This window comes from Mauremys reevesii, unplaced genomic scaffold (genome assembly GCF_016161935.1).
Source record: "Mauremys reevesii isolate NIE-2019 unplaced genomic scaffold, ASM1616193v1 Contig29, whole genome shotgun sequence".
Lineage (NCBI taxonomy): Eukaryota > Metazoa > Chordata > Testudines > Geoemydidae > Mauremys > Mauremys reevesii.
Genome location: NW_024100839.1, coordinates 204,507 through 484,813, shown reverse-complemented (window position 1 = coordinate 484,813; position 280,307 = coordinate 204,507). Strand labels below are relative to the sequence as shown.

The window sequence follows — 280,307 nt, the reverse complement described above, 5'->3', positions numbered from 1 at the left end:
AGCAGCAGCGTGGCCGTGGGGCTCGGCCGGTGGCTGGGGCCAGTCACCTGAGCATGAACCCAGCTGACCCCAGGAGATGGACCCGGGTCACCAGCCCAACCCACCACGCGGCTGCTGCCGCTGCCCCGTTAGTGTGCGAGCTCCCACAGACCACGCAGGGGAGAGCCCCCAGCTGCAGGGGAGACGCCCCTGAGTGCCTGGCAGGGCCCAGCTCCTGGCTGACCTGCACTGCTGGGGGTCAGGGGGCTGGGTGACAGGGGGCGTTGGCTCTGGGGTGGGACTGTCACTTCCCCCCCTGCCAAGCCAACAGGATCACAGCAAACGAAACCAGCTCGGCCGGCAGGGGAAGAGTTCAGTCCAGGGCCTGGTGCATTCTGGGAGCAGGGATGGTGCAGAGAAAGGGCAGATACGGGGCAGCTCTGAACACTCCGCGCAGAACTGCCTGTCCTGTCCCGCAGCCCCTGCTACAGGGGGCTTTTAGCCATAGTTTTAATCAGGCCAATAAATTGAACCACACCCCTGTTAAATCATTGCTCAGCCCGAGTCCTTCACCCACATTCCTTAGGGCATTGGGTGTTTCATTTCCTGCCTCCATTTCCCACAGAGACACAATTTCCTTTGCACAGATCCATGAACAGCAAAACCTCCCTGTGTCTCTGGTCTGAGCCAGGGCATTCGATTCCAGTGAACCCTTCTCTCCTGCAGTGGCGATGGTCAGACAGAGGGGACGTGGCACCTGCATCCCTGCCAGGGAGATATTGGCTCAGCTCTTTCTTTCTGCTGCTGTTGTTAGTCCATGAAACATCAAGGGTGGAATGCAAGGCTCAGTTCATGCACCAGCCCCCTGAAAAATTTCAGTGCCCCAGAGAAATCCTGCCACCTGATATTGGAACGATGTGCTGGAGATTTGACTAGGAAAGGGACTGTCTGAATTGTCAGAGTGGGGAATGAACAACAATCTACAGCAATGTCGTTCACACAAACACACTCTCATCCTGCTCCAGCCGGAAGGGAAATGGGCAGGAATTCTCGCTGTTCACCCAAGGACACACTTACACTGATGCACAGCCATGAATGTGCTGGGGAAGCTGGTCTGAGCAAACAATTTGAAGAGACAAGTCAGTGAGAACTGAATTATCGTGTAGTAAAACAATTATACATCAAGTAGTTGTGGCCGAGTGGTTAAGGCGATGGACTAGAAACCCATTGGGGTTGCCCCGTGCAGGTTCAAATCCTGCCAACTACGCAAGCACTGCACTGTTGTTATGATTACTCTAGTTTTAGTGCCTGAGCATTCACAGTGCAAACTGGAGCTAAATCTAGTTTCACTCTGTCTACACTTAAAATGCTGCTGTGGCACCTGCTATAGCACTCTGGAGTAGACAGTCAGTAGAGAGGTTTTCCCATCCCTGTAATAGCTACATGAACAGAACAATTCTTCCTTTTCTTTAGCACTATCTAAGCAGGGCTTAGGTCACTGTAACTATATGGGTGGACGGGGGGTTTCATACCCTGAGAGACGTCGCTCTGCCAGTGAAGTGCCCAGCGTACACCAGCCCTTAGATCCCTCTTGGTATTTCAATGCAGGCACTGACCTGTGAGAGGAAAACATCAGCTCACAAACACAGAGACTGAATTCCCCACATTTAATCTCGCTGCACTTTCCAGAAAGTCACAAAATTCAATTCATTCTTGCTAGGAGAGAGAAAAAATAAGTGACATTAAGTTTTTGGCTTGATTAAATAAAATTAAGTGTTTAATTAATATAGTAAAAATCTGTCCTGATTCCTCTAACTAGCACCACAGTGTGAAATAGGAACAGAGACAAAGCTTGTCAGTGACGACTAATTTCACAAATGATCTTCCCATTATTAATTTCCACGCTGCCCCTATTGGAGGTCTGGGCATCGCCAGTGTCACTGCTCTGCATTCACCTTCCCCTTAGAATTGTTATCGGACATTCGCCTTCCTCTGCAGCGTGGGGCTCGGGTCACTTGCTGGAGGATTCCCTGCACGTTGAAGTCCTTAAACCATGATTTGAGGACTTCAGTAACTCAGACATAGGTTAGGGGTTTGTTACAGGAGTGGGTGGGTGAGATTCTGTGGCCTGCGTTGCGCAGGAGGTCAGACTAGATGATCATAATGGTCCCTTCTGACCTTAAGTCTATGAATCAATTAATCTATACCCAAATTTGGAAAATTGTGCAGTTCAGAATGAGAATAGTGACCCCGTCTCCTTCCTGCACCTGCTCTACATTGCCCCACAGCAGCTTCTCCACCTGCAGAGTCACCCCAGCACTGCAGTGCAGCTGCCCAGGGTTCAGCAGGGGCCCCTGGCAAGGACCGTGGGTGCAGCTAACAGCCCGGTGTGCCTGGCCATGAGGCAGCTGTAAAAAAGCAACATCTCCCCAGAAGTACAGAGACTGAATTCCCCAACTTTAACATCATGACCCCCTGTAGAAAGCCACACGTGTCAGTTGTATTTTCACAGGGAGATGCAAAAATCAAGTGACGCCAATTTTTAAGCTGAGTAAATAAAGTTGAGGAGATAGTTATTAACCTCCCAAAAATATACTAAAGATCCCTCAACATAACACCTGAAGGTGAAATATGAACAGAGACAAACCTTGTCAGCAAAGGCTCATTTCCCAAACGATCCTCAAAATGTTACTAATTCCCACCCCTCCTCCACAGGAGCTCTGTGCAGTGTCACTGTTCTGCAGGCAGCTTCCCATTCAATGCTGTTGTGGGACATTCCCAGACCTGGAAATGTACCAACGACAGAATTTGAAGAGCAAACCTGGCTCCCCGCACCAGGCGGGATTTGAGTGTTTTGTCTTTGTCAATAGTACAGACGCCAGGGGCAGGACTCCAGGCTCTGCTTGAGGGATCCTGGCACAGGGGCTGGGGGCAGAGAAAGGATTGTAGGTTCTGACCTGTGCTCTGGAGAGGAGGTAATAATTGAAGGGGGCATTTTTGATTCTTCCCCTCCTCAGTGTCCCGGGGCTGGAATTCTACATTCCACAGGGCCAAATGACAGGGTGATGCCAGTTGGTTAATGGAAACCAGTGCTCCAGGTGAGATTTGAACTCACAACCTCAGCATATCTTCTCTCAGCACTGCCCTATAAGTACTGTGCACTAACCAATTGTACCATTGGAGCACCTGTTCGATAGTCTTTTCTGAAACCCCCCTAGGCTGATAAAGCCAAGGAGTGACCCCAAATCATTCTCGATGGAGCTGAGAGCAGGTAGCGACAAGTGTTGTACTCAGTGGGGTGGATTCTTCTTAAGGGTCCCAGGCCCCATTTCACCCTTTTGTTCTTCCCTGTGTAATAACAGAGCTGGTTAAGACTCAATGGAGAGTCTTGCTGCAGCCCAACAGATCTGAAGTCACTGATAACCAGCTCTAAGCATTAGTCCTGCTTTGGGAGAGTGTCTCTCATGCAAGAAACTGCCCAGTCTGCGCTAGCAGTGAGGCTCCCTCACTAACAGCTGAAATCAGGGAGAGCTGTGTGAAGTGCAGGGCCCCAGGGGGGCCTGAACAGGGGGGAACAACACCCCAGGACTTTTAAAAATGGGAGGGCTCTGCCTTGCCACTTTCTAATGACCGTAAGGGCGAGTGAGGGGGGGAGGGGACGGAGAGCAGTGAGCGGGAGGAGGGGTCTTGGGCGATGAGGCAGCGTAGGAGCCTCTTGTGGGAAATATCTCCTGCCCCACTGCCAAAAGGAGCCCCTTGAGTGGGAACGGTCAGAGGCCCCACTCGGGGGCTGGCCCTGCTTTCCTACCTGCTTTTCAACTGCTGCAAAAACATCCCGAGCAGAGAAGCAACAGGCCAAAATACTTTTAAGCAGCTGCCAAAGTAGCTCAGTTGGGAGAGTGTTAGACTGAAGATCTAAAGGTCCCTGGCTTAACCCCAGCCTCTGGCAGCTTGTTCTCTGGAAGCACAGCGGTGCCTGCACCCAAGGTGAGCAGGGCTGGCCTAGGGCAAAGCAATTCTGGGGGCCCTTTCCATTAAAAAAGTTGCAATACTGTATTCTCATGGGGCCCTGAGAGATGAGAGCTGTCTTTCCGAACGTGGTGACCCTCAGGAATGGTGCCAGAGGGCTGCTGGGCAGTGGCAGGCAGGGACTGGGGGATGGAAACTCCTCTGCCCAGCTGAGCAAGGGCACTACCAGGGAAGGGGCATCTGTGAAAGTGGCCGTGTGGAAGGTGGCAGGGATTTGGGGGCCCAGGAGGAGGCACTTGATGTTCAGTGCCTTGGAGCAGCTGGACTTGGCCATGGTGGGTGTTCAGGAAATGCACATTAACAACTCTAGGGTAGCTCAATAGGCAGAGGGTGATTGGAGGAAAGGCCTCCTGGACAGGGAAGAACGATGGGGCTGGAGTCTTGTTCTTCACATTCACGGTGCTAGTACAGAAGGTGGTGGAGCTTAGACCAGGGAGGGCATTGCTGGTGGGCTTTGTGCTCTGTGGCACTGGTTACTGCTATATTAGTGTGTATGGTACCCAGTTAAGGCATGAGAGGGAAGATCAAAGGCTCCCTTCCTCAGGACTGCATGATGTTTGTTGTTGGGGGGGATTTTAATTGTGTCAGCCGGCCTGAGCACCGCTGGTCCTGTTTTCCCAACCTTCAGAGGAAACATTTTTACAATGAGCACTACCTGGCGCAGGTCTGTAGTGAGGTCGGCTTAGAGGAGCTCACTCCAGCCACAGAGGGGGTTCACCTTTCTGCGGGGACAGGCCAGGACTCGCATTGACCGGATTTATGCTTAGCTTTTGTGTCTTTAGCATGTTGCTTCTCAGATTCATTCTTGGCCTGACTTGTTACACTTTGACACTTAACAGGCCAGAGTTTGTGCACCTTCCTATTATCCTCACTAGGATCTGATTTCCAAATTTTGAGGAATGACTTTTTGCCTCTAACAGCCTCCATTACTCTGACGTTTACCTAGAGTGGCTTTCTGCTGGTCCTCCTATTGTCGTTTCTGATTTAGGGCAAACGTTTCATCTGAGCCTCTAACTGCGGTGGTTTTAAACGCTCTGCATGCTGCTTGCAGGCACCTAACACTTGTGACAGCAGCTCCTTTTAATTCCCATCTAACCATCTGTACTTATGCCGATAGGTCGAATTTAGGTCTTTAACTTTGAGCGGTAGCTGAGAAGATGGTAAATCGGGCAGAAACCCGTTCGACAAACCTCTTCATTTCCTTGTTATTTCCTGACTTCTTCATTCATCCCCTTTTCCTTATTTCCTGGCTGAGGCGGCGGCCTGCCAGGGAGCTCCCCGGCACCTCTGGCTGCCTGGGCTGAAGGCAAGAGGCAGGCCTGGGCGTGGCGAGGGCCTCCTGTCCTGGCCTGAGGCTGCAGTGCTTCCTGGTCCCCTTTTCCCACCACCCCGGCAGGCGGCTGCTGCGGGAGAACACGAGGGAGGCTCTGGGGGCGCTAGGCAGCGCTGTGTGTGTGGCTGTCAGGGGAAAGAGCCGAGGCTCCGGACTCGACCTGCCATTGACTCGCGTGGCTCTGCGCGGCCGTCAGCCGGGGCGGGCCAGGCCGCGGACGTGACTCAGGCTTGGGCCGCATGGCCGCGCTTTCCTGACGAGGCATGAGGCAGGCCAAGAGCTTTGCACAGCGTACAGGGAAGTGGGAGGGAGGCGTCTTTGAGCCGGCGTGTCTCCTCCGCTTCTCCCTTGCCGCTTGGGCGGAGGCGGGAAGGGAGCGAAATGTTCCTGGCTGACGGTTTTGCGCTCGGCCTTGAGGATTAAACCTGAGGCTCTGGCATGGCTGCTGGGAGATGCGCTTTTGCAGCACGGCCCCCACACTCTTGTAGGCAGCAGGTGAATCCACTGTGTCCAGGAGGGAGCCTTCAACGTGGCAAAACGGGAACATCACGGCTCCCAGCAGACCTTGAGGAGCCCATGAGGAGCCTTCAGTGGCATCCCTGGGGGAGCATAACCCCCCCTCCTTTCCATTAACAGCTGCACTCACTGACCCATGATACCACAGAGACACCTACCAGCAGCTGGTTTGCCAGGGCCACTGCCCAGCACCCTGCAGCGCTTCCTGCCAGTGCCAGAGCTCACCAGGCACTAGCCTGGAGCCAGGGCCGCTAGGCGCTGCTGAAGAAAAGCCAGCAGAGTGACACAGTGGAAGCGTCCTGTGCCCAGCACACAGAGGTGGATCAATCAAAACCCTATTCTGCCAGCACCAGGCCTCCTGCTTCTTACACTGGGCCTGCAAGCGAGGGGTCGGCTGGCACAGCACCAAGAGTCTAACCTGTGAGGCAGGAGGCGGCTGACGCCTGCAGCCTGCTGGGGAGCTCCCAGAAGCTTTAAGTGACAGAGACTCCTCAATGCCCTTAGTAACAAGGGTTTGGGGGTCACAGAGGCCAGTAAGGGGGTCACTGTGTCGGCCTTATAACCCTGGGTGTCAGGTCACTGTGCAGCTTTGATCTAGAGCTCGGATCCCAACAACCGACCAGCAGCCCACAGCCTCCCCCTGGGTCTGCCCCACCTGGTTACTCCTTACAGGCCGACCTTACCCCCCTTCCAGCCCCGGATTCACCCCCTAATCATCCTACTGCCACTCAGAGCCACAGCCGTGGAGGTGCTGAAGGAGGGAGGGGTGACTCCAGGGTGGGGTTCTTCTCTAAAGGTGGCTGGCAGAAAGGTGGTGCTCAGCTCTGTCAGCCACCTGCCCAGGTGCCTCGCTGCCAGGGGGTGCAGACATTTCTCTAAGGCACATAAAGGGGCTATTTAGTGTTGAAGCAAATGCGAGGAATGTGCATTTATGAGAGGAAATTTCCATCTCTTCAACAGCTGTACATCAGGGCTCCAGTGGCCTAATGGATAAGGCATTGGCTTCTGAAGCCAGAGATTGTGGGTTCAAGTCCCATCTGGGGTGAAGATCTACTTCTTTCCTCTATATTGCAAGGAAAGGGCCTTATTTTCAACCAGGAAGCTGGGAGATGTTTCTTTGTTTGAGCAGAAAGTCCTGGATCTTGGGAACAATCACCAAGGATATTAGAAGGCTCAGTCTGGTGACCTAATGGATGCAACCACACACCCCCATCCCAGGGCAGCCCCATCTGAGAAGCAGGATCCATGGAGCAACATTCCCCTCCTGCCCTGACAGGTGGGCTGTGCAGATGATGGTGGAGGGCAGCAGGATGGGAGGTTGCAGTAGCGCTGCCTGGGCTGTATCTGCGCCAAGGATAAATGGAAGGGGTCATGCAGCCTGTGCCTGACACTCCACAGTGCTACATTCACTCCAGGAACAAGTCAAATCCTGCACCAAGGGTGGTGAATTCCCATGTGAGCACACAGTGCCCCTGTGCACCACACATGCTGCACACACATCAACTGCAGCAAAAGAGACACAAACTGCACACTGAGGAGACAGCTGGTTTGTTTCCAGGTTGCTTTTATTTCCAAAAGTACTGAGGTGTGATCTCTCTTCTTTTTCCGTGGGCAGAAACGCAATGGAGGAGAATCTCACATCCCTGAGCTGCCAGGTGACAGTGGCAGGAAGAAAACGCACTGCAATGAAATTTAAAAAACACTCATAAATAATTTAACAATGAGAAGTAATTAAATAAAAAAAAATCCAATGGGGACACATGCTGGTGGCTTGTTCCCACCCCAGAGAGCGAGGGGCAGGGAGTGTGTGAAAGGCAGGTGGTTAAGTCTGAGGGAGCATATTCATATTTCATACAAGTTAAACAAATTATAGCAGACAGCTACAAAATACTCCATTTGGTAACATCAATACAAAATATATAAATCTACAAGCAATACAGCCATACACAGGGTGTCCACTTAATACCAGAGTTCCCACGGCCAAATAGCTGGAAGTGCCTTCACAGTCACTGCTAAACGAAACAACATTGTGCAGAACCAAGAGCAGCCCTGCTGTGCTGTTAGGAAGCCTGCAGGAGACCCAGCAAATCAATCTATGATTCTGTGCTTCTGCTTAGTAGTTACCAAGTGTGATCAATGGAAGCGGGGGGGAGGGTTGCTCCCTTTTTTGGACACCCAGCCAGCCAGTAGCTATAAAATCCCTCGGAGGCCTGGTCTACACTATGACTTTAGGTTGAATTCAGCAGCGTTACCTCGATTTAACCCTGGACCCATCCACACGACAAAGCCCTTTTTTTCAAATTAAAGGGCTCTTTAAATCGATTTCTTTACTCCACCTCCGACGAGGGGATTAGCACTGAACTCAGCCTCGCCTGGTCGAATTTAGTGTAGTGGTGTACACAATTTGAAGGTATTAGCCTCCAGAGCTATCCCAGAGTGCTCCATTGTGACCACTCTGGACAGCACTCTCAACTCAGATGCACTGGCCAGATAGACAGGAAAAGGCCTGCAAACTTCTTAATTTCGTTTCCTGTTTGGCCAGCGTAGTCTGCTGATCAGCACAGGTGACCATGCAGAGCTCATCCCCATGATGTGCACATTGCCGGAGCACATTGCCCAGCCCATACTTTGTGAGAAGTCTATGACCATGTCTATGTCCTCATCACTCTTGTCACCGCACTGCTGTCGCCTCCTTGCCTGGTTTTGCTTTTGCAGCTTCTGGTTCTGCGCTGAGAAAAGGTGTGAAACAATTGTCTGCCATTGCTCTGATGGAGGAGGGGCGACTGACGGCATGGCTTACAGGGAATTAAAATCAACAAAAGGGGTGGCTTTGCATCAAGAAGAAACACAAACAACTGTCACACAGAATGGCCCCCTCAAGGATTGAACTCAAAACCGTGGGTTTAGCAGGCCGTTGATTTCACAAAACAAATCAGGTCAATTTCTTGTTTTGATCCATCTAGCTTTTACATCTTAGGCTGGTAGCAAACGGGGCAGTACAACTGCTAGCCATCGTCCTCTCCTGGTTGCTTGGCAGAAGATGGGAATGAGCTGGCTGAGTCACTCCCTTGTCTGCCCAGGCACCCCAACTGATCTCACTGAGATCAGCTAAAAGAGCACCTAGGAGTACAATGACAATGGCTACCAATCATAATGCACCTTCTGCTGCCAAAAGACAATGAGCTGCTGCTATGTAGCAATGCAGTCCCATGTCTGCCAGAACCCAGGAGACGTACGGTGTGACGGTGAGCTGAGCGGGCTCCATGCTTGCCGTGGTATGGCGTCTGCTCAGGTAACCCAGGAAAAAAGGTGCGAAATGATTGTCTGCTGTTGCTTTCACGGAGGGAGGGAGGGCGAGGAGGGTCTGATGACATGTACCCAGAATCACCCGCGACACTGTTTTTGCCCCATCAGGCATTGGGATCTCAACCCAGAATCCCAATGGACAGTGGAGATTGTGGGATAGCTACCCACAGCTACCCAAATTGCAATGCTCCAGAAGTCGACGCTCCCTTGGTACTGTGGATGCAGTCCAGTGACTTAATGCACTTAGAGCCCTTTGTGTTGGGACACACACAATCGACTGTATAAAAACAATTCCTAAAAAACCCATTTCTATAAATTTGACCTAATTTCATAGTGTAGATAGACCCCAAGACACTTGATCACAGCATGGATAGGCTAAGAGACTACTTACACTTTTGCCTGGTTTACACTGGGGGAAGGGTGGGGGAACAGGGTCAATGTAAAACACAAAACTTCAGCTACAAGAATAGTGTAGCTGAAGTTGATCTATCTTATTGTGACTTACCTCCTGTCCTCACAGCACAGGATTGACAGGTGCCCCCCCCCATCCACTCCACTCCACTCCACTCCCACCCTGATAAAGTTGCAGAATCAACAGGAGCACATTTGGTGATTGATTTATTACCTGCAGACAAAAGACAATAAATCAAAGTCCAACAGATGACTTACTACCCAACAATCCAGTGAACAGAAATAATATACCCTTGGATCTGGGCTCTAAAGAGCCGAAAAACAAGGCTGACACCCTTGGTTGTTACACAGCCTCTCTGCCCCCACTGCTTTCTACCTCGCCATGACGAGCTCCCAGACACGCACCAAACACCATTCACATGACTTTGAAAATTAGGTAACTAAGTGAGGATCACTTCCCTGAAATGACTCCAGTTGAGGATTTCAAAGCAAGAACCATTAACACAGAATGCTGTTCAGAGAGAAGTCTTTCAGCCTCCCTCCTCTCACTGGTTCCTCGCCTTCCTTCTGTTCAAAGACACCAGTTCCCTGTACACTCCTACTTTGCACAAACCCACCCACTGACCTGTGACTAGCAGTCTCTCACTGTTAACTCTTCCAGCAAAACGGACCAAAGAAAGTGTATGCGAGCGCTGTACCACAGCCCCGGTGCTCTTTTCGGTTCTTTCCCACAGAACTTTCGCTCCATACCAGTCCAGTTCCTTGCTGTTGCTTGTCTATCCACTGCATGCATGTGCTATACCGTACCCTGAGCTGATGCCCGGCTTTTGTGCTCAATACAGCGAAGGAGACAGGCCGGCTCAAAGACACCTCCCTCCCACTTCCCTGTACGCTGTGCAAAGCTCTTGGCCTGCCTCATGCCTCGTCAGGAAAGCACGGCCATGCGGCCCAAGCCTGAGTCACGTCCGCAGCCTGGCCCGCCCCGGCTGACGGCCGCGCAGAGCCACGCGAGTCAATGGCAGGTCGAGTCCGGAGCCTCGGCTCTTTCCCCTGACAGCCACACACACAGCGCTGCCTAGCGCCCCCAGAGCCTCCCTCGTGTTCTCCCGCAGCAGCCGCCTGCCGGGGTGGTGGGAAAAGGGGACCAGGAAGCACTGCAGCCTCATTCCAGGACAGGAGGCCCTCACCACGCCTAGGCCTGCCTCTTGCCTTCAGCCCAGGCAGCCAGAGGTGCCAGGGAGCTCCCTGGCAGGCCGCCGCTTTGCCTCAGCCACCTCTTGCCTCATGGCCCAGGCTCTTGGTGCTCTGCTGGTCACCGGCTCGCTTGAAGGCCCAGAGGGAAAAGAAACAAGCGCACGCGTAGCAGAGGATGGTTTCGATCCATTGACCTCTTGGTTATGGGCCCAGCACGCTCCCGCTGCTCCACTCTGCTACTTCTTCACACTCTCCCCCTGCCACCTAGCTGCCACTATCCGGATTAGTGCCTTACGCGCTCTCGCTCTGGCAGGCAGATGCACAGGCTGCTAGGCAGCTGCCCTGGTCACAGGATTTTACAGCTAGATTCTACAGGGTAAAAAGGATCTAATTGGGGTTTGGACCCCATTGGGAGCTGGGTAGCTGAGTGCTGGAGACGGGAGCACTTCTTAAACTGTTTTCAGTTACGCTTGTGGGGGATGAGGTTCAGCCTTGGATCCGTGTCTGCAGCAGGCAAGCACCTCTGGCTCAAGCGCCCCCTGCCGTATTAGCAGACTAAAACGCGGAGCGAACGCACACGCCTTGCAAAGGAACAGGAGCCGAGATCTCGAACAAAAGTCAGCATTTTATTAAGATGAGGTTCAAAGAAAAAAAAAGTGTACAGTACAGCGTTTCGGCATAGAAGTTTCTGGTGCTCAGGGAACAACGTACAGCTTACCCAAGGGATGCAAAATTCAGTTTAAGATCGGGTGGCATAAGGAATACATAATCTACAATAGCCCTGACTGGGGGGTAAAAGGTTAACGTACAGACACTGAGTTAGGAGGGTATGTTGTCCATATGAGGGCTACGTTCGGGTGTGGAATATAACGAGCGGTTATGACGATGAGGATGGATTGACCCGCGTTAGGTGAGTTTTAACGTTCGGTGCTTTGGAATCTTTGCCACAATCTAGTTGAAGCAGGGTCAGTATGAAGTCTGCCCTGCCATCTGTTGGTGATCTGTCGTCAAGGCCTTTTGGGGCTGATGTCATTTGCATGGTTACACCCACCCCAGATTGCATGATGGGAGTGCTTGTCCAAACGGTCATTTCAGCTGCTGCGGGTTCCCCAGTCTCTTTGTTATTGGGGCAGGAGTAATCCAGTGTATTTTCCTGTTGGTTTTGGATCAAGGACAGAGTAACTGTACCTGGCATTTGAGGCCTGAGAGCGTCACCCTCTCCTGAAAAGTACTCACCATTTAGGGGTATGGGTTCCTAAGGGCCGCTCGTGGAGGGAGGTAGAAATGGATGTTTGTTGGTGTCTTGCAGGTGCTGCTGATGTCCTTTCTGCTGTCCCTGGTGTGGAAAAACAGAGGCAGAGGCGGTTTTGAATCTCTTCAAATTGTTGTTAGTGCTGCAGTTGCTCACCCTAAGCTTATGCCGTTAGATCTCTTTCACGGTGTATTTTAGTCCTGAGGTAAAAGGTGTGTTGTTAGGGAGTGAGGTAGCAAACGTTAGTTGCAGAGGTGGTGCATGTGCCACAGAAGTCGTGTGCCCCCCTTGCCCCCGCTCCTGTCCAAGAGTCCAGTATTTCCATAAACCCACCCACTGACCTGTGACTAACAATCTCGCTCTGCTAACTCTTCCAGCAAAACAGGCCAAAGAAAGTGTATGTGGCGCGCAGTACCACAGCCCCGTTGCTCCTTTCGGTTCCTTCCCACAGAACTTTCGCTCCATACCAGTCCAGTTCCTTGCTGTTGCTTGTCTATCCACTGCATGCATGTGCTATACCGTACCCTGAGCTGATGCCCGGCTTTTGTGCTCAATACAGCCTTGCCCCTCCGTGTCTCTGTGGCGCAATGGGTCAGAGCGTTCGGCTGTTAACCGAAAGGATGGTGGTTCGAGCCCACCCAGGGACGACGCTAAGCCTGTGCTCCTTCCTTGCTTCCCCGAGGCCTCTGGGGGAGCCTCAAAGGTCCCATTTGCTGCCTCTTGGCCTCAGTGCTTTCAGCTGGTGGTCCAAAGAGCGGGCTGGATGCCATTCAGAAACCCATCTGCCAGCAGCCGTGCCGGAGGCTCAGGCTTAATCCTCAAGGCCAAGCACAAAAACTTTCAGCTGGGAACATTTCGCTCCCTTCCCGCCTCCGCCCACGCGGCAAGGGAGAAGCGGAGGAGACACGCCGGCTCAAAGACGCCTCCCTCCCACTTCCCTGTACGCTGTGCAAAGCTCTTGGCCTGCCTCATGCCTCGTCAGGAAAGCACGGCCATGCGGCCCAAGCCTGAGTCACGTCCGCAGCCTGGCCCGCCCCGGCTGACGGTCGCGCAGAGCCACGCGAGTCAATGGCAGGTCGAGTCCGGAGCCTCGGCTCTTTCCCCTGACAGCCACACACACAGCGCTGCCTAGCGCCCCCAGAGCCTCCCTCGTGTTCTCCCGCAGCAGCCGCCTGCCGGGGTGGTGGGAAAAGGGGACCAGGAAGCACTGCAGCCTCATTCCAGGACAGGAGGCCCTCACCACGCCTAGGCCTGCCTCTTGCCTTCAGCCCAGGCAGCCAGAGGTGCCAGGAGCTCCTGGCAGGCCGCCGCTTCGCCTCAGCCACCTCTTGCCTCATGGCCTAGGCTCTTGGTGCTCTGCTGGTCACCGGCTCGCTTGAAGGCCCAGAGGGAAAGAAACAAGCGCATGCGTAGCAGAGGATGGTTTCGATCCATCGACCTCTGGGTTATGGGCCCAGCACGCTCCGCTGCGCCACTCTGCTGCTTCTTCACACCTCCCCTGCCACCTAGCCGCCACTATCCGGATTAGTGCCTTACGCGCTCTCGTGCTGGCAGGCAGATGCGCAGGCTGCCAGGCAGCTGCCCTGGTCACAGGATTTTACAGCTTCTACAGGGTAAAGGGATCTATTTGGGGTTTGGACCCCATTGGGAGCTGGGTAGCTGAGTGCCGGAGATGGGAGCACTTCTTAAACAGTTTTCAGTTAAGCTTTCAAGCTTGTGGGGGACGAGGTTCAGCCTTGGATCCGTGTCTGCAGCAGGCAAGCGCCTCTGGTTCAATCGCCCCCCCGCTGTATTAGCAGACTAAAACCCGGAGCAAACGCACACGCCTTGCAAAGGAACAGGAGCCGGGATCTCGAACAAAAGTCAACTTTTTATTAAGATGACGTTCAAAGAAAAAAAAAGTGTACAGTACAGAGTTTCGGCATAGAAGTTTCTGGTGCTCAGGGAACAACGTACAGCTTACCCAAGGGATGCAAAATTCAGTTTAAGATCGGGTGGCATAAGGAATACATAATCTACAATAGTCCTGACTGGGGGGTTAACGTACAGATACTGAGTTAGGAGGGTATGTTGTCCATATGAGGGCTACGTTCGGGTGTGGAATATAACGAGCGGTTCTGACGATGAGGATGGATTTACCCGCGTTTGGTGAGTTTTAACGTTCGGTGTTTTGGAATCTTTGCCACAATCTAGTTGAAGCAGGGTCAGTATGAAGTCTGCCCTGCCATCTGTTGGTGATGTGTTGTCAAGGCCTTTTGGGGCTGATGTCATTTGCATGGTTACACCCACCCCGGATTGCATGATGGGAGTGCTTGTCCAAACGGTCATTTCAGCTGCTGCGATATCCCCAGTCTCTTTGTTATTGGGGCAGGAGTAATCCAGTGTATTTTCCTGTTGATTTTGGATCAAGGACAGAGTAACTGTACCTGGCATTTGAGGCCTGAGAGCGTCACCCTCTCCTGAAAAGTACTCACCATTTAGGGTATGGGTTCCTAAGGGCCGCTCGTGGAGGGAGGTAGAAATGGATGTTTGTTGGTGTCTTGCAGGTGCTGCTGATGTCCTTTCTGCTGTCCCTGGTGTGGAAAAACAGAGGCAGAGGCGGTTTTGAATCTCTTCAAATTGTTGTTAGTGCTGCAGTTGCTCACCCTAAGCTTATGCCGTTAGATCTCTTTCACGGTGTATTTTAGTCCTGAGGTAAAAGGTGTGTTGTTAGGGAGTGAGGTAGCAAACGTTAGTTGCAGAGGTGGTGCATGTGCCACAGAAGTCGTGTGCCCCCCTTGCCCCCGCTCCTGTCCAAGAGTCCAGTATTTCCATAAACCCACCCACTGACCTGTGACTAACAATCTCGCTCTGCTAACTCTTCCAGCAAAACAGGCCAAAGAAAGTGTATCAGCGCTGTACCACAGCCCCGTTGCTCCTTCGGTTCCTTCCCACAGAACTTTCGCTCCATACCAGTCCAGTTCCTTGCTGTTGCTTGTCTATCCACTGCATGCATGTGCTATACCGTACCCTGAGCTGATGCCCGGCTTTTGTGCTCAATACAGCCTTGCCCCTCCGTGTCTCTGTGGCGCAATGGGTCAGCGCGTTCGGCTGTTAACCGAAAGGATGGTGGTTCGAGCCCACCCAGGGACGACGCTAAGCCTGTGCTGCTTCCTTGCTTCCCCGAGGCCTGTGGGGGAGCCTCAAAGGTCCCATTTTGCTGCCTCTTGGCCTCAGTGCTTTCAGCTGGTGGTCCAAAGAGCGGGCTGGATGCCATTCAGAAACCCATCTGCCAGCAGCCGTGCCGGAGGCTCAGGCTTAATCCTCAAGGCCAAGCACAAAAACTTTCAGCTGGGAACATTTCGCTCCCTTCCCGCCTCCGCCCAAGCGGCAAGGGAGAAGCGGAGAGACACGCCCGGCTCAAAGACGCCTCCCTCCCACTTCCCTGTACGCTGTGCAAAGCTCTTGGCCTGCCTCATGCCTCGTCAGGAAAGCACGGCCATGCGGCCCAAGCCTGAGTCACGTCCGCAGCCTGGCCCGCCCCGGCTGACGGCCGCGCAGAGCCACGCGAGTCAATGGCAGGTCGAGTCCGGAGCCTCGGCTCTTTCCCCTGACAGCCACACACACAGCGCTGCCTAGCGCCCCCAGAGCCTCCCTCGTGTTCTCCCGCAGCAGCCGCCTGCCGGGGTGGTGGGAAAAGGGGACCAGGAAGCACTGCAGCCTCATTCCAGGACAGGAGGCCCTCACCACGCCTAGGCCTGCCTCTTGCCTTCAGCCCAGGCAGCCAGAGGTGCCAGGGAGCTCCCTGGCAGGCCGCCGCTTCGCCTCAGCCACCTCTTGCCTCATGGCCTAGGCTCTTGGTGCTCTGCTGGTCACCGGCTCGCTTGAAGGCCCAGAGGGAAAAGAAACAAGCGCACACGTAGCAGAGGATGGTTTCGATCCATCGACCTCTGGGTTATGGGCCCAGCACACTCCCGCTGCGCCACTCTGCTGCTTCTTCACACCCTCCCCCTGCCACCTAGCCGCCACTATCCGGATTAGTGCCTTACGCGCCCTCGTGCTGGCAGGCAGATGCGCAGGCTGCTAGGCAGCTGCCCTGGTCACAGGATTTTACAGCTTCTACAGGGTAAAAGGGATCTATTTGGGGTTTGGACCCCATTGGGAGCTGGGTAGCTGAGTGCCGGAGATGGGAGCACTTCTTAAACAGTTTTCAGTTAAGCTTTCAAGCTTGTGGGGGACGAGGTTCAGCCTTGGATCCGTGTCTGCAGCAGGCAAGCGCCTCTGGCTCAATCGCCCCCCCGCTGTATTAGCAGACTAAAACCCGGAACAAACGCACACGCCTTGCAAAGGAACAGGAGCCGGGATCTCGAACAAAAGTCAACTTTTTATTAAGATGACGTTCAAAGAAAAAAAAAGTGTACAGTACAGAGTTTCGGCATAGAAGTTTCTGGTGCTCAGGGAACAACGTACAGCTTACCCAAGGGATGCAAAATTCAGTTTAAGATCGGGTGGCATAAGGAATACATAATCTACAATAGTCCTGACTGGGGGGTAAAAGGTTAACGTACAGATACTGAGTTAGGAGGGTATGTTGTCCATATGAGGGCTACGTTCGGGTGTGGAATATAACGAGCGGTTCTGACGATGAGGATGGATTGACCCGCGTTTGGTGAGTTTTAACGTTCGGTGTTTTGGAATCTTTGCCACAATCTAGTTGAAGCAGGGTCAGTATGAAGTCTGCCCTGCCATCTGTTGGTGATGTGTTGTCAAGGCCTTTTGGGGCTGATGTCATTTGCATGGTTACACCCACCCCGGATTGCATGATGGGAGTGCTTGTCCAAACGGTCATTTCAGCTGCTGCGATATCCCCAGTCTCTTTGTTATTGGGGCAGGAGTAATCCAGTGTATTTTCCTGTTGATTTTGGATCAAGGACAGAGTAACTGTACCTGGCATTTGAGGCCTGAGAGCGTCACCCTCTCCTGAAAAGTACTCACCATTTAGGGGTATGGGTTCCTAAGGGCCGCTTGTGGAGGGAGGTAGAAATGGATGTTTGTTGGTGTCTTGCAGGTGCTGCTGATGTCCTTTCTGCTGTCCCTGGTGTGGAAAAACAGAGGCAGAGGCGGTTTTGAATCTCTTCAAATTGTTGTTAGTGCTGCAGTTGCTCACCCTAAGCTTATGCCGTTAGATCTCTTTCACGGTGTATTTTAGTCCTGAGGTAAAAGGTGTGTTGTTAGGAGTGAGGTAGCAAACGTTAGTTGCAGAGGTGGTGCATGTGCCACAGAAGTCGTGTGCCCCCTTGCCCCGCTCCTGTCCAAGAGTCCAGTATTTCCATAAACCCACCCACTGACCTGTGACTAACAATCTCGCTCTGCTAACTCTTCCAGCAAAACAGGCCAAAGAAAGTGTATGCGGCGCTGTACCACAGCCCCGTTGCTCCTTTCGGTTCCTTCCCACAGAACTTTCGCTCCATACCAGTCCAGTTCCTTGCTGTTGCTTGTCTATCCACTGCATGCATGTGCTATACCGTACCCTGAGCTGATGCCCGGCTTTGTGCTCAATACAGCCTTGCCCCTCCGTGTCTCTGTGGCGCAATGGGTCAGCGTTCGGCTGTTAACCGAAAGGATGGTGGTTCGAGCCCACCCAGGGACGACGCTAAGCCTGTGCTGCTTCCTTGCTTCCCCGAGGCCTGTGGGGGAGCCTCAAAGGTCCCATTTTGCTGCCTCTTGGCCTCAGTGCTTTCAGCTGGTGGTCCAAAGAGCGGGCTGGATGCCATTCAGAAACCCATCTGCCAGCAGCCGTGCCGGAGGCTCAGGCTTAATCCTCAAGGCCAAGCACAAAAACTTTCAGCTGGGAACATTTCGCTCCCTTCCCGCCTCCGCCCAAGCGGCAAGGGAGAAGCGGAGGAGACACGCCGGCTCAAAGACGCCTCCCTCCCACTTCCCTGTACGCTGTGCAAAGCTCTTGGCCTGCCTCATGCCTCGTCAGGAAAGCACGGCCATGCGCCCAAGCCTGAGTCACGTCCGCAGCCTGGCCCGCCCGGCTGACGGCCGCGCAGAGCCACGCGAGTCAATGGCAGGTCGAGTCCGAGCCTCGGCTCTTTCCCTGACAGCCACACACACAGCGCTGCCTAGCGCCCCAGAGCCTCCCTCGTGTTCTCCCGCAGCAGCCGCCTGCCGGGGTGGTGGGAAAAGGGGACCAGGAAGCACTGCAGCCTCATTCCAGGACAGGAGGCCCTCACCACGCCTAGGCCTGCCTCTTGCCTTCAGCCCAGGCAGCCAGAGGTGCCAGGGAGCTCCCTGGCAGGCCGCCGCTTCGCCTCAGCCACCTCTTGCCTCATGGCCTAGGCTCTTGGTGCTCTGCTGGTCACCGGCTCGCTTGAAGGCCCAGAGGGAAAAGAAACAAGCGCACGCGTAGCAGAGGATGGTTTCGATCCATCGACCTCTGGGTTATGGGCCCAGCACGCTCCCGCTGCGCCACTCTGCTGCTTCTTCACACCCTCCCCCTGCCACCTAGCCGCCACTATCCGGATTAGTGCCTTACGCGCTCTCGTGCTGGCAGGCAGATGCGCAGGCTGCTAGGCAGCTGCCCTGGTCACAGGATTTTACAGCTTCTACAGGGTAAAAGGGATCTATTTGGGGTTTGGACCCCATTGGGAGCTGGGTAGCTGAGTGCCGGAGATGGGAGCACTTCTTAAACAGTTTTCAGTTAAGCTTTCAAGCTTGTGGGGGACGAGGTTCAGCCTTGGATCCGTGTCTGCAGCAGGCAAGCGCCTCTGGCTCAATCGCCCCCCCGCTGTATTAGCAGACTAAAACCCGAGCAAACGCACACGCCTTGCAAAGGAACAGGAGCCGGATCTCGAACAAAAGTCAACTTTTTATTAAGATGACGTTCAAAGAAAAAAAAAGTGTACAGTACAGAGTTTCGGCATAGAAGTTTCTGGTGCTCAGGGAACAACGTACAGCTTACCCAAGGGATGCAAAATTCAGTTTAAGATCGGGTGGCATAAGGAATACATAATCTACAATAGTCCTGACTGGGGGGTAAAAGGTTAACGTACAGATACTGAGTTAGGAGGGTATGTTGTCCATATGAGGGCTACGTTCGGGTGTGGAATATAACGAGCGTTACGACGATGAGGATGGATTGACCCGCGTTTGGTGAGTTTTAACGTTCGGTGTTTTGGAATCTTTGCCACAATCTAGTTGAAGCAGGGTCAGTATGAAGTCTGCCCTGCCATCTGTTGGTGATGTGTTGTCAAGGCCTTTTGGGGCTGATGTCATTTGCATGGTTACACCCACCCCGGATTGCATGATGGGAGTGCTTGTCCAAACGGTCATTTCAGCTGCTGCGATATCCCCAGTCTCTTTGTTATTGGGGCAGGAGTAATCCAGTGTATTTTCCTGTTGATTTTGGATCAAGGACAGAGTAACTGTACCTGGCATTTGAGGCCTGAGAGCGTCACCCTCTCCTGAAAAGTACTCACCATTTAGGGGTATGGGTTCCTAAGGGCCGCTCGTGGAGGGAGGTAGAAATGGATGTTTGTTGGTGTCTTGCAGGTGCTGCTGATGTCCTTTCTGCTGTCCCTGGTGTGGAAAACAGAGGCAGAGGCGGTTTTGAATCTCTTCAAATTGTTGTTAGTGCTGCAGTTGCTCACCCTAAGCTTATGCCGTTAGATCTCTTTCACGGTGTATTTTAGTCCTGAGGTAAAAGGTGTGTTGTTAGGGAGTGAGGTAGCAAACGTTAGTTGCAGAGGTGGTGCATGTGCCACAGAAGTCGTGTGCCCCCCTTGCCCCCGCTCCTGTCCAAGAGTCCAGTATTTCCATAAACCCACCCACTGACCTGTGACTAACAATCTCGCTCTGCTAACTCTTCCAGCAAAACAGGCCAAAGAAAGTGTATGCGAGCGCTGTACCACAGCCCCGTTGCTCTTTCGGTTCCTTCCCACAGAACTTTCGCTCCATACCAGTCCAGTTCCTTGCTGTTGCTTGTCTATCCACTGCATGCATGTGCTATACCGTACCCTGAGCTGATGCCCGGCTTTTGTGCTCAATACAGCCTTGCCCCTCCGTGTCTCTGTGGCGCAATGGGTCAGCGCGTTCGGCTGTTAACCGAAAGGATGGTGGTTCGAGCCCACCCAGGGACGACGCTAAGCCTGTGCTGCTTCCTTGCTTCCCCGAGGCCTGTGGGGGAGCCTCAAAGGTCCCATTTTGCTGCCTCTTGGCCTCAGTGCTTTCAGCTGGTGGTCCAAAGAGCGGGCTGGATGCCATTCAGAAACCCATCTGCCAGCAGCCGTGCCGGAGGCTCAGGCTTAATCCTCAAGGCCAAGCACAAAACTTTCAGCTGGGAACATTTCGCCCCTTCCCGCCTCCGCCCAAGCGGCAAGGAGAAGCGGAGGAGACACGCCGCTCAAAGACGCCTCCTCCCACTTCCCTGTACGCTGTGCAAGCTCTTGGCCTGCCTCATGCCTCGTCAGGAAAGCACGGCCATGCGGCCCAAGCCTGAGTCACGTCCGCAGCCTGGCCCGCCCCAGCTGACGGCCGCGCAGAGCCACGCGAGTCAATGGCAGGTCGAGTCCGGAGCCTCGGCTCTTTCCCCTGACAGCCACACACACAGCGCTGCCTAGCGCCCCCAGAGCCTCCCTCGTGTTCTCCCGCAGCAGCCGCCTGCCGGGGTGGTGGGAAAAGGGGACCAGGAAGCACTGCAGCCTCATTCCAGGACAGGAGGCCCTCACCACGCCTAGGCCTGCCTCTTGCCTTCAGCCCAGGCAGCCAGAGGTGCCAGGGAGCTCCCTGGCAGGCCGCCGCTTCGCCTCAGCCACCTCTTGCCTCATGGCCTAGGCTCTTGGTGCTCTGCTGGTCACCGGCTCGCTTGAAGGCCCAGAGGGAAAAGAAACAAGCGCACGCGTAGCAGAGGATGGTTTCGATCCATCGACCTCTGGGTTATGGGCCCAGCACGCTCCCGCTGCGCCACTCTGCTGCTTCTTCACACCCTCCCCCTGCCACCTAGCCGCCACTATCCGGATTAGTGCCTTACGCGCTCTCGTGCTGGCAGGCAGATGCGCAGGCTGCTAGGCAGCTGCCCTGGTCACAGGATTTTACAGCTTCTACAGGGTAAAAGGGATCTATTTGGGGTTTGGACCCCATTGGGAGCTGGGTAGCTGAGTGCCGGAGATGGGAGCACTTCTTAAACAGTTTTCAGTTAAGCTTTCAAGCTTGTGGGGGACGAGGTTCAGCCTTGGATCCGTGTCTGCAGCAGGCAAGCGCCTCTGGCTCAATCGCCCCCCCGCTGTATTAGCAGACTAAAACCCGGAGCAAACGCACACGCCTTGCAAAGGAACAGGAGCCGGGATCTCGAACAAAAGTCAACTTTTTATTAAGATGACGTTCAAAGAAAAAAAGTGTACAGTACAGAGTTTCGCATAGAAGTTTCTGGTGCTCAGGGAACAACGTACAGCTTACCCAAGGGATGCAAAATTCAGTTTAAGATCGGGTGGCATAAGGAATACATAATCTACAATAGTCCTGACTGGGGGGTAAAAGGTTAACGTACAGATACTGAGTTAGGAGGGTATGTTGTCCATATGAGGGCTACGTTCGGGTGTGGAATATAACGAGCGGTTACGACGATGAGGATGGATTGACCCGCGTTTGGTGAGTTTTAACGTCGGTGTTTTGGAATCTTTGCCACAATCTAGTTGAAGCAGGGTCAGTATGAAGTCTGCCCTGCCATCTGTTGGTGATGTGTTGTCAAGGCCTTTTGGGGCTGATGTCATTTGCATGGTTACACCCACCCCGGATTGCATGATGGGAGTGCTTGTCCAAACGGTCATTTCAGCTGCTGCGATATCCCCAGTCTCTTTGTTATTGGGGCAGGAGTAATCCAGTGTATTTTCCTGTTGATTTTGGATCAAGGACAGAGTAACTGTACCTGGCATTTGAGGCCTGAGAGCGTCACCCTCTCCTGAAAAGTACTCACCATTTAGGGGTATGGGTTCCTAAGGGCCGCTCGTGGAGGGAGGTAGAAATGGATGTTTGTTGGTGTCTTGCAGGTGCTGCTGATGTCCTTTCTGCTGTCCCTGGTGTGGAAAAACAGAGGCAGAGGCGGTTTTGAATCTCTTCAAATTGTTGTTAGTGCTGCAGTTGCTCACCCTAAGCTTATGCCGTTAGATCTCTTTCACGGTGTATTTTAGTCCTGAGGTAAAAGGTGTGTTGTTAGGAGTGAGGTAGCAAACGTTAGTTGCAGAGGTGGTGCATGTGCCACAGAAGTCGTGTGCCCCCCTTGCCCCCGCTCCTGTCCAAGAGTCCAGTATTTCCATAAACCCACCCACTGACCTGTGACTAACAATCTCGCTCTGCTAACTCTTCCAGCAAAACAGGCCAAAGAAAGTGTATGCGAGCGCTGTACCACAGCCCCGTTGCTCCTTTCGGTTCCTTCCCACAGAACTTTCGCTCCATACCAGTCCAGTTCCTTGCTGTTGCTTGTCTATCCACTGCATGCATGTGCTATACCGTACCCTGAGCTGATGCCCGGCTTTTGTGCTCAATACAGCCTTGCCCCTCCGTGTCTCTGTGGCGCAATGGGTCAGCGCGTTCGGCTGTTAACCGAAAGGATGGTGGTTCGAGCCCACCCAGGGACGACGCTAAGCCTGTGCTGCTTCCTTGCTTCCCCGAGGCCTGTGGGGGAGCCTCAAAGGTCCCATTTTGCTGCCTCTTGGCCTCAGTGCTTTCAGCTGGTGGTCCAAAGAGCGGGCTGGATGCCATTCAGAAACCCATCTGCCAGCAGCCGTGCCGGAGGCTCAGGCTTAATCCTCAAGGCCAAGCACAAAAACTTTCAGCTGGGAACATTTCGCTCCCTTCCCGCCTCCGCCCAAGTGGCAAGGGAGAAGCGGAGGAGACACGCCGGCTCAAAGACGCCTCCCTCCCACTTCCCTGTACGCTGTGCAAAGCTCTTGGCCTGCCTCATGCCTCGTCAGGAAAGCACGGCCATGCGGCCCAAGCCTGAGTCACGTCCGCAGCCTGGCCCGCCCCAGCTGACGGCCGCGCAGAGCCACGCGAGTCAATGGCAGGTCGAGTCCGGAGCCTCGGCTCTTTCCCCTGACAGCCACACACACAGCGCTGCCTAGCGCCCCCAGAGCCTCCCTCGTGTTCTCCCGCAGCCGCCTGCCGGGGTGGTGGGAAAAGGGGACCAGGAAGCACTGCAGCTCATTCCAGGACAGGAGGCCCTCACCACGCCTAGGCCTGCCTCTTGCCTTCAGCCCAGGCAGCCAGAGGTGCCAGGGAGCTCCCTGGCAGGCCGCCGCTTCGCCTCAGCCACCTCTTGCCTCATGGCCTAGGCTCTTGGTGCTCTGCTGGTCACCGGCTCGCTTGAAGGCCCAGAGGGAAAAGAAACAAGCGCACGCGTAGCAGAGGATGGTTTCGATCCATCGACCTCTGGGTTATGGGCCCAGCACGCTCCCGCTGCGCCACTCTGCTGCTTCTTCACACCCTCCCCCTGCCACCTAGCCGCCACTATCCGGATTAGTGCCTTACGCGCTCTCGTGCTGGCAGGCAGATGCGCAGGCTGCTAGGCAGCTGCCCTGGTCACAGGATTTTACAGCTTCTACAGGGTAAAAGGGATCTATTTGGGGTTTGGACCCCATTGGGAGCTGGGTAGCTGAGTGCCGGAGATGGGAGCACTTCTTAAACAGTTTTCAGTTAAGCTTTCAAGCTTGTGGGGGACGAGGTTCAGCCTTGGATCCGTGTCTGCAGCAGGCAAGCGCCTCTGGCTCAATCGCCCCCCCGCTGTATTAGCAGACTAAAACCCGAGCAAACGCACACGCCTTGCAAAGGAACAGGAGCCGGATCTCGAACAAAAGTCAACTTTTTATTAAGATGACGTTCAAAGAAAAAAAGTGTACAGTACAGAGTTTCGCATAGAAGTTTCTGGTGCTCAGGGAACAACGTACAGCTTACCCAAGGGATGCAAAATTCAGTTTAAGATCGGGTGGCATAAGGAATACATAATCTACAATAGTCCTGACTGGGGGGTAAAAGGTTAACGTACAGATACTGAGTTAGGAGGGTATGTTGTCCATATGAGGGCTACGTTCGGGTGTGGAATATAACGAGCGGTTACGACGATGAGGATGGATTGACCCGCGTTTGGTGAGTTTTAACGTTCGGTGTTTTGGAATCTTTGCCACAATCTAGTTGAAGCAGGGTCAGTATGAAGTCTGCCCTGCCATCTGTTGGTGATGTGTTGTCAAGGCCTTTTGGGGCTGATGTCATTTGCATGGTTACACCCACCCCGGATTGCATGATGGGAGTGCTTGTCCAAACGGTCATTTCAGCTGCTGCGATATCCCCAGTCTCTTTGTTATTGGGGCAGGAGTAATCCAGTGTATTTTCCTGTTGATTTTGGATCAAGGACAGAGTAACTGTACCTGGCATTTGAGGCCTGAGAGCGTCACCCTCTCCTGAAAAGTACTCACCATTTAGGGGTATGGGTTCCTAAGGGCCGCTCGTGGAGGAAGGTAGAAATGGATGTTTGTTGGTGTCTTGCAGGTGCTGCTGATGTCCTTTCTGCTGTCCCTGGTGTGGAAAAACAGAGGCAGAGGCGGTTTTGAATCTCTTCAAATTGTTGTTAGTGCTGCAGTTGCTCACCCTAAGCTTATGCCGTTAGATCTCTTTCACGGTGTATTTTAGTCCTGAGGTAAAAGGTGTGTTGTTAGGGAGTGAGGTAGCAAACGTTAGTTGCAGAGGTGGTGCATGTGCCACAGAAGTCGTGTGCCCCCCTTGCCCCCGCTCCTGTCCAAGAGTCCAGTATTTCCATAAACCCACCCACTGACCTGTGACTAACAATCTCGCTCTGCTAACTCTTCCAGCAAAACAGGCCAAAGAAAGTGTATGCGAGCGCTGTACCACAGCCCCGTTGCTCTTTCGGTTCCTTCCCACAGAACTTTCGCTCCATACCAGTCCAGTTCCTTGCTGTTGCTTGTCTATCCACTGCATGCATGTGCTATACCGTACCCTGAGCTGATGCCCGGCTTTTGTGCTCAATACAGCCTTGCCCCTCCGTGTCTCTGTGGCGCAATGGGTCAGCGCTCGGCTGTTAACCGAAAGGATGGTGGTTCGAGCCCACCCAGGGACGACGCTAAGCCTGTGCTGCTTCCTTGCTTCCCCGAGGCCTGTGGGGGAGCCTCAAAGGTCCCATTTTGCTGCCTCTTGGCCTCAGTGCTTTCAGCTGGTGGTCCAAAGAGCGGGCTGGATGCCATTCAGAAACCCATCTGCCAGCAGCCGTGCCGGAGGCTCAGGCTTAATCCTCAAGGCCAAGCACAAAAACTTTCAGCTGGGAACATTTCGCTCCTTCCCGCCTCCGCCCAAGTGGCAAGGGAGAAGCGAGGAGACACGCCGGCTCAAAGACGCCTCCTCCCACTTCCCTGTACGCTGTGCAAAGCTCTTGGCCTGCCTCATGCCTCGTCAGGAAAGCACGCCATGCGCCCAAGCCTGAGTCACGTCCGCAGCCTGGCCCGCCCCAGCTGACGGCCGCGCAGAGCCACGCGAGTCAATGGCAGGTCGAGTCCGAGCCTCGGCTCTTTCCCTGACAGCCACACACACAGCGCTGCCTAGCGCCCCAGAGCCTCCTCGTGTTCTCCCGCAGCAGCCGCCTGCCGGGGTGGTGGGAAAAGGGGACCAGGAAGCACTGCAGCTCATTCCAGGACAGGAGGCCCTCACCACGCCTAGGCCTGCCTCTTGCCTTCAGCCCAGGCAGCCAGAGGTGCCAGGGAGCTCCCTGGCAGGCCACCGCTTCGCCTCAGCCACCTCTTGCCTCAAGGCCTAGGCTCTGGTGCTCTGCTGGTCACCGGCTCGCTTGAAGGCCCAGAGGGAAAAGAAACAAGCGCACGCGTAGCAGAGGATGGTTTCGATCCATCGACCTCTGGGTTATGGGCCCAGCACGCTCCCGCTGCGCCACTCTGCTGCTTCTTCACACCCTCCCCCTGCCACCTAGCCGCCACTATCCGGATTAGTGCCTTACGCGCCCTCGTGCTGGCAGGCAGATGCGCAGGCTGCTAGGCAGCTGCCCTGGTCACAGGATTTTACAGCTTCTACAGGGTAAAAGGGATCTATTTGGGGTTTGGACCCCATTGGGAGCTGGGTAGCTGAGTGCCGGAGATGGGAGCACTTCTTAAACAGTTTTCAGTTAAGCTTTCAAGCTTGTGGGGGACGAGGTTCAGCCTTGGATCCGTGTCTGCAGCAGGCAAGCGCCTCTGGCTCAATCGCCCCCCCGCTGTATTAGCAGACTAAAACCCGGAGCAAACGCACACGCCTTGCAAAGGAACAGGAGCCGGGATCTCGAACAAAAGTCAACTTTTTATTAAGATGACGTTCAAAGAAAAAAAAAGTGTACAGTACAGAGTTTCGGCATAGAAGTTTCTGGTGCTCAGGGAACAACGTACAGCTTACCCAAGGGATGCAAAATTCAGTTTAAGATCGGGTGGCATAAGGAATACATAATCTACAATAGTCCTGACTGGGGGGTAAAAGGTTAACGTACAGATACTGAGTTAGGAGGGTATGTTGTCCATATGAGGGCTACGTTCGGGTGTGGAATATAACGAGCGGTTACGACGATGAGGATGGATTGACCCGCTTGGTGAGTTTTAACGTTCGGTGTTTTGGAATCTTTGCCACAATCTAGTTGAAGCAGGGTCAGTATGAAGTCTGCCCTGCCATCTGTTGGTGATGTGTTGTCAAGGCCTTTTGGGGCTGATGTCATTTGCATGGTTACACCCACCCCGGATTGCATGATGGGAGTGCTTGTCCAAACGGTCATTTCAGCTGCTGCGATATCCCCAGTCTCTTTGTTATTGGGGCAGGAGTAATCCAGTGTATTTTCCTGTTGATTTTGGATCAAGGACAGAGTAACTGTACCTGGCATTTGAGGCCTGAGAGCGTCACCCTCTCCTGAAAAGTACTCACCATTTAGGGGTATGGGTTCCTAAGGGCCGCTCGTGGAGGGAGGTAGAAATGGATGTTTGTTGGTGTCTTGCAGGTGCTGCTGATGTCCTTTCTGCTGTCCCTGGTGTGGAAAAACAGAGGCAGAGGCGGTTTTGAATCTCTTCAAATTGTTGTTAGTGCTGCAGTTGCTCACCCTAAGCTTATGCCGTTAGATCTCTTTCACGGTGTATTTTAGTCCTGAGGTAAAAGGTGTGTTGTTAGGGAGTGAGGTAGCAAACGTTAGTTGCAGAGGTGGTGCATGTGCCACAGAAGTCGTGTGCCCCCCTTGCCCCCGCTCCTGTCCAAGAGTCCAGTATTTCCATAAACCCACCCACTGACCTGTGACTAACAATCTCGCTCTGCTAACTCTTCCAGCAAAACAGGCCAAAGAAAGTGTATGCGAGCGCTGTACCACAGCCCCGTTGCTCCTTTCGGTTCCTTCCCACAGAACTTTCGCTCCATACCAGTCCAGTTCCTTGCTGTTGCTTGTCTATCCACTGCATGCATGTGCTATACCGTACCCTGAGCTGATGCCCGGCTTTTGTGCTCAATACAGCCTTGCCCCTCTGTGGCGCAATGGGTCAGCGCGTTCGGCTGTTAACCGAAAGGATGGTGGTTCGAGCCCACCCAGGGACGACGCTAAGCCTGTGCTGCTTCCTTGCTTCCCCGAGGCCTGTGGGGGAGCCTCAAAGGTCCCATTTTGCTGCCTCTTGGCCTCAGTGCTTTCAGCTGGTGGTCCAAAGAGCGGGCTGGATGCCATTCAGAAACCCATCTGCCAGCAGCCGTGCCGGAGGCTCAGGCTTAATCCTCAAGGCCAAGCACAAAAACTTTCAGCTGGGAACATTTCGCCCCTTCCCGCCTCCGCCCAAGCGGCAAGGGAGAAGCGGAGGAGACACGCCGGCTCAAAGACGCCTCCTCCCACTTCCCTGTACGCTGTGCAAAGCTCTTGGCCTGCCTCATGCCTCGTCAGGAAAGCACGCCATGCGGCCCAAGCCTGAGTCACGTCCGCAGCCTGGCCCGCCCCGGCTGACGGCCGCGCAGAGCCACGCGAGTCAATGGCAGGTCGAGTCCGGAGCCTCGGCTCTTTCCCCTGACAGCCACACACACAGCGCTGCCTAGCGCCCCCAGAGCCTCCCTCGTGTTCTCCCGCAGCAGCCGCCTGCCGGGGTGGTGGGAAAAGGGGACCAGGAAGCACTGCAGCCTCATTCCAGGACAGGAGGCCCTCACCACGCCTAGGCCTGCCTCTTGCCTTCAGCCCAGGCAGCCAGAGGTGCCAGGGAGCTCCCTGGCAGGCCGCCGCTTCGCCTCAGCCACCTCTTGCCTCATGGCCTAGGCTCTTGGTGCTCTGCTGGTCACCGGCTCGCTTGAAGGCCCAGAGGGAAAAGAAACAAGCGCACGCGTAGCAGAGGATGGTTTCGATCCATCGACCTCTGGGTTATGGGCCCAGCACGCTCCCGCTGCGCCACTCTGCTGCTTCTTCACACCCTCCCCCTGCCACCTAGCCGCCACTATCCGGATTAGTGCCTTACGCGCCCTCGTGCTGGCAGGCAGATGCGCAGGCTGCTAGGCAGCTGCCCTGGTCACAGGATTTTACAGCTTCTACAGGGTAAAAGGGATCTATTTGGGGTTTGGACCCCATTGGGAGCTGGGTAGCTGAGTGCCGGAGATGGGAGCACTTCTTAAACAGTTTTCAGTTAAGCTTTCAAGCTTGTGGGGGACGAGGTTCAGCCTTGGATCCGTGTCTGCAGCAGGCAAGCGCCTCTGGCTCAATCGCCCCCCCGCTGTATTAGCAGACTAAAACCCGGAGCAAACGCACACGCCTTGCAAAGGAACAGGAGCCGGGATCTCGAACAAAAGTCAACTTTTTATTAAGATGACGTTCAAAGAAAAAAAAAGTGTACAGTACAGAGTTTCGGCATAGAAGTTTCTGGTGCTCAGGGAACAACGTACAGCTTACCCAAGGGATGCAAAATTCAGTTTAAGATCGGGTGGCATAAGGAATACATAATCTACAATAGTCCTGACTGGGGGGTAAAAGGTTAACGTACAGATACTGAGTTAGGAGGGTATGTTGTCCATATGAGGGCTACGTTCGGGTGTGGAATATAACGAGCGGTTACGACGATGAGGATGGATTGACCCGCGTTTGGTGAGTTTTAACGTTCGTGTTTTGGAATCTTTGCCACAATCTAGTTGAAGCAGGGTCAGTATGAAGTCTGCCCTGCCATCTGTTGGTGATGTGTTGTCAAGGCCTTTTGGGGCTGATGTCATTTGCATGGTTACACCCACCCCGGATTGCATGATGGGAGTGCTTGTCCAAACGGTCATTTCAGCTGCTGCGATATCCCCAGTCTCTTTGTTATTGGGGCAGGAGTAATCCAGTGTATTTTCCTGTTGATTTTGGATCAAGGACAGAGTAACTGTACCTGGCATTTGAGGCCTGAGAGCGTCACCCTCTCCTGAAAAGTACTCACCATTTAGGGGTATGGGTTCCTAAGGGCCGCTCGTGGAGGGAGGTAGAAATGGATGTTTGTTGGTGTCTTGCAGGTGCTGCTGATGTCCTTTCTGCTGTCCCTGGTGTGGAAAAACAGAGGCAGAGGCGGTTTTGAATCTCTTCAAATTGTTGTTAGTGCTGCAGTTGCTCACCCTAAGCTTATGCCGTTAGATCTCTTTCACGGTGTATTTTAGTCCTGAGGTAAAAGGTGTGTTGTTAGGAGTGAGGTAGCAAACGTTAGTTGCAGAGGTGGTGCATGTGCCACAGAAGTCGTGTGCCCCCCCCCTGCTCCCGTCCAAGAGTCCAGTATTTCCATAATCCCACCCACTGACCTGTGACTAACAATCTCGCTCTGCTAACTCTTCCAGCAAAACAGGCCAAAGAAAGTGTATGCGAGCGCTGTACCACAGCCCCGTTGCTCTATTCGGTTCCTTCCCACAGAACTTTCGCTCCATACCAGTCCAGTTCCTTGCTGTTGCTTGTCTATCCACTGCATGCATGTGCTATACCGTACCCTGAGCTGATGCCCGGCTTTTGTGCTCAATACAGCCTTGCCCTCCGTGTCTCTGTGGCGCAATGGGTCAGCGCGTTCGGCTGTTAACCGAAAGGATGGTGGTTCGAGCCCACCCAGGGACGACGCTAAGCCTGTGCTGCTTCCTTGCTTCCCGAGGCCTGTGGGGAGCCTCAAAGGTCCCATTTTGCTGCCTCTTGGCCTCAGTGCTTTCAGCTGGTGGTCCAAAGAGCGGGCTGGATGCCATTCAGAAACCCATCTGCCAGCAGCCGTGCCGGAGGCTCCGGCTAAATCCTCACGGCCAAGCACAAAACTTTCAGCTGGGAACATTTCGCTCCCTTCCCGCCTCCGCCCAAGCGGCAAGGGAGAAGCGGAGGAGACACGCCGGCTCAAAGACGCCTCCCTCCCACTTCCCTGTACGCTGTGCAAAGCTCTTGGCCTGCCTCATGCCTCGTCAGGAAAGCACGCCATGCGGCCCAAGCCTGAGTCACGTCCGCAGCCTGGCCCGCCCCAGCTGACGGCCGCGCAGAGCCACGCGAGTCAATGGCAGGTCGAGTCCGGAGCCTCGGCTCTTTCCCTGACAGCCACACACACAGCTGCCTAGCGCCCCAGAGCCTCCTCGTGTTCTCCCGCAGCCGCCTGCCGGGGTGGTGGGAAAAGGGGACCAGGAAGCACTGCAGCTCATTCCAGGACAGGAGGCCCTCACCACGCCTAGGCCTGCCTCTTGCCTTCAGCCCAGGCAGCCAGAGGTGCCAGGGAGCTCCCTGGCAGGCCGCCGCTCGCCTCAGCCACCTCTTGCCTCATGGCCTAGGCTCTTGGTGCTCTGCTGGTCACCGGCTCGCTTGAAGGCCCAGAGGGAAAAGAAACAAGCGCACGCGTAGCAGAGGATGGTTTCGATCCATCGACCTCTGGGTTATGGGCCCAGCACGCTCCCGCTGCGCCACTCTGCTGCTTCTTCACACCCTCCCCCTGCCACCTAGCCGCCACTATCCGGATTAGTGCCTTACGCGCTCTCGTGCTGGCAGGCAGATGCGCAGGCTGCTAGGCAGCTGCCCTGGTCACAGGATTTTACAGCTTCTACAGGGTAAAAGGGATCTATTTGGGGTTTGGACCCCATTGGGAGCTGGGTAGCTGAGTGCCGGAGATGGGAGCACTTCTTAAACAGTTTTCAGTTAAGCTTTCAAGCTTGTGGGGGACGAGGTTCAGCCTTGGATCCGTGTCTGCAGCAGGCAAGCGCCTCTGGCTCAATCGCCCCCCCGCTGTATTAGCAGACTAAAACCCGGAGCAAACGCACACGCCTTGCAAAGGAACAGGAGCCGGGATCTCGAACAAAAGTCAACTTTTTATTAAGATGACGTTCAAAGAAAAAAAGTGTACAGTACAGAGTTTCGCATAGAAGTTTCTGGTGCTCAGGGAACAACGTACAGCTTACCCAAGGGATGCAAAATTCAGTTTAAGATCGGGTGGCATAAGGAATACATAATCTACAATAGTCCTGACTGGGGGGTAAAAGGTTAACGTACAGATACTGAGTTAGGAGGGTATGTTGTCCATATGAGGGCTACGTTCGGGTGTGGAATATAACGAGCGGTTACGACGATGAGGATGGATTGACCCGCTTGGTGAGTTTTAACGTTCGGTGTTTTGGAATCTTTGCCACAATCTAGTTGAAGCAGGGTCAGTATGAAGTCTGCCCTGCCATCTGTTGGTGATGTGTTGTCAAGGCCTTTTGGGGCTGATGTCATTTGCATGGTTACACCCACCCGGAGTGCATGATGGGAGTGCTTGTCCAAACGGTCATTTCAGCTGCTGCGATATCCCCAGTCTCTTTGTTATTGGGGCAGGAGTAATCCAGTGTATTTTCCTGTTGATTTTGGATCAAGGACAGAGTAACTGTACCTGGCATTTGAGGCCTGAGAGCGTCACCCTCTCCTGAAAAGTACTCACCATTTAGGGGTATGGGTTCCTAAGGGCCGCTCGTGGAGGGAGGTAGAAATGGATGTTTGTTGGTGTCTTGCAGGTGCTGCTGATGTCCTTTCTGCTGTCCCTGGTGTGGAAAAACAGAGGCAGAGGCGGTTTTGAATCTCTTCAAATTGTTGTTAGTGCTGCAGTTGCTCACCCTAAGCTTATGCCGTTAGATCTCTTTCACGGTGTATTTTAGTCCTGAGGTAAAAGGTGTGTTGTTAGGGAGTGAGGTAGCAAACGTTAGTTGCAGAGGTGGTGCATGTGCCACAGAAGTCGTGTGCCCCCCTTGCCCCCGCTCCTGTCCAAGAGTCCAGTATTTCCATAAACCCACCCACTGACCTGTGACTAACAATCTCGCTCTGCTAACTCTTCCAGCAAAACAGGCCAAAGAAAGTGTATGCGAGCGCTGTACCACAGCCCCGTTGCTCCTTCGGTTCCTTCCCACAGAACTTTCGCTCCATACCAGTCCAGTTCCTTGCTGTTGCTTGTCTATCCACTGCATGCATGTGCTATACCGTACCCTGAGCTGATGCCCGGCTTTGTGCTCAATACAGCCTTGCCCCTCCGTGTCTCTGTGGCGCAATGGGTCAGCGCGTTCGGCTGTTAACCGAAAGGATGGTGGTTCGAGCCCACCCAGGACGACGCTAAGCCTGTGCTGCTTCCTTGCTTCCCCGAGGCCTGTGGGGGAGCCTCAAAGGTCCCATTTTGCTGCCTCTTGGCCTCAGTGCTTTCAGCTGGTGGTCCAAAGAGCGGGCTGGATGCCATTCAGAAACCCATCTGCCAGCAGCCGTGCCGGAGGCTCAGGCTTAATCCTCAAGGCCAAGCACAAAAACTTTCAGCTGGGAACATTTCGCTCCCTTCCCGCCTCCGCCCAAGTGGCAAGGGAGAAGCGGAGGAGACACGCCGGCTCAAAGACGCCTCCCTCCCACTTCCCTGTACGCTGTGCAAAGCTCTTGGCCTGCCTCATGCCTCGTCAGGAAAGCACGGCCATGCGGCCCAAGCCTGAGTCACGTCCGCAGCCTGGCCCGCCCCAGCTGACGGCCGCAGAGCCACGCGAGTCAATGGCAGGTCGAGTCCGGAGCCTCGGCTCTTTCCCTGACAGCCACACACACAGCGCTGCCTAGCGCCCCAGAGCCTCCTCGTGTTCTCCCGCAGCCGCCTGCCGGGGTGGTGGGAAAAGGGGACCAGGAAGCACTGCAGCTCATTCCAGGACAGGAGGCCCTCACCCCGCCTAGGCCTGCCTCTTGCCTTCAGCCCAGGCAGCCAGAGGTGCCAGGGAGCTCCCTGGCAGGCCGCCGCTTCGCCTCAGCCACCTCTTGCCTCATGGCCTAGGCTCTTGGTGCTCTGCTGGTCACCGGCTCGCTTGAAGGCCCAGAGGAAAAGAAACAAGCGCACGCGTAGCAGAGGATGGTTTCGATCCATCGACCTCTGGGTTATGGGCCCAGCACGCTCCCGCTGCGCCACTCTGCTGCTTCTTCACACCTCCCCTGCCACCTAGCCGCCACTATCCGGATTAGTGCCTTACGCGCCTCGTGCTGGCAGGCAGATGCGCAGCTGCCAGGCAGCTGCCCTGGTCACAGGATTTTACAGCTTCTACAGGGTAAAGGGATCTATTTGGGGTTTGGACCCCATTGGGAGCTGGGTAGCTGAGTGCCGGAGATGGGAGCACTTCTTAAACAGTTTTCAGTTAAGCTTTCAAGCTTGTGGGGGACGAGGTTCAGCCTTGGATCCGTGTCTGCAGCAGGCAAGCGCCTCTGGCTCAATCGCCCCGCTGTATTAGCAGACTAAAACCCGGAGCAAACGCACACGCCTTGCAAAGGAACAGGAGCCGGATCTCGAACAAAAGTCAACTTTTTATTAAGATGACGTTCAAAGAAAAAAAGTGTACAGTACAGAGTTTCGCATAGAAGTTTCTGGTGCTCAGGGAACAACGTACAGCTTACCCAAGGGATGCAAAATTCAGTTTAAGATCGGGTGGCATAAGGAATACATAATCTACAATAGTCCTGACTGGGGGGTAAAAGGTTAACGTACAGATACTGAGTTAGGAGGGTATGTTGTCCATATGAGGGCTACGTTCGGGTGTGGAATATAACGAGCGGTTACGACGATGAGGATGGATTGACCCGCGTTTGGTGAGTTTTAACGTTCGGTGTTTTGGAATCTTTGCCACAATCTAGTTGAAGCAGGGTCAGTATGAAGTCTGCCCTGCCATCTGTTGGTGATGTGTTGTCAAGGCCTTTTGGGGCTGATGTCATTTGCATGGTTACACCCACCCCGGATTGCATGATGGGAGTGCTTGTCCAAACGGTCATTTCAGCTGCTGCGATATCCCCAGTCTCTTTGTTATTGGGGCAGGAGTAATCCAGTGTATTTTCCTGTTGATTTTGGATCAAGGACAGAGTAACTGTACCTGGCATTTGAGGCCTGAGAGCGTCACCCTCTCCTGAAAAGTACTCACCATTTAGGGGTATGGGTTCCTAAGGGCCGCTCGTGGAGGGAGGTAGAAATGGATGTTTGTTGGTGTCTTGCAGGTGCTGCTGATGTCCTTTCTGCTGTCCCTGGTGTGGAAAAACAGAGGCAGAGGCGGTTTTGAATCTCTTCAAATTGTTGTTAGTGCTGCAGTTGCTCACCCTAAGCTTATGCCGTTAGATCTCTTTCACGGTGTATTTTAGTCCTGAGGTAAAAGGTGTGTTGATAGGAGTGAGGTAGCAAACGTTAGTTGCAGAGGTGGTGCATGTGCCACAGAAGTCGTGCCCCCCTTGCCCCCGCTCCTGTCCAAGAGTCCAGTATTTCCATAAACCCACCCACTGACCTGTGACTAACAATCTCGCTCTGCTAACTCTTCCAGCAAAACAGGCCAAAGAAAGTGTATGCGAGCGCTGTACCACAGCCCCGTTGCTCCTTTCGGTTCCTTCCCACAGAACTTTCGCTCCATACCAGTCCAGTTCCTTGCTGTTGCTTGTCTATCCACTGCATGCATGTGCTATACCGTACCCTGAGCTGATGCCCGGCTTTTGTGCTCAATACAGCCTTGCCCCTCCGTGTCTCTGTGGCGCAATGGGTCAGCGCGTTCGGCTGTTAACCGAAAGGATGGTGGTTCGAGCCCACCCAGGGACGACGCTAAGCCTGTGCTGCTTCCTTGCTTCCCTGAGGCCTGTGGGGGAGCCTCAAAGGTCCCATTTTGCTGCCTCTTGGCCTCAGTGCTTTCAGCTGGTGGTCCAAAGAGCGGGCTGGATGCCATTCAGAAACCCATCTGCCAGCAGCCGTGCCGGAGGCTCAGGCTTAATCCTCAAGGCCAAGCACAAAAACTTTCAGCTGGGAACATTTCGCTCCCTTCCCGCCTCCGCCCAAGCGGCAAGGGAGAAGCGGAGGAGACACGCCGGCTCAAAGACGCCTCCCTCCCACTTCCCTGTACGCTGTGCAAAGCTCTTGGCCTGCCTCATGCCTCGTCAGGAAAGCACGGCCATGCGGCCCAAGCCTGAGTCACGTCCGCAGCCTGGCCCGCCCCAGCTGACGGCCGCGCAGAGCCACGCGAGTCAATGGCAGGTCGAGTCGGGAGCCTCGGCTCTTTCCCTGACAGCCACACACACAGCGCTGCCTAGCGCCCCCAGAGCCTCCCTCGTGTTCTCCCGCAGCAGCCGCCTGCCGGGGTGGTGGGAAAAGGGGACCAGGAAGCACTGCAGCTCATTCCAGGACAGGAGGCCCTCACCACGCCTAGGCCTGCCTCTTGCCTTCAGCCCAGGCAGCCAGAGGTGCCAGGAGCTCCTGGCAGGCCGCCGCTTCGCCTCAGCCACCTCTTGCCTCATGGCCTAGGCTCTTGGTGCTCTGCTGGTCACCGGCTCGCTTGAAGGCCCAGAGGGAAAGAAACAAGCGCCGCGCGTAGCAGAGGATGGTTTCGATCCATCGACCTCTGGGTTATGGGCCCAGCACGCTCCCGCTGCGCCACTCTGCTGCTTCTTCACACCTCCCCTGCCACCTAGCCGCCACTATCCGGATTAGTGCCTTACGCGCTCGTGCTGGCAGGCAGATGCGCAGGCTGCTAGGCAGCTGCCCTGGTCACAGGATTTTACAGCTTCTACAGGGTAAAAGGGATCTATTTGGGGTTTGGACCCCATTGGGAGCTGGGTAGCTGAGTGCCGGAGATGGGAGCACTTCTTAAACAGTTTTCAGTTAAGCTTTCAAGCTTGTGGGGGACGAGGTTCAGCCTTGGATCCGTGTCTGCAGCAGGCAAGCGCCTCTGGCTCAATCGCCCCCCCGCTGTATTAGCAGACTAAAACCCGGAGCAAACGCACACGCCTTGCAAAGGAACAGGAGCCGGGATCTCGAACAAAAGTCAACTTTTTATTAAGATGACGTTCAAAGAAAAAAAAAGTGTACAGTACAGAGTTTCGGCATAGAAGTTTCTGGTGCTCAGGGAACAACGTACAGCTTACCCAAGGGATGCAAAATTCAGTTTAAGATCGGGTGGCATAAGGAATACATAATCTACAATAGTCCTGACTGGGGGGTTAACGTACAGATTCTGAGTTAGGAGGGTATGTTGTCCATATGTGGTCTTCGTTCGGTTGTTGTCTATAACGAGCTGTTACGACGATGTGGATGGATTGTCCAGCGTTTGGTGAGTTTTAACGTTCGGTGTTTTGGAATCTTTGCCACAATCTAGTTGAAGCAGGGTCAGTATGAAGTCTGCCCTGCCATCTGTTGGTGATGTGTTGTCAAGGCCTTTTGGGGCTGATGTCATTTGCATGGTTACACCCACCCCGGATTGCATGATGGGAGTGCTTGTCCAAACGGTCATTTCAGCTGCTGCGATATCCCCAGTCTCTTTGTTATTGGGGCAGGAGTAATCCAGTGTATTTTCCTGTTGATTTTGGATCAAGGACAGAGTAACTGTACCTGGCATTTGAGGCCTGAGAGCGTCACCCTCTCCTGAAAAGTACTCACCATTTAGGGGTATGGGTTCCTAAGGGCCGCTCGTGGAGGGAGGTAGAAATGGATGTTTGTTGGTGTCTTGCAGGTGCTGCTGATGTCCTTTCTGCTGTCCGTGGTGTGGAAAAACAGAGGCAGAGGCGGTTTTGAATCTCTTCAAATTGTTGTTAGTGCTGCAGTTGCTCACCCTAAGCTTATGCCGTTAGATCTCTTTCACGGTGTATTTTAGTCCTGAGGTAAAAGGTGTGTTGTTAGGGAGTGAGGTAGCAAACGTTAGTTGCAGAGGTGGTGCATGTGCCACAGAAGTCGTGTGCCCCCCTTGCCCCCGCTCCTGTCCAAGAGTCCAGTATTTCCATAAACCCACCCACTGACCTGTGACTAACAATCTCGCTCTGCTAACTCTTCCAGCAAAACAGGCCAAAGAAAGTGTATGCGAGCGCTGTACCACAGCCCCGTTGCTCCTTTCGGTTCCTTCCCACAGAACTTTCGCTCCATACCAGTCCAGTTCCTTGCTGTTGCTTGTCTATCCACTGCATGCATGTGCTATACCGTACCCTGAGCTGATGCCCGGCTTTTGTGCTCAATACAGCCTTGCCCCTCCGTGTCTCTGTGGCGCAATGGGTCAGCGCGTTCGGCTGTTAACCGAAAGGATGGTGGTTCGAGCCCACCCAGGGACGACGCTAAGCCTGTGCTGCTTCCTTGCTTCCCCGAGGCCTGTGGGGGAGCCTCAAAGGTCCCATTTTGCTGCCTCTTGGCCTCAGTGCTTTCAGCTGGTGGTCCAAAGAGCGGGCTGGATGCCATTCAGAAACCCATCTGCCAGCAGCCGTGCCGGAGGCTCAGGCTTAATCCTCAAGGCCAAGCACAAAAACTTTCAGCTGGGAACATTTCGCTCCCTTCCCGCCTCCGCCCAAGTGGCAAGGGAGAAGCGGAGGAGACACGCCGGCTCAAAGACGCCTCCCTCCCACTTCCCTGTACGCTGTGCAAAGCTCTTGGCCTGCCTCATGCCTCGTCAGGAAAGCACGGCCATGCGGCCCAAGCCTGAGTCACGTCCGCAGCCTGGCCCGCCCCGGCTGACGGCCGCGCAGAGCCACGCGAGTCAATGGCAGGTCGAGTCCGGAGCCTCGGCTCTTTCCCCTGACAGCCACACACACAGCGCTGCCTAGCGCCCCCAGAGCCTCCCTCGTGTTCTCCCGCAGCAGCCGCCTGCCGGGGTGGTGGGAAAAGGGGACCAGGAAGCACTGCAGCTCATTCCAGGACAGGAGGCCCTCACCACGCCTAGGCCTGCCTCTTGCCTTCAGCCCAGGCAGCCAGAGGTGCCAGGGAGCTCCCTGGCAGGCCGCCGCTTCGCCTCAGCCACCTCTTGCCTCATGGCCTAGGCTCTTGGTGCTCTGCTGGTCACCGGCTCGCTTGAAGGCCCAGAGGGAAAAGAAACAAGCGCACGCGTAGCAGAGGATGGTTTCGATCCATCGACCTCTGGGTTATGGGCCCAGCACGCCCCGCTGCGCCACTCTGCTGCTTCTTCACACCTCCCCTGCCACCTAGCCGCCACTATCCGGATTAGTGCCTTACGCGCTCTCGTGCTGGCAGGCAGATGCGCAGGCTGCTAGGCAGCTGCCCTGGTCACAGGATTTTACAGCTTCTACAGGGTAAAAGGGATCTATTTGGGGTTTGGACCCCATTGGGAGCTGGGTAGCTGAGTGCCGGAGATGGGAGCACTTCTTAAACAGTTTTCAGTTAAGCTTTCAAGCTTGTGGGGGACGAGGTTCAGCCTTGGATCCGTGTCTGCAGCAGGCAAGCGCCTCTGGCTCAATCGCCCCCCCGCTGTATTAGCAGACTAAAACCCGGAGCAAACGCACACGCCTTGCAAAGGAACAGGAGCCGGATCTCGAACAAAAGTCAACTTTTTATTAAGATGACGTTCAAAGAAAAAAAGTGTACAGTACAGAGTTTCGCATAGAAGTTTCTGGTGCTCAGGGAACAACGTACAGCTTACCCAAGGGATGCAAAATTCAGTTTAAGATCGGGTGGCATAAGGAATACATAATCTACAATAGTCCTGACTGGGGGGTAAAAGGTTAACGTACAGATACTGAGTTAGGAGGGTATGTTGTCCATATGAGGGCTACGTTCGGGTGTGGAATATAACGAGCGGTTACGACGATGAGGATGGATTGACCCGCGTTTGGTGAGTTTTAACGTTCGGTGTTTTGGAATCTTTGCCACAATCTAGTTGAAGCAGGGTCAGTATGAAGTCTGCCCTGCCATCTGTTGGTGATGTGTTGTCAAGGCCTTTTGGGGCTGATGTCATTTGCATGGTTACACCCACCCCGGATTGCATGATGGGAGTGCTTGTCCAAACGGTCATTTCAGCTGCTGCGATATCCCCAGTCTCTTTGTTATTGGGGCAGGAGTAATCCAGTGTATTTTCCTGTTGATTTTGGATCAAGGACAGAGTAACTGTACCTGGCATTTGAGGCCTGAGAGCGTCACCCTCTCCTGAAAAGTACTCACCATTTAGGGTATGGGTTCCTAAGGGCCGCTCGTGGAGGGAGGTAGAAATGGATGTTTGTTGGTGTCTTGCAGGTGCTGCTGATGTCCTTTCTGCTGTCCCTGGTGTGGAAAAACAGAGGCAGAGGCGGTTTTGAATCTCTTCAAATTGTTGTTAGTGCTGCAGTTGCTCACCCTAAGCTTATGCCGTTAGATCTCTTTCACGGTGTATTTTAGTCCTGAGGTAAAAGGTGTGTTGTTAGGGAGTGAGGTAGCAAACGTTAGTTGCAGAGGTGGTGCATGTGCCACAGAAGTCGTGTGCCCCCCTTGCCCCCGCTCCTGTCCAAGAGTCCAGTATTTCCATAAACCCACCCACTGACCTGTGACTAACAATCTCGCTCTGCTAACTCTTCCAGCAAAACAGGCCAAAGAAAGTGTATGCGAGCGCTGTACCACAGCCCCGTTGCTCCTTTCGGTTCCTTCCCACAGAACTTTCGCTCCATACCAGTCCAGTTCCTTGCTGTTGCTTGTCTATCCACTGCATGCATGTGCTATACCGTACCCTGAGCTGATGCCCGGCTTTTGTGCTCAATACAGCCTTGCCTCTCTGTGGCGCAATGGGTCAGCGCGTTCGGCTGTTAACCGAAAGGATGGTGGTTCGAGCCCACCCAGGGACGACGCTAAGCCTGTGCTGCTTCCTTGCTTCCCCGAGGCCTGTGGGGGAGCCTCAAAGGTCCCATTTTGCTGCCTCTTGGCCTCAGTGCTTTCAGCTGGTGGTCCAAAGAGCGGGCTGGATGCCATTCAGAAACCCATCTGCCAGCAGCCGTGCCGGAGGCTCAGGCTTAATCCTCAAGGCCAAGCACAAAAACTTTCAGCTGGGAACATTTCGCTCCCTTCCCGCCTCCGCCCAAGCGGCAAGGGAGAAGCGGAGGAGACACGCCGGCTCAAAGACGCCTCCCTCCCACTTCCCTGTACGCTGTGCAAAGCTCTTGGCCTGCCTCATGCCTCGTCAGGAAAGCACGGCCATGCGGCCCAAGCCTGAGTCACGTCCGCAGCCTGGCCGCCCCCAGCTGACGGCCGCGCAGAGCCACGCGAGTCAATGGCAGGTCGAGTCCGAGCCTCGGCTCTTTCCCCTGACAGCCACACACACAGCGCTGCCTAGCGCCCCCAGAGCCTCCCTCGTGTTCTCCCGCAGCAGCCGCCTGCCGGGGTGGTGGGAAAAGGGGACCAGGAAGCACTGCAGCTCATTCCAGGACAGGAGGCCCTCACCACGCCTAGGCCTGCCTCTTGCCTTCAGCCCAGGCAGCCAGAGGTGCCCGGGAGCTCCCTGGCAGGCCGCCGCTTCGCCTCAGCCACCTCTTGCCTCATGGCCTAGGCTCTTGGTGCTCTGCTGGTCACCGGCTCGCTTGAAGGCCCAGAGGGAAAAGAAACAAGCGCACGCGTAGCAGAGGATGGTTTCGATCCATCGACCTCTGGGTTATGGGCCCAGCACGCTCCCGCTGCGCCACTCTGCTGCTTCTTCACACCCTCCCCCTGCCACCTAGCCGCCACTATCCGGATTAGTGCCTTACGCGCTCTCGTGCTGGCAGGCAGATGCGCAGGCTGCTAGGCAGCTGCCCTGGTCACAGGATTTTACAGCTTCTACAGGGTAAAAGGGATCTATTTGGGGTTTGGACCCCATTGGGAGCTGGGTAGCTGAGTGCCGGAGATGGGAGCACTTCTTAAACAGTTTTCAGTTAAGCTTTCAAGCTTGTGGGGGACGAGGTTCAGCCTTGGATCCGTGTCTGCAGCAGGCAAGCGCCTCTGGCTCAATCGCCCCCCCGCTGTATTAGCAGACTAAAACCCGGAGCAAACGCACACGCCTTGCAAAGGAACAGGAGCCGGGATCTCGAACAAAAGTCAACTTTTTATTAAGATGACGTTCAAAGAAAAAAAAAGTGTACAGTACAGAGTTTCAGCATAGAAGTTTCTGGTGCTCAGGGAACAACGTACAGCTTACCCAAGGGATGCAAAATTCAGTTTAAGATCGGGTGGCATAAGGAATACATAATCTACAATAGTCCTGACTGGGGGGTTAACGTACAGATACTGAGTTAGGAGGGTATGTTGTCCATATGAGGGCTACGTTCGGGTGTGGAATATAACGAGCGGTTACGACGATGAGGATGGATTGACCCGCGTTTGGTGAGTTTTAACGTTCGGTGTTTTGGAATCTTTGCCACAATCTAGTTGAAGCAGGGTCAGTATGAAGTCTGCCCTGCCATCTGTTGGTGATGTGTTGTCAAGGCCTTTTGGGGCTGATGTCATTTGCATGGTTACACCCACCCCGGATTGCATGATGGGAGTGCTTGTCCAAACGGTCATTTCAGCTGCTGCGATATCCCCAGTCTCTTTGTTATTGGGGCAGGAGTAATCCAGTGTATTTTCCTGTTGATTTTGGATCAAGGACAGAGTAACTGTACCTGGCATTTGAGGCCTGAGAGCGTCACCCTCTCCTGAAAAGTACTCACCATTTAGGGGTATGGGTTCCTAAGGGCCGCTCGTGGAGGGAGGTAGAAATGGATGTTTGTTGGTGTCTTGCAGGTGCTGCTGATGTCCTTTCTGCTGTCCCTGGTGTGGAAAAACAGAGGCAGAGGCGGTTTTGAATCTCTTCAAATTGTTGTTAGTGCTGCAGTTGCTCACCCTAAGCTTATGCCGTTAGATCTCTTTCACGGTGTATTTTAGTCCTGAGGTAAAAGGTGTGTTGTTAGGAGTGAGGTAGCAAACGTTAGTTGCAGAGGTGGTGCATGTGCCACAGAAGTCGTGTGCCCCCCTTGCCCCCGCTCCTGTCCAAGAGTCCAGTATTTCCATAAACCCACCCACTGACCTGTGACTAACAATCTCGCTCTGCTAACTCTTCCAGCAAAACAGGCCAAAGAAAGTGTATGCGAGCGCTGTACCACAGCCCCGTTGCTCCTTTCGGTTCCTTCCCACAGAACTTTCGCTCCATACCAGTCCAGTTCCTTGCTGTTGCTTGTCTATCCACTGCATGCATGTGCTATACCGTACCCTGAGCTGATGCCCGGCTTTTGTGCTCAATACAGCCTTGCCCCTCTGTGGCGCAATGGGTCAGCGCGTTCGGCTGTTAACCGAAAGGATGGTGGTTCGAGCCCACCCAGGGATGACGCTAAGCCTGTGCTGCTTCCTTGCTTCCTGAGGCCTGTGGGGGAGCCTCAAAGGTCCCATTTTGCTGCCTCTTGGCCTCAGTGCTTTCAGCTGGTGGTCCAAAGAGCGGGCTGGATGCCATTCAGAAACCCATCTGCCAGCAGCCGTGCCGGAGGCTCAGGCTTAATCCTCAAGGCCAAGCACAAAACTTTGAGCTGGGAACATTTCGCTCCCTTCCCGCCTCCGCCCAAGTGGCAAGGGAGAAGCGGAGGAGACACGCCGGCTCAAAGACGCCTCCCTCCCACTTCCCTGTACGCTGTGCAAAGCTCTTGGCCTGCCTCATGCCTCGTCAGGAAAGCACGGCCATGCGGCCCAAGCCTGAGTCACGTCCGCAGCCTGGCCCGCCCCGGCTGACGGCCGCGCAGAGCCACGCGAGTCAATGGCAGGTCGAGTCCGGAGCCTCGGCTCTTTCCCTGACAGCCACACACACAGCGCTGCCTAGCGCCCCAGAGCCTCCCTCGTGTTCTCCCGCAGCAGCCGCCTGCCGGGGTGGTGGGAAAAGGGGACCAGGAAGCACTGCAGCTCATTCCAGGACAGGAGGCCCTCACCACGCCTAGGCCTGCCTCTTGCCTTCAGCCCAGGCAGCCAGAGAGCTCCCTGGCAGGCCGCCGCTTCGCCTCAGCCACCTCTTGCCTCATGGCCTAGGCTCTTGGTGCTCTGCTGGTCACCGGCTCGCTTGAAGGCCCAGAGGGAAAAGAAACAAGCGCACGCGTAGCAGAGGATGGTTTCGATCCATCGACCTCTGGGTTATGGGCCCAGCACGCCCCGCTGCGCCACTCTGCTGCTTCTTCACACCTCCCCTGCCACCTAGCCGCCACTATCCGGATTAGTGCCTTACGCGCTCTCGTGCTGGCAGGCAGATGCGCAGGCTGCTAGGCAGCTGCCCTGGTCACAGGATTTTACAGCTTCTACAGGGTAAAAGGGATCTATTTGGGGTTTGGACCCCATTGGGAGCTGGGTAGCTGAGTGCCGGAGATGGGAGCACTTCTTAAACAGTTTTCAGTTAAGCTTTCAAGCTTGTGGGGGACGAGGTTCAGCCTTGGATCCGTGTCTGCAGCAGGCAAGCGCCTCTGGCTCAATCGCCCCCCCGCTGTATTAGCAGACTAAAACCCGGAGCAAACGCACACGCCTTGCAAAGGAACAGGAGCCGGGATCTCGAACAAAAGTCAACTTTTTATTAAGATGACGTTCAAAGAAAAAAAAAGTGTACAGTACAGAGTTTCGGCATAGAAGTTTCTGGTGCTCAGGGAACAACGTACAGCTTACCCAAGGGATGCAAAATTCAGTTTAAGATCGGGTGGCATAAGGAATACATAATCTACAATAGTCCTGACTGGGGGGTAAAAGGTTAACGTACAGATACTGAGTTAGGAGGGTATGTTGTCCATATGAGGGCTACGTTCGGGTGTGGAATATAACGAGCGGTTACGACGATGAGGATGGATTGACCCGCGTTTGGTGAGTTTTAACGTTCGGTGTTTTGGAATCTTTGCCACAATCTAGTTGAAGCAGGGTCAGTATGAAGTCTGCCCTGCCATCTGTTGGTGATGTGTTGTCAAGGCCTTTTGGGGCTGATGTCATTTGCATGGTTACACCCACCCCGGATTGCATGATGGGAGTGCTTGTCCAAACGGTCATTTCAGCTGCTGCGATATCCCCAGTCTCTTTGTTATTGGGGCAGGAGTAATCCAGTGTATTTTCCTGTTGATTTTGGATCAAGGACAGAGTAACTGTACCTGGCATTTGAGGCCTGAGAGCGTCACCCTCTCCTGAAAAGTACTCACCATTTAGGGGTATGGGTTCCTAAGGGCCGCTCGTGGAGGGAGGTAGAAATGGATGTTTGTTGGTGTCTTGCAGGTGCTGCTGATGTCCTTTCTGCTGTCCCTGGTGTGGAAAAACAGAGGCAGAGGCGGTTTTGAATCTCTTCAAATTGTTGTTAGTGCTGCAGTTGCTCACCCTAAGCTTATGCCGTTAGATCTCTTTCACGGTGTATTTTAGTCCTGAGGTAAAAGGTGTGTTGTTAGGAGTGAGGTAGCAAACGTTAGTTGCAGAGGTGGTGCATGTGCCACAGAAGTCGTGTGCCCCCTTGCCCCTGCTCCTGTCCAAGAGTCCAGTATTTCCATAAACCCACCCACTGACCTGTGACTAACAATCTCGCTCTGCTAACTCTTCCAGCAAAACAGGCCAAAGAAAGTGTATGCGAGCGCTGTACCACAGCCCCGTTGCTCCTTTCGGTTCCTTCCCACAGAACTTTCGCTCCATACCAGTCCAGTTCCTTGCTGTTGCTTGTCTATCCACTGCATGCATGTGCTATACCGTACCCTGAGCTGATGCCCGGCTTTTGTGCTCAATACAGCCTTGCCCCTCCGTGTCTCTGTGGCGCAATGGGTCAGCGCGTTCGGCTGTTAACCGAAAGGATGGTGGTTCGAGCCCACCCAGGACGACGCTAAGCCTGTGCTGCTTCCTTGCTTCCCTGAGGCCTGTGGGGGAGCCTCAAAGGTCCCATTTTGCTGCCTCTTGGCCTCAGTGCTTTCAGCTGGTGGTCCAAAGAGCGGGCTGGATGCCATTCAGAAACCCATCTGCCAGCAGCCGTGCCGGAGGCTCAGGCTTAATCCTCAAGGCCAAGCACAAAAACTTTCAGCTGGGAACATTTCGCTCCCTTCCCGCCTCCGCCCAAGCGGCAAGGGAGAAGCGGAGGAGACACGCCGGCTCAAAGACGCCTCCCTCCCACTTCCCTGTACGCTGTGCAAAGCTCTTGGCCTGCCTCATGCCTCGTCAGGAAAGCACGGCCATGCGGCCCAAGCCTGAGTCACGTCCGCAGCCTGGCCCGCCCCGGCTGACGGCCGCGCAGAGCCACGCGAGTCAATGGCAGGTCGAGTCCGGAGCCTCGGCTCTTTCCCTGACAGCCACACACACAGCGCTGCCTAGCGCCCCAGAGCCTCCTCGTGTTCTCCCGCAGCAGCCGCCTGCCGGGTGGTGGGAAAAGGGGACCAGGAAGCACTGCAGCCTCATTCCAGGACAGGAGGCCCTCACCACGCCTAGGCCTGCCTCTTGCCTTCAGCCCAGGCAGCCAGAGGTGCCAGGAGCTCCTGGCAGGCCGCCGCTTCGCCTCAGCCACCTCTTGCCTCATGGCCTAGGCTCTTGGTGCTCTGCTGGTCACCGGCTCGCTTGAAGGCCCAGAGGGAAAAGAAACAAGCGCACGCGTAGCAGAGGATGGTTTCGATCCATCGACCTCTGGGTTATGAGCCCAGCACGCCCCGCTGCGCCACTCTGCTGCTTCTTCACACCTCCCCTGCCACCTAGCCGCCACTATCCGGATTAGTGCCTTACGCGCCTCGTGCTGGCAGGCAGATGCGCAGGCTGCCAGGCAGCTGCCCTGGTCACAGGATTTTACAGCTTCTACAGGGTAAAGGGATCTATTTGGGGTTTGGACCCCATTGGGAGCTGGGTAGCTGAGTGCCGGAGATGGGAGCACTTCTTAAACAGTTTTCAGTTAAGCTTTCAAGCTTGTGGGGGACGAGGTTCAGCCTTGGATCCGTGTCTGCAGCAGGCAAGCGCCTCTGGCTCAATCGCCCCCCCGCTGTATTAGCAGACTAAAACCCGGAGCAAACGCACACGCCTTGCAAAGGAACAGGAGCCGGGATCTCGAACAAAAGTCAACTTTTTATTAAGATGACGTTCAAAGAAAAAAAAAGTGTACAGTACAGAGTTTCGGCATAGAAGTTTCTGGTGCTCAGGGAACAACGTACAGCTTACCCAAGGGATGCAAAATTCAGTTTAAGATCGGGTGGCATAAGGAATACATAATCTACAATAGTCCTGACTGGGGGGTAAAAGGTTAACGTACAGATACTGAGTTAGGAGGGTATGTTGTCCATATGAGGGCTACGTTCGGGTGTGGAATATAACGAGCGGTTACGACGATGAGGATGGATTGACCCGCGTTTGGTGAGTTTTAACGTTCGGTGTTTTGGAATCTTTGCCACAATCTAGTTGAAGCAGGGTCAGTATGAAGTCTGCCCTGCCATCTGTTGGTGATGTGTTGTCAAGGCCTTTTGGGGCTGATGTCATTTGCATGGTTACACCCACCCCGGATTGCATGATGGGAGTGCTTGTCCAAACGGTCATTTCAGCTGCTGCGATATCCCCAGTCTCTTTGTTATTGGGGCAGGAGTAATCCAGTGTATTTTCCTGTTGATTTTGGATCAAGGACAGAGTAACTGTACCTGGCATTTGAGGCCTGAGAGCGTCACCCTCTCCTGAAAAGTACTCACCATTTAGGGGTATGGGTTCCTAAGGGCCGCTCGTGGAGGGAGGTAGAAATGGATGTTTGTTGGTGTCTTGCAGGTGCTGCTGATGTCCTTTCTGCTGTCCCTGGTGTGGAAAAACAGAGGCAGAGGCGGTTTTGAATCTCTTCAAATTGTTGTTAGTGCTGCAGTTGCTCACCCTAAGCTTATGCCGTTAGATCTCTTTCACGGTGTATTTTAGTCCTGAGGTAAAAGGTGTGTTGTTAGGGAGTGAGGTAGCAAACGTTAGTTGCAGAGGTGGTGCATGTGCCACAGAAGTCGTGTGCCCCCCTTGCCCCCGCTCCTGTCCAAGAGTCCAGTATTTCCATAAACCCACCCACTGACCTGTGACTAACAATCTCGCTCTGCTAACTCTTCCAGCAAAACAGGCCAAAGAAAGTGTATGCGAGCGCTGTACCACAGCCCCGTTGCTCCTTTCGGTTCCTTCCCACAGAACTTTCGCTCCATACCAGTCCAGTTCCTTGCTGTTGCTTGTCTATCCACTGCATGCATGTGCTATACCGTACCCTGAGCTGATGCCCGGCTTTTGTGCTCAATACAGCCTTGCCCCTCCGTGTCTCTGTGGCGCAATGGGTCAGCGCGTTCGGCTGTTAACCGAAAGGATGGTGGTTCGAGCCCACCCAGGGACGACGCTAAGCCTGTGCTGCTTCCTTGCTTCCCTGAGGCCTGTGGGGGAGCCTCAAAGGTCCCATTTTGCTGCCTCTTGGCCTCAGTGCTTTCAGCTGGTGGTCCAAAGAGCGGGCTGGATGCCATTCAGAAACCCATCTGCCAGCAGCCGTGCCGGAGGCTCAGGCTTAATCCTCAAGGCCAAGCACAAAAACTTTCAGCTGGGAACATTTCGCTCCCTTCCCGCCTCCGCCCAAGCGGCAAGGGAGAAGCGGAGGAGACACGCCGGCTCAAAGACGCCTCCCTCCCACTTCCCTGTACGCTGTGCAAAGCTCTTGGCCTGCCTCATGCCTCGTCAGGAAAGCACGGCCATGCGGCCCAAGCCTGAGTCACGTCCGCAGCCTGGCCCGCCCCGGCTGACGGCCGCGCAGAGCCACGCGAGTCAATGGCAGGTCGAGTCCGGAGCCTCGGCTCTTTCCCCTGACAGCCACACACACAGCGCTGCCTAGCGCCCCCAGAGCCTCCCTCGTGTTCTCCCGCAGCAGCCGCCTGCCGGGGTGGTGGGAAAAGGGGACCAGGAAGCACTGCAGCCTCATTCCAGGACAGGAGGCCCTCACCACGCCTAGGCCTGCCTCTTGCCTTCAGCCCAGGCAGCCAGAGGTGCCAGGGAGCTCCCTGGCAGGCCGCCGCTTCGCCTCAGCCACCTCTTGCCTCATGGCCTAGGCTCTTGGTGCTCTGCTGGTCACCGGCTCGCTTGAAGGCCCAGAGGGAAAAGAAACAAGCGCACGCGTAGCAGAGGATGGTTTCGATCCATCGACCTCTGGGTTATGGGCCCAGCACACTCCCGCTGCGCCACTCTGCTGCTTCTTCACACCCTCCCCCTGCCACCTAGCCGCCACTATCCGGATTAGTGCCTTACGCGCTCTCGTGCTGGCAGGCAGATGCGCAGGCTGCTAGGCAGCTGCCCTGGTCACAGGATTTTACAGCTTCTACAGGGTAAAAGGGATCTATTTGGGGTTTGGACCCCATTGGGAGCTGGGTAGCTGAGTGCCGGAGATGGGAGCACTTCTTAAACAGTTTTCAGTTAAGCTTTCAAGCTTGTGGGGGACGAGGTTCAGCCTTGGATCCGTGTCTGCAGCAGGCAAGCGCCTCTGGCTCAATCGCCCCCCCGCTGTATTAGCAGACTAAAACCCGGAGCAAACGCACACGCCTTGCAAAGGAACAGGAGCCGGGATCTCGAACAAAAGTCAACTTTTTATTAAGATGACGTTCAAAGAAAAAAAGTGTACAGTACAGAGTTTCGCATAGAAGTTTCTGGTGCTCAGGGAACAACGTACAGCTTACCCAAGGGATGCAAAATTCAGTTTAAGATCGGGTGGCATAAGGAATACATAATCTACAATAGTCCTGACTGGGGGGTAAAAGGTTAACGTACAGATACTGAGTTAGGAGGGTATGTTGTCCATATGAGGGCTACGTTCGGGTGTGGAATATAACGAGCGGTTACGACGATGAGGATGGATTGACCCGCGTTTGGTGAGTTTTAACGTTCGGTGTTTTGGAATCTTTGCCACAATCTAGTTGAAGCAGGGTCAGTATGAAGTCTGCCCTGCCATCTGTTGGTGATGTGTTGTCAAGGCCTTTTGGGGCTGATGTCATTTGCATGGTTACACCCACCCCGGATTGCATGATGGGAGTGCTTGTCCAAACGGTCATTTCAGCTGCTGCGATATCCCCAGTCTCTTTGTTATTGGGGCAGGAGTAATCCAGTGTATTTTCCTGTTGATTTTGGATCAAGGACAGAGTAACTGTACCTGGCATTTGAGGCCTGAGAGCGTCACCCTCTCCTGAAAAGTACTCACCATTTAGGGGTATGGGTTCCTAAGGGCCGCTCGTGGAGGGAGGTAGAAATGGATGTTTGTTGGTGTCTTGCAGGTGCTGCTGATGTCCTTTCTGCTGTCCCTGGTGTGGAAAAACAGAGGCAGAGGCGGTTTTGAATCTCTTCAAATTGTTGTTAGTGCTGCAGTTGCTCACCCTAAGCTTATGCCGTTAGATCTCTTTCACGGTGTATTTTAGTCCTGAGGTAAAAGGTGTGTTGTTAGGGAGTGAGGTAGCAAACGTTAGTTGCAGAGGTGGTGCATGTGCCACAGAAGTCGTGTGCCCCCCTTGCCCCCGCTCCTGTCCAAGAGTCCAGTATTTCCATAAACCCACCCACTGACCTGTGACTAACAATCTCGCTCTGCTAACTCTTCCAGCAAAACAGGCCAAAGAAAGTGTATGCGAGCGCTGTACCACAGCCCCGTTGCTCCTTTCGGTTCCTTCCCACAGAACTTTCGCTCCATACCAGTCCAGTTCCTTGCTGTTGCTTGTCTATCCACTGCATGCATGTGCTATACCGTACCCTGAGCTGATGCCCGGCTTTTGTGCTCAATACAGCCTTGCCCCTCCGTGTCTCTGTGGCGCAATGGGTCAGCGCGTTCGGCTGTTAACCGAAAGGATGGTGGTTCGAGCCCACCCAGGGACGACGCTAAGCCTGTGCTGCTTCCTTGCTTCCCCGAGGCCTGTGGGGGAGCCTCAAAGGTCCCATTTTGCTGCCTCTTGGCCTCAGTGCTTTCAGCTGGTGGTCCAAAGAGCGGGCTGGATGCCATTCAGAAACCCATCTGCCAGCAGCCGTGCCGGAGGCTCAGGCTTAATCCTCAAGGCCAAGCACAAAAACTTTCAGCTGGGAACATTTCGCTCCCTTCCCGCCTCCGCCCAAGCGGCAAGGGAGAAGCGGAGGAGACACGCCGGCTCAAAGACGCCTCCCTCCCACTTCCCTGTACGCTGTGCAAAGCTCTTGGCCTGCCTCATGCCTCGTCAGGAAAGCACGGCCATGCGGCCCAAGCCTGAGTCACGTCCGCAGCCTGGCCCACCCCGGCTGACGGCCGCGCACAGCCACGCGAGTCAATGGCAGGTCGAGTCCGAGCCTCGGCTCTTTCCTGACAGCCACACACACAGCGCTGCCTAGCGCCCCAGAGCCTCCTCGTGTTCTCCCGCAGCAGCCGCCTGCCGGGGTGGTGGGAAAAGGGGACCAGGAAGCACTGCAGCCTCATTCCAGGACAGGAGGCCCTCACCACGCCTAGGCCTGCCTCTTGCCTTCAGCCCAGGCAGCCAGAGAGCTCCCTGGCAGGCCGCCGCTTCGCCTCAGCCACCTCTTGCCTCATGGCCTAGGCTCTTGGTGCTCTGCTGGTCACCGGCTCGCTTGAAGGCCCAGAGGGAAAAGAAACAAGCGCACGCGTAGCAGAGGATGGTTTCGATCCATCGACCTCTGGGTTATGGGCCCAGCACACTCCCGCTGCGCCACTCTGCTGCTTCTTCACACCTCCCCTGCCACCTAGCCGCCACTATCCGGATTAGTGCCTTACGCGCTCTCGTGCTGGCAGGCAGATGCGCAGGCTGCTAGGCAGCTGCCCTGGTCACAGGATTTTACAGCTTCTACAGGGTAAAAGGGATCTATTTGGGGTTTGGACCCCATTGGGAGCTGGGTAGCTGAGTGCCGGAGATGGGAGCACTTCTTAAACAGTTTTCAGTTAAGCTTTCAAGCTTGTGGGGGACGAGGTTCAGCCTTGGATCCGTGTCTGCAGCAGGCAAGCGCCTCTGGCTCAATCGCCCCCCCGCTGTATTAGCAGACTAAAACCCGGAGCAAACGCACACGCCTTGCAAAGGAACAGGAGCCGGGATCTCGAACAAAAGTCAACTTTTTATTAAGATGACGTTCAAAGAAAAAAAAAGTGTACAGTACAGAGTTTCGGCATAGAAGTTTCTGGTGCTCAGGGAACAACGTACAGCTTACCCAAGGGATGCAAAATTCAGTTTAAGATCGGGTGGCATAAGGAATACATAATCTACAATAGTCCTGACTGGGGGGTTAACGTACAGATACTGAGTTAGGAGGGTATGTTGTCCATATGAGGGCTACGTTCGGGTGTGGAATATAACGAGCGTTACGACGATGAGGATGGATTGACCCGCGTTTGGTGAGTTTTAACGTTCGGTGTTTTGGAATCTTTGCCACAATCTAGTTGAAGCAGGGTCAGTATGAAGTCTGCCCTGCCATCTGTTGGTGATGTGTTGTCAAGGCCTTTTGGGGCTGATGTCATTTGCATGGTTACACCCACCCCGGATTGCATGATGGGAGTGCTTGTCCAAACGGTCATTTCAGCTGCTGCGATATCCCCAGTCTCTTTGTTATTGGGGCAGGAGTAATCCAGTGTATTTTCCTGTTGATTTTGGATCAAGGACAGAGTAACTGTACCTGGCATTTGAGGCCTGAGAGCGTCACCCTCTCCTGAAAAGTACTCACCATTTAGGGGTATGGGTTCCTAAGGGCCGCTCGTGGAGGGAGGTAGAAATGGATGTTTGTTGGTGTCTTGCAGGTGCTGCTGATGTCCTTTCTGCTGTCCCTGGTGTGGAAAACAGAGGCAGAGGCGGTTTTGAATCTCTTCAAATTGTTGTTAGTGCTGCAGTTGCTCACCCTAAGCTTATGCCGTTAGATCTCTTTCACGGTGTATTTTAGTCCTGAGGTAAAAGGTGTGTTGTTAGGGAGTGAGGTAGCAAACGTTAGTTGCAGAGGTGGTGCATGTGCCACAGAAGTCGTGTGCCCCCCTTGCCCCCGCTCCTGTCCAAGAGTCCAGTATTTCCATAAACCCACCCACTGACCTGTGACTAACAATCTCGCTCTGCTAACTCTTCCAGCAAAACAGGCCAAAGAAAGTGTATGCGAGCGCTGTACCACAGCCCCGTTGCTCCTTTCGGTTCCTTCCCACAGAACTTTCGCTCCATACCAGTCCAGTTCCTTGCTGTTGCTTGTCTATCCACTGCATGCATGTGCTATACCGTACCCTGAGCTGATGCCCGGCTTTTGTGCTCAATACAGCCTTGCCCCTCCGTGTCTCTGTGGCGCAATGGGTCAGCGCGTTCGGCTGTTAACCGAAAGGATGGTGGTTCGAGCCCACCCAGGGACGACGCTAAGCCTGTGCTGCTTCCTTGCTTCCCCGAGGCCTGTGGGGGAGCCTCAAAGGTCCCATTTTGCTGCCTCTTGGCCTCAGTGCTTTCAGCTGGTGGTCCAAAGAGCGGGCTGGATGCCATTCAGAAACCCATCTGCCAGCAGCCGTGCCGGAGGCTCAGGCTTAATCCTCAAGGCCAAGCACAAAACTTTCAGCTGGGAACATTTCGCTCCCTTCCCGCCTCCGCCCAAGCGGCAAGGGAGAAGCGGAGGAGACACGCCCGGCTCAAAGACGCCTCCTCCCACTTCCCTGTACGCTGTGCAAAGCTCTTGGCCTGCCTCATGCCTCGTCAGGAAAGCACGGCCATGCGGCCCAAGCCTGAGTCACGTCCGCAGCCTGGCCCGCCCGGCTGACGGCCGCGCAGAGCCACGCGAGTCAATGGCAGGTCGAGTCCGAGCCTCGGCTCTTTCCCCTGACAGCCACACACACAGCGCTGCCTAGCGCCCCAGAGCCTCCTCGTGTTCTCCCGCAGCAGCCGCCTGCCGGGTGGTGGGAAAAGGGGACCAGGAAGCACTGCAGCCTCATTCCAGGACCGGAGGCCCTCACCACGCCTAGGCCTGCCTCTTGCCTTCAGCCCAGGCAGCCAGAGGTGCCAGGAGCTCCTGGCAGGCCGCCGCTTCGCCTCAGCCACCTCTTGCCTCATGGCCTAGGCTCTTGGTGCTCTGCTGGTCACCGGCTCGCTTGAAGGCCCAGAGGGAAAAGAAACAAGTGCACGCGTAGCAGAGGATGGTTTCGATCCATCGACCTCTGGGTTATGGGCCCAGCACACTCCCGCTGCGCCACTCTGCTGCTTCTTCACACCTCCCCTGCCACCTAGCCGCCACTATCCGGATTAGTGCCTTACGCGCTCGTGCTGGCAGGCAGATGCGCAGGCTGCCAGGCAGCTGCCCTGGTCACAGGATTTTACAGCTTCTACAGGGTAAAGGGATCTATTTGGGGTTTGGACCCCATTGGGAGCTGGGTAGCTGAGTGCCGGAGATGGGAGCACTTCTTAAACAGTTTTCAGTTAAGCTTTCAAGCTTGTGGGGGACGAGGTTCAGCCTTGGATCCGTGTCTGCAGCAGGCAAGCGCCTCTGGCTCAATCGCCCCCCCCGCTGTATTAGCAGACTAAAACCCGGAGCAAACGCACACGCCTTGCAAAGGAACAGGAGCCGGGATCTCGAACAAAAGTCAACTTTTTATTAAGATGACGTTCAAAGAAAAAAAAAGTGTACAGTACAGAGTTTCGGCATAGAAGTTTCTGGTGCTCAGGGAACAACGTACAGCTTACCCAAGGGATGCAAAATTCAGTTTAAGATCGGGTGGCATAAGGAATACATAATCTACAATAGTCCTGACTGGGGGGTAAAAGGTTAACGTACAGATACTGAGTTAGGAGGGTATGTTGTCCATATGAGGGCTACGTTCGGGTGTGGAATATAAATAGCGTATACGACGATGAGGATGGATTGACCCGCGTTTGGTGAGTTTTAACGTTCGGTGTTTTGGAATCTTTGCCACAATCTAGTTGAAGCAGGGTCAGTATGAAGTCTGCCCTGCCATCTGTTGGTGATGTGTTGTCAAGGCCTTTTGGGGCTGATGTCATTTGCATGGTTACACCCACCCCGGATTGCATGATGGGAGTGCTTGTCCAAACGGTCATTTCAGCTGCTGCGATATCCCCAGTCTCTTTGTTATTGGGGCAGGAGTAATCCAGTGTATTTTCCTGTTGATTTTGGATCAAGGACAGAGTAACTGTACCTGGCATTTGAGGCCTGAGAGCGTCACCCTCTCCTGAAAAGTACTCACCATTTAGGGGTATGGGTTCCTAAGGGCCGCTCGTGGAGGGAGGTAGAAATGGATGTTTGTTGGTGTCTTGCAGGTGCTGCTGATGTCCTTTCTGCTGTCCCTGGTGTGGAAAAACAGAGGCAGAGGCGGTTTTGAATCTCTTCAAATTGTTGTTAGTGCTGCAGTTGCTCACCCTAAGCTTATGCCGTTAGATCTCTTTCACGGTGTATTTTAGTCCTGAGGTAAAAGGTGTGTTGTTAGGGAGTGAGGTAGCAAACGTTAGTTGCAGAGGTGGTGCATGTGCCACAGAAGTCGTGTGCCCCCCTTGCCCCCGCTCCTGTCCAAGAGTCCAGTATTTCCATAAACCCACCCACTGACCTGTGACTAACAATCTCGCTCTGCTAACTCTTCCAGCAAAACTTTTCTACCAGGTTCTTATGCAGCCGTATATTTCTACCAACTTTAGCTTTTAAGTACCATCAAAGACAACCTTTTGAAGTATAACTAAAATTCCTGCTTTTGTGTTGAAGATTTTCAGTGTATGCTATAACACGTTATTTAAAAAAGAATAATAATTAATTCTATTTTTAAACTAAAGAGAAGAAAACCATAAATATGTGTTTAGAGATTGCTAAAGAATCCCATGGTGCAAAACACAAATATTGATTTTCAATCTCTTTTAACTTGCTATTGTTTGGAACCCATGTGTCTTGTCTAAAGATTTTTCTGTTGGTTTGGGTGAGTTCTGAAATCAAGAACTGCTAAGTACCGTTCTACTGTTCTTGATTCATGTCACCAGGATTACTACACTTAATTACTCTTGCCCTAATAAGAAAGAGTTTGGAGATCCCACAGCAGCCAAAATCACCATTTGGACAAGCACCCCCATCATGCAATGCGGGGTGGGTGTGACCATGCACATCAGCAACTAAATGCCTTTGCATCACATCACCAACAGATGGCAGGGTAGAGTTCATTCTGACCCTGCTTACACCCTCCCCCCCAGCCAAGAATTGGTGGTCCTGATACATCACACTCCCTGTTATACCAACTCATTGGTATCAAATGCTGAAGTTATGGCTAGCAAAAGTAGCCACCCATCTCTGCCCTGTAGCATCCAGCTTAGCCCTTGTTAACACAGAAGTCAGTGGATTGTTCTCTGTCCATAGCTGAAACTGAGCACCGGACAAGTAGTCTGGAAATTTCTCAGTGATGGCCCATTTCAAGGCCAAGAACTGCAGCTGGTGGATGGGATAGTGAGTTTCGCTATCAGACAGTCCTCAGCTGGCAAAGGCCACAGATTTACATTTACCTTCCACTTCCTGGTAGGCGAGTGCTCCCAGACCCTCCAAACAGGCATCAGCATGCAGGATAAACCGTTCGTTTGGGTCAGCAAGGACTAGGACTGGCACATGAATCAGGCAAATAATGATTTCCCGTAAAGCCCTGTCACATCTCTCATCCCGCCATGTCCCCAATGGAGAGGAGAGGAGCCCCTCCCCTGTCCCAGGCCAGGCACACCAGATCTGTGCGGTGAGGTGTCCATGGCCCAGCCCAGGCGTGCTGGAGCTGCTGGGGAGAGAAGTTCCTTCCTCAGCCCGAGCCCACCAGAGTTGATGTTGCAGTGGGGGAGAGGTATCTCTCATCTGGTTTTTAGATGCTCTGATGAGAGGGAGCAGGAGAAAGATTTTTCTTCTCCTTGCATTTCAAACCCTTCACACACACACCCCCAACCACTTTCTGCTCTAGCCTGATCTCTCTCTCTCACGTCTCCCAGGCTGTCCTTAGCCATAGGCAGCTGCCTAGGGCACCACTAGGTCTGGGGGCACTGCTCTGCTGGGAGTCTGGACAGATGGGAAGCAGTGGAGCATGTAAGAGCAGACTGTTGGGTCCTAGAGAGAGCCGAATGCAGCACAGTCTGAGGGAGGGGATTGGCTGCTGGGGTCTCTGGGAAGGGGAGGGGGTAGGGGTTGGGGAAGGAGCTCACCTGTGAGTGTGACTCTTTCCCCCCGGCTGAGGTGAGGTGAGGCAGGCTCTGCAGCTCTGGAACCAGTGTCCTTTGTTGTCCCCCATAACATCCATTCTTCTCCTGCCCTGCCCCATGGAGCACCCCCTCCTTTCTCCCTCCTCCTCAGGAGGATCCCTCTCTCTCTCCTCCCTCCCCTCCGTCAGGGCTGGGTTGGGTGAGGTGCTGGGGGGTAGGTGTGGGGGAGGAGGCTGGCTGGCTGCCTGCTGAGGAATGACAGTGAAAGTAACTCACTTCCTGGGCAGTGAGCCAGGATTGGAATGTCACACGGGGCTGGGATGGGGTTAGCCAGATGTGTGAAAAATCAGGACAGGGGGTTGGGGTAGGGTGAGCAGATATCCCTATTTTATAGGGCCAGTCCCAATTTTGGGGTCTTTTTCTTATATAGGCTCCTTTTACCCCCACCCCCACCCCCTGTCCTGATTTTTCACACTTGCTGTCTGGTCACTCTAGGTGGGGGTAATTGGTGCCTATATAAGACAAAGCCCCAAATATCGGGACTGGCCCTATAAAATTAGGACATCTGGATCTGGTCACCCTAGCTGGGGAGCGCCTCCCACTGGGCTGGCAGCTGCCACTGATCCATTTCATCCGGGGGGGAGCTGCACAGGGCAGGATGAGCTGCTGTGGCTCCATGGGTGACCTGTCCCTGAGATCAGATGCTGGGCTAACTTCACCATGGTCCGTAAGGCTGGTGGTGGTGCCCATTGGCGTGTGATTGGACCTGAGGGTTTGCTGCTGCTGTTGCTATTCTGCACCCCAAGAGGTGGATTTTGGGGTCTACTACTGCAGCTGTTGGACCAGCAGTCTGGGGGTGAGCCAAGCATGAAAGCAGTGCTGTGTTGCCATTTAGATTGTCATTTAACAACTTTGTTTGCCAAAAATTCTTGCTAACAATCCTGAATCCAATTTCAATATTTTTTTTTTAAAAAAATCAATATCTTAGCCAAAAACAGAAAATTAAGTTGTTGACAATTATTAGTGACAGGTTTGGTTTGGGGCAGGGAGTGGGCCAGTTTTCATCAGAGAAACAAAAAATGTCGACTGACTTTCCTATAGCCTGTTACTCCTGATAAGAGCCCTCCAACAACTGTAATATGCTCATCTCCTTACTAGTGTATAGAGCAGGGGTCGGTAACCTACGGCACACGTCCCAAAGGTGGCAGGTGAGCTGATTTTTGATGGTACGCAGCGGCAGGTTGAGCGGCTCAGCCCATCACTGCTCTGGGGTTCTGGCTGCTGCCCTATTGCCAGCTGGGATACCGGCTGTCGGCCCCACTCAGCACCTGCTGCTGGCCTGGGGACCCCCCAAGGAACCCCAGGCTGGCAGCGGGCTGAGCAGGCCGGCTGAACCACTCAAGCTGCTGTCAGCCTGGGGTTCCATTCACTCAGCCGGCAGCGGGCTGAGCAGGGCTGGCAGCGGGCTGAGCAGGGCCAGTGGAGGGCTGAGTGGCTCGGTCTGCTGCCAGTCTGGGGTGCCGGCAGCACTCAGCCTGCTGCTACTCCAGGGTTCCGGCTGCCGGCCCCTTGCCAGTCAGGAGCCCAGCCGCCGGCCCCACTCTGCCTCCTGCCAGCCTGGGTGAGCAGAACCCCAGGCTGATAGCGGGCTGAGGGGGATTGGTGGCCGGGATCCTGGCTGGCAGGAGTTGGTGGTCAGAACCCCAGACCAGCAGTGGGCTGAGCAGGGCCTGGGATCCTTGTCTAGGGTTCCAGCCACCAGCCCCGCTCAGCCCGCACCCGGTCTGGGGTTCCATTTACTCAGCTGGCAGTGGGCTGAGCAGGACCTCAGATAATAACAATAGTTTATTTATATAATATACACATAGAGAGAGACCTTCTACAAACGTTAAAATGTATTACTGGCACGAGAAACCTTAAATTACAGTGAACTTGGCACACCACTTCTGAAAGGTTGCTGACCCCTGGTATAGACTGACCATATGTTGTACTAAGATTCTCCTGCTTTTTTTTTTATCCTGTGAGTCAGTATAGCTTTTGCCAGCCCAGAAGTTGGGCAGCCAATGTTTTACGTTTTCACAATGTTTTCTCCAACTTTCATAAAGTAAATACATAGTTAAAAAGGCCACGGACACTTCCTTGTGAAGAATCTGTACAGCAGCTCATGCTAGAGCTGTGAAAATGTCAGTTTTTGATGGAACTTTAGAGGCAGTGATTTATCATGTATTTTATCATATGAATGTGCTGCTATTGCTAATGTCTTTCCAAACAAAAATAAGGCACAATAGGACTTCTGTAACATTTCTGTGCGACCTTAATCTAGATGAGATGATTCTGTGCTGACTTCATTTTGGTCACTTTGTGCTTTACCTAGCAGTAAAACTAGGGTTATATTTTCCCACTGTTTGGAAACCCAGCTTATTAAACTGATTTTGCAGCCAAAAAAGCCAGAAAGATTGCTTTTAATTAAAAAAAATCTTTGTTTCAATACCTCTTCATATAAATGTCCAATACAATTTTGACAAATTAAAAAAATTATATTATTTGCATCATTCTGTCAAATCAGAATTTTTTCTATAGTGCTACTTCTTTAGTGCTAGTGCATCAGCATTACAGTGTGCTTCATTAAGTTAAACTGGTTTTAATACCGTGAATGTGGCAAGTTTTCCAATAGTGTAAGCTTATATTTCTGTTGCTAAGAGCAGATCAGGCACAGGGGCACCAGTTTAATAATCTCACCTAGGGCACCATAAATCCTAAGGACGGCCCTGCATGCCTTAATTCTCTTTTTCCTGGCCTTGTTCCAGAGCCCTCACAGCCCAATTCTCTACCCTAACGTTGAGCCCTCTACTGCACCCTGAACCTCTCATTCCAACCCCATCCCAAAGCCTGCACCACCTAGCCAGTGCTCTCATCCCCCTGCACTCCAACTCTCTGTCCCATGTAGCCTGATTTAGGGTATACTAATAATATTAATTTGGAAAATATGATGAAAATGTAATTTATTAGCTTACATTTAATTTAATTTAATTGAGTTATAAAGTTACAGTTGCATTACTGCTATTCAAAAGATACATATGGCATTATATGCAACAAAGGTTTGGTTAATATACTCACACCCTTCCTTGATAACCTGGTGGTAAGAGACACAGGACCAGCCTTGCAGTTCAGGTTTTCAATTCTTGAGTGAAAGATGCAGTGCTTAGAAAAAGCTAATGTTACTTAGGGTTTACTTGACTAAGTTAAACTTAAAATCAAATCCTAATAAACAAAGAATAAAAACTTAGGGAAACCAAGCTTAGCCGAGTTACTTTGAAACTTAAAGTTTAAGAACAAGTACAGCCTACTGATAGTAGATAGAGAGTGGAGGAAGTAAGTCAGAATGACAGAGCGATGTGCTCTAGCGAGGTGGGTTACCTCTTTTATAGGGCACAAGCGCCGGAAATCCTTCCTCCTATGCCCAAATTTCATTCCTTACCCACAAAACATTAGGGTACGCTTACTTCATAGGCTAGTATGTTTGTGCGTGTTGATGACATGTACATATGCACATAAGTTCCCTTGTGGTGTACCTGTTAATTCTGTGGGTACAACACTGAAAAACCCCTTATGCCATTCTCCATTGTCAATTGGTCTAGGTAAAGGTCTTAGACAGGTGTGGGTACTTCTCTCTTTAATTAACAAGATAAAGGTCAATTTTCCTTTCTGAGTAAAAGGTCACACTATAGAGATGCTCACTTTGCCTTAGCTTAACATACAGGATATGGCCTGTAGGTTCTCTTAAGTCATGTGCTCCAGCCCCCTAACCATTTTTATTGCCCTGTGCTGGACTCTCTCCAGTTTGTGCACATCCCTTCTCATGTGGGTCCCAACCCCAAAAGTACTCACATTTCACCCCAATGGCCCCAAAATGTACATAAGGTGCTGCCATGGTCAAGTCGCCCTTGAGCCTGCTGGCAGAGAACAAGGTGAAAATTAGCCAGGACGTTGCTCAGTCAATTCCCTCTGCTCCCAGCAGGTGGTATCGGAAAGCTCCAAGATCGCTCACTTCCCTTTCTCTCATCAGCTTCAGGCCCCAGGGTTACAAATGCACAAACCAGTTGGGATTCTCCCCTGGGCTCAGGGTGTGGGGCTGCTCTGAGGGGATGGACTTGCACATTTGGGATATTAGTGCAAAGATACAATTTCAATTTCTCATAGAGAAAACTGAGGGCATTGGGAAAAGTTTTCAACTAGCAATAATCACGCCTCGGATTAACCTCATTGGCTATGATACTGCCACTTCTTATTTAGTGAAAGGAAAACTGCAGTGACAGCCTGGTTACTGAGATGCAAAACACTTTCCTCCTGGGAGAAACAAGAAGTTAGAATTAGAAATTTACATAGTTTGTTCCAATGTTGGCACAGGTTTAATTTTGCTTCTGTGTAGGTTTGTTTCAGGCTGTGACTGTTTTGGTTTATTGGGTTGTTTTGTTTTTTTTAATTGGAATGGAGCTTTTAATTGACATTTTCTGGATTTGAATGGCTGACCTGCAACACCAGTTTTGACATAGTTCTGCATATTTTATACAGATTTGGCCAGTATTCAAGGATATGATTCCTTTATGGGAGGTTTTAGTGGTCAGGCTTATTTATTTTATGTTAGTTTCTCATCCTGCTGTAGCACACCTTTTTGATAAAATGTTGAAATTATTAATTTATGGTATTTGTTAGTTTTTATTTTTAAAAACAAAGTTTTTCTTAATGTTTGGGTTTTAAATTAAGCATTGTTTTTTGTTTCAATTTTTCATTTAGTTTTTTGTTGTTGATGGGATCTTTAAGAACTTTGGATTTAAATAATATTTTTATCTCAAGGTTCCAAAGACTCAGACAAGGTTTTCATCTCGAGGCCAAAAGACCAAAAACATCAAGACACTTGATCATGTCCTTGGATAGACCAAGAGACTACTCACACTTGATCTGAGCTCATAGTATTAAAATTTGGACAGATTTATATTATTAAAGTAAACCCTGTTTACTATTTTATTTTTAATAAAGGTTGTATTGCTCCCATAAAGGATGGAGCCTGCCCCCCAATTTTTTTTTGTCTAGCCCATCTCAGTCCCCCACCAAACGAGAAGAGTCTGATGCCACCTGCTGGTCACTGGGTGTCACTGCTGCTCCATGGGAAACACAATCTGTGCTTTACTGTGACCGGTCCCTGGTGTCACTGCTCCTAGACGGCAGACACACACTGTGCATTACGCCACCTGGCCACTGGGTGTCACTGCTGTATCAAGGGAAACACCTTCTGTGCATTACCCTGAATGACCACGAGGTGTCACTGCTGCGCCAACGGAGACACCTTCTGTGCATTACTCTGACTGCCCACTGGGTGTCACTGCTGCACCAAGGGAGACATAAGAACGGCCAGACTGGGTCAGACGCAAAGTCCATCTCGCCCAGTATCCTCCTGTCTCCTGCCAGCGGCCAGTGCCAGGGGCCCCAGGGGAATGAACAGAGCAGGGAATCATCCAGTGATCCATCCCCTGCCGCCCATTCCCAGCTTCTGGCAAACAGAGGCTACAGGCACCATCCCTGCCCAGCCTGGCTAATAGCCACTGATGGACCTGTCCTCTATTAATTTAGCCAGTTCTTTTTTTTTTTTGAACCCTGTTATAGTCTTGGCCTTCACAACATCCTCTGGCAAGGAGTTCCACAGGTTAACTATGCAACTGCCCTGAGTTTACCCTCCTCACATACCCCGGGTTGTATCTGGAAAAGAGGATGAGGCTGAGGAGAGCCATGATGTGTCTGTCACTGGCTGGTGCCTCAGTTTCCTCTAGGCAGCAGTGCTGCAGGCTCCTTTGGTCAGTTTCCATGCAGCTGTGTCAGGGGAAGGGGGAGTAGAGGCTCATGCTCCCCAGCCCCACGCCCCTCCCCCAGCAGCTGGGGAATCCAGGCCAAATGTAACCCTGGTAGCTGGGCCGGGATTAGCCTGGGCCAGGGTAGGGCTGGGGAGGAATTGTGGGGGAGACAGATGCACCCGCTGTGAGGGGAGATCCTCCCATTCCCTGCCAACCCCCCTCACTCCTTGCAGCACGGCGCCCCCTAGCACTTCTTTCTCTGTTGTGGGGGTGTCTGCTGCCTGCTTCTCCCTTAGCATCATCTCTCCCCTGAGGCACTGGTGTTGCCCGTCCTGTGCAAACAGGCAGGCCCTAGTGTGCCCCATGGTGCTGCCCTGCAATTGCGGGGGCAGCTGTTGGGTGGAATATGGGGGTGGACAAGGCTGGGATCCAGGGCTCCTGCTTTTTCTGGTTTTCTCCACCTCCTGCAGCTGCCTTGGTCCTTTCAGTGCATTTCCTATTCCAGATTCATTTGCTGACTTCTGCAACTCACCCCAGAGGTGGCTGCATCTCAGTGTTGGGTGAGGCACCCTTGGCTGCATCACCTCCTAACCGCGTCTCTCTCTCCCTGCAGGTGACCCTGCAGCACTCGGCAAACATCCGCAAGATCGTGGGGCACTTTGAGCATTGGGCAGGCAGGGGCTAGGGGCCCCCCCTGAGAATGGGACCCAGCCCCCCCCCCTTACTTTTTACAGGGATTAAAGAGGGGCAAAGGGGGGCAAATCAGAGGAGGGGGGTGGCCAGGGTCCGAGCAGGGGGTGGAAATTGACTGGTCGGGGGGTCAAGCAGCTGGAGGCAGAGTTAGGAGAGGGGCTGAAGGGCAAAGTCAGGGAGGGGGGAAGAAGCCGGGTTAAGCCCAGGGGGAGGCGCTGCCAGAGGGTTAAACCCCGGCACAGGCAGGGCAGAGGGGTAACAGTTACCCCGGGGGCTGAGACTCCAGTGTTTGCAAAAACAGGGTGCGGGGAGCAGAGGGGCTTTTCTATTTCCCCTCCCACAGGCAGCACCTCTCAGCATGGGCTTCCCAGGGCTGGGCTCTTAAAGGCACAGGCATCCCACTGCCTAGACACTGCAGCTCCTCTCTGATGTAACCTACTGAGGTGCTGCAGTAGGAGACTCAATTCAGTGAAACCGGCATTTCCTATATGCCCCCCAGCCAGGGGGCTGTGCACCCCTCCCCCGAATTTCCCCAACACCCCCCAGTGGTCAGGTAGTTACATGCAGCGCTGCCAATGTTGTCACTGGCTGCAAATCTGAATGGAAATTGAAACGTTAACACACAGTTTAAAAGCAGATCCAACATATGAAAAATACTTGTACCTGAGAAAGTAAAATAGGTTTGAGAAGTCTGGACAAAGCCGGGTTTCCTCACCCAGCTGTTGTGTTTGCTGACAATGTCGGTGCATTGGCTTCGGCAATGTTGGCCAACCTCAGAATTTCAAATGATGATTTGGAGGCAAGGTGTGGATGAGCTCTACCCTGAGAGCTAGTGATGAGCCAGGGTTGGGGGAGGCTTTGGGACCAGATTGTATTTACATGAACTCACCTACTCTGCCGAGGTGTCCAGCAGACAGAGCTGTGCTGCCTCTGCTCTAGGTGCCCAGAGGAGGAGGGAAGGTGTGTGGGGCTCCAGCCTGGGAATCTTCTTCCCTCCTGCCAAGCCCTGACTATCAATCCCAGCCCTGACCCTCCTTTCTTCAAGCGCCATGTGGGCCCCAGGAAAAGTGTGGCAGGAAGCTCCAGGGCCAAACTTGTGGGCACCAGGTGAAGCAACAAGAAGCCCAACCATCAGCATGGCAAGTTCTAGAGCCCCAACCCATTGTGGCCACCCCAGCCAGAGACCTGGCTCTAGGAGGTGTGAGTCACCCAGCAGGAGGGGGGAGACTGGCTCTTGCACAGCTGGAGATAGGGAAGTTGACCACTGGGAGCTCCAGGGCTTTACCACAAGGTCCCATTGAGATTTGAACTCAGATTGCAGGATTCAGAGTCCTGAGTGCTGCCCGTTACACCATGGGACCAGCTCATGCAGCCGTCTCTGCACACCAGCCTTCTCTAAGGAAAAGGATAAATGGACACAAATCAGATATTAGGAATGGCAATATACAAAAACCTGTAGGAGAACACTTCAACCTCCCTGGCCACACAATAGCAGATCTTAAGGTGGCCATCCTGCAGCAAAAAAACTTCAGGACCAGACTTCAAAGAGAAACTGCTGAGCTCCAGTTCATCTGCAAATTTGACACCATCAGCTCAGGATTAAACAAAGACTGTGAATGGCTTGCCAATTACAGAACCAGTTTCTCCTCCCTTGGTTTTCACACCTCAACTGCTAGAACAGGGCCTCATCCTCCCTGATTGAACTAACCTCGTTATCTCTAGCTTGCTTCTTGCTTGCATATATAAACCTGCCCCTGGAAATTTCCACCACTTGCATCCGAAGTGGGTATTCACCCACGAAAGCTCATGCTGCAAAACATCTGTTAGTCTATAAGGTGCCACAGGATTCTTTGTTGCTTTTACAGATCCAGACTAACACGGCTACCTCTCTGATACTCTGCACATCAGTGACCCACATGGCGCTGGCTTGTGTAAGGGGGCTCTTGGCCCTTTCCTACAACTTTGTGTGTGTGTGTGTGTGTGTGTGTGTGTGTGCGGGGGGGGGGGGAGTTGGGTGGCTAGTTCCCAGTCCCAATAGAAGGGGGAAGGGCCACTGGGAAATCAGGCCCCTGAGACTGACAGTCCCCAGGGGCAATGGGGAGAGGCCAAAGCTCCAAGTTAGCTGCACTGACAGGCCAGGCAGTGTAATGAGGGAGTCACCCGGCCAGGGGGTCCCATCCTCCGTGTGAGCTGGAACTGCCTGGGCCAGAGTGGGGCGGAGCTAAGGAGAGAGCAGGAGCCCGAGAAGAGCCGGGGAGCAGAGCTGCGCAGGTGTAGTGCCAGAAACTGCTCCCTGTAGGACTTTGCTACCTGCAGCAGTTACTGAGACCTGAGGTTGTTCTTATTTGCTGACTTGTCCTAATTGGCTAAAACTTGACAGTGGTTTCTCTAGCAAAGGCCAGTCCCTGGCCCCTTGGTCCAGACATCCTCATTCACATCAGGCTTCAAGTTGAGAATCATTTCCCCTTCCCGCTCTGTGGGAGGGGAGACTTTTAAACGCGCTCTCTGCACATGGCTAAGCAAAGGGAACAAACCCCCAATCCCCCCTGTGCTTTGGGGGCCAGGTTTGCTGTGGGAATTCTGTAGTTCAGATGACTTCACGCCTGGGCATTGGGATTCTTTACCAGTTTCTCTGGCATTGGGGCAGTTTTGTGCTCACAGCTGTGATGGCTGAGTGGTTAAGGTGTTGGAGTTGAAATCCAATAGGGTTCTCCTGCACAGGTTCAAATCCTGCTCACAGCGAGGCCTGTGTTTTAGCCAGTCCCTCACCGGGGCAATACCTCTGTACAACCCCCTGAGACACTCTCAATTCTCTCCCCACCCCAAGGAAATCCTGTTCTGCTCCTTTCATAGAGATCCCTGGGACACCCCCTCACCCTGTGTCCCTGAGGGGTCAGGCAAACTCTCAGCGCCTGAAGCCTCTGCCACTCACCTAGTGCCCCATAGATTAGCCATGTTGATGTGCTCTCCTTCACGTAAATCCAGTCAGTGCGACTCCTGGCCTGTCCCTGCAGAAAGGTGTATCCCCTCTACAGCTGGTGTGAGCTCGGGTCAGAGGAATAGGAGGCTACCGCCCACCCTCCACTGGTTCTGCTACAGAGAAACACGTCCTCTAAGCCGACCTCGCTACAGACCTGCCCCAGGTAGTGCTCATTGTAAAAACGTTACCTCTGAAGGTCGAGAAAACGGGACCAGCGGTTCTCAGGCCGGCTGACACAATTAAAATCCGCCCCAACACCAAACACCATGTGGTCCAGAGGAAGGGAGCCAGTTCCTACCATGGATCTTTCCTTTCACACCTTAACATCAAGTGTCTCCTCTTGGGTCTCTGAATCCCTGCCACATTCCACGTGCCAGATGCCCCTTCCCCAGTACTGTCGTCACTCAGCTTTGCAGAGGAGCTTTCCTCCCAAGTCCCTGCCCCCTCTGGCGCCATCTCCAAGGGCCGTCCTGCCTCACTCTGTTCCCGCCATTTTGGGCGACGAATAAGTCATGTGGGAAAGACAGCGCCCATCTCTCATTGTTATAGGTCAGGGGGGCCAACTAGGGGGAGAAGCCCATTGACATAAACAGATAGTTACGGGTTAATGTCTCTTTTACCTGTAAAGGGTTAAGAAGCTCAGGAAACCTGGCTGACACCTGACCAGAGGACCAATAGGGGGACAAGATACTTTCAAATCTTCGTGGAGGGAAGGCTTTGTTTTGTGTTCTTTGTTTTGGGGGTTGTTCGTTCTCAGGACTGAGAGGGACCAGACGTCCATCCAGGCTCTCCAAATCTTTCTGAATCAGTCTCTCATGTTTCAAAATTGTAAGTAATAGCCAGGCAAGGTGGATTAGTCTTATGTTTGTTTTCTCAGTTTGTGAATGTTTCTTTTGCTGGAAGGATTTTTACCTCTGTTTGCTGTAACTTTGAATCTAATGCTGGTGGGGAGGGGGGTCCCTCTGGTCTCTATGAATCTGAGTACCCTGTAAAGTATTTACCAACCTGATTTTACAGAGCTAATTTTTACCTTTTCTTTCTTTAATTAAAAGCTTTCTTTTTAAGAACCTGATTGATTTTTCCTTGTTTTAAGACCCAAGGGGATTGGGTCTGAACTAACCAGGGATTGGTGTGGGAAAAAAGGAGGGGGGATGGTTAATTCCTCTTTGTTTTAAGATCCAAGGAGTTTGGATCTGTGTGAAGCCTCTCAAGGCAACCCAGGGAGGGGAAAGTCTGGGGGGAAAGTTAAATTCTCCTTGTTTTAAGATCCAAGGAGTTTGGATCTGTGTTCCCCAGGGAAGGTTTTGGGGAAACAGAAAGTGTGCCAGACACTGATCTCTGGCTGGTGGCAGTGTTACCAGATCTAAGCTAGGAATTAAACTTAGAAGGGTCCATGCAGGTCCCCACATCTATACCCTAAAGTTCAGAGTGGGGGAGGAAACCTTGACACCCATGATCTCTGTTATCCTGCTGGGGAGCTCAAAATCAGGTACTTGCCTCAGATAAAGGTGATGCTGCCCTCCCAGAGGACAAACCACCCCTGCACAAAGAGGGATGAAAGGGCCTGCCAAAGCCCAGGATTGAACCAGGGACTTTTAGATCTTCAAGCTAACGCTCTCCCAACTGAGCTACTTTGGCAGCTATAAAATAGCATTTTGGCCTGTTGCTGCTCTGCCTGGGATGTTTTTGTAGCAGTTGCACACAAAAAGGACGTCATTGTGAGCGGCCCATGAAGACAAGACTCGCTTTTGCCTGCCTTGCTCAGCTTGACTTGCTGCCTCACCCTGTTCCTGCCCTAGTGCCTGGGTTGACCTGGTGGGGGAAGGGGACTGGGGGCCAGTGGCACGGGGAGGAAGTTGAGCTGGACCCTGAGCTAGACTAGACCCTGGCGGTGAGAGTCTGGCCACCACTTGCCGCCCCCCTCTGTTGTCCTGGCTTCCCCCACTGGGCGCCATTTCGGGAGGGACGTGGGGCTTCTGCCTCCCTTCCCCGATTTTCACACCGCAGAGGAGTGTGAACAGGAAAACGAACAGCTGCTCCACACCCCCACCAGAGGAACCCGACTCCCTTAGCTGCTCCCCTTGCTCCCCCCCAGCTGTGCTACTGAGTGGAAGCGTCCTGTGCCCATCACACAGAGGTTGATTAATCAAAACCCTCTTCTGCCAGCACCAGGCCTCCTGCTTCTTACACTGGGCCTGCAAGCGAGGGGGCGGCTGGCACAGCGCCAAGAGTCTAACCTGTGAGGCAGGAGGCGGCTGACGCCCGCAGCCTGCTGGGGAGCTCCCAGAAGTTATTAAGGGACAGAGACTCCTCAGTGCCCTTAGTAACAAGGGTTTGGGGCTCACCGAGGCCAGTAAGGGGGTCACTATGTCGGCCCTATAACCCTGGGTGTCAGGTCGCTGTGCAGCTTTGATCTAGAGCTCAGATCCCTACAACCGACCAGCAGCCCACAGCCTCCCCCTGGGTCAGCCCCACCTGGTCACTCCTTACAGGCCGACCTTACCACCCTTCCAGCCCCGGATTTGCCCCCTAATCATCCTACTGCCACTCAGAGCCACAGCCGTGGAGGTGCTGAAGGAGGGAGGGGTGACTCTAGGGTGGGGTTCTTCTCTCAAGATGGCTGGCAGAAAGGTGGTGCTCAGCTCTGTCAGCCACCTGCCCAGCTGCCTCGCTGCCAGGGGATGCAGACGTTTCTGTAAGGCCATTAAATGGGTATTTGGCTTCTGAATGAATGTGAGGAATGTGCAATCCTGAGAGGGAATTTCCATCCTTCTTTTTACTGCTCTTCAGGGCCCCAGTGGCCTAATGGATAAGGCATTGGCTTCCTAAGTCAGAGATTGTGGGTTTAAGTCCCATCTCGGGTAGAAAAACTCCTTCCTTCTTGTATACTGCAACAAAGCCCTGGTGTTATTTTCCCCAAGGAAGCTGGGAGACATTTGAACCCAAAGTACTGGATCTTGGGAGCAATCCCCCAGAAACAGCATCTTCCACTTGACAAATCCTTTCTAGACCCATCAGTAGCAAACATTTAATACTAGTGTTTGTCTGAGAATAGAAGGAAGGGGAGTGTTTACTCCGACACCTCAGTGAGTGAAACAGACAGAAAGAACAAGGCTGTCCTGAAAGAGAATGGATCTGTCTGGAGACAAAGCAGAACCTGAGAATGAGCAACAGTGTGAAAAGAAGAACTTCAAATGTGTGTTAAGTGTTAGATAGGTTGGTCTGACAAATTTCAAGAAAATACCAATGCTCGTAGACTGATGCGGACACTGGCTGCTACTGATCTTTTACTGAGAATTCATTGAGAAATATTTTCCTTAACTATGTTAGGGAATATTGGGTGGGCTATGAAGGCATCATTCCTCCTGCTTTCGCCCTTCGAGACAACACGGCTACATGGCATGCGGCCAGTGCTCACCTTCCAGTCAACTGCTAGAGAAGACAACACAGACAGGGATGGCAGCAGGGCAGCCTGGAGCTCCGCGGAGATGGTGGGACCAGATCTCATCAATGGGGAGGTGGCCACCCCAGCATGCACAAGGCTGAGCCAGTAAGTGCGGCGTGTGCTCCACGGTGCCCTTACTCCCTGCATGTGGTGGTGGAGGGCAGTTACTGAGTTCGGTTGGTTTGGGAAATTTAGGGCTTGGCTACACTTGCAGATGTAGAGCGCTGGGAGTTAAACCACAGCAGGGAAACCGCTGCCGTGTGTTCACACTGACAGCTGCAAGCGCACTGGAGTGGCCACATTAGCAGCTCTGCCAATACCACAGAGAGCAGTGCACTGTGGTAGCTATCCCAGTGTGCAAGTGGCTGCAATGTGCTTTTCAAATGGGGGGCCGGGGTGGAGTGTGACAGGAAGTGTGTTGTGTGTACGTGGGGGGAGCAACGGTGTGTTTGGGGGGCTGAGAGTGTGTCAGCATGCTGTCTTGTGTGTTCGGACAGCAGAAGACCCCCCCCCACACACACACACTCACAACAGCAGCATTCCACACTAATGGTTGCTTTGTCCCAGAGCAGATAAGCAGCCGGCTGTCAGAAACGGAGCTTTGAAAGGGGATATCCGCATGCCTGCAGCAGATTTCAAAACAATGACCAGAGTGGGCACTTGACTTCAGGGGATTGTGGGACATTTCCTGAGGCCAAACACAGTGCAGTGATGCAACACGTCATCCACACTGATGCCAGGGCATTTCAGCAGGGCTCAGCGAGCTTTATACTTCTCATGGAGGTGGATTACCAGGAGCGCTCCACCTACAGAGCCCAGGCGCTCCATGTGCCTTGCCAGTGTGGACACCTCAGGAGTTAGGGCACCCGGGGCTGCTTTAATGGGCTCTAACTTGCAAGTGTAGCCAAGCCCCTAGACTATGTCACTTGTGTGACTTACTTGTGCTATTGTAATAAATACAATAGACGTGCAATGGTCAGAAATCGCACCAGCAGAGAAGTATATTGCAGGGAAACCCTAAGGAAATTAAGAGTTTAAATTATCCTCCACATGTCCCGTGTCCCACTAAAATGAATCCAACCCACAGGTCACATGGGCAGACGTATCGGTGTCAGGATGCTACATTGTTAGCATAGTAAATGAAGCTGCAAAATAAATGATGTTTAAATGACCTCACTCTATTTTTTACAATCCGGTGTTAAGAGGTAATAGATACAGATGGACACCAGGCAGGGTCGTTTGGAGGACGAAGCCTTTATGCTTCCATCCCCCACCACTGTCAAGTTTTAGCCAATTAGGACAAGTCAGCAAATAAGAACAACCTCAGGTCTCAGTAACTGCTGCAGGTAGCAAAGTCCTACAGGGAGCAGTTTCTGGCACTACACCTGCGCAGCTCTGCTCCCCGGCTCTTCTTGGGCTCCTGCTCTCTCCTTAGCTCCGCCCCACTCTGGCCCAGGCAGTTCCAGCTCCCACGGAGGATGGGACCCCCTGGCCTGGTGACTCCCTCATTACACTGCCTGGCCTGTCAGTGCGGCTAACTTGGAGCTTTGGCCTCTCCCCATTGCCCAGGGGACTGTCAGTCTTTGGGTCCTGATTTCCCATTGGCCCTTCCCCCTTCTACTGGGACAGGGAACTAGCCAACCAAAACCCCCACTAAGCTTTAGTAAGGGGCCAACAGTCCCTTACACAAGCCAGCCCCATGAGGGTCACTGATGGCCAGAGACAGCAGCATGAGCTTGTCCCATGGTGTAATGGGCAGCACTCAGGACTCTGAGTCCTGCAATCTGAGTTCAAATCTCAGTGGGACCTTGTGGTAAAGCCCTGGAGCTCACACTGCTCCACTTCCCTGTCTCCAGCTCTGCAAGAGCAATTTTTTCCCCTCCTGCTGGATGGGTCAGGGCTCTAGAACTGACACCTGAGGGTTGGGATTCTCATGGCTTCACCTGGTGCCCACAAGTCTGGCACTTGCCACTGTGCTTGAAGGAAGCAGGGCTGGGCAGGTGGGAGCTCAGCACCTCTCCTCCTCTGGGCACCTAGAGCAGAGGCCGCTGGTGCTGACAGCTCCAAGGGAAGGCTTAAAAGCAGCAGAGGTCAGGGAAGAGGAGGGGAGGACCATGCCTATGTGTGGCCAGCAGACAGCCACAGGGCCAGCCTGCTCCCTGCTGTGCTGAAGGCCACCCACAGACCAGCATGCAGGGCGGCTGCTGATGCTCTGTGGCCAACATCAGAAGATGGTAGGAAAGCAGGGCCAGCTCCCCTGGTGGGGCCTCTTACCGTTCCCACTCATGGTGCTGACTTTGGCAGTGGAGCCGCCCATTTTCTTTGGCAAGTCAGGAAGGGCAAAGGCGAGACTGGAAGCACCTGGGACTCAGGTCCCAGCCTTTGTGACACCCACCCCCCAACTCCTTCCCGGGGCTCTAGCTGAAGCCGGAGCACTGGTCTGAGCGGCCAAGAAGAGGTTCCAGCCATGAAGAAAGCAGGACTTGCAGCACAAAGTGAGCACAACCACGAGGGGACTCAAATCCTGAATCATCCGATCCACAGGGAGATGCCTTATCCTTTAGGCCACATGATGAGGGGGTCTAAGCTCTTCTTTGGAAAAGCCGGACACTGTGTTTCTCAGGTCATCTGCTGAGGGGGCCGAGACGCTCTGGGCACAAGAAGTTAAGTTCCCAGCGACAAGTGAGACTTAATTGTATGGGGCCAGGTGCAGGGCTTTGGCAGGGAGGCTCGGGCATTGGGGATTGAGGTGCAGCGGATGGACCGGCTGTCTAGGCACAGAGATTTAGTCTCCCTGAGGAGGAGGGGGAATCCTGCTGACAGGCAGTGGCTGTGCAGAAAAAGAGGAGGGGTTCCTGGGACTTTTTTTGCCTCTCTTTTGCCTGCGTGCTCACTCTTCCCTGCACACTGGGATAATCACTCTTGTGGTGAACGGTGAAGATGTTTCCTAACAAGCCCAGGTAGCTCAGTTGGTAGAGCATCAGGCTCTTAATCTGAGGGTCCAGGGTTCGAGCCCCTGTCTGGGTGCTCAGCTTTTTAAGTTGCCTTGTGTGCCAGGAGCCAAATGCTGTTCACAGCCACACAGGGATTCCCAGCAGCTGTGGCCATTTCCTGGAAAGGTTCCTTTCCTTAGCAATCAGGAGAGAGGCTGCAGGTGCAGATAGCGCAGTCTCTGGCTGCCAGGAAGCGCTGTGGGGCCAGGTGCTGAGAAAGCCCAGAGGGGGAGCAGCAGAGATGGGGGGAAGAGAGACAGAGAAGCAATGAGAACAGAGCACAAGTGTAAAGGGGGCATCTGGTCTGGCTATTGTGGGGAACTTGCCTGGTTTATACACGACCGTGGTGGAATTGGCCTGTGGAAGGATCTGAGTCCCCACCCCCTAACCCAGAGGCTGCCTGACCTCGAGGACTGTTAGGATACAGAGATTCGGGCCTGTCTGCAGAGGCCTGTACTTTAAGAATTTAGGTGTATTTTTATCACTTAGCTAGTTATAAAGATATAAAAGAGAGAATAAAAAATCACTGTCTGTCTGTGTAATGGCCTTCTCTTACTGTGACAGTCTGAGGCCTGGTTCTTCGGCTAAGCAGCAAAGGCAGCCATAAGGTGGGAAGTGTATGGTCACATCCTCACATTCCCAACTAGTCACACTGAAATAAGGTGCTATTGGGCTGTTAGGAATACAATCCTGTCCTGATATTCCATCACCTCCAGAGAAAGGGAAACTTAGTTTGGTAGCATCCTGTCTGGCAAGAACTCACTTTTCAATAGACACAGCTGGAAAACCCTTATGTCTGTATAGATGTAGTTGTGAAATCCTCCCTTCTGTATTGTTTTGTATGTTTATTTGCATGGTCTCTGTCTGGGTCTGTGATTGTTTCTGTCTGCTGTATAATTAATTTTGTTGGGTGTGACCAGTGAAGGAGGTGGAATATAACCATGTTACAGTATATCAGGACTGGTTAGTCTAGAGAAGGAGTGAGGGTGCCAGGCGGCGCGGCAGTCGGGGCCACGTGGTGAGTGCCCCGCTGAAGCGCTGGCCGCCCCCCTTCTCTCTCCCTCCGCTCCCTCCCATTCCCCCCCCCACACTAGACCGGGCGCGCACTCTGCAGCACAGGGGGTCCACTGGCTCTGGCCGCCCTGTGGGTTTTTTTGTTTGTTTTTCCCCTGCTTTGCCGGCCGCGCCGTTGTTTTTCCCCCCACCCCCCTGCTTTGCTGCTCCAGCCCCACCGTTTTTGTGTTGTCCCCCGCCCCCCACTTTGCTGCTCCAGCTGTGCCGTGTCCCTCCCCCTCAGCTTTGCTGCTCCAGCCCCGCCGTTTTTGTGTTGTCCCCCGCCACTTTGCCACTCCAGACACGTTGTGTCCCCCCCGCTTTGCCGCTTCAGCCGCGCCGTATCCCCCCCCACACCCCCACGTTGCCGCTCCACCCCTGCCGTTTTTCCCCCCTGTTTTGTTGCTCCAGTGGCCCCACCCCATTTTTTTTTGCTTGGGGCGGCAAAAAAGCCAGAGCCGGCCCTGCCCACACCTGACTCCCTGCCATCTTTACAGGGGCCTGACAAGCTTTACTTGTGTTTGGATTCTGCAAAGCAGAGGAGCAGGTGAGGTTTTCCTTGCAAGTTGTGTGTGAGTGAATCTTTGGCCAGGTCTGCACTACAAAGTTGTTTCAGCAGAATTATATTGCTTAGGTGTGTGAAAAACACACAACGCTCCCTCAGTCAGCAGCTTGTGGCTGGTGCACACACTGCAATGCCACGTCTGGTGACAAAACTGCCCTGTTTTGGTGACAAAATAAAACGACTTCGATGAGAGGTCTAGAGCTTTTTGCAGCAAACTTAAAGTGTCAGAGTAGATGCTGCTGTTCATTATATCACCATAACTGGCTTCCTCCAGTATCCCACAATGCCTGCCATGAACTCACCTGCCCTGCACTCCTGCTACAGAGCGATGGGCCCCTCCCCTTTCATCGCTCTGAGAAGTTCTCACAGCTGAGCCTGCTGCTCTGCTCCGGCAGCCAGGAGCAAATCACTGCCGTGGATGCTGCTCTCTCCCGCCCTGCGAACACAGAGCAGGGTGGCGGGAACTTCCTTACCTTGGTGGGGGGCACCGGCATCCAAACTGTGACGCCCCAGGACACCCCTTCCCTCCAGGAGGCTCTTACCTTCTAAACAGGGATGTCTGTTTTCTAGTAAAATCACTGAAAGAGAAGGAGAAAACTCGAAAGAGGTTCCTCCTGGTGCTTATGTCCGTGAACCCAAATACTCTATCAGTCCTCAAAGAGAGACCTGGCCCCTCGCCCCTGTCCTGCCTGGCTGATGTCAGCATCTCTCTGTGAGGTCACCACCTCCCCACCACCTTTGACCAATAGTCTGAGGTCCTGCAAAAGGCCTTTGTGATGTCACTGCCACACCCCTCCCTTGCTGTGCTAATGTCCTGCCCCGGGCCAGGCACTTTGGAGGTTTGAGCTACTCCCTGTGGATCACCCCACTCAAGGAGCATTCGTTCTAGGCAGCAAGCCGGCTAGACAGGAAAACATCAGATGCTGCTCCCAATGCCACACTCAGTTTTTCAGAAATTAGTCGACTTTATGGCCAGAAGAGACCATTAGAGCATCTAATCTGACCCCCTGCATATCACAGGCCTCCTGTATGACACAATAGGTACTTTTGGGGGCAACACATTCCAGAAAGGCATCTAGTCTTCATTAAATGACATCAAGAGATGTGTTGGAAAATCATAGTGGTAATGAAGCCTTTTTGTATTAGGCCTGAGTAAACCAAAGTTATGCTATGCTTGTCCAAACTGTGTTGGAAAGCTTACAGAACTCATTAGACTGAAGGCCGTGTATCTACCTAAGTCAGCTATTTCGCTTATCAGTTTTGTTTGGCTCCCCAAGTATATGTTGGCTCCCCAAGTGTAGGCAGCTGCGTTCACATGTATACATCCAAAGTATCTAGTACAAAGGGTCAACGGATGTATCTTGTGTCCCCTTCAGAATGACAAATGTATCCTCAACAGATGTATCTTGTAGCCCCCACAAAATGATATATGTATCCTGCATATCCAATTATCCCCTAATAGATACATGTACAGGGTCTATAGGTCAACCAAATGACATAGACAAACGTAGGCTAAGTTGTTTGTTACCGGCTATAAAGGTAGGCCGCTTGGCCATGAAAGGTGTGTCTCTCTCGGGCATTAGCCGGGACAAGAACACCCGCTCAGCTGATCGATCAATAAAGCTAATGGTACTTGTCTTCCTGTCTCCATGCCTCCTTGGTGTAATTAGGTAAGCTCCAGGGGGAAACGAGCCCTTTTGGCTAACAGATGGAGAATCCACCACTTTCCTTGGTAGCTTGTTCCTGTGGTGAATCATCCTCGCTGTTGAATATTTGTGCCTTAGTTGTAAGCATGGGGCAGGGGTCACTTGCTTAAGGAGTGGGTGGATCAGCTTATGTGGCCTGCATCTTGCAGGAGGTCAGACTAGATGATCATAATGGTCCCTTCTGATCTTGAATTCTATGATTCTATGGGTACGTCTACACTACGGGACTATTCCGAATTTGCATAAACCGGTTTTGTAAAACAGATTTTATAAAATCGAGTGTGCGTGGCCACACTAAACACATTAAATCGGTGGTGTGCGTCCACGGTCCGAGGCTAGCGTTGATTTCTGGAGTGTTGCACTGTGGGTAGCTACTCCGTAGCTATCCCATAGTTCCCGCAGCCTCCCCCGCCCCTTGGCATTTCCGGGTTGAGATCCCAGTGCCTGATGGGGCAAAAATCATTTTCGCGGGTGGTTCTGGGTACAGCCTCACCCCTCCCTCCCTCCCTGACAGCGGCAGACAACCGTTTCGCGCCCTTTTCGCTTGGTGAACCGTGCAGACGCCATAGCACAGCAAGCATGGACCCTGCTCAGCTCCATACCGCAATCGTGGATGTTTTAAACACCTCGCGCACTCTCGTGCAGTATATGCTGAACCAGGACCTTTGAACCGAGGCGAGTAAGAGGCGGATACGGCAGCGCGGCGATGACAGTGATGAGGACGTGGACACAGAATTCTCTCAAACCGCGGGCCCCGGCGCTTTGGAGATCCTGATGGTAATGGGGCAGATTCTATCCATTGAACGCCGATTTTGGGCCCGGGAAACAAGCACTGACTGGTGGGACCGCATTGTGTTGCAGGTGTGGGACGATTCCCAGTGGCTGCGAAACTTTCGCATGCGTAAGGGCACTTTCATGGAACTTTGTGACTTGCTTGCCCCTGCCCTGAAACGCCATAATACCAAGATGAGAGCAGCCCTCACAGTAGAGAAGCGAGTGGCGATAGCCCTGTGGAAGCTTGCAACGCCAGACAGCTACCGGTCAGTCGGGAATCAATTTGGAGTTGGAAAATCTACTGTGGGGGCTGCTGTGATGCAAGTAGCCAAAGCAATCACTAAGCTGCTGCTACAAAAGGTTGTGACTCTGGGAAACGTGCAGGCCATAGTGGATGGCTTTGCTGCAATGGGATTCCCTAACTGTGGGGGGGCGATAGATGGAACCCATATCCCTATCTTGGCACCGCAGCACCAGGGCACCCAGTACGTAAACCGCAAGGGGTACTTTTCAATGGTGCTGCAAGCACTGGTGGATCACAAGGAACGTTTCACAAACATCCACGCGGGATGGCCAGGGAGGGTTCATGACGCTCGCGTATTCAGAAGCACTACTCTGTTTAAACGGCTGCAGCAAGGGACTTACTTCCCAGACCAGAAAATAACAGTTGGGGATGTTGAAATGCCTGTCGTTATCCTGGGGGACCCAGCCTACCCCTTGATGCCATGGCTCATGAAGCCATACACAGGCAGCCTGGACAGTGGTCAGGATCTGTTCAATTACAGGCTGAGCAAGTGCAGAATGGTGGTGGAATGTGCATTTGGCCGTTTAAAGGCTCGCTGGCGCACATTACTGACTCGCTCAGACCTCAGCCAAACCAATGTCCCCTATGTTATTGCTGCTTGCTGTATTCTCCACAATCTCTGTGAGAGTAAGGGGGAGACCTTTATGGCGGGGTGGGAGGCTGAGGCAAATCACCTGGCCGCTGATTACGCGCAGCCAGACACCAGGGAGATTAGAAGAGCACACCAGGAAGCGGTGCGCATCAGAGAAGCTTTGAAAACGAGCTTCATCAATGGCCAGGGTACAGTGTGACTGCTGTGTTTGTTGATGAACACCCAACCCACTTGAATGACTCAGTCCCTGTAAGCAACTCCCCCTCCCCCTTTGAGTAAAGCTTACTTATGCAAATAAAGTCACTCTCATTTAAAAGCATGAATTCTTTATTTTTCATAATAAAAAGAGGGAGAGAAGTAAGGGTGTGCTTTGGGAGGAGGAAAGGAGGGAATGGAGAAGGCCATTAAAAAAAAATTCAGAGTAACGGCATCCTTCTGGTTGGGCTGTCCACGGGGGTGGAGTGGGCGGGTGCACGGAGCCTCCCCCCACGCGTTCTTACACGTCTGGGTGAGGAGGCTAAGGAACATGGTGAGGGGGGAGGGTGGTTATACAGGGGCTGCAGCGGCACTCTGTGATCCTGCTGCCGTTCCTGAAGCTCCACAAGACGCCGGAGCATGTCAGTTTGATCACGCAGCAGCCCCAGAGTTGCATCCCGCCACCGCTGATCTTCCTGCCGCCACCGCTGATTTTCCTGCCGGTCTTCCTGCTGCCACCTCTCATCTCGGTTGTCCCTCCTGTCCTCACGTTCATCCCTCCTGTCCTCACGTTAACTGGCCTCTTTCCTGTAATTTGAAACCACGTCCTTCCACTCATTCAGATGAGCTCTTTCATTGCGTGTAACTTCCATAATATCCGAGAACATCTCATCTCGCGTCTTCTTTTTCCTCCGCCTTATCTGTGCTAGCCTTTGGGATGGAGGAGGGACGCTTGAAAAATTTGCAGCTGCATGAGGGAGATAAATATTTAGAAAGATACATTTTACAGAACAATGGTTATACTCTTTCACAGTGAAAAGCACTATTCACCTTACATAGCACATGTGATTTCCCTACAAGGTCGCATTTTTCATCTTAATAGTGACTGCTTGCATCTCTGGGGTTACAGATCTCACAGACACAGGTCCAGGCATCAGGATTCAGCTTGCATGCGGCCATGGTAAGCCACTGTCTCAGTGATTTACCCTCCCCCAACGCATGGCTAATACCACGCTAGCTCCTGCTAATCAACAACCTTCCCCTCCCCACCCACTGCTTGTCCGGTAGCTTGGGAAGATCGCCGCCGGTGACCAAACAGAAAAGATCATCGGCATTTCACCCTCTCCTCCCCGCTTCGCTACGTGCAGGAAAGTGTTTTTAAGCTGCTGCATTCCACGAACCCAGTAGAAAAATGGCCACTCCCCTTACTTAAATTCCTGATTTTTAACCAGGTTATCCTGAACAATATCACTTTGCTGAGGATAACAGAACAAGATAAAGAGCGGATGCTTCTTGAATGCCAGCAGTCCCCGGGACCATACGCTGCGATGCTTTGCCACGCAATGATACCTGATTACTTGCTACATGCATGGCATGGTAAAGTGTCCTACCATGGTGGGCGGAACAAGGATGCCTTGCCCAGAAACCTTCTGCAAAGGCTTCTGGAGTACCTACAGGAGCGCTTCATCGAGATGTCCCTGGAGGATTTCCTCTCAATCCCCGGACATGTTAACAAACTTTTCTAAGTAACTATACTGTCTGCGAATGCGTCCCAAGTCCTCAGGGCAAATCAATCATTAAAAAAGGCTTGCTTAAAAAACACTGTTTGCTATTTGCAAAGGTACACTCACCAGAGCTCCCTTCCAGGGCGTCATTCTCTGCAATAGTTGCTTGTGAGGGCTGGGAGCAGGGTAATTCCGTCAGGGTGATAAAAAGCTCCTGGCTGCTGGGGGTCACGGAGTGCTGTGTGCTCTCTGCGAGGTCTTCCTCTTCTTCTTCCTCTTCATCTTCCCCGTCTGCATAATCCTCAGACATGGCAGAGATTACAACCCCCACCTCGGAATCCACGGTCAGGGGTGGGGTACTTGTGGCGCAGCCCCCTAAAATTGCATGCAGCTCATCATAGAAGCGGCATGTTTTTCAACCTGCCCTGGACCTTCCATTTGCTTCTTTGGTTTTCTGGTAGGCTTGTCTGAGCTCCTTAACTTTCACTCTGCACTGCACGGAGTCCCTGCTGTGGCCTTTAGCCGTCATAGCCTTAGAAATTCTTTCAAATACTTTTTCATTTCGTCTTTTGGAACGCAGTTCTGTTAGCACTGAATCCTCTCCCCATATAGCGATCAGATCCAGTACCTCCCGAGCGGTCCATGCTGGGGCTCTTTTTCGATTCTCAGGAGACTGCATTGTTAACTGTGCTGATGAGCTGTGCGTGGTCACCTGTGATGATGAGCTCTCCACGCTGTCGAAGCAGGAAATGAATTTCAAACGTTCGCGGGGCTTTTCCTGTCTACCTGGCCAGTGCATCCGAGTTGAGAATGCTGTCCAGAGCAGTCAGTGGTGCACTGTGGGATAGCTCCCGGAGGCCAATACCGTCGATTGCAGCCACACTAACCCTATTCCGATATGTTAATACCGATATTAGCGCTACTCCTCTCGTCGGGCAGGAGTACAGAAACCGATTTAAAGAGCCATTAAAATCGATATAAGGTGCCTCCTAGTGTGGACGGTTGTGGCGTTAAATCGGTTTTATGCTCGTAAAACCGATTTAAACGCCTAGTGTAGACCAGGCCTATGATATGAATTTGTCTCTTTTCACCTTCCAGCCATTGGGTCTTGTTATGCCTTTCTCTGCGAGATTAAAGAGCCCTTTCATACCCCATCTTTTCTCTCCATTAAGGCCCTTCAACACTTCAGTGAAGTCACTTTTCATTCATGAAGGACCCCCCGCTGCCGAATTGCCGCCGAAGACCCAGAGTGGAAGAACCTCCGGAGGCCCAGACCCCACAAGAGTTTTCCAGAGCTCCCGGAGTTAGTGAAGGACCCCACTCAAGGAGCCCCAAAAAGTCTTGTGGGGGCCCCTGCAGGGACCAGGGCAAATTGCCCCACTTACTCCACCATCTGGGCGGCCCTGATGGGACCTGGAGCTACTGTTATTTCAGGACTCCTGTGAGACCCTCAGCTGGTTGGTTTTCACTGTGCTCTTGGGACTCTCTCTCCTCCTCCCTCTCTGCTGCTCTCCTCCCCTAGACATTGAACCCAGCCCTTGCTGCTGCCAACACCAAGTGGCAGAAGGGCCTATACGTCCCCTGCCTGAGGGGAGGCCAATGCATGTGGTCGGCCATAAGCAATATGATATTTTCTGTCTTATTCTCTAGCCCTTTCTTAATGATTCCCAAGATTCTCTTTGCTTTTTTGCCCGTCGTTGCACACTGAGTGGATGTTTTCAGAGAACTATCTGCAGTGACTCCAAAATCCGTCACTTGAGTGGCAACAACTATTTTTGGCCTCGTCATTTTATATGTATAGTTGGGATTATGTTTTCCAATGTGCATCACTTTGCATTTATCAACAAATCTGTCATTTTGTTGCCCTTTCACCCAGTTTTGTGAGATCTTTTTGTAACTCTTCGCAGGCTGCTTTGGACTTAACTTTCCTGAGTAGTTTTGGATCATCTGCAAATTTAGCCACCTCGCTGTTTACCCCTTTTTCCAGATCATTTATAAATATGTTGAATAGCACTTATCCCAGACGCCCTGGGGGGCACCACTATTGACCTCTCTCCATTTTGAAAACTGACCATTTATTCCTACCTTGTAATCAGTTATTTACCCATGAGAGGACCTTCCCTCTCATCCCATGAGAGTGTAATAGAGCAGAATAGGGCTTCCTTGGGAGGGGGAGTGAACTGAGAATATATCAGGGGGTCGTGCACATTTACTGTCCTGGTGAAAAAGTGTATCTGATACTCAGTCTTTGCTGCTCCTGCCGGCTGTGACTGCTGAGGACATTTTCCTTCTCTCCTCCAGGGTCTCCCTTCTGCCAGAGTCTCAAAAAGTCAAGCTGCCCTGCAGACTATGGCAGAGCACTTTGGTAATAGGCTGCAGGACTCACAACGTAAGAATGTAGCTGCTGTAGCACCTTGACTGTCCATGGGCCAAATCCTGCAGCCTTGGCAGCCCTGGATAACCTCCCACTGATGGTGATGGGAATTGAGCCTTTGTAACTAGCTGCTGGTACCTGAGGTCTCAGCTACGGATTAAACTGGTGGCAAACACAGCTTCAGCCAAAGAAGTGAAGGCTGTAAGTGAAAGAGCAAAGCCGGCCATCCGGGGAGCTGCTGCAGTCCCATCACCACAGCTGGAAGGGAGAAGAGGAAAAACTCCCTAAAGTGCTGGGAGCAGCCCCGAGAAAAGGAAGTTTGTCAGTGAGATCAGTAGCAATAACTATGAAATGAAGGAGTGTTTTCTCCTCTGTGCAGACATGGTTGAACTGTGTTACTGTACTGTGAGAATAAGCTTTAAAATATCCTGCTCTAATTTCAGGATGGGTCTGTAACCATAACTGGACTCTGTGGGAAGTGGCCTCTGGATAGTGATCTTTGGGCAGAGCTGGCTGAAGAGCCTTCCTACTCACCAGGAGATCCTGACTTGGCCTGACAGTTCTTCCTTGCTGAACCAGGCTTGTCTGTCAGGCTCCTTTCTTTTATTTTATTTCTTCTCATGAAAAGAAAAGACCTCACTGCACAATCCTTGTAAGTGCTTGTTCAAGACACAGAGACCCTTCCTTGCAGCTAAATCTTAGAAAGTGTTAAATAGTAAGTATGGAGCTGATGGAAAGGTTACCATGACTCAGAGTTGAGCTGAAGTTGCTGTGACTGAAACACAGAGCACTAATCAGTATCTGATCACAGCAGCTGCTGGGAGAAGCACATGTTAGAAGCCCTCTGTCAGCTCAGCTGTGGCTTTCTGTGCACTGAGCCAGCCTGCTCAAGGTCTGCAAGCCTTGATGGAAATGAGCAACATTTTTACTTTGGAATTTGAAGGTGTAGTCTTGGGCCATGAAGTGGAGTGGTTGCAAAGGGCCTGCTGGGGAAGGCACCATGGCTTAGCTGGCTAAAGCACCTGTCTAGTAAACAGGAGATCCTGGGTTTAACTCCCAGTGGTGCCTTGTTCTATAGCTTTTGTCTCCTCTGCTCACATTTTCCTGTGTCTTTCTAGGAAACAGAAGAGACCTCCCTTGACAATTCAAGTAATTGCTTGTGAAGGAAAAGGCTTCTTTCCAGCAGAGCGTTGGAGAGAATCAAATCCTCAGTCTGGTGTTGATGAAAAGGCTATTGGCATTGGCAAGGAGGTTGCTCCGGCTGCAATTTGCTGTGACAGGAGACCCCGTGTTGTGTGGCCATGCAATTCACTGGGGATATCTGTGCACAGAGCCCCTTCTAGAGGGTTCTCTGCAGGGCTTGCAGGAAATGGAGAATGACTGTCCTTTCACTTTTCATGTTATTGTTGATGAAAAATGGAGCAGTTCGGGGAGAAGTCCCAGAGCGTGGCACCATGGCAGAGGTTCCCAAGAGAGCTGCTGGATAAAGAGCAGATTCAGGATCCAGCATCCAGTGCTGCCTTGCTGAACGTGCCTCCTCTTGTCCCCTTTTGGTCAATCTTTTTTGTTAATGGAGAAGCCCGACTCTGGCTAGCCATACAAATGCTTGCAAAAGAAACGGGTCTTTTTGCTGACAGCTGTCAAAAGGAGGCTTTGGATAAACATGGAAACAAGGTCAAGGTCACTGAAACTCATCTTGCATGTGCAGCTGTTGAAGCTACAAGGCAGAGCACTAAGCACAGTATTACCACGGCTGGTCACAGCAAGGTCTCTGTGTGGTGGGATCTGTGCGGTACAATCCCAAACTATGGAACTGCTCTGTCGTCTTCTCTCTCCAGCCTGGGCTGTGTCTTACAATGCTGCACTAGTGACAAGCAGCAAAACCCCCTCCATGTGCTGTGATCACTCAGCCAACAACATGCAGCAATGCACCCAACTAAGTTGCATGAATGCTCTATAAGCCACTTCTCAATTATACATAGAGAGACACCAGCATATCTCCCCAGCCTTCAGCCTTGCACCTCAGAAATGTACCGTCTTACACTGCTCAAAACCTCTTGAAAAGTGCAAGCTCATTAATTAATTCACCACTTCCTCAAAAAGAAAGTGAACATGCACCAGCCTTTGTAATCTGAGCAGCTTTCCCAAGCACTTTGGACAATTTCACAAGTAAATATAAAACATTAAAATAAGTTTATTAACTACAGAAAGATAGATTGTAAGTGATTATAAGTGTTAGACAGAGAGATCAAAGTTGGTTACATAAATGAAAATAGAATCTCAGTGTGACATTCTAGACCTTTGGGGGAGCGGGCTGTAACCCCCATATTCCTCATTTTCATATAATCGTGATCTTACATATAAAGCATGACTTGTAAAGGTATCAGGGGAAAGGATATGATCTGCTGAAAGTCATTTCTCTATCCATCTGTGTATACCATTCATATATATGAAGTTATGAGAATTGTGCAGTATGGTTGTCACTATGCTGTAAGTTGGGGGAATCAGCCATCACCTGCATGAGGCCACATGAGGGGAATTACTCAGCCTTGCTTGGAGAGACGCAGTGATGCTCATCTGACTCTGAAGAGGGCCACAAAGCCAATGGGGAAGGAAGGACATGATAAAAGGAGAGACATTCGCCAAACTTTATCTCTCTCTTCCACCTTCACCTACAGCCATCACCACACCAAGCGACTGAGGAACTGATCAAAGGGGAGACCCTGGCTGAAAAGCAACCAGCCGGCCTGTGGTGAGAAGCATCTAAGTTTGTAAGGGCACTGAAAGGGTTAAGATCAGCTCAGAATGTGTTTTGCTTTTATTTCACATAAACAGCCAGGAGTCTGGTGGCACCGTGAGGACTAAGAGATTTATTTGGGTATAAGTGTCTGTGGGTCAAAAACCCACTTCTTCAGATGCATGGAGTGAAAATTGCAGATACAGGCATAAATATATATTGGAACATGACATGAAGGGACCTTACAAGGGGAGAACCAGTGTTGAAGGCCAATTCAGTCAGGGTGGATGTGGTCCACTGCCAATAACTGATGGGGAGGTGTCAATAACAAAAGAGGGAAAATTGCTTTTGTAGTGAGCCAGCCACTCCCAGTCCCTATTCAAGCTCAAATTAATGGTGTTAAGTTTGCAAATAAATTGTAACTCTGCAATTTCTCTTTGAAGTCTGTTTTTGAAGTTTTTTGAAAGGCTACTTTTAAATGTTAATGAATGTGAATGTGTGAATGTGTAAATGGATTATTGCTTGTGCAAGTCCCATACATAGGCGGCAGGTTTGTATAATTTTTGGAGGGGCCCAAAATGGTGGTGCCCCCCCGCTCCCATCCTGTAAGCCGATATAAAATGAAGCTACAACGCGTCAGTGCCACAAGATTACAAGGGTCAATTAAAAGTGGAAAGTCAGAAGCAGCACTTGCCTACTTCAATATACATTTTACCATCACTGTATAAAAATGGTTCCTAATTGTCGATGCAATCTGATTAATTTAAGAGCACATTACAATTAAATATTTCAATTCTCAGTCATTTTAAGACTTTGCCACACACTAGTTTGTCTGTACACCAGTTTCAGACAATCCTTTATAGCAATTTTACTCCAGGTCCTATGTGAAACCAATCAATCACTTCCTCCTCTCACCCGCAAAGTGGCTTCATCTGCTTTAAAAGTCACAGAGCAGCAGCCACAAGTCTGCAGGTCTTAGGGATATTGTCCTGGTCAACTCAGTCAAAATTAATTACAACCTAGATGGGATTATGGTGAGGGGGCACGCCATGGCCCCCTCCACTCCCCTGCCCCTCCTGAGGTGCTACAGCACCAGTAGCTTGCACTGCTGTTATGCTGTAGCCCTTAGGCGGCGGCAGCAGCAGCAGCAAGGGAGAGAGACGTGCTGCGCGCTCTTTACGTTCAGGCAGGGAAGCTCCGGGCAGGGCCGGCTCTAGGTTTTTTGCTGCCCCAAGCAAAAAAAAATTTGGCTGCCCCCCTTCCCAGCCCTGGGCTCCCCCCGTACCCTCCTGCGGCCCCCGTCCTGGGCTCTCCCCCCACCCCCACACACCCCCTGCCACCCCAGCGCTGGGCTCCCCCCACCCCGCTGCTGCCCCAGCCCTGGGCTCCCCCTCACCAGTGCCCCCCCACACACACATCCTGCCGCCCCAGCCCTGGGTCACTGGTAACTCGCTCCCAGGGCAGGTCATTCAGCCGGAATTTTGGATGTGCACAGAACACAGACAGGATTGGTTCCCATATGCTTACAGAGCTGCAGTAAAGTGGAACAATTTTCAGCTTGTGTGATTGGAGGATATCTGGATGCATATTATAAGACTGTCCTCCATAAATGAGGAAAAGTTGAGGAGCCTTTATTATTCTTTTGTTCCACTCTTTCTTTCTATGGGGAATTTGCCAATGCAATCTCACTGTCTTCCTTTTAAACAAACAAAAAGGCAATGGCTGTTGAAAATAGCAATTCCAGTCCTGATAAGCATTTCTTGCTCAATTTTATCCTGCTTTTTCTACAGCAAGTTACAGTGGATCAGTATATTTGATTTGGGAGAAATGAAGTAACAGCTGCCCAAACTGAGCTTGAGCACTCCTGAATTTTGAGGTGTTCAAATCTGGAAGGCAGGTGCTGGGGGTGGGAGAGGGCTGTGGGGTCCATGGGGGAGCATGGCAGTAACTGTCTGGAGCTGCATGGAGCCAGACACGCTGGTCTGAGTGGCACAGTAAGCGGTTTGGGGGTTGGAGAAGAGGTAGGGAGTTCCGGGGGGCAGTCAAGGGACAAGGAGCAGGGGGAGTTGGATGGGGCAGAGGTTCGAAGGGGCAGTCAGGGGACAGGCAGCAGTAGGATAGGCATGGGAGTCCAGGAGGTTTATCAGGGGACTGGTAGGGGGTGGGGTCCTGGGGGGAAGTGGGGTGGGGTCTCAGGAGGGGGCAGTTGGAGACAAGGAGAAGGGAGGCTTAGATAGGGGCTGGGGTCCCAAGGGGCAGTTAGGGTCAGGAGTCTCGGGAGGGTGTAATCGGGGGACAAGGACCAGTGGTGCTTAGATAGGGGTGGGGGCCCTGGGGGCAGTTGGGGCAGGAGTCTGGGAGGGGCAATCAGCGGCCAGGGGCTGGGATTCAAAGGGCTCTGGGCTGCTGGCAGCCGCGGGGAGCCCTGAGCCCTTTAAATCCCAGCCGCCGCCGCGGCTGGGATTCAAAGGGCTCTGGGCTCCCTGCCCCTGTGGGCAGCGCAGAGCCCTCTGATTCCTGGCTGCGGCTGAGATTTAAAGGGCGCTGGGCTCCCCGCGGCTGCAGGCAGCCCAGAGCCCTCTGACTCCCGGCCGCGGCTGAGATTTAAAAGGCTCTGGGCTCCCCGCGGCTGCAGGCAGCCCAGAGCCCTCTGACTCCCAGCCGCGGCTGAGATTTAAAAGGCTCTGGGCTCCCCGCGGCTGCAGGCAGCCCAGAGCCCTCTGACTCCCGGCCACAACTGAGATTTCAAGGGCTCTGGGCTCCCTGCGGCTGCAGGCAGCCCAGAGCCTCTGATTCCTGGCCGCGGCTGAGATTTAAAGGGCTCTGGGCTCCCCGTGGCTGCGGCCAACCCAGAGCCCTCTGATTCCCGGCTGCGGCTGGGATTTAAAGGGCTCTGGGCTCCCCGCGGCTGCAGGCAGGGGCAGCTCTAGGATTTGAGCCGGCACGTCGTGGGGGGCGCTTTCGCGGTCGCCGGTCCACGGCTCCGGTGGACCTCCCGCAGGCACGCGTGTGGAGCCGCGGTCTCAGCAGACCTTCCCCAGGCATGCCTGCGGGAGGTCCACTGGGGCCACCTGCCGCCCTCCCGCGGGACACCGCCCCAAGCACGCGCTTGGTGCACTGGGGTCTGGAGCCAGCCCTGGATGGCCACAATGGGTTGGGGCTCTAGAACTTGCTACCCTGATGGTTGGGATTCTTGCTGCTTCACCTGGTGCCCACAAGTTTGGCCCTGGTGCTTCCTGCCACACTTTTCCTGGGGCCCACATGGCGCTTGAAGAAAGTAGGGTCAGGGCTGGGATTGATAGTCAGGGCTTGGCAGGAGGGAGGAAGATTCCCAGGCTGGAGCCCCACACACCTTCCCTCCTCCGCCGGGCACCTAGAGCAGAGGCAGCCCAGCTCTGTCTGCTGGACACCTCGGCAGAGTAGGTGAGTTCATGTAAATACAGTCTGGTCCCAAAGCCTCCCCCAACCCTGGCTCATCACTAGCTCTCAGGGTAGAGCTCATCCACACCTTGCTTCCAAATCATCATTTGAAATTCTGATGTTGGCCAACATTGCCGAAGCCAATGCACCGACATTGTCAGCAAACACAACAGCTGGGTGAGGAAACCCGGCTTTGTCCAGACTTTTCAAACCTATTTTACTTTCTCAGGTACAAATATTTTTCATATGTTGGACCTGCTTTTAAAGTGTGTGTTAACGTTTCAATTTCCATTCAGATTTGCAACCAGTGACAACATTGGCAGTGCAGCATGTAACTAGCTGACCACTGGGGGGTGTTGGGGAAATTCGGGGGAGGGGTGCACAGCCCCCTGGCTGGGGGGCGTATAGGAAATGCCGGTTTCACTGAATTGAGTCTCCTACTGCAGCACCTCAGTAGGTTACATCAGAGAGGAGCTGCAGTGTCTAGGCAGTGGGATGCCTGTGCCTTTAAGAGCCCAGCCCTGGGATGCCCATGCTGAGAGGTGCTGCCTGTGGGAGGGGAAATAGAAAAGCCCCTCTGCTCCCCCCACCCTGTTTTTGCAAACACTGGAGTCTCAGCCCCCGGGGTAACTGTTACCCCTCTGCCCTGCCTGTGCCGGGGTTTAACCCTCTGGCAGCGCCTCCCCCTGGGCTTAACCCGGCTCCTTCCCCCCTCCCTGACTTTGCCCTTCAGCCCCTTTCCTAACTCTGCCTCCAGCTGCTTGACCCCCCCGACCAGTCAATTTCCACCCCCTGCTCAGACCCTGGCCACCCCCCTCCTCTGATTTACCCCCCTTTGCCCCTCTTTAATTCCTGTAAAAAGTAGGGGGGGCTGGATCCCATTCTCGGGGGGGGGGGCGCCTGGCCCCTGCCTGCCCAATGCTCAAAGCGCCCCCCACAATCTTGCGGATGTTTGCCGAGTGCTGCAGGGTCACCTGCAGGGAGAGAGAGACGCGGTTAGGGGGTGATGCAGCCAAGGGTGCCTCACCCAACACTGAGATGCAGCCACCTCTGGGGTGGGTTGCACAAGTCAGCAAATGAATTTGGAACAGGAAATGCACTGAAAGGACCAAGGCAGCTGCAGGAGGTGGAGAAAACCAGAAAAAGCAGGAGCCCTGGATCCCAGCCCTGTCCCTCACCCAGGGTTGTGAGTTCAATCCTTGAGGAGGCCACGTAGGGATCTGGGGCAAAAACTGGTCCTGCTAGTGAAGGCAGGGGGCTGGACTAGATGACCTTTCAAGGTCCCTTCCAGTTCTAGGAGATTGGTATATCTCCAATTATTACCTATTACCTTCCCTCACTCTACCCATTAACCCCCCTCCTCTCTCCTCTCCTCCCAGAGTTGGGGGGAGAACCCAGGAGTCCTGGTCCCCAGCCTTGCCCACCCCCATATTCCAGCCAACAGCTGCCCCCCCCCAATTGCAGGGCAGTGCCATGGGGCACACCAGGGCCTGCCTGTTTGCACAGGACGGGCGACACCAGTGCCCCAGGGTGGGGAGAGATGATGCTAAGAGAGAAGCTGGCAGCAGACACCCCCACAACAGAGAAAGAAGTGCTAGGGGGTGCCGTGCTGCAAGGAGTGAGGGGGGTTGGCAGGGAATGGGAGGATCTCCCCTCACAGCGGGTGCATCTGTCCCCCCCGCAATTCCTCCCCAGCCCTACCCCAGCCCAGGCTTATCCCGGCCCAGCTACAGGGTTACATTTGGCCTGGATTCCCCAGCTGCTGGGGGAGGGGCGTGGGGCTGGGGGGCATGAGCCTCTACTCCCCCTTCCCCCAACACAGCTGCATGGGCACTGACCAAAGGAGCCTGCAGCACTGCTGCCTAGAGGAAACTGAGGCACCAGCCAGTGACAGACACATCATGGCTCTCCTCAGCCTCATCCTCTTTTCCAGATACAACCCGGGGTGGGGGGGAGGGAACTCAGGGCAGTTGCATAGTTAACCTGTGGAACTCCTTGCCAGAGGATGTTGTGAAGGCCAAGACTATAACAGGGTTCAAAAAAAGAACTAGATAAATGAACAGAGGACGGGTCCATCAAGGGCTATTAGCCAGGCTGGGCAGGGATGGTGCCTGTAGCCTCTGTTTGCCAGAAGCTGGGAATGGGCGGCAGGGGATGGATCACTTGATGATTCCCTGCTCTGTTCATTCCCCTGGGGCCCCTGGCACTGGCCGCTGGCAGAAGACAGGAGGATACTGGGCGAGATGGACTTTGCGTCTGACCCAGTCTGGCCGTTCTTATGTCTCCCTTGGCGCAGCAGTGACACCCAGTGGGCAATCAGGGTAATGCACAGAAGGTGTTTCCCTTGATACAACAGTGACACCCAGTGGCCAGGTGGCGTAATGCACAGCGTGTGTCTGCCGTCTAGGAGCAGTGACACCCAGGGACCGGTAACGGTAATGCACAAATTGTGTTTCCCATGGAGCAGCAGTGACACCCAGTGACCAGCAGGTGGCATCAGACTCTTCTCGTTTGGTGGGGGACTGAGATGGGCTAGACAAAAAAAAATTGGGGGGCAGGCTCCATCCTTTATGGGAGCAATACAACCTTTATTAAAAATAAAATAGTAAACGGTTTACTTTAATAATATTAATCTGTCCAAATTTTAATACTATGAGCTCAGATCAAGTGTGAGTAGTCTCTTGGTCTATCCAAGGACATGATCAAGTGTCTTGATGTTTTTGGTCTTTTGGCCTCGAGATGAAAACCTTGTCTGAGTCTTTGGAACCTTGAGATAAAAATATTATTTAAATCCAAAGTTCTTAAAGATCCCATCAACAACAAAAAACTAAATGAAAAATTGAAACAAAAAACAATGCTTAATTTAAAACCCAAACATTAAGAAAAACTTTGTTTTTAAAAATAAAAACTAACAAATACCATAAATTAATAATTTCAACATTTTATCAAAAAGGTGTGCTACAGCAGGATGAGAAACTAACATAAAATAAATAAGCCTGACCACTAAAACCTCTCATAAAGGAATCACATCTTGAATACTGGCCAAATCTGTATAAAATATGCAGAACTATGTCAAAACTGGTGTTGCAGGCCAGCCATTCGAATCCAGCAAATGTCAATTAAAAGCTCCATTCCAATTAAAAAAAAACAAAACAACCCAATAAACCAAAACAGTCACAGCCTGAAACAAACCTACACAGAAGCAAAATTAAACCTGTGCCAACATTGGAACAAACTATGTACATTTCTAATTCTAACTTTTTGTTTCTCCCAGAAGGAAAGTGTTTTGCATCTCAGTAACCAGGCTGTCACTGCAGCTTTCCTTTCACTAAATAAGAAGTGGCAGTATCATAGCCAATGAGGTTAATCCGAGGCGTGATTATTGCTAGTTGAAAACTTTTCCCAATGCCCTCAGTTTTCTCTATGAGAAATTGAAATTGTATCTTTGCACTAATATCCCAAATGTGCAAGTCCATCCCCTCAGAGCAGCCCCACACCCTGAGCCCAGGGGAGAATCTCAACTGGTTTGTGCATTTGTAACTCTGGGGTCTGAAGCTGATGAGAGAAAGGGAAGTGAGGGATCTTGGAGCTTTCCGATACCACCTGCTGGGAGAAGAGGGAATTGACTGAGCAACATCCTGGTTAATTTTCACCTTGTTCTCTGCCAGCAGGCTCCACTGGAGAGCTCGGGAGTGACTTGACAATGGTAGCACCATATGTACATTTTGGAGCCATTGGGGTGAAATGTGAGTACTTTTGGGGTTGGGACCCACATGAGAAGGGATGTGCACAAACTGGAGAGAGTCCAGCAGAGGGCAATAAAAATGATTAGGGGGCTGGGGCACATGACTTATGAGGACCTACAGGCCATATCCTGTATGTTAAGCTAAGGCAAAGTGAGCATCTCTATAGTGTGACCTTTTACACTATAGAGATACTATAGAGAAAGGAAAATTGACCTTTATCTTGTTACTTAAATAGAGAAGTACCCACGCCTGTCTAAGACCTTTACCTAGACCAATCGACAATGGAGAATGGCATAGGGGGGGTTTTCAGTGTTGTACCCACAGAATTAACACGTACACCACAGGGGAACTTATGTGCATGTGTACATGTCATCAACACGCACAAACATACTAGCCTATGAAGTAAGCGTACCCTAATGTTTTGTGGATAAGGAATGAAATTTGGGCATAGGAGGAAGGATTTCCGGTGCTTGTGCCCTATAAAAGAGGTAACCCACCTCGCTAGAGCACGTCACTCTATCATTCTGACTTACTTCCTCCACTCTCTCTCTATCTACTATCAGTAGGCTGTACTTGTTCTTAAACTTTAAGTTTCAAAGTAACTCGGCTAAGCTCGGTTTCCCTAAGTTTTTATTCTTTGTTTATTAGGATTTGATTTTAAGTTTAACTTAGTCAAGTAAACCCTAAGTAACATTAGCTTTTTCTAAGCACTGCATCTTTCACTCAAGAATTGAGAAACCTGAACTGCAAGGCTGGTCCTGTGTCTCTTACCACCAGGTTATCAAGGAAGGGTGTGAGTATATTAACCAAACCTTTGTTACATATAATGCCATATGTATCTTTTGAATAGCAGTAATGCAACTGTAACTTTATAACTCAATTAAATTAAATAAAATGTAAGCTAATAAATTACATTTTCATCATATTTTCCAAATTAATATTATTAGTACACCCTAAATCAGGCTACATGGGACAGAGAGTTGGAGTGCAGGGGGATGAGAGCACTGGCTAGGGGGTGCAGGCTTTGGGGTGGGGTTGGAATAAGAGGTTCAGGGTGCAGTAGAGGGCTCAATGTTAGGGCAGAGAATTGGGCTGTGAGGGCTCTGGAACAAGGCCAGGAAAAAGAGAATTGAGGCATGCAGGGCCGTCCTTAGGATTTATGGTGCCCTAGGCGAGATTATGAAACTGGTGCCACTGTGCCTGATCTGCTCTTAGCGACACAAATATAAGCTTACAGTATTGGAAAACTTGCCACATTTAGGTTATTAAAACCAGTTTAACTTAATGAAGCACACTGTAATGCTGATTCACTAGCACTAAAGAAGTAGCACTATAGAAAAAATTCTGATTTGACAGAATGATGAAAATAATATAATTTTTTTAATTTGTCTAATATTTATTGGAAATTTATATGAAGAGGTATTGAAACAAAGATTTGTTTTTAATTAAAAGCAATCTTTCTGGCTTTTTTGGCTGTAAAATCAGTTTAATAAGCTGGGTTTCCAAACAGTGGGAAAATATAACCCTAGTTTTACTGCTAGGTAAAGCACAAAGTGACCAAAATGAAGTCAGCACAGCATCATCTCATCTAGATTAAGGTAACACAGAAATGCTACAGAAGTCCTATTGTGCCTTATTTTGTTTGGAAAGACATTAGCAATAGCAACACATTCACATGATAAAATACATGATAAATCACTGCCTCTAAAGTTCCATCAAAAACTGACATTTTCACAGCTCTAGCATGATCTGCTGTACAGATTCTTCACAAGGAAGTGTCCCTGGCCTTTTTAACTCATATTAACTATGTATTTACTTTATGAAAGTTGGAGAAAACATTGTGAAGACGTAAAACATTGGCTGCCCAACTTCTGGGCTGGCAAAAGCTATACTGACTCACAGGAGAAAAGAAAGCAGGAGAATCTTAGTACAACATATGGTCAGTCTATACCAGGGGTCGGCAACCTTTCAGAAGTGGTGTGCCAAGTTCACTGTAACTTAAGGTTTCTCGTGCCAGTAATACATTTTAACGTTTGTAGAAGGTCTCTCTCTATGTGTATATTATATAAATAAACTATTGTTATTATCTGAGGTCCTACTCAGGCCACTGCCACCTGAGTAAATGGAACCCCAGACTGGGTGCAGGCTGAGTGGGGCTGGTGGCTGGAACCCTAGACAAGGATCCCAGGCCCTGCTCAGCCCGCTGCTGGTCTGGGGTTCTGACCACCAACTCCTGCCAGCCAGGATCCCGGCTGCCAACCCCCCTCAGCCTGCTACCAGCCTGGGATTCTGCTCACCCAGGCTGGCAGGAGGCAGAGTGGGGCCGGCGGCCGGGCTCCTGACTGGCAAGGGGCCAGCAGCCGGAACCCCGGAGTAGCAGTAGGCTGAGTGCTGCCGGCACCCCAGACTGGCAGCAGACTGAGCCACTCAGCCCTCCACCGGCCGTGCTCAGCCCGCCACCAGCCCACTCAGCCCGCTGCCGGCTGAATGAATGGAACCCCAGGCTGACAGCAGGTTGAGTGGTTCAGCGGCCTGCTCAGCCCGCTGCCAGCCTGGGGTTCCTTGGGGGTCCCCAGGCCAGCAGCAGGTGCTGAGTGGGGCCGACGGCCGGTATCCCAGCTGGCAATAGGGCAGCAGCCGGAACCCCAGAGCAGTGATGGGCTGAGCCGCTCAGCCTGCCGCTGCGTACCATCAAAAATCAGCTCACCTGCCACCTTTGGTGTGTGTGCCGTAGGTTGCCGACCCCTGCTCTATACACTAGTAAGGAGATGAGCATATTACAGTTGTTGGAGGGCTCTTATCAGGAGTAACAGGCTATAGGAAACTCAGTCAACATTTTTTGTTTCTCTGATGAAAACTGGCCCACTCTCTGCCTCAAATTTTAAATATTTAAATTTTAAATATTGAAATTGGATTCAGGATTGTTAACAAGAATTTTTGGCAAACAAAGTTGTTAAATGACAATCTAAATGGCAACACAGCACTGCTTTCATGCTTGGCTCACCCCCCAGCCTGCTGGTCCAACAGCTGCAGTAGACCCCAAAATTCACCTCTTGGGGTGCAGAGTGGCAACAGCAGCAGCAAACCCTCAGGTCCAATCAGACACCAATGGGCACCACCACCAGCCTTATGGACCATGGTGAAATTAGCACAACATCTGATCTCAGGGACAGGTCACCCATGGAGCCACAGCAGCTCATCCTGCCCTGTGCAGCTCCCCCCGGATGAGATGGATCGCTGGCAGCTGCCAGCCTGGGGGAGAGGAGCTCCCCAGCTAGGGTGACCAGATCCAGATGTCCTGATTTTATAGGGCCAGTCCCGATATTTGGGGCTTTGTCTTATATAGGCACCAATTACCCCCACCTAGAGTGACCAGACAGCAAGTGTGAAAAATCAGGACAGGGGGTGGGGGTGGGGGGGGTAAAAGGAGCCTATATAAGAAAAAGACCCCAAAATTGGGCCTGGCCCTATAAAATAGGGGTATCTGCTCACCCTACCCCAAACCCCTGTCCTGATTTTTCACACATCTGGCTAACCCCAGCCCAGCCCTGTGTGACATTCCAATCCTGGCCGAGGAAGTGAGTTACTTTCACTTTCATTCCTCAGCAGGTAGGGAGGGGAGGGAGGAGAGAGAGAGGGATGCTCCTGGGGAGGAGGGAGAAAGGAGGGGGTGCTCCATGGGGCAGGGCGGAAGAAGAATGGATGTTATGGGGGACAAGGATACTGATTCCAGAGCTGCAGGGCCTGCCTCACCTCACCTCAGCCGGGGGGAAAGAGTCACACTCACAGGTGAGCTCCTTTCCCAACCCCTCCCCCCTTCCCTTCCCAGAGACCCCAGCAGCCAATCCCCTCCCTCAGACTGTGCTGCATTCAGCTGTCTCTAGGATCCAGCAGCCCTGCTCTTACATGCTCCACTGCTTCCCGTCTATCCAGACTCCCAGCAGAGCAGTGCCCCCAGACCTAGTGGTGCCCTAGGCAGCTGCCTATGGCTAAGGACAGCCCGGGAGACGTGAGAGAGAGATCAGGCTAGAGCAGAAAATGTTTGGGGGTGGGGTGAAGGGTTTGAAATGCAAGGAGAAGAAAAATCTTCCTCCTGCTCCCTCTCATCAGAGCATCTATAAACCAGGTGAGAGATACCTCTCCCCCACTGAAACATCAACTCTGGTGGGCTCAGGCTGAGGAAGGAACTTCTCTCCCCAGCAGCTCCAGCACGCCTGGGCTGGGCCACGGACATCTCCCCGCACAGATCTGGTGTGCCTGGCCTGGGACATGGGAGGGGCTCCTCTCCTCTCCTCTCCATTGGGGACATGGCGGGATGAGAGATGTGACAGGGCTTTACGAGAAATCATTATTTGCCTGATTCATGTGCCAGTCCTAGTCCTTGCTGACCCAACAGACTGTTTATTGTGCATGCTGATGCCAGTTTGGAGGATCTGGGAGCAGTCTCCTACCAGGAAGTGGAAGGTAAATGTAAATCTGTAGCCTTTGCCAGCTGAGGACTGTCTGATAGCGAAACTCGCTATCCCATCCACCAGCTGCAGTTCTTGGCCTTAAAATGGGCCATCACTCAGAAATTTCCAGACTACTTCTCAGGTGCTCAGTTTCAGGTATGGAGAGAGAACAATCCACTGACTTCTGTGTTAACAAGGGCTAAGCTGGATGCTACAGGGCAGAGATGGGTGGCTACTTTTGCTAGCAATAACATCAGCATTCAATACCAGTGAGCTGGTATACTAGGGAGTGTGATTTATCAGGATCACCAATTCTTGGCTGGGGAGAGGATGTAAGCAGGGTCAGAATGAACTCTACCCTGCCATCTGTTGGGGATGTGTTGTAAAGGCCTTTTGTTGCTGATGTGCATGGTTACACCCACCCCACAGTGCATGATGGGGGTGCTTGTCCAAATGGTGATTTTGGCTGCTGTGGGATCCCCAAACTCTTTCTTAATAGGGCAGGAGTAATAAAGTGTAGTAATCCTGCTCATATGAATCAAAAACAGTAGAACGGTACTTAGCAGTTCATAATTTCAGGACTCACCCGAACCTACATAAAAAACGTTAGACAAGGGACATGGTTTCCAAAGAATAGCAATTTAAGAGAGATTGAAAATAAATAAAATATATGTGTTTAATATCATGAGATTCTTCTGAACTCTCTAAATGCACATTTTATGGTTTTCTTCTCTCTTTAGTTGAAAAATAGAATGAATTATTATCCTATTGCAAATAATACGTTAAAGCATACACTTAAAATCTTAGACAGATAAGTAAAAAATTTAGTTATACTGAAGGAGGTGGATTCTGATGCTACTTAAAAGCTTAAGTTCATAGGAATATAGTTGGGAATGAGAAGCTGGCAGAAAAGTTTTGCTGGAAGAGTTAGCAGAGTGAGATTGTTAGTCACAGGTCAGAGGGTGGGTTTATGCAAATACTGGACTCTTGGACAGGAGCGGGGGCAAGGGCGGCACACGATTTCTGTGGCACATGCACCACCTCTGCAACTAGCGTTTGCTACCTCACTCCCTAACAATACACCGTGAAAGAGATCTAACAGCATAAGCTTAGGGCAAGCAACTGCAGCACGCACAACAATTTGAAGAGATTCAAAACTGCCTCTGCCTCTGTCTTTCCACACCAGGGACAGCAGAAAGGACATCAGCAGCACCTGGAAGAGACCCACAAACATCCATTTCTACCTCCCTCCACGCGCTGCTGTTAGGAACCCATACCCCTTAATCATGAGTATTTTCAGGCGAGGGTGATGCTCTCAGGCCTCAAATACCAGGTACAGTTCCTCTGTCCTTGATCCAAAATCAACAGGAAAATACACTGGATTACTCCTGCCCCAATAACAAAGAGACTGGGGATCCCGCAGCAGCTGAAATGACCATTTGGACAAGCACTCCCATCATGCAATCTGGGGTGGGTGTAACCATGCAAATGACATCATCAGATGGCAGGGTAGACTTCATACTGACCCTGCTTCAACTAGATTGTGGCAAAGATTCCCAAACACCGAAGGTTAAAACTCACCTAACGCGGGTCAATCCATCCTCATCGTCGTAACAGCTTGTTGTACTCCACACCCGAACGTAGCCCTCATATGGACAACATACCCTCCTAACTCAGTGTCTGTACGTTAACCTTTTACCCCCAGTCAGGGCTATTGTAGATTATGTATTCCTTACGCCACCCCATTTTAAACCGAACTTTGCACCCCTTGGGTAAGCTGTACGTTGTTCCCTGAGCACCAGAAACTTCTACGCCGAAACTCTGTACCGTACACTTTTTTTTTCTTTGAACCTCATCTTAATAAAATGTTGACTTTTGTTCGAGATCCCGGCTCCTCTTCCTTTGCAAGGCATGTGCGTTCGCTCCGCGTTTTAGTCTGCTAATACGGTGGGGGGGCGATTGAGCAAGAGGTGCTTGCCTGCTGCAGACACGGATACAAGGCTGAACCTCGTCCCCCACAAGCGTAACTGAAAACAGTTTAAGAAGTGCTCCCGTCTCCGGCACTCAGCTACACAGCTCCCAATGGGGTCCAAACCCCAAATAGATCCTTTTTACCCTGTAGAAGCTAGCTGTAAAATCCTGTGACCAGGGCAGCTGCCTAGCAGCCTGCGCATCTGCCTGCCAGAGCGAGGGTGCGTAAGGCACTAATCCGGATAGTGGCAGCTAGGTGGCAGGGGGAGAGTGTGAAGAAGCAGCAGAGTGGCGCAGCGGGAGTGTGCTGGGCCCATAACCCAGAGGTCGATGGATCAAAACCATCCTCTGCTACGCGTGCGCTTGTTTCTTTTCCCTCTGGGTCTTCAAGCAAGAGGGTGACCAGCAGAGCCCCAAGAGCCTAGGCCATGAGGCAAGAGGTGGCTGAGGCGAAGCGGCCTGCCAGGGAGCTCCCCGGCACCTCTGGCTGCCTGGGCTGAAGGCAAGAGGCAGGCCTGGGCGTGGCGAGGGCCTCCTGTCCCGGAATGAGGCTGCAGTGCTTCCTGGTTCCCTTTTCCCACCCACGCCGGCAGGCGGCTGCTGCGGGAGAACACGAGGGAGGCTCTGGGGGCGCTAGGCAGCGCTGTGTGTGTGGCTGTCAGGGGAAAGAGCCGAGGCTCCGGACTCGACCTGCCATTGACTCGCGTGGCTCTGCGCGGCCGTCAGCTGGGGCGGGCCAGGCTGCGGACGTGACTCAGGCTTGGGCCGCATGGCCGTGCTTTCCTGACGAGGCATGAGGCAGGCCAAGAGCTTTGCACAGCGTACAGGGAAGTGGGAGGGAGGTGTCTTTGAGCCGGCGTGTCTCCTCCGCTTCTCCCTTGCTGCTTGGGCGGAGGCGGGAAGGGAGCGAAATGTTCCCGGCTGAAAGTTTTTGTGCTCGGCCTTGAGGATTAAGCCTGAGCCTCCGGCACGGCTGCTGGCAGATGGGTTTCTGAATGGCATCCAGCCCGCTCTTTGGACCACCAGCTGAAAGCACTGAGGCCAAGAGGCAGCAAAATGGGACCTTTGAGGCTCCCCCACAGGCCTCGGGGAAGCAAGGAAGCAGCACAGGCTTAGCGTCGTCCCTGGGTGGGCTTGAACCACCATCCTTTCGGTTAACAGCCGAACGTGCTGACCCATTGTGCCACAGAGACACGAAGGGGCAAGGCTGTATTGAGCACAAAAGCCAGGAATCAGCTCAGGGTACGGTATAGCACATGCATGCAGTGGTTAGAAAAGCAACAGCAAGGAACTGGACTGCTATGGAGCGAAAATTCTGTGGGAAGGAACCGAAAAGAGCACCGGGGCTGTGGTACAGCGCTCGCATACACTTTTTTTGGCCTGTTTTGCTGGAAGAGTTAGCAGAGCGAGATTGTTAGTCACAGGTCAGTGGGTGGGTTTATGCAAATACTGGACTCTTGGACCGGAGCAGGGGGGGCACACGACTTCTGTGGCACACGCAGCACCTCTGCAACTGCAGCCCAGCTCAGAAAAGGAGGGGGCCGGACAAAGCTGGAACCTGATTTCAAGAACACTTCAGTGATGCCCGAGAGTCCTAGCCAGGTCCAGTCCCGGGAATGATCAAACCTGAGATTTAAATCAGTTCAATTAAATGTTCTGCCGGTGCCCCTGACTCCCTGCCCGCAGCCCATGCTATCCCAGTCCTGAGCTACCAGTCAGAGTTCTGCCTGTGCGTCTCACTCCCAGACCACAGCTCTGGCTTGTCGCTGGGGCGCTGGGCAATGCGGTGGAAGTGTGCTATACACAGCCAGTCCGGATTCTGCGGGAGTTTTCTTTCTCTTAGCAGGCTGTCTGCAGGGCAAGAAGCTTATGAAGCTTCAACCTTCCTAGGTCTGACCCTTGAGCATTCAGTATCCCTGTCCCACCAGCTGCATCCTGCTGTGTGACTGCACCTGGCTAAGCAAAGAGAACGAACCCCAAATCCCCCCTGTGCTTTGGGAGCCAGGTTTGCTGTGGGAATTCTGTAGTTCAGATGACTTCACACCTGGGCATTGGGATTCTCTGGCATTAGGGCATTACTGTGCTGATGGCTGAGTGATTAAGGCGTTGGAGTCGAAATCCAACAGGGTTCCCCTGCGCAGGTTGGAATCTTGCTCACAACGAGGCCTGTGTTTTAGCCAGTCTCTCACCGGGGCAATACCTCTGTACAACCTCCTGAGACACTCTCAATTCTCTCCCCACCCCAAGTAAATCCTGTTCTGCTCCTTTCATAGAGATCCCTGGGACACCCCCTCACCCTGTGTCCCTGAGGGGTCAGGCAAACTCTCAGTGCCTGAAGCCTCTGCCACTCACCTGGTGCCCCATAGATCAGCCATAGCCCTGGTTCTGCTCCTCTCTCTAGTGTGCGAAAGGAGCCAAGTCAGCGACTCCATGGGAGCCATTTCCCCACAGGAAGTGCATTGAGTGCCCCTGTGGTGCTGGGGGGCTGGCGCTGCTGCTGCCTGTAGGGCTGGCAGGGGGGCTGATGTCTGCACAGACTCTCAGCTGCCAGGCCGGAGGTGGCATTGGTACCTTACCAGACAGGCTCAGTGAAGACGGGGGGTTGACAGAGCAATACAGACACTCTCCAGAGCACGGAGCAGCAGCCGCCCATGCAGCCAGGCAATGAGCATTTCCCACAGCCTGGAGCCGAGGGGGAGGCAGCAGCTGCTGCTCCAGCTCCTTGGGGACAGGCCCTGTCAGCCAACAGCCACTTCTTACTCCCCACAGCTAAGGGTGTCGGGTTCCTCCGGTGGGGGTGTGGAGCAGCCGTTCATTTTCCTGTTCGCACTCCTCTGCGGTGTGAAAATCGGGGAAGGGAGGCAGAAGCCCCACTTCCCTCCCGACATGACGCCCAGTGGGGGAAGCCAGGACAATAGGGTGGGGCGGCAAGTGGTGGCCAGACTCTTGCTGCCAGGGTCAAGTCTAGCTCAGGGTCCAGCTCAACTTCCTCCCCGCGCCACTGGCCCCCAGTCCCCTTCCACCACCAGGTCAACCCGGGCACTAGGGCAGGAACTGGGTGAGGCAGCAAGTCAAGCTGAGCAAGGCAGGCAAAAGCGAGTCTTGTCTTCATGGGCCACTCACAATGACGTCCTTTTTGTGTGCAACTGCTGCAAAAAACTCCCGGAAAGAGAAGCAACAGGCCAAAATACTGCTACATAGCTGCCAAAGTAGCTCAGTTGGGAGCTTATTGGGCTGAAGATCTACAAGTTGTTTGTTCAATCCCAGACTTCAGCAGGTCCTTTCATCCCTTTTTGTACAATGGTGGTTTGTCTTCTGGGAGCACAGGGGTGCCTGCACTCTAAGGTGAGTCTCTGAGCTTGGGCTCTGCAATAGGAAAAAAAAACCTGTGTGCTGCTGGCCTCACCTTTTCCAATGAGGGATGGGAGCTGTCTCTCCTACATGAGTTATTGGTGGACCCAATATGGCAGGAAGAGAGTGAGGCAGGGTGGCCCTCAGGAATGGTGCCAGAGGGCTGCTGGGCAATGACAGGCAGGGATTGGGGATGAAAAGTCCTCTGTGCAGCTGAGCAAGGGCAGTGCCCTGGAAGGGGCATCTGTGAAAATGGCCATTTGGAAGGTGTAAGGGATTTGGGGGCCCAGGAGGAGGCACTTGGTGTTCATTGCCTTGGAGCAGCTGGGCTTGGACATGGTGGGTGTTCAGGAAATGCACATTAACAAGTCTAGGGTAGCTTGATGGGCAGAGGGTGATTGGAGGAAGGGCCCATCTCTCTGGTCCTCCAGGCCAGGGAAGAATGATGGGGTTGGAGTCTTGTTCTTCACATTCATGGTGCGAGTACAGAAGGGGCTGGAGCTCCAACTACGGAGGGCATTACTGGTGGGCTTTGTGCTCTGTGGCACTGGTTATGGCTATATTAGTGTGTATGGTCCCCAGTTAAGGCGTGAAAGGAAAGTTAAATGAAGGAACTGGCTCCCTTCTTCTAGACTGTTTGGTGTTGAGCAGGATTTCAATTCCCTGACCCAGGGCAGAGGATATTGGAAGCTGAACATCCAGAGCTTGCAAGATAAAGGAGCAGGGGGGTGAGGCCTGGAGGTGTTGGCAGAACGGGAAAGCATCAGAGGGTTCTATGGTTACCAGGGTGATTGGTGGGAGTCGGTGAGGGAGGAGTTGGCTGCTTTGTTCCGGCGGCTGGGGAAACACCACAACATTAAAGAAACCAACAGTGCCAAGTCCTGCAGTGTCACCTGTAGGATTTCCACAAGAGCATCCAGGCAGGGGAGCCAGTCAGCGTGTGACTGTACGACCGGATCAAGCGACAGCTGCCCGAGTTCCAGGAGATGAGGCTGCAGTTGGCTGATATGAGCGGGAGCACCGAGTGAAGGGAGGAGCAGCCTCCTCTGACATTTTTGTGGCCTGCAGGAAATGGAGAAAAAGCAGGGGGATGTGGGGTCTCAGGGCAGGACCCACAGATCTGGTAGAGCAGGACCACAGTCGCTGGAGGAGGAGAGAGAGTCCTGCGAGAGGAAGCCGCTGGTGGGAAGCAATAAGTGCAGAGTGCAAACCAGCCAGCTGAGAGTCACAAGGGTCTAGAAAACAAAACAGCAGTAGGTCATGTGGTGTAATGGGCAGCACTCAGGACTTTGAATCCTGGAATCTGAGTTCAAATCTCAGTGGGACCTCCTGAAGATATGTGGCCTTGCTGCAAAGCCATGGAGCTCAATGTGCTTGGCTACTCTCTCTCAGGGTGAACTAGAGTGAATTTTTTCCCTACTGCTGGGTGACTGACGCCCACTGGAGATAGGTCTTTGGCTGGTTCAATGGGCTGGCTGCTATAGGTTGGGGTCCTAGAACTTAACAGCCTGGCTAGAGAGTCCTGTGGTTTGACCATATGGTTGTTTCTCGCTGCTTCACCTGAAGTCCTCAACTTTGGTCCCTGCAGCTGCCACACTTTTCCTCTTGCCCGCATGGCATTTAAAAGAAGGAGTTCCAGGGCCAGCTTCATAGTCAGGGCTAGGCAGGAGGGAGGAAGAGTCCCAGGCTGGAGCCCAGCACCTCTCCTCCTCTGGGCACCTGCAGCAGAGGCAGCTGGTGCTGACAAATCCAAGGGAAGGCTTAAATGCCACAGAGGAACCAAGGGCAGGGCAAGAGGAAGGCAGGACCATGCCTATGCGTGGCCAGCAGACAGCCACAAAGACACCCGGCCAACCTGCTCCCTGCCATGCCAACACCCCACTGAAGACCACTCACAGACCAGCATTTGGTCTGTGGCCAGCATCACAAGGTGGTTGGAAAGCAGGGCCAGCCCCCGAGTGGGGCCTCTGACCGTTCCCACTCAATGGGCTCCTTTTGGTGGTGGGGCAGGAGATATTTCCACCAAGAGGCTTTTTCCCAGCTGCTGAGAAGCACAGAAGTACCCGGTGTTTGCTCTTGCGGTGAAAGGGGTTAATACGTTTAGGTGGCCTGGCTAGCTCAGCTGGCAGCACCTCTGGCTCTTACTCTGAAGGTTGAAGTTACAGTTCCCTGTTTGGGTGCTTGGGGCTCCTCTTCAACAATACAACACACAATGTGCCTAAGCCCCCACCCAGTAACCTGGGGAAACTAACTCTGGCCACTGGGTGCCTCCAAGAGGCGATACTTTCCCCACTCACAACCACTGAGTGCAGAAAAGAAACTTTAATAAAAAGGAGGAAAATCACCTTGTATTAACTTGGGAAAACACCACAATCAGGATTCATAACACAACACTATGAGCAAAACACCCACCCACAGTGCACTGGGCAGTGGCCTTTGGCCTCGGGCTCTTAAATCCAGACCCCAGAAGCTCTGTGGATGTGCCCCTCCCTTCACTGCACCTCACCCACAGCTGCTGTCCTGGGTCAGTGAAACCCAGAGTTCACCTCTCACCTCCTGGGGGGAAAGCCCCTTTCTCCCTCCGCTGTCTGGCCACATTGCCAGCCACTTGCTGTTCCCCCCTGTCACCGCTCTGCTGGCCACCCTCTCTGCTCTGGGATGTCTTGTGGTCCCACTAGGAGTGGAACAGGGTCCCTAAAAGCAGGGCCGCCCAGAGGATTCGGGGGTCTGGGGCAAAGCGGGGGAGCGGACATAAAAAAAGGCGCCACCTGCTGCAGCTCTTGTACTCACTGGGTGGCGTCTGAGTCTTCAGTAGCAGCGGATCCTTCACTTGCTCTGCGTCTTCGGCAGCACTGAAGGACCCACCACAGAAGTGCATCCGAAGACCCGGAGCGCTGCCAGGGAAGGGATTCTTGGCCAGGTTTTGTGGGGCCCCTGCGGGGTCTGGGGCCTTGGGCAAATTGCCCCACTTGCCCCCCCAGGGTGGCCCTGCCTAAAAGTAGCGGCCACCAGAGCCCAAACAGTAGCCCCACCCCTTCCACTCGAGGCCACGCCCCTACCCCACCCCTTCTCCCCAAGGCCCCACTCCTGCGCTGCCTCATCCCCCAAGACCCCTCCTCCAGCTCACTGGTCTCCGTCCCCTCCCCCCATCATTAGCCCTTACTGTCATTACAAAGTGGTAAGGCAGAGCCCTCCCATTTTTAAAAGTCCTGGGGTGTTGTTCGCCCCTGTTCAGGCACCCCTGGGTCCCTGCGCTTCACACAGCTCTCCCTGATTTCAGCTGTTAGTGAGGGATCCTCACTGCTAGCGGAGACTCGGCAGTTTCTTGCATGAGAGACACTGTCCCAAAGCAGGACTAATACTTAGAGCTGGTTGTCAGTGATTTCAGCTCTGTTGGTCTGCAGCAAGACTCTCCATTGAGTCTTAACCAGCTCTGTTATTACACAGGGAAGAACAAAAGGGTCAAATGGGGCCTGGAACCCTTAAGAAGAATCCACCCTACCAAGTACCAACACTTGTCGCTACCTGCTCCCAGCCCCACTGAGAATGTTTTGGGGTCACTCCTTGGCTTTATCAGCCTAGAGGGTCTCGGAAAACACTCACTGACAGGTGCCACAGTGGCACAGTTGGTTAGCATGCAGTACTGAGAGGCGCTATGCTGAGGTGGAGAGTTCAAACCTCAACTAGAGCACTGGTTTTCATTAACAACATGGCATCACCCTCTCATTTGGCCCTGTGTAGAACTCCAGCCCAGGGAACCCTGAGAAGGAAGGGAGTCAATAATGCCCCCTTCCATTATTGCCTCCTCTCCAGAGCTCAGGTCAGAATCTACAATCCTTTCTCCCCCCCAGCCCCTGTGCCAGGATCCCTCAAGCAGAGCCTAGAGTCCACCATGGAGTCTGTACTATTGACAAACACTAATTACCACAATCTAGTTGAAGCAGGGTCAGTATGAAGTCTACCCTGCCATCTGTTGGTGATCTGTTGTCAAGGCCTTTTGGGGCTGATGTCATTTGCATGGTTACACCCACCCCGGATTGAATGATGGGAGTGCTTGTCCAAATGGCCATTTCAGTTGCTGCGGGATCCCCAGTCTCTTTGTTATTGGGGCAGGAGTAATCCAGTGTATTTTCCTGTTGATCTTGGATCAAGGAGAGAGTATCTGTACCTGGCATTTGAGGCCTGAGAGCGTCAGCCTCGCATGAAAAGTACTCACCAATAAGGTGTATGGGTTCCTAACAGCAAAACATGGTGGGTGGCAAGAATGGTTTTTTCCTGGTATGTGCTGGTTCTGTTGATGTCCTTTCTGCTGTTTCTGGGGTAGAAAAACAGACAGTTTTGAATCTTTTAAAATTGTTGTTAGTGCTGCAGTTCCTCATCATAAGATTATGCAGTTAGATTTTTTTTTCACAGTATATTTTGGTCCTTAGAGGTAAAAGGTTGTTCTGTGTGTGGTGTTACAGAGTGAGATAACAAAGGTTAGTTACAAAGGTGGTGCATGTCCTGCAAAAGTCAATGCCTGCCCCCACCCTGGTTCTGGTCTTAGTCAGGGCCTTCTCTTGTTCAAAAGGAGATGAAGCCTCTTCTGGTAAACTAGCATTTCACACTTGGTAATGCTTCTCTCCTGAATGGTGGCGGGGTTTAGTGCCAAGACTTATATATCACCTTACAACATGGGCTACGGCTATTATAGGTGAGAATAATGCATGCAGCAACTCACGAGCTTGTCATAAACTCTAAACACGTTTTTATAAAGCTAATGCCTGTTTTAACAACACTAACAAACAGGTGAGCAAGACTAGTTTCCAGCCATGCATTTGTCACTTTTCAGTAAGGCCTAGGGGCCTTGGCATGAGCTGGCACCTGGTCTGCCAGTGTCAGAAGAGGATCTGCCCTCTCTTATCCCCAGGTGTCTGTACTGGGAGCAGTACTGTTCAACTTATTCATAAATGATCTGGGGAAAGGGCTAAACAGTGAGGTGGCAACATTTTCAGATGATACAAAATTGCTCAAGAGAGTTAAGTCCCAGGCAGACTGCCAAGAGCCACAAAGAGATCTCACAAAACTGGGTGACGGGACAACCGAATGGCAGATGAACATCGGTGCAAAGTAATGCACATTGGCAAACATAATCCCAACTATCCCTATAAAACGATGGGGTCTAAATTAGCTGTTACCACTCGAGAAAGAGATCTGGGAGTCATTGTGGATAGTTCTCTGAAAACATCCACTCAATGTGCAGCGGAGCGTTGGGAATCATTAAGAAAGGGACAGGTAATAAGACAGAAACTATCATATCGCCTCAATATCAATAATATGATGCATGCGGTCGCCCTCAAAAAAAAAAATATATGGGGAATGGAAAGATTCAGAAACGGACAACAAAGATGATGAGGATAGGGGACCAGCCCTAGAAAGAGAGATTCATAAGATTGGGACTTTTTTTCTTGGAAAAAAAAGAGACGAGGGGGGGGGATGAGGAGTCTAAAAAAACCATGACAGCGGAGCAAGTAAATAAAAAAAGAGTTTTTTACTCCTGCCCTCAACACACACGAGGGGGGTCACCAAATGAAATTAATAGGCAGCAGCTTTAAAACAAACAAAAGGAAGTCTTTCTTCACGCACCACACAGTCAACCTGTGGAACTCTTTGCCAGAGGATGTCGCGAAGGCCAAGACTGTAACAAGGTTCAAAAAAGCACTAGATAAATTCATGGAGGATAAGTCCATCTATGGCGCTTCGCCAACGGTATCCCTAGCTAGGTATCCCTGTTTGCCAGAAGCTGGGCATGGGCAACAGGGGATGGAGCACTTGATGATTCCCTGTTCTGTTAATTCCCTCTGGGGCACCTGGCATTGGCCGCTGTCAGCAGACAGGACACTGGGCTAGGTCTTTAACTTGGACGGGTAGCTGGGAAAACGGTCAATCAGACAGAACCTGTTTCACAAACCTCTTCATTTCCTTGTTATTGCCTGACTCCTTTATTCATTTCCTTTTCCTTATTTCCCAGCAGACCGACTAGCCACCAGATTTGGGTGCTAGCAGAGGGACCTGACGAGCTCCTTCTTTTCGGCAGCGTTGAACATGCCAGGGCACAGTCAGATTCTGGATGCTCATCTGAATGTAACGCCTAGCTCTCACCTTTATTTCTGTTTCTTAGCTCTTTTGGGCCATCGATCTTTGGTCTGACCCGTAGGATCCCTGCATTAGGAGAGATGGCTAATTAATGAGCCCATAAACCTTGGAAATCAAATGAAACCTGAAGTCCGTAGAAGACCTCGAAAGGCCCTTGGGGGGTGGAGTGCGAGCTGAGGAAGAGTTCCCTGCACAGCTTACCTCTCCATTCTCGTTTTCCTGTCCTGAGCGCAAAAGCCAGGAAGCAGCTCCGGGTAGGGAGGGGATACCATATGTGTGCAGTGGTTAGACAGGAAACAGCGAGGAACTGGACTCGTATGGAGTGAAACTGTAAGCATCTTCTGTATGCCTGATGACTGCAGGTTTGAGAGAGTTATGTGGGAAGTGGAGGGTTTCAGTGGGCTTTCAGAGGAAATGTAATGGAAAGGCAGCCGAAAGTGGAATCCCAGGTTTTTAAACAATCCTCCACTAACACACCAAACAGCTCAGGTCTAGTTACTCATTGAAAATTAGAATAAAGTTACAGCAAGATTTCATCATAAATGAAGTCAAACCCTAAAGATTTCAGAACACAACTGCTACAAGGAGCCACGAGGGAAGCAATACAAAGTCAACCTTGCCTCAGAGAAAGGCAGTTAAACAATTTCTCTTTTTTAAAGCAGCATAATCTCCCCAAACGGAAGGGCACTGTTCCCGGAGAAGGGTCCTGGAGAGGGTTTTCCTCGTTGGTGCCGGCCATCCACCTCCCCGAAAGGTGGGAGCTAGGTCGACGGAAGAATTCTTCCGACCAAGGCGCGGACTGATGTAGCCGCGCCGATTTACGTTCCCCGTGCAGCCCAGGCCCGAGGGTCGGTGCGTGCTGAACAGTTAAGTCAAAACAGCTCCATCCGTCAGAGGTGTGCAAAAGGGAAAACCCGCTCCTGGGCGACACGGCCACGCCACGCTAATCCCCAGCGTAGCTAAAGGGCATTCGGGGAGGCGGTGGGTGGGCCTAAAGTGACGGAAAGCCCTCCTCCAGCATGGGGTTGTGACAGCCTAGTCTCCGTAGCACAGACAGGGTGGCCACCAAGAGACAGGAACAGACAGCGAAAGCCAAAGCGGCCCCAGGGCAGGGGGCGAGGCTGCCTGTTGGACGAGGAGACCAGGTGGGACAGGCGTTTTGGACAGGCCGTCCTCCCGTCAAAGGAGGAAGAGCTCGAGAAGAAGGGCCGGGCAAGAAGCTACAAGCAGGGAAAGAAGCAGAGCAGGCAGGCAGGCAGCTCCCCTTAGAGCCAAAGAAAGCACCAGTCCAAGCCCCCCAAAAGCAGACCAGCTGCAAAAGACCAGGGAAAGCCAAGAACACAGAGAGACCCAAGTAAAGTTTCAGAGCTGAGCTTTGCTTACAAGGAGGAACGTGTAACAAAGATACCTAGAAGTACAGGGCCTGTGGAGAAGAGCACTCCCAAAGGCCCAGAATAACAGCTGTTTTCCTAAGAATCTGCTTTGCAGTGTACTAAGCCTAAACAGCCCACTATCGGTCATCTGTTGTTCAAACCAATCACCAGGGGAGAGCGCGAACGCAGTCCCCCACTACCACACATTATGCAGTCAAGTTTCCCGCATTTGGGGAAATCACAGGGGTCAGGACACCCCCGGTGCAATGGATGAGCCTCACCCTGAGAAAACCACCTTCATGATCATGGTATTTCCCCTGCCAGGTAAATATGAGTTCCTGCTGCTCGGCCGACGCCTGCCCTCGCTCGCCCCGCACTTATAACACACGGGGCGGACCGCCGCGCCCCCACCGCTGGCCTCGCCCACACCGGCCCCCACTGCCAACAGCTGCCCCGACGCGGCCCCCGGAGACCGTCCCTTCCCCACCCCGAGCTCCCGGTGCCAAAGTCGGGCCCTGCCTGGCAGCCTGCGTCCGCTCCCACGATGCTCTGCTCGCACACAGATCTGCATACCTGCTCACGCGGCTCCGCCCCTCTGCTCGGGCCCCTCCCCCTGCCCGCCCGGGCCGCCGCTCTTGCGTGCTCAGCTCTTTGAGCTCAGATGGGGTGTAGTGCTCAGATCGAGTGCGACAGACCTTAACTTTGCCATGTGAGGGTCATTCTATCCCCATTACCTGGCTTGCTTATTTATACCTATGACTGTCTTTAACTGTTGTATGCGTGATGTACCCTCACTGCTTGCTGACTGTATCTTGAACTCACCCACAGTATACCCCACATTGGGGACATTGCACACTGTATAAGTTATGTGCTGTCCAATACCAAAGTACTAGCATCCCCCTATACTCTGTATGTCACCCCTGATGACCAGTAACTGATGTTACAAACTCTCGGCCTTCTGGTTAAGAAGAGAAACATTATCTAAAGTTGTATCTATTCTTAAACATTTTCTAATAAACATTTAAAACTAATTTCATTCATTCATGCCCGTCACCCCAACCGGGGTATGGGCCGCCAACCACAGATCTCCAGAGTCTTCTATCCTGGGTCATTCGCTCTAGCTGGTTCCAGATATAGCCCATTTTTTTGACATGGTCCTCACGTTCCATGTGCCGATGGTAATCCTCCTGGTTGTAAGAAGGGTGATCGGCTTAGTGGCTTCCTCGCGGCTTTCACCACCCAGCGTCATGCGTCTTCGAGTTGAAGACCCTTCTTTTTCCAGGCTAAAAGTCTCTGTTAACTCTATTGTTGGCGTTTCTGTAGCAAGCTGATTTTTACGGGGTGGAGTTGCTAGCCCCACGCCCAACCCTCCTTCTTTACCCTGACTTGGGACAGGCAGATGGCCCCAAAGGACCTCTCTGGTGGAGTTAATTTAAAACTAAAATTGCCCTATACTTTGTATGTCACCCCCGATGACCAATATCTGACGTTTCAACTCTCTGTATCGTTCATTTTCAAATATTTTCTAATAAACTTTTAAATCTTGGTCTATCCAAGGCCGTGATCAAGTGTCTTGATGTTTTTGGTCTTTTGGCCTCGAGATGAAAACCTTGTCTGTGTCTTGGGAACCTTGAGGTAAAAAATTATCTAAGTTGTAGCGGGTCCCGTCCCGGGAAGCCAGGCCAGCAGAGAGATGACGTGGCCCACCTGCTGCTGGGGAAAGAGCGCAGCTTGCGTGTCGCTTCTCTCTCTCGCTCTCCCCCCACCGGCAGTTGGTCCAATACAAGAATGACCTCCCCTGCCTTGTCTCACGTCAGTTTCTCCTCAGGGCAGAAGGTCGGGTGTTGTCAGCCACTCTCCAGAAACTGGACGGCCACTCGATCCCTTTTGTTACCTGCCAAGTGAGGCTGAGTGCACTGGCAGGCAGTGCCGCCCAGAGGGGGGGGGCAAGAGGGGCAATTTGCCCCAGGCCCCGAGCCCCACAGGGGCCCCCACTTCGGCGGCGGGTCCCGCTTCGGCGGTAATTCAGCGGCGGGGGGGCCCCCGCCGCAATCCCGGAACGGAAGGGCCCCCCGCTGCCGAAGACCCCGGGCCCCCGGAATCCTCTGGGCGGCCCTGCTGGCAGGCAGCTCCACATGGAGCTTCCCACCTTGACATCCCTGGACGAGGTGAGGTGGTGCATTGGCAAAGGGGGCGGTTTGAGCAGGGTTGTGTTTGTGTGTGTGTGTGTGTGTATCTATTTTTGGGAAGTGAAGTCACAAACTGCTGGGGCTGGTTTCCTATTGGTGTGACCGATTTTTGCAAAGCTTCCCCCCCCCCCATCTTCTTTTGGCACTAGGGCTTTCTGCGCTGCCGTTGACAAGGGCAGTGGCACAAGGGGATCAGGGTGGAGAATCAGGGAGCCGGCGGGGTGGGGGAGAAAGGGTGCATGGGGGTGTGTGTGTCACAAGGATAAGAATCACATTTAGCCCTTGCACGGCAATGGTGGTGCACTCACGCACTGCCACAGCTTCTAGTACCATGATTATTTATCTGTACAACAGCAGCACCTACAGAGACCGGGGCAGAATCAAGGCCCCCGTTGGGCCAGGCGCTGCCCAGACACAGCGAGAGACAGGCCATGCCCCAGAGAGTTTACAGGCTCCATACCCAAAAAGTGGGAGGAGAAACAGACCAAGTGTCACACAGCAGCACTGAGAGTAAAACCCAGGACTCCTGGCTCCTCCTGCTCTAACCACTAGACCCCACTCTGCTCGCAGAGTTGGGGACAGAACCCAGGAGCCCTGGCTCCCCAAAAGGACGGGAGTGGGGTCTAGTGGTTAGAGGAAAGGAAGATGGGTGTCAGGACTCCTAGGTTCCAGTACTGGGGTTAGAGTGGAGTCTCGTACGTTAGCACAGGTGGGGCTGGGAGCCAGGACTCCTGGGTTCTTCCCATCCCCCCCTGAACCACCTTGCACAGCAGGAGGGGGCTGGGCAGGAAGCGGTGATGGGGTTAAAAACTACCAAGAAATGCAAATCCTGGAAGGAGCCTGTGCCAGGAACCGGGTGGTACAGAAACCACGGCCCCCATCCCATCTCTAACCCACCCTTGGCTGGCACTGGATCATGCCCCCTGTTACCCCCCCAATCCACCCCCTGTGAGCCCTGGGGGACAGGGAATAGCCATGGTGCTAGGCCCCCCATCCAATTGAAGTATTCATTGTCGCAGTGACCCAAGGTGTGTGCACAGAATGGGGATGGAGTGTGGGTGTGTGGGTGGATGGATTGATTTCTGCATGTGTTTGTGTGGTTTTCTGTGGGGGGGGGTGTTATTACAGCTGTGGGGGTTGTGTTTGTGGCTGTGCAAGTGTGTGTGTTCATGTGGCTGGATTTGTGCATGTGTTTACATCTGTTAGCAGTTGTGTTGATGTTGGCTGGATTTGTGCGGGTGTTTGTGTATATTAGCAAGTGTGTGTGTGTGTGGCTGAATTCATGCGGGTGTTTGTGTATGTTTGCAATTGTGTGTGTGTGTGTGTGTGTGCTCTGCTGCCCTCTTTCGGAGCAACAACTGTTTCTCCGTATGTCACAGCCCCCATACCGTCGACCCCGGTGGTGATTTCCCCATGTTACAACGGCTGGCTGGCCTGACCCTTCTCCCCTCTGCGGAGTGTGGCGGGGGCTGCAGCTCACCCCCTGTGGGGCAGGAGTGCCAAGGTGCGGGACACTGGGCTGCGATGCACCTGGAGAGCAGCTCAGGTGAGGCAGGGCAGGGCGTGTGGTGTCCGTTCTGTGTTGCCTGGTGCTGGGCCATTGCACAGTCCCCAGCCACGCTGCACAGCGCACCCCGAGAGGGAGCAGGGGGCCAAGCAGACGATCCAGCACAAGGGAGAGAGGATGTGTGCTTGGGGGGAGGAAAAGCCTTGGGCTGCACTGGGGGAGTGCAGAGCAGGGGTGACACCCCAGAAACCTGCAGCAAAGGGATGGACAGGTGGGGTGGGTGGATAGAAGAGGCAGCGGGACTAAAATCTAAAAGGGGAGTGTGGGGTCTAGTGGTCAGAGCGGGGGGGGGGAGTTGGTGGTCAGAATTCCTGGGTTCTATCTCCAGCCCTGGGAGGGGAGTGGGGTCCAGTGGTTAGAGTGTGTCAGGGGGAGAGCCAGGACTCCTGGGTTCTCTCCCTGGCTCTGACTCTCTCTTGTGCAATCCCTCAGCAGTTACCCAACTCACCAGCGTGTGGGAGCGAGGGGCTCGGGCCGGGTTGTGACACATCCCAGAGTTCCGTACTGCCCCTTTGTTACCCAACCCGGGGCAGGGTGGGGGATGGCCTGGGAGACCCGCTAAGAAAGGCGCTTCTGGTGGGTCTGTGTGTGGGTCACGCTGCCCCCTGCTGGATAGACCCCTCTAGGTCAGAACCAGTCTCTGCCTGGGTCAGACCCTGGGAGCCCAGACCCCTCTGTCGCCATGGCCATGTCTATTGGTCTCCTGGAAAGGTCCATTCTCATGGGTAGCTGTCCAGTGGCAGTGAGTTCCACAGGCCTCGGCACACGGTGTGTAGGGCAGGAGGTCCTTGTGTTGGGAGCAGTGGGAGTGAACTGTGCGCGGTTGTGTCTCTGAGCACAATTGCGAATATTCTGGTGTGTGTGTGTGATTGTGAGTGTGGCTGGGGGTGTGATTGTTTCTCTCTTTGGGGGTTGGGCTAGCATGCCCCTCTGGGTGTGTTGTCTGTGAGTGTTCTTAGGATTGTGTGAGTCCCTTTGTGTGTCAATGTGTGTGTGTGTGTCACTTGCTGCAGGATACAAAATCCTGCAAAGCCACCACACCCCCCCCATACACAGAGCAGGGCTCAGCCCCACCAGCAGGGGGCAGCAGGGACACACACGTCTCTCCTGGGCCAGCTTGGACAATTTCCCATCACGACCCGGCACAGTGCTGGTGCCCCCACACGGGGGTGGGCAGTGACCGGGCGGGGGGGGGGCAGATGTGCTGGATTCAGAAGGAAGCACTTTGGGAAAATCAGTCACGGCCCGTAGCAGAGCTGGGACACAGACCCAGTGGCCCTGCACCACCCTGGGAGGGGAGTGGGGTTGAGTGGTCAGAGCAGGGAGGGGGCTGGGCACCAGGACCCCTGGGTTCTACCCCTGGTCCTGGGAGTGGAGGGGGTTTAGAGCAGGGGGACTGGGAGCCAGGACTCCTGGGTTCCATAGGGGAGACTGTTTTTTTCTTGTGCTCCCCTCCCTAGAGATCCCAGCCCAGCCCCCTAGTGGAGAGTGAGTGGGAGCGGAGGAAGTTGCTCTCCCACTTCAGAAACATGATTCAACCCCCCCCCCATGGGCTGTGACATCATAGACCTCCCCCTCCCCAAGGCAGACAGTAGAAGCCCTGCCCCTCCCCCCTGAGAATGTTGGGGGGTCTAGTTGCACCCACAACAATCCCACTCATGGTTGCAAAGAAACCCCACCCAGCCCCCTGCTAGAACAGGATCTGCTGCTTTCTTTTCACCAGGAGCTGCTCCCCACCAGGCACCACACCCCATTCACACGCCTTTGGTCACTATGCAGCTCAGTGGCAATCACTGCCCCGAAGTGACTCCGGCGCAGGCACCCACAGCACGAACTCCCCACACCGGATTCTGTCCACACGCAGAGAATTCTCTCCGCCGGGCTCCTTCGGTTCCTCTCGCTGCTCCCCGTCCTGCCGCCAGACACTGCTCATCTGCATAGCCCCGCCCATGGACACGTGACACCTTCTGTCCTTTTGGTCTCCAGTGATTGAGTCGCCTGCAGAGAGTGAACACGTCAGCGCACGTCACAGCCCCAGCGCACGTCACAGCCGCCGGGCGGGGATTGTCTGTGAGCCCCGCGCTGGGGGCGGGGCTTCAGGGAGAGACCCAGCCCCATAGACAGACTGGGGCCGGGAGCTATTGGGGGAAGGGATGAGGGGATGGGGGGAGAAGGGGGAAGGGAGAGACCCACCCCCATAGACCTGCAGGGGCAGGGGATCTTGGGGTCAGGAGGGGAGAAGGGGGATTGGCAGAGACCCAGCCCGGGGTGCAGGGGAAATGGGGTGGGGTGGAGGGAGACATGTCGGGTGGGGGTGGGGTGTGTGAAATGTTGGTCCAGGGAAACTGAGTCACTCCCAGGACATCGTGTGCAGGGGGGAGCACAGGGGCAGGGAGAGAGCCCCAGCCCCACAGAGCCCCAGAGGGATATTGGGGGCAGGGGAGGGGATGGAGGGGGGAGAGACCCAGCCCCATAGACCTGCAGGGACAGGGGATCTTGGGGTCAGGAGGGGAGAAGGGGGATTGGCAGAGACCCAGCCTGGGGTGCAGGGAAAATGGGGTGGAGTGGAGGGAGACATGTCGGGTGGGGGTGGGGTGTGTGAAATGTTGGTCCAGGGAATCTGAGTCACTCCCAGGACATGCTGTGCAGGGGGGAGCACAGGGGCAGGGAGAGACCCCCAGCCCCAGCCCCACAGAGCCCCAGAGGGATATTGGGAGTAGGAGGGGGGATGGCAGAGGAGATACCCATCTCCATAGACCCCCAGAGGCAGGAAATGAGGGGGGGAGGGAGGGATCCAGCCCTATAGACCTCTAGAGGCAGCGGGATATGGGGGGGTAGGAGAGGGGATGGCAGAGGAAAGGCCCATCTCCATTGACCCCCCAGAGGCAGGAAATGAGGGGAGAAGGGGGGAGGGAGGGATCCAGCCCTATAGACCTGTAGGGGCCAGGAGCTATTGGGGGCAGGAGGGGAGAACGGGGGTTGGCAGAGACCCAGCCCGGGGTGCAGGGGAAATGGGGTGGTTTGGAGGGAACTGGGGAGGAGAAGAGACACAGGGCAGGACACATGTTGGGACAGGGAAACTGCCTCACTCCGAATACATGCGGAGCAGGGCAAGGCGGAGGCAGATCATGCTGGTCCCAAGGTAATTTCGGGGGGTTCTGATTCCCCACTCAGCCAGGGGGCTCCCCTCTGGGCTGAGGAGCCCTGGGGTGGGGCGGGTGCAGGGGCTGTGTGTGTGTGTCAGGCTGGGGGAGCTGCCTGGGCAGAGGGGCTGGAACTGGGGGGGCTGCAGGCACCAGCATACCCAGCGCGTGGTTGGGGGGCAAGCTGCAGGTGGGGGGGGCTTTGCTGGTCACCGCGAGGGCAGCAGGCACCCCAGCCCCTCCCCCACTCTACCCCCTAGCCCCACTCCCCTCCCAGCGCTGGGGGAGAACCCAGGAGTCCTGGTTCCTCCCCCCCTATTTCCATATGGCTCCATCCAACAGCCCCGCCCCCAAGTGGGGAGAGACAAGGCCAAGGGAGAAGCAGGCAGAGAGCCGGGACACGGGAGTTCACGTCAGTAGCCGGAGGGGGGCGGGGTCTGGGCTCTCTGGGGGGCGGGGTGGAAGGTGTCAAGTTGACCCAGGGACCCGCCCTTACCTGGGCTGGAGAGGACGGAGGCGCCCCGGGGCAGGCTGGGAGTTGTAGTTCCTGGCTCCTCTCAGAGCGGAAGTGACGGACAGTTGCTCAGACAACGCCCCCTCCCGGTGCACTCTGGGAAGAGTAGTTCTCTCTCTCTCCCACATGGCCTCTATTGGAGGAGGGGCCATAAGTCGTCACTTCGCCGCGCCCCTCCCCGCTCCCTGATTGGCGGAGAGAGCGCGGGACAGGGACTCGGCGCGTGGGGGGGAGGCCCCGGTTCCCTCGCCCCGAGGCTTCGCTGCCCCCCCCCCCGGTGCACGCTGCGGCCATTGGGATTCGAATCCCGCGTGGGATCCGGGCGAGGGGGACCAAGGCAGAGGCAGCGCGGAGTGAAAGACAAAAAATATTGAGGGGGCTGTGCCCCCCCATCACCTGGCCCCACCCTTCATGAGGCCATGCCTCCCATGCCTCTGCTCCTTCCCAGTTAAAGGCCAGTCTCATCTCCTCTCCCCCCGGCCAGGGTTTAGAGCAATAAAACCTTTATTAAAATAAAATAGTAGGGTTTACTTTAAATCTGTCCAAATTTTAGTATTAAATCCAAAGTTCTTAAAGATCCCATCAATAACCAAAACCTAAATGAAAAATTGAAACCAACAACAATGCTTAATTTAAAACCCAAACATTAAGAAAAACTTTGTTTTTAAAAATAAAAACTAACAAATACCATAAATTAATAATTTCAACATTTTATCGAAAAGGTGTGCTACAGCAGGATGATAAAATAACATAAAATAAATAAGCCTGACCACTAAAACCTCCTATAAAGGAATCAAATCCTTGAATACTGGCCAAATCTGTATAAAATATGCAGAACTATGTCAAAACTGGTGTTGCAGGTCAGCCATTCGAATCCAGCAAATGTCATTTAAAAGCTGCATTCCAACTAAAAAAAAACAAAACAACCCAATAAACCAAAACAGTCACAGCCTGAAACAAACCTACACAGAAGCAAAATTAAACCTGTGCCAACATTGGAACAAACGATGTAAATTTCTAATTCTAACTTCTTGTTTCTACCAGGAGGAAAGTGTTTTGCTTCCCAGTAACCAGGCTGTCACTGCAGCTTTCCTTTCACTAAATAAGATTTTTATCAAATATAAATTGCCCTCAGATTTTTCTATGAGAAACTGAATCTTTGCACTAATATCCCAAGTGTGTAGGTGTATCCCCTCAGAGCAGCCCCACACCCTGAGCCCAGGGGAGACTCCCAACTGGTTTGTGCATTTGTAACCCTGGGGCCTGAAGCTGATGAGAGAAAGAGAAGTGAGCCATCTTGGAGCTTTCCGATACCACCTGCTGGGAGCAGAGGGAATTGACTGAGTCACGTCCTGGCTAATTTTCACCTTGTTCTCCGCCAGCAGGCTCAAGAGTGACTTGACCATGGCAGCACATTTTGGAGCCATTGGGGTGAAATGTGAGTACTTTTGGGGTTGGGACCCACATGAGAAGGGATGTGGACAAACTGGAGAGAGTCCAGCAGAGGGTAATAAAAATGGTTAGGGGGCTGGGGCACATGACTTATGAACACCTACAGGCCATATCCTGTATGTTAAGTTAAGGCAAAGTGAGCATCTCTATAGTATCAGAGGGGTAGCCGTGTTAGTCTGGTTCTGTAGAAGCAGCAAAGAATCCTGTGGCACCTTATAGACTAACAGATGTTTTGCAGCATGAGCTTTGGGTGCATCCGAAGAAGTGGGTATTCACCCACGAAAGCTCATGCTGCAAAACATCTGTTAGTCTATAAGGTGCCACAGGATTCTTTGCTGCATCTCTATAGTGTGACCTTTTACTCAGAAAGGAAAATTGACCTTTATCTTGTTACTTAAATAGAAAAGTACCCACGCCTGTCTAAGGCCTTTACCTAGACCAATCGACAATGGAGAATGGCATAGGGGTTTTTTCAGTGTTGTACCCACATAATTAACAGGTACACCACAATGAACTTATCTGCATATGTCCTATAAAAGAGGTAACCCACCTCGCTAGAGCACGTCGCTCTATCATTCTGACTTACTTCCTCCACTCTCTCTCTATCTACTATCAGTAGGCTGTACTTGTTCTTAAACTTTAAGTTTCAAAGTAACTCGGCTAAGCTCAGTTTCCCTAAGTTTTTATTCTTTGTTTATTAGGATTTGATTTTAAGTTTAACTTATTCAAGTAAACCCAAAGTAACATTAGCTTTTTCTAAGCACTGCATCTTTCACTCAAGAATTGAGACACCTGAACTGCAAGGCTGGTCCTGTGTCTCTTACCACCAGGTTATCAAGGAAAGGTGTGAGTATATTAATCAAAACTTTGTTGCATATAATGCCATATGTATCTTTTGAATAGCAGTAATGCAACTGTAACTTTATAACTCAATTAAATTAAATAAAATGTAAGCTAATAAATTAAATTTTCATCATATTTTCCAAATTAATATTATTAGTACATCCTAAATCAGGCTACATGGGACAGAGAGTTGGAGTGCTAGGAGATGAGAGCACTGGCTAGGGAGTGCAGGCTCTGGGGTAGGGTTGGAATGAGAAGTTCAGGGTGCAGTAGAGAGCTCAACCTTAGGGCAGAGAATTGGGCTGTGAGGGCTCTGAAACAAGAGAATTAAGGTATGAGAGAAAGATCAGGCTAGAGCAAAAAGTGATTGGGGGTGTGTGAAGAATTTGAGCTACAAGAAGAAGAAAAATCTTCCTTCTGCTTGCTGTCAACAGAGTATCTAAGAACCAGATGAGAAATACCTCTCCCCCACTACAACATCAACTCTGGTGAGCTTGGGCTGAGGAAGGAACTTGTCTTCCCAGCAGCTCCAAAAAGACAGAGGCGCGCGGGCGGGCAGGCAGGCAGGCAGGCAGGCAGGCAGCTAGCTCCTTCCCCTCCCCCAACAAATGGGTCTGGCCTGGGACAGGGGAGGGGCTCCTCTCCATTTGGGACATGGCGGGAAGAGAGATGTGACAGGGCTTTACGGGAAATCATTATTTGCCTGATTCATGTGCCAGTCCTAGTCCTTGCTGACCCAAACAAACCATTTATCCTGCATGCTGATGCCAGTTTGGAGGGTCTGGGAGCACTCTCGTACCAGGAAGTGGAAGGTAAATGTAAATCTGTGGCCTTTCCCAGCTGAGGACTGTCTGATAGCGAAACTCGCTATCCCATCCACCAGCTGCAGTTCTTGGCCTTGAAATAGGCCATCATTGAGAAATTTCGAGACTACTTGTCTGGTGCTCAGTTTCAGGTATGCACAGAGAACAATCCACTGATTTATGTGTTAACAAGAGCTAAGCTGGATGCTACAGGGCAGAGATGGGTGGCTACTTTTGCTAGCCATAACTTCAGCATTCGATACCAATGAGTTGGTATACTAGGGAGTGTGATTTATCAGGACCACCAATTCTTGGCTGGTGGGAGGATGTAAGCAGGGTCAGAATGAACTCTACCCTGACATCTGTTGGTGATGTGTTATAAATGCCTTTTGTTGCTGATGTGCATGGTCACACCCACCCTGCATTGTATGATGGGGGTGCTTGTCCAAATGGTGATTTTGGCTGCTGTGGGCTCTGCAATCTCTTTGTTATTAGGGCAGGAGTAATAAAGTGTAGTTATCCTGGAGATATGAATCAAGGACAGTAGAACAGTACTTAGCAGGTCATGATTTCGGGACTCACCTGAACCTACATATATCTCATTAGGCAAGGGACATGGGTTCCAAAGCATAGTGAATTAAAAGAGATTGAAGTTTCTAAATGCAGATTATATGCTTTTCTTCTCTGTTTAGTTGAAAGCTAGAGCTATTTATGTTTCTACTATAAATTTAGTTCTATGCCATGGATCTAAAATCACTGATACTTAGGTATAGATTTTAAACATACTTAAGCTGGTGGGTTCTTATCTCCATTACAATGTGGAAGCTGTAAACAACTTTGTAGTTGGGTAAAATGCTCTTTTGCACTCAGACAGCAAGGAAATTTTGCAGTTTGAACTGTGAGAGAGAAGCTGAGTGGGGGGGGGGTCACAACTTTTGTGGTACATGCACCACCTCTGCAACCAACCTTTGCTACCTCACTCCATAACCCCACACACAGAGCAGCCTGTTACCTCCCAGGACCAAAAGAAACCGTGAAAGAGATCCAACAGCATAAGCTTAAGGCAAGCAACTGCAGCACTAACAACAAATCTAAGAGATTTGAAAATGCCTCTGTCTTTACGCACCAGAAAGCACACAGACAGGCAACATCCACTTCTACCTGCCCCCAGATTTTGATGTTTGGAACCCATACCCCTTAATGGTGAGGACTTTCCAGGCCAGGGTGAAGCATTCAGGCCTCAAATGCCAGGTACAGTTGTGTCCTTGATCCAAAATAAATGAGAAAATACACTGGCTAACTCCTGCCCCAATAACAAGGAGACTGGGGATCCCACAGCAGCTGAAATGACCGTTTGGACAAGCTCTCCCATCATGCAATCCGGGGAGGGTGTGACCATGCAAATGACATCACCCCAAAAGGCCTTGACAACACATCACCAACGGATGGCAGGATAGAGTTCATACTGACCCTACTTCAACTAGATTGTCACAAAGATTCAAAAACACTGATTGTTAAAACTCACCAAATGCCCGTCAATTCATCCTCATCGTCGTATCCGCTCCTTATACTCCGCTCCTGAACGTTGCCCTCACATGGACAATATACCCTCCTAACTCAGTGTCTGTACGTTAACCTTTTGCCCCCCAGTCGGGGCCATTGCAAATTATGTATTCCTTACGCCACCCGATCTTAAACCGAACTTCGCACCCCCTGAGTAAGCTGTACGTTGTTCCCTAATCACCAGAAACTTCTACGCCTAAACGCTGTACCGTACACTTTTTTTTTCTTTGAACGTCATCTTAATAAAATGTTGACATTTGTTTGAGATCCCGGCTCCTTTTCCTTTGCAAGGCGTGTGCGTTTGCTCCGGATTTCAGTCTGCTAATACTGCGGGGGGGGGGGGGGAGTAGGGATTGAGCCAGAGGCGCTTGCCTGCTGCAGACACGGCTCCAAGGCTGAACCTCGTCCCCCACAAGCTTGAAAGCGTAACTGAAAACAGTTTAAGAAGTGCTCCCGTCTCCGGCACTCAGCTACCCAGCTCCCAATGGGGTCCGAACCCCAAATAGATCCCTTTTACCCTGTAGAAGCTGTAAAATCCTGTGACCAGGGCAGCTGCCTAGCAGCCTGCACATCTGCCTGCCAGCACGAGAGCGTGTAAGGCACTAATCCGGATAGTGGCGGCTAGGTGGCAGGGGGAGGGTGTGAAGAGCCAGCAGAGTGGCGCAGCGGGAGCGTGCTGGGCCTGTAACCCAGAGGTTGATGGATCGAAACCATCCTCTGCTACACGTGCGCTTGTTTCTTTTCCCTCTGGGCCTTCAAGCGAGCCAGTGACCAGCAGAGCCCCAAGAGCCTAGGCCATGAGGCAGGAGGTGGCTGAGGCGAAGCGGCGGCCTGCCAGGGAGCTCCCTGGCACCTCTTGCTGCCTGGGCTGAAGGCAAGAGGCAGGCCTGGGTGTGGCAAAGATTCCAAAACACCGAACGTTAAAACTCACCTAACGCGGGTCAATCCATCCTCATCATCGTAACCGCTCGTTATACTCCACACCCGAACGTAGCCCTCATATGGACAACATACCCTCCTAACTCAGTATCTGTACGTTAACCTTTTACCCCTAGTCAGGGCTATTGGAGATTATGTATTCCTTACGCCACCCCATTTTAAACCGAACAGGGGAAAGAGCCGAGGCTCCCGACTCGACCTGCCATTGACTCGCGTGGCTCTGCGCGGCCGTCAGCCGGGGCGGGCCAGGCTGCGGACGTGACTCAGGCTTGGGCCGCATGGCCGTGCTTTCCTGACGAGGCATGAGGCAGGCCAAGAGCTTTGCACAGCGTACAGGGAAGTGGGAGGGAGGCGTCTTTGAGCCGGCCTGTCTCCTCCACTTCTCCCTTGCCGCTTGGGCGGAGGTGGGAAGGGAGCGAAATGTTCCCGGCTGAAAGTTTTTGTGCTCGGCTTTGAGGATTAAGCCTGAGCCTCCGGCACGGCTGCTGGCAGATGGGTTTCTGAATGGCATCCAGCCCGCTCTTTGGACCATCAGCTGAAAGCACTGAGGCCAAGAGGCAGCAAAATGGTACCTTTGAGGCTCCCCCCACAGGCCTTGGGGAAGCAAGGAAGTAGCACGGGCTTAGCGTCGTCCCTGGGTGGGCTTGAACCACCATCCTTTCGGTTAACAGCCAAACACGCTGACCCATTGCGCCACAGAGACACGGAGGGGCAAGGCTGTATTGAGCATAAAAGCTGGGAATCAGCTCAGGGTACGGTATAGCACATGCATGCAGTGGATAGACAAGCAACAGCAAGGAAGTGGACTGCTATGGAGGGTTTTTTGCCCCACTTGCGCCCCTCCTGGGTGGCCCTGCCTAAAAGTAGCGGCCACCAGAGCCCAAGCAGTAGCCCCACCCCTTCCACTTGAGGCCATGCCCCTGCACCACCCCCTCCCCAAGGCCCCGCTCCTACACTGCCTCATCCCCCAAGCTCCTTCCTCCCGCTCACTGCTCTCCGTCCCCTCCCCCCCTCACTCACCCTTACGGTCTTTACAAAGTGGCAAGGCAGAGCCCTCCCATTTTTTAAAGTCCTGGGGTGTTGTTCCCCCTGTTCAGGCACCCCTGGGGCCCTGCACTTCACACAGCTCTCCCTGATTTCAGTTGTTAGTGAGGGAGCCTCACTGCTAGCGCAGACTGGGCAGTTCCTTGCATGAGAGACACTGTCCCAAAGCAGGACTAATGCTTAGAGCTGGTTATCAGTGATTTCAGATCTGTTGGTCTGCAGCAATACTCTATATTGAGTTTTAATCAGCTCTGTTATTACACAGGGAAGAACAAAAGGGTCAAATGGTGCCTGGAACCCTTAAGAAGAATCCACCCCACCGAGTACAACACTTGTCGCTACCTGCTCTCAACCCCACTGAGAATGTTTTGGGGTCACTCCTTGCCTGTATCAACCTAGGGGTTTTGAAGAATCACAATTATCAGGTGCTTCAGTGGTGCAGTTCGTTAGCGCACAGTACTTATAGGGCAGTGCTGAGAGGAGCTATGCTGAGGTTGTGAGTTCAAGCCTCACCTAAAGCACTGGTTTTCATTAGCCAAATGGCTTCACCCCCTTATTTGGCCATGTAGAATTCCATCCCAGGGGACCCTGAGGCAGGGGAAGAGTCAAAAACACCCCCTTCACTTATTACCTCCTCTCCAGAGCACAGGTCAGAACCTGCAATCGTTTCTGCCCCCCTCCCTCCTGCAGCCCCTGTGCCAGGATCCCTCAAGCAGAGCCTGGAGTCCTGCCCATCCTTGACCCCTGAGCCTGGAGGGAGAGGAGCAAGGAGCCATTGTTAGAGGCTTTCCCTTCCCCCGCCCACTTCCCTGGCTCTTGTCACACAATCAATAAGCAGCAAAAGACCAGAAGTCAGAAGCGCAGACAATGGGATGTTTACTGGGGTTAGTTTCCAAGCAAGCAGATTCTGAAGCCCTTCACACCAGTCAGGCTTATCTCTATACACCCACAGAGTCTGTTCCACGTTGTTCCCTTCTGTTAGGCCTGAATAAAGATGTAGCACAAAACCAGTTGTGCCAACCTGACTGAAGTCAAGCATCTAGAGGTTTCTGGGTAATCCCAGAGTGGAAAATACTGAGAAGCAGCATTGTCTCACAAAGCCCTGGGAAACAGTGAGATAAGTGAAGGGGCTGGGACCAGCTGTGTTATGTTGAGAAACACTGTTTGAAGAACTGATAAGAAACACAAGCATCTCACAGTTCTGACTCTAACTCCTTGGTTTAGTGTTCGGTGTGTTTTAACTCCCTCACATTCCTAACCTTTGGCGCTTGTTGAGATATTAACAATTTAATGCTGTAGAGACTATATTAAAAGGTGTCTAATTTCTAGTTGTTAGACAAAGGGGGTGGGTTGCTCAAGTAAATGATTTATGACGTAATAAAACTGTCTATATAGGCTAATACTAAGCTGTAAAGGGAGCTGCTGGTTCTTTTCGGATACGAGCAGTTCTTTACTGATGCGTGCACTTGTCAATAAAGAACTTTTAATCGGACCTTGCTGGTGTTGCCTGTCTCTCTGCGGTCAGACAACGAACTTCGCTGTTGGGGTTCGAGTCCCTGACACTTCCCAGCTCTGACACCGCAGAGCGTTTACCCCAAATCCCTACAGACAATTCTTTCCTGGGTGCTGGCGGGTGAGTCCTGCCCACATGCTCAGGGTTTAGCTGATCACCATATTTGGGGTTGGGAAGGAATTTTCCTCCAGGGCAGGTTGGCAGAGACCCTGGGGGAGGTTTTCACCTTCCTCTGCAGCATGGGGCACGGGGCACTTGCTGGAGGATTCTCTGCACCTTGAAGTCTTTAAAAAACGAGTTGAGGACTTCAACAGCTCAGACATAGGCCAGGGGTTTGTTACAGGAGTGGGTGGGTGAGAGTCTGTGGCCTGCGTTGTGCAGGAGGTCGGACTAGATGATCATAATGGTCCCTTCTGACCTTAAAGTCTATGAGTCTATGAGCTCTGACACTGCAGCGTGTTTACCCCATGTCCCCCTTCCCAGCTCTGACACCACAGAGCTTTGGCTGTGTCCCTGTTCCCTGTTCCCTAGTCCCATCCCCCCCCCATTAGCATGATTCCAATTTCCTCTTCCACTTCCTGTCTGACCCCAGTTAACACAGTAATATTGTCAGCTAGACCTTAACCAATCACTGTAACTAACCAATTCTAACCTATTGTAACAGAATTCTCTAACCAATTACATCCCACTCCCCTAATTAACTTACACCCAGCAAAATTAACTCGGCAGCAGCCAGAAACAATTAGAGAACCAGACAGATTGACAATAGAAAAGTGGGGGCCAGAAAGCTAAACCCTACAGAAATGAGGGTTTCACAACCACAACCATTGAGAAGGGATTTCGTGCCAGACCGGATGCTCCCTTAAGATCTGTTTCTTTATCTGGTGGTGATGGGCACTATTGGGACAGGATCGTCTTCCTAAGAGCCCAACCCCACCTTAGTTCAGTGTGACGGGTTTGGGAGGTGAGGATGGGACTGTTCGCTTCCCACCTTATGGCTGCCCCTGCTGCTTAGCCAAAGGCCTTCGCCTACGAACAAGGCTCAGACTCTCCTAGGGAGAGAAGGCCCAGATACAGGCAGACTGGGATTTTGGGTCTTTGTTTTATACCCCTGTCACTAGCTAAGTGATAAAAATGCACCTAAGTTCTTAAAGTCTAGGCCTGTACAGGCAGCCTGAATATCTCTATTCTAACAGCCATCGGTCCCTGTGGTAAAATGATCTATTCAGGGTTTTTCCTAGACATTTTGGTGCCCTACACGGCACCCCCGTCCCCCAGCCCGAGCTGGCAGAGCGGAGCAGGCTGGGGCCAGGTCACTCCACTTCCTACCGCCCGGTAATTGCAGGGCAGGCCCGACCCCACACTCACGGGGCGGCAGGAAGTGGAGTGATCCAGGCCCAGCCTACTGCACTCTGCTCCGAGCCTTGGAACTTGGGGGGTGGGAGAAACACCCCCCAGCACTCACCAGTGGCGTGGCTGGGAGCTGGTGGAGCAGAGCAGGCTGGGGCCAGGTCGTTCCACTTCCCACTGCTCGGTGAGTGCAGGGTGTGACTGATCCCTCCTGCCGTCCACCGGGATGTAGCTCAGGGGAAGGGGCCGAGTGGGGATGGGGTAAAGCAGGGGTGGGAAGAGGAGGGTGGGGGCAGAGCAGGGGTGGGGGGCTGTGGGGAAGAGGCGGAGCAGGGGCAGGGGCAGCTTTCCTGGCCAGCTCAGCCAGCCGGGGGATCGAGTTCACCGCTGGAGCAGTACGCAGCTGCATAGGGCACCGGGAAATTTGGGGCAATTTGGTGCCTCCACATCCCTTAACCAGGCAGTGTCCCTGTAGTGTGGGCTATCTGCATAGGTCCTTTCTCAATCTTTCTCACCCTCTTGTCTTCAGTCTCCTGTGTCTCTGCTTTCTAAGCACAGACTTACTCTGGCTGTTCAGATGAGGGCAGGACCATGCTGTTATAGCCAAAAGGGCTCGTTTCCCCCTGGAGCTTACCTAATTACACCAAGGAGGCACGGAGACTGAGAAGACAAGTACCATTTTCTTTATTGATCGATCAGCTGAGCGGGTGCTCCTCTCGGCTAGTGCCAAAGAAAGAGACACACCTTTCATGGCCAAGCGGCCTACCTTTATAGCCGGTAACAAACAACTTAGCCTACGTTTGTCTACGTCATTTGGTTGACCTATAGACCCTGTACATGTATCTATTAGGGGATAATTGGATATGCAGGATACATATATCATTTTGTGGGGGGCTACAAGATACAGCTGTTGAGGATACATTTGTCATTCTGAAGGGGACACAAGATACATCCGTTGACCCTTTGTACTAGATACTTTGGATGCATACATGTGAACGCAGCTGCATACACTTGGGGAGCCAACATATACTTGGGGAGCCAAACAAAACTGATAAGCGAAATAGCTGACTTAGGTAGATACACGGCCTTCAGTCTAATGAGTTCTGTAAGCTTTCCAACACAGTTTGGACAAGCATAACATAACTTTGGTTTACTCAGGCCTAATACGGAAAGGCTTCATTAGCACTATGATTTTCCAACAACTCCCCCCTTTGAGAATACTCACCAAACCTTTTGGCTGAGTTTTCTCACACTTTGAGGCCAACAAAAAAAAGCAATTAAGCTCTAGGGAGCTGGGGTTAATAACGAGGGGGTATTAAGTCCCACATGCATCCTTCCCATGGACCCAGCAGGATTCGGTATGTGGGAGCCCACACCCTAACCGGTCCATATGCTTGGAAGGAGCACTGTAAATGTACACACTTCCATCCAGAAAGTGTCCAAATATGTTTCCATGACCACAGATCAGATGGTTCCTGATGTGTCTGTAAGGGCAGTGGGCCAAGTTTGGTGCTTAAGATCATTCCAAATGGCCATCAGCTGGTCATTCAGGAAATCCTGGATTTCTAAACATACTAGATTCCACTGCAATGCCTTCCCAGCCTCAGTGATATTCAATACCATCTGTGTCAGTAACTTCTGGGTTATAGAACTAAAAATGGAAATGACATGTAACTCACCAACTTCAGCCTATACTTGGGTTAGCTGAACTTCAGAAATAAGGCTAGTGGCCCTTTCTAGTCGGCCCAATTTCTTAGCATATTCTCGGCTTTGAAAAATAATTCAGATGACTGCAACACTATTGGCCCCAGCCCACAGGGATCTGGTCAATTCCCCTTTCTCCAGAGGAAATAACCCAGGCTCTTTGTTGTGCTAAGCTAATGGCAGCCCCTTGTGAACAATCTGGGTATGTAAAAGTGATCTGAAAACTGGATAAAGACAATGTCATTTAAAATCCAATTAGGGAGGGCAATACATACTAAAGGATTTATCCAAAACACATGGCGCAGCCTGTAGAATAAACCCCAAAATTCAATTAATACCACATTTCCAAACAGGGGTCCCACAAGTTTGTTCCTGCCAGTGTAGAATTCTTTGATTCTTTACCAGGGTCAGTTCTCAATGTCCTTTTTAGTCAGGAATTCCTGGACTTTGGCAATGTCAGTGGAGTGAGTGTTTCTTCTAGAAAAGTTCAAAGGCACAGTTGGTCTGTCAGTGGACAAGGGAGAGGTTAGCTAGCACGTCACCTTGTCCTTTTTCCCTGCTGTCCAGAAGCACAGTTGAACTAGAAGAAAGAATAGGCTAATTATCAGTAGGAGAATTCTCCTGATGTAGAGGGGTCTTTTTGCAGTGAGAATCATGGGTCCAAGCAATCAGTCTTTGGCACATCACAGCAGTGTTGGTAGTCAGCAGGACTTAATAAGGGCCGTTCCAGCATGGAGCCAAAGCAGTCTTTTGTTGATGGACCTGTACATTGATCCAGTCTCCAGGTTCCATGGAGTGGCAGGGCTGCTAGGGTCTTCGGGTAGTGCGTAAAAAGGAAACCTAACACATTGCATTAGTGTCTTTGTAGATTTTACAGCTGGTTGGGCATATTCAAGCCCCCCTTTTCTGGTTGTTAGCCAAGTGTCCTTGAACGAAGTCAGTGTATTTTTTTTTTTATTTTTTTTTTTTTTGACTGAGCTTGCTAATTAAAGTTTTTCTCAGTTAACTCGTTCTTTTTCCTTTTCCCCTTTTTGGCTTCCCTTTTTAACCTACAAAGGAAACTTACTTTTTACTTATACACCTTTTGTTAACAATGAACACATACACATTGCTGTTATACAGTACATTAGTCTTATTATTTAATGTATGTCACATATACCCTTCTACTAAAATAACCTTATTACAGAGCTTTGGAACAACAAGCCAGGACAAGCACACCCACTTTGATGAGTTCATTCAATACAACCTCTAGTTCAATAGCTTCCCACCATCCCCAGCCCTCTGGCTAGAAATCTGAGGTAGCCAGAAGGATCCCATGTACAATATGGGGAGTGGGTTAACTTTTCATGTCCTCGCTTCCAAAGACTGTTAGTATGCAAATTTTAACAACAATTTTCAATTAAAAGATTTGGCCAATGTAGTTTCTTTCTCTTACTTAAGAAAATATATTAGACGTTAATAGATCACATTTTTCTGATGTATCCAAATACTTTGTATTCTAAGTTGAACAAAACAAGTATCTGCCTTTCAATCCAACACTTCCGCTTGATTTCAAATCAGACCATCCCATGAAAATATTAAACACAACAATTTGGCCACAAGACAAACACCACAAGACAGAACATAGAACACAAAACTTAATTTTTACTCTGCCAGTAAATCACGATACGTTGAATGCTGTTCAGCTGGCATTAGTTTTCTTTGATTATCTGAAAGACCAAAACAGAGGTCTACCCCTTCTGGGCAGTCAATTATTGCTTAAAATATACAAATACCCTTGTTGATTTCTGGCAAAACAAGGGAATTACCCCATATTGTCTTATATGTGTTTCATAGACAGCCCAGATTTCAGTGGCCTTTACCTTATCAGTTAGATAATTTGCATTAATACAGATGCTTTCTGGCTTGCTTTTTACTTTTAACTCCTGCTTTTAAACACTGAAAGAAAACATCACCACTTATAGTGCCTTAGAGCCTAATACATTTTCATTTACATAGCACTGTATACATTCTTTAGCTAATTCAACAAAATTGTTCATAGCCAAATGATTGCAATCTAATAATTTCTTTGCCTGAATTTATTTACAAACATTTAAAAAAAAACACCAAGAACTTTTCTCTTTAGCATTTTTACAAAGTTCAACTACTATTCCCTCCAGCAACTACAGAGTTAACTCTTCACTCTCCTTCAAATCACTTGCTCTTTCCTTATATCACTTGCTTTGTCTTTCAACAGCCACTTACCAATTCAAATCACCATTCCAAATATCCTCCTGGGTATTTGAAATCCCCATGCTTATACTCACTTACTTCTTCCTTCCACTAGACCCTCAAAAGTTTCCAACCTGTTCTCCAAGCTCTCTGTCTGTTGCCTGCCCACCTGGGCCCGATCCTTTTTTTTTTTTTTTTTTTTTTTTTTTTTGCGCTGAACCGTTTCTTTCATGGGCTTCTGCCCCCACCCTTCTGGTCTTTTCCCAAAAACATTTTATGCACAAGACTACCCGAGTCCTCCCATGTGAGGCTCACCACCTGGGCAAAACGCATGGCCCACTGGCGTTTAACTATTTAATTGCCTCTTGTAGCAAACACACTGCTGTTACGGCGTATGCTGAGCACAAATGGTTAAATTTTAACAAGTCCCTGAAGGACTGGTACTTGCTTAGCCAGGGCTTCCTTTTCTCCAACTACCGTATTGCCCAGTCCTGCTACGACTGGGGGTAGATCCTTTAACCTGCCACCCTTCCTGGTCAACCAGGGTGGAGAGAGGAATGCTAAACCCTTCTCCAGTTCTCAGACTTACTGCAGCTGAGAATGGGCACACCTTTAATTATGCAATCCTCAACATATAACACCAACAATACCAAACAGAACAAACATAAAATAACAAGGGTAAAACAAATAGATGGTGTAAATTCTGCAGGGCTCCCCCATTCTCTATTGCTCACCAAACTGTGACAAATTTCTGTTACCAATTTATGCCTCATGTCAGGTGATCAGGCTGACACTGCAGGACGTTGCAGGAGGATAGAGAAAATACACCATATAACCAAATTTTAAAGCTTCATTAAAATGATAAAACAACAATGGAGAGTGTTGGGAATGCTCCCACATCACTCAAGAAAGATATGAATGCCCCATACTTACACATATCCAGACTGGCCACGTCTGTATATAACATTCAGAAAAGGGGAATAGGTGGACGGGAGATTATCCTGTATACAGCTTGATCAGAATTTCCAACATGCTTCTGCTCTTGGGAAGGCTGTTCTTTTACACCCTGGAATCTCCTGTGGTGTCTCTTTCAGAGATTCCAGTCCAGGTCAGCTACCTGTGGCTTCTCCAGTGTCACCAAGCCACACCAGCACCGGCATCCGTCACAAAGTCAGACTGTTGGATCTCACCAAACAGTTAAGCTTTGCAAATGTAATCTCAGTTCTGTAACTTGTCCTGCCTTTGGTTTGCTTGACCTTGAGCATAAAACAACTTTTTCTTCATCTCTCTGCCAAGCTGAATTTCAAATTAACCCATTCCTAGACAAATTGCTCACACTGTGTCAGAGGCTTTTCTTTGGTGATTAAAAGCTCCTCTGAGATATATGATCTTATCTAGATTAAAGGTACCTTTTAATGGGCATTGTTTAGATGGATCTTCACGCGTATAAAGATTCCAATTATCTAAATACCTGCAGGTTTTAGAACCATAATATACGTACATATAATATGCTGGGGTACCCTTAGGGGGTGAGGTGGAATGTTTAGACTGTCCCTTACCCACACGGAAAAGAAGGGGGTGGGAGAGAAGATGGGTTCACATGCTCCTAGACCCGGTTACAGTTTTGGCTTCCAGCATACCAATAGAACAAGAAACAAAAGTACCCCTACCAAAAAGAAAAGCCAGCCCTGGGGCTGCTCTAAGTCCCAGTAATTGTTCAGCACGGCCCACGGACTCGTGGAGTTAATGGAATTATTCATTAGCCGTGTCTGAACCTAGGTACCTTAACCAGAAAGCTTTTACCCACACACCTTCCTATTTGTGGGTTCCTTTACCGTTAGGGGCCCAAGGTCCCAACCCGCACTTCGGGGGCATTAATCCTCAAACCCAGGAGGTAACGCACTTACCACGCCCGGAGTGGCCGCGTCCGGCAGGTGGACTCCCCTCTTCTGGTACCGTCTTGTCTCCGTGTCGGTTGGAGTTCTCTATGGAGGGGGCGTAGCCATCCCGGCCGATTGCGGCGACCCGGAGCTTGAGCAAACCAATAGCTCAAGGTGGCCACTCTCCTGAGCCGTCCTCGGCCGCCGGTCAGCGCCCCCAACAGGGAGAGAAGTCCCTTCGTGGTCGCCATTTGTTAGCCAAAAGGGCTCGTTTCCCCCTGGAGCTTACCTAATTACACCAAGGAGGCACGGAGACTGAGAAGACAAGTACCATTTTCTTTATTGATCGATCAGCTGAGCGGGTGCTCCTCTCGGCTAGTGCCAAAGAAAGAGACACACCTTTCATGGCCAAGCGGCCTACCTTTATAGCCGGTAACAAACAACTTAGCCTACGTTTGTCTACGTCATTTGGTTGACCTATAGACCCTGTACATGTATCTATTAGGGGATAATTGGATATGCAGGATACATATATCATTTTGTGGGGGCTACAAGATACATCTGTTGAGGATACATTTGTCATTCTGAAGGGGACACAAGATACATCCGTTGACCCTTTGTACTAGATACTTTGGATGCATACATGTGAACGCAGCTGCATACACTTGGGGAGCCAACATATACTTGGGGAGCCAAACAAAACTGATAAGCGAAATAGCTGACTTAGGTAGATACACGGCCTTCAGTCTAATGAGTTCTGTAAGCTTTCCAACACAGTTTGGACAAGCATAGCATAACTTTGGTTTACTCAGGCCTAATACAAAAAGGCTTCATTACCACTATGATTTTCCAACAATGCCTATGCGTGGCCAGCAGACAGCGACAAAGACCCCTAGCCAGACTGCTCCCTGCCATGCCAAACACCCACTGAAGGCCGCCCACAGACCAGCATGCGGGGCGGCTGCTGATGCTTTGTCGCCAACATCAGAAGACAATAGGAAAGCAGGGCCAGCCCCCATGGTGGGGCCTCTTACTGTTCCCACTGAAGGTGCTCACTTTGGCAATGGGGCAGGAGATTTTACCCTAAGCGGCTTTTCCCCAGCTGGTGAGAAGCAGAGAAACACCCAGGCTCCCAAGGTGCTATGTAGCAACCCCCCTCCAGCACAGGGACAGGCGCACACTTGGAAGAGAGAAACTGCTCCACACACTAGCCCGGGCAGCTGCCCATTTTCTTTGGCAAGTCAGGAAGGGCAAAGGCGAGACTGGAAGCACCTGGGGCTCATGCCCCAGCCTTTGTGACGCCCACCCCCCAACTCCTTCCTGGGGCTCTAGCTGAAGCCAGACCATTGGCCTGAGCGGCCAAAAAGAGGTTCAGGCCCTGAAGGGAGCAGGACTTTCAGCCCAAAGGTAAAACTGAACAAGAACAACCACGAAGGGACTCGACTCCTCAATCACCTGATCCGAAGTCAGATGCCTTATCCATTAGGCCACGTGGTCACACAAGAAAAACATCTCCAAGTACTTCTTTAGAGAAGACGGACACTGTGTTTCTCAGGTCATCTACTGACGGGGGCTGAGACTCTCTGGGCACAAGAAGTCGAGTTTCCAGTGAGATGTGAGACTTAATTCTCTGGAGCCATGTGCAGGGAGGCTCAGGCATGGGGGACTGGGGTGCAGCGGACGGACCGGCTGTCTAGGTACAGAGATTTAGTCACACGAGGCACAGGAGGGAGGAGGAGGAGGAATCCCGCTGATGGTCAGTGGCTGTGCAGAAGAAAGGGTGTTGATTCCCCCATCCTAAATGGGCTGGTTGGCTTGACCCTTCTCCCCTCTGCAGAGCGTGGTGGGGGCTGTAGCTCACCCCTTGTGGGGCAGGAGGGCCCAGGTGCAGGGTGCTGGGCTCTGATGCACCTGGAAGGCAGCTCCGGTGGGGTGGGACAAGGCCTGTGGTTTACGTTCTGCGTTGCCTGGTGCTGGGCCATTGCACAATCCCCAGCCACGCCGCACAGCGCACCCCGAGAGGGGGCAGGGGGCCAAGCAGATGATCCAACATGAGGGGGGAGAGGATGTGTGGCTGGGGGGAGGAAAGGCCTTGGGCTGCACTGGGGGAGTGCAGAGCAGGGGTGACATCCCAGAAACCTGCAGCAAAGGGATGGACAGGTGGGCTGGGTGGATAGAAGAGGCAGTGAGCCTAAAAGGGGAGTGGGGTCTAGTAGTCAGAACAGGGAGGGGGCTCAGCGCCAGGACCTCTGGGTTTTATTCCTGGCTCTGGGAGCGGAGTGGGGTCTAGAGGTGAGAGCAGTGGGACTGGGAGCCAGGACTCCTGGGTTCCATACTGGCGGCTCTTTCTCCTGTGTCTCCTTCCGTAGAGATCCCAGCTGAGCCCCCTAGCGGAATCTGACTGGGGGAGGGGGTTGCCCTGCCACTCCAGACTTGTGATTCGAACCCCTCCCACCATGGGCTCTGACATCACGGAATCTCCCCCCCAAGTCAGAAAGTAGGAGCCCCTCCCCGCATGCGGAGGAAGCTAGTGAGTTTCTTGGGGGTCTCTGGCGGAGGTGACAGCACCCACCAGACACCCACTCACGGTTGCAAGGAGACCCCCCTGCACCTTCCTGCACAGCCCCCTGCTACGAGGGGCCGGGGGCGCCCAGCCAGGGTCTGGAGGTGAGATGGCAGGAAGGGGGCAGAGCTGGGGGTGGTGCCAGGTTGGGTGCTGGCTACATGGGGAAAAACCACACTGCTGCGTTACATATTTCCGAAGGTTATGGCTGAATACAGGGTTTGGAAGGACTTCAGGGAAATATTTTGTTTCCAAACAGACTTCAGATACCAAATGATGGTGCTAATATGCTCCCCCTGCGCCCCTCCCCCATTACTCCAGGATCCGAGCATCTTCCTAATTCGAAGGGTAGTTCTCCTCCCAGGCTTGTGCGAGGGTGGAAAGCGCCACCAGCCCCATTTCCCAGACGAGAGAACTGAGGCCCAGAGAGGCTGAGTGATGTGCCCAAGGACACTCAGGAAGTCTGTGGCAGAGCAAAGCATGTTTCTGCCTCCCCCGTCCCGGGTCTGGCCTGCTCCTGGGTCACTGGATGGTGCAGGGGTGGGGCCTCGGGGTAGTGCAAGGGGGGGCCTCAGGGGAAGGGGCAGTGCAGGGGCGGGGTCTCGGGAGAAGGGGCAGTGGGAGGGTGGGGTCTCGGGGGACGGGGCGGTGCGGGGACAGGGACTCAGGGCAATGTGGGGGGGGGGTCCGGGGTGAATGGGTGGTGTTGGGGGGGGGTCTCGGGGGATGGGGCGGTGCGGTGGCAGGGACTCGGGGGAAATGAGCTGTGTGGCATTGAGAACTTGGGGGAAGAGGCGGTGTGAGGGCGGGGTCTCAGGGCAAAGGGGAAGTATGTGGGCGGGGTCTCGGGGGAAGGGGTGATGCGGGGGCTGGGAATGGGGGAAGGGGCAGTGCAGGGGTGAGGTCTCAGGGAAAGGGGTGGGGACTGGGGGTAAGGGTGGTGCAAAGGCAGGGCTTTGGGGTAAGGGGCAATGCAGGGGCAGGAATTAGAGGGAACAGGTGGTGCGGGGTTGGGGTCTCGGGGGAAGGGGCGGTGCAAGGGTGAGGTCTCAGGGCAGTGTGAGGGCAGGGTCCCGGGTGAATGGGTGGTGTCGGGGCAGGGCCTCAGGGGAACGGGGCAGTGCAGGGGCAGGGTCTCCAGGGGAAGGGGCAGAGTGAGGGTGGGGTGGGTCCTTGGGGAAAGGCTGCAGGGGAGGGGTGTATTGGGGGCAATGCTGGAGTGGGGATTCGGGGGAAGGGGCAGAGCGTGGGTGGGGTGCTGGGGACAAGGGGCAATGCGAGGGCAGTGCCTTGGAGGAAGGGGTGGGAGGGGCGGGGCTTTAGGGAAAGGGGCGGGGATTAGGGGGAACAGGCGATGTGAGGCCGGGACCTCGGGGGTAGGGGCAGCATGAGGCAGGGCTTTGGGAGAATGGGGGGGCAGGGCAGAGCGAGGGGGGCTGGGCTTAGGGAAAGGGCGGAGCGAGGGGGGCAGGGCGTTGGTGGAAGGGGGGCGGGGGCAGGGCTTTCGGGAAAGGGGTGGGGCGGGGGCTGGGCTTTGGGGGCGGGCACAGCGGGCGGGGGGGCTGGGGGAAGGACTCATTCCGGCCGGGGGCGGGTCTGTCCGGGGGTGACGCTGTCCCTGCAGCGGGTGTTTACAGCCGGGCTCCCCCGGGGTGGGGGCGGGGCGGGGCTCCCTGGAGGGGCGGGGTGGGGATGTGGAGTTGCGTAGGGGGAGGAGGTGTCAGGTGACCCAGGGACCCGCCCTCACCTGGGCTGGAGCGGACGGAGGCGCCCCGGGGCAGGCTGGGAGTTGTAGTTCCTGGCTCGTCTCACAGCGGAAGTGACGGGAAGGTTGCTCAGACAACGCCCCCTCCCGGTGCACTCTGGGAAGCGTAGTTCTCTCTCTCACGCGCGGCCTCTATTGGAGGAGGGGCCGTAACTCGTCACTTCGCCACGCCCCTCCCCGCTCCCTGATTGGCGGAGAGAGCGCGGGACAGAGACTCGGCGCGTGGGGGGAGGCCCCGGTTCCCTCGCCCCGAGGCTTCGCTGCCCCCCCTAGTCCTAAGAACCAAAGTATCCTGTAGGTGCTGCTGACAAACTGATTGTTTAAGAATGTATTCCAGGATCTCTCCAGCTGTGGAAGTGAGGCTAGCTAGTCTGTAAGTCCCAGGGGTCTCTTTGTTCCCCTTTTAAAGATAGGTCCTGTCTTGTTCAAGGATGGGAAGATGTTCTTTTTCAGGGATCTCAGACGAGAACTGGGGCACAACGCCTGGTTTGTTAAGGCCACAAAAACAGAGGCAGGAACCTCTTCTCTCCTGCTGGCAAAGAACCCCAGGTACCTAAGAGACAGGGACTCACATCCCTGAATGAGGTTTAAAAAACGCAATGGTTAAAAAGTTTGGCCCTGACCATTTCTTGTTTCCACAGACTAGACATTTTAGCAAACTTTAGAATTCCTTGGTGCTAAACACCGAGAAACTCCCCTTTCTCCTTCACAGAGGGCTTTAACGCCCCTTATCTCACTCAGGCTCACGACCGCCCAGAGTTCGAGAATTGTCCCTGTTCCCATTGGACAGATGGGGAGGAGCCTGAGGTGCAGAGAAGGGAAGTGACCTACCCAAGGGCCTACACAGCAAGGCGGTGGCAGAGCCAGAGAGAGAAGCCACCAGTCCTGACTCCTGTTCTAACAAACAGCAAAACCCCCCAGAGGCAGAGATAGAGCCCAGGAATCGAGATGGTGGGGAAATTTCATTGAAACCATTTCTGTCAGAAAATCCCCTTCAGACTAAACCAGTTTGTTTCTCAAAATCAAAACAAGTGGGATGAAAGTTCTTAGCAAAAATATTTTGTTGCAAAACAAAAGCATCTCCTGTTTGTCACAGTGTGTTAAATTGTCTCGTCGCACACAAAGAGGAGACACTTAGATCACAAACATGAGATAAGATACTTCAGTCTGAGCTAAGTAGTTGCTGCTCTTAACAATTTCAAAACAAAAAAATACAAATCAAATAGACTATTTCAGCTATTCTATTATGTCATAATCTGATCGGAGTAAACGTGATAGAACACCTCATATTATGCACTACTCCTAGTGACGCTCTCCAATGGATCCCCATCCTCGACCCACCGTGACGTAGGTAGGAGCGGATCATTATTATCCCTACATGAAAGAGGGAGAAGCTAAGGCTGAGAAAGGAGAATTGACTTGTCTTAGGTCACACAGCCAGCCAGTGGCAGAGTTGGGAATAGGACCCAAGAGCCCTGATTTTCAAACTAACCATCGGATCTTGAATTTCAGACATTGAATGACCTGAATAAAGTGCTCTCAGGTGAGCTCCAGACCAACAACAACAGTGCACAGTAATTATTCAGCAAGTATTTGAGGAGCACTGCAATCTTAGAGGAAATCATGAACTGCTCAGAGACAATTAATGCAGAGGAGCAGCAAAATTCATCAAACATATGACTGGTTCTGACTTATTTACTTGGTCTTAAAAGAGAACAACAAGGACCTGAGTCTCTTCCCTGTCAACAACCCCCTGCTCAGTCAATCAGGGTAGAGACTGAGGACGGGAGGCTGAGGGTTCTCACCAGAGAGCCCAAAGAATGACCCAGGTCACCGGTGGGGATCACTGCCCCAGCACTATTTCAGCCCCACATTTTTGGGTGGACCTCCCACAGTGGGAGCTGCAGAGCACTCCCCCTCAACACACACACACACACACACGCTCCTGGTGCTGGGAGGGGAACAGGTGAAAGGACAAAAGAAGCAAGAGAAGAAGAGAAAGGAGGGAGAGATGGATTGAGGAAAAGGTGAAACAAAATGGACAAACCCTAATGTCCCCAGTGATTGTAAGGGACAAAATCCCAGGTGTGGAATAAAATTATGCTTCCTTGCCTAGAATTCAACTGTTTTCCATGCCTAGATTTCAACTGTCACCAGATGGATCAAACTGAACAGGTTTCAGACCTCGAGGAGGCTCTTACCTTCTAAACAGGGATGTCTGTTTTCTAGTAAAATCACTAAAAGGGAAGGAGAAAACTTGAAAGAGGTTCCTCCTGGCGCTCATGTACATGAACCCGAATACTCTCTCAGTCCTCAAAGAGAGACCTGGAGAAGGAGACTTGCTGAAGCAAAGCCACAGGGGTCTCTGAGGTTTCCCTGGCCCCTCACCCCTGTCCTGCCTGGCTGATGTCAACATCTCTCTGTGAGGTCACCACCTCCCCACCACCTTTGACCAATAGTCTGAGGTCCTGTAAAAGGCCTTTGTGATGTCACTGCCCCCCCCTCCCTTGCTGTGCTAATGTCCTGCCCCTGGCCAGGCACTTTGGAGGTTTGAGCTACTCCCTCAAGAACAAATGGATATAAATTGGCAGTTGGGAAATTAGGCTTGAAATTAGACGAAGGTTTCTAACCATCAGGGGAGTGAAATTCTGGAACAGCCTACCGAGGGAAACAGTGGGGGCGAAGGACCTCTCTGGCTTTAAGATTAAGCTTGATAAGTTTATGGAGGGAATGGTTTGATAGGAGAACGTGATTTAGTCAATAGGTCAATAACGTGCAACCACTGGTAATTAGTACTTAGGGTCAATGTTGGGATATTGAAAGTCTTTTTCCTGAGTGTCTGGCTGGAGAGTCTTGTCCGCATGCTCGGGGTTCAGCTGATCACCATATTTGGGGTCAGGAAGGAATTTTCCTCCAGGGTAGATTGGCAGAGACCTTGGAGGTTTTTCGCCTTCCTCCGCAGCATGGGGCAGGGGTCACTTGCTGGAGGATTATCTGCTACTTGAAGTCTTTAAATCAGGATTTGGGGACTTCAACAGCTGAGTCAAGGGAGAGAATTAGTTCAGGAGTGGGTGGGTCAGCTTTTGTGGCCTGCATCTTGGGGGAGGTCAGACTAGATGATCATAATGGTCCCTTCTGATCTTAAGTTCTATGATTCTATGATTCCCTGTGGATCACCCCATTCAAGGAGCGTTCGTTCTAGGCAGCAAGCTGGTAGTTTTGGATCATCTGCAAATTTTGTCAGCTCACTGTTTAGCAGGTTGTTTATGAATATGTTGACTAGTACTGGCCCCAGTACAGACACCACTAGTTACCTGTTTCCATCCTGAAAACTGACCATTTATTCCTACCCTTTGTTTCTTGTCTTTTGACCATTTATTGATCCATGTGAGGACCTTCCGGAGGTGAAAGTAAGCCGGTATGTTCCGGTATGGGGTACCGGCAAGAGCCAGTACGCTGTGCCAGCCCGGCCCGGCTTCCCCAGGCTGGTGATTTAAAAGGCCCAGGGCTCCCTGCAGCGTCCGGAGCCCCTGGCCCTTTAAATCACCTCCCGAGCCCCGCTGCCGGAGCCCCAGGGAGCAAATCACTGCCGTGGGTGCTGCTCTCTCCCGCTCTGCCAACACAGAGCAGGGGCGGCAGAAGCTTCCTTAAAGTGGGGGGGGGGCACCGTTGTCCAAACTGTGGCACCCCCATGACACCCCTTCCCTAAGGACCCCCACTCACAGCACCTCTCCCCCCGAGGCCACACCCACAGACACCTCTTCCCCAAGACTGCACCCTCCCCCCCCATCATTTGTCCTAACATCCAGTAAAGAGTGGTGTGGACATGGCCCTATAACCCCCCTGTTCCAGCACCCCTGACACCAAGCTAAGCAGGCAGCAGTGTGTGTGTGTGTGTGTGACAGAGAGTGCTGTGCTGAGCTGAGCCAGGGAGAGAAGGGGGCTGATGTCGGGGCTGTCCCCTGCCTCAGGACTGGTTGCTTCCAGCAGCTGTCTGAACTTAGAGACAGTGTGCGACACACTCACTCTTCTGCAACGCACACACTGTCTCCCCCCCCCCCACACACACACATGCTCTCTACCCTATCACACACATTGCAGTTGAAAAGCAGCTGGCAATCTAGTAGGATGCCCATTGAACAATGGGATAGAAACCTGCATCAGGTGATGCTGTACCAGCCCGTGAGGCATTGCAAACCCTTCCCAAAGCACCCTGCAGCCAGTTGCACAGTGGGATAGCTACCCACAGTGCACTGCTCTCTGTGGCAATCCAAGAGATGCTAGCATGGATGTGCTCTGGTGACACAGGGGCATAGGGTGGACATGCAACAGCTGTTCAATTAAAACACTTTAACTTAAGCCACATTATTATTTCATGTAGACATAACTTAAGAGTGAGACAGGACCCAGCTCCATTGAAACTAAAGAAGCACAACTTCCTGTGTAGCTGGCAGGATTTGAACCTGCGCAGGGAGACCCCAATGGATTTCTAGTCCATCGCCTTAACCACTTGGCCACAACTACTTGCTTGGTATGTGGCTTTCACTGCACTCTAGTTCTGTTCTCACTGAGTGATCAAGTCCAGTTGTTTCCTCAGACCAGCTTCCACAACACACACACTGCTGTGCCCTTGTGTAAGTGTGTCCATGGCTGAATTGCAAGAATTCCTGCTCCTTTCCCTTCTGGCTGGAGCACGAGGAGAGTGTGTTTGTAGTTAATGATATTGCTGTAGATTTTTGTCCATATCCTGCCTCGATCATTCAGACAGTCCCTTTCCCGTCATATCCCCAGTACATCAGTGATTGTGATAGCAGGGGGCAGGTTTTCTCTGGGGCACTGAGCTTTGCCAGGGGGTTGATGGCTCCTTTCTTTCCTCACCCTGGAGTAAACTCGCTTTTTATTCCATCCTTGATGTTTCAAGGAATAACAAGAGATGATCAAAGAAAGAGGTGGACAGGGTAGGTCTCAGGGGAGGGGCAGAGAGGTGTGGGCGATGGATAGGGTAGGTCTCAGGGGAGGGGCAGTGGGGGGCAGCAGGCAGACCTTGGGGTATGGGGTGGAGAGGCGCGAGGAGGCCTTGCGGGAGGAGAGGAGCGAGCGATCAGCAGGCCTCAGCCAAAGAGCAGGGGTGGGAAGTGGCCAAATGGGAGTGAGGGTGGAGCACAGGGGGGGCCTCGGAGGGAGGAGAACGAGGGAAGGGGGTGGAGGGGGGGACAGCACCACGGTCTGGGAAGGGGCCGCCCACAGGATTCAGGGGGCCTGGGGCAAAACAATTTCAGGGGCCCCTTCCATAAAAAAAAGTTGTAATACTATAGAATCCTGTATTCTCCTGGGGGCCCTGGGGCAAATTGACCCCCTCTGGGCAGCCCTGCCTTCAGCCTCTCCCTGTAAGTCCCCTGCCCCCTAGACTCTCTCCAATTTGTTTCTGTAGTGTGTGTGTGTATGTGGGGAACTGGACGCAATGCTCCAGATGTGGCCTCAGCAGTGCTGACTAGAGGGGAATAATCACTTCCCTCCATCTGCTGGCAATGCTCCTACTAATCCAGCCCAATATGACCAGTTACCCATATTGAATGCAGACACAGCAATATCTGATACATTGGTTCCTATCCATTCAGGAGGTTATTTCCCACCTGTTCATAAATAATGAAGCTGCTCTAAGCGGAGGGGAGAGAGCTGTCCCGTCTGTGCAGTTAACCCATCTCCCCGAGAGGTGGTAGCTATGTCAGTGGGGGAAGTTATGTTGGTGGGTGTGCAAGCTGTGCTGTCTACATGTGTATATAAAGTTTAATCAAACCCCATTTTTTAAACCCCTGTGGTCTGGGAATAGAAAAGGAGCTCTCTGAGGCAGAGCCCGTCCTTCAAAATCCTTAAGATCACAGACTTGCCTATGCAAATGTCATGGGGGTAGAGCTCAGTGGTAGAGTTTTTGACTGCAGATTAAGTGGTACTTGGTTCAAATCCAAGTGCCCCCTTACAAGCCTGTTTCTTCAATAAAAATAATTCCATTTCTAGTATGCTCAGGAGCTCTACTATATAGGGATTCCTGAAATGAATGGACACACGTACTGTTTTCCTGTGCAAATGCATAAACACCTAGCAAACGTCCCCCAGCAGAAATCACTTTCAATCCTCTAGAAGCAGCAAAGAATCCTGTGGCACCTTATAGACTAACAGATGTTTTGCAGCATGAGCTTTCGTGGGTGAATACCCACTTCTTCGGATGCAAGCAGTGGATGTGGATGTGCTTGCATCCGAAGAAGTGGGTATTCACCCACGAAAGCTCATGCTGCAAAACATCTGTTAGTCTATAAGGTGCCACAGGATTCTTTGCTGCTTCTACAGAACCAGACAAACACGGCTACCCCTCTGATACTTTCAATCCTCTAAGTGTCTTGGTTTGTTTTCATCAATTAAACAAAGACACATGAAGAGACAGATCCTTGGCCTCCATGGGTTACAATGTGCAGAAGAACAAGAACCACATCCACGTGGGATGCATGGACTAGTCTGTATTACATTTGGTAAGTAAGTTGCCATTGGGACTGAAAACTCTACTGGGGGTGGACAGGAGCCTGTTACAAAACTAAAATAACCAAGATTTACCAAACTCCCTGTTACACATTCAATCCTCTGTTTGTGCACACGGCATCAACTGGGGCTCTAATAAATGGCAGCCTTCCTTTAACACCGATCGTTGTTCCTTGTGACTTTCAGATACATTCGAATGGCAGCTGTTCAGAGGTCATGTGCTGCTAGTTCATGAGCAGCAGCAGAGTCTCTGTACGTTACCAACCGTAGAGCTGGGTGTGTCTGCATCCAAGTAACTGCAGAGTCAGTGTAGTCCCAGACAGTTAATTGCACAGTCTCCCTTTCTGGTCTCATTGATCATTTGGGTAGAAACAGCAACGGTTTGGTGGGTTTTGTTTGTTTTTTCTCCCTTCGTTTTCTCCTAAGGAATGTGTGATCTTGAGCATGTTAGTTTAAGTTCCCTGTGTGTTAGGAAAATTCCATCTCCTTGAAATAGGTGGGGAAGTGACCTGTTTGTATCACCTAGAATAAAGGAGCTTTTGTAAAGCAGTTTCATCTTTAAATACGCAGGATAAAAATAGTAAACAGTAAATTCCACAGCCAGACACCAGGCCAGGATCAAGTCATCCCACATAAGAGAACCATGTTGTGGCCATGGCCTTTCCCTCCTCCTCCAGAGTCAGAATGTGATCAGCTCCCACTGAGGGGGAGCAACACCCCTGCCTTGGTCTCTGTGCCAGAGCTCCTATCAGCTCAGTGTCCTTCCCACAAGAGTCGGCTGCTGAGAGGGTTGCAATGGGGTAAATGAAGGCAGAGGAGGATTGTTCCTCATGGGGTTTCTTTGTGTGGCTCTGTGATCCTGCTGGAGGAAGCATCATTTGAGTTTGTCTCAGTGGCTTGGGTTGGGCTGAGGTTGTGACCCTGAGCACAGGGGTTCCTGCACTCTCTGCTCTTAGCCCCTCAGGGAATGGACAATGGAACAGCTTCAGAAATTGGATAGAAAGTAGCCTAAGAAAGTGTAGCATAAGTGAGAGGAAAAACAGCATAATTACCTCCCTGGTGGTCTAGTGGTTAGGATTTGATACTTTCATTGCTATAGTCTGGGTTCAATTCCCAGTCAGGGAAAAATGACTTTAAACCAAAACTGCTTTAGTTTTTCTTCACTTACAATATAAACAAATCCCTGGTATTTTCCTGATTCCCCCCATCTTCCCAGTGTCTCCATGGCAGGGCTGGCTCCAGGCACCAGCGCAGCAAGCAGGTCTCTGGGGTGGTCAATGGAAAGGGGAGGCTTCAGCGGCAATTCGTCCCTCTCAGAGGGAAGGACTTGAGGCCAAAAGCAGCAGAGGTAGAGCTGCAGTTGATTGCAGCTTTTTTTTTCCACTTGGGGTGGCAAAAACGCTGGATCTGGCCCTGCTCCAGGGAAGACAATTTGTTAAATCCCAGATGAGTGCAGTTCTATCAGTTCTCAGCCTGAGTCCTTAGGTCTTAATCCTGAGGATATTGTCCCACCATGGGGCCATTTCCCGCCTCTCTTTCCTAGGGAAGCACAATTTCATACAGAAGCACAATTTTCCTTGCACAGACACAGGAACAGCAAGATCTTTCTCTGTCCCTTGTGCAAAGCAGGGGGCCAAATTCCAGGGAAACAATGGACAAGCAGGGGGCCCTGGGCACATCCAGCCCTGGCCGTGAGATGTTCCCTCCCATTTTCTTTATGCCCCTGTTGTTATTTCATGGATTGTCTGGGATGGGGGAAAAGCTGAGTTCACTCCAGGTGGAGGGTAAAAAGGACCCTGAAAATCTCAGGACCCAACCCCTGCTACCAGGATCACTGAGGTGCTGGGGAGTTGAGTAGGAAAGCGACTGTGTGAATTGTCAAGGTGGGGAATGAATAACAATCTACAACTAGATCCACCTCATTAACCACTGACACAGGCTAATCCTGCTGCCGATAGAAGGGAAACTGGGAGCGATTCTTTGCTGCTCAGCCATGGAAACAGTGACCCCATTGCACCGCAGTGAATGTGCTGGGGAAAGCTGGACTTCACAGGCAGGTGGCAATAGCAGATCCTAGAAACACCTGGAGCTTCCCACAGCACTTCTGTCACCAGGGTGAGGTGCTGAGTGACTCACAGCGCCCCTCCCCTCCCATTACCTTCCAGCAGGGGGTGGCAGCACCCCCCACCCAATGCAGGGGAGAGGGCTGAGTGTATCTCTGCACCCTGAGCTCAGGGCACCCACTCTCTCTGCCCCACACATCGAATCTGGCCCTGCTGCAAAGTGACCCCTAAGAACCAGCAGCCTCCAGGACAGCAGGTTTGGCCTCAGAGCAGGGAATGTGTCCCCCAGGCTGCTCTTAGGCCACTGGATGCTCTGGGAATAGGACAGCTCTGAGTGTAACTTCTAGCCCATCTGGGGATGTAGCTCAGTGGTAGAGCACATGCTTTGCATGTATGAGGCCCTGGGATCAATCCCCAGCATCTTCAAGTTCTTTTTTTCACCCTGCTGCTTTGCTCATGCCCAGAGGGGATGTGGCCCACCAGTCTCCCTGCAGGAGTTTCAGTCCTGCTCAGTGAGGGGCAAGTGCCAATTGCATGGAAGGTCTGGGGCGGTTTGTGCTCCTAAGTCACCTCAGTACATGTAAGATTCCCACCCGCTGTGCTGCTTGGGACAAGGGTAGATGAGAAGGGCGAATCCTCCAGCACTGGAGGGAAAGGTCCCATCTGCACAGACTGAGAGGCCAGGAAACAGAGGGGCAGTCAGTGCTCAGAGAGGAGAGAGGTCAGTGATTCACACCCACGAGGGTACACTGTCTGTCTGAGGCGAGTGCAGTTTGCTTGGGATGGTGCTGACGATGGACAGAAAAAAGGCTGAAGTCAATGACTGATGAGACCACAGAAGGAGAAGGGGAATGGCAGCCCCACAGAAGGTCCTGGGTGCTCAGATCAGGGCCGCCCAGAGGATTCCGGGGGCCCGGGGTCTTCGGCGGCGGGGGACCCTTCCATTCCGGGACCCGCCGCCGAAGTGCCCCGAAGACCCGCGGCGGGGACCCCCCCGCCGCCGAATTACCGCCGAAGCGGGACCCGCCGCTGAAGTGCAGCCCGGTCTTCGGCGGTAATTCGGCGGCGCGGGGCCCCCATCGCGGGTCTTCGGGGCACTTCGGCGGCGGGTCCCGGAACGGAAGGGGCCCCCGCCGCCGAATTACCGCCGAAGACCGGGTTGCGCTTCAGCGGCGGCCCCCACCCCGCCCCACCCCCAACCTCTTACCCCCCGCTCCCACCTCACCCAGAGTCTCAGCGCCTCGCCGGAACAGCCGCAGCGTGTGGCCGGCGGGGCCTGAGCTCCGTCCTGCTCAGAGCCGCGTGGGGAGGGGGCGGGGCTGGGAGCTCCACGCCGAGCGGAGGGAGCAGAGCTCAGCCCAGAGCTCCCAGTCCCGCCCCCTGACGACGCGGCTCAGAGTGGGGCGGGGCTCAGGGGCCCCGGCGGAGACTCGGCGTTTGATGTGCTGAGGCTCCAGGAGAGGGGCTGAGGTGGGAGCCCCCGCTGTTCTCTTGGGGGCCCCTGCGGAGCCCGGGGCCCGGGGCAAATTGCCCCCTTTGCCCCCCCATCTGGGCGGCCCTGGCTCAGATGCCCCAGTTATTGCACCCTGGCCTGTCACAGAGAGAGAAAAGACCCAGCGGGACCCAGCCCCCCTACAGTGATCCCATGGACAAGAACCTGGCTGGGAGTGGGGTGAAGGTTCCCTCTGGGCAAAGGGGAGCTGAAATCCCTCAGTGTCCTGGAGTTTAAGCAATGGAAGCTTCAAACCCTGCAGGGGTGGGGGCTGAGGTGCATCAGCAGAAGGTTGGGCTGGACGGGGCGGCAGGTTTGGATAATTTTTGGTGGTGCCCAGAATGGGACCAAGTCCTGCCCCACCCCACCCCACCCCCACACAGGGCCAGCTTTAGGCCGATTCTCCCGATTCCCCTGAATTGGGCCCCACCCCTAAGAGGGCCCCGTGCCCAAGCCCTGGTACTGCGTACTGGCAAGAGCTGGTGCGCTGTACCAGGGTGGCCCGGCTTCCCCAGGGGGCAATTTAAAGGGCCTGGGGCTCCCAGCAGGGGCTGGGATAGGGCTGGGGTAGGGCTGTGGACGCTGGGGGCTATTTAAAAAGTCCAGGGTTCCCATTGCTTCTACCGCCCCGGCCCTTTAAATAGCCCCCAGAGCCCCGCTGCTTCCCCAGGGCTCCCACAGCTATTTAAAGGGCCGGGGCGGTGGAAGCAGGGGAGCCCCGGGCCGTTTAAATAGCCCCCAAGCCCCGGGTTGCTGCTGCTACCCCGATGCTGAAGGAGGAGGGGGCACTTACCGTACAGGATGGGCTGTACCCTCTGTACCCGCACCCCCTGCCTGCAGCCAGCCCCTCACCCCCTGCCCTGCCTGCACCAGCCCATCTCCAGCCAGCCCTGCATCTCTTGCTCGCAGCCAGTCCCTGCTGCACCCCCTGCCTTGCCTCCAGCCCCTCACCCCCTGCCCTGCCTGCACCAGCCCATCTCCAGCCAGCCATGCACCCCAACCCCTCACCCCCTGCCCTGCCTGCACCAGCCCCTGCCCGCAGCCAGCCCCACACCTCCTGCCCGCAGCCAGCCCGTCTCCAGCCAGCCCTGCACCCCCTGCCCTGCCCGCAGCCAGCCGCTGCTGCACACCCTGCCTGCACCAGCCCCGCACCCCCTGCAGCCAGCCCTGCACCCCGTGCCCTGTCTCCAGCCAACCCCTGTCGTACCTCCTGCAGCTCTGCCTGAAGCCAGCCAGCTCCCCACACCCCCCTGCCCGCACCAGCCCTACACCACCGGCCCCGCACCTCCTGCCCTGTCTCCAGACAACCCCTGCTGCACCCCCCTGCCTGAAGCCAGCCAGTCCCGCACAACCCGACTCCAGGCAGCCCCGTACCCCTTGCCCTGCCTGCAGCCAGACCCTACCTCCTGTCAGCCCCTGCCCTGCCTCCAGCCAGCCCCATGTCCACTGGTGCCCTGCAGTTCCCAGGGCAGTAACCCTGCACACCTGCTTCAATGAGGGGGGCAGGGAGCAGCTGGAACCCACACATGTGCACACCGTAGGGTGACCAGACAGCAAGTGTGAAAAATCGGGACAGGGGGTGGGGGTTATTAGGATCCTATATAAGAAAAAGTCCCAAAAATTGGGACTGTCCCTATAAAATCAGGACATCTGGTCACCCTAGCACAGCCCCAGGGAGTGGCAGGGACCCACACATGTAAAACGGAATTTGTTTCTAGTTCAGGCCCATCTTTTTAAAAAAGAACTTTAGGTAGGGTTAACATACACCCGTATTTTCCTTTTTGGTTCTTAAATCACTGTCTGGGAGGAATTTTTAAAATTTAAAAAATTAAAAATTCCTCCTGGGAAAATATGGATGCATGGTAACGCTATTCGTACAAAAAATACATACTGTGGCACATCCCTTAAATCAGAACTTTTTATAGGGAACCGGTTCCTAAGGAATGAAAGTCTTTTTTATATATACATATATATATCTATATAAATTTTTAGTTATCCCTGTCGGGGCCCCGCTGAAAATGACTGCCCAGAGTTCGAGAACTGTCCCTGTTCTCATTGGACAGATGGGGAGAAGCCTGAAGTACAAAGAAGGGAAGTGACCTTCCCAAGGGCCTACACAGCAAGCTGGTGGCAGAGCCAGAAAGAGAAGCCAACAGTCCTGACTCCTGTTCTAATGGACAAAAATAAAACGCAGAGAAAGGGATAGAGCCCAGGAATCGAGATGGTGGGGAAATTTCATTGAAACCATTTCTGTCAGAAAATCCCCTTCAGACTAAACCAGTTTGTTTCTCGACATCAAAACAAGTGGGATGAAAGTTCTTAGCAAAAATATTTTGTTGCAAAACAAAAGCATCTCCTGTTTGTCACAGTGTGTTAAATTGTCTCATCGCACACAAAGAGGAGACACTTAGATCTCAAACATTAGATAAGATGCTTCAGTCTGAGCTAAGTAATTGCTGCTCTTAACAATTTCAAAATAAAAAAATACAAATCAAATAGACTATTTCAGCTATTCTATTATGTCATAATCTGCTCTGAGTAAATGTGATAGGACATCTCATATTATGCACTACTCCTAGTAACACTCTCCAATGGATCCCCACCCACCGTGAGGTAGGTAGGAGCGGATCATTATTATCAGCCAGCCAGTGGCAGAGTTGGGAATAGGATCCAAGAGCCCTGATTTTCAAACTAACCATCGGATCTTGAATTTCAGACACTGAATGACCTGAATAAAGTGCTCTCAAATGAGCTCCAGACCAACAACAGTGCACAGTAAATATTCAACAAGTATTTGAGGAGAACTGCAATGTTAGAGCGAATCATGAACTGCTCAGAGACAATTAATGCAGAGGAGCAGCAAAATTCATCAAACATATGACTGGTTATGACTTATTTCCTTGGGCTTAAAAGAGAACAACAAGGACCTGAGTCTCCTCCCTGTCAATAACCCCCTGCTCAGCCAATCAGGGTAGAGACTGAGGACGGGAGGCTGAGGGTTCTCGCCCAAAGGATGGCCCAGATCACCAGTGGGGATCACTGCCCGAGCACTATTTCAGCCCCACATTTTCGGGTGGACCTCCCACAGTGGGAGCTGCAAAGCACTCCCCCGCAACACACACATACACACACCCCTCCTGGTGTTGGGAGGGGAACAGGAGAAAGGACAAAAGAAGCAAGAGACAAAGAGAAAGGAGGAAGGGATGGATGGAGGAAAAGGTGAAACAAAAAGGACAAACCCTAATGACCCCAGTGATTCTAAGGGACAAAATCCCAGGTGCGCAATAAAATTCTGCCTCTTTAAGCTCATGTTTTCCATGCCTAGATTTCAACGGTAATAATTGGAGATATACCAATCTCCTAGAGCTGGAAGGGACCCTGAAAGGTCATCTAGTCCAGCCCCCTGCCTTCACTAGCAGGACCAATTTTTGCCCCAGATCCCTAAGTGGCCCCCTCAAGGATTGAACTCACAACTCTGGGTTTAGAAAGCCAATGCTCAAACCACTGAGCTATCCCTTCCCCCCATCAGTCACCAGATGGATCAGACTGAACAGGTTTCAAACCTCGAGGAGGCTCTTACCTTCTAAACAGGGACGGCTGTTTTCTAGTAAATTCAGGAAAAGGGAAGGAGAAAACTCGAAAGAGCTTCCTCCTGGTGCTCACGTACCTGAACCCAAATACTCTCTCAGTCCTCAAAGAGAGACCTGGAGAAGGAGACTTGCTGAAGCAAAGCCACAGGGGTCTCTGAGGTTTCCCTGGCCCCTCGCCCCTGTCCTGCCTGCCTGATGTCAGCATCTCTCTGTGAGGTCACCACCTCCCCACCACCTTTGACCAATAATCTGAGGTCCTGCAAAAGCCTTTGTGATGTCACTGCCACACCCCTCCCTTGCTGTGCCAATGTCCTGCCCCTGGCCAGGCACTGTGGAGGTTTGAGCTACTCCCTGTGGATCACCCCACTCAAGGAGCGTTCGTTCTAGGCAGCAAGCCGGCTAGACAGGAAAACATTGGACACTGCTCCCAATGCTACACTCGTCTTTTTAAAAATTAGTCGACTTTATGGCCAGAAGAGACCATTAGAGCATCTAATCTGACCCCCTGCATATCACAGGCCTCCTGTATGACACCAGAGCTACTTTTGGGGGAAACACATTCCAGAAAGGCATCTAGTCTCCTTTAGATGACATCAGGAGATGGTGAATCCACCACTTTCCTTTGTAGCTTGTTCCTGTGGTGAATCATCCTCGCTGTTGAATATTTGTGTCTTAGTTGTAATATGAATTTGTCTCTTTTCACCTTCCAGCCACTGGGTCTTGTTATGCCTTTCTCTGCTCGATTAAAAAGCCCTTTAATACCCAATCTTTTGTCTCCATTAAGGCCCTTCAACGCTTCAATGAAGTCACCTTTCAATCTTCTTTTGATAAGCTAAACAGGTTGAGCTCGTTCAATAGCTCACTAGAAGGCATTTTTCTCCAGCCCTCAGAACACTTCGTGGCTCTTTGGTCATCAGACTCCTGAACTGCAGCTGGATGTGGTTCTTGTTCTTCTGCACAACATAGCTCCTGGAGAAGAGGGATCTGCAAATGTACATTCGTATGATACCTTTGTTTAATTGATGAAAACATAAACTAGACACTTAGAGGACTGGAACTGATTTCAGCGAATGGACAGCTTTGCTAGGTTTTTATGCATTTGGACAGCGAAATGTTGAGTGTTTACATTCATATCAAGCACTCCTGTATAGAGGAGCCCCTGAACAGAATGGAGAATGGAAATGAAAATGTTTTCCTTTTTTTAAAAGAAAGTTATAAGAGAGCACTGTGGTTTGAACCAAGTACCACTTGATCAATATTAAAGTACACTACCACTGAGCTATACCCCCATCACATCAGTACAGTGGAATTGTGATCTCCAGGACTTTGAAGGACAGACCCTGCTTTATCGAGCACCTTTGCCATTCCCAGACCACAGGTGGTTTTAAAAATGGGGTTTGATTAAACTTCTTAAATGTGGTAAACACCACAGCTTGCACACCCACCGATATAGCTTCTCCCACTGACATAGCTGCCACCTCTTGGGAAGTGGATTAACTGCACCCACAGGAAAACTCTCTCCCATCAGCATAGAGCAGTGGTTCTCAAACTGAAAGTCAGGACCCCAAAGTGGGTCATAACCCTGTTTTAACGGGGTCGCCAGGGCTGGCATTAGACTTGTTGGTGCGTCTTTCTAGGGTCATCTAGTAAGTTTTTTTTTTTTGGTAGAAAGGGGTTGCAGTGAAAGGAAGTTTGAGAAACCCTGGCACAGAGCCTCTGAGTATGTCTAGACTTGGCTCCCTGTGGCAGAACAGACACTGAAAGTACAGCCATGGAGACACTACACCCCAGCCGGCAAGAATCAAACCTCCACAGACAAGTGCCTGTTGCTCCCTAAGCCCTCAGCCACCACCACTTAACAAAGTGAACAGCTGCTGTAACACCACCTGGGCAGGACAGGGAGAGTCAGTTATACACCCCCCCAAAACCTGTATCGGGGGATAGGAGGACTCACACCCTGGGGACCCACCCACCAGAGATCTACTGGGGGGGACAGTGGCACTCACACACCCAGGATCTTGTAGGGGGGGGACAAGGGCATCCACACTCTGGGATCCTCTGCAGAGGGAGGCACACCCACACACCCAGGATTCTGTATGGGGGGCAGAGGTACCCGGACACCTGGGCGGGGGAAGGGGGCACCGAAACATCCGGGATCTTACCTGGGAGGACAGCGGCACCTGCAGCTCGACATGAGACGGGGACGGGGGGAGCAGGAGCATTTCCCAGTTCCAGGCTGTCCCCGTCTGGCCAAGGCACAGAGCTCACAAGCAGAGTTTAAAGCTCCAGCTGTCAGGCTGCAAAACAAGCTGGGCTCCATGGCTGGTGCCTGTGATCCCAGCGCCTGGGGAGGCTGAGGCTGGCGGATCGCTTGAGCTCAGGAGTTCTGGGCTGCAGGAGACTGTGCTGATCAGGTGTCCGCACTAAGTTGGCATCAATATGGTGATCCTGGGGAAGCTTGGGGTCTCCAGTTTGTCTGAGAAGGGGTGAACGGGCCCAGGTTGGAAACAGAGCAGGTCAAAACTCCCGTGCCAATCTGTAGTGGGGTTGCATCTGTGAATAGCCCCAGCAGTGTAGCCTGGGCAAGACAGTGAGACATTGTCTCTTTTTATACAGACACCCCCCACAGAGCCTGCGGGGGGGGGACGGGAGCACCCACACGCTGGGGATTCTGAATTGAGGGGAGGGACACACCCAAGCAACACAGATCTTGAGAAGGGGAACAGAGACACTCACAGATCCCGGATGGGGGCAGGTAGGGGAAACCACACACGGGAGCTAGTTCATGGGGTGGGGGACAGAGGCACCCACCAGAGATCCTGGATGGGATCACCCACATGATGGGATCTTGAACTGGGAGGAGGGAAGCACCATGTACCAGAGGTTCTGAAGTGGGAACAGGGACACCCACACACCAGGTGTCTTGCAGCAAGAGCTGCGGTCTTCATTTACACAGGGCAGTGATGGGGAATTAACCATGTCCCTTGCGGAGCTTGTTCCACTAGATGATTAGCCTCATCATCCAGCTAGGAGAGGGAGTGCTGGGGGATCTGCAGTTTTTGCAGTGGGGCTGTCTCAGGAGTCACAGGTGGCTTTGTTGGGGGGGTGGGGAAGTAGGGACTACAGGATGTGAGGCTGGCTGAAATGAAACTGCACAAAAAACCTTCTCCTTTGCTCCAGCTATGGCCCTACTTTGGCTTCTCCCCCTTTCATAAATATCTCCATATCTACCCCAGCTCTCAGAAGCCCCATCTCTCCCATGGGTGTTTAACAGTTTTTTCCTTTTTTCATAGAGAGAGAGAAAAAAACCTATTAATTTGAGCTACTGACAGTTCACAGCATGAAACACACAATTTTGTGTTCAATGAGTTGTGTTCGTTTACATAACATGAAAAATATGTTTTGGGCAATGCATGAAAACCTCACTGCATTGAACAACCCACTTGATCTAGTCAATGTACTACAGAATATTTAAAGAAGTTAAGAAAGATGTGCTTATAAATTAACATGTTGTGCCATTTACACACGGACAAGAAACAGAAGAAACTGAATTATTTGAGCTTCTAAAATTTCCACTTTCTCACAGTATTTTAGTTCTCAATATTGTTTTAATTTGCTTACTTTTTTGGAACTAGAAATGAGGAAAGAGCACACTGAAGTCAGTGGAATTACCGCAGTGAGGGATTAGTCTCATTATTTGCCACTAACAAAACCTTTGTTAACACAGAATTAACTTTGACTGTGACTATCTCTTTCCTTCCAGAACATCGAGTTCAGTAAAACTCAAACTATGGGAAAAACAGGGAATACAGAGTGAGGATACATGCCCAGATAACCTTAACTCTGCCCTCTAGAAGAGAATCCCTGATAGCATATGAGAACAAGGAAAGGTTTGGGGACAAATTACATTTACTTCCCAAGAGTTTGTTTCTTCTGTAATTAATTGATCCTGGCCCCATCGATTGATCCTGGCCTGGTGTCTGGCCGTGGAATTTACTGTTTACTATTTTTATCCCAGTATATTTAAAGGCAAAACTGCTTTACAAAAGCTCCTTTATTCTAGGTTATGCAAACAGGTCACTTCCCAGCTATTTCAAAGAGATGGAATTTTCCTGACCCACAGGGAACTTAAACTAACATGCTCAAGATCACACATTCCTTAGGAGAAAACGAAGGGGAAAAAAACCAAAACCCACCAAACCGTTGCTGTTTCTACCCAAATGATCAATGAGACCAGAAAGTGAGACTGTGCAATTAACTGTCTGTACTACACTGACTCTGCAGTTACTTGGATGCAGCCACACCCAGCTCTACGGTTGGTAAACGTACAGAGACTCTGCTGCTGCTCATGAACTAGCAGCACATGACCTCTAAGCAGCTGCCATTCGAATGCATCTGAAAGTTACACAGAACAACCATCTGTGTTAAAGGAAGGCTGCCATTTATTAGAGCCCCAGTTGATGCCATGTGCATAAACAGAGGATTGAATGTGTAACAGGGAGTTTGGTAAATCTTGGTTATTTTAGTTTTGTAACAGGCTCCTGTCCACCTCCAGTAGAGTTTTCAGTCCCAATGGCAACTTACTTACCAAAGGTAATACAGACTAGTCCATTCCTCTCACATGGATGTGGTTCTTGTTCTTCTGCACATTGTAGCCCATGGAGGCCATAATGGAAATGAATATGCAATTATTATTGCTGTTGAAGGACCAGGCTTTTAAGGGGGCACTTGGATTTGAACCAAGGACCACTTGATCTGCAGTCAAACACTCTACCACTGAGCTATACCCCCTGACAATTACATTGGCAATGGCAGTGATCTTAAGGATCTTGAAACCTGAGAGTGGAGTTCATTTCTTCCACACCAGTGTTGCTGTCTGTGCATCCCGGAGCTATGGGGTGAGTGGGAAAGGCCCACAACTAGCTTGTCAGTATCAGCAAAGGAGCAGCCGACATCAGGACCAATGAGACGTGTTGGTGGCCCATCAAGAAGAATCCACTCTCCCAGAGACTTCTCGGCGAGGGCACGGTACACAATGGGGGCTACCTACCCCCCACGTCCCAGCAAGGGTCTTTCTAGTCCCACTTCAGTGTTACCCAATTTCTAATCAGTCTTTGGCCCAGATTCCCTCCCTGAGCGGCACCACCACATGCCTGGACCCCTCTGCTAGTGTTAAACCTGCCTTGAGCTGGGACCCAGCTTGGCAAAGAGCCTGCAGCCCCCTCTGTGCTGGGGAGTGAGAGCAGCCCTGGCACTGGGCAGGGCAGCCCTGAGGAAATGAACCCAATGTGCCCGTGAGGCCCTGATCCAGAACCTCTGCCAGGCAGCTTGTGCTGCTCGGGCGTCTCTAGTCTCCAGCAAGGATTCAAACCTTCTCTGCTCCAGGGGAACCCCTGGGGGAGGGAGGCAGGGCTCCTGCAGGATAAATCTTCCTGCTGGCAGAGCCCCGGTCCCCTCCTCATGGGCACAGGGCGTTGCACACGGCACCCACCACATGCACACACCCCTTTGTGGGGAGAATCAGCTCTGGGATATTGGGGTCAACCCCCCCCTCCTCCCTGCAAACCTTCTCCTGGCTTCAGTGAGGGAATGGGGGCGTGAGGGGCTAGTGCGGTAACAGCAGCAGCATGGCCGTGGGGCTCGGCCGGTGGCTGGGGCCAGTCACCTGAGCATGAACCCAGCTGACCCCAGGAGATGGACCCGGGTCACCAGCCCAACCCACCACGCGGCTGCTGCCGCTGCCCCGTTAGTGCGCGAGCTCCCACAGACCATGCTGGGGAGAGCCCCCAGCTGCAGGGGAGACGCCCCTGAGTGCCTGGCAGGGCCCAGCTCCTGGCTGACCTGCACTGCTGGGGGTCAGGGGGCTGGGTGACAGGGGGCGTTGGCTCTGGGGTGGGACTGTCACTTCTCCCCTGCCAAGCCAACAGGATCACAGCAAACGAAACCAGCTCGGCCGGCAGGGGAAGAGTTCAGTCCAGGGCCTGGTGCATTCTGGGAGCAGGGGCGGAGCAGAGAAAGGGCAGATAGGGGGCAGCTCTGAACACTATGCGCAGAACTGCCTGTCCTGTCCTGCAGCCCCTGTTACAGGGGGCTTTTAGCCATAGTTTTAATCAGGCCAATAAATTGAACCACACCCCTGTTAAATCATTCCTTAGGGCATTGGGTGTTTCATTTCCTGCCTCCATTTCCCACAGAGACACAATTTCCTTTGCACAGATCCATGAACAGCAAAACCTCCCTGTGTCTCTGGTCTGAGCCAGGGCGTTCGATTCCAGTGAACCCTTCTCTCCTGCAATGCGATGCTCAGACAGAGGGGACGTGGCACCTGCATCCCTGCCAGGGAGATATTGGCTCGGCTCTTTCTTTCTGCTGCTGTTGTTAGTCCATGAAACATCAAGGGTGGAATGCAAGGCTCAGTTCATGCACCAGTCCCCTGAAAAATTTCAGTGCCCCAGAGAAATCCTGCCACCTGATATTGGAATGATGTGCTGGAGATTTGACTAGGAAAGGGACTGTCTGAATTGTCAGAGTGGGGAATGAACAACAATCTACAGCAATGTCATTAACACAAACACACTCTCATCCTGCTCCAGCCGGAAGGGAAATGGGCAGAATTCTCGCTGTTCACCCAAGGACACACTTACACTGATGCACAGCCATGAATGTGCTGGGGAAGCTGGTCGGAGCAAACAATTTGAAGAGACAATTCAGTGAGAACTGAATTATCGTGTAGTAAAAGATTTATCCATCAAGTAGTTGTGGCCGAGTGGTTAAGGCGATGGACTAGAAATCCATTGGGGTTGCCCCGCGCAGGTTCAAATCCTGCCAACTATGCAAGCACTGCATTGTTGTTATGATTACTCTAGTTTTAGTGCCTGAACATTCACAGTGCAAACTGGAGCTAAATCTAGTTTCACTCTGTCTACTCTTAAAATGCTGCTGTGGCACCTGCTATAGCACTCCTGAGTATACAGTCAGTGGAGAGGTTTTCCCATCCCTGTAATAGCGGCATTGACAGAACAATTCTTCCTTTTCTTTAGCACTATCTAACCAGGGCTTAGGTCACTGTAACTATATGGGTGGACGGGGGGTTTCATACCCTGAGAGACGCCGCTCTGCCAGTGAAGTGCCTAGCGTACACCAGCCCTTAGATCCCTTTTGGTATTTCAATGCAGGCACTGACCTGTGAGAGGAAAACATCAGCTCACAAACACAGAGGCTGAATTCCCCACATTTAATCTCGCTGCACTTTCCAGAAAGTCACAAAATTCAATTCATTCTTGCTAGGACAGAGAAAAAATAAGTGACACTAAGTTTTTGTCTTGGTTAAATAAAATTGTTTAATTAATATAGTAAAAATCTGTCCTGATTCCTCTAACTAACCCCATCGCGTGAAATAGGAACAGAGACAAAGCTTGTCAGTGATGACTAATTTTGCAAGTGATCTTCCCATTATTAATTTCCACGCTGCCCCCATTGGAGGTCTGGGCATCTCCAGTGTCATTGCTCTGCATTCACCTTCCCCTTAGAATTGTTATCGGACATTCGCCTTTCTCTGCAGCATGGGGCACGGGTCACTTGCTGGAGGATTCCCTGCACGTTGAAGTCTTTAAACCACGATTTGAGGACTTCGATAACTCAGACATAGGTTAGGGGTTTGTTACAGGAGTGGGTGGGTGAGATTCTGTGGCCTGCCTTGTGCAGGAGGTCAGACTAGATGATCATAATGGTCCCTTCTGACCTTAAGTCTATGAATCGATGAATCTATTCCCAAATTTGGAAAATTGTGCAGCTCAGAATGTGAATAGTGACCCCATCTCCTTCCTGCACCTGCTCTACATTGCTCCACAGCAGCTTCTCCACCTGCAGTCACCCCAGCACTGCAGTGCAGCTGCCCAGGGTTCAGCAGGGGCCCCTGGCAAGGACCGTGGGTGCAGCTAACAGCCCGGTGTGCCTGGCGTGAGGCAGCTGTAAAAAAGCAACACCCCCCCGGCCAGAAGTAGAGACTGAATTCCCCAACTTTAACATCATGACCCTGTGTAGAAAGCCACACGTGTCAGTTGTATTTTCACAGGGAGATGCAAAAATCAAGTGACACCAATTTTTAAGTTGAGTAAATAAAGTTGAGGAGATAGTTATTAACTTCCCAAAAATATATTAAAGATCCCTCAACATAACACCTGAAGGTGAAATATGAACAGAGACAAACCTTGTCAGCAAAGGCTCATTTCCCAAACTATCCTCAAAATGTTACTAATGCCCACCCCTCCTCCACAGGAGCTCTGTGCAGTGTCACTGTTCTGCAGGCAGCTTCCCATTCAATGCTGTTGGGGGACATTCCCAGGCCTGGAAATGTACCAACGACAGAATTTGAAGAGCAAACCTGGCTCCCCGCACCAGGCGGGATTTGAGTGTTTTGTCTTTGTCACTTAGTGTTTGTCAATAGTACAGACGCCAGGGGCAGGACTCCAGGCTCTGCTTGAGGGATCCTGGCACAGGGCTGAGGGAGGAGAAAGGATTGTAGATTCTCACCTGCCCTCTGGAGAGGAGGTAATAATTGAAGGGGGCATTTCCCACTCCTCCCCTCCTCCCAGGGCTGGAATTCTACATTCCACAGGGCCAAATGAGGGGGTGATGCCATGTGGTTAATGAAAACCAGTGCTCCAGGTGAGATCTGAACTCACAACCTCAGCATAGCTTCTCTCAGCACTGCCCTATAAGTACTGTGCACCAACCAATAGTACCACTGGAGCACCTGTTGAATAGTGTTTTCTGAAACCCCCCTAGGCTGATAAAGCCAAGGCGTGACCCCCAAAACATTCTCAGTGGGGCTGGGAGCAGGTAGCGACAAGTGTTGTACTTGGTGGGGTGGATTCTTCTTAAGGGTTCCAGGCCCCATTTCACCCTTTTGTTCTTCCCTGTGTAATAACCGAGCTGGTTAAGACTCAATGGAGAATCTTGCTGCAGCCCAACAGATCTGAAATCACTGATAACCAGCTCTAAGCATTAGTCCTGCTTTGGGACAGTGTCTCTCCTGCAAGAAACTGCCCAGTCTGCGCTAGCAGTGAGGCTCCCTCACTAACAGCTGAAATCAGGGAGAGCTGTGTGAAGTGCAGGGCCCCAGGGGGGCCTGAACAGGGGGGAACAACACCCCAGGACTTTTAAAAATGGGAGGGCTCTGCCTTGCCACTTTCTAATGACCATAAGGGCGAGTGAGGGTGGGGAGGGGACGGAGAGCAGTGAGCGGGAGGAGGGGTCTTGGGGGATGAGGCAGCGTAGGAGCCTCTTGTGGGAAATATCTCCTGCCCCACTGCCAAATGGAGCCCCTTGAGTGGGAACGGTCAGAGGCCCCACTCGGGGGCTGGCCCTGCTTTCCTACCTGCTTTTCAACTGCTGCAAAAACATCCCGAGCAGAGAAGCAACGGGCCAAAATACTTTTAAGCAGCTGCTAAAGTAGCTCAGTTGGGAGAGTGTTAGACTGAAGATCTAAAGGTCCCTGGCTTAACCCCAGCCTTTGGCAGCTTGTTCTCTGGAAGCACAGCGGTGCCTGCACCCAAGGTGAGCAGGGCTGGCCTAGGGCAAAGCAATTCTGGGGGCCCTTTCCATTAAAAAAGTTGCAATACTGTATTCTCATGGGGCCCTGAGAGATGAGAGCTGTCTTTCCGAACGTGGTGACCCTCAGGAATGGTGCCAGAGGGCTGCTGGGCAGTGGCAGGCAGGCATTGGGGATGAAAACTCCTCTGCGCAGTTGAGCAAGGGCACTACCAGGGAAGGGGCATCTGTGAAAGTGGCCATGTGGAAGGTAGAAGGGATTTGGGGGCCCAGGAGGTGGCACTTGATGTTCAGTGCCTTGGAGCAGCTGGACTTGGCCATGGCGGGTGTTCAGGAAATGCCCATTAACAACTCTAGGGTAGCTCAATAGGCAGAGGGTGATTGGAGGAAAGGCCTCCTGGACAGGGAAGAATGATGGGGTTGGAGTCTTGTTCTTCACATTCACGGTGCGAGTACAGAAGGTGGTGGAGCTCTGACCAGGGAGGGCATTGCTGGTGGGCTTTGTGCTCTGTGGCACTGGTTACTGCTATATTAGTGTGTATGGTCCCCAGTTAAGGCATGAGAGGAAAGATCAAAGGCTCCCTTCCTCTGGGCTGCATGATGTTTGGTGTTGGGGGGGATTTTAATTGTGTCAGCCGGCCTGAGCACCGCTGGTCCTGTTTTCCCAACCATCAGAGGAAACGTTTTTACAATGAGCACTACCTGGCGCAGGTCTGTAGTGAGGTCGGCTTAGAGGAGCTCACTCCAGCCACAGAGGGGGTTCACCTTTCTGCGGGGACAGACCAGGACTCGCACTGACCGGATTTATGGTTAGCTTTTGTGTCTTTAGCATGTTGCTTCTCAGATTCTTTCTTGGCCTGACTTGTTACACTTTGACAATTAACAGGCCAGAGTTTGTGCACCTTCCTACTATCCTCACTAGGATCTGATTTCCAAATTTTGAGGAATGACTTTTTGCCTCTAACAGCCTCCAGTACTCGGCCGTTTACCTAGAGTGGCGTTCTGCTGGTCGTCCTATTGTCGTTTCTGATTTAGGGCAAACGTTTCATCTGAGCCTCTAATTGCGGTGGTTTTAAACAGTCTGCATGCTGCTTGCAGGCACCTAACACTTGTGACAGCAGCTCCTTTTAATTCCCATCCAACCATCTGTACTTATGCCGATAGGTCGACTTTAGGTCTTTAGCTTTGATTGGTAGCTGAGAAGATGGTAAATCGGGCAGAAACCCATTCGACAAACCTCTTCCTTTCCTTGTTATTTCCTGACTTCTTCATTCATCGCCTTTTCCTTATTTCCTGACTGAGGCAGCGGCCTGCCAGGGAGCTCCCCGGCTCCTCTGGCTGCCTGGGCTGAAGGCAAGAGGCAGGCCTAGGCGTGGTGAGGGCCTCCTGTCCTGGCCTGAGGCTGCAGTGCTTCCTGGTCCCCTTTTCCCACCCACACCGGCAGGCGGCTGCTGCGGGAGAACACGAGGGAGGCTCTGGGGGCGCTAGGCAGCGCTGTGTGTGTGGCTGTCAGGGGAAAGAGCCGAGGCTCCGGACTCGACCTGCCATTGACTCGCGTGGCTCTGCGCGGCCGTCAGCCGGGGCGGGGCGGGCCAGGCTGCGGACGTGACTCAGGCTTGGGCCGCATGGCCGCGCTTTCCTGACGAGGCATGAGGCAGGCCAAGAGCTTTGCACAGCGTACAGGGAAGTGGGAGGGAGGCGTCTTTGAGCCGGCGTGTCTCCTCCGCTTCTCCCTTGCTCCTTGGGCGGAGGCGGGAAGGGAGCGAAATGTTCCCGGCTGAAGGTTTTGCGCTCGGCCTTGAGGATTAAACCTGAGGCTCCGGCACGGCTGCTGGGAGATGCGCTTTTGCAGCGCGGCCCCCACACTCTTGTAGGCAGCAGGTGACCCCACTGTGTCCAGGAGGGAGCCTTCAACGTGGCAAAAGGGGAACATCACGGCTCCCAGCAGACCTTGAGGAGCCCACAAGGAGCCTTCAGTGGCATCCCTGGGGGAGCATAACCCCCCCTCCTTTCCATTAACAGCTGCACTCACTGACCCATGAGACCACAGAGACACCTACCAGCAGCTGGTTTGCCAGGGCCGCTGCCCAGCACCCTGCAGCGCTTCCTGCCAGTGCCAGAGCTCACCAGGCACTAGCCTGGAGCCAGGGCCGCTAGGTGCTGCTGAAGAAAAGCCAGCAGAGGGACACAGTGGGAGCGTCCTGTGCCCATAACACAGAGGTGGATCAATCAAAACCCTCTTCTGCCAGCACCGGGCCTCCTGCTTCTTACACTGGGCCTGCAAGCGAGGGGGCGGCTGGCACAGCGCCAAGAGTCTAACCTGTGAGGCAGGAGGCGGCTGATGCCCGCAGCCTGCTGGGAGCTCCCAGAAGTTATTAAGGGACAGAGACTCCTCAGTGCCCTTAGTAACAAGGGTTTGGGGGTCACCGAGGCCAGTAAGGGGGTCACTGTGTCGGCCCTATAACCCTGGGTGTCAGGTCACTGTGCAGCTTTGATCTAGAGCTCGGATCCCAACAACCAACCAGCAGCCCACAGCCTCCCCCTGGGTCAGCCCCACCTGGTCACTCCTTACAGGCCGACCTTACCCCCCTTCCAGCCCCGGATTCACCCCCTAATCATCCTACTGCCACTCAGAGCCACAGCCGTGGAGGTGCTGAAGGAGGGAGGGGTGACTCTAGGGTGGGGTTCTTCTCTAACGATGGCTGGCAGAAAGGTGGTGCTCAGCTCTGTCAGCGACCTGCCCAGTTGCCTCGCTGCCAGGGGATACAGACATTTCTCTAAGGCACATAAAGGGGCTATTTAGTGTTGAAGCAAATGCGAGGAATGTGCATTTATGAGAGGAAATTTCCATCTTTTCAACAGCTGTATATCAAAGCTCCAGTGGCCTAATGGATAAGGCATTGGCTTCCGAAGCCAGAGATTGTGGGTTCAAGTCCCATCTGGGGTGAAGATCTACTTCTTTCCTCTATATTGCAAGGAAAGGGCCTTATTTTCAACCAGGAAGCTGGGAGATGTTTCTTTGTTTGAGCACAAAGTCCTGGATCTTGGGAACAATCACCAAGGATATTAGAAGGCTCAGTCTGGTGACCTAATGGATGCAACCACACACCCCCATCCCAGTGAAGCCCCATCTGAGAAGCAGGATCCATGGAGCAACATTCCCCTCCTGCCCTGACAGGTGGGCTGTGCAGATGATGGTGGAGGGCAGCAGGATGGGAGGTTGCAGTAGCGCTGCCTGGGCTGTATCTGCGCCAAGGATAAATGGAGGGGGTCATGCAGCCTGTGCCTGACACTCCACAGTGTTACATTCACTCCAGGAACAAGTCAAATCCTGCACCAAGGGTGGTGAATTCCCATGTGAGCACACAGTGCCCCTGTGCACCACACATGCTGCACACACATCAACTGCACCAAAAGAGACACAAACTGCACACAGAGGAGACAGCTGGTTTGTTTCCAGGTTGCTTTTATTTCCAAAAGTACTGAGGTGTGGTCTCTCTCCTTTTTCCGTGGGCAGAAACGCAATGGAGGAGAATCTCACATCCCTGAGCTGCCAGGTGACAGTGGCAGGAAGAAAACGCACTGCAATGAAATTTAAAAAACACTCATAAATAATTTAACAATGAGAAGTAATTAAATAAAAAAAATCCAATGGACACACATGCTGGTGGCTTGTTCCCACCCCAGAGAGCGAGGGGCAGGGAGTGTGTGAAAGGCAGGTAGTTAAGTCTGAGGGAGCATATTCATATTTCATACAAGTTAAACAAATTATAGCAGACAGCTACAAAATACTCCATTTGGTAACATCAATACAAAATATATAAATCTACAAGCAATACAGCCATACACAGGGTGTCCACTTAATACCAGAGTTCCCACGGCCAAATAGCTGGAAGTGCCTTCACAGTCACTGCTAAACGAAACAACATTGTGCAGAACCAAGAGCAGCCCTGCTGTGCTGTTAGGAAGCCTGCAGGAGACTCAGCAAATCAATCTATGATTCTGTGCTTCTGCTTAGTAGTTACCAAGTGTGATCAATGGAAGCTGGGGGGGAGGGTTGCTCCCTTTTTTGGACACCCAGCCAGCCAGTAGCTATAAAATCTCTCGGAGGCCTGGTCTACACTATGACTTTAGGTTGAATTCAGCAGCGTTACCTCAATTTAACCCTGGACCCATCCACACGACAAAGCCCTTTTTTTCAAATTAAAGGGCTCTTTAAATCGATTTCTTTACTCCACCTCCAACGAGGGGATTAGCACTGAACTCAGCCTCGCCTGGTCGAATTTAGGGTAGTGGTGTACACAATTTGAAGGTATTAGCCTCCAGAGCTATCCCAGAGTGCTCCATTGTGACCACTCTGGACAGCACTCTCAACTCAGATGCACTGGCCAGATAGACAGGAAAAGGCCTGCAAACTTCTTAATTTCGTTTCCTGTTTGGCCAGCGTAGTCTGCTGATCAGCACAGGTGACCATGCAGAGCTCATCAGCATGATGTGCACATTGCCGGGGCACATTGCCCGGCCCATACTTTGTGAGAAGTCTATGACCATGTCTATGTCCTCATCACTCTTGTCACCGCACTGCTGTCGCCTCCTTGCCTGGTTTTGCTTTTGCAGCTTCTGGTTCTGCGCTGAGAAAAGGTGTGAAACAATTGTCTGCCATTGCTCTGATGGAGGGAGGGGTGACTGACGGCATGGCTTACAGGGAATTAAAATCAACAAAAGGGGTGGCTTTGCATCAAGAAGAAACACAAACAACTGTCACACAGAATGGCCCCCTCAAGGATTGAACTCAAAACCGTGGGTTTAGCAGGCCGTTGATTTCACAAAACAAATCAGGTCAATTTCTTGTTTTGATCCATCTAGCTTTTACATTTTAGGCTGGTAGCAAACGGGGCAGTACAACTGCTAGCCATCGTCCTCTCCTGGTTGCTTGGCAGAAGATGGGAATGAGCTGGCTGAGTCACTCCTTGTCTGCCCAGGCACCCCAACTGATCTCACTGAGATCAGCTAAAAGAGCACCTAGGAGTACAATGACAATGGCTACCAATCATAATGCACCTTCTGCTGCCAAAGACAATGAGCTGCTGCTGTGTAGCAATGCAGTCCCATGTCTGCCAGAACCCAGGAGACGTACGGTGTGACGGTGAGCTGAGCGGGCTCCATGCTTGCCGTGGTATGGCGTCTGCTCAGGTAACCCAGGAAAAAAGGTGCGAAATGATTGTCTGCTGTTGCTTTCACGGAGGGAGGGAGGGCGAGGAGGGTCTGATGACATGTACCCAGAATCACCCGCGACACTGTTTTTGCCCCATCAGGCATTGGGATCTCAACCCAGAATCCCAATGGACAGCGGAGATTGTGGGATAGCTACCCACAGCTACCCAAATTGCAACGCTCCAGAAGTCGACGCTCCCTTGGTACTGTGGATGCAGTCCAGTGACTTAATGCACTTAGAGTCCTTTGTGTTGGGACACACACAATCAACTGTATAAAAACAATTCCTAAAAAACCCACTTCTATAAATTTGACCTAATTTCATAGTGTAGATAGACCCCAAGACACTTGATCACAGCATGGATAGGCTAAGAGACTACTTACACTTTTGCCTGGTTTACACTGGGGGAAGGGTGGGGGAACAGGGTCAATGTAAAACACAAAACTTCAGCTACAAGAATAGTGTAGCTGAAGTTGATATATCTTATTGTGACTTACCTCCTGTCCTCACAGCACAGGATTGACAGGTGGCCCCCCCCCCCATCCACTCCACTCCACTCCACTCCACTCCCACCCTGGTAAAATTGCAGAATCAACAGGAGCACATTTGGTGATTGATTTACTACCTGCAGACAAAAGACAATAAATCAAAGTCCAACAGATGACTTACTACCCAACAATCCAGTGAACAGAAGTAATATACCCTTGGATCTGAGCTCTAAAGAGCCAAAAAACAAGGCTGACACCCTTGGTTGTTACACAGCCTCTCTGCCCCCACTGCTTTCTACCTTGCCATGACGAGCTCCCAGACACGCACCAAACACCATTCACATGACTTTGAAAATTAGGTAACTAAGTGAGGATCACTTCCCTGAAATGACTCCAGTTGAGGATTTCAAAGCAAGAACCATTAACACAGAATGCTGTTCAGAGAGAAGTCTTTCAGCCTCCCTCCTCTCACTGGTTCCTCGCCTTCCTTCTGTTCAAAGACACCAGTTCCCTGTAGACTCCTACTTTGCACAAACCCACCCACTGACCTGTGACTAGCAGTCTCTCACTGTTAACTCTTCCAGAAAAACGGACCAAAGAAAGTGTATGCGAGCGCTGTACCACAGCCCCGGTGCTCTTTTCGGTTCCTTCCCACAGAACTTTCGCTCCATACCAGTCCAGTTCCTTGCTGTTGCTTGTCTATCCACTGCATGCATGTGCTATACCGTACCCTGAGCTGATGCCCGGCTTTTGTGCTCAATACAGCGAAGGAGACAGGCCGGCTCAAAGACACCTCCCTCCCACTTCCCTGTACGCTGTGCAAAGCTCTTGGCCTGCCTCATGCCTCGTCAGGAAAGCACGGCCATGCGGCCCAAGCCTGAGTCACGTCCGCAGCCTGGCCCACCCCGTCCCGGCTGACAGCGCACAGAGCCACGCGAGTCAATGGCAGGTCGAGTCGGGAGCCTCGGATCTTTCCCCTGACAGCCACACACACAGCTCTGCCTAGTGCCCCCAGAGCCTCCCTCGTGTTCTCCCGCAGCAGCCGCCTGCCAGTGTGGGTGGGAAAAGGGGACCAGGAAGCACTGCAGCCTCATTCCAGGACAGGAGGCCCTCGCCACGCCCAGGCCTGCCTCTTGCCTTCAGCCCAGGCAGCCAGAGGTGCCGGGGAGCTCCCTGGCAGGCCGCTTCGCCTCAGCCACCTCTTGCCTCATGGCCTAGGCTCTTGGTGCTCTGCTGGTCACCGGCTCGCTTGAAGGCCCAGAGGGAAAAGAAACAAACGCACGCGTAGCAGAGGATGGCTTTGATCCATCGACCTCCCCCTGCCACCTAGCCGCCACTATCCGGATTAGTGCCTTACGCGCTCTCGTGCTGGCAGGCAGATGCGCAGGCTGCTAGGCAGCTGCCCTGGTCACAGGATTTTACAGCTTCTACAGGGTAAAAAGGATCTAGTTGGGGTTTGGACCCGATTGGGAGCTGGGTAGCTGAGTGCCGGAGACGGGAGCACTTCTTAAACTGTTTTCAGTTACGCTTGTGGGGGACGGGGGTCTGCCTTGGATCCGTGTCTGCAGCAGGCAAGCACCTCTGGCTCAATCGCTCCCCACCGTATTAGCAGACTAAAACGCGGCGCTCGCACATGCCTTGCAAAGAGGAGCCGGGATCTCGAACAAAAGTCAGCATTTTATTAAGATGAGGTTCAAAGAAAAAAAAGTGTACGGTACAGAGTTTCGGCGTAGAAGTTTCTGGTTCTCAGGGAACAACGTACAGCTTACCCAAGGGGTGCAAAGTTCGGTTTAAAATGGGGTGGCATAAGGAATATATAATCTGCAATAGCCCTGACTGGGGGTAAAAGGTTAACGTACAGACACTGAGTTAGGAGGGTATGTTGTCCATATGAGGGCTACGTTCGGGTGTGGAGTATAACGAGCGGTTACAACGATGAGGATGGATTGACCCGCGTTAGGTGAGTTTTAACGTTCGGTGCTTTGGAATCTTTGCCACAATCTAGTTGAAGCAGGGTCAGTATGAAGTCTACCCTGCCATCTGTTGGTGATCTGTCGTCAAGGCCTTTTGGGGCTGATGTCATTTGCATGGTTACACCCACCCCAGATTGCATGATGGGAGTGCTTGTCCAAACGGTCATTTCAGCTGCTGCGGGATCCCCAGTCTCTTTGTTATTGGGGCAGGAGTAATCCAGTGTATTTTCCTGTTGATTTTGGATCAAGGACAGAGTAACTGTACCTGGCATTTGAGGCCTGAGAGCGTCACCCTCTCCTGAAAAGTACTCACCATTTAGGGGTATGGGTTCCTAACAGCAGCATGTGGAGGAAGGTAGAAATGGATGTTTGTTGGACTTTTGCTGGTGCTGCTGATGTCCTTTCTGCTGTTCCTGGTGTGGAAAGACAGAGGCAGAGGCAGTTTTGAATCTCTTCAAATTGTTGTGAGTGCTGCAGTTGCTCACCCTAAGCTTATGCTCTTAGATCTCTTTCATGGTGTATTTTGGTTCTGAGAGGTAAAAGGTGTGTTGTTAGGGAGTGAGGGACTGACCTGTGACTAACAATCTCGCTCTGCTAACTCTTCCAGCAAAACAGGCCAAAGAAAGTGTTTGCGAGCGCTGTACCACAGCCCCGGTGCTCTTTTCGGTTCCTTCCCACAGAACTTTCCCTTCATAGCAGTCCAGTTCCTTGCTGTTGCTTGGCTAACCACTGCATGCATGTGCTATACCGTATGCCCTGAGCTGATGCCTGGCTTTTGTGCTCAATACAGCCTTGCCCCTCTGTGTCTCTGTGGCGCAATGGGTCAGCGCGTTCGAGCCCACCCAGGGACGACGCTAAGCCTGTGCTGCTTCCTTGCTTCCCCGAGGCCTGTGGGGGACCCTCAGAGGTTCCATTTTGCTGCCTCTTGGCCTCAGTGCTTTCAGCTGGTGGTCCAAAGAGCGGGCTGGATGCCATTCAGAAACCCATCTGCCAGCAGCCGTGCCGGAGGCTCAGGCTTAATCCTCAAGGCCGAGCACAAAAACTTTCAGCCGGGAACATTTCGCTCCCTTCCCGCCTCCGCCCAAGCGGCAAGGGAGAAGTGGAGGAGACAGGCCGGCTCAAAGACGCCTCCCTCCCACTTCCCTGTACGCTGTGCAAAGCTCTTGGCCTGCCTCATGCCTCGTCAGGAAAGCACGGCCATGCGGCCCAAGCCTGAGTCACGTCCGCAGCCTGGCCTCGCCCCGGCTGACGGCCGCGCAGAGCCACGCGAGTCAATGGCAGGTCGAGTCCGGAGCCTCGGCTCTTTCCCCTGACAGCCACACACACAGCGCTGCCTAGCGCCCCCAGAGCCTCCCTCGTGTTCTCCCGCAGCAGCCGCCTGCCGGGGTGGTGGGAAAAGGGGACCAGGAAGCACTGCAGCTCATTCCAGGACAGGAGGCCCTCACCACGCCTAGGCCTGCCTCTTGCCTTCAGCCCAGGTAGCCAGAGGTGCCGGGGAGCTCCCTGGCAGGCCGCTTCACCTCAGCCACCTCTTGCCTCATGGCCTAGGCTCTTGGTGCTCTGCTGGTCACCGGCTCGCTGGAAGGCCCAGAGGGAAAAGAAACAAGCACATGCGTAGCAGAGGATGGTTTCGATCCATCGACCTCTGGGTTATGGGCCCAGCACGCTCCCGCTGCGCCACTCTGCTGCTTCTTCACACCCTCCCCCTGCCACCTAGCCGCCACTATCCGGATTAGTGCCTTACGCGCTCTCGTGCTGGCAGGCAGATGCGCAGGCTGTGCCGGGGGGAGGGAAGGAAGAGGGGGGGCTAATGTCAGGGTGTCCCCCTACCTCCTGCTCCTGCACCCCGCTTACCCCATCTTCCATAGAGCAGGACTCAGGAGGGAGAGAGCTTGCAGCAGCTGGGGTCTCAGCAAGCTGATCTAATTAACAAGGCAGTGTACTTAAGGAAATGCATATCTCCCTCCATTCCTGCTGCCTTGCAGAGTGAGAGAGTTAACCCTTGAGGGCTCAGCCAATTGCTAGTTCATCATTTAGCAGTAAGGGAAATATCCCACCCTCTGACTCCTCTACCTCAACCAAGTTTCACAATCATCATCACTGTCAAGTATCAGAGGGGTAGCCATGTTAGTCTGGTTCTATAGAAGCAGCAAAGAATCCTGTGGCACCTTATAGACTAACAGATGTTTTGCAGCATGAGCTTTCGTGGGTGAATACCCACTTCTTCGGATGTGTATCAGTATTAAATTGTTTGTTTAAAACTTATACTCTGTGTGCGTGTGTATGTGTGTGTATACACACAAACAATCTTTTGTCTGGTGAAAAATATTTCCCTGGAACCTAACCCCCTCATTTACATTAATTCTTATGGGGAAAATGGATTCGCTTAACATCGTTTCGCTTAAAGTCGCATTTTTCAGGAACATGATTACAAGGTTAGGTGAGGAGTTACTGTATAGACTGCTAGTTGGAAAAGCGAGAGGGGAGAGCACAGACTGAGTGGTTAGACTTTGTATACTGAATAAAAGAAGGCGTTTTTTCAGTGTACCAGAAATCTAGTTATGAGGAAGGTTAGATCTAATGGCTTTATTTAGAAACTTGCATAACGCTTAGGTGCAGATAGTCTGGTTTTCTTTTTGCTGGGATGGGTTTTGAGTAAATCATTAGTCTGCTTGGTTTCTTTCATAATCTGAAGTGGATTGAGCCTCTAAATCCTTCTATTCCTCCCCCCTCCCCCCCAAATGTGAAGGGGAACAACCTCAACCTTTTGTCTTATTCTGCTTTGTAGGAGAAAGATGCTCTATGTAAATAATCATGATCCATTTAGGTTAATTCTTATGCTGAATGGCGGGTAGGAGAGGGTATAAATCATTGGAGACTCTTGCCCCACTCCCTGTGTGGCCTGTGTTTTTCTTTGTTTTAAAATGAGACTGTCTAGTTTTTATGTAAATATATTTGGGGGGTTTAACTCATATTTATATTGCTATGAATTTCATGTGCTCTTGTCTCACAGCAGACAGGGGGGAAAAGCCTGTGGCAATAGACTTTGCAAAATTATAGACTAGTGATTCTCAACTTGTGGCCCAATCGGCAGCTGCGGCCAATGTGGCATCCTCAGGGCCATACAGGTAGTATATAGTGTGTGGATTCTGCTCACATAACACAGAGAAAGTTGCCTATACAGCTCACAATAGTAAATAGGGTCAGACCAGAAGATATCTTCTTTCCAAGTGGGAATTGTGCAGGGAGAAACAACAGACCTAGTGCAGCTGTGTTGCCACTGTCTACTAGCACTGAAATGGTTCACAATGCTTTGGGTCAAGTGGCACCAGTTCTAAAAGTAAGGGTGATCTAGTGCTGTGGTTCTCAAACAGGGGTATCCAATGGTCTTCCAGTGGGTACATCAACTCATCTAGATATTTGCCTAGTTTTACAACAGGCTACATAGAAAGCACTAGCAAATTCGTAACAAATTAAAATTCATACATTGATTTGCTTATACTGTTCTCTATACTATACACTGAAATGTAAGTACAATACTTATATTCAAGTGATTTATTTTTATAAATATTGCATCTGATTATGTAAGCCAGTAGTTTTTAAGTGAGGTAAAACTTGGGGGTATGCAAGAGAAATCAGACTCCTGAAAGGGGTACAGGTGTCTCTAAAGGTTGAGAGCCACTGACTTAGTGCAGGTACCACCGGTAACATAGAACCCTGCAAAAACTTCTAGTGCAGATGAATTTGAGAGCAAGCCGGAGAGAAACAGCTGTGGAGCATGCTAGAAAGGGTTGACCTGTCTGCATTGTCTGTGCCTGACTGGCTGTCATGTGGCACAGAGGAGCCTGTGAAAGGTATGGCAAAGCAAGAGGGTTTGATTAGTTGCTAGGAGCTCCACATGCTAATCAGGAGGTGTGTTTCTGTAAATAGCGACATAAACATCTTCTAATGGCCAGTCTTCTAAAGCTGTCTCAATTGTGCTTTAATGAAATGGGAACCTGGTTTTAGATTTTTGTTCTTTAATTCGCTGGGGGTGAAACCCCTTGTATGAAAACATTCACCATGGGAATAAAGCTTGCGCACATTAGCCTGGGTGTGTAGCCGAGCACAGCTTTGTTAAGACTGTACTTTCAGGGATCATTTCTATAGTTTGTAACTAGAGAAGTGTGGTTGAAAGTGTCTGACCTTGCTAACCACGATGAGGAGTTAAAGTGTTCTTTTCTGAGCATGAAGTGCGTGGACAGTGGTGCTTTAATGCATCTGCTGTCTGCTATTGATGACTGTTCTTGCTTTCCTTTTAGGAAGTTGAGAAGAAGAGAACACAGACTGAGTGGTTAGTCCTTATAAAACAAATTTAAAAATAAATGTTTTGGTTTTTTTTTTCTGTTATCTGAGCTTGTTTAAAGCTGTTGTTTAGTGGCAAGTCTTAAATTCTTTTAGTAGAATTTGGAAGAAAAGTAAAGGTAGTGTGAAAACTGGTGTTTTAAAGGTTTCTAATTCAGTTCTTACTGAAAGTTTTTTAAATTTTCTTTATGCTGCTCTCTCTCTCTTTTTTTCTTGTAATCTATTTCAGAATTTAGGTAGGGTCCTGTGTCTGCACCTTCTCTTCCTTTTCCACTTGCCTCTCTGCTTTTCTCTTCTTCCCTTCCCATTTTTTGGGAAGCCCCTATTTTTACTTCTCCTGCTCTGGCAGGGGGTACGCAGTTTGCTCTTGGCCCCAAGCCCATCAGACAATCCACACAGGATCTGAGAGTTGCTGTCTCTTGGCCGTATAGTGGGTAGAGGGTTCTAAAGCTGTGTCAGGGCATGTCTACACTACGGGATTATTCCGATTTTACAGAAACCGGTTTTTGGAAACAGTCAAGTGAACGCGGCCACACTAAGCACATTAATTTGGCGGTGTGCGCCCATGTACTGAGGCTAGTATCGATTTCCAGAGCATTGCACTGTGGGTAGCTATCCCATAGTTCCTGCAGTCTCCCCCACCCATTGGAATTCTGGGTTGAGATACCAGTGCATGATGGGGCAAAAACAGTGTCGTGGGTGATTCTGAGTAAATGTTGTCAGTCAATCCTCCCTCCATGAAATCAACGGCAGATAATCATTTCGCGCCCTTTTCCCTGGATTGCCTGGGCAGACGCCATAGCATGGCAACCATGGAGCCCGTTCAGCCTTTTTTTCACCGTCACTGTATGCCTACTGGATGGTGCTGACAGACGCGGTACTGCAGTGCTACACAGCAGCATCCCCTTGCCTTTTGCAAGTTAGCAAAGATGGTTATTAGCTGTACTGTACTGTCTGCTGCTTTGCTAAATGACAATGATAGTTGCAAGTTATACTGTACTGTTTGCTGCTGTCATGCGTGCTCTTGGCTAGCTTCAGTGAGGTTGACTGGGGGTGTATGGACAAAAATAGGAATGCCTTCCTAGATCATTCTCTTCTTTAAGTTTTGTTCTAATGGAAAGGCAGTCCTGGCTAAACTATCAGGCAAGCCTACTAAAGAACTAGAGAAGCAAATGGCTGCTCTAGGTCAGAGCCCCAGACATCGGGCAGAAATGATGAGCTGCATGCCATTCTAGGGGGTGCCCCTGCAACAACCCCACCCATTGCTTCCCTCCTCCCCCATCTCTCCTGGGCTACTGTGGCAGTTATCCCCCCATTTGTGTGATGAAGTAATAAAGAGTACATGAATTTGAAACAACACTGACTTTATTGCCTCTGCAAGTAGAATTCAAAGGCAGGAAGGGGAGGGCAGCCTCCACCTGCTATGATATTCCAGGCAGGACTGAATCTCCATTAGACAAAGCTTAAAGAAGAGAATGACCTGGGAGTTATTCCCATTTTTGCCCAGGCACCCCTGGCCAACCTCACTAAGGCCAACCAGGAGCACTCACGGGACGACAATGACAGATATCAGTCCTCCCATACCATCTGCCCTCAGGAAGGGAAAGAAAGGGGATGCTGCTGTGTAGCGCTGCTGCACCGCGTCTGCCAGCAGCATCCAGTAGACATACAGTGACATTGAAGAAAGGCGAGAAACAATTTTTTTCCGTTTGCTTTGGGGGGGGGACATATCCCCTGAACCACCCGTGACAATATTTTTGACCCTTCAGGCTTTGGGAACTCACCCAAGAATTTTCTTGACTAGCTTCACCTCTGCACCAACTTGCACTTTTCCTATGTGAGCCTGGCTAGCTCAGTTGGTAGAAGCAGCAAAGAGTCTTGTGGCACCTTATAGACTAACAGACGTTTTGATATAAACTCGTAGTGTTGACTGGGCCAGAGAGAGCAGCTGGTTTCCCCTGTTGTTTCCTGCTCTTGTTTTCTTGACTAGTTTCTCCTCTGCACCAAGTTGCTCCTGTGCTTCATGAACCTGACTAGCTTAGCTGGTAAAATATCAGACTTTTAATCTGAGGATCCACAGTTCAAATCCGTGGTCAGGTGATAAACTACTCATGAAGATCTTAAACTGTCTTTCTCATGTCCTCTTTGATGTTACTTTTTCTCTGCAGGATTTTCCCTTTCCTCAGAAGGGCCTTTTTCTGTGTGGGTTTGAAGGGGCAACTTCCTGACAGCCCCTCCGTCCTTGCAGCCTGGAGGAATAAAGGCCTCTGGGCATAGAGCATGTTCCTTCCCTTCACACACACACACATACACACACACAAACACATAGAATATCCCTAAGGAATTAGAATCACCTGCTGCCTTCCCCGTCCTGCTGGATCCCCAAACGAGGATGCTCTTCAGCCCAAACCCATGTCCCCTCTTTTCCTAGTGCCCCTCAGTCCCAACCCTCAGTCCCTCCTATGCTCACTGCTCCTCACTCCCAACCAGAGCCTGCTCCTCTTCACCCTTCTCCTCTGTCCCAACCCACAGCCCCCTCCTATTCCCGGTGCCCCTCAATCCCAACCCACGGCTCCCTCCTTCCCTCCAGCAGCAGGTGCTTCAGACCCCCTCAGGAAGATTTTCTTGCAAGGTTTTGTGTATGAGTCTGCATGTGGATTTTACAGTATGTTGGAAATAGGTTGGGTTGCTTGCCGAAATGATCACTTGTGGCTGGTGCTGGATTCCCAGTCTCCATGTTACAGGGGCAGGAGAAATAAAGGGTTTTTATCCTTGTTGTGTGAATCGAGGGCAGCACAACTGTGCTTGGCAGACCCCGATTGAGGGGCTCACCCTCAGTTCAATAGCACTTGCTAGGCAGGCGACAGGGGTTCCAACGCCAAGTGGGCCAGGGCTTTGGGTCCCAATACTAAAATGTAGATGTCAGACCAATGTTAGGGCAGGGGGGCTGTGGAGGAATGAGTGAGTCCCTAGACAACAGAGTGAGTATGGGGCCTTCTTATTTCTTGCCTTTTCCACCCAGGATGGCAGGTGAACTCTACAGAGGCACCTCTGGGCTTGCTCTGACTAAGGACAACAGCTGTGAGTGGGGTGCAGAGAGGGGATGGCTCATGTTAAAGGACTTTTGGTTGCTGGACTTACAAACCGTAGGGAGAAGGACACTGTCCAGCTTATTTGGGGGGGGTCTTTCCCTCGTGGTTTATGTTTATGTGTTGGGGCTGCTGACATGACTTCTGCTAACCCTGGGCTTACATTGCAGTGTAGACATACCCTGAGAGGGCATCTAGACTGTGACAAAATCCCGCTGGCCTGGCTGGCCTGGATGATCTAATTTGGGCTCCTGGGGTTCAGACTGGAGCCCAGGCTCGGAGACTCTCACCCCTCATGGGGTCTCGGAGGCTGGGCTCAAGCCCAAGTGTCTACGCTGTAATTTTATAACCCTGCAGCACAAGCCCCACAAGCCTGAATCAACTGACCCAGGGTTTGAGAATAGTGACTTGGGTGTGTTAATGGCAGTGTAGACATAATGCTGGGCTATGTCCACACTGCGATGAAACACCCACGGGTGTCCCGTGCCAGTGCAGGCTCCCAGGCTAGGGCCCTGGGATGGTAAATTTGCAGTGTAGACATCTCAGCTCGAGCTCAATACTGGGCTCTGGGAACCCTCAAGGTTGGGAGGGAGTTTAGCAAGTGAAAAAGGTAAAATGTCAGTGGAGTATTACCCTGGACTCAATGGCAGTTCTCCGTTGGTCTGTCTGCTTTGGGGCAGGGACAATTACACGTCCTGCTGCTTTCGTTATTTCAAAGGGAGGTTTAGGATTTTCATTCTCACACATGGTGCACAAAGCAGGACTCAACCCTCCATGCAAACTAAATGAGCTGCTCACAGGTTCTGGCAGCCACAATGAGCCATTTGGTGTGAGAGCCCAGACCTGCCCCTGTCCCAAACGGAGGGGGTCATCTGTGACAGGCTCAACCACTGACCTATCAGCTCTTAACTCCCAAACTTTCAGTAAGTCTGTTATCAGTGCCTGTGAGTATAATTTAAACAACCATACTGGGCTGGACCAAAGAGCTCTGTGTTTTGTCCTCTCACAGTAGCCAATACCAGGTTACCCAAGAGTTAGTCAACAAGGCACCACTGGGAATTGAACCCAGGATCTCCTGTTTACTAGACAGGTGCTTAAGCCAGCTAAGCCATGGTGCCTGCCTGTGTCAAAAACACAGTGTCTGCCCACACCTGACTCCCTGCCACCCCCACTGGGGCCTGACAAGCTTTGCTTGTGTTTGGATTCTGCAAAGCAGAGGAGCAGGTGACGTTTTCCTTGCAAGGGGTGTGTGTGTGTGTGTGTGTGTGTGTGTGTGTGTGTGTGAGAATCTTTGGCCAGGTCTGCACTACAAGGTTACTTCAGCATCATTATATTGCTCATATGTGTGAAAAACACACAACGCTCCCTCGGTCAGCAGTTTTTGGCTGGTGCACACACTGCAATACCACATCTGGCGACAAAATTGCCCTGTTTTGGTGACAAAATAAAACCACCTCAACGAGAGGCCTAGTGCTTTTTGCAGCAAACTTAAAGTGACAAATGTCAGTGTAAATGCTGCTGGTCATTACATCACCATATCTGGTTTCCACCAGTATCCCACCACATCTGCCGTGAACTCACCTGCCCTGCATTCCTGCTATAGAGTCTGGGTCCCTCCCCTTTCATAGCTCCAGAAAGTTCTGACAGCTGAGCCACTATCTATACCGGGATTAGCTTGATAGACCTGCATTGCCAGCCTAAGTAATGTAATTACACCAACCTAATTTTGTAGTGTAGACCTGTCCAAAGAATCACACACACACCTTGGGAGCAAAACTTCATCTGCTCCTCTGCTTTACAGAATACAAACACGAACAACACTTGTCAGGGCCCAGTGGGGATTGGTAGAGAGTCAGGTGTGGGCAAACACAGCATTTTAAACAACAGTAGGTATCCTGGGTTAGCTGGTTAAAACCCCTGTTTTGTAAACAGAAGATCGTGGGTTCAACTCCTTGTAGTCCCTTGGGAATGGCTTTTGGAGCACCTGGTATTGGCTACTGTCAGAAGACAAGATTCAGAGCTAGATGGACCTATGGTTTAAATTACACTCACAGGCACTGATAATAGAGTTACTGAAAGTTTGGGTGTTAAGAGCTGATAGGTCAGTGGTCCAGTCCCCTCAATGCGGTTTTACCATTTTCACTTGCTAAACTCCCTCCCAACCTCTATAAAATTACAATGCAGACATATGGGCTTGAGCCCAACCTCTGAGGCCCCACGAGGGGTGAGGGTTTCTGAACCCAGGCTTCAGCGTGAACACAAATATCTGCACCACAGTTTTTAGCCCCTCAGCTTTACGTCCATGAGCCCAAGTCAGATGACCCAGGCCAGCCCTGCTGCCATCGTCATCCCAGGAGAGATGGACTCTAAGGGTACGTCTCCACTGCAATGTAAGCCCAGGTGTGGCACACTCTGCTCAAAGCAGCACCCTGCAAGCCCCATATTCACCACTCTCATATAATGATGAGATGGTTTGTACAAAGTCTGCCTGGTGAGGTGTCATTTCAAAAGTCTTGATCTGTTGAACATTAATATCGTGTTGGATTGTGTGTGCTCGCATTGGTTGGGAAGTTATTAAGTTTTGCTCTGTGTGTGTTACTGAGATATGTTATGAGGTTGGGAAATGCCCCCCACCAGCCTTTCAGGTGTGACAAGGGAGGAGCCAGACTCGCTGCTGGCCCATTGAAGGGATCCACACTTCCAAGGACTAGCCCAGGAACCGTGTACAATGCAGACTTCTCCGGGATAGCACAGACAATGGACACTGCTTGACTCACATCGTAGCAAAGGAGCTTCCTAGCAAGTTGGAAGAAACTATGAAAGAAGGGAAGAGACATCATGACCTGGCCTCTCTCCCCCACAACTCAGCAACTGGAAACACACCTGGAGGACAAAGACTGAACTGAACTGAATCAGAAGAGAATAATAACAATAATACTTGCAAACCAAAGTCCCCAAACAGACTAGTATTGGTTTTTCAGCAGAAAATTGTCTGTTTGGGGAATTTTGTTTTCTCAGTCAGACCTTGCCAAGGGAAGCAGGGAGAAAATGTTGGAGTTGCCTCCTTCAGAACAGCTCACCCTAGACACTAGCTCTGGTTCACTGCTCTGGCCTTCCTCGGGTTGAGGGTATTTTAATAATTTGGGGCCGTCCCAGGGTGTTTGGGGGAGATGATGAGGATGTTCCCTTTTGAGATAAAAACTAAGAAATACAGGACTAGAGAATTTTTTTTAAAGAAATCTGGGATTTAGACATTTTAGACATGGGGAGTTCTGAGTTTCTGAGAAGGTTTTTGTTTGCAAGAAGTAACATTGTTTGATCTGTCATTGTACCAAAGGGGGAGATGGTTGTCTACAAAGGAGGGGTGAAAACTAAAAGCGTTGCAGGAAGATGGGATTCAAACCCACGTGTGCAGAGCACAATGAATTAGCAGCCCATCACCTTAACCACTTGGCCACCTCATCTGAGCTGTCAAGAAAGAGATAGAAGGAGAAATCTAAGGTCAGCAGAGCTAGGGCCAATAAGGAGTTTTTAAATACTAAGCGGAAGCAGGGGCTGAATGAGCTCCCCCCCTCACATCTAGTGAGGAGCTGGGGGAAAGACTTCAGGAACAGACCGTGTTTGCATAGACACACCTACTCTGCCTAGCTATGCAGCATGATGGGGCCACTTTCCCAAAATGACCAGTTTTGGCTGGTGGTGGGTTACAAATCACTTTAGGATTGAGTGGCATTAAATGTTATTATCCTTCCTGCATGAGTGAAGGGCAGCAGAACATACCTAGTCCATCCTGATGGAGGGGTGGGTGGGTGAGGAATAGCTTTGATTTGACTGCATAGAAGTGATTGAGAACATCACCCTCAACCAGTGATTCCCCAAACATTTCACACTGTGCCCTCGTATCCATGGCTGTGGCACCCTTGAAAACCACGGTTGAGAACCGGGGCTGGGAGTGGGGCTGTTGCTTGCTGGGGAGAGAGGGGTGCGGACAGGGTTGAGGGGGTCGAGGCTGGGCTGGGAGTCAGGGGCCCAGGCTGAGGGTGGGGTTGGGGAAGAGCTGGGGCAGAGTGGGGCTGAGCGCTGCTCCCTCCATGGGGGCTGAGTGCTGCTGCCCCCATGAATTTGCCTCTGTGTCCCCCTAGGAGTCATGCCCCACATTTTGGGGACCACTGAACCCTACTCGCTAAGCAGGGGCTAGTGATGACAAAGCCCAGGGAAGGGAGAACAAGTGCGGGAGCCCGAGAACTGGAACCATAACCCCCCACTTCTGTCTGTGGCTCCGCCTCCTTCCACACCTTCCACCCACGGCCCCATCCACTGTCACCTCTGTTCCACCCCTTCCCCCACTGGCCCCACCCTGTCACTCCTTTACCCCTGCCCCGCTGTGGCCCCGAGACCAGAGACGCTCTCTGCCCCTGCTGCAGCCCCCGGGCCGTAGCAGGGAGTGGGAGCTCCTCCAGCCCTGGGGCTGACATGGGGGAGACTTTTCCAGGGGGGCCCAATTTGGCCAGGGCACCTAGTTATTGGCCCCACTGTCTCCTTGGCGACGCAAGGTTTGGGGAGGCTGAGCCCCCCGAGCCTCCATTACATGCCACCCAGGCTACCTCTGCTCAGTGGGTGGCCAGTCTCCCTGTGTCTCTGCTGTTCGTGCTGGGGAGCCTGGCCGGCCTTAGGGGTGGGGCCCCCAGCAGCCGCCCAGGGCTCCAGGGGTCAAAGGGCACCGTGTGGCAGTGCAAAGATGCTCACTGCTCTCCCCTGCCCCAATGCTCCTCCGTGGCCCCATAGAGGGCTGGGGGGAGCGAGGAGCAACACTATGTGCTCAATGCGTCCTGGTCACTTTCCCCACCTGGGCTGTGCTGTGAGGGGAGCATCAGAAGCTGTTGCTTTCTGCCCTCCCCTGATACAGCCCGGCTGAGGAAAGTGACCTGGATGCAGGGAGCTTGGATGATGTCGCTTCTCGCCCTGCCCCTGCAGCCCCTCGGGGTGCCCAGAGGAACAGCATCCCAGGGAGGAGCAGGCAGCAATTCCAGCGGCTCCATGTACACAGGTCAGTGTCCCCATGTGGGTGCAGGGGTTAGGGTGAAGGGGGTGCAGGAGCAGGGCAGTGGCTGGTGGCACAGGAGGGGAGTGTGGGAGTTAAGGGCAAAGGGGACACAGCGTTGCGGTTAGGGCACAGGAGGGGGCAGGAGTTAGGGGTGAAGGAGGCACAAGGGTTGGGAGTGCAGGAGCTAGCACTAAAGGGGGAGGGGGATTGCCCAGGGGTGATGGGGAAGTGCCAAAGTACAAGTTTTGCCCAGGGCACCAGTTCCCCTAGGCTGGTCCTTGGTCACATTTCTTGCTGGGAGAGGGAGGGGAGAGAGAAGAGGCGTTTTCTCTCTGTTTCTTTCCTCTCCATTTTCTGCTCCTTTCTTCAATTCCAGAAACCTCCCTTGTGTTTCAGACTGTGCAGTGACGCCCTCCCCGCCCCAGGACTCTGGTGCCTTTGGAGCAGAAAGATCCCAGGAGCTGAGGGTGTATCCAGGGGTGAGTAGCTGGCAGGAAGGAGCCCTAGCAGCTCTTCTGGGAGCGCAGGGGAGGAATGACTCCCCCCTCTCTAGATTCTCCCCGTGGGGCTCTGGGGAGCAGGGAGGGTTGTGTGATAAATTCCAGCCAACTCCCCCTTTGTTCCAAGCCGAGGGATGTCTCAGCTCTGCACGATCCCCTTGGCAGCACCAAACAAGGGATGTTTTCCACTGGCGAGGAGACCCCAGCCAGGGACTAAAGGCAGCCCCAGACTTTCCCTTTCTCCCTTCTGGGAAATCAAGTTCAAGTTTTTACAAGGAGCTAAGGAAGCCTCAACCCCACATCTGAATTAATGTCACATTTCTCACTACCTGACAGAAACAAATGTCATTTCAATCCCACGTGAGTCCACTTCAGTCATTCCTCAGCTCTAGTCCTTCCCCCTCCTGCCTTAGCTTAGGGCATTGCGCCACCCGGTGGGCATTTCATTTCCCTCCTCAGTTTCACACAGAGAGACAATTTCCTTTGCACAGATCCATGAACAGCAAAACCTCCCTGTGTCTCTTGTCTGAGCCAGGGCATTCAATTCCAATGAACCCTTCTCTCCTGCAATGGCGATGGTCAGACAGAGGGGACATGGCCACCTTCAGCCCTGACAGTGAGATATTCACTCTTCTCTTTCTTCAAGCTGCTGCTGTTATTCCATAAAACATGAACCATAGAATAAAAAGTTGAGTTTACTCCAGGGTGAGGAAAGAAAGGAGCCACCAACTCCCTGAAAAATCTCAGTGCCCCAGAGAAAACCTGCCCATTATTGGAATTACTGATGTGCTGGAGATATGTTGGGAAAAGGGACTGTCTGAATTGCCAAGGCAGGAAACAAACAATCTACAGCAACATCATTAACCACAGACACACTCTAGCCATGCTCCAGCCAGAAGGGAAATGGGCAGGAATTCTTGCTGTTCAGCCATGGCCACACGTACAGAGCTGCACAGCAGTGAGTGTGCTGGGGAAGCTGGTCTGAGCAAACCATTGGAAATGACCCTTCAGTGAGAACAGAACGAGTGTGTAGAAAAGCCCCTGTGTTAAGTGGTTGTGGCTGAGGGCTTAGGGAGCTGGACTAGGAAACCAGAGGTGTCTTTCTGTGGCAGTTTGATTCTTGCCAGCTAGGCTGTGTGGTGTCTCCATGGCTGTACTTTCAGTGTCTGATCACCCAGGGAGCCAAGTCTAGATGTGTTCAGAGGCTAAAGACACGTCAACATTTCAAACTCCCCCGCAACATTGCTGCTGCAGCTCAGTAATGGAGATGCTCTAGGCCAGGTTTTCTCAAACTTCTTTTCACTGCAACCCCTTCTGCCAAAAACTTACTGCTTGGTCCTGGAAAGAGGGACCAAGCCCCTCCCACACAGGGCAGGGGGGAGCCAAAGCCTGAGCTCCGCCCAAGTGGGGGAAGGGCAAAACCAGAGCTTGAGGGATTCAGCCCTGGGTGGTGGGGCTCAGACTTTTGACTTCAGCCTCAGGCCCCAACAAGTCTAACGCCAGCAGGTTTCCCTAAGCCATTGCTCAATGGGCATCTTACTAGATTGCCAGCTGCCTTTCAACTGCAGTGTGGAGACTGTGTGTGTGTGGGGGAGAGATAACGTGTATGTTGGGGAAGAGTGAGTGTGTTGAGGTAGGTAGGAGTGGATCATTATTATCCCAATTTGAAAGAGGGAGCAGCTAAGGCTGAGAAAGGAGAATTTACTTGTTTTAGGTCACACAGGCAGGCAGTGGCAGAGTTGGGAATAGGACCCAAGAGCCCTGATTTTCAAACTAACCATCGGATCTTGAATTTCCTACATTGAATGACCTGAATAAAGTGCTCTCAGATGAGCTCCAGACCAACAACAGTGCACAGTAATTATTCAGCAAGTATTTGAGGAGAACTGCAATGTTAGAGAGAATCATGAACTGCTCAGAGACAATTAATGCAGAGAAGCAGCAAAATTCATCAAACATATGACTGGTTCTGACGTATTTCCTTGGTCTTCAAAGAGAACAACAAGGACCTGAGTCTCCTCCCTGTCAATAACCCCCTGCTCAGCCAATCAGGGTAGAGACTGAGGATGAGAAGCTGAGGGTTCTCACCAGAGAGCCCAAAGGATGGCCCAGGTCACCAGTGGGGATCACTGCCCGAGCACTATTTCAGCCCCACATTTTTGGCTGGACCTCCCAGAGTGGGAGCTGCCGAGCACTCCCCCGCAACACACACACACATAGACACACACACACACACCTCTCTCCTGGTGTTGGGAGGGGAACAGGAGAAAGGACAAAAGAAGCAAGAGAAGAAGAGAAAGGAGGGAGGGATGGAGGAAAAAGTGAAACAAAAAGGACAAACTCAAATGTCCCCAGTGATGCTAAGGGACAAAATCCCAGGTGCAAAATAAAATTCTGCCTCCTTAAGCTCGTGTTTTCCATGCCTAGAATTCAACTGTCACCAGATGGATCAGACTGAACAGGTTTCAAACCTCAAGGAGGCTCTTACCTTCTAAACAGGGATGGTTGTTTTCTAGTAAAATCAGGAAAAGGGAAGGAGAAAACTCAAAAGAGGTTCCTCCTGGCGCTCACATATGTGAACCCGAATACTCTCAGTCCTCAAAGAGAGACCTGGAGAAGGAGACTTGCTGAAGCAAAGCCACAGGGGTCTCTGAGGTTTCCCTGGCCCCTCGCCCCTGTCCTGCCTGGCTGATGTCAGCATCTCTCTGTGAGGTCACCACCTCCCCACCACCTTTGACCAATAGTCTGAGGTCCTGCAAAAAGCCTTTGTGATGTCACTGCCACACCCCTCCCTTGCTGGGCTAATGTCCTGCCCCTGCCCAGGGACTTTGGAGGTTTGAGCTACTCCCTGTGGATCTCCCCACTCAAGGAGTGTTCGTTCTAGGAAGCAAGCTGGCTAGACAGTAAAACATCAGCCGCTGCTCCCAATACTACACTCAGTTTTTCAGAAATTTGTCGACTTTATGGCCAGAAGAGACCATTAGAGCATCTAATCTGACCCCCTGCATATCACAGGCCTCCTGTATGGCACAATAGCTACTTTTTGGGTAAACACATTCCAGAAAGACATCTAGTCTTCATTAAATGACATCAGAAGATTGTGAATCCACCACTTTCCTTGGTAGCTTGTTCCTGTGGTGAATCATCTTTGCTGTTGAATATTTGTGCCTTAGTTGTAATATGAATTTGTCTCTTTTCACCGTCCAGCCATTGGGGCTTGTTATGCTTTTCTCTGCTACATTAAAGAGCCCTTTAATAGCCAATCTTTTCTCTCCAGTAAGGCCCTTCAACACTTCAATGAAGTCACCTTTCAATCTTCTTTTGATAAGCTAAACAGGTTGAGCTTGTTCAATAGCTCCCTAGAAGGCATTTTTCTCCAGCCCTCACAACATTTGGTGGCTCTTTGCTGACCCAGCTCCAATTTCACAACATCTTTTTCAAATGAGGACACCAAAACTGGAGGCAGTATTCCAGTATCAGTCTCACTGATACTGTGTCATCTCCTGTGACGTTATTGACATAATCTGTAACTGTATAGCTCACCGTTGCGACCACTGTTCTATATTTGCAGCCAATATTATAGAAAGGTTGTCGTGTAAGGGGTCTATGGAGAGGTTATGATTGGCTGATTATAATGATGCTATCTCTAGATGTGTATCATTTTTGTAGTTGACGTTATGAATATTGGCTCTATGCTGCCTGTATTTCAAACTTGTGCTCTGCTTCCGGGGAATACTCCAGCCAGACAAATTGGTGTCAGCTCTGCCTAGCCTGCTTGATGGCTCATTAAGGACCATCAGCTATACAACTGGCCCACTGAGAGAAGTCAGATATGCCTTGTGACTCAGCAAGGTATGCAGGGATCTGCCCTATGGACAGAACTTTAAAGTTTTTCTATGCCACGTGCTGGATAGAGTGTCCTTGGGACAAAGAAAGCAAAAACCACATGGCAAGAGACTATAAAAGGCTGATGCCTCATCTCCATCTTGTCTTCAGTCCTGCTTCATACCCCTGGAGGGACTTTGCTACAAACTGAAGCTCTGTACAAAGGACTGAATGACCCATCCCAGGTGTGGATGGACTCCAGAGACTTGATTTCAACCTGCAGTTTATTCCATCACTGCTACAAGCCGGAACCAAGGACTTTGCCATTACTGGATGTGAAGGGTTCAAATCCATGTGCAGTTTATATAACAACCTGATCTATGGATTGTGCCAGCTCTTTTCCAGAGCCAAAGTCCAGAGTATGGTCAAGGGACCAGAGGCCTAGCAAATCGTGATCAACTAAGAGAAAGCTGGGGTAAACAGAAAGCCTTGCCTGCTAAGATAGGCCTGGTCAGCAAATTGCCAGGTGTTGGAGCTAAGAACTAAAGAATTGTGTCTTATTCAGAGTTGCAAATTGAGCAAAGAATCCCTTTTCCTTTTCTGTTAATCTCTTCTGTAGAGAGATGTTCTTCCCACAGATCCAATCTTGAGTTTATGAGAAGTAGGCACATGTCAGTATAAGATATGGCATCTTTCCACTTCCCTCCCAAGAGACCAATGCCTTGCCTTTAGACACACAGAAAACAATCTTTATTGCCATATGCTTTCACTGGTTCTTTGCTTTAACCCCTAGGAATGTACCTGTTGGACAATCAAAAGAGTTGCTCCTTTCCTATGGACCTCAAATCAGAATTTCAACATAGATATTTTATACTACTCACATTTTATCAAATTATTCATTCAATGTTAACTTGCTAACTTGAGACCATGGGTGGAGACATTATGTAACCTGTTAACCATTGGCTACTGTGCTATCTTGTCTTGGTGCAGAACCTATCCTGGGGTGTTGAACTGCCTACCCCGTCACTTTACCCTGCCCATGGAAAATCTATATATTCTATTGTAATCAATTGACTGACAGTGTCTATGAGCCTAATACGCAAGGTGACACTCCGCCAGCGCTGTGTGTAATAAACTCCTATTCTTGACCTCTACACTGTGTAGATTATGTCCCTCACAGACACCTGCTGAATAAAGAGGAGATTCAGCATGCAGCACCCAGTGGTGCCTGGCTGAATGCGTCTCCTCTCCCCGCAGCTTGGTGATCTTTTGAGGAAATGGAGAAGACTGCCTCTACCTAGCTGTACATTGCTTGCAAAAGAAACAGGTCTTTTTGGTGACAAGTGTTGAAAGGAGCCATTAGACGAATGTGGAGACAAGAAAACATCCCCTAACTGAACTTGCATCTGTGGATGCTGAAGCCACAACACAGAGTGCTAAACGCTATATGACCATGGCTGGTGTCAGAAGAGTCTCTACCAAAGCCTTTTTCCACCAGAAGGGACCTCTCTGTGCACAGAACTCCTGGTAGTGTGATGGCTGCAGGCAGTGGAGAACTCTATTTTGGCATCTCTTTGTCGATGAACATCTGCAGTGGCTGTTAAAAGGCCTCTGGATAGTGGTCTTTGGGAAGAGCTGGCTGAAGAGCCTTCCTAGTAACCAGGAAATCCTGGCTTGGCCTGACAGTTCTTCCTTGCTGAACCTAATGTCTCTGTTGGCTCCTTTTTTGTATCTCTTTTCATAAAAATAAAAGACCTGTCAGCAGAATCCTTCTAAGTAGTGGTCCAAGACAGAGAGAGCCTTCCTTGCGGCTAAGTCTTGGTGCCATGGGGCATGCCTCACTGCAGTGCCTTCTGTTGGCCATCCTGGCAATTAGCTCTGGTCCCCCGGTGCGCCTTCATCTAGTGGCGTCTGGCTGCCATCTGTTCTATCATTAGGACCCATGTCGCTCTCAGGACTTCAAAGTCCTCTTATGGACACAGCCCTCTGGCTGTGCCCCACTCAGTTGTCTCCCTCCTTCCAGGGGGCAGCTGTCCTCTACCCAGACACTTGCCTCAGTGGCCAGCTGCAGTCCAGGGTGTAGCCACCTGTGTCAGCAGCGACTGAGGCAAAAGGGGTGCACCTCCAACCCCTGCCATCTGTTTCTCTGGACCACTTCCCCACAGACCTAGCACCTTCCTCCGCCTTTGTATCAGGGCCTCAGTCTGGCAGTAGTCGGCCAGGAGGTCACTCATGCTCCCCTTACCCACCCAGCACTACTCTGATCATGGTGCCCTTCCTTCAGGGCAGCCAATCCTCCCTCCTCAAACTCCAAGGAGTGACTGACTCTTGCTGTGCTGAGCAGCCCTTTATATATGGGCTGCTCCAGCAAGCCTTCTCCTGATTGGCTCTCCCAATAAGCCCTTTCCTGATAGGCTGGGTTCTGCACAGCCTCTGCAAGGCTGCCTTAATCTTTCTTCTGCTTGTTTGGGGCAGCCACCCCACCACACTTGGAAAGCGGCAAATGAGAAATCTAGAGCTGAAGGAAAGGTTACCATGACTCAGAACTGAGCCGAGGTTGCTGCGACTGAAACACAGATCACTAACCACTATATGATCACAGTGGCTGGTGGCAGAAGCACATGTTAGAAGCCCTCTGTCAACTCAGCTGTGGCTTTCTGTGCACGGAGAGCCAGGCACCTCAAGGTCTGCAAGTCTTGAGGGAAATGGGGAACGTCTGTACTTTGGAATTTGCAGGTGTTATCCTGAACCATCAAATGGAACAGTTGTAAACCCTTTTGCAAGGCAGGCACCATGGCTTAGCTGGCTAAAGCACCTGTCTAGTAAACAGGAGATCCTGGGTTCAACTCCCAGTGGTGCCTTGTTGCATGGCTTTTGTCTCCTCTGTTCACATTTTCCTGTGTCTTTCTAGGAAACAGAAGAGACCTCTCTTGGTATCCAAGTAATTGATTGCTAAGGAAAAGGCTTCTTTGGAGAGAAGCATTGGAAAGAATCAAATCACAAGCCTGGAGTTGATGAAAAGGCTGCTGTGACTGGCATTGGCATGGCGGTTGCTTCGACTGCAATTGCTGCAACATGAGAGCCTGTGCCACACGTCCTTGTGATTTGCTGGGGATGTCCACACACAGAGGTTCCGCCGAAGTCGCAGGACCAGCGGACCCTTCGCAGGCATGCCGCCGAAGGCAGCCTGCCTGCCGCCCTTGCGGCGACCGGCAGAGCACCCCCCGCGGCTTGCTGTCCCAAGCACGCACTTGGTGTGCTGGGCCCTGGAGCCACCCCTGTCTGTGGGGACAATTTTTTCTGGCAGGGCGGACTCAGTGGGAAGATGCCTCTCTGGCCAGCCCTGCATTTGCTCAAAAAGTCAGCACCCAGCACTTTGCTGCAGGCCCAGAGGCCTTTCTTCCTCCAGACTGTGAGGCCAGTGGACAGGTGAGGAAGTAGCACCTTCAGTCCCAGGCAGTAAAGGGCCCTTCCTAGGAAAGGCCATGTCCTGAAAAGGAAAGACAAAAGTCAAGGAGAGTCCTCCTGAAACTCTCTAGGGAAGTCAGAGAGGGAAACTGTTTCTTTGCCTGACCAGGGACTCAAACCCTGGACCCTCAGATTAAAAGTCTGATGCTCTCCCAACTGAGCTAGCCAGGCTCACATTTAAAAAAAAAAAAGCAAATTTCGTGCAGAAGAGAAACTAGTCAAGAAAAACGAGGGCAGGAAACAATACAGAAAACCTGCTACTCTCGTTCTCTTAGCAGTCCTAGCCCCAGCCTGCTCCTCCATTTGGAGCCCTGAGGCCATATTCTTTTTTTCATTAAATATCAAATCCAGGAGAAAACACAGTTATACAAAGCAAAACGAAATCACAAACAGAAATGTCATTGGAAATACAGAAATAAAAAAGGAAAATGCAATTCCCATCACTTTATCATATCTGGGCCATTCCTGTATCGAGAGCACCTGCTAAGGTCCCTGTGTGCTTACGAGAAACCTGGAGGAACTCATACCACAGCCTGAACATGAAACTCAACTGCTCCCGGGTGCCGCAGTAAAACCCTTTCCCTGCTGTGACGTTGCACTCCATAGGATTTTATAAAAATATGCTAATGAGTGTGAATATAAAGTGACTGGACTATGCTTCATGCCAAAGGTCTCTTGTAAGGTATCATTACAAAGCTTATAATCTACTGAGTGTGTTCATCCTATTTGTATGAACCGATCATTCTTGGATCTGAAACTAGAAATATGAACTATAACTCTGAGGTCCTGTTGTAATGATGCAAAGTGTGGGCCATTAATAGTGGTTTGGACTCTTGATGGCTCCCATTAACCAGGACAATTGACTGGAGATGGCTCTGTCCTGCACCATCCCTGAGTCAGGCCAGGAAGAATGAAGGCTTGGGGGGGTCTCACAGGACATGTGCCCATGTCCCCTGGTACAGGAATCCATCTTAAACCTGGGGCTCTTCCTCAGGAGAGAGAGAAAAAATTCCTGCCTTGTACCAAAGCTGTATAAGGGGGTTGAACTGAACAAACATGGCTGCAGTCATGAGACATCCCCTAGCTACCACCTGAGCTGGAACAAGGACTATACCAGGAGAAAAGATTGGGCCCAGACAAGAAATAAGTCTAGTCTTTGCAGATGGGACCTTTCCCTCCAGTGCTGGAGGATTCACCCTTCTCATCTACCCTTGTCCCAAGCAGCACAGCGGGTGGGAATCTTAAATGTACAGAGGAGACTTAGGAGCAGAAACCACTCCAGACCTTCCATGCAATTGGCACTTGCCCCTCACTGAGCAGGATTGAAATTCCTGCAGGGAGACTGCTGGGCCACATCCCCTCTGGGCATGAGAAAAACAGCAGGGTGAAAAGAACTTGGATAAGCTGGGGATTGAACCCAGGACCTCATACATGCAAAGCATGTGCTCTTCCACTGAGCTACATCCCCAGATGGGGGCATATGTGCTAGAGGTTACACTCAGAGCCCTCTTGTTTCCAGAGCACCTAGTGGCCTAAGAGCAGCATAGGGGACACATTCCCTGCTCTGAGTCCAAATCTGCTGTCCTGGAGGCTGCTGGTTCTTAGGGGTCACTTTGCAGCAGGGCCAGATTCTATATGTGGGGCAGAGAGAGTGGGTGCCCTGGATTCAGGGTGCAGAGATACACTCAGCCCTCTCCCCAGCATTGGGTGGGGGGTGCTGCCACCCCCTGCTGGAAGGTAATGTGTTGGGGGGGGGCGCTGTGAGTCGCTCAACACCTGACCCTGGTGGCAGAAGTGCTGTGGGGAGCTCCAGGTGTTTCTAGGATCTGCTCTTTCCACCTGCCTGTGAAGTCCAACTTTCCCCAGCACATTCACTGTGGTGCAATTGGGTCACTGTTTCCATAGCTGCACAGCAAAGAATCGCTCCCAGTTTCCCTTCTATCTGCGGCAGGATTAGCCTGTGTCAGTGGTTAATGAGGTGGCTCTTGTTGATCATTGCGATTAATTCCCCACCTTGACAATACACACCGTCCCTTTCCTATGCAGATTCCCAGCACCTCAGTGATCCTGGTAGCAGGGGTTGAGTCCTGAGACTTTCACGGTTCTTTCCCCCTCCACCTGGAGTGAACTCAGCTTTTCCCCCATCCCAGACAATCCATGAAATAACAACAGGGGCATAAAGACAAGGGGAGGGAACATCTCACGGCCAGGGCTGGATGTGTCCAGGGCCCCCTGCTTGTCCATTGTTTCCATGGAATTTGGCCCCCTGCTTTGCACAAGGGACAGAGAAAGATCTTGCTGTTCCTGTGTCTGTGCAAGGAAAATTGTGCTTCCCTAGGAAAGAGAGGCGGGAAATGGCCCCATGGTGGGACGATATCCTCAGGATTAAGAGCGGAGGACTCAGGCTGAGAACTGATTTAACCCCACTCATCTGGGATTTAACAAATTCTCTTCCATGGAGACACTGGGAACTTGTGACATTGATCTAGACTCTGGGGGTTCGGGCTGCTTTAACTCTTGGCAAAAACATGAACTTGATTCCACAAAGAGAGAGACGAGAAGCCTGAAGCTGACTTTAGTTCCAGGCTGGGGTCTCCTGAATGGTGGGAAACATCCTTGGCTGCTACCCAGGGACAGCAGCTACAGGTGACATACCAGGGCTGGGATGTGAGGGGAATGTTACATGGACTTTATCATACAGGCCCCATCCTGCTTCTCAGAGCCCACAGGCGAGAATCTAGAGAAGGACAAGTCATTTCTCAGCTGAATTCTCAGGAGAAGCCGGTAGCCGTCCTTGACCAGAGACCCAGGGGAGCAACCACGGCAGTTCTGCGGAGAGCTCTGGCTGCCAGGGGATCCAGTTAGGAGAGGGAGTGCTGGGAGCTCTGGAGGGCCAGACCAGTGGGGCGGTCTCAGGAGTCAGAGGTGGCTTTGCCAGTGGGGAGGCGCTAGGTCACATGTTGGTGGGGTGGTGAAGCAGGGACTACAGGATGTGAGGCTGGTTAAAATGAAACGGCACAAAAAACCCTCCCCCTTTGCTCCAGCTAAAGGCCCTACTTTGGCCTCTCCCCTTTCATAAAAATCTCCATATCTACCTTGGCCTCAGAACCCCCCTTTCTCCCATGGGTATTTTCATGGTTTCTTCCTTTTTTCATGGTCTCGTACAAATATTTTTGCCATCAAAATGATCAAGTAAATTTAAAATGAGAAAAACAATCAAACAACACATCTGTCTCTCCTTCACCAGACATGGTCTGTGTCTGAATTTGTCTACAGAACAGTCTAGGCAGGCAGAGTCACCCCTACATTGACTTCCCATCAGGCCCGGGACTTGCACCCAGCAGTTCTTGGGGCCGTGGGACAGAACTGAGCTTCACTGGCAGCAGTGAGGGAGGACGGTTGGGACTGAGCTGTCTGGGGAATATTTTAATCCTTATCTAATTTTCAGAGGATTCAATCAATGCAGCTTCCACTTCTCCATCTCTCCCAAGGAAATGATGTTTCTGTGCAAAGTACCCAAACCTTTTAACAATAAGAAGTGAAATGAAATGGCCACATGATGGCAACAGAACCTAAGAAATTTGTTAGTCTCTACGGTGCCACTCGTACTCCTGTTGTTTTTGAGGATACAGACTAACACGGCTGCTCCTCTGAAACCGAAGAGATGAGAAGCCATGTTCTTGTTCAATGTGCATTGAAGCTGAAAAGGGAGATGTTTCCTCTTTGATTCCTAAGCCCCCAACTCTAATCCAGTAAACACCCCTTTCCTCCCACAGCCAGGACTAAAACCCAGGAGTCATAACTTGTAGCCCCCCTTAACCTTCTCTCTGTGAGGAAGAAGAAGCTCTGAGACCCCTGTGCTGTCCCCTTGCCACCCTGTCTGGGCTGCACTTGAAACCCAATGAGGTTTCCTTGGGGAGTTTTGAATCTTGCTCCCAGGAAGGGTGTAATTTTAGGAGCAGTTTCCAAATAGTGCAATTAACCAGCCAGAAGGGGCAGCAGGTATCGGTGTAGGAGCCATTGAAATAATCACAGCAAAGTAGTTCAGGGAAACTGTTATTAATGAAGTGTGAGTGAAAGGTGAGAATCTGATGGTGTCAGTGTCACACTAGAGGGTGCTGAGATGGTTTTAAATTTGTCATCCAAACCCAGCCACCACCTCGCACATGTTTTAACCTCTTCTTCTCTTACCGTTGCTCCTTATCAGGGAAGGGGAGAGAGCAAACGAGCAATAGAAACACAGACCTAGTGACCGGAACAAACATTTCTTTGCTCCTTGCTTGGCTCTGTCAGTTATTTGGGTACAAACTCACCCCCCACCCACGGTCTGGGCTGGGCTCAGTGGGCAGGAAGAGCTCAGCTGTCAGTGGCACTTGGGGAGCTCGGGACATTACTGGGAGCTGCTTGAACGTTTAGGTGAAAACCACCTAAACACGGACACAAGGTCTAGGCTGCAGTAACTCATCTTGCATCTGCGGCTGTTGAAGCTACAAGGCAGAGGACTAAGTACAACATTTAAACTGATGTTTGACCTCAGAGAATAAAACAAATGTGTCTGTGAAAAGAGGGGAGTCGAGTTCAATCCCTTGTCACCATCAATGTGCAAACCAGGAACCTGTTGCTTTGCATTCCTGATGTGTCGCCATCATGTGGCTATTCTCAGAGACTTTAAGGTCAGAAGGGACCATTATGATCATCTAGTCTGACCTCCTGCACAACGCAGGCCACAGAATCTCACCCACCCACTTCTATAACAAACCCCTAACCTATGTCTGAGTAACCTATTCTGTCTCAGTCCCTTTAATTAAAAAAAATGTGTTTTTTTCATAGAAACTATATTTTCCTTGTAGAGACTCAGGGGCAGATTAATCTACAAAGGGAAGGTGATTCCAAGGCAGTTCTGGAGGAGAAGGGAATGTTTTCAGCATCACTAAATTATTTTGTTGTGCCTCACAGAGAGAGAAAGAGAGAGAGAGAGAAAATAAACCTATTAATTTGAGCTACTGACACAGTTCACAGCATGAAATACAAAATTTTGTGTTCAATGAGTTGTGTTCATTTACATAATCTGAAAAATATGTATTGGGCAATGCATGAAAACCTCACTGCATTGAACAACCCACCTGATCTAGTCAATGTACTACAGAATATTTAAAGAAGTTAAGAAAGATGTGCTTATAAATTAACATGTGCCATTTACAGACGCACAAGACACAGAAGAAACTGAATTATTTGAGCTACTAAAATTTCCACTTTCTCACAGTATTTTAGTTCTCAAGGTTGTTTTAATTTGCTTATTTTTTTGGAAAAAGAAATAGAGAAAGAGCACACTGAAGTCAGTGGAATTAGCGCAGTGAGGGAATTAGTCTCATTATTTGTCACTAACAAAACCTTTGTTAACAGAGAGTTAACTTTGACTGTGACTATCTCTTACCTTCCAGAACATCGAGTTCAGTAAAACTCAAACTCTGGAAAAACAGGGAATACAGAGTGAGGGTGCATGCCCAGATAACCTTAGCTCTGCCCTCTAGAAGAGAATCCCTGATAGCATATGAGAACAAGGAAAGGTTTGGGGACAAATTACAGCTACTTCCCAAGAGATTGTTTCTTTTGTAATTAATTGACCCTGGCCCCATCCATTGATCCTGGCCTGGTGTCTGGCCATGGAATTTACTGTTTTTATCCCAGCATATTTGTAAAGCAGTTTCTTATTAAAAGCTCCTTTATTTTAGGTTATACAAACAGGTCACTTCCCAGCTATTTCAAGGAGATGGAATTTTCCTGACCCACAGGGAACTTAAACTAACATGCTCAAGATCACACATTCCTTAGGAGAAAACGAAGGGGAAAAAAACCAAAACCCACCAAACCGTTGCTGTTTCTACCCAAATGATCAATGAGACCAGAAAGTGAGACTGTGCAATTAACTGTCTGGTACTACACTGACTCTGCAGTTACTTGGATGCAGACACACCCAGCTCTACGGTTGGGAAACGTACAGAGACTCTGCTGCTGCTCATGAACTAGCAGCACATGACCCCTGAACAGCTGCCATTCGAATGTATCTGAATTCACAAGGAACAACCATCTGTGTTAAAGGAAGGCTGCCATTTATTAGAGCCCCAGTTGATGCCGTGTGCACAAACAGAGGATTGAATGTGTAACAGGGAGTTTGGTAAATCTTGGTTATTTTAGTTTTGTAACAGGCTCCTGTCCACCCCCAGTAGACTTTTCAGTCCCAATGGCAACTTACTTACCAAATGTAATACAGACTAGTCCATGCCTCCCAAGTGGATGTAGTTCTTGTTCTTCTGCACATTGTAGCCCATGGAGGCCAAGGACCTGCAAATGTGTCTTCATGTGCCTTTGTTTCATTGATGAAAACAAACCAAGACACTCAGAGGATTGAAAGTGATTTCTGCTGGGGGACGTTTGCTAGGTGTTTATGCATTTGCACAGGAAAACAGTAAGTGTGTCCATTCATTTCAGGAATCCCTATATAGTAGAGCTCCTGAGCATACTAGGCCTGGGCTACACTAGGCGTTTAAACCGGTTTTAGGAGCATAAAACCGATTTAACGCCACACCCATCCACACTGAGAGGCCCTTTATATTGGTATAAAGGGCTCTTTAAACCGGTTTCTGTACTCCTCCCTAACGAGAGGAGTAGCGCTAGTATTGGAATTACCATATCGGATTAGGGTTAGTGTGGCCGCAGATCGAAGGTATTGGCCTCCGGGCGGTATCCCACAGTGCACCACTGACCACTCTGGACAGCAATCTGAATTCGGATGCAGTGGCCAGGTAGACAGGAAAAGCCCCGCAAACTTTTGAATATTTCCTGTTTGCCTAGCGTGGAGCTCAGATCAGCACGTGTGGCGATGCATTTAAAAATCAAAATAAAGAAAGAGCTCCAGCATGGACCATGCGGATGTGATTGCTGTAAGGGCAGGCAAATCCGTTCTATCAGCGCTCCGTTACAGAAGATGAAATTCAAAATCATTTTTAAAAAATCTCCAGATAGACGCCATAGCAGGGGCTCAGCGCACTGCTGCGTGACAAACGTAACGGAAAGCCAAAGAATCAAATGGACGCTCATGGACTGGAGGACTCAAGCTATCCCACAGTTCCTGCAGTCTCCGAAAAGTATTTGCATTCTTGGCTGAGCTCCAAATGCTTTTAGGGTCAAACACAGTGTCTGCGGTGGGTCAGGGCATAGCTCGGCAATTTACGCACCCCCCCCCACCAACCCCCACAAGTGAAAGGGAAAACAATCCTCTCTTGACTCTTTAACATGTCACCCTATCTTTACTGAATGCTGCAGATAGTCCCGATGCTGCAGCACTCAACACCAACATCCTTGCTCCCCCCCCTGCCATGGGTGGCTGATGGTGCAATACGAGTGGTATCCGTCCTCGTCATCAGCCTATTGGCACATGGGGCAGTGCAAAAGGACTGGTAACCATGCAGACTAGCATCGGTGAGGTCTATCAAGGGTGCCTGGCCCTAATTTTTCCTGGTAGATGGTACAGTATGGCTGATAACCATTGTTGTCATAGCAACAGGGGGCTGAGCTCCATCAGCCCCCAAGCCTTCATGTGTAAAGAAAAGATTCAATTGCCTCTGGACTAGCAGAGGGATGCTGGGCTCCTCTCCTCCACACTCCTTACTGTCCTGTCTGGACTATCATAGCAGCTGGAGGCTGCCTTCCACTCATTTCTCACTAATGAGTCAGTGTGTCTAATTCCTGCATTCTTTATTACTTCATCACACAAGTTGGGGGACAATGCTACAGTAGCCCAGGAAGGCTGGGGGAGAACGGAATCAACAGGTGGGGTTGTTGCAGGAGCACCCCCTGTGAATAGCATACAGCTCATAATTTCTGCAGGATCTGACACAGAGCAGCTGTGCTCTCTGGTTCTCTGATACAGCGGTTCTCTAGTACACTTGCCCATATTCTAGGCAGGACTGATTCTATTTTTAGATACCAAAAAGGAGGGATTGACTCTGGGAGTCATTCCCAATTTTGGCTTTTGCACCCCTGGCTAAGAGCAGACAGGGGCACTTATGACAGCAGCAAATGGTACAAAACGACTGGTAGCCATGCTCATCTTTTTACCAATTTATGGATTGGTAGATGGTGCAGTATGGCTGGTAACCATCTCTGCTATTATGCAAAAGCAAAAGCATGCTGCTGTGTAGTGCTGCTGAATCGCCTCTGTCAGCAGCATCTAGTAGACATACGGTGACAGTCACAAAAGGCAAAACAGGCTCCATGATTGCCATGCTATGGCATCTGCCAGGGCAATCAAGGGAAAAAAGGCGCAAAATGCTTGTCTGCCGTTGCTTTCCCAGAGGAAGGAGTGACTGATGACATTTACCCAGAACCACCTGCGACAATGATTTTTGCCCCATCAGGCACTGGGATCTCAACCTGGAAATTCCAAGGGGCAGGGAAGGCTGCAGGAACTATGGGATAGCTACCCACAGTGCAACGCTCCAGAAGTCGATGCTAGCCTCAGACCATGGACGCACACCACCGATTTAATGTGTTTAGTGTGGCCGCACGCACTCGATTTTATACAATCTGTTTTACAAAACCAGTTTATGCAAATTTGGAATAGTTCCATAGTGTAGATGTACCCCTAGAAATGGAATTATTTTTATTGAAGAAACAAGCTTGATAAGGGGGCACTTGGATTTGAACCAAGGACCACTTGATCTGCAGTCAAACACTCTACCACTGAGCTATACCCCCAAAGCGTTTACAGAGGCAAGTCAGTGATCTTAAGGATATTGAAGGACGAGCTCTGCCTCAGAGAGCTCCTTTTCTATTCCCAGACCACAGGGGTTTAAAAAATGGGGTTTGATTAAACTTTATATACACATGTAGACACCACAGCTTGCACACCCACCAGCATAGCTTCCCCCCAGTGACATAGCTACCACCTCTCGGGGAGATGGGTTAACTACACGGACAGGACAGCTCTCTCCCCTCCGCTTGGAGCAGCTTCATTATTTATGAATAGGTGGGAAATAACCTCCTGAATGGACAGGAACCAATGTATCAGATATTGCTGTGTCTGCATTCAATATGGGTAACTGGTCATATTGGGCTGGATTAGTAGGAGCGTTGCCAGCAGATCGAGGGAAGTGATTATTCCCCTCTAGTCAGCACTGCTGAGGCCACATCTGGAGCATTGCGTCCAGTTCCCCACATACACACACACACACTACAGAAACAAATTGGAGAGAGTCTAGGGGGCAGGGGACTTACGAGGAGAGGCTGAGGGCAGGGCCGCCCAGAGGGGGGCAGGTGGGGCAATTTGCCCCAGGCCCTGCAGGGCCCCCAGGAGAATACAGGATTCTATAGTATTGCAACTTTTTTTTATGGAAGGGGCCCCTGAAATTGTTTTGCCCCAGGCCCCCTGAATCCTGTGGGTGGCCCCTTCCCAGACCGTGGTGCTGTCCCCCCGCTCATTCTGCTCCCTCCGAGGCCCCACCTGTGCTCCGCCCTCACTCCCATTTGGCCACTTCCCACCCCTGCTCTTTGGCTGAGGCCTGCTGATCGCTCGCTCCTCTCCTCCCCCAAGGCCTCCTCGCGCCTCTCCACCCCCTACCCCAAGGTCTGCCTACTGCCCCCCCTCTCTGCCCCCTCCCCTGTGCATTGCCCACACCTCTCTGCCCCTCCCCTGAGACCTACCCTGTCCACCTCTTTCTTTGATCATCTGTTGTTATTCCTTGAAACATCAAGGATGGAATAAAAAGCGAGTTTACTCCAGGGTGAGGAAAGAAAGGAGCCATCAACCCCCTGGCAAAGCTCAGTGCCCCAGAGAAAACCTGCCCCCTGCTATCACAATCACTGATGTACTGGGGATATGACGGGAAAGGGACTGTCTGAATGATCGAGGCAGGAAATGGACAAAAATCTACAGCAACATCATTAACCACAAACACACTCTCCTCATGCTCCAGCCAGAAGGGAAAGGAGCAGGAATTCTTGCAGTTCAGCCATGGACACACTTACACAAGGGCACAGCAGTGTGTGTGTTGTGGAAGCTGGTCTGAGGAAACAACTGGAGTTGATCACTCAGTGAGAACAGAACTAGAGTGCAGTGAAAGCTACATACCAAGCAAGTAGTTGTGGCCGAGTGGTTAAGGCGATGGACTAGAAATCCATTGGGGTCTCCCTGCGCAGGTTCAAATCCTGCCAACTACGCAAGAAGTTGTGGCTCTTTAGTTTCAATAGAGCTGGGTCTTGTCTCACTCTTCAGTTATGTCTACATGAAAGAGTAACGTGGCTTTAGTTAAAGTGTTTTAATTGAACAGTTGTTGCATGTCCACCCTATGCCCTTGTGTCACCAGAGCACATCCATGCTAGCATCTCTTGGATCGCCACAGAGAGCAGTGCATTGTGGGTAGCTATCCCACTGTGCAGCTGGCTGCAAGGTGCTTTGGGAAGGGTTTGCAATGCCTCACGGGCTGGTACAGCATCACATGATGCAGGTTTCTATCCCATTGTTCCATGGGCATCCTACTAGATTGCCAGCTGCTTTTCAACTGCAATGTGCGTGGTGGGGTAGAGAGCGCGTGTGTGGGGGGGAAGAGACAGTGTGTGCGTTGCGGAAGAGTGAGTGTGTCGCACACTGTCTCTAAGTTCAGACAGCTGCTGGAAGCAACCAGTCCTGAGGCAGGGGACAGCCCAGACATCAGCCCCCTTCTCTCACTGGCTCAGCACAGCACTCTCTGTCACACACACACATGTACACACTGCTGCCTGCTTATCTCTGTGTCAGGGGGGCTGGAACAGGGGGTTTAGAGGGCCATGGTCCCACCACTCTTTACTGGCTGTTAGGACAAATGATGTGGGGGGGAGGGTGCAGTCTTGGGGAAGAGGCGTCTGTGGGTGTGGCCTCAGGGGGAGAGGTGGTGTGAGTGGGGGTCCTTAGGGAAGGGGTGTCATGGGGGTGCCACAGTTCAGACAATGGTGCCCGCCCCCCCCACTGTAAGGAAGCTTCTGCCGCCCCTGCTCTGTGTTCGCAGAGCGGGAGAGAGCAGCATCCACAGCAGTGATTTGCTGCCTGGGGCTCTGGCAGGGGGGGTTGGGAGGTGATTTAAAGGGCCCAGGGCTCCAGCCGCTGCAGGGAGCCCTGGGCCCTTTAAATCACCAGCCTGGGGAAGCCGGGCCGGTCTGGCATAACGTACCGGCTCTTGCCGGTACCCCATACTGGAACATACTGGCTTACTTTCACCTCCGGAAGGTCCTCACATGGATCAATAACTGGTTAAAAGACAAGAAACAAAGGGTAGGAATAAACGGTCAGTTTTCAGGATGGAAACAGGTAACTAGTGGTGTCTGTACTGGGGCCAGTACTAGTCAACATATTCATAAACAACCTGCTAAACAGTGAGCTGACAAAATTTGCAGATGATCCAAAACTACCAGCTTGCTGCCTAGAACGAACGCTCCTTGAATGGGGTGATCCACAGGGAATCATAGAATCATAGAACTTAAGATCAGAAGGGACCATTATGATCATCTAGTCTGACCTCCCGCAAGATGCAGGCCACAAAAGCTGACCCACCCACTCCTGAAATAATTCTCTCCCTTGACTCAGCTGTTGAAGTCCCCAAATCCTGATTTAAAGACTTCAAGTAGCAGATAATCCTCCAGCAAGCGACCCCTGCCCCATGCTGCGGAGGAAGGCGAAAAACCTCCAGGGTCTCTGCCAATCTACCCTGGAGGAAAATTCCTTCCCGACCCCAAATATGGCGATCAGCTGAACCCCGAGCATGCGGGCAAGACTCTCCAGCCAGACACTCAGGAAAAAGACTTTCAATATCCCAACATTGACCCTCGGTACTAATTACCAGTGGTTGCACGTTATTGACCTATTGACTAAATCACGTTCTCCTATCAAACCATTCCCTCCATAAACTTATCAAGCTTAATCTTAAAGCCAGAGAGGTCCTTTGCCCCCACTGTTTCCCTCGGTAGGCTGTTCCAGAATTTAACTCCCCTGATGGTTAGAAACCTTCGTCTAATTTCAAGCGACATCACAAAGGCTTTTTGCAGGACCTCAGACTATTGGTCAAAGGTGGTGGGGAGGTGGTGACCTCACAGAGAGATGTTGACATCAGCCAGGCAGGACAGGGGTGAGGGGCCAGGGACACCTCAGAGACTCCTGTGGCTTTGCTTCAGCAAGTCTCCTTCTCCAGGTCTCTCTTTGAGGACTGAGAGAGTATTCGGGTTCATGTACATGAGCACCAGGAGGAACCTCTTTTGAGTTTTCTCCTTCCCTTTTAGTGATTTTACTGGAAAACAGACGTCCCTGTTTGGAGGGTAAGAGCCTCCTCGAGGTCTGAAACCTGTTCAGTCTGATCCATCTGGTGACAGTTGAAATCTAGGCATGGAAAACAGTTGAATTCTAGGCAAGGAAGCAGAATTTTATTCCACACCTGGATTTTGTCCCTTAGAATCACTGGGGACATTAGGGTTTGTCCATTTTGTTTCACCTTTTCCTCAATCCATCTCTCCCTCCTTTCTCTTCTTCTCTTGCTTCTTTTGTCCTTTCTCCTGTTCCCCTCCCAGCACCAGGAGCGTGTGTGTGTGTGTGTGTGTATGTGTGTGTGTGTTGAGGGGGAGTGCTCTGCAGCTCCCACTGTGGGAGGTCCACCCAAAAATGTGGGGCTGAAATAGTGCTCGGGCAGTGATCCCCACCGGTGACCTGGGCCATCCTTTGGGTTCTCTGGTGAAAACCCTCAGCCTTCCGTTCTCAGTCTCTACCCTGATTGGCTGAGCAGGGGGTTGTTGACAGGGAAGAGACTCAGGTCCTTGTTGTTCTCTTTTAAGACCAAGTAAATAAGTCAGAACCAGTTCTATGTTTGATTAATTTTGCTGCTTCTCTGCATTAATTGTCTCTGAGCAGTTCATGATTCCCTCTAAGATTGCAGTGCTCCTCAAATACTTGCTGAATAATTACTGTGCACTGTTGTTGGTCTGGAGCTCACCTGAGAGCACTTTATTCAGGTCATTCAATGTCTGAAATTCAAGATCTGATGGTTAGTTTGAAAATCAGGGCTCTTGGGTCCTATTCCCAACTCTGCCACTGACTGGCTGTGTGACCTAAGACAAGTCAATTCTCCTTTCTCAGCCTTAGCTTCTCCCTCTTTCAAGTAGGGATAATAATGATCCGCTCCTAACTACGTCACGGTGGGTCGAGGATGGGGATCCATTGGAGAGCGTCACTAGGAGTAGTGCATAATATGAGGTGTTCTATCACGTTTACTCCGATCAGATTATGACATAATAGAATAGCTGAAATAGTCTATTTGATTTGTATTTTTTTTTGTTTTGAAATTGTTAAGAGCAGCAACTACTTAGCTCAGACTGAAGTATCTTATCTCATGTTCGTGATCTAAGTGTCTCCTCTTTGTGTGCGACGAGACAATTTAACACACTCTGACAAACAGGAGATGCTTTTGTTTTGCAACAAAATATTTTTGCTAAGAACTTTCATCCCACTTGTTTTGATTTTGAGAAACAAACTGGTTTAGTCTGAAGGGGATTTTCTGACAGAAATGGTTTCAATGAAATTTCCCCACCATCTCGATCCCTGGGCTCTATCTCTGCCTCTGGGGGGTTTTGCTGTTTGTTAGAACAGGAGTCAGGACTGGTGGCTTCTCTCTCTGGCTCTGCCACCGCCTTGCTGTGTAGGCCCTTGGGTAGGTCACTTCCCTTCTCTGTACCTCAGACTCCTCCCCATCTGTCCAATGGAAACAGGGACAATTCTCGAACTCTGGGCGGTCGTGAGCCTGAGTGAGATAAGGGGCGTTAAAGCCCTCTGTGAAGGAGAAAGGGGAGTTTCTCGGTGTTTAGCACCAAGGAATTCTAAAGTTTGCTAAAATGTCTAGTCTGTGGAAACAAGAAATGGTCAGAGCCAAACTTTTTAACCATTGCGTTTTTTAAAGCTCATTCAGGGATGTGAGTCCCTGTCTCTTAGGTACCTGGGGTTCTTTGCCAGCAGGAGAGAAGAGGTTCCTGCCTCTGTTTTTGTGGCCTTAACAAACCAGGCGTTGTGCCCCAGTTCTCGTCTGAGATCCCTGAAAAAGAACATCTTCCCATCCTTGAACAAGACAGGACCTATCTTTAAAAGGGGAACAAAGAGACCCCTGGGACTTACAGACTAGCTAGCCTCACTTCCACAGCTGGAGAGATACTGGAATACATTCTTAAACAATCACTTTGTCAGCAGCACCTACAGGATACTTTGGTTCTTAGGACTAGTGAGCATGGATTTGTCAAGAACAAATCATTCCAAACCAATCCGCTTTCCTTCTTCGGCAGGGTTCCGGGCCTAGTGGAGGTGGGTAAACAGGAGATGGGATCGATCTCGGTGTTACTAAGGCTTTTGACACAGTCCCGTAGGACATTCTCACAAGCAAAGGAGGGAAATGCGGTCTAGATGCAATCAGTGTCATGTGGGTGCAGAGCTGGTTGAAAGCCCAGACTCCAAGAGCCCTTCTCCATGTCTGGCTGTCCAACGGAGAGGGTGCACCTAGTGGGTCCGGCAGGGATCGGTCCGGGGTCCGGTACTATTCAATATTTTCATGAATGATTTGGAAGATGGAGTGGAGAGCATGCTGCTAAAATGTGCAACTGACACCAAGCACTTTGGAGCACAGGACTGGAATTCAAAACGCCCTTAACAAACTGGCGAATTGGTCTTCTTGAGCCAAACTCCATGGCTGGGCCCCTCTCTCTAGACTGGGCTGAAGTGAAACCCCAGAGCCAAACCCTCCCCCTCCTGGGCCGTGCGCTCCGCCCTGGAATGGTCAGATGCTGCTTAGCGCTGTCAGAGCAGCTTTGGCTGGGGGATTCTCCCAGCACTTTCCACTAGCGGGAAGAAGAAGGAGGAGGAGGAGCGGGGGGGGAAGGGAAAAGCCAGGCAGAGCGGAGAGGATGGCGGGAGGGTCACAGTGGAGGGGGGGGCACTGCAGGGGCAGGTTGGGGGCGGGGTTGGAGGCCTCTGCCCTGTGCACCCCCCCCCCCCACCGGCCCGGCTCCCACGTGGGATTCGAATCCCAACGGCCGCAGCGCGCCCGGGGGTGGGGGTAGCGAAGCCTCGGGGCGAGGGAACCGGGGCCTCCCCCCACTCGCCGAGTCTCTGTTCCGCGCTCTCTCCGCCAATCAGGGAGCGGGGAGGGGCGGGGCGAAGTGACGAGTTACGGCCCCTCCTCCCATAGAGGCCGCGCGCGTTAGAGAGAGAGAGAACTACGCTTCCCAGTGTGCACCAGGAGGGGGCGTTGTCTGAGCAACAGTCCCTCGCTTCCGCTCTGAGATGAGCCAGGAACTACAACTCCCAGCCTGCCCCGGGGCGCCTCCGTCCTCTCCAGCCCAGGTGAGGGCGGGTTCCTGGGTCAACCTGACACCTCCCCCCCCAACGCAACTCCTCATCCCCGCCCCGCCCCCAGAGAGCCCCGGCCCCGCCCCCCTCCGGCTCCTGACCAGAACTCGTGTGTCCCAGCGCCCCCCCTGCTTCTCCCTTGGCCTCCTCTCTCCCGACTCAGGGGCAGGGGGGGCTGTTGGATGGAGCCATATGGGAATACGGGGGAGGGGCAGGGGTGGGAGCCAGGACTCCTGGGTTCTCCCCCAGCTCTGGGAGGGGAGTGGGATGAGGAGAGTAGAGTGGGGGAGGGGCTGGGGTGCCTGCTGCCCTCGGGGTGACCAGCAGAGCCCCCCCCCTGCAGATTGTTACCCCAACCATGCACTTGGGGTGCTGGTGCCTGGAGCCGCCCCTGGTTCCAGCCCCTCTGCCCAGGCAGCTCCCCCAGCCCGACACACACACACACAGCCCTGCACCCGCCCCACCCCAGGGCTCCTCAGCCCAGAGGGGAGCCCCCCGGCTGAGTGGGGAATCAGAACCCCCCGAAATTACCCTGGGACCAGCATGATCTGCCTCCGCCCTGCCCTGCTCTGCATGTATTCGGAGTGAGTCAGTTTCCCTGTCCCAACATGTGTCCTGCCCTGTGTCTCTTCTCCTCCCCAGTTCCCTCCAAACCACCCCATTTCCCCTGCACCCCGGGCTGGGTCTCTGCCAACCCCCCTTCTCCCCTCCTGCCCCCAATAGCTCCCAGCCCCTAGAGGTCTATAGGGCTGGATCCCCCCCTTCTCCCCTCATTTCCTGCCTCTGGGGGTCTAAGGAGATGGGTGTCTCCTCTGCCATCCCTTCTCCTACCCCCCCATATCCTGCTGCCTCTAGGGATCTATGGGGCTGGGTCTCTCCCCCCTCCATCTCCTCCCCTGCCCGCAATATCCCTCTGGGGCTCTGTGGGGCTGGATCTCTCTCCCTGCCCCTGTGCTCCCCCCTGCACACGATGTCCTGGGAGTGACTCAGTTTCCCTGGACCAACATTTCACACACCCCACCCCCACCCGACATGTCTCCCTCCACCCCACCCCATTTCCCCTGCACCCCGGGCTGGGTCTCTGCCAATCCCCCTTCTCCCCTCCTGACCCCAAGATCCCCTGCCCCTGCAGGTCTATGGGGCTGGGTCTCTCCCTTCTCCCCCCATCCCCTCATCCCTTCCCTCAATGTCTCCCTGCCCCTGCAGGTCTATGGGGCTGGGTCTCGCCCGCCCCCCCCCCTCCCCTCATCCCTTCCCCCAATAGCTCCCTGCCCCAGGCTGTCTATGGGGCTGGGTCTCTCCCTGAAGCCCCGCCCCCAGCGCGGGGCTCACAGACAATCCCCGCCCAGCGGCTGTGACGTGCGCTGACGGGCTCACTCTCTGCAGGCGACTCCTTCCCTGGAGACCAAAACGACAGAAGGTGTCACGTGTCCATGGGCGGGGCTATGTAGATGAGCAGTGTCTGGCGGCAGGACAGGGAGCAGCGAGAGGAACCGAAGGAGCCCGGCGGAGAGAATTCTCTGCGTGTGGACAGAATCCGGTGTGGGGAGTTCGTGCTGTGGGTGCCTGCGCCGGAGTCACTTCGGGGCAGTGATTGCCACTGAGCTACATAGTGACCAAAGGGGTGTGACTGGGGTGTGGTGCCTGGCGGGGAGCAGCTCCTGGTGATAACGAAAAGGTGGGAGCAGCAGATCCTGTCCTAGCAGGGGGCTGGGTGGGGTTTCTTTGCAACCATGAGGGGGATTGTTGTGGGTGCAATTTGACTCCCCCTTCTGTGGTGGGCGGGGCTTCTACTGTCTGCCTTGGGGAGGGGGAGGTCCATGATGTCACAGCCCATGGTGGAGGGGAGTTTGAATCATGTTTCTGAAGTGGGAGAGCAACTTCCCCGGCTCCCACTCACTCTCCACTAGGGGGCTGGGCTGGGATCTCTAGGGAGGGAAGCACAAGAAAAAACAGTCTCCCCTATGGAACCCAGGAGTCCTGGCTTCCAGTCCCCCTGCTCTAGACCCCCTCCCCTCCCAGGACCAGGGGTAGAACCCAGGGGTCCTGCTGCCCAGCCCCCTCCCTGCTCTGACCACTCAACCCCACTCCCCTCCCAGGGTGGTGCAGGGCCACTGGGTCTGTGTCTCAGCTCTGCTAAGGGCCGTGACTGATTTTCCCAAAGTGCTTCCTTCTGAATCCAGCACATCTGCCCCCTGCCTGGTCGCTGCCCACCCCCGTGCGGGGGCACCAGCGCTGTGCCGGGTCGTGATGGGAAATTGTCCAAGCTGGCCCAGGAGAGACGTGTGTGTCCCTGCTGCCCCCTGCTGGTGGGGCTGAGCCCCACTCTGTGTGTGTGTGTGTGTTGGCGGCTTTGCAGAATTTTGTATCCTGCAGCAAGTGACACACACACATATTGACGCACAAAGACACTCACACAATCCCAAGAACACTCACACAAAACACACCCAGAGGGACATGCTAGCCCAACCCCCAAAGAGAGAAACAATCACACCTCCAGCCACACACACCAGAATATTCACAATCATGCTCAGAGACACAACCGCGCACAGTTCACTCCCACTGCTCCCAACACAAGGACCTCCTGCCCCACACAGCGTGTGCCAAGGCCTGTGGAACTCACTGCCACTGAACAGCTACCCATGAGAATGGACCTTTCCAGGAGACCAATAGACATGGCCATGGCGACAGAGGGGGCTGAGCTCTCAGGGTCTGACCCGGGCAGAGACTGGTTCTGACCTAGAGGGGTCTATCCAGCAGGGGGCAGCGTGACCCACACACAGACCCACCAGAAGCGCCTTTCTTAGTGGGTCTCCCAGGCCATCCCCCACCCTGCCCCGGGTTGGGTAACAAAGGGGCAGTATGGGACTCTGGGCTGTGTCAGAACCCTGCCCCAGCCCCTCGCTCCCACACGCTGGTGAGTTGGGTAACTGCCAAGGGATTGCACAAGAGAGAGTCAGAGCCAGGGAGAGAACCCAGGAGTCCTGGCTCCCCCCCGAAACACACTCTAACCACTGGACCCCACTCCCCTCCCAGAGCTGGAGATAGAACACAGGAATTCTGACCAGCAACCCCCCTGCTCTGACCACCAGACCCCACACTCCCCTTTTAGATTTTAGGCTCGCTGCCTCTTCTATCCACCCACCCCACCTGTCCATCCCTTTGCTGCAGGTTTTAGGGGTGTCACCCCTGCTCTGCACTCCCCCAGTGCAGCCCAAGGCTTTTCCTCCCCCCAAGCACACATCCTCTCCCCCTCGTGCTGGATCATCTGCTTGGCCCCCTGCCCCCTCTCGGGGTGCGCTGTGCGGCGTGGCTGGGGATTGTGCAATGGCCCAGTACCAGGCAACACAGAACGGACACCACAGGCCCTGACCTGCCTCACCTGAGCTGCTCTCCAGGTGCATCAGAGCCCAGTGCCCTGCACCTTGGCACTCCTGCCCCACAGGGGGTGAGCTGCAGCCCCTGCCACACTCCGCAGAGGGGAGAAGGGTCAGGCCAGCCAGCCCTTGTAAGATGGGGAAATCACCATCGGGGTCAACGGTATGGGGGCTGTGACATATAGAGAAATGGTTGTTGCGCAGAAAGAGGGCAGCAGAGCACACGCGCACACACACACACACACACACACACACACTTGCAAACATGCACAAACACATGCATGAATCCAGCCACACACACACACACACTTGCTAATATACACAAACACCTGCACAAATCCAGCCAACATCAACACAACTGCTAACAGATGCAAACACATGCACAAATCCAGCCACATGAACACACACACTTGCACAGCCACAAACACAACCCCCACAGCTGTAATAACACCCCCCCCCACAAAACCCTTACAGAAAACCACACATACACAAACACATGCAGAAATCAATCCATCCATCCATACACACACACACACACTCCATCCCCATTCTGTGCACACACCTTGGGTCACTGCAACACTGAATACTTCAATTGGATGGGGGGCCCAGCACCATGGCTATTCCCTGCCCCCAGGGCTCTCCGGGGGTGGATTGGGGGGGCACCGGGGGCACAATCCAGTGCCAGCCAAGGGGGGCGGGGTTAGAGGTGGAGATGAGGCCATGGTTTGTGCACCACTCGGTTCCTGGCACAGTCTCCTTTTAGGATTTGCATTTCTTGGTAGTTTTCACCTCATCACCACTTCCTGCCCAGCTCCCTCCTGCTGTGCAAGATGGTTTGGGGGGGGGGGAAGGGGGGATGGGAAGAACCCAGGAGTCCTGGCTCCAGCCCCACCTGTGCTAAGCTACGAGACTCCACTCTAACCCCAGCGCTGGGACTGGAACCTAGGAGTCCTGACACCCATCTTCCTTTCCTCTAACCACTAGACCCCACTCCCCCCCTTTTGGGGAGCCAGGACTCCTGGGTTCTGGCCCCAACTCTGGGAGCAGAGTGGGGTCTAGTGGTTAGAGCAGGAGGAGCCAGGACTCCTGGGTTTTGCTCTCAGTGCTGCTGTGTGACACTGGGTCTGTTTCTCCTCCCACTTTTTGGGTATGGAGCCTGTAAACTCTCTGGGGCATGGCCTGTATCTTGCTGTGTCTGGGCAGCGCCTGGCCCAACGGGGGCCTTGATTCTGCCTTGTCAACGGCAGCGCAGAAAGCCCTAGTGCCAAAAGAAGATGTGGGGCGGGGGGGGGGGGGAAGCTTTGCAAAAAACGGTCACACCAATAGGAAACCAGCCCAAGCAGTTTGTGACTTCACTTCCCAAAATTAGACACACACACACACACAGAACCCTGCTCAAACCGCCCCCTTTGCCAGTGCACCACCTCACCTCGTCCAGGCAGGTCTAGGCGGGAAGCTCCGTGTGGGAGCGGTGATGGACGGCACCATCAAGGCAGGTTCTGGAGATGGTCCTCCAGATGCAGGCGCCTTGGCTCCAATTGGCACTGGGCTCACGCTGGGCTGCGTTCAGTTCCTCTCTCTGGTGTGCGCCCCGGCTCCACAAACGCCCCCATCCCCTGCTTTTTCCTGCTGGTACAAAAAATATCCTCTTCCTTCGCCCCAGAGAGAGACACCCACGGTGCTGCTCAGCACATGCCTTCCCCCCACCTTCCCCCATTCCCAGGAGCGTGCAGGAAGGGGGTCAGGATTGGGGAGAGCCCGTGTCCCGAGGGGAGGGTATGGGGGGGCTTGTCCCCTCCTCGCAGCATGGAAGTGCCAGTAGACACCTATGGATGGTCAACCCAAGCAGGGCCAGGACGGAAATGGGAGGACTGTGCCCCCAACATGGAGAATCGGGTGCAACCTTACTTAACGGGTCAGTCTGTCCTTTCTCTGACTCTCCCATTCCAGCTTCAACTAGCGCTTGTGGTTCATTCGTTCTTTTTCATTCCTTTCCTTCTCTAGCTTGCATGTTCTTGCTTTCTTTTTTCCCCTCTACCTTTCACGCTCTTCCTTTCTTTCCTTCTTTTTCTAATTTTTTTTCTCTCCCTTTATTTCTTTCTCTGCCTTTCACGTTCTTTTCTCTCTCTCTCTCTCTCTCTCTCTCTCTCACTGGTTATTTTTTTCACTCGCTCTTTTTCCTCTCTCCTTCCAAGCCAAGTGTGTTCTCCTTGCACACAGATTTTGACAGGTTTTCCTCCTGATCAGCAAGTGGATTAAGCACGTCTTCAGTGGGGGTTTGGCATGGCAGGGAGCAGGCTGGCTGGGTGTCTTTGTGGCCGTCTGGTGGCCATGCATAGGCATGGTCCTGCCCTCCTCTGGCCCTGCCCTCAGTTGCTCTGTAGCTTTTAAGCCTTCCCTTGGAGCTGTCAGCACCAGCCGCCTCTGCTCTAGGTGCCCAGAGGAGGAGAGGTGTTGCTGGGTCACTTTTACAGATGGCCCCTTCCCTGGTACTGCCCTTGCTCAGCTGCGCAGAGGAGCTTCCATCCCCAATCCCTGACTGTCACTGCCCAGCAGCCCTCTGGCACCATTCCTGCCTCACTCTCTTCCTGCCATGTTGGGAAAGACAGCTCCCATCTCTTCTTGTTAAAGGTCAGGTGGGCCAACTAGGGGCAGAAGTCCATTCTATGTTTTCCTACTGCAGAGCCCAAGCTCAGGAACTCACCTTGGGTGCAGGCACTGCTGTGCTCCCAGAAAACAAGGCACCACTGCACAAAGACCAAAGAAAGGGCCTGCCAAAGCCTGGGATTGAACCAGGGGCCTTTAGATCTTCAGTCTAACACTCTTCTAACTGAGCTACTTCAGCAACTGTATGGAAGTATTTTGGCCTGTTGCTTCTCTGTCTGGGATGTTTTTGTCAGCAGTTGCACACAAAAAGGACAGGAAAACGAACGGCTGCTCCACACCCCCACTGGAGGAACCCGGCGCCCTTAGCTGTGGGGAGTAAGAAGTGGCTGTTGGCTGACAGGGCCTGTCCCCGAGGAGCTGGAACAGCAGCTGGCGCCTCCCCCTCGGCTCCAGGCTGTGGGAAATGCTCATTGCCTGGCTGCATGGGCGGCTGCTGCTCCGTGCTCTGGAGAGCGTCTGTATTGCTCTGTCAACCCCCCGTCTTCACTGAGCCAGTCTGGTAAGGTCCCAAGTGCCCCCTCCGGCCTGGCAGCTGAGAGTCTGTGCAGACATCAGCCCCCCTGCCAGCCCCACAGGCAGCAGCAGCGCCAGCCCCCCAGCACCACAGGGGCACTCAATGCACTTCCTGAGGGGAAATGACTCCTTGGCGTCCAGCTGCTAGAGTGAGAGCCAGGGGAGAGCAGTGTCTGGCTCACCGTGGGGGAGAGAAGAGACCTGGTGAGTGCGGATCTCCCTCAGCCTCCCCCACAAGGCTGGTCACTTCTATTGTCACTGTGATAGTCGGTGCTTCCCTTCGGGGCCGGACCTAGAGGGGTCTGTGACAAATCCCCCCTTTTCTCCCCAGGCCCTGCCCCCACTCCACCCCTTCCCCCAAGCCCCCACCCCTGTCCCATCTCTTCCAGTCCTGCACCTTCCTGTCCCATTCCTCTCCCTCTCCCACCTCTTCCTCTCCCTGCTCCTCCCCCTCCCCGCCCAGCGCCTCCTGCACCCCACTGAACAGCTGATCACTGGCAAGTGGGAGGCGCTGAAGGGGAAGAGAAAGAGCTTGTCAGCAAGGCTTCAGGCACTGAGAGTTTGCCTGACCTCTCAGGGACACAGTGTGAGGGGGTGTCCCAGGGATCTCTATGAAAGGAGCAGAACAGGATTTACTTGGGGTGGGGAGAGAATTGAGAGTGTCTCAGGGGGTTGTACAGAGGTGTTGCCCGGGTGAGGGACTGGCTAAAACACAGGCCTTGCTGTGAGCAGGATTTGAACCTGCGCAGGGGAACCCTATTGGATTTCAACTCCAACACCTTAACCACTTGGCCATCACAGCCGTGAGCACAAAACTGCCCCAATGCCAGAGAAACTGGTAAAGAATCACAGTGCCCAGGCTTGAAGTCATCTGAACTACAGGATTCCCACCGCAAACCTGGCTCCCAAAGCACAGGGGGGGATTTGGGGTTTATTCTCTTTGCTTAGCCATGTGCAGTCGCTCATGCTCCAATACGTCTGTTAGTCTATAAGGTGCCACAGGAGTCTTTGCTGCTTTTACAGATCCAGACTAACACGGCCCCTCTGATACTCCTAGTGACACTCTCCAATGGACCCCCATCCTCCACCCACCGTGAGGTAGGTAGGAGCGGATCATCATTATCCCTACTTGAAAGAGTGAGAAGCTAAGGCTGAGAAAGGAGAATTAACTTGTTTTAGGTCACACAGGCAGGCAGTGGCAGAGTTGGGAATAGGACCCAAGAGCCCTGATTTTCAAACTAACCATCAGACCTTGAATTTCACACATTGAATGACCTGAATAAAGTGCTCTCGGATGAGCTCCAGACCAACAACAGTGCACAGTAATTATTCAGCAAGCATTTGAGGAGAACTGCAATGTTAGAGAGAATGATAAACTGTTCAGAGACCATTAATGAAGAGAAGCAGCAAAATTTGTCAAACGTATGACTGGTTCTGACTTATTTCCTTGGTCTTAAAAGAGAACAAGGACCTGAGTCTCCTCCCTGTCAATAACCCCCTGCTCAGCCAATCAGGGTAGAGACTGAGGACGGGGGGCTGAGGGTTCTCACCAGAGAGCCCAAAGGATGGCCCAGGTCACTGGTGGGGTTCACTGCCCGAGCACTATTTCAGCCCCACATTTTTGGGTGGACCTCCCAGAGTGGGAGCTGCAGAGCACTCCCCTGCAACACACACACACACATACACACACACACACCCCTCCTGGTGTTGGGAGAGGAACAGGTGAAAGGACAAAAGAAGCAAGAGACAAAGAGAAAGGAGGAAGGGATGGATGGAGGAAAAGGTGAAACAAAAAGGATAAACCCTAATGACCACAGTGATTCTATGGAAGAAAATCCCAGGTGCGAAATAAAATTCTGCCTCCTTAAGTTCGTGTTTTCCATGCCTAGAATTCAACTGTCACCAGATGGATCAGACTGAACAGGTTTCAAACCTCGATGAGGCTCTTACCTTCTAAACTGGGACATCTGTTTTCTAGTAAAATCAGGAAAAGGGAAGGAGAAAACTCGAAAGAGGTTCCTCCTGGCACTCACGTCCGTGAACCCGAATACTGTCTCAGTCCTCAAAGAGAGACCTGGAGAAGGAGACTTGCTGAAGCAAAGCCACAGGGGTCTCTGAGGTTTCCCTGGCCCCTCGCCCCTCTCCTGCCTGGCTGATGTCAGCATCTCTCTGTGAGGTCACCACCGCCCCACCACTTTTGACCAATAGTCTGAGGTCCTGCAAAAAGCCTTTGTGATGTCACTGCCACACCCCTCCCTTGCTGGGCTAATGTCCTGCCCCTGCCTAGGCACTTTGGAGGTTTGAGCTACTCCCTGTGGATCACCCCACTCAAGGAGCGTTCGTTCTAGGCAGCAAGCCAGCTAGACAGGAAAACATCAGACGCTGCTCCCAATGCTACACTCAGTTTTTCAGAAATTAGTCGACTTGATGGCCAGAAGAGACCATTAGAGCATCTAATCTGACCCCCTGCATATCACAGGCCTCCTGTATGACACAAGAGCTACTTTGGGGCAAACACATTCCAGAAAGCCATCTAGTCTTCATTAAATGGCATCAGGAGATGGCAAATCGACCTCTTTCCTTGGTATCTTGTTTCTGTGGTGAATCATCCTCGCTGTTGAATATTTGCATCTTATTTGTAATATGAATTTGTCTTTTTTCACCGTCCAGCCACTGGGTCTTGTTATGCCTTTCTCTGCTAGATTCAAGAGCCCTTTCATATCCAATCTTTTCTCTCCATTAAGGCCCCTCAACACTTCAATGAAGTCACCTTTCAATCTTCTTTTGATAAGCTAAACAGGTTGAGCTTGTTCAATAGCTCACTAGAAGGCATTTTTCTCCAGCCCTCAGAACATTTGGTGGCTCTGTTGGTGTCACTAGGCCTAAGTAAACCAAAGTTGTGACTACAAGCCTGAGTGAACCAGAGGTCTTCCATGCTGTGAACTTTAACCAGCCTAAGATGCTAACAGACAGCAAGCAAAATGTGTAACTGTCAGCTGTCTCAGCTTGCAAATGCAGGAGTTTAAAACAGCAGAAGCGGCAGGGAGGAGGGGGAGAGGGAGGAGGAAAATCTGTATGTGTTTGTGCTGTGAAGGCCATAGATAAGCATGCGAATGAGAACTTTTCTAACACGCTGAAATGTAATGTTTAAAGTAACTGCTGTTGGGAAGGGAGGGGTGAGGGGGAAAACCAAACAAAAGGCTTACACAAACAAGTGGGGTATAAATGCTGGGACCCCGCCTGCACGCAGGTGTGCAGGATTTGAGAATGCTTTTTCTCCCTGGCACCTTATTTGGGCTCAAATAAACCTGATTTTGCTTCTCCACCCTGGTGTGTCAATTAGTGCTACGCACACCGGGCAATGAACCCTGCTGTTGCTCCGCCTCAGGCTCTTTGAGCTGGCAACAGCTCTTTGGTTATCAGACTCCTGAACTGCAGCTGGATGTGACTCTTGTTCTTCTGCACAGCACAGCTCCTGGAGAAGAGGGATCTGCAAATGTACATTCATATGATACCTTTGTTTAATTGATGAAAACATAAATTGACACTTTGAGGACTGAAACTGATTTCAGCTGATAGACAGCTTTGCTAGGTATTTATGCATTTGGACAGTGAAATGTTGAGTGTTTACATCCATATCAAGGACCCCTGTACAGTGGAGCTCCTGAACAGAATGGAGAATGAAAATGAAAATGTTTTCCTTTTTTTAAAAAAAAGAAAGAAGGTTATAAGAAAACACTGGGGGTTGAATCAAGGACCACTTGATCTGCAATCAAGCACTTTACCACTCAGCTATACTCCCATGATGGCAAAAGCATGGACTCATGATCTCCAGGACTTTAAAGGACAGACCGTCCTTCATCGAGGTCCTTTGCCATTCCCAGGCTACAGATGGTTTTAAAAATGGGGTTTGATTAAACTTGTTAAATGTGGCAAACACCACAGCTTGCACACCCACTGATATAGCTTCTCCCACTGACATACCTGCCATCTCTTGGGGAAGTGGATTAACTAAACCCACAGGAAAACTCTCTCCCATCAGCATAGAGCAGTGGTTCTCAAACTGTGAGTCAGGACCCCAAAGTGGGTCATAGCCCTGTTTTAATGGGGTCACCAGGGCTGGCATTAGACTTCTTAGGGCCTGGGGCTGAAGCCAAAAGTCTAAGCCCCACCACCCAGGGCTGAATCCCTCAAGCTCTGGTTTTGCCCTCCCCCAACTGGATAAGAGGGCACAGTGTGAAATGTTTGGGGACCACTGGTTTAGGGTGATGTTCTCAATCACTTCTATGAAGTCCAATAAAAGCTATTCCTCACCCACCTACCCCCTCCATCAGGACCGACTAGGTATGTTCTGCTGCCCTTCACTCATGCAGGAAGGATAATAACATTTCATTCCACTCAATCCTAAAGTGATTTGTAACCTGCCACCAGCCAAAACTGGTCATTTTTGGGAAAGTGGCCCCATCATGCTGCATATCTAGGCAGAGTAGGTTTGTCTATACAAACATCGTCTGTTCCTGAAGTCTTTCCCCCAGCTCCTCACTAGATGTGAGGAGGGAGCTCATTCAGCCCCTGCTTCCGCTTAGTATTTAAAAATGCCTTATTGCCCCTGTCTCTGCCGGCCTTAGATTTCTCCTCCTGTCCTTTTCTTTACAGTTCTGATGAGGTGGCCGAGTGGTTAAGGTGATGGACTGCTAATCCATTGTGCTCTGCATGCGTGGGTTCAAATCCAATCCTCATCGGATGCATTTAGTCTTCACCCATCCTTCATAGACAACCATCTCCCCATTTGGTACAATGACAGATCAAACAATGGTACTTCTTGCAAACAGAAACTCAGAACGCCCTTACTTTAAATAAAATGTCTAAATCCCAGATTTCTAAAAAAAAAAAATTCTCTAGTTCTGTATTTCTTAGTTTTTATCTCAAAAGGGAACATCCTCCTCATCTCCCTCAACCACCCTGGCACCTCCCCAAATTATTAAAATATCCTCAACCCGAGCAAGCCCAGAGCAGTGAACCAGAGCTAGTGTCTAGACCAAGCTGTTCTGAAGGAGGCAACTCAAACATTTTCTCCCTGCTTCCCTTGGCAAGGTCTGACTGAGAAAACAAAATTCCCCAGACTGAAAATTTTCTGCTGAAACACCCATACTAGTCTGTTTGGGGACGTTGATTTGAATCTATTATTATTATTCTCTTCTGATTCATCTCAGTTCAGTGTTTGTCCTCCAGATGTGTTTACAGGTATTGAGGTGTGGGGGAGAGAGGCCAAGTCATGATGTCTCTTCCTCCCTTTCATAGTTTCTTCCAACTTGCTAGGAAGCTCCTTTGCTACGATGTGAGTCAAGCAGTGTCCATTGTCGCTGTGCTATCTCGGAGAAGCCTGCATTGTACACAGTTCCTGGGATAGTCCTTGGGAGTGTGGATCCCTTCAATGGGCCAGCAGTGAGTCTGGCTCCTCCCTTGTCACACCTGAAAGGCTGGTGGGGGGCATTTCCCAACCTCATAAAATATCCCAGTAACACACACAGAGCAAAACTTCATAACTTCCCAACCAATGCGAGCACACACAATCCAACACGATATTAATGTTCAACAGATGAAGACTTTTGAAATGACACCTCACCAGGCAGACTTTGTACAAACCATCTCATCATTATATGAGAGTGATGAATATGGGGCTTGCAGGGTGCTGCTTTGAGCACAGCGTGCCACACCTGGGCTTCCATTGCAGTGGAGACGTACCCTTAGAGTCCATCTCTCCTGGGATAAAGATGGCAGCAGGGCTGGCCTGGGTCATCTGACTTGGGCTCCTGGAGCTAAAGCTGAGGGGCTAAAAACTGTGGTGCAGATATTTGTGTTCACACTGAAGCCTGGGTTCAGAAACCCTCATGGAGCCTCAGAGATTGGGCTCAAGCCCATATGTCTGCACTGTAATTTTATAGAGGTTGGGAGGGAGTTTAGCGAGTGGAAATGGTAAAACCGCATTGAGGGAACTGGACCACTGACCTATCAGCTCTTAACACCCAAACTTTCAGTAACTCTATTATCAGTGCCTGCGAGTGTAATTTAAGCCATAGGTCCATCTAGCTCTGAATCTTGTCTTCTGACAGTAGCCAATACCAGGTGCCCCAAAAGCCACTCCTCAAGGTACCACTGGGAGTTGAACCCAGAATCTTTTGTTTACAGGACAGGTGCTTTACTCAGCTAAGCTATGACACCTGTGGTTACTTAAGCTGTTGTGTCTGCCCACACCTGAATCTCTGCCAATCCCCACTGGGCCCTGACAAGCGTTGTTCGTGTTTGGATTCTGTAAAGCAGAGGAGTAGGTGAAGTTTTGGTCCCAAGGTGTGTGTGTGATTCTTTGGACAGGTCTACACTACAAAATTAGGTTGGAGTAATTACATTACTTAGGCTGACAATGCAGTTATATTAACCTAATTCCAGTGTAAATAGCAGCTCAGCTGTCAGAACTTTCTGGAGCTATGAAAGGGGAGGGACCCAACCTCTGTAACAGGAATGCAGGGCAGGTGATTTCACGGCAGGCATGGTGGGATACTTGTGGAGGCCAGTTATGGTGATATAATGACCAGCAGCATTTAGACTGACAATTTGTCACTTTAAGTTTGCTGCAAAAAGCTCTAGGCCGCTTGTCAAGGTGGTTTTATTTTGTCACCAAAAGAGGGAAGTTTTGTCACCAGACATGGCATTGCAGTGTGTGCACCAGCCACAAGCTGCTGACAGAGGGAGCGTTGTGTGTTTTTCACACACCTGAGCAATATAATGATGCTGAAATAACTTTGTAGTGCAGACCTAGCCAAAGATTCACACACACACAGAGCTTGCAAGGAAAACCTGACCTGCTCCTCTGCTTTGCAGAATCCAAACACAAGCAAAGCTTGTCAGTCCCCAGTGGGGATGGCAGGGAGTCCGGTGTGGGCAGACACGGTAGTTTAACCATAAGTAGGCACCATGGCTTAGCTGCCTAAAGTGCCTGCCTTGTAAACAGGAAATCCTGGGTTCAACTCCCAGTGGTGACTTGTTGTGTAACTTGTGGGGCACCTGGTATTGGCTACTGTCAGAGGACAAAACACAGAGCTAGATGGGCCTTTGGTCCAGCCCAGTATGGCTGTTTAGATTATACTCACAGGCACTGATAACAGAATTACTGAAAGTTTGGGAGTTAAGAGCTGATAGGTCAGTGGTCCAGCTTCTCACAGATGACCCCCCTCCCTCTGGGACAGGGGCAGGTCTGAGCTCTCACAGCAAATGCTCATTGTGGCTGCCAGAATCTGTGAGTGGCTCATTTAGTTTCCACTGAGGGTTGCTTCGTGCACCGTGTGTGAGAAAGAAAATCCTAAACCGCCCTTTGAAATAACGAATGCAGCAGGACGTGTTATTGTCCCTGCCCCAAAGCAGACAGACCAATGGAGAACTGCCATTGAGTCCAGGGTAATACTCCACTGCCATTTTACCTTTTTTGCTTGCTAAACTCCCTCCCAACCTCGTGGGGTCCCAGAGCCCAGTATTGAGCTTGATCTGAGATGTCTACAGTGCAAATTTACCATCCCAGGGCCCTAGCCTGGGAGCCTGCACTGGCACGGGGCAGCCATGGGTGTTTCATTGCAGTGTGGACATAGCCCAGCATTATGTCTACACTGCCATTAACACACCCACGTCACTATTCTCAAGCCCTGGGTCAGTTGATTCAGGCTGGTGGGGCTTGTGCTGCAGGGTTATAAAATTACAGTGTAGATACTTGGGCTTGAGCCCAGCCTCCGAGACCCCACGAGGGGTGAGGGTCTCCAAGCCTGGGCTCCAGTCTGAGCTCCAGGATCCCAAATCAGCTCATCCAGGCCAGCCGGGCCAGCGGGATTTTATCACAGTCTAGATACCCTCTCAGGGTACGTCTACACTGCAATGTAAGCCCAGGGTTAGCAGAAGTCATGTCAGCAGCCCCAACACATAAACATAAACCACGAGGGAAAGTCCCACCCCCAAATAAGCTGGGCAGTGTCCTTCTCCCTACGATTCATAAGTCCAGCAAACGAAAGTCCTTTAACATGAGCCATCCCCTCTCTGCACCCCACTCACAGCTGTTGTCCTTAGTCAGTGCAAGCCCAGAGGTGCCTCTGTAGAGTTCACCTGCCATCCTGGGTGGAAAAGGGGGGAAATAAGAAGGCTCCATACTCACTATGTTGTCTAGGGACTCACTCATCTCTTCACAACCACCCTGTCCTAACGTTGGTCTGACACCTCAATTTTAGTATTGAGACCCAGAGCTTGGCCCACTTGGCTTTGGAACCCATGTCCCCTGCCTAGCAAGTGCTATTGAATTGAGGGTGAGTCCCTCAATCGGGGTCTGCCAAGCCCAGTTGTGCTGCTCTCGATTCACACAACAAGGATAAAAACCCTTTATTTCTCCTGCCCCTGTAACATGGAGACTGGGAATCCAACACCAGCCACCAGTGATCATTTCGGCAAGCAACCCAACAGATTTCCAACATATTGTAAAATCCACATGCAGACTCGTACACGAAACCTTGCAAGAAAATCTTCCTGAGGGGGTCTGAAGCACCTGCTGCTGGAGGGAAGGAGGGAACCGTGGGTTGGGATTGAGGAGCAGCATGAGGAGGAGGGGGCCTGTGGATGGGGATTGAGGGGCACTGGGAATAGGAGGGGGCTGTGGGTTGGGACAGAGGAGAAGGGTGAAGAGGAGCAGGCTCTGGTTGGGAGTGAGGAGCAGTGAGCATAGGAGGGACTGAGGGCTGGGATTGAGGGGCACTGGGAAAAGAGGGCACATGGGTTTAGGCTGAAGAGCATCCTTGTTTGGGGATCCAACAGGAAAGGGGAAGGCAGCAGATGATTCTAATTCCTTAGGGATTTTCAGGTGTGTGTGTGTGCGTGCGTGCGTGCGTGCGTGCGTGCGCGCGCGTGCAGGGAAGGAACATGCTATATGCCCAGAGACAGAGGGGCTGTCAGGAAGTTGCCCCTTCAAACCCCCACACAAAAAGGCCCTTCTGAGGAAAGGGAAAATCCTGAAGAGAAAAAGTGACAAAGAGGACATAAGAAAGACAGTTTAAGATCTTTGTGAGTAGCTGATCACCTGACCAGAAACTTGAACTGTGGACCCTCAGATTAAAAGTCTGATGCGCTACCAACTGAGCTAGCCAGGCTGAGAAAGAAACCAAACAAGTTGGTGTAGAGGAGAAACTAATCAAGAAAACAAGAGCGGGAAACAATAGGGGAAACCTGCTGCTCTCTCTGGCCCGGTCAATACTACGATTTTATATCAAATTTAGCAGCGTTAAATCGCATTAACCCTGCACCCGTCCACACAGCGAAGCCCTTTAGATCGATATAAAGGGCTCTTAATACCAGTATCTGTACTCCTCCCCGACGAGGGGAGTAGCGCTGAAATCGGTATTGCTATTTCAGATTAGGGTTAGTGTGGCCGCAATTCAATGGTATTGGCCTCCGGGCGCTATCCCACAGTGCACCATTGTGACCGCTCTGGACAGCAATCTGAACTTGGATGCACTGGCCAGGTTGACAGGAAAAGCCTTGTGAACTTTTGAATTTCATTTCCTGTTTGCCCAGCATGGAGCGCTGGATCAGCACAGGTGACCATGCAGTTCCAGAATCCAAAAAGAGCTCCAGCATGGACCGTACGGGAGATACTGAAGCTGATCTCTGTATGGGGAGATGAATCTGTTCTATCAGAACTCCGTTCCAAAAGACAAAATGCCAAAGCATTTGAAAAAATCTCCAAGGCCATGATAGACAGACGCCACAACAGGGACTCGACACAGTGCTGAAACTTAAGAGCTGAGAGCTGAGACAAGCGTACCAGAAAGCCAAAGAATGAAATGGATGCTCATGGAGGGAGGGGCAACTGACGTCTGTAGCTATCCCACAGTTCCTGCACTCTCCGAAAACCATTTGAATTATTGGCTGAGTTCCCAAAGCCTAAAGGGTCAAAAATATTGTCGCAGGTGGTTCAGGGTATATGTTGTCCCCCTCCCTCCCCATGAAAGCAAAGGGAAAAAAATCATTTCTTGCCTTTTTTTCCAATGTCGCTGTATGTCTACTGGATGGTGCTGGCAGATGTGGTGCTGCAGCACTACACAGCAGTGTCCCCTTCTCTTCTCTAGATGGTATGGTAGGACTGATATCCCTCATCGTTGTCCCATGAGTGCTCCTGGCAGGTCTTGGTGAGGTCAGTTGGGGGTGCCTGGGCAAAAATGGGAATGATTCTCAGGTAATTCTCTTCTTTAAGCTTTGTCTAATGGAGATTCAGTCCTGCCTGGAATATCATAGCAGCTGGAGGCTTCCCTCCCCTCCCCACTTTGAACTCTACTTGCAGAGGCAATAAAGTCAGTGTTGTTTCAAATTCCTGCATTCTTTATTACTTCATCACACAAATGGGGGGATAACTGCCACGGTAGCCCAGGAGGGGTGGGGGAGGAGGGAAGCAATGGATGGGGTTGTTGCAGGGGCACCCCCTAGAATGGCATGCAGCCCATCATTTCTGCAGGATGTCTGGGGCTCTGAGCTGGAACGACCGTTTGTCTCTCTGGTTCTTTAGGAGGCTTGCCTGATAGTCTAGGCAGGACTGACTCTCCCTTCAGACAAAACTTAAAGAAGAGAATGACCTGGGGAGTCATTCCCATTTTTGTCCATATACCCCTGGCCAACCTCACCTAGGCCGGCCAGGAGCATCCAGGACAGCAGCAGACAGTACAGTATAACTGGTAACTATCATTGTAAACTTGCAAAGCAGCAGATGGTACAGTATGGCTGGTAACCATCTTTGTTAACTTGCAAAAAGCAAGGGAATGCTGCTGTGTAGTGTTACAGTACCGCGTCTGTCAGCACCATCCAGTAGACATAAAGTGACGGTGACAAAAGGCTGAACGGGTTCCATGATTGCCGTGCTATGGTGTCTGCTCAGGCAATCCAGGGAAAAGGGCGCAAAATGATTGTCTGCCGTTGATTTCACAGAGGGAGGATTGACTGATGACATTTACTCAGAATCACCCGCGATGCTGTTTTTGCCCCATCATGCACTGGTATCTCAACCCAGAATTCCAATGGGTGGGGGAGACTGTGGGAACTATGGGATAGCTACCCACAGTGCAATGCTCCAGAAATCGATGCTAACCTCGGTATATGGATGCACACCGCCGAATTAATGTGCTTAGTGTGGCCGCGTGCACTTGACTTTATATAATATGTTTCCAAAAACCGGTTTCTGTAAAATCAGAATAATCCCATAGTGTAGACATACCCTGAGACAGCTTTAGAACCCTCTACCCACTATACGGCCAAGAGACAGCTACTCTCAGATCCTGTGTGGATTGTCTGATGGGCTTGGGGCCAAGAGCAAACTGCATACCCCCTGCCAGAGCAGGAGAAGTAAAAATAGGGGCTTCCCAAAAAATGGGACAGGAAGAAGAGAGAAGTGGAGAGGCAAATGGAAAAGGAAAAGAACGTGCAGACACAGAACACTACCTAAATACTGAAATAGATTACAAGAAAAAAAAGAGAGAGCAGCATAAAGAAATCTTTAAACTCTTTCAGTAAGTACTGAACTAGAAACTTCTAAAACACCATTTTCACACTACCTTTACTTTTTTTAAAGAGAACTGAAGAAAAACTTTAAACAAGTTCAGATAATACAAAAAAAACCCAAAACATTTATTTTTAAACTTGTTTTATAAGGACTAATCACTCAGTCTGTGCTCTTTTCCTCTCAGCTTCCCAAAAGGAAAACAAGAACACTCATCACTAGCAGACAGCAAACACATTAAAGCAATACTATCCACTCACTTCATGCTCAGAAAAGAACACTTTAACTCATCCTCGTGGTTAGCGAGATCAGACACTTTCAACCACAATTCTCTAGTTACAAACTATAGAAATGATGCCTGAAAGTACAGTCTTAACAAAACTGTCTTCGGCTACACATCCAGGCTAATATGCACAAGCTTTATTCCCACGGTGAATGTTTTCATACAAGGGGTTTCACCCCCAGCGAATTAAAGAACAAAAATCTAAAACCAGGTCCCCATTTCATTAAAGCACAATTGAGACAGCTTTAGAAGACTGGCCATTAGAAGATGTTTATGTCGCTATTTACAGAAACACACCTCCTGATTAGCATGTGGAGCTCCTAGCAACTAATCAAACCCTCTTGCTTTGCCATACCTCTCACAGGCTCCTCTGTAGCACATGACAGCTTGTCAGGCACAGACAATCGGGACGGGTCAGCCTTATCTAGCATGCTCCGCAGCTGTTTCTCTCTGGCTTGCTCTCAAATTCATCTGCACTAGAAGTTTTTGCAGGGTTCTATGTTACCGGTGGTACCTGCACTAAATCAGTGGCTCTCAACCTTTAGAGACACCTGTACCCCTTTCAGGAGTCTGATTTCTCTTGCATACCCCCATTTTTTACCTCACTTAAAAACTACTTGCTTACAAAATCAGATGCAATATTTATAAAAATAAATCCCTTGAATATAAGTATTGTACTTACATTTCAGTGTATATAGAGAACAGTATAAACAGATCAACATATGAAGTTTAATTTGTTACAAATTTGCTAGTGCTTTCTATGTAGTCTGTTGTAAAACTAGGTAAATATCTAGATGAGTTGCTGTACCCCCTGGAAGACCATTGGATACCCCTGTTTGAGAACCACAGCACTAAATCACCCTTACTTTTAGAACTGGTGCCACTTGAACCAGGGCACTCTGAACCATTTCAGTGCTAGTAGACAGTGGCAACACAGCTGCACTAGGTCTGTTGTTCCTCCCTGCACAATTCCCACTTGGAAAGAAGATCTCTTCTGGTCTGACTTTATTTACTATTGTGAGCTGCATAGGCAACTTTCTCTGTGTTATGTGAGCACCATTCACACAATATATATACTACCTCTGCAGCCATGGGTGGCGGGGGAGCCCCCACAGCCCCACACCACTGTATATGGACCCTGCAGCTCCCAGCTCCTACAAGTAGACCCCAGAGCTCCCAGCCGCTGTGAGCGGACCCAGGATTTCCCAGCAGGCATTGATGGCGTGAGGACCCTGCAGCCCCACGTCATTGCTAATAGACTCTGCAGCTCCTTGGAGCTCCCAGCTGACACAGGCAAGTGAGGGAGCCCCCAGCGCTCAGACACCGCAGGCAGAGCCTGGACTGCGCAGTCACCATGGGGGGTGAGGAGAAGCCTCAGCCAAATGCCATTGCAGATGGCCCCGTAGCTCCCAGCCACTGCAGGTGGATGCCAGAGCCCCCAGCTGCCATCGGGACCCCATGGACCATGGCCACCATGGGCAGCGAGGGGACCCCATGGCCCCCAGCCACCATGGGAAGCGAGGGGACCCCATGGACCCCGGGCACCATAGGCAGTGAGGGGACCCCACAGCCCCCGGCCGCCACAGGCAGCGAGGGGACCCCATGGACCCTGGGCGCCACAGGCAGTGAGGGGACCCCACAGCTCCCAGCCGCCATGGGCGGCGAGGGGACCCCATGGCCCCCGGCCGCCACGGGCAGCGAGGGGACCCCATGGACCCTGGCTGCCACGGGCAGTGAGGGGACCCCATGGCCCCCGGCCGCCACGGGCAGCGAGGGGACCCCCCAGCTCCCGGCCGCCACGGGCAGCGAGGGGACCCCATGGACCCCGGCCGCCATGGGCAGCGAGGGGACCCCATGGACCCTGGGTGCCATGGGCAGCGAGGGGACCCCCCCGGATCCTGGCTGCCACAGGCAGCGAGGGGACCCCATGGACCCTGGGTGCCATGGGCAGCGAGGGGACCCCCCCGGATCCTGGCTGCCACAGGCAGCGAGGGGACCCCATGGACCCTGGGTGCCATGGGCAGCGAGGGGACCCCCCCGGATCCTGGCTGCCACAGGCAGCGAGGGGACCCCATGGACCCTGGGTGCCACGGGCAGCGAGGGGACCCCATGGACCCCGGGTGCCATGGGCAGCAAGGGGACCCCATGGACCACGGGTGCCACGGGCAGCGAGGGGACCCCCCAGCTCCCGGCCGCCATGGGCAGCGAGGGGACCCCATGGACCCTGGGTGCCATGGGTAGCAAGGGGACCCCCCCGGCTCCCGGCCGCCACAGGCAGCGAGGGGACCCCGCAGCCCCCAGCTGCCACAGGCAGGAACTGTCACCCAGCGACCAGCAGAAAACAGCAGCGGGCGAAGGCATCAAGCAAACTCTCAGCTTCTGCTGCTGCCACTCCTTCAACTGGCTCTCGGTTTGCCCTGTTCACTCTGCGTCGCTGCTGCTCCACGGCATTGTCCTTCACCCTGCTGCTGAGAGCTCCTGTGTCGCCACTTCCCCTGCAGTCACCTGCCTGTCTCCTGCGGCCACGTAGTGGGGGAACCTCACTACAAGTGCAGACTGGGCAGCCTCTTTCATTGCAACACCATGGGCAGGGCGTGAACCGCCAGCTGGGGGAGACTAACGCCCTGCCCCGCCCCTTCCACCTGAGGCCCCGCCCCTTCTGCAAACACCCCTGTGCCCAGCGTACACCAGCCCTTAGATCCCTCTTGGTATTTCAATGCAGGCACTGACCTGTGAGAGGAAAACATCAGCTCCAAACACAGGGACTGAATTCCCCACATTTAATCTCGCTGCACTTTCCAGAAAGTCACAACATTCATTTAATTCTTGTTAGGACAGAGAAAAAATAAGTGACACTAAGTTTTTGGCTCAGTTAAATAAAATTAAGTGTTTAATTAACATAGTAAAAATATGTCCTGATTCCGCTAAATAACACCGCAACCGGAAATAAGAAGAGACAAATCTTGTCAGTGACGACTAATTTTGCAAATGATCTTCCCATTATTAATTTCCACACCACCCCCGTTGGAGGTCTGGGCACCTCCAGTGTCACTGCTCTGCAGTCACCTTCCCCTTAGAATTGTTCTCGGACATTCCCAAATTTGGAAAATTGTGCAGTTCACAATGTGAACAGTGACCCCGGCTCCTTCCTGCACCTGCTCTACATTGCTCCACAGCAGCTTCTCCACCTGCAGAGTCACCCCAGCACTGCAGTGCAGCCGCCCAGGGTTTTGCAAAAATTAATAATACAGAGTTTGGAGGAAAGGAAACATTTGTGAGTTGTGGAAATAGGAAAAGGCAACAGTTGTGGTGTTACAAGAAGGGCAGTTTTTGGTTTAATAATAAAACCCAGTTATATAAAGGTAACTGTATGTGCAGCTCTGTGCACTCACGTTGGATGGAAGCTTAGTAATTAAATTATACAAGAGGGTCAGGTAAAGTGGCTGCTACCACCACTATGTTTTGTCCCGTGAAGCCTTTACAGCCATTCTGAGGGGAAATGGGCCCTTTGCCCACAGAAATGGTCTATAGGGGACGGCTGCAGGCAGCAGGCGGAGAGATAATCTCATCAAAATGATTTGACTCCTGGGTAATGTTAGCAAAATCTCTAAAGGAATGTCAGGGGTTTCTATTGGCACTTAACTTGCCTGCCCCTGGCTGGCTCTGGTTGTACAAGATGGACGTGTAATTGGGGTACAGTTGTGTAAAAAAAAATTATTGCAGTGCAAGGGATGTTAGACAAAACAAAATGTTTTGTGTAAGGTTTTAAAAACCTAAACTGAGACTTATGGTTTGTAATATAATGTCATGAAGGTTAAACTATGGAAGGAATGTGCTTTTTCCCAGGACGTGTGCAGTGTATATTGGAGAAGGGGTAAAAGAAATGCAAACAAAACATGGTACTTAATTCAAACCCTATTAGGGCTCCAAAGGGAGCCACAATAGGTTGTGGTTTCTTTTTCAGATCTGTGTGTTTTGAAGCAGAAGATGAAAGTGGAAAGTAATCAGAACTCGGGTGGAAGTTGACTGTGTCCCTTTAAAGACAGTCTCTGAGCTGCTGATGGCTTTGGATCCAAAAGCCAAGCCCGAAAGCCGGTGTGAATGCAAATGACCTAGCTGATGGGGGAAGGAGAGAACTGCCCATCAGTGGCAGCACAAAGGAGCTGCAAATAATAAATACATCTGGTCAGCAAACAAGCTACTGGAAGACTCAGATTGTGGCCCTCCAGGAAAGGGAGATGAAAAAACAAGTCAAGTCTGAAAATAAGGGGGACAGTTAACCCTAAGGAGTGTGTGTGTGTATGTACAGTGCTAAAGCTAAATCTAAAGCTGTCTCTCAGCTATTACCTGAGGATAAACTTAATGCTTGGTACAGCAGAGAAACTATTGCAAACTTGGTCTGTTGTACAAGAGGGGAAACTGAGGCACACCACTTCATGAATTTCATAAATGACCAGTGAGGGGAGTAATTCACTATCTGACTATAGAACAAAATAAGGACAGCCTGGAGGGAATTCTTCTGTTTTTCCTGCAATTAGCAAGGAAATTTGTAAAAGGAAGTGGTATTATTATTATTAAGCACTAATCTGTCCCCACGGGGTGGGGGGGGGGGTGCGTGGAAATTGTTTCTTTTGTTTTTCAGACACTCTATGAGCAAGCTGGTGCCAGCAAAAGACTAAACCATAATACCATGAATCTATGTTTTGTATTGTTTGTCTGTGGTGTTTGTCTTGTTGTTAGCATTGTTGTGTTTCAATGAACAGAAAAACCTCATGACATGAGTGGGGATGGCTTCAAAAGGCTGACCTGGGGGAAGATGTGCGTGGACATTCAAAATGCTCGACAAGGAGGCCAGCACCTGTGTAATAGCTACCATGGTATCTGGAAGTGAATCGGCAGCTAAGGTGGGCCCCACAAGCCCTATGGGAATAATGAGAAGGGGATTTGCTCGCTGGGAATCAATGGAGGGGTGTGTAAAATGGTGTAAATCCAGAGAAGATGTTTGAATGTGCCCCTCCCTGATGGCCGTGGAGGAGCACACCCAATGGCCCGTGGCAAGGGGTGGACAATTGGGTGTACTGTGTATGAGGTGTTTTGCTGGAAATGTACATATTACTGGGGGCACAATTACCCCAGCCCCTAACCAAATTCCACACTACACACTGCTCTCTGGGCTTTGGCGCACAGATAGATCTGTGAATCTTCCTGCTGTGAATAATCGAACCAGCGCATACAGCCTGATTCCACAGCACGTGGTTAAGTTGGTTTGGACAATAACCCATTTCTCTGTGGACATTCAATGGACTTATGATATGGACAAAAGCACGAAAACCTGCAGCGGCAGCATATTGCAACTGCCAGCAACTGGACATGTTAAGAGCTTGACCCCGTCGAAGGAGGAGAGGAGGTGTTTCGGTGGTGGCCGGGATGTTGGACCATGCTGCAGTGCTCAGGTCTCTCGGTGTAGCTGTGGATTATTACAGCGGCTGGTGTATTGCTAAGTATACTTGTGATACGTTGCCTATGGAAATAACCTAGAAGTAATGGAGTAAGCCCCTCCCCCCTGCACTAGACAACCTGGACCCAACCTTCCCAGGCCCACTATAGTGGGAAGTCTGGAACACTAATTGGAACAGGTGTGGCACACCCGTATGAGAGAAGGTGCAGGGCACTGTACTACGCACAGGGCAGTGGGACAAATGGAATATCAACACCTTCCACCTTGATGCCTGGCCCAATCAGGAAATGTGTCACCATATGTCCTATGTCTTGCTAAGGGGGTGAATGGGAACAGGGACACAGGCAAGGCTCTGTGGCGTCAGAGCTGGGATGGGGACACCGAGGAAGGAAACTGGAATCGTTGCTTGCTGGAAGTTCAACCCAATAAACATCTAATTGTTTGCACCTTGGGACTTTGCGTATTGCTGCTCTGTGTGTACGCAAGAAGGACCCGCTAATGGGAGGGTGAAGGGATAAACCCTCTAACACTAACTAACATCTAACACACATTTCAACCTCTTCTTTTCACACTGTTGCTCATTCTCAGGGGCTGCTTTGACTCCAGACAGATCCATTCTCTTTCAGGACGGCCTTGCTCTTTCCGTCTGTTTCACTCACTGAGGTGTGGGAGTAAACACTCCTCTTCCCTCTAGTCTCAGACAAACACTAGCATTAATTGTTTGCTACTGAGGGGTTTAGAAAGCATTTGTCAAGATGCCCATTTCTGGGGCATTTTTCCCAAGATCCAATATTTTGCGTTCAAACATCTCCCAGCTTTCTTGGTGAAAATAAGGCTAAGGTTTCCTTGCAATATAGAGGCAGTTTTTCACCCCAGATGGGACTCGAACCCACAATCTCTGACTTAGAAAGCCATTGCCTTGTCCATTAGGCCAGTGGGGCCCTGTGGAAAAATGGAAATTCAATCTCCTAAATGCATATTTCTCATATTAACTTGGAAGCCAAATAACCTCTTTCTGCACCTTACAGAAATGTCTGCATCCCCTGGCAGCGAGGCTACTGGGGAGGTCGCTTACAGAGCTGAGCACCACCTTTCTGCCAGCCATCTTTAGAGAAGAAGGCTCTTTTCCCTGACAGCCACACAGCGCTGCCTAGCATCCCGAGAGCCTCCCTCGTGTTCTCCCGCAGCAGCCGCCTGCCGGTGTGGGTGGGAAAAGGGGACCAGGAAGCACTGCGGCCTCATTACGGGACAAGAGGCCCTCACCACCCCCAGGCCTGCCTCTTGCCTTCAGCCCAGGCAGCCAGAGGAGCCGGGGAGCTCCCTGGCAGGCCGCCGCCTCAGCCAGGAAATAAGGAAAAGGGGATGAATGAAGAAGTCAGGAAATAACAAGGAAATGAAGAGGTTTGTCGAATGGGTTTCTGCCCGATTTACCATCTTCTCAGCTACCGCTCAAAGTTAAAGACCTAAAGTCGACCTATCGGCATAAGTACAGATGGTTAGGTGGGAATTAAAAGGAGCTGCTGTCACAAGTGTTAGGTGCCTGCAAGCAGCATGCAGACTGTTGAAAAACACTGCAATTAGAGGCTCAGATGAAACGTTTGCCCTAAATCAGAAACGACAATAGGACGACCAGCAGAACGCCACTCTAGGTAAACGGCCGAGTACTGGAGGCTGTTAGAGGCAAAAAGTCATTCCTCAAAATTTGGAAATCAGATCCTAGTGAGGATAATAGGAAGGTGCACAAACTCTGGCCTGTTAAGTGTCAAAGTGTAACAAGTCAGGCCAAGAAAGAATCTGAGAAGCAACGTGCTAAAGATACAAAAGCTGAGCATAAATCCGGTCAATGCGAGTCCTGGTCTGTCCCCGCAGAAAGGTGAACCCCCTCTGTGGCTGGAGTGAGCTCCTCTAAGCCGACCTGCGCCAGGTAGTGCTCATTGTGAAAATGTTTCCTCTGACGGTTGGGAAAACAGGACCAGCGGTGCTCAGGCTGGCTGACACAATTAACCCCCCCCCCCAACAACAACAACGAACATCATGCAGTCCAGAGGAAGGGAGCCTTTGATCTTCCCTCTCATGCCTTAACTGGGGACCATACACACTAATATAGCAGTAACCAGTGCCACAGAGCACAAAGCCCACCAGTAATGCCCTCCCTGGTTGGAGCTCCAGCCCCTTCTGTACTCGCACCACGAATGTGACTCCAGCCCCATCATTCTTCCCTGGCCAGGAGGCCCTTCCTCCAATCACCCTCTGCCTATTGAGCTACCCTAGAGTTATTAATGGGCATTTCCTGAACACCCACCATGGCTAAGTCCAGCTGCTCCAAGGCACTGAACATCAAGCACCTCCTCCTGGGCCCCCAAGTCCCTTCCACCTTCCACACGGCCACTTTTACAGATGCCCCTTCCCTGGTACTGCCCTTGCTCAACTGCACAGAGGAGTTTTCATCCCCTATTCCTGCCTGTCACTGCCCAGCAGCCCTCTGGCACCATTCCTGAGGGTCACCCTGTCTTGCTCTCTTCCTGCCATGTTGGGAAAGACAGCTCTCATCCTTAAAGGTCAGGTGGGCCAACTAGGGGCAGAAGCCCATTCTATGTTTTCCTACAGCAGAGCCCAAGATCAGAGACTCACCTTCAGGGCCACCCAGAGGGGAGGCAAGTGGGGCAATTTGCCTCAGGCCCTGCAGGGGCCCCGTGAGAATACAGTATTGCCACTTTTTTTTTAATGGAAGGGGCCCCCAAAATTGCTTTACCCCAGGGAAACCCTGCTCATCTTGGGTGCAGGCACCACTGGGCTTCTAGAAAACAAGCTGCCCCTGCACAAAGAGGATGAAAGCACCTGCCAAAGCCTGGGATTGAACCAGGGACCTTTAGATGTTCAGTCTAACGCTCTCCCAACTGAGCTACTTTGGCAGCTGTATGCCAATGTTTTGGCCTGTTGCTTCTCTGCCCGGGATGTTTTTGCAGCAGTTGCACACAAAAACTACGTCATTGGGAGGTGCCCATGAAGACAAGACTCGCTTTTCCCTGCCTTGCTCAGCTTGACTTGCTGCCTCACCCCGTTCCTGCCCTAGTGCCCGGGTTGACCTGGTGGGGGAAGGGGACTGGAGGCAAGTGGCATGGGGAGGAAGTTGAGCTGGACCCTGAACTAGACTAGACCCTGGCGGTGAGAATCTGGCCACCACTTGCCGCCCCACCCTGTTGTCCTGGCTTCCCCCACTGGGCGTCATTTCTGGAGGGAAGTGGGGCTTCTGCCTCCCCTCCCCGATTTTCACACCGCAGAGGAGTGTGAACAGGAAAACGAACAGCTGCTCCACACCCCCACCGGAGGCACCCGACTCCCTTAGCTGCTCCCCTTGCTCCCCCCCAGCTCTGCTACTGAGTGGAAGCGTCCTGTGCCCATCACACAGAGCTCGATTAATCAAAACCCTCTTCTGCCAGCACCAGGCCTCCTGCTTCTTACACTGGGCCTGCAAGCGAGGGGGCGGCTGGCACAGCGCCAAGAGTCTAACCTGTGAGGCAGGAGGCGGCTGACACCCGCAGCCTGCTGGGGAGCTCCCAGAAGTTATTAAGGGACAGAGACTCCTCAATGCCCTTAGTAACAAGGGTTTGGGGGTCACCGAGGCCAGTAAGAGGGTCACTATGTCGGCCCTATAACCCTGGATATCAGGTCACTGTGCAGCTTTGATCTAGAGCTCGGATCCCAACAACCAACCAGCAGCCCACAGCCTCCCCCTGGGTCTGCCCCACCTGGTTCCTCCTTACAGGCTGACCTAACCCCCCTTCCAGCCCCGGATTCACCCCCTAATCATCCTACTGCCACTCAGAGCCACAGCCGTGGAGGTGCTGAAGGAGGGAGGGGTGACTCCAGGGTGGGGTTCTTCTCTAACGATGGCTGGCAGAAAGGTGGTGCTCAGCTCTGTCAGCCACCTGCCCAGCTGCCTCGCTGCTAGGGGATGCAGACGTTTCTGTAAGGCCATTAAATGGGGTATTTGGCTTCTGAGTGAATGTGAGGAATGTGCAATCCTGAGAGGGAATTTCCATCCTTCTTTTTACTGCTCTTCAGGGCCCCAGTGGCCTAATGGATAAGGCATTGGCTTCTTAAGCCAAAGATTGTGGGTTCAAGTCCCATCTGCGATGGAAAAACTCCTTCCTTCCTGTATATTGCAAAGAAGCCTTGGTGTTATTTTCACCAAGGAAGCTGGGAGACATTTGAACCCAAAGTACTGGATCTTGGGAGCAATCCCCCAGAAATGGCATCTTCCACTTAACAAATCCTTTCTAAACCCATCAGCAGCAAACAGTTAATACTAGTGTTTGTCTGAGAATAGAAGGAAGGGGAGTGTTTACTCCAAAACATCCATGAGCGAAACAGACAGAAAGAGCAAGGCAGTTCTGAAAGAGACTGGATCTGTCTGGAGACAAAGCAGAACCTGAGAATGAGCAACAGTGTGAAAAGAAGAACTTCAAATGTGTGTTAGGTGTTAGATAGGTTGGTCTGACAAATTTCAAGAAAATACCAATGCTCGTAGACTGATGCAGACACTGGCTGCTTCTGATCTTTTACTGAGAATTCATTGAGAAATATTTTCCTTAACTATGTTATGGAATATTGGGTGGGCTATGAAGGCATCATTCCTCCTGCTTTCACCCTTCGAGACAACACGGCTACATGGCATGCGGCCAGTGCTCACCTTCCAGTCAACTGCTAGAGAAGACAACACAGACAGGGATGGCAGCAGGGCAGCCTGGAGCTCCACGGAGATGGTGGGACCAGGTCTCATCAACGGGGAGGTGGCCACCCCACCATGCACAAGGCAGAGCCAGCAAGTGTGGTGTGTGCTTCACCATGCCCCTACTTACTGCACATGGTGGTGGAGGGCAGTTACTGAGTTTGGTTGGTCTGGCAAATTTAGGGCTTGGCTACACTTGCAGATGTAGAGCACTGGGAGTGAAACCACAGCAGGGAAACCGCTGCCTTGTGTTCACACTGACAGCTGCAAGCGCACTGGAGTGGCCACATTAGCAGCTCTGGCAATGCCACAGAGAGCAGTGCACTGGGGTAACTATCCCAGTGTGCAAGTGGCTGCAACGTGCTTTTCAAATGGGGGACGGGGGTGGAGTGTGACAGGAAGTGTGTTGTGCGTCCGTGGGGGGAGCGACGGTGTGTTTGGGGGGCTGACAGTGTCTCAGCATGCTGTCTTGTGTGTTCGGACAGCAGCAGACCCCCCCTCTCTCACACACACTCACAACAGCAGCATTCCACACTAATGGTTGCTTTGTCCCAGAGCAGATAAGCAGCCGGCTGTCAGAAACGGAGCTTTGAAAGGGGATATCCGCATGCCTGCAACCGATTTCAAAACAATGACCAGAGTGGGCACTTGACTTCAGGGGATTATGGGACATTTCCTGATGCCAAACACAGTGCAGTGATGCAACACGTCGTCCACACTGATGCCCGGGTATTTCAGCAGGGCTCAGCGAGCTTTATACTTCTCATGGAGGTGGATTACCCAGAGCGCTCCAGCTGCAGAGCCCAGGTGCTCCATGTGCCTTGCCAGTGTGGACACCTCAGGAGTTAGGACCCCTGGGGCTGCTTTAATGGGCTCTAACTTGCAAGTGTAGCCAAGCCCCTAGACTATGTCACTTGTGTGACTTACTTCTGCTATTGTAATAAATATAATAGACATGCAATGGTCAGAAATTGCACCAGCAGAAAAGTATATTGCAGGGAAACCATAAGGAAATTAAGAGTTTAAATTATCCTCCACATGTCCCACATCCCACTAAAATGAATCCAACCCACAGGTCACATGGGCAAAAGTATCAGTGTCAGGATGCTACATTGTTAGCATAGTAAATGAAGCTGCAAAATAAATGATATTTAAATGACCTCACTCTATTTTTTACAATCCGGTGTTAAGAGGTAATAGATACAGATGGACACCAGGCAGGGTCGTTTGGAGGATGAAGCCTTTATGCTTCCATCCCCCATCACTCTCAAGTTTTAACCAATTAGGACAAGTCAGCAAATAAGAACAACCTCAGGTCTCAGTAACTGCTGCAGGTAGCAAAGTCCTACAGGGAGCAGTTTCTGGCACTACACCTGTGCAGCTCTGCTCCCCGGCTCTTCTCGGGCTCCTGCTCTCTCCTTAGCTCTGCCCCACTCTGGCTCAGGCAGTTCCAGCTCACACGGAGGATGGGACCCCCTGGCCTGGTGACTCCCTCATTACACTGCCTGGCCTGTCAGTGCGGCTAACTTGGAGCTTTGGCCTCTCCCCATTGCCCAGGGGACTGTCAGTCTCAGGGTCCTGATTTCCCATTGGCCCTTCCCCCTTCTATTGGTGCTGGGAACTAGCCAACCAAAAACCCCACTAAGTTTTAGTAAGGGGCCAACAGTCCCTTACTTGAGCCGGCCCCGTGAGGGTCACTGATGCACAGACACAGCAGCATGAGTTGGTCCCATGGTGTAACAGGCAGCACTCAGGACTCTGAATCCTGCAATCTTAGTTCAAATCTCAGTGGGACCTTGTGGTTTGACCAGATGCTTGGGATTCTCACAGCTTCACCTGATGCCCACAAGTTTGGCCATTTTGCTTGCAGCCACATTACCTCTTGTCCACATGGCACTTGAAGGAAGGAGTGCCAGCAGGGGCGGCTTTAGCAATCCTGCTGCCCCAAGCAGGACATGCTTGCGGAGGTTCCGTTGGTTCCGCGGCTCCGGTGGAGCATCCGCAGTCATGCCTGCGGCAGGTCCACCTGTCCTGCGGCTCCGGTGGACCTCCCGCAGGCATGACTGCGGAAGGTCCGCCGGAGCCGCCTGCCGGCAAAAGGCCTCCCCAAGTGCGCGTTTGGTGCACTGGGGTCTGGAGCCGGCCCTGAGTGCCAGGGCCAGTCTTGATAGTCAGGGCTAGGCAGGATGGAGGAAGAGTCACAGGCTGGAGCCCAACACACCTTTCCTGCTCAGCGCACCTAGAGCAGAGGCGGCTGGTGCTGACAGCTGCAAGGGAAGGCTTAAAAGCTACAGAGCAACTGAGGGCAGGGCAAGAGGAGGAGAGGACCATGGCCAGCAGACAGCCACAAAGACACCCGGCCAGCCTGCTCCCTGCCCAGGGGCGGCAAACGGATAGACAGGTGGGGTGCATGGATAGAAGAGGCAGCGAGCCTAAAATCTAAAAGGGGAGTGTGGGGTCTAGTGGTCAGAGCAGAGGAGGGGGGTTGGTGGTCAGAATTCCTGGGTTCTATCTCCAGCCCTGGGAGGGGAGTGGGGGCCAGTGGTTAGAGTGTGTGTCGGGGGGAGAGCAAATATTGGGACAGTCCCGATAAAATCAGGATGTCTGGTCACCCTACATCAGGCTTCAAGTTAAGAATCATTTCCCCTTCCCGCTCTGTGGGAGGGGAGACTGTTAAACGCGCTCTCTGTGCGACTGCACATGGCTAAGCAAAGAGAACAAACCCCCAATCCCCCCTGTGCTTTGGGAGCCAGGTTTGCGGTGGGAATCCTGTAGTTCAGATGACTTCACGCCTGGGCATTGGGATTCTTTACCAGTTTCTCTGGCATTGGGGTAGTTTTGTGCTCACAGCTGTGATGGCCGAGTGGTTAAGGTGTTGGAGTTGAAATCTCTCCCCACCCCAAGTAAATCCTGTTCTGCTCCTTTCATAGAGATGCCTGGGACACCCCCTCACACTGTGTCCCTGAGGGGTCAGGCAAACTCTCAGCACCTGAAGCCTCTGCCACTCACCTGCTGCCCCATAGATCAGCCATAGCCCTGGTTCTGCTCCTCTCTCTAGAGTGTGAAAGGAGCCAAGTCAGCGACTCCATGGGAGCTACGGGGCTGCAGAACCAACAGAGCAAAAATAGGTGCTCAGCGCCCACTGGCAACCAGCTCCCGCCCCCCACTACAGGCCTTGCTGACAAGCTCCTCCTCTTCCCCTTCAGCCCCTCCCACCTGCCAGTGATCAGCTGTTTAGTGGGGTGAGGGAGGCGCTGGGCGGGGAGGGGGAGGAGAAGGGACAGTAAGAGGTGGGGGAGGGAGAGGAATGGGGCAGGAAGGTGCAGGGTGGGAAGAGATGGGATAGGGGTGGGGGCTTGGGGAAAGGGGTGGAGTGGGGGCAGGGCCTGGGGAGGAAATGGGGGATTTGTCACAGACCCCTCTAGGGCCGGCCCTGATGGGAAGCACCGACTATCACAGTGACAATAGAAGTGACCAGCATTGCGGGGGAGGCTGAGGGAGATCCGCACTCACCAGGTCTCTTCTCTCCCCCCTGGTGAGCCAGACACTGCTCTCTCCTGGCTCTCACTCTAGCAGCTGGACACCAAGGAGCCATTTCCCCACAGGAAGTGCATTGAGTGCCCCTGTGGTGCTGGGGGGCTGGCACTGCTGCTGCCTGTGGGGCTGGCAGGGGGGCTGATGTCTGCACAGACTCTCAGCTGCCAGGCCGGAGGGGGCACTTGGGACCTTACCAGACCGGCTCAGTGAAGACGGGGGGTTGACAGAGCAATACAGACGCTCTCCAGAGCACGGAGCAGCAGCCGCCCATGCAGCCAGGCAATGAGCATTTCCCACAGCCTGGAGCCGAGGGGGAGGCGGCAGCTGCTGTTCCAGCTCCTCGGGGACAGGCCCTGTCAGCCAACGGCCACTTCTTACTCCCCACAGCTAAGGGCGTCGGGTTCCTCCGGTGGGGGTGTGGAGCAGGCGTTCGTTTTCCTGTCCTTTTTGTGTGCAACTGCTGACAAACACATCCCAGACAGAGAAGCAACAGGCCAAAAAACTTTTATGCAGCTGCTGAAGTAGCTCAGTTGGGAGAGCATTAGACTGAAGCTCTAAAGGTCCCTGGTTCAATCCCAGGCTTTGGCAGCTCCTTTCATCTCTCTTTGTGCAGTGGTGGCTTGTTTTCTGGGAGCACAGCAGTGCCTGCACCCAAGGTGAGTCCCTGAGCTTGGGCTCTGCAGTAGGAAAACATAGAATGGGCTTCTGCCCCTAGTTGGCCCACCTGACCTTTAACAAGGAGAGATGGGAGCTGCCTTTCCCAACATGGCAGGAAGAGAGCGAGGCAGGTTGACCCTCAGGAATGGTGCCAGAGGGCTGCTGGGCAGTGACAGGCAGGGATTGGGGATGGAAGCTCCTCTTCGCAGCTGAGCAAGGGCAGTACCAGGGAAGGGGCATCTGTAAAAGTGACCCAGCAACACCTCTCCTCCTCTGGGCACCTGGAGCAGAGGCGGCTGGTGCTGACAGCTCCAAGGGAAGCTTAAAAGCCACAGAACAACTGAGGTCAGGACTGGAGGAGGGCAGGACCATGCCTAGGTGTGGCTTTCAGACAGGCACAAAAACACCCAGCCAGGCTGCTCCCTGCCATGCCAAACACCCACTGAAGGTCACCAGCATGCGGGGCGGCTGCTGATGCTCTGTGGCCAACGTCCCAAGATGGTAGGAAAGCAGGGCCAGCCCCCATGGTGGGGCCTCTGACTGGTCCCACTCAAGGTGCTGACTTTTGCAGTGGGGCAGGAGATTTTACCCCAAGAGGCTTTTCCCCAGCTGGTGAGAAGCAGAGAAACACCCAGGCTCCGAAGACGCTATGTAGCAAGTACCCTCCAGCACAGGGACAGGCGCACACGCTGGCCCGGGAAGCCGCCCACTTTCTTTGGCAAGTCAGGAAGGGCAAAGGCTGGAAGCGCCTGGGGCTCATGCCCCAGCCTTTGTGACTCCCACCCCCCAACTTCTTCCTGGGGCTCTACCTGAAGTCAGAGCATTGGCCTGAGCGGCCAAGAAGAGTTTCTAGCCTTGAACGGAGCAGGATGTTCAGCACAACTGCAGAAACACAACCACCAAGGGACTTGACCCCTCAGTTTTCTGATCCACACTCAGACACCTTATCCATTAGGCCACCTGGTAACATGATAAAAACCCCTCCAAGCTCTTCTTTGGAAAAGGGGGACATTGTTCTTCTCAGGTCATCTGCTGAGGGGGGCCGAGACTCTCTGGGCACAAGAAGTCGAGTTCCCAGCGACACGTGAGACTTAATTCTATGGGTCTAGGTGCAGGGTTTTGGCAGGGAGGCTCAGGCATGGGGGATTGGGGTGCAGCGGACGGACCGGCTGTCTAGGTGTGGAGATTTAGTCGCACTGAGGCACAGGAGGGAGGAGGAGGAGGAATCCTGCTGACAGGCAGTGGCTGTGCAGAAAAAGAAGAGGGGTTCTGGGGACTTTTTTTGCCTCTCATTTGCCGGCCTGCTCACTCTTGTGCTGAACGGTGAAGATGATCTCAACAAGCCCAGGTAGCTCAGTTGGTAGAGCATCAGGCTCTTAATCTGAGGGTCCAGGGTTCAAGTCCCTGTCTAGGTGCTCAGCTTTTAAGTTGCCTTGTGTGCCAGGAGCCAAATGATTCCTGGTGCTGTCCACCAGCCACATGCGGATTCCCAGAAGCCGTGGCCATTTCCTGGAAAGGTTCCTTTCCTCAGGAATCAGGAGAGAGGCCACATCCACAGGAGCAGGCCTAGAACACAGTGTCTCTGGCTGGCAGGAAGCGCTGTGGGGCCAGGTGCTGAGAAAGCCCAGAGGGGGAGCAGCAGAGATGGGGGGAAGAGAGACAGAGAAGCAATGAGGACAGAGCACAAGTGTACAGGGGGTTCAGGTCTGGCTATTGTGGGGAACTTCCCTGGTTTATACACGACCCTGGTGGAATTGGCTGGCGGAAGGATCTGAGTCCCCACTCCCCTACCCAGAGGCTGCCTGACCCCAAGGACGCTCTTTCTACTCTCCTGTGTGGCAGAGACCTCGTAACCCCAACAAGGCTGGGCCCAGGAATCCTGGGGGGTTTGATGACCCCCAATCTTGTCATGATCACTTGAACGAGGGCTACAGTGTCTCCACTCTGGGCACTTCCCTGACCCACTCCTCATTGCATGTGCTTCAAGCAAACACCATTTACTACCCAGCAATCAATGTAAAACATAAGGAAAGATGGGAAAGGAAAACACGTCACCCTGTTCTGTGGCGCAGGGAGATCACAACCAGCGTCTCTGGAGGGTCAGGGCAGGTCACAGTCTCTCCCTCACATGTCCCAGGCCTCCTCCCCAGGCCCTGGCTGTGCTGCAGGGACACCACAGGCTGGACACTTGCTCTGGCAGTGGCCATGTGCTCTAGGTGACAGGCCCCTTGCTCCCAGTGTCAGCCCCCATGTAGGGGATATGATCCCCCCACCCCCAAAAGTCTGGCCTGCAAGGTCTCTTGACGGGTGGCATCTCCTTGCACTGGGCCTTCTGCCCAGGGTCCCCCTCGCTCTCCCACGCTGCTCACTGTGTTAGGTAAAAAGCAAGTCCTACTCACCTCTCCAGCACCCGAGTTTGTGCGGAGTTGGTATAAGGCTCAGAGATCTGTCAGAGACCAGACAACAATTCGTTGATCAACGGGCTCACACCATCCTTAGCTTAAGAGCCAAGCTTTGGAGTAAGTGTGGCAAGTTTATTAGGGGTGAGCATCAATGTTTATACACAGAAGTAAACAAAGTAATTAACAGATCATAATGGTCATGCATAATCAATCAAGATTCTACAGGATAAAACAGGTTAAAATGTAAATTAGAAAAGACAAAGGAGGAGATGGCTACTTATTGGGAGGGGGGGTGTCATGAGTGGTTCACAGGTCAGAGCTTTGATTAAAAGTTTCAGATAGAGACATCAAGTCTGGGTTAAGTTTAAACTCATAAAGAGTTCAGACTCAACATTCCTCCATTTGTAGCTATTGGGATAACTATTTACCAACAGCTACACCCCATTTTAAGGAGCCAAGGGCCGCTTGGCAATTTCAGCCTGGGCCAACTCGAAGAGAGTAAGGCCTTTGGCTGAAGTAGAAAAAGAATAAACTGACCCACATGAGTTTATGACGGAGGGAACACACTGAATACAGCAACACAGTATTATAAGGATTACTATGGCCCCAACAATACCCACCAAGAGGTTTTTAACCCACCCAAATCCAGGAAACCAATTCCATAAGGTTCCCCACCAATCATAAGGTGGCTGGCCAGAGGAGTAGTTCTTAGCCATTTCCCTTAGATGTTTGGTACGTTGAAAGGTGTCAGGGTAGGTGTCATTTACAAAAACACAGCATTCTTCATTTATGAGGGCACAAGTCCCTCCTTGGGCTGCTAACATTATGTCTAAAGCCATTCGGTTTTGCAAAGCTAACTGGCGCAGCTGGGACATTTCCCCGGCCTGATTTTCAAATAGGGTCGCAGTCTCATTGGTTAAAGATTCTAGTAGTCCCTGTAGACGGATGACACCACCCCTCAAGCTAATAAGACCAGCCCACCGCTGCCACGACAAACCATCACGGATATTAATATCTCTGAAGGTTTCACGGATGTTACGAACGTGGGGAAAATGGGGGGGGGTGAGGGAGATGCGAGAAGGTGGTGTGAGCCATGCTAAATAACATGACCCTGCCCAATCAGGGGAGAGAAAGTAATAAGCTTTGGGCCCGCACACCCAGTATGTTCCATACATTGCGTTTCGGGTATTCCATTTCTCAAAGTAGGAGGTAACCCACCACCCGTTGGACCACTGTTCCCCTGGTAATGCAGAGGGGTCGTTGTGTGAACCGCAGAGGCACAATTTGGTAGTGGTGTTTTCAAAGAGCAGTGTAGTACTGCTTGAGCAGTTGTAGAAGGCAATCGTATATCCCTTAGCAATTAGTTGGACACCCTCGTGATCTGAGCAGGGTTTCTTAAAAGCTGACTCAGAAGGCTTGTGAGGGATCCACATATGGGATAAGTGGGATGCGCAAGGCTTGAAGCCAAGGTTTTTACTAAAGGCGGTGCCATTAAAATACATGTTGCATTTACTGGTTCCCACAAAAGTTGACCCTTTTTCTTTAACAAAACACAGTGATCCTGTCTGATTTGTTACCCTGAGATATCTGTTAATTGGCACTCCTGTTTTGTCCCATGTAAGATTGTGTTGGACTGGATCTTTTATTCTAGCCGGTGGCATCCAAGTCATATTAGCAGTGGTCAGGGGAATGGGTGTGAAGGGGAGTCCCTGTTCTGCATTTACTGGAAATTGAGTACATACCCAGCAATTACTTCTATTTCCTAAAATACGAGTTTTAACCTCGTGGGAATATCTAATAAAAGCATTATCTTCATAAGCAGAAAATAAACTAAAAAGGCATAATAAAAAACATACAGTTGTCAGAATAAAAGGTCCTCTTATTTTTTCCGAGTCAATTTAAGTCTGATGTCTGAAAGAGGTAAGCTGGTCCACTGGTCAGAGGCAGTGTCCTCAGTGGTGGCAAGAGCTGCTGGTCCGTCACTGTGGTCCACTACGGCTGGCTTGACGTGGGAGTGGTGGATCCAGGATTTGCGTCCTTCCAGGAACACTGCAGTCTGGGTTGTTAAAAGAACCTGGTGGGGTCCAGTAAACCTCGGCTGGAGGGCGTCGCCACGAACGAACTTTTTGACCCAGACCAAGTCCCCTGGTTGGAACGGGTGGATCTGTTCTTCCAGTGGCACGGTCTGGGAAAACTGTGAGGCTTTCCAAAGGGTACGGAGGCGAGCCTGTAGGGAGAGAAACTGGCACGCGGTCATATGATCCCCTCCCAATAGTGAAACATCAGCACGTGGTAGCACCCCGCCTTTGAAAGGGGGATGTCCATAGAGCAGTTCAAAGGGGGATAATCCCAATACACGGGTTGGGCGAGTGCGAAGGTGAAACAGGACCAAGGGAAGTACCTGAGGCCACTTTAACCCTGTTTCCTGACAGTATTTAGCCAATGTAAGCTTAAGCTCCCTATTCATACGCTCAACTTTCCCGCTAGACTGGGGGTGGTAGGGTGTATGAAAGGAGTGTGAAATGCCCAGTCCTTGTTCTAAATGGCCAAGGACATTACCAGTAAAGTGGGGTCCGCGATCTGAATCAAGTATGAGAGGGATGCCAAAACGGGGTACAATGTCTCTAAGGAGGATCTTCGCCACTGTGGCAGCAGTACAATTAGCAGTAGGAAAAGCTTCGACCCATGAAGTCAGAGGGCAAACCAAAACAAGGAGGTGCTTTTTCCCAAAAGCCTTTGGCATATCTGCAAAGTCAATTTGAAGATGTTGAAATGGGGCAGCAGGCGGAGGTCTTCCACCCTTAATTTTGTTAAGAGGCGGAGCAGGTCCATTTCGCTGACATGTGCTGCATGCTTTCACTATTGACAGGCAGTAGGGTTGAATGCCTGGAGCATACCAAAAGCGAGCGATGGTGTCCACAAGGGCGTGCGTGCCGTAGTGACCCCCCTTATCATGGTGCCAGCGAACTGCCACGGGGTATGTGGAGCGAGGGAGGCAGGCTCGGCCATCCGGCATAAGCCAGGTCCCTTTGACCAGAGTGGCTCCGAGGCTCTCCCACGACTGTAGTTCAGCAGCAGGTACTGGTACGGGGTGCGGTGGAGTAAAGGAGGAGGTCACAATAGCCAACGTGGGCATGGCTAAGGGTAAGACGGCAGCCGCCTTGGCGGAGGCGTCAGCCAGGGCATTCCCACGGGTGACGGGGCTATCATCTTTAGTATGGGCCCGGCAATGAACTACAGCCAGGACCGAGGGTTCTTGGAGGGCATCCAAAAGCTTGTGGATGAGGGGGAGGTGCTGAATGGGTTTACCGGCAGCTGTCTGGAAACCTCGAAACTTCCAGAGGTGGATGTGACAATGCACAACTCCAAAAGCATACTTGCTATCAGTAAAAATGGTAACGGTCTTACCAGCGGCCAACTGGCAGGCTCGGGCCAGGGCATAGAGTTCGGCGGCTTGGGCTCCCCAGTTGCCTGGCAGTGAGGCGGCCTCTTGAATGTCCCATTCAGAGGTGACTGCATAACCGGTGAAACGCTTGCCATCAACATAGAAGGAGCTTCCGTCCGAGAAGAGGATGCAATCAGGGTTGTCCAGTGGCACGTCAAACAGGTTGTTCCTTATCTGTAAGATGCTATGAACTACTTCCACACAGTCGTGCTGTTCCTGGAGGACTGGCAGGTCAGGAAGCAAGGTAGCTGGATTAAGGGGCCCACACCTTTCAAAAATTAGGTTAGTGTCTTCTAGGAGTTCGGCCTCTAGCTGCTGCTGACGATGGGCCGAAAAGACTTGGGTTGTGCCCCTACGCAGAAGGGCTGACAAAGCATGAGAGGTCCAGACCGTGGTAAAATGACCAAGGGTCAGGCTCTTTGCCTTTGTGATCAGCAGGGCAGCTGCTGCCAGAGTCCGGGTGCAGGATGGGGTTCCCTGAGCGACAGGGTCGATCTGCTGGGAGTAAAAAGCAAGCGGGAAATGGTGGGGCCCGCTCAGCTGTGTAAGGACGCCACTAGCAATTCCGCCCCTCTCGTGGACAAAAAGGTGAAAGGGTTTGCTGTAATTGGGGGGGCGGAGAGACATGGAGGAGGCCACACTGTCCTTGAGTAACTGAAAGGCTTGAATCGTGTCTGGGGACCACTGCAAAGGGTCAGGAGCAAGGTTAGCAGTCAGTCGGTGGAGCGGTTTGCTCAACTCCCCGCAGGACGGCAACCAAGGTCGACAGAAGCCAATTAATCCTAAGAAACCTCGAAGTTGTTTCTTGGTGTTTGGCAGAGGGCAGTTTTGGATAGTCTTTATGCGGACTGGGTCCATTTGTCTCCCCTCTGGGGTTAACAGGAAGCCCAGATATCGGACCTTCTGTGAGACCCACTGAATCTTGTTAGGGTCTACCTTGTGGCCTCTGGTGTGTAGGTATAATAAAAGTGCCTTACCATCGATGCGGAGGGCGGCTTCTTCGCGGTTACCTAGTAGGATGTCATCTACGTATAGGACTAACGTGGATCCCTGCGGACTGGTGAAGCCTTCCAAGTCGTGGCGGAGGCATTGGCTGAAAATCGTGGGGCTGTCTCTGTAGCCTTGAGGAAGTCGTTGCCAGACATAACTTTGTCCCTCCCAGGTGAAACCAAAGAGATATTGAGAGTCTGGGTGTACAGGAATGATGAAAAAGGCTGATTTTAAGTCAATAACAGTGAACCATTCAGCATCCCAGGGGATTTGGCTGATGATAGTAGCTGGATCAGGAACTACTGCATGAAGAGGGACCACATACTGATTAATAACCCGTAGATCCTGTACAAAGCGCCAACGAATAGGGTCTCCGTCCTTTTAGGAGGCCTTTTACAGGCAGTATAGGGGTATTACAGGGAGTGCGCTGAGGGCGGACTAGCTTTTGTGCAATGAATCCCTCGACAATGGGGCGGATGCCTTCCCGAGCTTCCAGCGACAGGGGGTATTGGGGAACTGACCGGGGGGCTAAGGAGGGCTTAACTTGAATCCTTACTGGCTCTGCTGAAAGGAGCAGGCCAACATCAGTGTCAGAAATTCCCCAGAGGGTTGAAGGCAAGTCAGTGAGGTCAGGAGAGAGAGAGGGGGGGGTTTCCCAATTACCCTGAGTTAGGGCCGAATCTCCTAACACTGTCATCAATAATCCTACCCCTTCAGGAGTGCAGGTTAAAGTAGCCTCAAGCTTACAGAGTAAATCCCGGCCCATCAAAGGGATCGGACAAGCTGGGGAAAAAAGAAAACGGTGAGAAAAACATTTATCAGCATAAATAACATTTAGAGGCAAAGTGAGTCCCAGAGACTGTGGATTGCCTTCCACCCCAGTTGCAGTTTTAACCTCAGAGGATAGCCAGGAGAGGGGGCATGATTTAAAAGAGAAAATAGCTCCAGTATCAATGAGGAAACAGACAGGCAGTCCCTGGACTGAAAGGGTTAGATGAGGCTCTTTGCTGGGAGGGGAGAAAGTGAGGAAAGAGCCGGCTAAAGACATTAAGGAAATAAGACCATCACATTGTTTGCCTTCGCCCCCGGGGTACCGTCATTGAGAAGGCTGAGTTCGCTGCAGCTGCTGCTGTTGCCCGTAGTTGATCCAGGCCTGAGGAACGGGCTGGGCTGGTGGTGCAGGAGTGTATTCGTCCCTGGTGTAAGTATCTGCGGATGCGACCGGACCCTCTGGGCATCCCCAGGGGCATTCACGTTTAAAGTGACCGGGTTGTCCGCACTGAAAACAATTTCCTGGTGGCTGGGGTTGCCAGGACCCTCTCCCCCGAGCACCCTGAGATCCCCTGCCACGGCCACGGCTTCTGCCTCGAATACCACCGTGAAAAGCTAAAGCCATCAACTTATATTCTTCCTTTTTCTCTTTCTTTCTGCTGCTTTCCCTTCCTTTCTCCCATGCAAAATCAGCTACATCCAACACTGAAGTGACTGACTCACCTCCCCAACCAGGGCGAAACTGTAAGAAATAATCCCTTACAGGGGTTACTGACTGATTCACAAAAAACGAAATAAGAGTAGGGTGGTCTGCTTTTCTCTCAGGATCCATCTGAGTGAACATTCGGGCCCCCTCCAATAGCCTCGACCAGAACTTTCTGGGTGGCTCATCAGATTCCTGCCGAATCTGCATGAACTTAGCCTGATTAGGCGAGCGGCGAGCCATTTCTTTGAGTCTCTCTAACAATCGCTCTCGATCTATCCGCAGCTGATTCAGCCTTGGCTGATTCCAGTCTAGGGGATTCCAGCCAGCGGCTTGATCCCGCCTATCCATCCAAGTGGTATTAACCACATTGCTATCCCCCCATGTCCTTTCTGCCATCCACAATCTACTACGTTCCTCTCCGGTCAAAACTCTGCTTAACAACTGATCTACATCCGTATAAGTAGGATTATGACTTAAAAACAATCTTTCTAAAAGTTCAATGATCTTTCGGGGATTTTCCCCAAAGGACCCTGACAACCGTCCCCATTCTTTCAAGTCCCATTCTAGCCATCCTTTATATTCCACAATATTGGTATGTTGTATCTCACCATTATTGTTCACAAAAGGTTGGTCGTGCACCTGTAAAGGCATTTCTCTACTCACAAAAGTTTTGGCAGGGGCAGCCTCTTGACTATCCTCAGGAGAGGGGTGTGCACCCTGCTGCATCTGCTTGATCTTTTGCCTAGTAACTACTCCTCCCGGGGTGTGCTCCTCCATTTCCTCCTTATCACCCTGCAGAGATTCCAATTTGGAGTCCTGCAGATTCCCCTCTGCGCCCTGGAGAGAGTCCCCTCGCTGAGGAATAGGGGCAGGTGCAGTGGGGACCAACTGATGAGTTAAAACACGCCGTGGTTTACACCCTTCATCGAAATAACATGGAGGGGGTTCACTCTCGGAAGAATACCTGACTGCCATAATCTTTAAAGATTTCCACAGCTCTGCTGCTGTGTCCCAACAAAACCAGTAACATAACTGTCCCGGATGGTCTTTTTCGATCTGGCTCCTTACTCCTCTTAAGGCAGCCTGTTCGAAAGAGCCATACGAAGGCCACCTCATCTCCGGGTCGGCCAATATGGCTCCATGTATACCCAGTCCAATTCCTTACACACAGTGTGTACAACTTCCTCCTAGACATTCCTGTCTGTACTGGGAGTTTCCCTTCATTCCATAACTTATTTACAATCCCCAGCGGACTCTCAAGAGGCACGCTAGTCCCTTGATCCATGGTGTCTGACAGGAGCCCTCCAACTGGCGTTTATCCTGCTGTCCAGTACACGACCCCTCAATATTGAATTGGCTGGGAGAAATCTCCCGTGGCGCCTGCCAATTCGTATATGAGTGGTCTGACCACTGGACAGAGGCACCGCACCAGAAGGAATCCTGGACGAGCCCCCAAATTGTTAGGTAAAAAGCAAGTCCTACTCACCTCTCCAGCACCCGAGTTTGTGCGGAGTTGGTATAAGGCTCAGAGATCTGTCAGAGACCAGACAACAATTCGTTGATCAACGGGCTCACACCATCCTTAGCTTAAGAGCCAAGCTTTGGAGTAAGTGTGGCAAGTTTATTAGGGGTGAGCATCAATGTTTATACACAGAAGTAAACAAAGTAATTAACAGATCATAATGGTCATGCATAATCAATCAAGATTCTACAGGATAAAACAGGTTAAAATGTAAATTAGAAAAGACAAAGGAGGAGATGGCTACTTATTGGGAGGGGGGGGTGTCATGAGTGGTTCACAGGTCAGAGCTTTGATTAAAAGTTTCAGATAGAGACATCAAGTCTGGGTTAAGTTTAAACTCATAAAGAGTTCAGACTCAACAACTGCACCGACCTCCAGCCCCAGGGCTGCTGCGGCTCTGCCTCCAGCTCCCTGGGCTGCTCCTCTGGCTCCACTTGCTGCAGCTCTTCTCCCCGCACAGATCTGCTCCCTGGGCAGCTTCTACGGCTCGTGCTGCTGCGGCTCGGCTCCCAGCACAGATCTGCTCTGGTTCTCCCCGGCTGCTGCAGCTCTGCTCCCCGGCTCTTCTCGGGCTCCTGCTCTCTCCTTAGCTCTGCCCCACTCTGGTCCGGGCAGTTCCAGCTCCCACGGAGGATGGGACCCCCTGGCCTGGTGACTCCCTCATTACACTGTCTGGCCTGTCAGTCTGGCTAACATGGAGCTTTGGCCTCTCCCCATTGCCCCTGGGGACTGTCAGTCTCAGGGTCCTGATTTCCCATTGGCCCTTCCCCCTTCTATTGGTGCTGGGAACTAGCCAACCAACCCCCCCCCACACACACACACACTAAGTTTTAGTAAGGGGCCAACAGTCCCTTACACAAGCCAGACCCATGAGGGTCACTGATGTGCAGAGAAGGAACTATGAGCTGGTCCCATGGTGTAAGGGGCAGCACTCAGGACTCTGAATCCTGCAATCTGAGTTCAAATCTCAGTGGGACCTTGTGGTGAAGCCCTGGAGCTCCCAGTAGTCAACTTTCCTGTCTCCAGCTGTGCAAGAGCCAATCTCCCCTCTCCAGCTGGGTGACTCACCCACTGGAGCCAGGTCTTGGGTTGTGATGGCCACAATGGGTTGGGGATCTAGAACGTGTTACCCTGATGCCTGTGGTTTGACCAGGTGGTTGGGGTTCTTGCTGCTTCACATGAGGCCCACAAGTTTGGCCATTTCACTTGCAGCGACATGTTACCTCTTGCCCACATGGCATTTAAAGGAAGGAGGGCCAGGGCCAGGGCCAGGTTTCATAGTCAGGGAAAGGCAGGAGGGAGGCAGAGTCCCAGGCTGGAGCCCAACACACTTCTCCTCCTCTGGGCACCTGGAGCAGAGGTGGCTGGTGCTGACAGCTCCAAGGGAAGGCTTCAAAGCTACAGAGCAAATGAGGGCAGGGCCAGAGGAGGGGAGAACCATGCCTATGTGTGGCCAGCAGACAGCCACAAAGACACCCAGCCAGCCTGCTCCCTGCCCAGGGGCGGCTCCAGGCCGGGGCGGAAAGCCACTGGGGGCACTCTGCTGGTCGCTGCAAGGGCAGCAGGCAGAGTTGCCTTCGGCGACTTGCCTGCAGAGGGTCCGCTGGTCCTGCGACTCGGCAAGCCGCTGAAGGCAGCCTGCCTGCTATGCTTGGGGCGGCAAAATGCCTAGAGCTGCCCCTGTCCCTGCCTTGCCAAACCCCCACTGAAGATGTGCTTAATCCACTCAGTGTGGGGAGAGGATGTGTGGTTGGGGGGAGGAAAAGCCTTGGGCTGCACTGGGGGAGTGCAGAGCAGGGGTGACACCCTAAAAAGCTGCAGCAAAGGGATGGACAGGTGGGGTGCATGGATAGAAGAGGCAGTGAGCCTAAAATCTAAAAGGGGACTGTGGGGTCTAGTGGTCAGAGCAGAGGAGGGGGGTTGGTGGTCAGAATTCCTGGGTTCTATCTCCAGCCCTGGGAGGGGAGTGGGGGCCAGTGGTTAGAATGTGTGTCGGGGGGAGAGCAAATATTGGGACAGTCCCAATAAAATCAAGACGTCTGGTCACCCTACGTCAGGCTTCAAGTTGAGAATCATTTCCCCTTCCCGCTCTGTGGGACGGGAGACTTTTAAACGCGCTCTCTGTGCGACTGCACATGGCTAAGCAAAGAGAACAAACCCCCAATCCCCCCTGTGCTTTGGGAGCCAGGTTTGCGGTGGGAATTCTGTAGCTCAGATGACTTCACACCTGGGCATTGTGATTCTTTACCAGTTTCTCTGGCATTGGGAACAGTTTTGTGCTCACAGCTGTGATGGCCGAGTGGTTAAGGCGTTGGAGTTGAAATCCAATAGGGTTCCCCTGCGCAGGGTCAAATCCTGCTCACAGCGAGGCCTGTGTTTTAGCCAGTCCCTCACCCGGGCAATACTTCTGTCCAACCCCCTGAGACACTCTCAATTCTCTCCCCACCCCAAGGAAATCCTGTTCTGCTCCTTTCATAGAGATCCCTGGGACACCACCTCACACTGTGTCCCTGAGGGGTCAGGCAAACTCTCAGCACCTGAAGCCTCTGCCACTCACCTCGTGCCCCATAGATCAGCCATAGCCCTGGTTCTGCTCCTCTCTCTAGAGTGTGAAAGGAGCCAAGTCAGCGACTCCATGGGAGCTACGGGGCTGCAGAACCAACAGAGCAAAAATAGGTGCTCAGCACCCACTGGCAGCCAGCTCCTCCCTCCCCCGCCCCACTACAGGCCTTGCTGACAAGCTCCTCCTCTTCCCCTTCAGCCCCTCCCACTTGCCAGTGATCAGCTGTTCAGTGGGGTGCAGGAGGCACTGGGCGGGGAGGGGGAGGAGCAGGGACGGGAAGAGGTGGGGGCGGGAGAGGAATGGGGCAGGAAGGTGCAGGATGGGAATAGAGGGGACAGGGGTGGGAGCTTGGGGGAAGGGGTGGAGTGGGGAGAGGGCAGAAAAGGGAGGATTTGTCCTTGGCCCTGCACCCCTCTAGGGCCGGCCCTGAAGGGAAGCACTGACTATCACAGTGACAATACAACTGACCAGCATTGCGGGGGAGGCTGAGGGAGATCCGCACTCACAGTGATGCCAGGGCGTTTGAGCAGGGCTCAGTGAGCTTTATGCTTCTCATGGAGGTGGATTACCAGGAACGCTCCAGCTGCAGAGCCCAGGTGCTCCATGTGACTTGCCAGTGTGGACACCTCAGGAGTTAGGACCCCTGGGGCTGCTTTAATGGGCTCTAACTTGCAAGTGTAGCCAAGCCCCTAGACTATGTCACTTGTGTGACTTACTTGTGCTATTGTAATAAATACAATAGACGTGCAATGGTCAGAAATTGCACCAGCAGAGAAGTATATTGCAGGGAAACCATAAGGAAATTAAGAGTTTAAATTATCCTGCACATGTCCCACATCCCACTAAAATGAATCCAACCCACAGGTCACATGGGCAGAAGTATCAGTGTCAGGATGCTACATTGTTAGCACAGTAAATGAAGCTGCAAAATAAATGATGTTTAAATGACCTCACTCTATTTTTTACAATCCTGTGTTAAGAGGTAATAGATACAGATGGACACCAGGCAGGGTCGTTTGGAGGACGAAGACTTTATGCTTCCATCCCCCACCACTGTCTAGTTTTAGCCAATTAGGACAAGTCAGCAAATAAGAACAACCTCAGGTCTCAGTAAGTGCTGCAGGTAGCAAAGTCCTACAGGGAGCAGTTTCTGGCACTACACCTGCACAGCTCTGCTCCCCGGCTCTTCTCGGGCTCCTGCTCTCTCCTTAGCTCTGCCCTACTCTGGCCCAGGCAGTTCCAGCTCCCACGGAGGATGGGACCCCCTGGCCTTGTGACTCCCTCATTACACTGCCTGGCCTGTCAGTGCAGCTAACTTGGAGCTTTGGCCTCTCCCCATTGCCCAGGGGCCTGTCAGTCTCAGGGTCCTGATTTCCCATTGGCCCTTCCCCCTTCTACTGGGACTGGGAACTAGCCAACCAAAATCCCCACTAAGCTTTAATAAGGGGCCAACAGTCCCTTACTTGAGCAGGCCCCATAAGGGTCACTGATGGCCAGAAAAGGCAGAATGAGCTGGTCCCATGGTGTAATGGGCAGCACTCAGGACTCTGAATCCTGCAATCTGAGTTCAAATCTCCGTGGGACCTTGTGGTAAAGTCCTGGAGCTCACACTGCTCCACTTCCCTGTCTCCAGCTCTGCAAGAGCCATTTTTTCCCCTCCTGCTGGATGGGTCAGGGCTCTAGAACTGACACCTGAGGGTTGGGATTCTCACGGCTTCACCTGGTGCCCACAAGTCTGGGCCAGGGCCAGGCTTCATAGTCAGGGCTGGGCAGGCGGAAGCCCAGCACCTCTCCTCCTCTGGCCACCTAGAGCAGAGGCGGCTGGTGCTGACAGCTCCAAGGGAAGGCTTAAAAGCCACAGAGGCCAGGGCAAGAGGAGGAGAGGACCATGCCTATGTGTGGCCAGCAGACAGCCACAGGGCCAGCCTGCTCCCTGCTGGGCTGAAGGCCACCCACAGACCAGCATGCAGGGCGGCTGCTGATGCTCTGTGGCCAACATCAGAAGATGGTAGGAAAGCAGGGCCAGCCCCCTGCTTTCCTACCACTCATGGTGCTGACTTTGGCAGTGGAGCCGCCCATTTTCTTTGGCAAGTCAGGAAGGGCAAAGACGAGACTGGAAGCACCTGGGGCTCATGCCCCAGCCTTTGTGACACCCAACCCCCAACTCCTTCCCGGGGCTCTAGCTGAAGCCAGAGCATTGGCCTGAGCGGCCAAGAAGAGGTTCCAGCCCTGAAGGGAGCAGGACTTGCAGCACAAAGTGAGCACAACCACGAGGGGACTCAAATCCTGAATCATCCGATCCACAGGGAGATGCCTTATCCTTTAGGCCACATGATGAGGGGGTCTAAACACTTCTTTGGAAAAGCCGGACACTGTGTTTCTCAGGTCATCTGCTGAGGGGGCCGAGACTCTCTGGGCACAAGAAGTTAAGTTCCCAGCGACACGTGAGACTTAACTGTATGGGGCCAGGTGCAGGGCTTTGGCAGGGAGGCTCGGGCATTGGGGATTGAGGTGCAGCGGATGGACCGGCTGTCTAGGCACAGAGATTTAGTCTCCCTGAGGAGGAGGAGGAATCCTTCTGACAGGCAGTGGCTGTGCAGAAAAAGAGGAGGGGTTCCTGGGACTTTTTTTGCCTCTCTTTTGCCTGCCTGCTCACTCTTGCCTGAACACTGGGATAATCACTGTTGTGGTGAATGGTGAAGCTCTTTCCTAACAAGCCCAGGTAGCTCAGGTGGTAGAGCATCAGGCTCTTAATCTGAGGGTCCAGGGTTCAAGCCCCTGTCTGGGCGCTCAGCTTTTAAGTTGCCTTGTGTGCCAGGAGCCAAACTCTGTTCACAGCCACACAGGGATTCCCAGAAGCCGTGGCCATTTCCTGGAAAGGTTCCTTTCCTCAGGAATCAGGAGAGAGGCCACATCCACAGGAGCAGACCTAGAACACAGTGTCTCTGGCTGGCAGGAAGCGCTTTGGGGCCAGGTGCTGAGAAAGCCCAGAGGGGGAGCAGCAGAGATGGGGGAAGAGAGACAGAGAAGCAATGAGGACAGAGCACAAGTGTAAAGGGGGCATCTGGTCTGGCTATTGTGGGGAACTTCCCTGGTTTATACATGACCCTGGTGCAATTGGCCTGTGGAAGGACCTGAGTCCCCACCCCCTTACCCAGAGGCTGCCTGACCTCGAGGACTGTTAGGATACAGAGATTCAGGCCTGTCTGCAAAGGCCTGTACTTTAAGAATTTAGGTGTATTTTTATCACTTAGCTAGTTATAAAGATATAAAAGAGAGAATAAAAAATCATTGTCTGTCTGTGTAATGGCCTTCTCTTACTGTGACAGTCTGAGGCCTGGTTCTTCGGCTAAGCAGCAAAGGCAGCCATAAGCTGGGAAGTGTCTGGTCACATTCACACATTCCCAACTAGTCACACTGAAATAAGGTGCTATTGGGCTGTGAGGAATACAATCCTGTCCTGATATTCCATCACCTCCAGAGAAAGGGAAACTTAGTTTGGTAGCATCCTGTCTGGCAAGAACTCACTTATCAATAGACCCAGCTGGAAAACCCTGTCTATTGTGACTCAGCAAGGTCACAAGGCATATCTGTAGTTGTGAAATCCTCCCTTCTGTATTGTTTTGTATGTTTATTTGCATGGTCTCTGTCTGGTTCTGTGATTGTTTCTTTCCTGCTGTGACAGGAAAACATCAGATGCTGCTCCCAATGCTACACTCAAGTTTTTCAGAAATTAGTCGACTTTATGGCCAGAAGAGATAGATATATGTATAGATGTATAGTTGTGAAATCCTCACTTCTGTATTGTTTTGTAAGTTTATTTGCATGGTCTCTGTCTGGGTCTGTGATTGTTTCTGTCTGCTGTATAATTAATTTTGTTGGGTGTGACCAGTGAAGGAGGTGGAATATAACCATGTTACAGTATATTAGGACTGGTTAGTCTAGAGAAGGAGTGAGGGTACCAGGCAGTGTGGCGGTCGGGGCCGCGTGGTGAGTGTCCCGCTGAAGCGCTGGCCGCCCCCCTTCTCTCTCCCCCCACTCCCTCCCCTTCCCCCCCGCTAGACCGGGTGCGCACTGTGCAGCACAGGGAGTCCACTGGCTCTGGCCGCCATGGAGGGTTTTTTGTTTTGTTTTTCCCCTGCTTTGCCGGCCGCGCCGTTGTTTTTCCCCCCACCCCCCTGCTTTGTTGCTCCAGCCCCCCCCCATTTTTGTGTTGTCCCCCCCAACTTTGCCGCTCCAGCTGCGCCGTATCCGCCCCCCCACACCCCCGCTTTGCCGCTCCAGCCATGCCGTTTTTTCCCCCGCTGTTTTGTTGCTTGGGGCGGCAAAAAAGCCAGAGCCGGCCCTGCCCACACCTGACTCCCTGCCATCTCTACCGGGACCTGACAAGCTTTGCTTGTGTTTGGATTCTGCAAAGCAGAGGAGCAGGTGAGGTTTTCCTTGCAAGCTCTGTGTGTGTGTGTGTGTGTGTGTGTGTGTGTGTGTGTGTGTGTGTGTGTGTGTGTGTGAATCTTTGGCCAGGTCTGCACTACAAAGTTGTTTCAGCAGAATTATATTGCTCAGGTGTGTGAAAAACACACAACACTCCCTCAGTCAGCAGCTTGTGGCTGGTGTACACACTGCAATGCCACGTCTGGCGACAAACTGCCCTGTTTTGGTGACAAAATAAAATGACTTCAATGAGAGTTCTAGAGCTTTTTGCAGCAGACTTAAAGTGACAGAGTAGACGCTGCTGTTCATTATATCACCATAACTGGCCTCCTCCAGTATCCCACAATGCCTGCCGTGAACTCGCCTGCCCTGCATTCCTGCTACAGAGCCATGGCCCCTCCCCTTTCATAGCTCCGGGAAGTTCTCACAGCTGAGCCTGCTGCTCTGCTGTGGCAGCCAGGAGCAAATCACTGCCGTGGATGCTGCTCTCTCCCGCCCTGCGAACACAGAGCAGGGTGGCGGGAACTTCCATACATTGGGGGGGGGCACCGGCATCCGAACTGTGATGCCACCATGACACCCCTTCCCTCGAGGAGGCTCTTACCTTCTAAACAAGGTCGGCTGTTTTCTTGTAAAATCACTGAAAGGGAAGGAGAAAACTCGAAAGAGGTTCCTCCTGGCGCTCACGTCCGTGAAGCCGAATACTCTCTCAGTCCTCAAAGAGAGACCTGGAGAAGGAGACTTGCTGAAGCAAAGCCACAGGGGTCTCTGAGGTTTCCCTGGCCCCTCGCCCCTGTCCTGCCTGGCTGATGTCAGCATCTCTCTGTGAGGTCACCACCTCCCCACCACCTTTGACCAATAGTCTGAGGTCCTGCAAAAGGACTTTGTGATGTCACTGCCACACCCCTCCCTTGCTGTGCTAATGTCCTGCCCCTGGCCAGGCACTTTGGAGGTTTGAGCTACTCCCTGTGGATCACCCCACTCAAGGAGCGTTCGTTCTAGGAAGCAAGCCGGCTAGACAGGAAAACATCAGATGCTGCTCCCAATGCTACACTCAAGTTTTTCAGAAATTAGTCGACTTTATGGCCAGAAGAGACCATTAGAGCATCTAATCTGACCCCCTGCATATCACAGGCCTCCTGTATGACACAAGAGCTACTTTTGGGGGCAACACATTCCAGAAAGGCATCTAGTCTTCATTGATTGACATCAAGAGATGGAGAATCCACCACTTTCCTTGGTAGCTTGTTCCTGTGGTGAATCATCCTCTCCGTTGAATATTTGTGCCTTAGTTGTAATATGAATTTGTCTCTTTTCACCTTCCAGCCATTGGGTCTTGTTATGCCTTTCTCTGCTCGATTAAAGAGCCCTTTAATACCCAATATTTTCTCTCCATTAAGGCACTTCAACACTTCCATGAAGTCACCTTTCAATCTTCTTTTGATAAGCTAAACAGGTTGAGCTCATTCAATAGCTCACTAGAAGGCATTTTTCTCCAGCCCTCAGAACATTTGGTGGCTCTTTGCTGCCCCAGCTCCAATTTCACAACATATTTTTCAAATGAGGACACCAAAACTGGAGGCAGCATTACAGTATCAGTCTCACTGATGCCGTGTCACTTCCTGTGACGTTATTGACATAATCTATAACTGTATAGATCATTGTTGCGACCACTGTTCTATATTTTCAGCCAATATGGTAGAAAGGTTGTTGTGTAAGGGGTCTATGGAGAGGTTCTGATTGGCTGATTATAATGATGCTATCTCTAGATGTGTATCATTTTTGTAGTTGATGTTATGAATATTGGCTCTATGCTGCCCATATTTCAAACTTGTGCTCTGCTTCCGGGGAACACCCCAGACAAGTTGGTGTCAGTTCTGTCTAGCCTGTTTGATGGCTCATTAAGGACCATCAGCTGTACAATCGACCCATTGAGAGAAGGCAGATATGCCTTGTGCCTCAGCAAGGTCTGCAGGGACCTGCCTATGGACAGAACTTTAAGGTTTTTCTATGCCAGGTGCTGTATAGAGTGTCCTTGGGACAAAGACTACATGGCAAGAGACTATAAAAGGCTGATGCCTCGCCTCCATCTTGTCTTCAGTCCTGCTTCATACCTCTGGATGGACTTTGCTACAAACTGAAGCTCTCTACAAAGGACTGAATGACCCCTTATTTTTCCTCTGGCCTAGCAAGAATGAATTGAATTTTGTGACTTTCTGGAAAGTGCAGCGAGATTAAATGTGGGGAATTCAGTCTGTGTGTTTGTGAGCTGATGTTTTCCTCTCACAGGTCAGTGCCTGCATTGAAATACCAAGAGGGATCTAAGGGCTGGTGTACGCTGGGCACTGAACTGACAGAGCGACGTCTCTCAGGGTGTGACCCCCCCCCCAACCCATATAGTTAAGGTGACCTAAGCCCTGGTTAGATAGTGCTAAATAAAAGGAAGAATTGTTCTGCCCATGGAGCTCTTACAGGGATGGGAAAACACCTCCAGTCACTGTCTACTCCAAAGTGCTATAGCAGTGCCACAGCAGCCTTTTAAGTGTAGACAGAGTGAAAGTAGATCTGGCTCCAGTTTGCACTCTGGATGCTCAGGCACTAAGACTAGAGTAATAATAACAACAGTACAGTGCCTGCATAGTTGGCAGGATTTGAACTTGTGCAGGGTGACCCCAATAGATGCCTAACCCATTCCCTTAATGACTTGGCCACAACTACTTAATATAGAGCTGTTCTATTACATGATGATTCTGTTCTCACTGAATTGTCACTTCAAATTGCTCAGACCAGCTTCCCCAGCACACTCACGGCTGTGCATTAGTGTACTTGTGTCCTTGGGTGAACAGCGACAATTCCTGCCCATTTCCCTTCCAGCTGGAGCAGGATGAGAGTGTGTTTGTGTGAATGACATTGCTGTAGATTGTTGTTCATTCCCCACTCTGACAATTCAGACAGTCCCTTTCCTAGTCAAATCTCCAGCACATCGTTCCAATAGCTGGGGGCAGGATTTCTCTGGGACACTGAAATTTTTTCAGGGGGCTGGTGCATGAACTCAGCCTTGCATTCCACCCTTGATGTTTCATGGACTAACAACAGCAGCAGAAAGAAAGAGCCGAGCCAATATCTCCCTGGCAGGGATGCAGGTGCCATGATCCCGCTGTCTGACTATCGCCAGTGCAGGAGTGAAGGGTTCACTGAAATCAAATGCCCTGGCTCAGACCAGAGACACAGGAAGATTTTGCTGTTCATGGATCTGTGCAAAGGAAATTGTGTCTCTGTGTGAAATTGAGGCAGGAAATGAAACATCCACATGGTGGCCCAATGCTCTAGGGAATGTGGGAGAAGGACTCGGGCTGAGAAATGATTTAACAGGGGTTTGTATTTATTGCCCTGATTAAAATCTATGGCTAAAAGGCAGCCACTGTTGTTAGTACTTGTACCTGTGTAGGGACACCCCAGTGGGTGTCAAGTCCATTGTCTTCACAGGGGCAGTCAATTATTTTATCAAGGTACAAATTTCTTGGCCAAGGTATAGTCAAGGTCTAGACTCCAGAGAAAACAATACACTGCTGATAAGAGGAAGTACATAAAAAGATTTTGCAGCCACCATGGGCATAACTATGATGTGTCGTGTTTCACTCTCCTTTCCCTTTGGTGCCACCTCCTTTCCCTTTGGCCTTGTAGTTGACCAAGGGCAAAGCTGAACATCTCCTCAGATACCAGGGAGTGTTTATGTCCATTCCTGCGAGCTACACAGGGGTTTGATGTTGCTGCTTTCAGTCCTCTGGCTCTGCCGGGATAAGGAACAATTCAGGCTGTCACTGAACTGAAGGAGGAAGATCAGTTTTTGACAGGGAGAGGGACGCCTCCTCTTAAAGGTGTTTGTCTGGCTGGCAGTCCTGGTTCCCAGGTCTCGCCCGTGCGGCTCCAGCAGTTTTGGGACTGGGTCACTCCCTTGGCCCCACCTGCTGCCCCCAGGCGCTTTCCCCCCCGCCCAGGGGCCCCGTCAGTGCAGCGGAGCTGAGCAGCGTCTGCCTGCTCGCTCCAGTGGCTGCCGGCCCCTCCCCATGGCAGGGCAGGGTGGGGCTGTGCCTCCGCGCACTGCCCCTGTCCCGAGCCCCTGCAGCCAATGGGACACTGTGGGGGTGATGCCTGGGGACAGCAGCACACGGAGGCCCCCCAGCCTGCCCCACCTTGGAGCCCCAGGTAAGCGCCACACTCCTGACCCCCTCCCAGAGCCTGCACCCCGGTCCACACACGCCTGCCCCCAACTCCCTCCCACAGCCTGTGCCCTCTCCCTCCACACACCCCCTCCCGCCTGCCCCAATCTCCCTCCCCGAGCCTGCACCCCCACCCCTCCTCCTCTTCCCCCTACCCCCTGCCCCAGCCCAGAGCCTGAACCCAGCACCCAAACTCCCAGAGCCATGACAAGGAATTTTTGTGCCCGAGGCAAGGGCCGGCTCCAGGCTCTTTGGCGGCAGGTCCCTGAGTTCCTGTTGGAGGAAAGGACCTGCCACTGAATTGCCACCGCCGCTTCATTCATCCTTCGGTGGCAATTCAGCAGCGGGTCCCTGAGTCCCTCTTGGAGAGAAGGACCCACTGCCGAATTGCTGCCGAAGAAGTGGCAGTGGTAGAGCTGCCGCCGAAGCGCCGCTGATCGTGGTAGAGCTGTGCCCCTCCACTTTGCACTCCCGAGGCAAGTGCCTCACTCGCCTCACCCTTGTTACAGCGCTGCAAACTCCATCCCAGAGCCTGCACCCCAGAACCCCTCCCCCACCCAAACTCCCTCCCAGAGACCAGCCTCTCACCCCTTCTGCACCCAAACTCCCCCCAGAGCCTGCACCCCTCCTGCACCCCAATCCCCAGCCCAGGGCCTGCACCCTAGACCTCCTCCCCCCACCCAAACTCCCTCCCAGAGACCAGCCTCTCACCCCTTCTGCACCCAAACTCCCCCAGAGCCTGCACCCCTCCTGCACCCCAATCCCCAGCCCAGGGCCTGCACCCTAGACCTCCTCCCCCCACCCAAACTCCCTCCCAGAGCCTTAGGCAGGTGGGGGAATGGAGTTTTGGGGGGCAGGTTCTGGGCAGTATGAGTGACATTGGCCCACTGGGAGGATTGGAGGACTGGCCCTGACCCTAAGGTAAATTGAGGTTGAGACCCTGCTTTAAGGGATTGGAGCAATGCTGGAGAGACTGACGGGCAGGGAGCTGGGGAGCTGTGTGTGCCCCAAGGAGAGTTGTTGTTGTGCTCTGGTGACACAGAGCGGGGGTGGGGAGTTTGTAAGCTGTGGTGTTTGTACAGAGATAAAGTTTACTAACCCCCACATTAAAAACTGTTCCTGCTCTGGGCTATACAGGACACTCTTTGTTGAGAGTATAGCTCAGTGGGTGAATGTTTCCCTACAGCATAATGAGTTCCTAGTTCCAATCCAAGTGATTCCCTTAAAAAGCTTTTTCAAATGAAAATCGATTTCCAGACCCATCTCCAGTATGTTCAGGAGTTTGCTGAAGGCAGGGAGTGGCGGGGTTGAAATGAATTTAAACTCTCAGCATTTTCCTGTGCAAATGAATAAAGACCTAGCAGAGCTGTCCAGCAGCTGAAATCAGTTCCAGTCCTCGGCGTCTCTAAAGCCTGGTCTACACTAGGCGTTTAAACCGGTTTTAGGAGCATAAAACCGATTTAACGCCACACCCGTCCACACTAGGAGGCACCTTATATCAATTTTAATGGCTCTTTAAATCGGTTTCTGTACTCCTCCCCGATGAGAGGAGTAGCGCTAATATCGGGATTAACATATCGGAATAGGGTTAGTGTGGCCACAAATCGACGGTATTGGCCTCCGGGCGGTATCCCACAGTGCACCAGTGACCGCTCTGGACAGCACTCTGAACTCTGATGCACTGGCCAGGTAGACAGGAAAAGCCCCACGAACTTTTGAAATTCATTTCCTGCTTGCCCAGCGTGGAGAGCTCATCAGCACAGGTGACCACGCACAGCTCATCTGCACAGGTAACAATGCAGTCTCCTGAGAATCGAAAAAGAGCCCCAGCATCGACTGCACGGGAGGTACTGGATCTGATCGCTATATGGGGAGAGGATTCAGTGCTAACAGAACTGCGTTCCAAAAGACGAAATGAAAAAGTATTTGAAAGAATTTCTAAGGCTATGACGGATAAAGGCCACAGCAGGGACTCACTGCAGTGCAGAGTGAAAGTTAAGGAGCTCAGACAAGCCTACCAGAAAACCAAAGAAGCAAACGGTAGGTCTGGGGCAGGTCGAAAAACATGCCGCTTCTATGCTGAGCTGCATGCAATTTTAGGGGGCTGCGCCACAAGTACCCCACCCCTGACCGTGGATTCTGAGGTGGGGGTCGTAATCTCTGCCATGTCTGAGGACTTTGGACGGGAAGATGAAGATGAAGAAGAGGAGGACGACCTAGCAGAGAGCACACAGCACTCCATGAGCCCCAGCAGCCAGGAGCTTTTTCTCACCCTGACGGAATTACCCTCCTCCCAGCCCTCCCAAGCAACTATCCCAGACAATGACGCCATGGAAGGGACCTCTGGTGAGTGAACCTTTGCAAATAGCAAACATTGTTTTTTAAGCAAGCGTTTTTTAATGATTGATTTGCCCTGAGGACTTGGGACGCATTCGCAGACAGTATAGTTACTTAGAAAAGTTTGTTAACATGTCCGGGGATTGAACGGAAATCCTCCGAGGCATCTCGATGAAGTGCTCCTGTAGGTACTCCAGAAGCCTTTGCAGAAGGTTTCTGGGCAAGGCAGCCTTGTTCCGCCCACCATGGTAGGAAACTTTACCACGCCATGCATGTAGCAAGTAATCAGGTATCATTGCATGTCAAAGCATCGCAGCGTATGGTCCCGGTGACTGCTGGCATTCAAGAAGCATCCGTTCTTTATCTCGCTGTGTGATCCTCAGCAAAGTGATATCGTTCAGGATAACCTGGTTAAAAATCAGGAATTTAAGTAAGAGGGATGGCCATTTTCCTACTGGGTTCGTGGACTGCAGCAGCTTAAAAAAAAAACTTTCCTGCACTTAGCCAAGCGGGGAGAGGGGAGGAGTGAAATGCCGATGATCTTTTTCGTGTTTGGTCAGCGGGGATCTTCCCCAAGCTACCAGCCACGCAGTGGGTGGGGGGGTGGGAAGGGTGTTGATTAGTAGGGAGCTAGCATGGTATTAGCCATGCATTGGGGGGAGGGGTAAATCACTACAGAAGCCGAAAGACAGTGGCTTACCATGGCCGCATGCAAGCTGAATTCTGATGCCTGGACCTGTGTCTGTGAGATCTGTAACTCCAGAGCTGCAGGCACTCAGTATTAAGATGAAAAATGCGACCTTGTAGGGAAATCACATGTGCTATGTAAGGTGAATAGTGCTGTTCACTGTGAAAGAGTATAACCATTGTTCTGTAAAATGTATCTTTTAAAATATTTCTCTCCCTCATGCAGCTGCAAATTTTCAAGTGTCCCTCCTCCATCCCAAAGGCTAGCACAGATAAGGCGGAGGAAAGAAGATGCGAGATGAAATGTTCTCAGATATTATGGAAGTTACACGCAAGGAAAGAGCTCATCTGAATGAGTGGAAGGACGTGGTATCAAATTACAGGAAAGATGCCAGTGAACGTGAGGACAGGAAAGACACCGGAGATGAGAGGTGGCGGCAGGAAGACCAGCAGGAAAATCAGCGGTGGCGGCAGGAAGATCAGCAGTGGCAGGATGCAACTCTGGGGCTGCTGCATGATCAAACTGACATGCTCCAGCGTCTGGTGGAGCTTCAGGAACAGCAGCAGGATCACAGAGTGCCGCTGCAGCCCCTGTATAACCACCCTCAACCCTCACCATGTTCCACATCCTCCTCACCCAGACGTGTAAGAACACGTGGGGGGAGGCTCCGTGCACCCGCCCACTCCACCCCCGTGGACAGCCCAACCAGAAGGCTGTCATTACTGTGAAATTTTTAAATGGCCTTCTCCATCCCTCCTATCCTCCTCCCAAACCACACCCTTACTTCTCTCCCTGTTTTTATAATGAATTAATAAAGAATTCCTGATTATTATACTATAGTGACTTTATTTGCACAAGTAAGCTGTACTCGACGGGGGAGGGTGAGTTGCTTACAGGGAATGAGTCAATCAAGGGGGGGGTGGGTGTTCATCAACAAACACAGCAGTCACAGTGTACCCTGGCCATTGATGAAGCTCATTTTCAAAGCTTCTCTGATGCGCACCGCTTCCTGGTGTGCTCTTCTAATCTCCCTGGTGTCTGGCTGCGCGTAATCAGCGACCAGGTGATTTGCCTCAGCCTCCCACCCCGCCATAAAGGTCTCCCCCTTACTCTCACAGAGATTATGGAGAATACAGCAAGCAGCAATAACATAGGGGACATTGGTTTGGCTGAGGTCTGAGCGAGTCAGTAATGTGCGCCAGCGAGCCTTTAAACGGCCAAATGCACATTCCACCACCATTCTGCACTTGCTCAGCCTGTAATTGAACAGATCCTGACCACTGTCCAGGCTGCCTGTGTATGGCTTCATGAGCCATGGCATCAAGGGGTAGGCTGGGTCCCCCAGGATAACGACAGGCATTTCAACATCCCCAACTGTTATTTTCTGGTCTGGGAAGTAATTCCCTTGCTGCAGCCGTTTAAACAGAGTAGTGCTTCTGAAGACGCGAGCGTCATGAACTCTCCCTGGCCATCCCACGTGGATGTTGGTGAAACGTCCCTTGTGTTCCACCAGTGCTTGCAGCACCATTGAAAAGTACCCCTTCCGGTTTACGTACTGGATGCCCTGGCGCTCCGGTGCCAAGATAGGGATATGGGTTCCATCTATTGCACCCCCACAGTTAGGGAATCCCAGTGCAGCAAAGCCATCCACTATGGCCTGCACGTTTCCCAGAGTCACAACCTTTCGTAGCAGCAGCTTAGTGATTGCTTTGGCTACTTGCATCACAGCAGCCCCCACAGTAGATTTTCCAACTCCAAATTGATTCCCGACTGACCGGTAGCTGTCTGGCGTTGCAAGCTTCCACAGGGCTATCGCCACTCGCTTCTCAACTGTGAGGGCTGCTCTCATCTTGGTATTATGGCATTTCAGGGCAGGGGCAAGCAAGTCACAAAGTTCCATGAAAGTGCCCTTACGCATGCGAAAGTTTCGCAGCCACTGGGAATCGTCCCACACCTGCAACACAATGCGGTCCCACCAGTCTGTGCTTGTTTCCCGGGCCCAAAATCGGCGTTCAATGGATAGAATCTGCCCCATTACCATCAGGATCTCCAAAGCACAGGGGCCCACGGTTTGAGAGAATTCTGTGTCTACATCCTCATCACTGTCATCGCAGTGCTGCCGTATCCGCCTCCTCCTCGCCTCGGTTTGAAGGTCCTGGTTCACCATATACTGCACGAGAGTGCGCGAGGTGTTTAAAACATCCACGATTGCAGTATTGAGCTGAGCAGGGTCCATGCTTGCTGTGCTATGGCGTCTGCACAGTTCACCAAGCAAAAAAGGCGCGAAACGGTTGTCTGCTGCTTTCAGGGAGGGAGGGGTGAGGCTGTACCCAGAACCACCCGCAACAATGATTTTTGCCCCATCAGGAACTGGGATCTCAACCCGGAAATTCCAACGAGGGGGGGAGGCTGCGGGAACTATGGGATAGCTACGGGATAGCTACCCACAGTGCAATGCTCCAGAAATCGACGCTAGCCTCGGACCGTGGACGCACACCACCGATTTAATGTGTTTAGTGTGGCCGCACGCAATCAATTTTATACAATCTGTTTTGCTAAACCGGTTTATGTAAATTCAGATTAATCCCGTAGTGTAGACGTACCCTGTGTGTCAGTGTAGATGCTGCTGTTCATTATATCACCATAACTGGCCTCCTCCAGTATCCCACAATGCCCGCCGTGAACTCGCCTGCCCTGCATTCCTGCTACAGAGCCATGGGCCCCTCCCCTTTCATTGCTCTGGGAAGTCCTGACAGCTGAGCCTGCTGCTCTGCTCCGGCATCCAGGAGCAAATCACTGCCGTGGATGCTGCTCTCTCCCGCACTGCGAACACAAAGCCGGTGGCGGGAACTTCCTTACATGGGGGGCCGGCATCTGAACTGTGACACCCCCAGGACACCCCTTCCCTCGAGGAGGCTCTTACCTTCTAAACAGGGATGGATGTTTTCTAGTAAAATCACTAAAAGGGAAGGAGAAAACTCAAAAGAGGTTCCTCCTGGCGCTCACGTCCGTGAACCCGAATACTCTCTCAGTCCTCAGAGAGAGACCTGGAGAAGGAGACTTGCTGAAGCAAAGCCACAGGGTCTCTGAGGTTTCCCTGGCCCCTCGCCCCTGTCCTGCCTGGCTGATGTCAGCATCTCTCTGTGAGGTCACCACCTCCCCACCACCTTTGACCAATAGTCTGAGGTCCTGCAAAAGGCCTTTGTGATGTCACTGCCTGTCACGGACTCACAGATCGTGCCCACTCTTGGCCCCGTGCGGTCCATGGGGGGTGCCCCTTTCAGTGCGACAGCCCTTCTCGGGGGTCCACTCTCTCTCGGGGTCAGGCCCCTCCACCTCCTGGAGCCGCACCTCTCTGAGCCTTAGCACGTCTGTCTCTCGCCATGGGCCCCATCAGGGAGTCCATGCGCTCTGGACCTCCTGGGCCTCCTCACCTCCGAAGGGGATGATGCCCCCTGTTCTCTAGACCGGAGTGACTCTCAGCCAGCATAAAACAGGAGGGTTTATTGAGAGTTGAACACAGCACAGGAAACTCTCAGGGCCTCAGGCCTGGCCTCCCTCAGCCCAGCACATCCCAGTCCCCCTGCAGCCAGGTGGGCTCTGCCTGCTTCCCCTCGCCCCGAGTCCCCCTGCTCCCCAGCTGGGCCTCCGATATCCCCGGCCCCAGGCCCCGCCTCTGTCCATTGTCTTTTCTCCAGGTAAACAGGGTTGCCTGGGCCTCCTCTCCTCTCCGTCCCCCTCTGGCTGGAACAGGTTGGTCACAGGGTCCTCTCCCCGCAGCCCATTGTCCTCTCACTGGCCAGAACTGGCTGTGACTCCTGAGCTGCGTCTCCGGGTCACCAGGTCACCAGGTCACCAGTCGCTGGGGTCTCCATCCTCCAGGGCAGAGCATTGGCCTGAGCCGCCAAGAAGAAGTTCCAGCCCTGAAGGGAGCAGGACTTTCAGCACAATGGTAAAACTGCACGAGCACAACCACGAAAAGATTTAAACCCTCAATCGCCTGATCCGAAGTCAGACACCTTATCCATTAGGCCACATGGTTACACAGAAAAAAAAGGCCCTCCAGGCACTTCTTTGGAAAAGGCAAACACTGACACATCCAACGAAGTGGGGATTCAGCCACGAAAGCTCATGCTCCAATATGTCTGTTAGTCTGTGAGGTGCCACACGACTCTTTGCTGCTTTTGCAGCCACTGTGTTTCTCGGGTCAGCTACTGAGGGGGGCCGAGACTCTTTGGGCACAAGAAGTCGAGTTCCCAGTGACACGTGAGACTTAATTCTCTGGAGCCAGGTGCAGGGCTTTGGCAGGGAGGCTCAGGCATGGGGGATTGTGGTGCTACGGACGGACCAGCTGTCTAGGTGTGGAGATTTATTCTCACTGAGGAGGAGGAGGGGGAATCCTGCTGATAGGCAGTGGCCAGGGCCAGTGCAACCACTAGGCGAACTAGTCGGCCGCCCAGGGTGCCAAGTGGTTGGGGGCACCAAAAAACGCATTATGGGGAGGTGGGGGAGTGGAGGTGAGCTGGGGCAGGGAGCTGGGAGGGAGGGCTGCCCACAGCAAGTAACAGGGGTGGGAGCGTGCAGGTGAACCGCTCCCTGTCCCAGTTCACCTCTGCTCCGTCTTCTCCCCTGAGCACAACGCCCCCGCTCTGATTCTCCTCCCCTCCCAGGTTTGCCGCACTAAACAGCTGATTGGCACCGCAAGCCTGGGAGGCGGGAGACGTGGCGAGCTCAGGGGAGAAGGTGGAGCGGAGGGGAGCTGGGGAGGGGAGCTGCTGCAGGGGGGGCTGCCCGGCTCGTCCCCATGGCCCCTGCCCCTGCACTCACTGCATGGTAAGTGGAGTGACCCAGCCCCAGCCTGGTCCACTGCCCTTGCTCCCAGCAACGCCGCCGGCGAGTGCTGTGGGGCGGTTCCCCCTCCCCCAAGCTTGGGAGCCAGGGGAGCAGAGCAGGCTGGGGCCGCAGGTCTCTGTGGGGGGAAGCAGAGGGGGACTGGTCCCAGGCCATCGTGGGACCAGGGGGGCCGGCTACTTCCTGCAGGAAGTGGAGTGACCCAGCCCCAGCCTGCTCTGCTCCCCTGGCTCCCAGGCTTGTGTTGGTGTTGGCTGGATTTGTGCTGGTGTTTGTGTATATTAGCGCAAGCGTGTGTGTGTGTGTGTGTGTGGCTGCATTCATGCATGTGTTTGCGTATGTTTGCAATTGTGTGTGTGCATGCTCTGCTGCCCTCTGCCAGCGCACCAACCGTTTCTCCGTAGGTCACAGTCCCCATACCGTCGACCCCGATGGTGATTTCCCCATCTTACAAGGGCTGGCTGGCCTGACCCTTCTCCCCTCTGCGGAGTGTGGCAGGGGCTGCAGCTCACCCCCTGTGGGGCAGGAGTGCCACGGTGTGGGGTGCTGGGCTCCAATGCACCTGGAGAGCAGCTCAGGTGAGGCTGAGCAGGGCGTGTGGTGTCTGTTCTGCATTGCCTGGTGCTGGGCCATTGCACAATCCCCAGCCACGCCACACACGTCCCGAGAGGGATTGGGGGGCCAAGCAGATGATCCAGCAGGAGGGGATCATTCTCATTGGTAGCTGTCCAGTGGCAGTGAGTTCCACAGGCCTCGGCACAGGCTGTGTGGGGCAGGAGGTCCTTGTGTTGGGAGCAGTGGGCGTGAACTGTGTGCAGTTGTGTCTCTGTGCAAGATTGCGAATATTCTGGTGTGTGTGTGTGTGATTGAGAGTGCGGCTGTGGGGTGTGATTGTTTCTCTCTGTGGGGGTTGGGCTAGCATGCCCCTCTGGGTGTGAGGTGTGTGAGTGTTCTTGGGATTGTGTGAGTCCCTTTGTGCGTCAATGTGTGTGTGTGTCACTTGCTGCAGGATACAAAATCCTGCAAAGCCACCACACACACAGAGCAGGGCTCAGCCCCACCAGCAGGGGACAGCAGGGACACACACGTCTCTCCTGGGCCAGCTTGGACAATTTCCCATCACGATCCGGCACAGTGCTGGTGCCCCCGCACGGGGGTGGGCAGTGACCAGGCGGGGGGGGGCAGGGACAGAGCTTGGGGGGTATGGGGGAGCAGGGGCAGGGAATGAGGGGGGCAGGGCAGGGCTTTGCGGGAAGGCCAAGTCTGTCTGCGGGTGTTTACAGCCGGGCTCACCTGGGGGAGGGGGGCGGGGTCAGGGACAGCGGGAGTCGGGGGGTGACACGCGGCCGGTGCCGAGGCCCGGCGGACCCACCCAGACCCGCTCACACCCAGATGCAGGGGGGTGGGTTACAGCCCCAGTGAACAAGGGGCGCCGGGAACATCCCCGCGGGGTGGACACAGGGATCGAGTCCCCGGACAGAGCCAGACCTGGCCCAGACCCACCCCGCACAGACCTGCCCTGTGCCGGGGTGGGGCATTTCGGCGGCAGGAGCTTCCCCCCCGGCCCCCGCCCTGACCAGCCGCTTTGTGCGGGTGGGGGGGAAGGGGTGAAGCGGCGCAGCACGTTCCTGCGCGGGGCAGCATCATACCTTCAGAAGCCACGGTTGAGAAACGGGTAAGTGGTAAGTGGGTCGAGGCTGGGGCTGGGAGTGGGGCTGTTGCTTGCTGGGGAGAGAGGTGCAGACAGGGGTAAGGGGGTCAAGGCCGAGCTGGGAGCCAGAGGCCCAGGCTGAGGGTGGGGTTGGGGAAGAGCTGGGACAGAGTGGGGCTGAGCGCTGCTCCCTCCATGGGGGCTGGCTCAGGCCCTGAGGTGCCCCCATGAATGTTCCTCTGTGTCCCCCTAGGAGTCATGCCCCACCTTTTTGGGGACCACTGACCCTACTCGCTAAGCAGGGGCTAGTGATGCCAAAGCCCAGGGAAGGGAGAACAAATGCGGGGACCCAGAACCGGAACCATGACCCCCCACTTCTGTCTGTGGCTCTGCCCCCTTCCACACCTTCCACCCAAGGCCCCATCCACTGTCATCTCTGTTCCACCCCTTCCCCCACTGGCCCCACCCTGTCACTCTGTTACCCCTGCCCCGCTGCGGCCCCGAGACCAGAGATGCTCTGTGCCCCTGCTGCAGCCCCCGGGCCGTAGCAGGGAGTGGGAGCTCCTCCAGCCCTGGGGCCGACATGGGGGAGACTTTTCCAGGGGGGCCCAATTTGGCCCAGGGCCCCTAGTCATGGGCCCCACTGCCCCCTTGGTGACGCAAGGTTTGGGGAGGCTGAGCCCCCCGAGCCTCCATTACGAGCCGCCCAGGCTACCTCTGCTCAGTGGGTGGCCAGTCTCCCTGTGTCTCTGCTGTTCGTACTGGGGAGCCTGGCCGGCCTTAGGGGTGGGGCCCCCGGCAGCCGCCCAGGGCTCCAGGGGGTCAAAGGGCACCGTGTGGCAGTGCAAAGGTGCTCACTGCTCTCCCCTGCCCCAATGCTCCTCCGTGGCCCCATAGAGGGTGGGGGGAGCGAGGAGCAACACTATGTGCTCCATGCGCCTGGTCACTGTCCCCAGCTGGGCTGTGCTGTGAGGGGAGCATCAGAAGCTGCTGCTCTCTGCCCTCCCCTGATGCAGCCCGGCTGAGGAAAGTGACCTGGATGCAGGGAGCTCGGATGATGTCACTTCTCGCCCCTCCCCACGCCCTGCAGCCCCTCGGGGTGCCCGGAGGAGCAGCATCCCAGGGAGGAGCGGGCAGCAATGCCAGCGGCTCCATGTACACAGGTCAGTGTCCCCACATGGGTGCAGGAGGGGGTGCAGTGGTTAGGGGTGAAGGGAGTGCAGGAGCGGGGCAGTGGGTTGTACTTGCTCAGCATCTTCCTGCTGGGGATTCTCCTCCTCGTTCTCACTCACCATCCCAACACCTGATGGGAGACAGGGAGAATCCAGACATAGGTCACTCCCTGTGCCAGAGAAAAAGGAAATGTCAAAAAGGGAGTCGGCCCTGGGAAGACGCAGGCACGGCACTCTGACTGGCGGAAGCCAAACGCCCACACCGAGAGTTTAGCATGGACAGCTTGGAGACAGCCAAAGCGGGGAAGGGCTGCGTTGGTCTGGAAGAGGGAGTTGGTGGCTGTCTATACTGGCGGAGGCAGGGTCGTTTTGCTGTATGCTGGGCCGGGGGCGAGGGAGCCTGCTAGAGTTGCTGAGCTGGGCCTGCTCCTGGCTTTGCATGGGTTAGAGGAAAGTGGTGAAGATAAGAACGGCCCTCCTGGGTGAGACCGATGGTCCATCTAGGCCCCTATCACGTCTTCTGACAGTAACCGATGCCAGGCGCTGCAGAGGCAATGGCCAGAGCAGGCAATCGTCAAGTGATCTATCCCTGCGTTGTCTTCTGAAGCTTGGTGCTTGTTTCAGGGGCTAACTCTCAGCCCAGACACACTCCAGGGAGGGAGCGTTGGTGTTTGTGCCGAGGAGCGTGGCTGGGACTCAGACCCCCTTCCCCAGCTCTGGGTAGCGCCCCCCCTCCCCATTTCAGGCTGTGTTCTGCTTAAGGCCACAGAGCCCTTGCCTTTTTTTGCCCGGTGCCTGAGAGTCAGGCCAGCTGCGGGGAATTAGCTCAAGCGGCAGAGCGCTCGCTTTGCATGCGAGAGGTAGTGGGGGACGCCGCCCGCATTCTCCGAGCCTGTCGACTAAGGGCTCCTGATGAGCCTGGTGGACGGGAGAGCCGGCCATCTGACTTTTGGCCTTGCTGCCCGTAGCGGTCAGGCCGAAAAATCAAAAGCCACCCTCCCCAGGCCCACAGCCACCCAGGGGCTCCTCTGCACCATCTTGCCTCCACGAGTGCCACACTCTGACCAGCTGAACCAGGCAAGCCACGGGAAGCTTCTCAAGGTCTTCCCCTGGTGTGGGCTTGGATGCGAAAAGCACCTGGCCGTTCATCAGCTGTTGCAAGAAGTGTGCAGAGTAGGAGTAGCGATGGGGCTGTAGCTTTCCACAGCATCTCAATTTGGGCAGCTTTCCATTCCCCTTTTCTGTGTAATGTCCCTCCCACGGGTTTCACTTGCGGAGCTGTACGACTCTGGCAGGGTGGCCATTTAGAAATCTTTTCCTTGCTTTTCTTTTTCGCCTGGCCCCAGCGTTAGGACCGTTTGGGTGTTTCAGTGGGTGTGTTTTCCCATTTGGAGGCATTTGGAAGTTTGGAAGGGGAGCCGAAAGAGGCGTCTTTTTCACAAGCAAGTTGGCTTTCTGCACAGGTAGGGCCCTTGGCCGTAAAGCTTAGCTCCATCAGTGCGTCTGCATGGGGTTCCTCCAGTGCCTCAAGAGCCCGTGCTAAACTCTCGGTGTGGGCGTTTGGCTTCCGCCAGTCAGAGTGCCGTGCCTGCGTCTTCCCAGGGCCGGCTCCCGTGAGGCGCGCATAACTTGGGAGGAAAGGGGTAGAAGAGAAAGCAAGTGAAGCTGACTTCGAGTGGTGGTGCCCCTGGGCAGAGTGGTCCTCCTGCTCCTTCCTGTCGGAGGGGTGGGCTCGAGTGTGGGCTTGGGGGGTCTGGCTGTGGGAGGATGGTGTCCAGGGAAGTTCCAAAGGTCACCCTGCGCCGGCGGAGTTTGAAGTCTCTCCCCTAGGTTGGGGTGCCGAGGATTAAGCCTTCCTCTGTGGCTTGGGCTGGGGAGCATGATCCGGCGTTGGGTCCATTTGGGTGGAGCTGGCGGCCGGCAAGAATTCGGGCCATCAGGTCAACCCTCTGTGGAAATGGGGGTGAGCCGGCAGGCCTGCGATTTTGGCTTCGCGGGCAGCTCAAGCCTGGCCTCCTATGAGCCTGGAAGGCAGCCGGCCGGGCTCACCCGTCTCCTCCCCAGGCCCAAGTTCCTTTCAGGCAGCAGGTGGAGCAAGGAGCCCAGGGAGGAGAGCCCAAGGAGGTGTCCGGAGCCTCCTCCTGCCCGGGGCCCAGCAGGGACCTTGCCTGCTCCCGACCCACCTGGTTTTGGCCTCTGCCACCCCTAGCAGTCAGCCAAAAGAGCAGAAGCCACCCTCTCCCTCCTGCACCCCAAGTGGCCAGCATGGGGCTTGAACCCATGACCTTGGCGTTATTAGCACCACGCTCTAACCAGCTGAGCTAGCTGGCCTACGAGGTACCTGTCCTTGCCTGACACTTTTGGAAGGAGTCACTGGCTGGCGCGGGGAACGATGTGGCCTCCGTTATCGAATGAATGGATCAAGACAGCACTTGCCAAGGTAGGGGAATTAGCTGAAGTGGCAGAGCGCTTGTTTCGCATGCGAGAGGCAGCGGGATCAATGCCCGCATTCTCCAGCGGCAAGGCAGCTGCGGGACCTTCTCTTGCCCTTCTTTTAGAAGCCATGGACAGTCAGCCGGCTCAGCTCCTCCAGTGGCCTCCATCCCTCTCCCCGCTTGGCCTCCCAAAAAGCCAGCCCTTGCGGAGCACAAAGCTCTTCCACCCCGGCCCTTCTCCCCCTTGCGCTGACTGGGAGGCTGGCGACAGCTGGGGGAAGTTAGCTCAAATGGAAGAGCAGGGGAGAAGTAGTCAGACCCAGACACACATTCTCCAGCCTGCTCTGCTCTGCTGTGCTCTGCTGGGCTGGGCTCTAGTGGGGGACCTGCACCTTTCTTTCTGAGCTCTCACTGGAGCACAATCCCTTTCCTCCTCCCTCCCTGCTAGTCTACGCCAAGCTCATTGGCCGGGAGGGAGAGCCACTCAAATACAGAATTACTCACATCCCAGGGGTCCATGAAGGGAATGAGGAGATGGGCGGGGTGGCACGCGATACCAGCTCAGCTGAGACCGTGAGACCTCGCAGCCTCCTGATCTCAGGCAGCATGGCAGCCGTGGAGCAGAGCAGAGCAAAGCACGCAGACAGCTTGGAGACAGCCAAAGCGGGGAAGGGCTGCGTTGGTCTGGAAGAGGGAGTCGGTGGCTGTCTATCCTGGCGGAGGCAGGGTCGTTTTGCTGTATGCTGGGCCAGGGGCCAGGGAGTCTGCTAGAGTTGCTGAGCTGGGCCTGCTCCTGGCTTTGCTTGGGTTAGAGGAAAGTGGTGAAGATAAGAACGGCCCTCCTGGGTGAGACCGATGGTCCATCTAGGCCCCTATCACGTCTTCTGACAGTAACCGATGCCAGGCGCTGCAGAGGCAATGGCCAGAGCAGGCAATCGTCAAGTGATCTATCCCTGCGTTGTCTTCTGAAGTTTGGTGCTTGTTTCAGGGGCTAACCCTCAGCCCAGACACACTCCAGGGAGGGAGCGTTGGTGTTTGTGCCGAGGAGCGTGGCTGGGACTCGGACCCCCTTCCCCAGCTCTGGGTAGCGCCCCCCCCTCCCCATTTCAGGCTGTGTTCTGCTTAAGGCCGTAGAGCCCTTGCCTTTTTTTGCCCGGTGCCTGAGAGTCAGGCCAGCTGCGGGGAATTAGCTCAAGCATCAGAGCTCGCTTTGCATGCAAGAGGTAGAGGGGGGCTGTCATAAACAGATCTGGCAGGAGCAGCAGGCAACCCTAACCAAGAGGCTCAGCCAGAGCCTGAAATATCACGTAGTGCACCAGCGGAGAGCAGTTCACAGTCAACGGAAACAACGTCATCACCTACATTGCTTCCAGAGGGACCAACCCCAAGTCCACAGTCTACCTGGAGGAACTGGTGTCTCCAGCCTCAAGGGGACAATTCCAGACTCAGCAGGAAGCCGATGACAGCCTCAAAAGACTTGGGCGGCGGCACAGAGCAACCCACCACCTCTCAGCTCTTCTAACTGATCCCGGTTTGTTGTAGAACAAGGACTTTTATACAAGGAGATTCTTTCTGGTGGACACCAGGAAGGCTGGCATCCTCAAAAACAGTTGGTAGTTCCAACTAAGTACCGGGAAAAGCTCTTAAGCTTGGCCCATGATCATCCCAGTGGTCATTCTGGGGTGAACAGAACCAAAGACAGGTTGGGGAAGTCCTTCCACTGGGAGGGGATGGGCAAGGATGTTGCCAATTATGTCTGGTTTTGTGAGGTATGCCAAAAGGTAGGAAAGCCCCAAGACCAGGTCAAGGCCCCTCTCAAGCCACTCCCCATAATTGAGGTCCCATTTCAGTGAGTAGCTGTGGATATTATGGGTCCTTTCCCAAAGAAGACCCCCAGAGGAAAACAATACATACTGACTTTCGTGGACTTTGCTACCAGATGGCCGGAAGCAGTAGCTCTAAGCAACACCAGGGCTAAAAGTGTGTGCCAGGCCTTAACTGACATTTTTGCCAGGGTAGGTTGGCCCTCCGACATTCTTACAGATTCGGGAACAAATTTCCTGTCAGGGGCCATGAAAGACCTGTGGGAAGCTCATGGGGTGAATCACTTGGTTGCCACCCCGTACCACCACCAAACCAATGGCCTGGTGGAGAGGTTTAATGGAACTTTGGGGGCCATGATACGTAAATTTGTGAATGAACACTCCAATGATTGGGATCTAGTGTTGCAGCAGTTGCTGTTTGCCTACAGGGCTGTACCACATCCCAGTTTAGGATTCTCACCATTCGAGCTTGTGTATGGCCATGAGGTTAAGGGGCCATTACAGCTGGTGAAGCAGCAATGGGAGGGGTTGCAAAGAATCCTGTGGCACCTTATAGACTAACAGATGTTTTGCAGCATGAGCTTTCGTGGGTGAATACCCACTTCTTCGGATGCAAGCAGTGGAAATTTCCAGGGGCAGGTGTGTATATATAAGCAAGCAAGAAGCAAGCTAGAGATAACGAGGTTAGATCAATCAGGGAGGATGGGGCCCTGTTCCAGCAGCTGAGGTGTGAAAGCCAAGGGAGGAGAAACTGGTTCTGTAATTGGCAAGCCATTCACAGTCTTTGTTTAGTCCTAAACTGATGGTGTTAAATTTGCAGATGAACTGGAGCTCAGCAGTTTCTCTTTGGAGTCTGGTCCTAAAGTTTTTTTGCTGTAGGATGGCCACCTTAAAATCTGCTATTGTGTGGCCAGGGAGGTTGAAGTGTTCTCCTACAGGTTTTTGTATATTGCCATTCCTAATGTCTGATTTGTGTCCATTTATCCTTTTCCTTAGAGACTGTCCAGTTTGGCCGATGTACATAGCAGAGGGGCATTGCTGGCATATGATGGCATATATTACATTGGTGGACGTGCAGGTGAATGAACCGGTGATGGTGTGGCTGATCTGGTTAGGTCCTGTGATGGTGTTGCTGGTGTAGATATGTTGGCAGAGTTGGCATCGAGGTTTGTTGCATGGGTTGGTTCCTGAGCTAGAGTTACTATGGTGCGGTGTGCAGTTGCTGGTGTGAATATGCTTCAGGTTGGCAGGTTGTCTGTGGGCGAGGACTGGCCTGCCACCCAAGGCCTGTGAAAGTGTGGGATCATTGTCCAGGATGGGTTGTAGATCCCTGATGATGCGTTGGAGGGGTTTGAGCTGGGGACTGTATGTGATGGCCAGTGGAGTCCTGTTGGTTTCTTTCTTGGGCTTGTCTTGCAGTAGGAGGCTTCTGGGTACACATCTGGGAGGGGTTTACGCCTTCTCCAGGAACTAACATTCTGGACTTTGTAAGCAACCAACAAAACACCCTCCGCCATTCTTTAGCCCTGGCTAAAGAAAACCTAAAGGATGCTCAAGCAGAGCAAATGGCCTGGTATGATAGACATACCAGAGAGCGTTCCTTCAAAGTAGGGGACCAGGTTATGGTCTTGAAGGCACAACAGGCCCATAAGATGGAAGCGTCATGGGAAGGACCATTCACGGTCCAGGAGTGCCTAGGAGCTGTTAACTACCTCATAGCATTTCCTAATTCTTCCTTAAAGCCTAAAGTGTACCATGTTAACTCTCTAAAGCCCTTTTATTCCAGAGAATTACAGGTTTGTCAGTTTACAGCCCAGGGAGTAGATGATGCTGAATGGCCTGAAAGTGTCTACTACGAAGGGAAACGTGATGGTGGCATGGAAGAGGTGAACCTCTCCACAATCCTGGAACGTCTATAGCGGCAACAGATCAAGGAGCTGTGCACTCACTTCACCCCTTTGTTCTCAGCCACCCCAGGACGGACTGAATGATCATACCACTCCATTGACACAGGTAATGCTCACCCAATTAGAACCCCACCCTACCAGGTGTCACCTCATGCCCAAGTTGCTATTGAACGGGAAATCCAAAACATGCTAGAGATGGGTATAATCCACCCCTCTAACAGTGCATGGGCATCTCCAGTGGTTCTTGTTCCCAAACCAGATGGGGAAATACGCTTTTGCGTGGACTACTGTAAGCTGAATGCTGTAACTCGCCCCGACAACTACCCAATGCCATGCACCGATGAGCTGTTGGAGAAACTGGGATGTGCCCAGTTCATCTCTACAATAGATTTAACCAAGGGGTACTGGCAAGTACCACTAGGTGAACCCGCTAAAGAAAAGTCAGCTTTCATCACCCATGCAGGGGTGTATGAATTTAATGTGCTTCCGTTTCGGACTGCGGAATGCACCCGCCACCTTTCAAAGGCTGGTAGATGGTCTACTAGCAGGATTGGGAGAATGTGCAGTTGCCTACCTCGATGATGTGGCCATTTTTTCTGATTCATGGCCCGAACACCTAGAACACTTGGAAACGGTCTTTGAGTGCATCAGGCAGGCAGGACTCACTGTTAAGGCCAAAAACTGTCAAATAGGCCAAAACAGAGTGACTTACCTAGGGCACCAGGTGGGTCGAGGAACTATAAACCCCCTACAGGCCAAGAAGGCTATCCAAAAGTGGCCTGTCCCAAGGTCGAAGAAACAGGTCCAATCCTTCTTAGGCTTGGCCGGGTATTACAGGCGATTTGTACCACACTACAGCCAAATCGCTGCCCCACTAACTGATCTAACCAGAAAAACACAGCCAAATGCAGTTAAGTGGACTGATGAGTGTCAGGAAGCCTTTACCCAGCTTAAGGCGATGCTCATGTCTGACCCTGTGCTAAGGGCCCCGGACTTTGACAAACCCTTCCTTGTAACCACTGATGCATCTGAGCATGGGGTAGGAGCAGTTTTAATGCAGGAAGGATCGGATCACAACTTCCATCCTGTCGTATTTCTCAGCAAGAAACTGTGTGAGAGGGAAAGCCACTGGTCCATCAGTGAAAAAAGAATGCTACGCCATTGTGTATGCCCTGGAAAAGCTATGCCCATACATTTGGGGACATCGGTTCCAGCTACAAACCGACCATGCTGCGCTAAAATGGCTCCATACTGCCAAGGGAAACAACAAAAAACTTCTTCGATGGAGTTTAGCTCTCCAAGATTTTGATTTTGAAATTCAACACATTTCAGGAGCTTCCAACACAGTAGCTGATGCACTCTCTCGTGAGAGTTTCCCAGAATCAAATGGTTAAAACGTGTTCTTGAAATGTGGAAAATCTTGTAGTTTTACATAATTAATAGTATATGTAATGGTGCATGTGATTTATTACTCTGTTTATTTTAAAGTTTTATGTAGAAATCACTCCTTGAATAAAAACAAAGAGGGATTCACCCCCCCTCCTCCTCCCCTGAGGTTCCAAACAAGGGAAGAAATCAATCAGGTCCTTAAAAGGAAAGATTTTATTAAAAAGAAAGAAAATAACACTATCTCTGTAACACCAGGATGAAAATATTACAGGGTCTAGCTTATGAACCTAGAGGGACGCTCCCCCCACCTTTTTTCAGAATAATCAAAAGTAACAGCAAACAGAAATAAAGATATTTCTCCAGCAAACACACATTTGCAAATACAGAAATTAATTATAAGACTAATCCGCCTTTCTAATACTCACTATACTGAATAGATTGTTCATTCCCTGCCTTGACAATTCAGACAGTCGCTTTTCCCGTCATATCGCCAGCACCTCTGATTCCAATAGCAGGGCAGGTTTTCTCTGGGCACTGAGATTTTTCAAGGAGTTGGTGGCTCCTTTCTTTCCTCACCCTGGAGTAAACTCAGTTTTTTATTCCATCCTTGATGACTCATGGAATAACAACATCAACATGAAGAGGAGAGGGAATATCTCACTGCCGGGGTGGGGAGGAAGGTGGACACATCCCCTCTGTTTGAGCATTGCCATTGCAGGAGAGAAGGTTTCAATGGAATCGAATGCCCTGGCTCAGACAAGAGACACAGGGAGGTTTTGCTGTTCATGGATCCATGTAAAGGAAATTGTGTCTCTGTGTGAAAATGGGGAGGGAAATGAAACACCCACATGGTGGTGCCTAAGGCAGAAGGGACCCCTATAGGATTAGAACAGGACACGTTCTCAAGCAGCATGTTTCTTACTTTGCCCTTCTGTCAATTTTGATTATTATCAATGGAAATATTTTGCCATTGGGTCGTGTGTTTACACAGAAATTGACATTTACCAACAAACACGTAATTCTTCCAGTCCTACCGAGTCTGCCCTTGGTGAGTTTAGAGAGACACACTCACTCTTCCCACTCCCTATGCCAAGCCTGTGCTCTCCAGAGTGTCAACTTCCCACACAGCTGGGATCCTTCCCTGCTCTCCTCTCAGACGTCTGCCCCCCACCCTCCCTTCTGGGATCCCCTCCCAACACTGTCCAACTCCCCTGCTGGCAGGATCCCTCTCCATTCTTTTCATTTCCTGCCTCCCCTCTGAGCAAAATCTCTGGCCTTTTCCCACACTAGGAAATGAACCCAGGCCACCTGGGTAAAAACCAGGAATCCTGATCACTAGACCATATGGGTCTGCACAAACAGCAATCCATTTACACATTCACTAACCCATTCACACATTCACATTCATTAACATTTAAAAGTAGCCATTCAAAAAACTTCAAAAACAGACTTCAAAGAGAAATTGCAGAGTTACAATTTATTTGCAAACTTCACACCATTAATCTGAGCTTGAATAGGGACTGGGAGTGGCTGGCTCACTACAAAAGCAATTTTCCCTCTCTTGGTATAGACACCTCCCCAGCAATTATTGGCAGTGGACTGCATCCACCCTGACTGAATTGGCCTTCAAAACTGGTTCTCCCCTTGTAAGATAATATGTGGAATATGGGGGTTACAGCCCGCTCCGGCAAAGGTATAGAATGTCACACTGAGATTTCCATTTATGTAACCAACTTTGACCTCTCTGCCTAACACTTATAATCACTTAAAATCTATATTTCTGTAGTTAATAAACTTATTTTAATGTTTTACACTGACTTGTGAAATTGTCCAAAGTGCTTGGGAAAGCTGCTCAGATTAAAAAGGCTGGTGCATATTCACTTTATTTTTGAGGAAGTGGTGAATTAATTAATGAGCTTGCACTTTTCAAGAGGTTTTGAGCAGTGTAAGATGGTACATTTCTGAGGTGCAAGGCTGAGGGCTGGGGAGATATGCTGGTGTCTCTCTATGTATAATTGAGGAGTGGCTTATAGAGCATTCATGCAACTTAGTTGGGTGCATTGCTGCATGTTGGTGGCTGAGTGATCACAGCACATGGAGGGGGTTTTGCTGCTTGCCACTAGTGCAGCATTGTAAGACACAGCCCAGGCTGGAGAGGTAAGAGGACAGAGCAGTTCCACAGTTTGGGATTGTACCCCGCGGATCCCACCACACAGAGACCCTGCTGTGACCAGCCGTGGTAATACTGTGCTTAGTGCTCTGCCTTGTAGCTTCAACAGCTGCACATGCAAGATGAGTTTCAGTGACCTTGACCTTGTTTCCATGTTTATCCAAAGCCTCCTTTTGACAGTTGTCAGCAAAAAGACCCGTTTCTTTTGCAAGCATTTGTATAGCTAGCAGCTCTCTTGGCAAGCCCTGCCATGGTGCCACGCTCTGGGACTTCTCCCTTAACTGTTCCATTTTTCATCAACACTAACATGAAAGGTGAAAGGACAGTAATTCTCCATTTCCTGCAAGCCCTGCAGAGAACCCTCTAGAAGGGGCTCTGTGCATAGATATCCCCATGGGAGCATGACACAGGCTCTCCTGTCACAGCAAATTGCAGCTGGAGCAACCTCCTTGCCAATGCCAATGCCAATAGCCTTTTGATCAACTCCAGACTGAGGATTTGATTCTCTCCAATGCTCTGCTGGAAAGAAGCCTTTTTCTTCACAAGCAATTACTTGGATTGTCAAGGGAGGTCTCTTCTGTTTCCTAGAAAGTCACAGGAAAATGTGAGCAAAGGAGATGAAAGCTATAGAACAAGGCACCACTGGGAGTTGAACCCAGGATCTCCTGTTTACTAGACAAGTGCTTTAGCCAACTAAGCCATGGTGCCTTCCCCAAGAGAACCTTTGCAACCACTACACTTGATGGTCCAAGACTACACCTTCAAATGCCAAAGTACAGACATTCCCCATTTCCTTCAAGACTGCAGACTTTTTGCTGTCTGGCTCTCTGTGCATGGAAAGCCACAGCTGAGTTGACAGAGGGCTACTAACATGCACTTCTTCCACAAGCTGCCATGATCAGATACTGATTAGTGCTCTGTGTTTCACTCAAAGCAGCTTCAGCTCAACTTGAGTCATGGTAACCTTTCCATCAGCTCCAGATTTACCACTTAACACTTTCCACAAGACTTAGCTGCAAGGGAGGGTCTCTGTGACTTGAACAAGCACTTCCAAGGATTGTGCAGTGAGGTCTTTTCTTTTCATGAGAAGAAATAAAAGAAAGGAGCCTGACAGAAAAGCCAGGTTCAGCAAGGAAGAACTGTCAGGCCAAGCCAGGATCTCCTGGTGAGTAGGAAAGCTCTTCAGCCAGCTCTGCCCAAAGATCACTCTCTAGAGGCCACTTCCCACAGAGACTGATTATGGTTACAGGCCCATCCTGAAATTAGAGCAGGATATTTTAAAGCTTTATCTCACAGTACAGTAACACAATTCAACCATGTCGGTACAGAGGAGAAAGCACTCCTTCATTTCACAGTTATTGCTACTGATCTCACTGACAAAACTTTCTTTTCTCAGGGCTGCTCCCAGCACTTTAGGGAGTTTTTCCTCTTCTCCCTTCCAGCTGTGGTGATGGGACTGCAGCAGCTCCCCGGATGGCCAGCTTTGCTCTGTCACTTACATCCTTCATTGCTTTGGCTGAAGCTGTGTTTGCCACCAGTTTAATCCATAGCTGAGACCTCAGGTACCAGCAGCTAGTTACAAAGGCTCAATTCCCATCACCATCAGTGGGAGGTTATCCAGGGCTGCCAGGGCTGCAGGATTTGGCCCATGGACAGTCTAGGTGCTACAGCAGCTACATTCTTATGCGGTGAGTCCTGCAGCCTATTACCAAACTGCTCTGCCATAGTCTGCAGGGGGCCTGACTTTTTGAGAATCTGGCAGAAGAGAGACCCTGGAGTAGAGAAGGAAAATGTCCTCAGCAGTCACAGCTGGCAGGAGCAGTAAAGACTGAGTATCAGACACACTTTTTCACCAGGACAGTAAATGTGCATAACCCCCTGATATATTCTCTGTTCACTCCCCCTCCCAAGGAAGCCCTATTCTGCTCTATTACACTCTCGTGGGATGAGAGGGAAGGTCCTCTCATGGGTAAATAACTGGTTACAAGGTAGGAATAAATGGTCAGTTTTCAAAATGGAGAGAGGTCAATAGTGGTGCCCCCCAGGGTGTCTGGGATAAGTGCTATTCAACATATTCATAAATGAGCTGGAAAAAGGGGTAAAGAGCGAGGTGGCTAAATTTGCAGATGATCCAAAACTACTCAGGAAAGTTAAGTCCAAAGCAGCCTGCGAAGAGTTACAAAAAGAACTCAGAAAACTGGTTGAAAGGGCAACAAAATGGCAGATTTGTTGATAAATGCAAAGTGATGCACATTGGAAAACATAATCCCAACTATACATATAAAATGATGAGGCCAAAAATAGCTGTTGCCACTCAAGAGAGGGATCTTGGCGTCACTGCGGATAGTTCTATGAAAACATCCACTCAGTGTGCAACGACGGTCAAAAAAGCAAAGAGAATCTTGGGGATCATTAAGAAAGGGATAGAGAATAAGACAGAAAATATCATATTGCTTATGGCCGACCACATGCATTGGCCTCCCCTCAGGCAGGGGACTTATAGGCCCTTCTGCCAGTTGGTGTTGGCAGCAGCAAGGGCTGGGTTCAGTGTCTAGGGGAGGAGAGCAGCAGACAGGGAGGAGAGAGAGTCCCGAGAGGGAAGCAATGAGAGCAGATTGCAAACCGACCAGCTGAGGGTCTCACAGGAGTCCTGAAATAACAGTAGCTCCAGGTCCCATCAGGGCTGCCAGGGAGGGGTGGGTAAGTGGGGCAATTTGCCCTGGGCCCTGCAGGGGCCCCCACAAGAGTTTTTCAGGGCTCCTGGAGTGGGGTCCTTCACTAACTCCGGGGGCTCCAGAAAACTCTCGTGGGGCCCGGACCCCCGGAAATTCTTCCGCTCCAGGTCTTCGGTGGCAATTCAGCAGCAGGGAGTCCTTCCGCTCCGGGACCCGCCACCGAAGTGCCCCAAAGTAATTTTATTCGAATTTCCTGCATCGAGGTCATACATTCAATGTTATGTCCCCACTAAAGCACGTGAATTCGGGGAAGTGCGTCCACAGTACCGAGGTTAGCATGGAGTGGCGGAGCATTGCACTGTGGTAGCTATCCCAGGGTTGGGGCAAAAATATTCTCGCAGATGTTTCTGGGTGTGTGCCGTCACTCGCTCCTCCCTCCGTGAAAGCTACAGCAGACGTCATGCTGTCAGCAGACGGTGCAGCACTGTGCACCACCTGTCTCCTGGTATGTTGAATCCACTTTGAATGTCCTCTCCTCTTTCTATCTACTCTTTCAACTAACCATTTCGCACCATTTCTCGGCCATCGTGAACAGAGACGCACAGCTTCCGCCGCAAACTCTGCAGGTCCAAATAAAGTCTATGGAGTACAGCCACAGCTGGGATGGGTCATTCAGTCCTTTGTATAGAGCTTCAGTTTGTAGCAAAGTCCCTCCAGCGGTATCTGCCTTCTCTCAACGGGTCGACTGTATAGCTGATGGTCCTTAATGGGCCATCAAGCAGGCTAGGCAGAACTGACACCAACTTGTCTGGCTGGAGTGTTCCCTGGAAGCAGAGCACAAGTTTGAAATACCAGCAGCATAGAGCCAATATTCATAACCTTAACTATAAAAATGATACACATCTAGAGATAGCATCATTATAATCAGCCAATCAGAACCTCTCCATAGACCCCATACACGACAACCTTTCTATAATATTGGCTGCAAATATAGAACAGTGGTCCCAACGGTGATCTATACAGTTACAGATTATGTCAATAACATCACAGGAGGTGACACGGCATCAGTGAGACTGATACTGGAATAGCCTCCAGTTTTGGTGTCCTCATTTGAAAAAGATGTTGTGAAATTGGAGCTGGGTCAGCAAAGAGACACCAAATATTCTGAGGGCTGGAGAAAAATGCCTTCTCGTGAGCTATTGAAAGAGCTCAACGCGTTTAGCTGATCAAAAGAAGATTGGCAGGTGACTTCAT

The 280,307-nt window shown here is 52.1% G+C and overlaps 1 protein-coding gene and 59 non-coding genes across 60 annotated transcripts in view; 34 read left to right on the top strand and 26 right to left on the bottom strand.

Annotated features, from left to right (window-relative positions):
- The window catches only part of LOC120393650 (zinc finger protein 213-like), an 89,985-nt gene extending 27,177 nt beyond the window's left edge, over positions 1-62,808 (top strand). Inside the window, exon 6 of the mRNA XM_039518243.1 lies at positions 62,737-62,808. Coding sequence (XP_039374177.1) covers positions 62,737-62,808 — 72 coding nt within the window. The remainder of the gene's footprint in view (positions 1-62,736) is intronic.
- TRNAS-AGA lies at positions 1,165-1,246 on the top strand. The gene has a single exon. It is a non-coding gene; the product is annotated as a tRNA-Ser (tRNA).
- TRNAI-UAU lies at positions 3,070-3,163 on the bottom strand. Its single transcript has 2 exons — positions 3,126-3,163; positions 3,070-3,105 (listed from the first exon to the last, which is right to left on the bottom strand). It is a non-coding gene; the product is annotated as a tRNA-Ile (tRNA).
- TRNAQ-CUG lies at positions 6,830-6,902 on the top strand. Its single transcript has one exon. It is a non-coding gene; the product is annotated as a tRNA-Gln (tRNA).
- Positions 12,594-12,667, top strand: TRNAN-GUU. The gene has a single exon. It is a non-coding gene; the product is annotated as a tRNA-Asn (tRNA).
- On the top strand, positions 15,079-15,152 carry TRNAN-GUU. The gene has a single exon. It is a non-coding gene; the product is annotated as a tRNA-Asn (tRNA).
- TRNAM-CAU lies at positions 18,412-18,483 on the bottom strand. The gene has a single exon. It is a non-coding gene; the product is annotated as a tRNA-Met (tRNA).
- On the top strand, positions 20,070-20,143 carry TRNAN-GUU. Its single transcript has one exon. It is a non-coding gene; the product is annotated as a tRNA-Asn (tRNA).
- TRNAM-CAU lies at positions 20,905-20,976 on the bottom strand. Its single transcript has one exon. It is a non-coding gene; the product is annotated as a tRNA-Met (tRNA).
- On the top strand, positions 22,563-22,636 carry TRNAN-GUU. The gene has a single exon. It is a non-coding gene; the product is annotated as a tRNA-Asn (tRNA).
- Positions 23,400-23,471, bottom strand: TRNAM-CAU. The gene has a single exon. It is a non-coding gene; the product is annotated as a tRNA-Met (tRNA).
- On the bottom strand, positions 25,885-25,956 carry TRNAM-CAU. The gene has a single exon. It is a non-coding gene; the product is annotated as a tRNA-Met (tRNA).
- On the top strand, positions 27,536-27,611 carry TRNAN-GUU. Its single transcript has one exon. It is a non-coding gene; the product is annotated as a tRNA-Asn (tRNA).
- On the bottom strand, positions 28,376-28,447 carry TRNAM-CAU. Its single transcript has one exon. It is a non-coding gene; the product is annotated as a tRNA-Met (tRNA).
- Positions 30,032-30,105, top strand: TRNAN-GUU. The gene has a single exon. It is a non-coding gene; the product is annotated as a tRNA-Asn (tRNA).
- Positions 30,859-30,930, bottom strand: TRNAM-CAU. Its single transcript has one exon. It is a non-coding gene; the product is annotated as a tRNA-Met (tRNA).
- On the top strand, positions 32,511-32,587 carry TRNAN-GUU. Its single transcript has one exon. It is a non-coding gene; the product is annotated as a tRNA-Asn (tRNA).
- TRNAM-CAU lies at positions 33,344-33,415 on the bottom strand. Its single transcript has one exon. It is a non-coding gene; the product is annotated as a tRNA-Met (tRNA).
- Positions 34,992-35,065, top strand: TRNAN-GUU. The gene has a single exon. It is a non-coding gene; the product is annotated as a tRNA-Asn (tRNA).
- On the bottom strand, positions 35,829-35,900 carry TRNAM-CAU. Its single transcript has one exon. It is a non-coding gene; the product is annotated as a tRNA-Met (tRNA).
- TRNAN-GUU lies at positions 37,481-37,554 on the top strand. Its single transcript has one exon. It is a non-coding gene; the product is annotated as a tRNA-Asn (tRNA).
- On the top strand, positions 39,966-40,041 carry TRNAN-GUU. The gene has a single exon. It is a non-coding gene; the product is annotated as a tRNA-Asn (tRNA).
- TRNAM-CAU lies at positions 40,807-40,878 on the bottom strand. Its single transcript has one exon. It is a non-coding gene; the product is annotated as a tRNA-Met (tRNA).
- On the top strand, positions 42,452-42,527 carry TRNAN-GUU. Its single transcript has one exon. It is a non-coding gene; the product is annotated as a tRNA-Asn (tRNA).
- On the top strand, positions 44,936-45,012 carry TRNAN-GUU. Its single transcript has one exon. It is a non-coding gene; the product is annotated as a tRNA-Asn (tRNA).
- Positions 47,431-47,504, top strand: TRNAN-GUU. The gene has a single exon. It is a non-coding gene; the product is annotated as a tRNA-Asn (tRNA).
- On the top strand, positions 49,932-50,005 carry TRNAN-GUU. The gene has a single exon. It is a non-coding gene; the product is annotated as a tRNA-Asn (tRNA).
- On the top strand, positions 52,411-52,484 carry TRNAN-GUU. Its single transcript has one exon. It is a non-coding gene; the product is annotated as a tRNA-Asn (tRNA).
- Positions 60,431-60,570, bottom strand: LOC120393653. Its single transcript, XR_005592105.1, has one exon. It is a non-coding gene; the product is annotated as a U4 spliceosomal RNA (small nuclear RNA).
- A 2,668-nt stretch (positions 62,809-65,476) lies between the features above and the next one.
- On the top strand, positions 65,477-65,558 carry TRNAS-UGA. The gene has a single exon. It is a non-coding gene; the product is annotated as a tRNA-Ser (tRNA).
- Positions 65,559-72,195: 6,637 nt separating this feature from the next.
- Positions 72,196-72,268, top strand: TRNAK-CUU. The gene has a single exon. It is a non-coding gene; the product is annotated as a tRNA-Lys (tRNA).
- Positions 72,269-82,296: 10,028 nt separating this feature from the next.
- TRNAT-AGU lies at positions 82,297-82,370 on the top strand. Its single transcript has one exon. It is a non-coding gene; the product is annotated as a tRNA-Thr (tRNA).
- An 8,417-nt stretch (positions 82,371-90,787) lies between these two features.
- LOC120393652 lies at positions 90,788-90,927 on the top strand. The gene has a single exon (XR_005592104.1). It is a non-coding gene; the product is annotated as a U4 spliceosomal RNA (small nuclear RNA).
- Positions 90,928-98,746: 7,819 nt separating this feature from the next.
- TRNAN-GUU lies at positions 98,747-98,820 on the bottom strand. The gene has a single exon. It is a non-coding gene; the product is annotated as a tRNA-Asn (tRNA).
- Positions 98,821-108,654: 9,834 nt separating this feature from the next.
- On the bottom strand, positions 108,655-108,818 carry LOC120393651. The gene has a single exon (XR_005592103.1). It is a non-coding gene; the product is annotated as a U1 spliceosomal RNA (small nuclear RNA).
- A 13,310-nt stretch (positions 108,819-122,128) lies between these two features.
- On the bottom strand, positions 122,129-122,202 carry TRNAN-GUU. The gene has a single exon. It is a non-coding gene; the product is annotated as a tRNA-Asn (tRNA).
- Positions 122,203-139,971: 17,769 nt separating this feature from the next.
- TRNAS-AGA lies at positions 139,972-140,053 on the bottom strand. Its single transcript has one exon. It is a non-coding gene; the product is annotated as a tRNA-Ser (tRNA).
- A 4,424-nt stretch (positions 140,054-144,477) lies between these two features.
- TRNAA-UGC lies at positions 144,478-144,549 on the top strand. The gene has a single exon. It is a non-coding gene; the product is annotated as a tRNA-Ala (tRNA).
- A 9,375-nt stretch (positions 144,550-153,924) lies between these two features.
- TRNAC-GCA lies at positions 153,925-153,996 on the bottom strand. The gene has a single exon. It is a non-coding gene; the product is annotated as a tRNA-Cys (tRNA).
- Positions 153,997-155,957: 1,961 nt separating this feature from the next.
- Positions 155,958-156,039, top strand: TRNAS-AGA. Its single transcript has one exon. It is a non-coding gene; the product is annotated as a tRNA-Ser (tRNA).
- A 5,592-nt stretch (positions 156,040-161,631) lies between these two features.
- TRNAR-CCG lies at positions 161,632-161,704 on the top strand. The gene has a single exon. It is a non-coding gene; the product is annotated as a tRNA-Arg (tRNA).
- Positions 161,705-168,048: 6,344 nt separating this feature from the next.
- TRNAM-CAU lies at positions 168,049-168,120 on the bottom strand. The gene has a single exon. It is a non-coding gene; the product is annotated as a tRNA-Met (tRNA).
- A 2,431-nt stretch (positions 168,121-170,551) lies between these two features.
- LOC120393654 lies at positions 170,552-170,768 on the top strand. Its single transcript, XR_005592106.1, has one exon. It is a non-coding gene; the product is annotated as a small nucleolar RNA U3 (small nucleolar RNA).
- A 4,142-nt stretch (positions 170,769-174,910) lies between these two features.
- On the bottom strand, positions 174,911-174,984 carry TRNAT-AGU. The gene has a single exon. It is a non-coding gene; the product is annotated as a tRNA-Thr (tRNA).
- Positions 174,985-186,022: 11,038 nt separating this feature from the next.
- Positions 186,023-186,096, top strand: TRNAT-AGU. The gene has a single exon. It is a non-coding gene; the product is annotated as a tRNA-Thr (tRNA).
- Positions 186,097-186,801: 705 nt separating this feature from the next.
- TRNAK-UUU lies at positions 186,802-186,874 on the bottom strand. The gene has a single exon. It is a non-coding gene; the product is annotated as a tRNA-Lys (tRNA).
- A 1,225-nt stretch (positions 186,875-188,099) lies between these two features.
- TRNAA-UGC lies at positions 188,100-188,171 on the bottom strand. The gene has a single exon. It is a non-coding gene; the product is annotated as a tRNA-Ala (tRNA).
- A 7,217-nt stretch (positions 188,172-195,388) lies between these two features.
- TRNAC-GCA lies at positions 195,389-195,460 on the bottom strand. Its single transcript has one exon. It is a non-coding gene; the product is annotated as a tRNA-Cys (tRNA).
- A 1,379-nt stretch (positions 195,461-196,839) lies between these two features.
- On the top strand, positions 196,840-196,921 carry TRNAS-AGA. The gene has a single exon. It is a non-coding gene; the product is annotated as a tRNA-Ser (tRNA).
- Positions 196,922-209,386: 12,465 nt separating this feature from the next.
- Positions 209,387-209,468, bottom strand: TRNAS-UGA. Its single transcript has one exon. It is a non-coding gene; the product is annotated as a tRNA-Ser (tRNA).
- A 3,858-nt stretch (positions 209,469-213,326) lies between these two features.
- On the top strand, positions 213,327-213,408 carry TRNAS-GCU. Its single transcript has one exon. It is a non-coding gene; the product is annotated as a tRNA-Ser (tRNA).
- Positions 213,409-220,395: 6,987 nt separating this feature from the next.
- Positions 220,396-220,612, bottom strand: LOC120393657. The gene has a single exon (XR_005592109.1). It is a non-coding gene; the product is annotated as a small nucleolar RNA U3 (small nucleolar RNA).
- Positions 220,613-228,818: 8,206 nt separating this feature from the next.
- Positions 228,819-228,891, bottom strand: TRNAF-GAA. Its single transcript has one exon. It is a non-coding gene; the product is annotated as a tRNA-Phe (tRNA).
- Positions 228,892-234,763: 5,872 nt separating this feature from the next.
- Positions 234,764-234,836, top strand: TRNAF-GAA. Its single transcript has one exon. It is a non-coding gene; the product is annotated as a tRNA-Phe (tRNA).
- Positions 234,837-236,247: 1,411 nt separating this feature from the next.
- TRNAK-CUU lies at positions 236,248-236,320 on the top strand. The gene has a single exon. It is a non-coding gene; the product is annotated as a tRNA-Lys (tRNA).
- Positions 236,321-245,648: 9,328 nt separating this feature from the next.
- TRNAQ-CUG lies at positions 245,649-245,720 on the top strand. Its single transcript has one exon. It is a non-coding gene; the product is annotated as a tRNA-Gln (tRNA).
- Positions 245,721-247,026: 1,306 nt separating this feature from the next.
- Positions 247,027-247,108, top strand: TRNAS-UGA. Its single transcript has one exon. It is a non-coding gene; the product is annotated as a tRNA-Ser (tRNA).
- A 2,912-nt stretch (positions 247,109-250,020) lies between these two features.
- TRNAK-CUU lies at positions 250,021-250,093 on the top strand. Its single transcript has one exon. It is a non-coding gene; the product is annotated as a tRNA-Lys (tRNA).
- An 18,818-nt stretch (positions 250,094-268,911) lies between these two features.
- On the bottom strand, positions 268,912-268,985 carry TRNAI-AAU. Its single transcript has one exon. It is a non-coding gene; the product is annotated as a tRNA-Ile (tRNA).
- An 8,027-nt stretch (positions 268,986-277,012) lies between these two features.
- TRNAT-AGU lies at positions 277,013-277,086 on the bottom strand. The gene has a single exon. It is a non-coding gene; the product is annotated as a tRNA-Thr (tRNA).
- Positions 277,087-280,307: the final 3,221 nt, after the last annotated feature.